The sequence below is a fragment of the Notamacropus eugenii genome, chromosome 5 (assembly GCF_028372415.1).
Source record: "Notamacropus eugenii isolate mMacEug1 chromosome 5, mMacEug1.pri_v2, whole genome shotgun sequence".
In the NCBI taxonomy this organism is placed as follows: domain Eukaryota; kingdom Metazoa; phylum Chordata; class Mammalia; order Diprotodontia; family Macropodidae; genus Notamacropus; species Notamacropus eugenii.
Window position 1 is genome coordinate 5,533,942 of NC_092876.1, and position 288,358 is coordinate 5,822,299.

Below are 288,358 nucleotides of genomic sequence, written 5' to 3' on the forward strand. Positions count from 1 at the left end.
CTGAAGAAGAACATGGTGACTGTCAGCTTGGCAGGTCTCAAGACTGGCTACAGCTAGCAGAAGATCATTGAGATCCTGCACGGGAGTTGAGCCCCTGAAAGTGATAGAAGCTAAGTCTTGTTATAAAAGCAGACAACAGGGAAGGATACCCTGTGTACCCTTGAGGCCAATGGGGTCATTTCCACTGTGTATTCTCCCAGGGGAACACAAAGAAGTATTTAGTATCTGGGTGAATGGAAAAACCAAAGAAGGTGAAGCAAGATCTATCGCAATAACATAAGTAGCCTCACAAGGAAGTGAGAAGATGATGGTCACAGAATTTGGGACAACTGGGGTCTAGGAATTACATAAATATTAATAGCAGGTACAAAACAGAAAGTAAATGGGCTTACCAACAGAGTCCCATTTGGATCTCTTCATAGGGAGGACAGAAGGGTTACAAGGGAATTTACATGGAATAATGACATGTTGATCCTTCAAAGAGCCAGTAATGTGTAAAACCTTCAGTGGCCTCCCCTGACAAAGAATACAGAGGCATACATGGCAGAGGCCCTCTCTTAACCTTAATGATAATGGGAATAGCAGATTTTAGTAATCCCACATCTAAGGACCAAGATTCCCACAGAGAATCTGGGATGTCTGATGATTTTTCTGGACTATCCATTAGTCTCCCTTTGACATTCTCAACCAACATAGGGAACAGGGAGAGTGGGTCCTCAGGTGGTTGCAAGGCCAGAGATACATCCAGGGAGCAGGACATCATATCTCTGAGCTCACAGAGAATATAGTGACCTAATAGGTTACTGGAGGACTCAGGCAGAAGGAAAAAGGAATGCTCACAGACCAAAGGGCCAACAGAAACAATTCTGGGGAACAGCCAGGCCAGTGAAAAGCTTTCCTGTAGTGGACTGCCTGTGTCCCCACACAGGCTCGGTGATGTGGTGAACAAGAAAGACATGGGAAGGGGAGAAGATACATCAACTCAGTTGATTGATCTGAGGGTCAGGGTATTTATTGATGATATTTAATATAAATTTCAGACTTTAATAAGGGCCAAAGTTTGAATTAAGAAGAGCCTGGACCTAATAGTCCCCTTTGTTTAACTTAGAGAACACCTTTTGATGTCAGGCAAACAAATGGGACCTCCTTACCGGACCCTTCTTCTGGCATCTTAGTGATAAGCAAAAACACAGATACTTTGAGTTGTAACTTCAGCTTTGTCAACTCTGTCAAGATACCACAACTTCAAAGGCCTGTTTAGGACAGGATATCTGTCATCTGGGTGATGGGACTTTTTCCTTATCTTAAATCACAGAGATATGCTACGGAAAGAAGATGCCCATAGCCTGGGATCACAAAACCTAATTACAATGTGTTTACAGTGTGAGAACTCCTTTCTCATGGCAAAATGTACTTAAGACAGTCAATTTCTGTACTAAGTCAGCCAGTTCTGATCCTGACTCCATAGTGCTATGTAACTTATCTTTATGGGGAACTGACTAATTAATTAAATCATAAAATGTATGCATTTAGCCTGTTGACTTTTCTCTAACCAAGTTTTCAGGTCAACAGTTATGGCGCCCAAACGTGGATTGGAACTGAGGAACCGAATGGACATTTCCTCATCTCGCCAACGCCAGGACTCCGGCGCCAGTAGGAACCGTTTTTCCTAGAGTCCTGGGCCTTGACGGGGTTGGGGTAAGTCCTTCCATTCCCAGCTTCCAAAGGACTCAAAAATTCCCTTTAAAGTGATAATGTTTAATATAAAATTTTGGAATAATCTCTTTGTTCTCTCTGAAGCAAACTCAGAGAATGCCTCTTTCTATGTCAACAAAAGCCTGCCAGGGCTGACTTAACATTCCTTAGGAGACCTTTAACCTAAGACACTATCTTGAATAACGGGACATTTTCCTTATCTTAATATTTGTAGACATATACTATGTTATGGCATGTTAATGGTAAAGAAAACACAGACATCTTGGGTCGTAATTTCTATGTGAAACTTTGTCAAACTCTGTTATCTTATTGTATTTACAACCTATGCAATTAAGAAATTCCTTTCTAATGGTCTAGTGAATCACTCATGGAGATCATAAATCTGAAGGACACAGAACACTTCTTTGTCCTAAAACATATTTAAGGCTGCCCAATTCTTTGTATTGGTAGCCAGAACATTTCTGGCTCCATGATGCATTATGTTACCGTTTTCTTTAATAGGGAATTGATCAATTAATTAATTAAATCATAAAATGTATGCATTTAGCCTGTTGCCTTTTCTTTAACCAAGTTTTCAGGTAAACAGTTATGGCACCCAAACGTGGATTGGAACTGAGGAACAGGATGGACATTGCCTCATCTCACCAACGCCCGGACACTGGTGCCAATAGGAACTATTTTTCCTAGAGTCTTGGGCCTTGATGGGGTCGGGGTAAGTCCTTCTATTTCCCAGCTTCCAAAGAACTCTCACTTTAAATTCCCTTTAAAGGAAACTCTGGGGACTGGAGACCAAGTCACGTTAAATCACTCTGTATTACTTAGGTCTCCTCTGGCGATTGATCTCTGGAAACAGTACAGGAATTGCTAGCACTAGTGTCAATCAAACTAAGGGTAGCCCTAAATTATGTTGGCCACCACAGGGCTCTTTTGGACTGGTCAAAGTTACTTTATCTTACAACCAAATTAAGTTTAAAGGCCAACAAAACAACTAGCCAGCAGCAAGAATGTTTCATCTTGGGCTTGCTGACTTAGCTGGATGAGAACAAAAGACAGGTAGCCTTTTCCCTCTAGGGCTGGGAGCTGCTTCAGCACCTAGCCGTATCCTGGCAAAAATCCTTTCTTCTTCAAGGGCTCCAGCATGTCCTTCCCTTCACTGCCTCCATCCTATTCCTCATCCCTTTCCTTCCTCCCCCTCCCCTTGAAGGCCTCTGATCTGGGGAAACTGACGGCACCTAGATGCAATCTTTCCCCCTTGCCTTTCCCTACCTTAGACCTGAGGAAGGCAGCCTCTGTTCAAGCCTCTGTTGCCTCCCTCCTCCCCATTCCCCCTCCCTGCTTTCCCATAAGGGCTGTGGTCCTGAAGAGGACAGTTACAATCCACCTAAGAACTAGAGGCCTGAACCTATTCCCATGGGGCCTGTTTCTTTAAGACAGTCAGAAACTTTGGGCACCAAGTCTCCCCAACCCTCCAAAGACCTCAGGGGTGCTCTGAGCAAAGGCTACAGGATTCCCCTTTATTATCAGACCCTGGATTCTTGCAACGCCCTTTCCTCAGAATGATAATAGCCAATTCATGATGGGGATTTCTAGCAAGCTTCTAATTGCCTTCTCTGGGTTGTTTTTTGTGAACTACATTTGTATTTGTCCTGTTGTCAGTTTGTCTGTTGGTTTATGTCCCTGTCTGTATCATGTGTGCTGTGAATGAGTGTGTTATCTTGTAAGATTTAAATGCAAGCAGCTGGACTTCAGTGTCTGCAGCTAGGGAAAAAACAAACAAAACTTTGAGACTTTTCCTTGTCATTCTGGTCTGGCCAACCTGGAATTACAATGGAAAGTTAGATCATCTTAGGGAAAATCATTTTAGCAGATTTGCATGTTGTGAAATTAATCAGAAATATTTCGGGAACTGATCATTTGAAATTACTCCTAAGATTGTGAGTAGCCCACCTTTCTAGGTACAGCTTGGAAATGCCACCTAGGTCCTAGACATTCTGCCCACCCTGTCCCAGCACCTGCATACCGCCTTGGGCTCAGTAAATTCTGCTGCAGTGGGAGGTTGGGGGAGATGGAAGAATCAGGCCTGTAGCGAGCATTCTCTACACTCTGCCTGTGAAAGTCACCACTGGGACATCAGTTTCTCTGCTCTTGGTAAGCTTCACTTTTCTGTTCAGTTGGAAAAAGTATTTTATCTCTGTTTCACCCATTTTCTGATTTGTAAAAATAATTATGCTTGTTGTTATGGGATCAAAATGATAAAATGATTGTAAAATGCTTAACATAATGACTGGTATGTTACACACAACATTATTATCTCTCTAATGTAATTGTTACCTTTGAAGTTGTTTTAATTGCTAAAGTAATAAGATCAATAATTTCTGGAAATGCAAATTATACCATCTGTAGTTATTGTTGTGTTAAAACTGTATTTCTAGGATTATATTTCTGAATTTCTCTTAAATTGTGAAAATTGAGTGACCACTGTAATCTAGAAATGGTGTTAGACGAAGCAATTTTTAATTTGAATTTTGTTGAATCTAAAAGATGTTGGGAAAATTGTGTAACACCAGTTATGTTACTTTATCAGTCCTGCTAACTTTGTCTTATAATGTTTTGTAATTGCCATTTAGAAAATCAGGTATTTTCACCTTTATCTGTTAAAAAAAAAAAGTTAAAGCTAAACAATTTGACTATCTTCTATGAAGTTGTAGGATTGTTAACTGTTATTTGGGATTATCGTTTTAATGCTGAAACCTAAAATTGTTAAATGATTCCAATGTATGGAAAGGAGGGAATGGAATGAAAACTTTCTTTAAATTCCTTCTGTTCATTCAGAACAGTCCTCCCATTCCTGTGGGTAAGATCATCAGTCTTAATAAAGGAATTTGGTTGGTTAATGCAAATTCTAAACAATGAATATTACTTGCGTGGTTGTAATAGTTGTAATAGATAGAGAAAATTTTTAATAATTGGCTTTCACATCAGTAAAGTTTTAAATCTGAGAAGGAAAGATGTTAAATGGAATCCCTTACGTGTGTGTGTCCTGGTAAATCTTTATTGTTTATTGTAATTCAAAGAGAGTGGAAATAACTGTTATCTGACTCTAAGTTGTGATTAGTGAGACTTGCTGTTTAAGGGAAAAGGCATTTGGGACCATAACTATTTTTGGTTTTGAGTTTGAATCTGGGTACAGTTGTCTGCATTAAATCAGTATCTGAGACACATGCCACAAAGGAATATTTCTCACCTGACTAAACAGTGAGAGGACAATTCTAGACTCAATCTAGGATGACATCCCCCTGGCTCAGTTTCCCTATTGTGTTCCTTTAAAAAGCAATGTTTCTCACCTGACTATTCCTGAGTCTGGCTATGAAACAGATACTGCGTGATTGGAGAATTTCACTCCTATCTGAATTCAAACAGAGTAAAAGATGTTTTATCCTGGCATATTTTGTTTGTCATATGTCCCTGCCTTTTCCTTCTATAGCAAATTTCTGTGGTCAATAACAAGTGACCAGCAAAACATGTGAGCCTTTTGTGTAATCTTACTGGGAAATCTAATATTATTTTTATCTGAAATTAGAACATGGGCAGAAGTTTATGTAAACTACTTAAGCTTATCTTAAGGTGTTCCCATTGTTTAAAAGGATTTTAAAAGCAAGTGTTTTTCTGTGAGTCAGTCTCTTACATCTAAGAATACTACAATAATTAAGAATTCAGTTTGTTATAATACTTTGGAAATTCATATTACTCAAGAACATTTTGGTAACAACTCAGCTTTAATGAATTCCAGTTTTAAAGGTTTATTTTTGCTTGAGAAAAAAAAAGAGATATCAAGCATTTTAAAAGTTTCCAACTAATTTTCTTCATAAGAGTTTAGTGAACATTAGAGTAAATTTTAAACTGTTTTTAAAGAAGGGAAATACTTTTAGAAGAAATGTTTTGAAAAATCATGTGTGATTCTTAGAAGGCCTACTAAAACTTCAAAATAATATCCTGTTAAATTAAGCTGTTTTGATCTGAATATGTAGTCATTCTATGGCCTAAGTCAGAGTTAAAGTTTGTGTTTGAATTTATTATGTAAAAGATTTAATTCCTGAAGTATCTCATTCTTCCAGAGTGAGTATAATTAGGGAAGAATAACAATTTGTGAAACAAAGACATAATTCCATCAAACTATAAATTTAGTCATTAACCTCTTTGTTTTGTTTAAGCTGGAATGAGATTCCAGTACAGTTATGCTAGTAAAAAGTAATAACTTATGAGCTATCTTGTCTTATGGTTAAAATGTAAAAGCAAGTGGAAGAATAGGATTGAGAGATTTGGAAAGACAAATTAAGTTCTGCTTGAAACTATGAAAGTTAGATAAATTTTAAGTATAAATATGGGTTTTCGAAACCACTGTTGCTCCTAGATAGTTGTTCTGGATGCTTTTGTGTCAATTTCAGATGATGTAAAGAGTGAGGAAGTATTTTATCTGAGGGATACCAGACAATATTTATTTGCTATATAAGACTGGGCCTGCAATTTACTATTGTTTGAAGTTCTGATTACAGGAATACTTGTCTAAGTTATCATAAAGCCAACTGACATGTGCTGCAGGCTAAGGGTGGAGGCTTGGAAAGGTTTTGAAGACGACCTTCGACACGGTCTAGGTAGTATCTTCCTAACTTTATTTCCCAAATGTGCTATTTCCTTTCTGAGAAAGGAAATCTCCCACCTGATTACCTCTAAGCCCTGCTTTCAGCACCTTGTAACCTCACAATTACATGTCAGGTAATGGCTTATTGCTGGAATCATCTAGAACTAAGGAGATCCCTTCCTTCTGTTAACATTGTCCCTCTTTCTCTTTTATAGCAAGTCTTTGTAATTAAGAAGTTCTGTAAGTATAATACTAAGTCTATCAAATAATAAATGGAAATTGGAACATCTCTGAGTTATTATAATGGGGTGCAGAAATGAATAGCTTACAACTTTAACCTGTATTCCTGACCAAATAAATAGATATAATATAGAGATAACATCGAGGAAATGATTAGATCAGGTAATGAGACAAAGATGTAATGTGATAAATGTCTAATTAAATAGAGTAACAAATTTTGAGGAAAAACAACAGGATCAGCCTGATTCCTCTAAGAATTATATGCAAATGGATATCATTGACTTCTAAAATTTGTCAATATTTTGAGAATAAGATCTCAAATTTGGATTTTTGCATAAAATTTTTACAGGATAGTAGTAAAAGTAAGTGAAATTATTTGTTCTCTGTTAAAATATCTGTCCAATAATTTAAAAGGCAGATGAGTTCATTTTATGGTTGAACCCTCACATTTTAAAAGATTCTTACTCCAGATGCAAGATTTAGGTAAAGATAGAAACAGCAAATAATGTGAGCCAAAATTTTCTGAAATTTCAAAAAAAATGGAGAACAAATTTTAAGTAATTGTACTAATTTATATGGTCAGAAGTATCTGGGAACTTCTAGATTTGAGCCAGAAAGGCAGAATTCTCTTTTTGAACTAGCCCAAGAATAAAACCTATTGTCAAAGAAAAGGTATCAGATAACTACATGAGAAATCTGGGATTCAAAGTTTTGTTTAAATGAAATTTAAGAATGGATTACTGGGATACAAGGAACTTGATGTTAATTAACATTGAAATAATAATTGCATTGATTTGTATGGCTCATGTTTAATTTTCTTGTTTATGTTGGTGACATGTAAATCTCCCTTTCAAAACTAGTCTATCGTGAGCCATCTAAGTTTTAATCTGTACCTGACGTAATGTAAAAATACAATTTGTGAACTGTAAAAAAACTTCACTGTGTTGTTTGAACCCAGCCCTGCGTGGCTGGGAAACTGAACTATTGCTAAGTGCCTTTAGCCATGTTAACTATGTTGTATTGTTTCATTTCCATTATCAAATCATGTTTCCTGGGAGACCCTGTCAAGTTTTCTGTATAGACTCTTGGATCCATCTGTCACCTCCATGGCTCCTGACCCTGCGTGAACCATGCCCTCCAATTTTGAAGAGGCCTGAAGAAGATGCCATCAGACATAGACAGCTTTCCCAAGAGCCTGGACCAGACATGCATGAAGAGTAAACTCTCACACTACTGGTTATTTAGAGGTTTTTTCATATCTTTGCTGGTCTACAGGAGAAGCCTTCAGCTTGCCTTTGACCAAAAGGAGGGAATGATAATGTTTAATATAAAATTTTGGAATAATCTCTTTGTTCTCTCTGAAGTAAACTCAGAGAATGCCTCTTCCTATGTCAACAAAAGCCAGCCAGGGCTGACTTAACATTCCTTAAGAGACCTTTAACCTAAGACACTATCTTGAATAATGGGACGTTTTCCATATCTTAATATTTGTAGACATATACTATGTTATGGCATACTATGTTAATGGTAAAGAAAACACAGACATCTTGGGTCGTAATTTCTATGTGAAACTTTGTGAAACTGTTATCTTATTGTATTTACAACCTACGCAGTTATGAAATTCCTTTCTAATAGTCTAGTTAATCACTCATGGAGACCATAAATCTGAAGGACACAGAACACTTCTTTGTCCTAAAAACAGATTTAAGGCTGCCCAATTCTTTGTATTGTAGCCAGAACATTTTTGGCTCCATAATGCATTATATTAACATTGTCTTTAATAGGGAATTGATTAATTGATTAATTAAATCACAAAATGTATGCATTTAGCCTGTTGCTTTTTCTTTAACCAAGTTTTCAGGTCAACACTAAGGACTCAAGAGTAATATTTTTGTCATTAAGTGCCACTGCAGGAAAATAAAAAAAAATAACTGTGCCTTGCCCTAAGATGATTAGTTGAGGAAAAATCTCTCAGGAGTACACATATGTGTGTGTGTGTGTGTGTGTGTGTGTGTGTGTGTGTGCATGTGTCTACAACATGGTATTGTTCTGAGTTCTGATTTCAGGTGTAATTCTCTGAATTACCATTACACCAGTGAACTACTATTGAAGGGAAATGCCATGAGCTGCTCAAAGTGAGTGTGATCTGAGAATTGCTACAGGCTGCTGCTTATACCTGGGAAGGTTGAGAAGACAGACTTACAAAGATAATGGAGGGATGATTTTGACTCAGTTTCCCCATTGTGCTATTTCCTTTGTGAATAGAAATGTTTCCCATCTCCTAAATCCTGTGTCTCCCAAGGATGCCCTGTGAATACTGTGTGCCCCGACCTGCAGGGCCAGTATGAGTGGGGAGATCGAGGAGAACGCCTACCTGAAGGGGATGGGTGAAAAGAGGAGTGAGACCAAAAGGGTGGCAAGCAAGGTCTGATTTTATTGGTAGATCTGCAAGCTTATATATGGAAGAACAAGGAAGCTCAAGACAAGTTTGCGGTGGGCTGTTTACCCCAGAACATTTCGTACTTTGGCCATCTGTGTTTGCACAATGTCTCCTGCTCTGCTATCTCCCGCATTGGTGTGTTTGCACAACCTCGGGTGATTCTTTCTTTATCTTGTCACAGGATCATGAGGGCATGGTTTTCTCATGGGGGGTGAAGGCAAACGGATCAGGGAAAGGCAGGTCTCAGGGTATCGGCCCCTGACAACTGTGGAATTTTTCTACATGATTGGCTATTTCATAAAGTTAACTCAGATTTGCCTGCCATTTGAGCAGAGCTAAGGAAGTTTTACCCTCTTCACAGCAGTCTGTGCCCTTGAAGGGACAGTCTTGAAATTGTTTCCACTATGTCCTTTCCTCTTCCTTTCATAGTAAATTTCCAAAACAAGGGCAAGTGAATTGGAAAGGTGTTTGTTTTTTTTTAATAATAAGTCTTATTGTTGCAATACTTAAATATCTCTGAGTTGCTGCAAAGTGATGTAAGACCTTATTGTTTTGATTTTACTATTCTGAATTGTTAGTGAACATTTCTTTTAATTTCCCAGCCTAAGCAACTGGGAAAATGAGTGAGTAGGCTTGGCACTTTTTTGAAATATATGTCATTATGTGTACTATGAAGTCTGAACAATGTCACTTCTTTTCTTGATAATCTGATGAGATACATAAATGTGCATCTATCTATCTATATCTATATAGATATAGATAGAGATAGATATATACACATTACTATACTGTTTTCATGAGAATTGGATTTATGAGATTGTCTTCCAGATGTTTCTATTGGGCCTAGGAACATAAGGTCAAATAAACATCAAGTTCCTGAATGATATTTACTGGTTAAAAGAGGCAAATAGGCTAAATTCATAGTATTTATGAAGCTAGCAGATGTGTGACCAATGATAATGTTTAATATAAAATTTTGGAATAATCTCTTTGTTCTCTCTGAAGCAAACTCAGAGAGTGCCTCTTCCTATGTCAGCAAAAGCCAGCCAAGGCTGACTCTACATTCCTTAAGTGACCTTTAACCTAAGACGCTATCTTGAATAATGGGACGTTTTCCATATCTTAATATTTGCAGACATATACTATGTTATGGCATGTTAATGGTAAAGAAAACACAGACATCTTAGGTCATAATTTCTATTGAACTTTGTTTACCCTTTCCTATGTCAGTTATCTGTTTAGGGCAGGAAGCCTGCCACTTACTAGTGGTGGGATTTCCTTCTTTATCATCTAGACATATGTTTACCCAGCTGGAATCCCAAGGCCTGACCAACATTACTTTGTTAATTGTCTTGTCTTACTAAATTTATGATTTGTTCAACTAGGAGAGTTCCTTTCTCACGGCAAAATGTATATAAGCCAGAAGATTTCTGCAATGGGTAGCCAGAACATTTCTGGCTCCATAATGCATTATGTTACTGTTTTCTTTAATAGGGAATTGATTAATTAATTAAATCATAAAATGTATGCATTTAGCCATGTTGCCTTTTCTTGGTAAGTTTTCAGGTCAACACCATCGAGCCAGAAGAAAACTTCTGACTGTCTGACACAAGGATGACCAGGCTGAAATCGATTTTAGGACAATCCCAGGATGTCTGTGTCCCTGAGATTTATGGTCTCTATATGTCTTTAACCATGCCATGAGAAAGGAAGTTTCTTAGCTGAATAAGCTGTGAACACAATGAGACGAGACAATTAACAAAGTAGCATATGTCTCAGTGAGACAAAATAAAGAATACCACTGAAGAGGTTGAGGGTTGATGGGGGACCCCAAAATAGCGACGGTCAGGGTCGTGCTCGAATGAATTCCACTCAAGCCTTCTGAAAGCCAAAGAAAACAAAGTTTATTAAGGATTCGCCTAATTGGGTTGCCTCTTAAGGAGACTAAGCATTTGTAACGCTTGTATTCACAAGAGGGCCAGATAGAATCCCAGCTAGACAGAGTCTGAGCTGGATTGAACCTGAGCACCTTCATGGAGGCAAGATGGGACTTAAATACAGAAAAGACTATAGGAGGGATGGGGGGTGGTCTGGTAGTTCAGGGTGATGGGAGGAGGGGTTTAGGAAGGGTCTCGAGGAGAAGTCCTAGGAGGGAATGGAAGGAGGGTCAAAGGCTGGAAACAGCTGGAGGCTATCCAGAGATATCAGACAATGGAGGGTTTGGGTGGGAAGCAGGTGGGGCAATCAAGAGATCACAGACAATGCTCACAGATTTGAGTATGAAAAGCCAGGTTAAGTGAAGAGATTCCAGGGGAGCTCAAGGAAGTTAGTTCTCAGACTCTGAACCCCATCACCACCATTCTGGTTGCAGGTGTCCTGTCATAAACAGGTATTTGAAATTGCTGACACAGGAAAAGGCATTTTTAGAGCAAAGCACAGCAGTCAGATTGATCAGTTCAGCTTCAGCCCTTCCTAAAACTCCAAAAATGATATTAAATGTTATCGATGTTTACGTTGTCCTTTCATCCTAAAGGTAATGAAGCACAAGACTAAAATGCCAACCAAAGGACTGAACTCTCTGAAGCTCCAGTGAATAAGATGAGATGAATGAACTTTTTGTAAATTGATTTCATGTTTTTCCAGAGGGTGTACAGGCTTTATGTTCAAATATTATTAATAATGTTGTTTTCATTATAATCAATAAACTTGGAATTGGACTAAGGTTTTTTTTTTAATATAAAATGGCTTTAATTAGTTGTGAATAAAGTTTAAATGGTGATTTTCTTTCCTGCTTTAAAATGTCTCTCTGACAATTTGAAGAGGCACCTGTATTTGCTTACTTCAGACTCGGGGGTCATGCTTCCTGCCCTCAGCTCTCCCTGCTGCCTTTGCCTTTCAGTGAGAGAATGTCCTTTAGGAAAAGAAATAACAAGATAGAGGGAAAGGCCTCCAAATGCAAATGATTCAAGACTGAAGGAGAGGGTTAAATTGGGTTGGGCAAGTGTGGGGTCCAACAGCAGGGAGGACAGGGACACCTGCCTGGTGGGGGAGGGGATGGTTGGGAGAGACAGGAGGGAGGGAGGGTCTGGGTGTCCTAGTTTGGAAGAAGGTGCATGTGGGACTAGAGCTGGAAGAAGACCAGGAGATCCTACTCAGAAGGCGGAGGGTCTGAGTCCCAGAGCAGGGGAAGGAGGGAGTGAGAGAGGTTGTGGGAGGAGAACTCTCCCAGGTGACTAGTGGAGTGGGTGGGGGCCCAGGTGGAATTTGAGCCCTGGGGTGGAGTGTGGAGGCCAGGGGAGGGATCTAGAGGGGAAAACAGTTATTACATTGGCCAAGGCATTGCACAGGATGGAGGGCAGGGCTGGGGGAGGAGAGTCCTGTCGGGTCTGGGAAGCTGACTGTGGGAGCCATTGGAGGAAAGGGAAGATCCTGAGGTCTCAGTGGGAATGGATAGGGCGGGGCTCTGAAACTGAGAGAGCCCCCCCATAGTGTCCTGGCTGGAAGAGGAAGCCCATGGAGCTGAGATCCAGCTGCTTTCTTCCTTTGGAGCTGTGATTATGCTTCCTACTTCCTTTGGAGCTGAGCTCCCTGTTCCTCGCAGAAGCCAGCTCTGTGCCCGCACCTCCCAGGTAGGTCTGAGTCAGTAATCCATGCAGCCCTCAGCTCCTGCTGGCTTGGGTTTCTTTCCCATGGGACCATGTGCTCAGTGTCCTTCAGGGCTGCTAGGAGCCCTCCTTTCTCCATTGCTGGCTCCCTGGCAGGATCCCAGTCCCTGCCTCTCTTCAGGGCTCAGTCTCCCTTCCCAAATGCCCTGGGATGCCTTCCCCAGCTTCACCACTGAGTCACACTTGCCACCTTTCAGACCTCCCCCATAGGGACCCAGCAGGACTCCCTTCAGCCTCCCCCTCAGGACTCCAATGTCCTGTCTCCTGTTCCAGTGTCCCAACAGCAGCCCTGGCTCCCTGTAAGGACCCAGGCCCTGATAAATGTTTAATATAAAATTTTGGAATAATCTCTTTGTTCTCTCTGAAGCAAACTCAGAGAATGCCTCTTCCTATGTCAGCAAAAGCCAGCCAGGGCTGACTTAACATTCCTTAAGAGACCTTTAACCTAAGACGCTATCTTGAATAACGGGACGTTTTCCAGATCTTCATATTTTCTGGACATATACTATGTTATGGCATGTTAATGGTAAAGAAAACACAGATATCTTGGGTCGTAATTTCTATGTGAAACTTTGTCAAACTCCGTTATCTTATTGTATTTACAACCTATGCAATTGAGAAATTCCTTTCTAATGGTCTAGTGAATGACTTATGGAGACCGTAGATCTGAAGGACACAGAACACGTCTTTGTTCTAAAACATACTTAAGGCTGCCCAATTCTTTGTATCGGCAGCCAGAACATTTCTGGCTCCATAATGCATTATGTTACCGTTTTCTTTAATGGGGAATTGATCAATTAATTAATTAAATTTTAAAACGTATGCATTTAGCCTGTTACCTTTTCTTTAACCAAGTTTTTAGGTCAACAGCAGTAAGGCTCCTGCCTGGCCTCCCTTACCTGAACCTGTGGCTCTCCTGCTGGCTCCCTCTCAGGTCCTAGGCCTTTGCTTCCCTGCCTCCACTTTCCCTCCTGGGACTCAGATAAGCAGCCTCCAAGGCTAAGCTCCAAAGAATGTCCCAGGGGTCACACACCCCCACCCCTGGCCCCTGGCGAGACCCAGGACACAGTTCCTTTGTCCCTCAGGCTCAGCTGTCTTCCTGGAACCCTTCTGTCACTCAGATGTCCCCTCTCCTCCTGCCCCCACATTTCTTCTAAACCCTCAGTCTGACTGCCAGATAACTGAGTCCCAGCCAGGATTGTGTCTCTTCCTCTCAGGCTTGCCCTGATCACTCCTGGCAGCTCCATCCCAGAGCCCTCCCTGTCTTCAACCTTCTCTATCTACCCTCTCTCCTAGATCTAGACGAGGGGGAGATGGGGTGTGTGTTGGGGGTGGGTGGTTGGGCATATGGAGGGGGCCTGGTGCTGGACAAGCATGAAGAAAGCCCAAGACTTAACCCCTGGAGCATACAGTTGAATGAGCAAAGTGGTTATCTGGGTGAGGCAGGTGTAATGAGGGAGAATTTAGATCCTGTTTATGTGTTTGTTGAGGAGAGGGGAGGTAGGGAGGGCAGAGGGCGGGTTGGAGGGAGAGCTCTGGCTCAGGAGTCTTGGAGACTCTGACTATTCTCATGCCACTTGGAATCCCTAAGCCCCTTCTGCCTCCTGGTTCTTTGTAGGAGAATGGGGGAGAGGAATAGTTTTCTTGTTCAGACCATCCTGATTCCCAAAGCTGACTTTCCTTCCCCCACACCTGGGTGTCTTTGCCCTGAGGGCAGGGGCAGGGCCTTTGTAATTCCTGTGTGACTCCACCCTCTCTAAATTACCGTAGGTCCTGAAAGTGACTGGAAAGAGCTCTTCCTGAGTGGGAATCCTTCAACCTGCCCAGCTGAGTCTGCAGAGGACCAGACCTGGGCCAGGCAGGTATCCTGGAACCAGAGGGAATGGCCCCTGGGAGACCCAGGCCCCCAGCCCAGGTGAGTGCAGTCCTTCCTCAGACTTGCCCAATGTCAGGGATAGAGGCCATTTCTGTGGACCCCAGATTGTCTAAGAGGTTGGTAATACCTCACATATGAGTTGTTTCTTTACAAAAAGTGAAAAAAATGGTAACCATTCTGCCTTGCTCTGTCTTTCTGTGTAATAAAGTGATGTATAGGCACTTTGGGATCTCCAGCACTAATCTCCACTCCTGCCCATCCCCCAGTTGCTGCCTTTTTGGGTCTCTCTTGCAATCCTTTTGCATTCCTACCACACACACACACACACACACACACACACACACACACACACACTCACACACACTCACACACACACACACACACTCACACACACACACACACACACACACACACACACAAACACACACACACACACAAACACACACACACCCCCACACCTTCTCACCTTACTCTTTGTTTCTTTTAACCCACCTCTCCCTTGTAGCCACTGAAGGTCCAGGGAACCCTGACCCTGAGTCTTGTCTGACCAGGCCTGGAGCAGAGCCCTGAGGCTCCCCCACCTCTGGTCCTCTGCAGGGCTGTCAGCAGAACAGAAATTCTCCTCCTGCTATTGCTCCAGTTCTCATGCCTCTGGTCACTTGCCTTCCCAGGTCTCTCTGAATCCTCCCCATTTACCAGTTCTTAGGTGAAGGCCACAAGCATTTAGAAAGGGTAGGGACACTGGGCTCACCTGCTGTTTATACACAGGAAGGAAAAACCAGTCCCTGGCCTCAAGGGCTCCCAGTCAACTGGTGAAGGTGACAGAGATGACAAGTCAGCAGCTTTATCCAAAGGAGTTCTCTGCTCTTGAGGGCCAGGGTGGAGTGCTGTTGACAAGATCAGGAAAGACCTTCAGGGAAACTGTTCTTTGAGACTGTGCTCATTATCATCAGGAATGGCTCTCCATGCCCCCCAGATGTTGCTGTCTCCATGAGACAAACATGAGAAGTACAGAAAACAAGGGATATGTCAAATAGATGTTCTCTCTGCTAACAGTCTTTAAAGACAATAAGACTGGCCAAATCTCTGGGACTGGAGATGAGCAGAATCTCACATAGGCTTGCAGTTTCTGTCTATAAATACCTTGACCCTCAGATCAATAAAGGGAACTAGTCTATCTTTTCCCACCTTCCGTGTCTCTTTCCTTCAACCACATCACTGAGCCTGTAGGGACACGGCCAGTCCACGACACTCTGCAGTATGCATGGCCTCCTGGGCACATTGGAAATATCAGTCAGATTAAGTCCCAAAGTGGTGCAGGTATGTCAGAAATGGAATGAGCCAGCTGGGCTCTCTCCATAAATGAAAGTTCATGATCCCACCTCTCAGTGGGAAAGGATGGATCTGGGAGGATGGAGGAGGAAAGAGGCCAGAATAGAAGGAAAGAAGCTTGAAAGGTTTGGTTGGGAGCAAGTTAGGTACTCAATTATCAATCAACAAAAGCATGCCTTTCTCCAGTGAGAGCCCACACTGAGAGTACATGCAGTGAAGGGGAGAGCAGGGACTGAAGAGACCCTAGTGAAAAGGGGACAGAGACAAATTCCTGGGAATCTTCAAAAGAAGGAAAGATGGATAAATTCCATAACTGTGTAGCACAGAATTAATAGAAATAAAGGAAGTGAAAACTGAAATATGGATTCCCAATAAAGCCTCAATCTGTTATTTGAAGGAAAGAATCACAGTGATGAAAAGGTAAAAAGAATTTTAACTGCATGATAGAGAATAAGCCAAAATAACAGAAGGTGAGTCATGTCACTACATAATGGAAGTGGAACCAAGGGAGATGGGAGAGCTTGAGATTCCTGGCATATTGGCCAACCATGTGTCCCCCATTTAAGAGGTTGGAAAAATGAGTGAGCTGTGCCAGGTATCAGAGTATTTTCAGATCTGGTCAAGCAGTCTTGTGTGTTGTTATTCACTCAGCTACAGTCCCTTGTCTTGACTCTTGCTCTCCCAAATTCCAGAGTTCTAGGTGTCTGCATGGACCCTTTATTCTCTTAAGAAGACTGGCAATGTCTTTCTCCTGAATTTGCTCAAATCTAAGCATTGGTTAATAAAGTATTACCTTTGTAGTAAGTGAAGGAAACCTCCTTTCCTCTTCTTGGTTATTCATTCTCACTAAATAATCATGGTGATTGAATGTTTTGCCATTGATGAATGAAAGCAACCATAAGGCAAAGGCATATATTGGCCATAACTCCTCATACCTGGAGCCAATCATGCCCTCCATAGAGAAACAGAGGTCTCTTTCCCTGCACTGGAAATAGTCTCATACTGCTCAGTTTAGTCCTGAGTGTGATTCTGAGTTGACCCTTGGGAGAAGCAGCGTCACCTTCACGCAGTCGAGTGGAGATCATTTTTGAGGCCCAGGTTTCTATGGAGGCCAGGGATGGGCCACTTTGGTTGTGATTCCTAGTGTTCAGATGATGGTGGACAACCTACCTAAAGTGGTGTCCAGTCCAGTTTGGTGATGTGCTGAAAGGAGGGAACATCATCCTCAGTCTAGGTGTAGATGCCCTTCTAGGTTGTGAGTTTCTGCTCAGTGTTGCCGATGGCAAACTACATCATTCCATGTAGGAACAAGGTGGTTTTGTGCTAAAGATTCCTGTCAGGAGGTTAGTGAGGCTGAGGGTTCTTCCACCCTGTTTTAATTTTGCACTGGATATGGATTCTCCTCTATCTCTTGCTTGATCCTGCAGGAATGCAGTCCATGAGAACCCACCTTTCTGAACACTGAATATTGGCCAGGCTCTCACTTGCTGCCTCCCTTGCAACTCTTATCCTGGACTGCAATGGACCCCCAGTGGTCTGGGGAAGCTCACATCTCTAGTTGCTGATTTTGGTGCCTTGCACTCAGCTACCACTTCTGCCCTCCTGGTCACTTCATGTCCTTGGTTTAGGGCCAGGGATGCAGGGGGCTGGGCAGGGTCCCATCCACTGCTGAATGGTCCTTCTGCTACTGCTTTCTTCCTCTTTGACACTTAGGGCTGCAACGGTGCTCTAAATGTCTGCGTGGCTGTCAAGTGCCCTCACTTTGGTGTTCAACATGGTGGGATGGATGATGATCTTTCTACCTGTTGGAATCTTCTGAAAACCAGGCTGTGCAACCTTCTTGCAAGGCTGCATTTGGCTAGACTCCTGTTGGGCAGCAGTCCCTTCACGCTTCTCCTTTGCTCCTTCATCTAGGGGCATCAGGCATAGCAAGGGGCAGTTTCTGTCTCTTGAGAATCAAGGTCTGAAGAGGTTAGGGGACACCAAGGCTGCTGCCTCTACCACTGCCCCAGAGCAGGTCTCCTGCGACCAGGCCTCCGGCTATCCTCAGCTTCAGGTGCTGGGACAAGGTCCAGTACAAAGCCTCAGGCTGCATGGTCTGGGTCAGCCAAGTCCCCATCTTTGGGGGTGAGGGGTAGTCTTAGGTCAGGGGGAGAGGAAGAGAGGGATAAGGGGCTTTCACTCTGTTCTTCTGTTTGAAGTGAGTGGAATTTTCTTTCTCACACATGATTTATGCCTTTTCTGACAAGGGAGGATTTTCACTTCACCTTCTCCCTTTCTCCTTGACAGATCTCCATGTATCTCTGATAGATCAAATAAGTTCTCTGTCTCCATAGGGAGAAACAACTTTTAGTAACCCATTTCTCAACTTTATTCATGCTGCAAATACAAAAAGCTGTTCTCCATATTCAATTGGGGTTTTCATGATTGTGGTTCTAAGTATTGGCTCTGAAGCTCATGAAGGGTGTGATCTTTGGGTAGATCTCTTTGTGCTTCACTTTCCTCCACTAAATTGATGAGGGTGAGACTAGATGAATTCTGGAGTCTCTTTCAGCTCATCCTATGACTTTTGATGGCTTAGAGGCTGGTGACATTCAAGGATGTGGCTGTGGACTTCACCCCAGAGGAGTGGGGCCTCTTGGACAATCCTCAGAAAGAGCTGTACAAGGAGGTCATGCTGGAGAATGCCCAGAACCTGCTCTCCCTGGGTAAGGACACTTCCTCTAGATCTATGAATCTACCATCCAAAGAACTTCCTTCATTCCCTTCCTAGTGTTCAGGATATGGAGCATTTATACATGATTGGAAAAGCCAAAATGCAGATCTCTTGTATCTGAGACAGTCCTCTTCCTGCCTGATTTTCCATGAAACATTTTTGCAATGTGTGATAGAAAACAAGGAGTTTTCTTTGTTCCCCCTGAAGCTGTCCCTTTCTAGTTTTAGGGAGCCTGAGGTCAAAGAACAAACCACTGTTGAGAATCTCAGAATATACCTAGTCTGACCTCTTCTTGAACATGAATTTTGTCTCTGAAAATGCTCAGCTAGCTTTTCCTTAGAGTTGGGCTGTGCAGGGAAGCCTTCACCTCTCAATGTAGCCTCTTCTCCTTTAGGTTTTGTTTGATCTTTGGAAGTTTCTTCTTGTTGAAAAGTATCAATTTGCCCTCCCCAGCTCCTGGTCTGACTCTCAGATACCTGGATCTTCCTTCCTAAATTCCCCACAGCCCAAAAGAAATGGTGGGAAAGGAAGGAAGGGAATATAAGCATTCATGTATACCTACTGTGTGCCAGCATGGTGCCAAAAAATGTTATTTAATTTCATCCTCCTAACAAGCCTGTGAGTCAGATGATATTACACAATTGAGGAAACTGAGGCAAGGAGAGGTTAAGTGACTTGCTTTGGGAGCTTTGCCAGTAATTGTTTGAGAGCAGATTTGAACTCACAGCTTCCTAAACCCAGGCCAAAGTTGCCTCTCCACTCCACTAGCGATTGCTTGTTACTTTGTAGATGGAAGAATCTGTGGATTCAGCCCATGCTTGTAGGAAGGAAGTGGAGAAAGCAGAATTTTCTGCTTCCAAATTGGCTTCCACATGATCTCCTTCCCATCCCCCAGCAAACTTTCCAATAGTAAATGTCATGGACAGGGATCTTGAGGCATGCTGGCACCCTCCTTTCATGCCCCCTTTCCCTAAAGAGAGTTGCCTTACCAATCTTTGTCCATTTTCCTCCCTTCCTTATTCCCATGCCCAGGACTTCCAGCTCCCAGAGAAGATGTGATCTCCCATATTGTGGGAGGGGATTCACCATGGATGCTGGAGCAAGAAGACCCCAGAACCTCCTGTGCAGGTGAGTGAGGGAAAAGCAGGTCTGTGAGGGCTGTTAGCACAAGGGTAGCTACATGTCACAGTAAAGGAAATGTTAGACTTGTGGGCAGGAAGACCTGCCTTACCTTTCTTTTTCAGACATTTTTTCACAGTAATATCCTGGGAAATTCCCTAAGCTCAATTTCCCCATGTGTGAAATGAAGGGGTTGGATGCCTTGACCTTTCAGCTCTGTTCCAGGAATAAAACTGGGATCCCATAAGATCTATTGTTTGAACTTTGGTTCATGGAGCTCTCCTCAAGGAATCGAGAAAAGGCCTAGGTTGTCTGAGATGGGCCTTTTCTTAGGCCTTCTTCAAGTGTGCAAGCATTTATTAAGTGCCTGCTGTGTGCTAAGTGCTGGAGATTCAAAGAATTGTGAGGGACATCAACTGCTCTCATGGAGCTCACAGACCAGTGAGGAAGGGCACCTGGACACAGGCTTGTAAAGCATCCTATGCACAGGTGAAACTGTAGCTAGTCAAGGGAAGGAAGGCTCTTGGAGTAAGGAGGGTTGGAAAAGCCTTATTGTGGAGGGTGGGCTTGAGCTGGGGCTTCAGAGAAGGCAGGAGGAGCATTCGAGGCATGAGGGCCAGCCAGGGTAAGCCCATGGAGACTGGAGATAATTTGTTCTGTTGAAGGCATACAAAGGAGTCTTTGCTATTGGATCATGACATATGTGGAGTTGGCATGAGATGAAGCAGGACTGGAAAGGTAGGAGAGGGGCAGATGATGAAGTTCCCTAACAGTCCAGCATAGGACTTTCTATGTCATCCTGGTGCTAGGGAGCCATTGCAGTTTATTGAGGAGGCAGTGATAAGGTCAGATGTGAGCTTTAGGAAGTTGAATTTGACAGCTGGGGAGAACATTGACTTATCCAGGGAGAGTTAAGACAGACCAAACAGCAGGCTTTTTTAACATTGCAGGTGTAAGGTATTTGGAATCTGAACTTAGAAGCTGGTAGTGTTGAGAAACAAGTGGGGATGGCTGTGAGAGATTTTACCAAAATGGAAAAACAGCGTATTCCAAAAGATTAACAATGGAGGGAAGGTGATGGTATATGAGCTTGAGAGATGGTGAGCAGTGGGTGACATCTCTATTATGAGCCTGGACAATCAGGAGAGTGAAGTGGGTAGTGTTAGGAAAGTAGCAAGATGGGAGGGTTGGGAGAAAGATAATGAGGTTAGTTTGGGACATGATAGGAGGAGAACCCAAAGAGAGAGGAGTGTCACTGAAACCTGGAGGAAAGAGAGTATCAAAGAATAGGTGGTGAGTGATGGTGAGAAAAGCTCCAGAGAGGTCAGGAAGGATGAGGACTGATAAGAGGACCTTTGGTTTAGCAATTAGGAGGTCACTGGTCACTTTGGAGGGAGGTGCTTCAAGTGACCAGTGAATTGGGAGCCAGAATGCAGTTTTGTAGGAAGTAAGAGTAAAGGAATGTAAAGAATAAAGCCCAGGTGTAGATGGTATCTCTAAGTGTTTAGCCATGAAAGGAAAGACAGATACAGGCCAGTATCTGCTAGGAATGGATAAAGTGAGAGTTTTTAAAAATATATTTATTTATTTTTAATTATCAACATTCACTTTCCTAAGATTGAGAGATGTAAAATTTCTCCCCCATTTTCTCTTCCCCCAGCCTAAGAGGGCATGCAATCTGATTATAGTCTATACCCATATACATCCATTTTAACATATTTTCCCATGAGTCATGTTGTAAAGAAGAGTGAGAACCAATGGGAGGAATCAGGAGAAAGAGGAAAGAAGACAAGAGAGCAAATAGTATACTGCAATCTGCGTTCAGACTCCAGAGTTCTTTTTCTGGATGTGGGCAGCATTTTCCATCATGAGTCTTTGGAGTTGTCTAAGATCCCTGCATTGCTGAGCAGAGCTAAGTCTGTCAAGTCAGTCAGCACACCGTGTGGCTGTTAGTGTGTACAGCATTCTCCTGGTTCTCCTCATTTTAGACAGCATCAGTTCATTTAAGTCTTTCCAGGTTTTTCTAAAGTCTGCCTGCTCCTCAGTTCTTATGGAACAGTAGTATTCCATTCCATTCCTATACCACAACTCTCTCAGTCATTCCCCATTTGATCGTTGGAAATCAACTGATTTCCCATTCTTGACCACTGCAAAGAAGGTGACTAGAAATATTTTTGCACATGTAGGTCTTTATCCTATTGTTGTGATCTCTTGAGGATATAGACCTAAAAGTAATATTTCTAGGTCGAAGGGTGTGTGCAGTTTTATAAGCCATTTGTGCATGCTTCCAAATTGCTTTCCAGAATGGTTGAATCAGTTTACAACTTCACCAACAATGCAGTAGTGTTCCAATTTTCTCACATCTTCTCCAGCATTTATCATTTTCCTGCGTTGTCATGTTAGCCAATGTGATTGGTGGGATGCCATAACCTTAGAGTTGTTTGTGTTTGCATTTCTCTAATCAATAGTGATTGAGAGTTTTTTTCATATAACTATACAGAGCTTTGATTCCTTCCTCCCCAAACTGCCTGTTCATGTCCTTTCCCCATTTATCAATTGGGAAATGACTTGTATCATGATGAATTTGACTCAGTCCTCTACATATTTGAGGAATGAGGGCTTTCCCAGAGACATTGGCTTTGAAGTTTATTTCCCAGCTTTCTGCCTCACTTCTAATCTTGGTTGAACTAGCTTTGTTCCTGCAAAACCTTTTCAGTTTAATGGAATCAAAATCATCCATTTTGCATTTCCTGATGTTCTTTCCCTCTTAGTTGGTCATAAGTTCTTCCTTTCTCCATGGATCTAACAGGTACACTATTGCTTGTTCTCCTAGTTTGCTGGTGGTATCAGCCTTGATATCTGAATCCTGTAACTGTTTGCAGTGTATGGTGATATATGGTGTCACATGCTGATTTGTGCTCATTTTGTGCCACACTGTTTTCCAGTGTTCCCAGCAATTTTTGTCAAACGGTGAGGTCTTATCCCAGAAGGATAAGTATAAGAAGGGTAAGCATGGGGTCCTTGGTTTTATCCAACAGTAGACTGCTCTAGTCATTGACTACTGTGTCATGTATTCCACTGATCTACCCCTCCATTTTGTAGCCAGTACCAAGAAGTTTTAATAATTGTTGCTTTATAATACATTCTAAGATCTAGGTTGGTTAGGCCTCCTTCCCTAGCATTTCTTTTCATAAATTCACTTAAATATTCTTGACCGTTCTTCCAGATGAATTTTGGTATGACTTTTTTCTACCTCTATAAAATAATTTGTTGTTAATGTGATTGGTATAGCACTGAAGATGTAAATTAATATAGGTAAAATTGTCATTTTTATTATATTAGCTCTGCCTTACCTAGCTGCAACTGATATTTTTCTAATTATTTACACCTGACTTTATGTACATGAAAAGTGTTTTGTATTTATGTTATTAGAGTTCCTGACTTTGTCTTGGTAAGTACACTCCCAGATATTTTATATTGTCTACAGTAATTTTAAATGGAATATCTCTTCTTATTTGTTGTTGTTGGGCTTTGTTTGTAACATATAGAAATTGAATATTCTATGTGGGTTTCTTTTATATCTTGCAGCACTGTTAAATTTATCATTTCAAAATTTTTTACTTGATTCTAAAGGTGTACCATCACAACACGTGCAGACAAATACCGTTCTTCTTTGCCATTCTAATTCCTTCAGTTCCTTTTATTTCTCTTCTTGCTCAAACTAGTGTTTCTGGTCCTTTACCTCTTGAATAACTGTGGTGATAATGGACGTTGTTTTGTCATTCCTGATCTTATTGGAAATGCATCTACCTTATCCCCATTACAAATATTTGCTGATGGTTTTAAGTAGATTCTACTTCTCATTTTAAGGAAGACTATTCCTCTGCTCTCTACTGTTTTTAATAGGAAAGGGTGCTTGCTTTTGTCAAAAGCTTTTTCTGTATCCATTGGGATAATCATATGATGTCTCTTAGTTTTGTTGTTGATATGGTCAATTATGCTGATAATTTTCCTGTGATTGAAATAGCCCTGCATTCCTGGAATAAATCCTACGTGGTCATTATATATCATCCTAGTGATCAGCTGCTGTAACCTCTTTTCTAATAGTTTATTTACAATGTTTGCAACTGCATTCATTAGGGAAATTGGTCTCTACTTTTCTTTCTCTGTTTTGGCTCTTCCCAGTTCAAGTATCAGCACTATATTTGTACCATAGAAAGAATTTGGTAGCACACCTTCTTTGCCTATTTCCCCAAATAATTTACAAAATTCTGGAATTAATTCTTCTTTACATGTTTGATAGAATTAGTTTGTAAATCCATCTTGCCCTAGCCATTGTTCTTGGGGAGTTCACTGATGGCTAATTCAGTTTCATTTTCTGAAATGGGGTTATTTCAGTATTTTATTTCCTCTTCTTTTAACCTTGGAAGTTTATATTTTTGTACATGTTCATCCATTTCACTAAGATTGACAAATGTATTGGCATATAATTGGGCCCAATAGCTCCTAATTATTGTTTTCATTTCTTCTTCCTTGGTGGTGAATCCAGCCTTTTCCTATTTGATGCTGGTCATTGGGTTTTCTTCTCTCTTTTAAAAATAAAATTAACAAAGGTTTACTTATTTTATTGTTTTTTTCCCTAAGAAACCAGCTCTAAGTTTTATTTGTTACTTCAATAGTTTTCTTAATTTCTATTTTATTAATCTCACCTTTGGTTTTCAGAATTTCTAATTTGGCATTGAATTGGGGATTTTTATTCATTCTTTTCCTATGTTTTGTTCATTAGTTCTTCTCTCTGTATTGTTTTCCTGTAAGCATTTGGAGATACAGAACTTAACCTAAGAACTGCTTTTGCTGCCTCCCATAAGTTTTGGTGTGTTGTCTCCTTAGTGATATTGTCTTGGATGTCATTATTGATTGTTTCTATGATTTTTTCCTTGACCAAATCGTTCTTGAAGATTACACTACTTTGTTTCCCATTCACTTTTAGTCTATGTTGCCATGTCCCATTATTACATGTAGTTGTTCTTGAATCATGGTGTGAAAATCATGCCTTTAATATTGCTGCCTTTCTGCACTGTATTGTGAGGCTTTTATGCCCTAATACATGGTCAGTTTTTGTGTAGGTGCCTTGTAGCACTGTGAAAAAGGCATATTGCATTCTATCTTCATTCAGTTTTCTCCAGAAGTGTTCCACATCTCTCTTTTCATCCTTAGCTTCTTTCTTGTTGATTTTGTGCTTAGATTTATCTAGTTCTGAGAGGAGTAGGCTGAAGTCCCCCACCAGTATAGTTTTACTCTCTATTTCTTCCATGAACTTCCATGAATTCTGTTGTAAGAATTTTGATGCTATACTACTTCGTGCATGTGTTTAGGAATGATATAACTTCATTGCCTGTAGTATCTTTTAGCAGGAAGTAGGTTCCTTCCTTACCTCTTTTAGTTAGATTTATTCTTGCTTTTGCTAGCCCTGCTTCTTTCCTTCAACTGAAGCATAATATATTCTACTCCAGCCTTTTATCTTTACTCTGTGTGTATCCTTCTGCTTCAAATGTTTTCCTTGTACACAACACATTGTCGGAGTGTGGATTTTAACCCACGCTGCTATCTCCCTCGGTTTTATGGGGGAGAGTTCATGCCATTCACATTTACTGTTATGATTACTATCCGTGTCTTTCTCTCCATCCTATTTCCCCCTATTTATATGCTTTTGTTCTTTCTCCCTTTCCCTCCTCACTAGAATTTTGCTTTTGAGCACTGCCTCCCTCAATCTGTCCTCCCTCCTATCAGACCCTCCCTTTCTTCCTTTACTCCTTTTTCCCTCCTTTCTACTACCCCCTCCTTTTTCTTTCCTCTTTCCCCTTGCCCCTCCAAAATTTCTGTAGGGTAAGTTATATTTCTATACTGAGTATGTTATTCTCTCTTTGAGTCAAATCTGATGAGAGTAAAATTCTAACAGTGCTCATCTCAAAGGGAGGACTTTTTTGAGGTCCAAGAAGATATGATTTCATTTGTGGCAGTTGAGAAGGAGCCAGTGGAAAGAAAGAAATTGAAAATAGTGATGATAAGTAGGTAATATGCTGGAGGAACATCTGGCCCCCTCTTCATCAGAGACTGGGGTAAAGGAGGAAAAGAATTTGCATGAGATTAGCATGAGATAAGAGAGCTCAGAGGAAATGTCCAATTGTTTTAGTGAAATATGAGGCCAGGTTCTCAACTGAGAGGGTTGGTGGGAGTGAGCCCTATGGGAGGGCCTGAGAGGAATGAAAAGATCTGGAAAAGCTGAGATAAGGAATCAGGGAGGTGTCAGAGGATTGCTTTGCCACAGTCTTTGCCCAGCTGAGATGGTGTTACCAAAATTGGCAGTGGACCCTAGCAACTTGGGTTCCTGATTTTCTCTCTTCATTATTCAGCATGTGAGGAGACAGGAGTGCCAGTGTCTTAACTTGAAGTAATCCAATGCTGAGGCTTGCTTACGTCACCAAGCCAAGTTCCTTTATGGTTTGTATGATCCAGTCTTTGTCTCCATTTTTGGAGAATCATTCCCCAGATCCATATAGATGGCTGCCACCATCAGTTTATGGAGATGGGTGGTTGATTGCCAGGTGTCCCATAGCAGGACACCCTCCAGCAACCTTTGGAATCTCCAGTATTGGCTCTGCTCAGGTGCCATCCACATTAGAACTGGACAAAGGTAACTCCTTGTAGGTATGAGGTAAAAAAAGGAGACAGAAAGCAGGGTTGAGGCAGAACCTCCATGTGACCACAGAAAGACTAGATTCCAGGTGCCCCATCAGCCACAACTGCACCATCCATACATGGATCGTGACAACAAATGGAAAAGTTATGAATGCTGTGAATAAGTTCACTTACCTTGGTAGTGTACTTTCCAGGGATGTACACATTGACAATGAGGTTGATACATGTGTTGCCAGAGCTCGCTCAGTCTTTGGGAGGCTCCAAAGAAAGTTTTGGGAGAGAAGAGGTATTAGACTGACTAGAAAACTTGAAGGTCTACAGAGCTGTGGTGCTGACCTCATTGTTATATGCTTGTGAAACATGGATATTCTCCCAGTGTCATGCCAGGAAACTGAATCACTTCCATTTGAACTGTCTTAGGAAGATTCTGAGGTTCACCTGGCAGGATAAGATACCAGACACTAAAGTCCTTGCTAAAGCTGAACTGCCAAGCATTCAAACTATGCTTCAGAGAGTGCAACTCCCATGGACTGGCCACGTTGTTCAGATGCAAAATGTATGCTTGCCAAAAGACTATTTTATGCAGAACTTGCATGGGGCAGGTGATCACATGGTGGCCAGAAGAAACAGTACAAGGACACTCTCAAAGTCTCTCTCAAGAACTTTGGATTTGACTCTGTAACATGGGAGTCACTGACACAGGCCCACTCAGCATGGTGTGCCCACATCAGAAAGGGTGCTGTGGTTTTTGACCAAAGAAGATTTCAGACAGCACAAAGTAAAGGCAGGATGCACAAATTTGGGATATTCACATAGACTATCTGTGCCTAACCTGTGGTAGAGCATTCCTAGGTCATGTTGGTCTGATCAGCCACAGTAAGACACACTGAAATTTCACTTTACAATGGTGATGCCATTTTGGTCATCTTTGAAGATGAAGGACAACAACCAGATTCCAGGGACTGAAGTAACAGTTAGGGCCTTGTAGGAGAATGGCTGTTCAAGAAGGAGAACTGAGTTGAAAGGAGTAAATAGTAAAAAATAATAAGAAGAGCTCACAATGAAGTAGTGCCTCATCTGTACCAAGGTGTTCCAAGTATTACCTCATTTGCTTCTCATAAGAATAGTAGGAAGTAGGTGCTATTATGATCCTCATTTTACAGATAAGGAAACCAAGGCATGCAAAAGTACTGTGACTTGCCCAGCGTCACATTGGCAGGAAGGTTCTGAGCTGCCTCTGGAACTCTCAGGCATTCTGGACTTCAGGCCCAAATCTCTATTGTGAATGTTGTGTATTTGGCTTGATGATCAGGATGCAAGGAGAGTATTGCCTTGTATATGGAGGAGCTGGGAACTAGGAAGACAATTTGCAAGTTCTCTTGCTGAGACTTGTCTATTTTTCATTTTTAGTTCCCTATCTAGTCAATGGGATGAATAATATGAATTGCTAGTCATTATAGAAAAAGACTTATTTTCTTTTGGGTAATGAGAGGGGTTGTATGAAATGATAAAAGTATTTGAAGGTCAATTGCACTATTACTTTGGGTTCTTTGAAACAATCTTTATATATACAACTTTTCTTTTCTTTTAGCAAAAGTACTATCTTATTTTCCCTCAATTAAATGTAAAAACCATTTTTAACATTCCTTTTAAAATTTTTTTGAGTTTCAAATTCTCTTATTAACCCCAACCTCCACTCACTCACTGAGAAGGCAAGCAATTTGATACAGACTACAGATGTTCAATCATGCAAAACGTATTTCCACATTACGTTGTGAAAGAAAACAGATAAAAAAGGAAAAGAAAAAGTATGTTTCCTTCTTCCACCAGACTCAGTCAGTTCTTTCCCAAGAGACAGGCTTTCCCTTCAAAATTTCCTTGGATGATTTGCTGAGAACAATTTTTTGTGCTCTTTGAGCAAAGCAGTTGGCTCCAATTTACAGCTGATCATCCTACAATATTGCTGGTCCTGTATACGGTGTTCTTCTGGTTCTACTCATTTGACTTTGTATCAGGTCATATGAACCTTTTCAGGGTTTTCTGAAAACATCATGCTCTTTTATTTCTTATGACACAACAGTATTTGATCACAATTACGTGCAACAATTGGTTGTCATTCTCCAATGGATGGACAGCCCCTCAGTTTCCAATTCTTTGCTACCACTAAAAGAGCTGCTATAAATGTTTGTATGTATAGCTACAGTATTTCTTTTTTGCTTTTTCAATCTCTTTGACAAACTGACCTAGTAGTGGTATTGCTTAGTCAAAGGGCAGAGAGGCTTTTATAATCCTTTTGACATAATTCCAAATTGTGCTTGACAACAGTAGAATCACTACCACTTTACCAACAGTGCCTCAGTGTCTCAGTTTTCCACATTGACTCCAACATGTATCATTTTCCTTTTCTGTCATGGTAGCCATTCTGATAGTTTTGGAGTGATCCCTCAGTGTTTTTAATTTGCATTTCTCTAATAAATAGTGATTTAGAGCATTTGTTCATATGACTATAGATAATTTTGAATACTTCCTATAAATTTGACTCAGTTCTCTTTATATTTGAGAAAGGGGGTGTTGATCAGAGAAACCTACTGCCACATTTTTTTCAAAGTTTATCATTCCTATTGCCCTCCATCCTCTTTCCTACATTTTTCTCATTCTCTCTTGTCTCACCCTCCTCATCCTCACAAGTGGTTTGCTTCTGCCTTTTATCTTCCCCATTCTGCTCCCACTTCCATCAGCCCTCCCCTGCTTCTCTTCTGCCCTACCTCTCCTTCTTTCCTGTTGGACAAGATAATGCCCCACTGAGTGTGGATGTCATTCCCTCTTTGTGCCAGATCTGGTGAGAGCAATATTTCCCTCCTTCCCCCATGTTCACCATCTTTTCCTCTACTGTAAAAGGGCTTTCACATCTTTTTTACTGTCAGATAATTTACCCTATTCTACCTCCCCCTTTCCCAGTGCATTCCTCCTTCTTGTCCCTTAATTTTATTTAAAATGAACTTTGAAAGGGAGTTCTTCTTTGTACCATGGGCACACCAGCTATAGCCTCACAAAAACTTTTCTGAATGACTGACCTTTGTGGCCAACCAATTGCTTTGGAAATCTGCCCATTTAGCTAAACATGTTGTGGTCTATGGTCATGATGGAAATTATAAAGTACTTTGCTATAAGAAATGATGAGTTCAGTGACTGGAGAATATCAAGGAAAATCCTGCATGAAATAATGAAGAGGGAAATGAGCAAAACCAAGAAAATATGATATAGAGGAACAGCATTTTTGTTTTCAGAATGAGTTTGAGGGATAGGTGGGTGGTACATTGGATACAGCACTGGATCTGAAGTGAGGAGGGCCCAAGTTTTCATCGGGCCTTAAATATTTGACACTTACTAACTGTATCAGAGACCCTGGGCAGATCTCTTAACCTCTATTGTCTCATGCCCTCTACACTCACCACCTCCCCCCCCCCCAAAAAATATAGAATGACTTTCAGTGAATAAGTTATACTACTCTTATAAATACCCAAATTAACCATAAAGGCCATCGGAAGATAGGCACTTTCTGCATCCAGAGATATAACTGAGAAATATAAGAATGTTGAATAATTTTACATATATATATATATGTACATATAATTATATACGTTTCTATATATATTTGTGTCTAATGGTAGCCATATTTAAGGTAGGGGAGGGAAGAAAAAAAATAATTTACTTGACAATTTTCTCATATATTTGAAAGGAATAGCAAGTTGTGCATGGGAGATTTATGGTTTCACACACAGTCATCTTTTTTCTTGTACTTTGTTATAAAAATGCTTGCTTTATTCCATAACTATGTACTGGTGTTTAAAAAAGGGGGAAGGAGAATTTGCTCAACTGAAGGTTAGCAACATATATAACAGAGAAGTTCAGCTCAGAAAAAAGCCTGAAGAGTGCAATGAGGGCCAATATAAGGACTGTCTGTGGAATGGTTGAGATAGTCCATGATGATTCCACCATCACTTGGAAGGTGTTCATGGTTGCCAAAAAGCCTGCCATCCATGTCAGTATTTGTAAGATCTCGATCTGGTGATTACCTGGTGATGAGCCATGCTTACAAGATGACCTGAGAATGAGAGGAGTACTCTGGTGTAGCGTCAGAAAGAAAATGAGTCCAGCTGCGTGACTGGGACCATCCATGGGAATCAATTTACAGTTGAATTTCCAACTTTTCTGAGGGACTGGGAAACAATTTGATGTCAGGTTGAGAAGCTGAAGGAACATACTGCACCTAATCAGAAGTGGTCCACATTTGATGTAATCACTGCATGGATTTGCAAAGTATTGTGTACCTGATCATGAGTTTGGAATTATTGCAGAAGAACTATTGTGCTTGAGATAAGTACATGTTCATTGTTCTGGAGGAAAAGAGTGGTGCACTTGCATTATTGAACTGATAGACTTATAAATTTATTCTATGTTCATATAATGTAATATCATATTTTATGTTCCTGTACTAAATATGTACAATTAAATAAAATTGTATATTTACATTTATTTTACTTGGTTAAACATACCCATAATTAACCGGGCAACTGTTTTCTTCTGCAAGTCCTATGAGAGAATTTTCCAGCCAAACCCCTTGGGCCATTAATGTGGAGACTCAAAGGGTTGATCAGCCATCAAATGGCTGGGGCTACAATAGGAACAGTAGTCCTACAGGGAGAAGGATGACATACCTAAAGAAATATCATTTTTGCGTATGGGATGGAAATGGATTTTTAAAATCATGTTCATTGGAAGGATTGTGGTTTTCCTATTTTTTTTCCAATGGGAAGCAGAAGGAATCAAATGCAAAATTTTCCCAAGGAAAGAGATAATGCCTGTCCTAAAAGAATGATGGCTTAGACCAGAACAGAGCATGCCTCAGCTGAGTCAAAAAACAAGACTGGCAGTTCTGTGCTCTTAGACATGAGAACAGAAAAGAGGAAATAAAACCTATCAGCAGGGAACTTCACTCTGCCTGTTGATGTCCTAGGGAATGAAATAGTGGGAATATTTAGGATGTGAGCCACAAATGCCTTCTCTGTGGATCAAAAGATAATGTAAGCAAAGTTGCACACAAAGTTGGAAATTACTAAGGAATGATTACAAAGAAGGACTGTGATAAGCCATCAAAGCTGATCAATAAAGAGGAGCAGGAAGATCCCTAAGCCCATAGAAAGTACAAAAAACTGGCATTGAGAAATGCAGTGAGGGAGAGATGGGGGAAGTCTGGGTCAGGGATCATTGTCAAGTCCTGCTACTTGACAGTAGTTGCCTTCTATTCCAGGGTGAGATACTGGTCCTCTGCCTATAATCAGGGACCTGAGCAATACCTTCTCAAAGAAACTGTTTTTCAAACAGCTAAGTACAAAATAATAATCATCACTTTTCATAAGCACAGTGAATTTATAGTGGATGTGGAAAGCAGTATAGCTCTAAAAAAATTCCACCACATTTGTATTTTTAAAATGTCTGAACTCAAATTGCATTTTGTAGTGTATTTCTCATACTGTTCATTGGGCTTGAACTCATAGTTCTGTAGCAATGCATTGAAAATGATATTACAGGCATGCCAAGTATCCTACTTCCACTGGGTACTTGTTTGAAAGATTGCTCATGTAATAGTCTCTACACAGAGACAGATAACTAAACACGTAATAAAAAAAGTAGGAAATACATTACTAATTTGTTACTTTTTATCAATGGAGGTAGAGCATATGTTTGTTTATATCTGTTTGTGTTCATAAATCAGGAGTAAATACGTTTCTTTGTTTCCTTCAGATGGAGAGACCAAGCTTGAAATCAGGAAATCTGCTTCAAAGCTGAGTATTTCTGTGGAAGCATCACAGCAGCCAAGATTCATGAGTAATGGCCACTCTGACTTCAGTTGGAGAGAAATCTGTGAATCTCATATCAAGATCAAGAAAAAACAAAAGGGTCACTGTGAATCTGATGAAGATGGAAAGAGTTTCAGACAAAGTTCAGTCCTAATTCACTGCAAGAGAAAGGTATCAGGGAATGGCTGTTCACAGGATCAGAAATATACTGAAAGCTCTACTGGACAGGCAAGGCCTATTGAGTCTCTTGGGAATCCTCTGGAAGTGCAAAATTATCAATGTAATGGATGTGAGATGACCTTCAGGTTGAATTCAGAGCTAATTAGACACCAGAAAGGTCATCCCAGAGAAATGGGAATTACACCTAATGAAAGGAAGAAGGCCTGCACTGATAATTCAAACCTCATTGACCATCAACAAATTCAAAGTGGAGAGAAACATTATGAATGCATTGAATGTGGTCAATCCTTTAAGCAGCAGTTATCAGTCACTCACCATCCAAAATTTCATTCTAGCCACAATCGACATAAATGCATGCAATGTGAGCAGGCCTTCAGGCCACATTTGTCCCTCATTTCCCATCAGAGACTTCTTAGTAGAAATAAATCTCATGAGTGTCATAAAAGTGATAAAACGTTCAGAGAATACTCCTCTTCTGTTGTACATCAGAAAAGCCAACCTGTCAAGAAATCTTATTCTTGTAGTCAGTGTAGTAGGACCTTCACTGAGAGGAGTCATCTTACTAGACATGAGAAAATTCATGTTGGGGAAAAGATTTATGAATGTAATCAATGTGGAAAGTCTTTCAGAAGAAGATATGGTCTCACTCTACATCAGAGAATCCACACTGGAGAGAAACCTTATGCATGTAATCAATGTGGAAAGGCTTTCAGATCCAGCTGCAGCCTTAGTTATCATCAGAGCATCCATACTGGAAAGAAACCTTATGAATGTAATCACTGTGGAAAGGCTTTCATATGTCGCTCCAGTCTCAATGTACATCAGAGAATCCACACTGGAGAGAAACCTTATGCATGTAATCAATGTGGAAAGGGTTTTAGAAGGAGCTGTAATCTTGCTGATCATCAGAGAATCCACACTGGAGAGAAACCTTATGAATGTAATCAATGTGGAAAGGCTTTCAGATCCAGCTGCAGCCTTAGTTATCATCAGAGCATCCACACTGGAGAGAAACCTTATGAATGTAATGTTTGTGGAAAGGTTTTCAGAAAGAGCTCTACCCTTGCTGCTCATGAGAGAATCCACGCTGGAGAGAAACCTTATGAATGTAATCAATGTGGAAAGACTTTCGTATGCAAATCCAGTCTTACTTTACACCAGAGAAGCCACACAGGAGAGAAACCTTATGAATGTAATGTTTGTGGAAAGGTTTTCGGAAAGAACTCTACCCTTGCTGCTCATGAGAGAATCCACACTGGAGAGAAATCTTATGAATGTAATCAATGTGGAAAGGCTTTCAGATCCAGCTGCAGCCTTATTTATCATCAGAGTATCCATACTGGAAAGAAACCTTATGAATGTAATCACTGTGGAAAGGCTTTCATATTTAACTCCAGTCTTAATGTACATCAGAGAATCCACACTGGAGAGAAACCATATGAATGTAATCAATGTGGAAAGGCTTTCAGATGCAGCTCCAGTCTCAGTGTCCATCAGAGCATCCATACTGGAAAGAAACCTTATGAATGTAATCACTGTGGAAAGGCTTTCAGATGTAGCTCCAGTCTCAATGTACATCAGAGAATCCATACTGGAGAGACACCCTATGAATGTAATCAATGCGGAAAGACATTTAAACAGAAGCCCCACGTTGTTCGACACCAGAGAAGCCACACTGGAGAGAAACCATATGAATGTAATCAATGTGGAAAGGCTTTCAGATCCAGCTACAGCCTTAATTATCATCAGAGCATCCATACTGGAAAGAAACCTTATGAATGTAATCACTGTGGAAAGGCTTTCATATGTAGCTCCAGTCTCACTAGACATCAGAGAAGCCACACTGGAGAGAAACCTTATGAATGTAAAGTGTGTGGAAAGGCTTTCAGATCTGGCTCCAGACTCACTGCACATCAGAGAACCCACAGTGGAAAGAACCCTTATGAATATAATTAACATGGAAAGCATTTTAGTTCCAAGTTGTCATCAGAGCATCCATAGTGGAAAACCTAATTAATGTAATCAACGTGGAAAGCGTTTCACATGCAGCTCCAGTCTTACTGTACATCAGAGAATCCACACTGCAGAGACACCCTATGAATGTAATCAGTGCGGAACAGCATTTAAACAGCAGCACCACTTGGTTCAACATCAGAGAAGCCATACTGCAGAGAAACCTTATGAATGTAATCAAGGTGGGAAGGCTTTCAGATGCAGCTCCTATCTTGCTGTGCATCAGAGAGTCCACACTAGAAAGAAACCTTATGAATGTAATCAATGTGGAAAGGCTTTCAGAGGCAGGAGCAGTCTTGCTGCACATCAGAGAATCCATACTTGAAAGAAATCTTATGAATGTGATCATTGTGTGTGAATTTTATATGTAGTTATTCTCTTGACAGACAGAGAATCTACATTGGAAAAAAACCTTATAAATGGAATCATTGTGGAAAGACTTTGATACAGAGCTCCATTCTTCCTCTACATCAGAGAATGCACACTGGACAGAACCTTTATTACTGTAGTCAGTGTGGAAAGAGTTTCAGATGTAGTTTGGCTCTTGCTGTACATCAGAGCATTCACAGTGGAATGAGACTTTATTAAGTTAATCAATGTGGAAAATATTTGAGACAATGCTCCAGTCTTGCTGAATAAGAGAGAATCCACCCTGGAAAGAAACCTTATGAATATAATCACTCTGGAAAGACTTTCAGATGCAGTTCTGGCTTCAGCACAGTGTTAGACATCCCAGATTTCCTACTGTGCATGTACCCCTTTAAATGTGATAATTTTTTCTCTGACATACTATTGATTTTCATTTCTCAATAATATTCCATAACATTCACATGCCATAAAACCATCAGTCATTCCCACTGGTTTCCTGTTTTGTTTTTTGTTGACACAAAAAATTCTGTGGAAATATTATGGGAACTGTTGGAAATTTATCTATGGAATGATTTTCTTAGTATGTGGCACAGTGGGCACAATGCTCTCTCTCTGAAAAAAAAAGACCTCAGTTCAAATTCAGTCCGTGACACTTCCTAGCTGTGTGACCGAAGAAAAATCACTTAGCCTCTCAGTGCCTCAGTTTTCCCCTATCCTGCCTAATGGCATGGGCTGCCGGGTTCTCTTCCCTATCTCAGGTCTTTGGGGATCAGCCAGATAAACGTAAGACAAGAGGCTTCCAGAGTGAAGCAGAGGTGTAGGCTTTACTCCGGATACAAGCTACATGTCAGCATGCAGGGTGAGTTCTCTCTGCGGGAGCGTCCTCCTTCCTGAGGAGAAAGAAAAAAAACAACACCCCCCTCAGGCTTTCCTGTCCCCATTTAAGCTCTCCCAGCTGCATAGTTCACTCGTAGACTGTGCATGCTCTCAGCCCCTTAGTGAATTAACGAAAGGTGTGCTCAGACCATGGACCAGTCTCAAGGGGGGAATGCTCTCCCCAGCAAGTTTCCACTGAGAAGAGGTGGAAAACAAGATAACTCGTGTCTCCCTCAATTCTCAGCTGTTCTCTGGGGGTCCTCGTGAGAGCTTGGTGGTTTCAAGAAGCCCTCACCTTTACCTGACCGGAGACCATTCTCGTGAAAACTGAGCTTGTGCCTTAACATTCCCCATCTTTTGTAGGATGTGCGTACTAGTAACACACCTCTGTGTTGGTGTGTGGATCAAATTGGAGAATATCTGTCCATTGCTTTGAAAGCTTTAAACCACTCTTTGAGTCTTTATTCTTATCACTGCTTGGGTCACAAGCGTCATACTAGAAAAGGTTTGGACAATGAAGTCATTTTTGAATAATTGAGATTGCTATTCAAAATAGTGTAGAGTAAGGCAGTATGTTATAGTTATAGGGCACTGAGTTTACTATCTGGAAGCCTTGAGTTCACATCCTGTGTGAGATGCTCTCTGACTTTGTAACTCTGGGCAAAGAACAACCTCTCTTTCCTCAGGTTGGTCATCTCTGAAATGAGGAGGTTGATCCCAGTGATTATAAGCAAAGCCACGAAGAAACAGGCAAATTGGACACAGGCCCAACAAGAATTCCAAGAAGAACGCAAAAAGTATAACACAGAACAAAAGAAGATTTTAAAAATCAAATCAGAATGTTAGAGGAAAATTAGGAATATCAATAAAAGTAATTGAAGAAAATTATGACAGAAGGAAAAGCAGCTTAGTAAAAGAGTCAAAAGAAATACTGAAAAACTCTTCCTTAAAAATCAGAATTGTCCAAATGGTCAAAAGAGGTTCAAAATTTCCCTGAAGAAAATGATCCCTTCAAAATTGGAATTGGTTAAGTGCAATGTAATCACACCATGAGTGATCTAGAAACAACACAAAATGAAAATCTTTGAAGAAAGTGTGAAATATCTCATAGGAAAACTAGTGGCCTAGAAAAAAAGATCAAGAAGACATTAGGAATTATCAGATTCCCTAAAAACAATCATAAAAAACCAAAAGAGCTTAGATGTCCCATATCAAGAAAATAGAAAGCATATCTGTTCTATTATAACTAGAAGGTGAAGCAGAAATTCAAAGAACCTTTTATTCATATCCTGGAAGGAAGCCAAAAATGAAAAGTCCTAGGAATATTTTTTTAAAAATCTAGAACTTGTAGGTCAAGAAGAAAGTAGTGCCAGAAAAAAAATCATTCAAATACCATGGAGCCAAAATCTGGATTAATAAAATTGACTAGACACTACTTTTAAGGACTGGAGAATTTGGAATATGATATTCCAGAAGTTAAAGGAGGTAGGATTAAGATGAAAAATAATTCAGCAGAGCTTAGTGTAATTCTACATGTGACAAATGGATATTTAATGAAACGGAATTTTTAAGGACTCTTAAAGAGTCTAGAGCTGAGTAGGATATTTAACACAAACAAAATTCAAGAGAAGCAAAAAAAAGGTGAATATGAGTGAGACATCATAACAGACTTGCAAAGTTTAAACTGTTAACATTCCTATGTGGGGAAAAACTAAGAACTTGATGATCATTGGGTTATTTAGAAGATTACTCAGACGAAATGGTTATGCATTCATTGTGTTGGGGTGGTCTTAAGAGTGGAGGAGTGAAAAAGGGATACACTGAGAGAGAGGGAAGAAAGAGGAAAAAATTGGTGAAATTAAACGTAAAAAATTTCAAGGAAGACTTTCCAATTGAAGGTCAACAAATGCTGCAAGGTAGGGAGTGTATATCTAAATCTATGTGTGCATATATGTACATGGGCAAGTAGGAGGAGAAAGAGTAAGAGAACGGCTAGGGGTAAGAGGGCGAGTATATTCAGGGAAGTTAGGGTTAATGATCAGAAGCAAAGCAGGGGAAATGAAGAGGGAACAGGGTAAAAAAGTGAAGGATAAATAGAAGAGAATAGGATGAAGGGAACTACAGAGTTAGCAATTATAATTGTGATAGTGATGAACTCACCCAGAAAATAGTAAGGGATAGCAGGATAGATTAAAAACCAGAATCCAACAATATGTTTCTAAGAGAGACACTTCCAACTGAAAGACATGCATGTTTCCAACAGTGGGTTAGAGCAGATTTTATAATGCTTTGCTAAAGTAAAAAGGGAATGGACAACAATCCTGATCTCAGGCAAAGAGAAAGAAAAATACCCCTAATTGAAAGAGGTAGATTGGGTGGCATAATGGATAGAGTGCTGTGCCTAAAGTCGAAAATAGTCATATTATCTTCCATGAAATTATCAAGGAAAACTGCCCTGATGTTGTAGAATCAGAGGGTCAAATAAATATTGAAAGAATTCCCAATCACCTCCTGAAAGAGACACGAACAGAGAAACTCCTTAGGAATATGGTGGCCAAATTTCAGAGTTCTCAGATCGAGGAGAAAATACTGCAAGCAGCTAGAAAGAAACAATTTGAGTACTGTGGAAATACAGTCAGGACAACACAGGATCTGGGAACTTCAACATTCAGGGATCGAAGGGCTTGCAATGGGATATTTCAGAGGTCAAAGGAACTGGGATTGAAAGCAAGAATCACCTACCCAGCAAATCTGAGTATAATACTTCAAGGGAATAAATGCTCATTCAGTGATATAGATGACTTTCAATCATTCATGTTGAGGAAAAGGCCAGATCCGTATAGAAACATTTGATTTCCCAAGACAGAAATCAAGGGAAGCATGAAAAGGTAAACAGGAAAGAAAAACCATAAAAGACTCTCTAAAGCTGAACTATTTACATTACTACCTGGAAAGGAAATATCGTTAGCTCTTGAATCTTTTTTCAGTATTTGGGTAGATGGAGAATGTGTGCACACATCTGGTAATTGGAAGTTGCCATTTTTAGATGCTATGTGGCTATTAAGTGACTGTATGGATAGCAAGAAAGGTGGTCTGAGCCTCCAATCCATGATGCCAGTAAGCTGGTGAGATGCTGGTATGAACTGCAAAAGGTGATCTCATGGGAAGGGTGAGAGAGCAACTGTTCAGCCTGGACTGAGGTAGGATTCTCCTTATTCAATTTCCCCACTGACACGTGGCAGACTTGAAGCCCGACTGAATGCAAGTGGACAATCTAATCCTGTCTGGAATTGACATGAAGTTGGGGAGATATTGTATCCCTGCAATGTCCCTACTCTTGGTGGCAATTTCCTGTAGTCAAAAGGTTTGCAAGCTTAATACCAGATCTGTTCAATTATAGATTATGAGTAGGGGAACATCCGAGGTTAAGTCTAAAATTGAGCTGTTAGGCAGGCGACTTAAACAACAATAAGTCAAGGTCCTTTAATTCTTAGTAATACTGTGGAGACAGGTCAAGAGCTTGAGAAGTTGGCAACATAAATATTATTTGTGTCTCGGTTAATGCTTTAAAAAAAATTCTTTTGTGGTCCATTTTCTAAATGCTTTAAAAAAGAAGTATCACCTAATGAAAAGTTAGAATTGTTTTATCTGTTATAAACTGTGTTAAAAGTGAAAAACAAAAATTTAAATAAAAGAGTCAATCCAGTATGGAGAATCTTTAATAAACTTTGTTTTTTTTTTTTTTTTTTTTGCTTTAAAAAATATATATTTTAAACAGAATCCAGCACTTGTAGGTCAAGAAGAAAGCATTATAACTAGCCAGAAAACTCCTTAAAATACCATGGAGACACAATCAGAATAGCTAAGATTTAGCAGACACTAATTTTAAGGTTTGGAGAGTTTGAAATGTAATATTCCAGAAGGCAAAGGAAGTAGGATTAAAATTAAGAATAAGCAATTTAGTGAAACTCAGGACAGTTCTGTGGGTGAGAATGGATAGTTAATGAAACCAAGGACTTCGAAGCACTCCTAAAGAGTCTAGAACTGAATAGGAAATTTGACATTGAAATAAAAATCAAGAGAAGCAGGAAAAGATAATTATGAGTAAGACATCATAAGGCACTTGCAACGGTGAAAGTGTTTACATTACTCTATGGGGACACCTAAGAACTTTATGATCATTAGGGCATTTAAAAAGAGATTACTTAGTGTCCATTGTGTTGGGATGATCTCAAAAAAGGAAGGGAAAAGTGAGAAGAGAGGATGCACTGAGAGCGGGGAAGAGAAAGGAAAAATTGGGCAAATTAAATCATGTAAAAGAAATGTTCAAGGAAGACTGCACAATGGAAGGAAAACTGGTGGTTCAGGGTAGAAAGTGTATACCTAAAACTGTATCTCTATATTCCTGTAAATATCTGTACTCGGGCAAGTAGGAGGGGAAAAGGTAAGAGAAATCAGATTAAGCAGAAGTGTATATTCATGGAATTTAGGGTTAATGATCAGAAGTAAAGCTGACTTTTGAAGAAGGAATGAGGTAAAAAAAAGAGGGATAAGTGGACAAGAATAAAATGGAGGGAAATGCACAATTAGCAATTATCATTGTGAAGGTGAGGAACTCACCCAGAAAATAGGATACCAAGAATTCATTAGAAACCAGAGTCCCACAATATGTGCTTATGTTGTTTATAAAAGAAACACTTCAAACAGAATGACATACAGACTTCAAATACTAAGAGCAGAATTTATTATGCTTCAGCTAAAGTGAAAAAGAGTATGGGTAGCCAACCTGGTCTCAAATAAAGAAAAAGCAAAAAATACCCATAATTGAAAGCTCTATTGTGTGGCACAATAGATAGAGTGCTGGGCTTGAAGTCAGAAAGACTTATCTTCCTGAGTATAGATCTAGTCTCAGATACGATGTGACACTGATCAAGTCCTGTAACCCTCTTTGCCTCATTTCTTCATCTGTAAAATGAGTTGGAAAGACACGCATCTTTGCCCAGAAAACCCTAGGTGGGGTCACAAAGAGACATGACTGAAATGACTGGCAACAAAATGAAGAAAATGAATGAAAGCACATTTTGCTGACAGGCAGGTTTTATTAAACTTTTTCCACCAATCACCTGTTTTTGCTGTTGATATTTTTATATGATTTCAGATGTATAGGTAGACATCATTAGGTACGCAAAATATTTCCTGATAATACGTCATAAAGAAATTTATTTCAAAGCACTCCTTTGGTATCCATATAATTTTACCATTTATTAAAAATCAAAGCAAATTTGTATAATAATGAGATGGGTGTGCTTTTTTATTTACAGAAAGAATTCAGTCTTGGTGAAATATTTGATACTGCAAGATGTAGAGCTCTTCATTTTTTTACAGTTGATTGATATTTTGACTTCATTATCTTCAGCTCTGAGAATGGCACTTTGCATAAATCCATTGTACCAAACTGCAAAAGTTTGTTTAGGGCCATTTCAGAAATAGTTGGAAATTCTGTCCTAATCCCAAGTCATGTTTCCTTTCATGATTTTTTAGGAAACTCAAGTTTTAAACCAGTGTCACTTGATAACTCTCCAAATTCTTCGTGAAGTTTTTAATGGCAGATAACTGATTATTTTTTATTTCAATGGAGTGCAGTTTATGAACTCAACTTAATTATTTAGAATGAAAATTTATAGGAAGTGTTTCTGAAACTGTCTCAAGGAACTTCAGTTGATCAATTATAATTGTTAGAATTAAATCTTTGGGACAAATTCTGGAATAATGGGAGCAGAATAGAAATAGGGCATGGCAGTCTTTTAACTCAGGAGTCTACTGTGATTAATGGGAAAGGTCTCTCTTGCTGTAGCTGAAGGGGACCACTATATGACAGGAAGTGTGCCACAAAGCCAGCACCATCCCACTCCATAGCAGACCAGTGGAAAATCCAGAGTCCCAGGGTAATGGAAGGCAAGTGCCAACATCAGAACCCTAGGCACGCCTTCACAGAGCCAGAGCAATCTGCACACATCAGCATCTGAATCTAACAGTGTTTTAGCATAGCCCAAGGAGAGGGGTAGACCTCCAGCAGCCTGACTACCCCTCTCGCACACCTCACACCATGAGCTTGAGAGTAATCCTGGTGAAACGCAGAAGGACCTCACCTGACCTCAGCACACAGCAGGCAGCTCCAGCTCAGCAACAGGTAAATGACATTATATAGCTTTCAGCTGCCAGAACCAGAGGTCTCAGCACACAAAGCCAGTAACCAAGCCCCTAATCCCCAGCAAAAGAAGCATGGTACAGAGCACTCTGTGCCCCAGAAGCAGAGATCCACTTGAAAAGCCAGGAGAAAGGCAATCGCAATGAGGAAAAAGTAAATTAGAAAAGTAAAGACCATAGATTCTTACTATGGGGCAGAGGTGATGAAAATATAAATTCAGAAGAGGACAGCATTGACACTATGCCCACATCTGAAACTTCAAAAGGGAATGTGAATTAGACTCAGGCCCAATAAGCATTCTTGGAGCAGCTCAAGAAGGATTTAAAAAGTCAAATCAGACAGGTAGAAAAAAATAATGAATTATTTTAAAAATACAGTAGACAAAATGGAAAAAAGAATCACTGAAGAAAATAACTGCTGAAAAAGCAAAATTGTCCAGAAGGAGGTACCAAAGCTACTTGAAGAGAACAATTCATTAAAAATTAGAATTCAGCAGGCAGAACATAATGACTCTATGAGGCATCAAGAATCAGTCAAACAAAATCAAAAGAATGAAAAAAGAGAAGAAAATCCAAAACATCTCATTGGAAAAACTAGTGACCTGGAAACATATATCCAGGAGCCACACTTTAAGGATTATTGGTCTACCAGAGAGCCATGATGAGAAAAAGAGTGTGGATAGCATCTTCTAAGAAATCATCAAAGAAAACTGCACTGAATTTGTAGATTCAGAGGGTAAAATAGTCATCAAAAGAATCCACTGATCACCTTCTGAAAGAGATCCCAAATGGAAAATGACAAGAAATATTGTAGCCAAATTCCAGAACTATCAGGTCAGGGAGAAAATACTGCAAGCATCCAGCATGAAACAATTCAACTACAGTCTGGATCGCACAGAAACTTGCAGCTTCTACATTAAAAACTCAGAGGGCTTAGAATATGATATTCCATAAGGCAAAGGAGCTTGGAATAAAACCAAGGATCAACAATACAGCAAAACTGAGCATTATTTTTCTTTTTTTTCTTTTTTTTTTATTTTTCAGGGAAGGAGATTGACAGTCAAGGAAATAAGGGACTTCCATGGGTTCCTGCCAAAAAGACCAGAACCCAGTGGAAAATTTGATCTTCATATTTAAGACTCAAGAGAGGCATGAAAAGGTAAAAGGGGGGAAAACATGTTATTCAACAAGGGTAAACTTTTTACATCCCTGCATGGGAGGATGACACTTGTAAATCTTGAGAACAGTATCTTTATTATGATATGTAAAAGGGATATACATAGACAGTGATTGTGGGAATAAATTAAATGATGTGATGATAAAAAAGCTAATTAAGGGCTGCAAAAGGATTGTAATGGGAGGAGAAAGGAAGAGTCAGAAAAGGGTAAATTACATCACATGAACAAGCACAACAATACAGTTGAGGGAAAGAAGTGGGAGATGAGCCTAGTTTGAACTTCACTCCCATCAGTTTTGATTCCAGGAGGGAATAACATAAGAGTTAAGTACAGAAATCGAACTTGCCTTACAGGCAGTAGGAGGGGAAAGGGGAAAGGAAAGGGTGGTGGTGGCTAGAAGGGAGGGAAGAAATAGTAAGGGAAAAGCAAAAGAAAAGGGAAGGGAGCTGATAGAAGGGAAGGAAGATTGAGGGAGACAGTGGGCAAAAGTAAAATTCTTTTGAGGAGGGAAAAGGAGAAATAAAAATATAAATGGGGCGGGGGGCAGAATGAGATGGAGAGAAAGACACAGATAGTAACCATAACTGTGAATGAGAATGGGATGAATTCTCCCATAAAACAGAAGTGAATAGTCGAATGGATTCAAAACCAAAATCCTATGATACGTTGTTTTCAAGAAACACATTTGAAACATGGGGATACATACAGGGTAAAAATGAAAGGGTGGAGCAGTAAATATTATGGTTCACCTGATGTAAAACAAATGTAGGGGTAGCATGCCTAATCTCAGACAAAGCAAAAGCAATAAATGGATCTAATGAAAAGATACCAGGAAGGAAACTATATCCTGCTAAAAGGCACCATAGACAATGAAGTAATCTCATTGCTAAACACATATTTATAGAGTGATATAGCATCCAAATTCCTAGAGGAGAGGTTAAGGGAGTCACAGAAAGAAATACACAGCAAAACTATAATAGTTGGGGACTTCAGCCTACCCCTGTCTGAGCTTGATATAGTTAACCTCAAAATAAATAAGAAAGAAGTTAAGGAAGTTAATAGAATTTTAGAAAAGGTAGATATGGTATAACTCTGGAGAACACTGAATGGGGCCAGAAAGGAATATACCTTTTTCTTGGTACATGACACATACTCAAAAACTGGTCACATTCTAGGGTATAAAAACCTCCAGTCCAATGCAGAAAGGCAGAAATATCAAATGTATCCTTTACAGATCATGATGCAATAAAAATACATGCAATAATGAGCCATGGAAAGATAGATCAAAAATGAATTGGAGACTAAGAATGAGTGGATCAAAAAGCAAATCATAGAAACAATCAATAACTTTGTTTGAGAGAATGTCAGTAATGAGACAACATGCCAAAATTTATGGGATGCAGCAGAAGTGCTTCTGAGGGAAGGTTTAATATCTTTGATTGCTTACACGAATAAAATAGAGAAAGAGAAGATGATGGAATTGGGCATACAACTGAAAAACTACAAAAAGAACTAGTTAAAAACCCTCAATTAAATACCAAGTTAGAAATTCTAAGAACCAAAGGAGAGATTAATAAAATTGAAATAAAGAAAATTATTGAATTAAATAAAACTAAGAGCTGACTTTATGCAAAAACCAATAAAATTAATAAACTTTGGTTAATTTGATTTAAAAAAGAAAGAAAAAATGCAAACAGCCAGCATCAAAAATGAAGACTGAATTCCCCACCAATGAAGAAGCCATTAAAATAATAATTAAGAATTATTTTGCCGAATTTTATGCCCATATATCTGACAATCTAAATGAAATGGATGAATATTCACAAAAATATATAGTCCTCAGAGTAAGAGAAGAGGAAGTAAAATGCTTAAATAACTCCATGTTAGAAAAAGAAAATATTAACAAAAAGAGTACAGTCCTTCATCATGAGCATCATACATTGTGATCATGTAAGATTATACCAGGAATACAGGACCGGTTCAATATTAGGAAAATTATTAGCATAATTGATCATATCAACAACATAACTAACAGAAACCACATGGTTATTTCAATGGATGCAGAAAAAGCTTTGGACAAAATACAACATGTATTCTGATTAAAAATCCTAGAGAGCAAGCAAATAAATGGAGCCTTGCTTAAAAAGATAAGGAGTATCTACTTCAAACCATCAGCGAGCATTATCTGTAAAGAGGATAAGCTAGATGTATTTTCAATAACAAGGATATCCATTATCACCACTGTTATTTAAGTGGTACTAGAAATGTCAACGTTAGCAATAAGAGGAGAAAAGGAAATTGAAGCAATTAGAATAGGCAAAGAAAATATGAAGCTTTCATTCTTTGCAGATGATATGGTGATATACTTAGGGAATCAAGTAAAAAATTCCTTGAAATAATAAAGAACTTTAGCAAAGTTGTAGGATACAAAATAAAGCCACAGAAATCATTGGCATTTCTAGATATTACTCATAAAGCCCCACAGCATGAGATAGAAAGAGAAATTCCATTGAAGATTACCATAGACATGATAAATATTTGGGAGTCTACCTACCAAAACAAACCCAGATACATAATTACAAAACACTTCTCCCACAAATAAAATCAGATCTAAATAACTGGAAAAACATCATTTGCTCATGAGTAGGCTGAGTTAATATAAAGAAAAATGAAAATTCTACTTAAATTAATTTACTTACTCAGTGCTGTACCAATTAAACTACCAAAATTTATTTATAGAGCTAGAAAAAAATCATATCAAAATTGATTTGGAAGAACAACAGTACTGGAATGTCCAGAAAAGGGAATTAATGAAAAGAAATGCTGAGGAAATTGGCCTAGTCATATCAGATTTTAAATTGTATTATAAAGTAGCAATCATCAAAACTACTTGACACTAGCTAAGAAACAGAGCAGTAGATCGGTAGAGGAGGTTAAGTACAACAGACGCAGTAATCAATGATTACAGCAATCTACTGTTTGATAAACCCAAAGTCCCCAGCTTCTGGAATAACAACTCATTGTTTGACAAAAAGTGCTGGGAAAACTGTAAAATAGTGTGGAGGAAACTGGGCGTAGACCAATGTCTGACACTGTATAGCCAAATAAAGTCCAAATTGGTACATGATTTAGGGTACATGAACGCATAGGTGATACCATGAACAAATTAGGGGAGCAAGGAATAGATTATCTTCAGATTTATGGAGAATGGAGGAATTGGTGACCAAAGAGAGGATAGAAAATATTAGGAAATGCAAAATGGATAGTTTTGATTACATTAAATTGAAAAGGTTTTGCACAAACAAACCCAATACAGCCAAGATTAGGAGGAAAGTAGAAAACTGGGAAAGAATTTTTGCAACTAGTGTCTGAGATAAAGGTCTCATTTCTAAAATATATAGAGAACTGAGTCAAATTTACAAGAAATCAAGTCACTCCCCAATTGATAGTTGGTCAAAGATATGAACAGGTAGTATTAGAGGAAGAAATTAAAGCTATCTACAGTCACATGAAAAAATGCTCTAAATCATTACTGATTAGAGAGATGCAAATAAAAACAACTCTGAGGTATCACATCACACCTATCAGATTGGCTAACGTGACACAACAGGAAGATGATAAATGTTAGAGAAGATGTGGGAGAGTTGGAACTCTAATTCATTGCTGATGAAGCTGTGAGCTGATCCAACCATTCTGAAGAGCAATTTGGAACTATACCCAAAGGGCTACAAAAATATGCTTACTCTTTGACCAAGCAATATTGTTTCTGGGACTGTATCCCAAAGAGATCATAAAAATGGAAAAAGCTCCCACGTGTACAAAAATATAGCAGCTCTCTTTGTGGGGGTCAAAAACTGTAAATCAAAGGGATGCCCATCAATTGGGGAATGGCTAAATAAATTATGGTGTATGAATGTAATGGAGTACTACTGTGCTATAAGAAATGATGAACAGGAAGACTTCAGAGACGCCTGGAAAGAATTATATGATCTGATGCTGAGCAAAAGGTGCAGAACTCAGAACTTTGTACACAACAACAACCACAGTGTGCAACGACTTTTTCTGGTAGACTTAGAAATCCATTGCAATGCAAGGACTTAAGAAATTCCCAATGGTCTTTTAAGGTAAAATGCCTTCCACATCCAGAGAAAGAACTATGGAATTCCATTGCAGATTGCAGCAGACCATTCCCTTTTGTATTACATTTTGGTTTGTTATATGATTTCTCCCATTCATTTTAATTCTTCTATACAACGTGACGAGGGTGAAAATGTATTTAATAGGATTGTATGTGTAGAACTTACATAAAATTGTATGCCATCTGGGGGAGGGAGGTGGAGGGAGGGAAAGAAAAAATCTAGGGTGTATGGTAGTGATTGTGGAACGCTGAAAATAAATAAATAAAAAATAAAATGAGGAGATGGGTCCCAGTGACTATAAGCAAAGCCTCCAAGAGAAAGCCAAATTAGACACAAGCCCAATAAGAATTCCTGGAGAGCTCAACAAAGAAATAATAAAAATCAAAAGGAGGTTTTAAAACTCAAACATGAATGTTTGAAGAAAACTGGGAAAATAAATAAAAACAATTGAAAAAATTATGACAGAATCAAAAACATCTTAGTAAAAGATGCATAAAAAAGACTGAAAAAAATGCCATGAAAATTCAGAATTGATCAGCTGGTGTTGGTATCTTAATCACTGAAGAAGACAACCCCTGCAAAATTAGAAGAGGTTAAGTGGAAGGTAATAACACCACAAGCAATCTCGATAAAATAACACAAAAGAAAAATTAAAAAGGGAAGAATACATGAAATATGTTAGAGGCAAAATAAGTGGCCTTGAGAAGAAATCAAGGAGAATTCAAGAATTATTAGACTCCCTAAAAGACATGATAAAAAGGAAAAGAGCCTATATGTCAGATATCAACAAAGTACAAAGGAAATCTGCTGTATCGTAAGTAGGGGGCCAACCAGAAATTGAAAGAACCTACTGGTAACCTCCTGAAAGGAATCTCAAAATGAGAAATTCCAAGAATATTTTAAACAAAATCCAGAACTTGTAGGTCAAGAAGAAACTATTGTAATTAGCCACAAAAAAAATTCCTATACATGGAGCTAAAATCAAGATCAACAAAATTTTGTAGACATTATTTATTAGGACTGGAGAATTTGGAATATGATATTCCAGAAGGTAAAGGAAATAATAATTTAAGTAAGAATAATCAATTCTATAGGTGAACAATGTGTATTTAATGAAACAGAGGATTGTTAAACAGTGCTAAAGAGTTTCTAGCTGAGTAGAAAATTTGACATTCAAACACAAAATTCTAGAGAATCAAAAAAAGATGAACATGAGTGAGACTGGAAAAGGTTCAACTGTTTACATTCCTGTATGGGGAAATCTAAGAACCTTATGATCACTAGGACGTTTAGAAGGAGATTACTCAGACAGAGGGCATGGTTATGAGTCTGTTGTGTTGGGCTGATCTTAAAAGAATGGAAGAGTGACCAAGAGGGAAAGGAGAGGAATAATTGGGAAACTTAAACATGTAAAAAAAATGTTCAAGAAAGAGTTTATGATGGAAGGAAAACTGAACTAGTTCAAGATGGGAAATGTGTATCAATATGTAAGTATACATACACACAGGTAAGTAGGAGGGGGAAGAATTAAGAGAAAGGGTGGGGGTAAGGGAAAGAGTATATTCAGAGAGGTTAAGGTTAATGAGCAGAAGCAAAGCAGACTTTTGAATAGGGAATAGGGTATAAAAGTGAAGGATAAATAGAAGAGGATAAGATGGAGGGAACTACACCGTTAGGAATTGTAATGGTGATAGTGATGAAATCAGTGAGAAAATAGAAAGGGATAGCAGGATAGATTACAAACTAGAATCCAAAAATATGTTGTTTCTAAGAGAGGTACATCAAACAGAAAGACATGCAGACTTCAAATAGGAAGCTTGAGCAGAATTTATAATGCTTTACCTAAAGGAAAAAGTGCATGGGTAGCAATCTTGATCTCAGACAAAGACAAAGGAAAATACCCCAAACTAAAGGAGCCAGATTGGGGGCACAATGGATAGAGTCCTGGACCTGAAGTCAGAAAGACTCCTCTTCCTGAGTTCAAATCTATCCTCAGACACTACTAGTTATGTGCCCTGGTCAAGTCACTTAACCCTGTTTGCTTCAATTCCTCATCTGTGAAATGAACTGGAGAAGGAATTGGAGACCACTCCAGGATCTTTGCCAAGAAAGCCCCAAATAAGGTCAGGAAGAGTGAGACATCACTGAACCAACTGAACAACAACAACAAAAAGAGGTAATAAGTCAAAGTCTATTTTGTTAAAAGGTACCGTATTAAATGAATTAATGACAGAAGAGGACATGCATGTGCCAAATGACAAAGCATAGAGATTCACTTTTTCGGCAATTTTTTTTAACTTTTGAACTAAAATAGAAAATAATAAAAGGAAAACATTTCCATATACACAGCAGGCCATAATTGAGGATTCAATATAAAACAACAGATTTCCATTGAAAGAAAACCTATGTAACAAATACGACATGTTGTTTTCAAAGTTATTCAGCTTTTCTTTGCTTTCTTAGTGGTTTTCCTTTTTTCTCGGCTGTGTGCTTTTTACTTTATTGTTTTCTTCCCTTCCCCCTCACTAAAAAAGGTTGCAATTAAGTATGGAGATACACACACACACACAAATGTATCTATAAACAAACATATAGTCATGCATGTAAGATACTATGCTGCTTTCCTATCATCTGTTTCTCTAGATAGTGTCTTCTTTCATAAGTCCAAATCCTCCTATGTTCTTTTGAGTCAACCATCTCATCATTTCCTATACCACAGCAATGTTCCAACCCAATCATATCCTATCTGAAAGATTGTCAGTGAAAGGTTTCCCCCAAATTTTCTGCATTCCTTCTGTTTTTGGCTGCATAGATTTTATGGATATAGGAAAATTTTAATTTAAGATAATCAAACTTACCCATTTTACATTTCAAGAATGCTCCCACCTTGGAAGATAGTTTAAGGTCTGATACTGCTGAATCTACTTCCTATACATCTTTTCCTCCTGATTTTTTTAAAAGTCTTGACTTTTTGTTCTTCCAAATTTACTTTGTTGTTATTTCTTCTAACTCAGTAAAATAATTTTTTTAGTAATTTAATTGGGATGACATTGAATAAATGATGAGTTAGGTAAAATTGTCATTTACAAATTACCTTGGCCTTACCTACACATGAACAACAAATTTTACTTCAGCTATTTAGACAGGAGTTCATTTTTATAAAAAGTATTTTTATGTTTATGTTCATATGTGTCTGCTCTGGCAGGTATAAGCTCAAGTATTTTGTACTGTCTAGGTACTGTAAATGGCCTGTTGTGTTTCTCTTTTGTTGCTGAAGAAGACCATACCACCAGAGAAATGATGACATGACTTGCAGTTGACTTTGTTTTGAGTCTGGGAGTGCTGTACAAGGTCGCCAGCCTCGATTCTCCTCTGGAGCCATCAGGATGACTGGAGATGGCCCAGCATGCAATGGGAGACAATATTGAATAACATTGCTGAAACATAGTGCAGGTTCTCTATTTTTCACTTTTCGTTAAATCCATTTTAACTTTAACTTTGTCTGAGATCATCGTTATTATCCCTGCTTTTTTTTTACATACTAAATTCTACTCTTGCTCTTTGTTTTAGTGTGTTTCTTTCATTTTAATAAGGTTTCTTGGAAGTGACATGCTGTTCAGTTAAAATTTTTAATATTCTCTCGATTTCCATTTCTTGAGTAAATTCATTCCATTGATATTCTAAGCTACAACTACTTGTGTTCTTTCCTTATTCCTAGTATTCCTTTTTATACTCATCCTTATTTACCCTATCCCTCCTCACTACTCTGCTTAGTTCTATTTGCCACAATTAAAATTATGGTGTTTAGATTCTAGAATTAATGGTTCAGAAAGTGTCTCTGGTTAAAAAAAATAGCCAGCGGTTAGTGATCTCACTGTTAGATAGGATCCACTGGAAGCAGTACTAAGCTGTTCCTAGCACAGCACACAATTGTTGGATGTCATTTTCAAGAAGTATTGAAGGGCCTGTATGCAATTCAGGAGAAACAATGAGGGCCAGCAGACAAAATAGAAACCAAGGCACTCACCTTGGGGGAGGCAGCATTGGCTCTTTGATGTGGAAAGCTTGCAGCCTCTCAGATGAAGCTGAAGAAGAACATGGTGACTGTCAGCTTGGCAGGTCTCAAGACTGCCTACAGCTAGCAGAAGATCATTAATGTACTGAATAGGAGATGAACCCCTGAAAGTGATGGAAGCTAAGTATTGTTACAAAAGCAGAACACAGGGAAGGACTTTCTGTGTACTCTTGAGGCCAGTGGGTCCACTCCCACAATGTATTCTTACAGGGGAACACAAAGAAGTATTGAATTTCTGGGTAAATGGGAATACCAAAGAAGGTGGAGCAAAGATCTATCACAGTAACGTAGGTCACCTCACAAGGAAGTGAGAAGATGATGGTCATAGAATCTGTGATGACTGGGGTCTGGGAATTATATAAGTATTAATAGCAGGCACAAAACAAAAAGTAAATGGGCTTACCAAGTCCAATTTGGGTCTCTTCATACAGAAGAAAGAACAGTTACAAGGAAATCTATGCAGAATGATGATGCCTTGATCCTTCAAAGAGTCAGTAATGTGTAAAACCTTCAGTGGCCTCCCCTCACAAAGAATACAGAGGAGTGCATGACTAGGGCCCTCTCTTAACCTTGATGGGAAAGGGAATAGCAGATTTTAATAATCCCACATCTGAGGACCAAATTTCCCTCAGAGAATCTGGGATGTCTAATGATATTTCTGGACTATCTATCCATTGGTCTCCCTTGGACATTCTCAAAAAACATAGGGAACAGGGAGACTGGGTCCTCAGGGGGTTGCAAAGCAGAGATGCATCCAGGGAGCAGGACATCATATCTATGAGCTCACAGAGAATATAGTGACCTCATAGGTTACTGGGGGACTCAGGCAGAAGGAGAAAGGAATGCTCACAGACCAAAGAGCCAACAGAAACAATTCTGGGAGACAGGCTGGCCAGTGAAAAGCTTTCCCAAGACCCCACCTCCATTTCAGGGTCCAGTAGTGGAACAATAATCCACCCTAAGGGTCACATGGGGTTCACTAGTGTGGCAAGGGGTAGATAGGCAGGGATAGTTGCAACTAGAACATCAGGCTCCAACACAACCAAAGGATCCTCAGCTGAAACCATTGTCCCCATCCATCCCACACATCCTCTTGCCAAAGACCTACATCTTGGTTTGTAAGGTGTTTTCAGGAAGGACCAGTATCAGTACCAGTACCTTTGGTGTGATGGCTCCCAAGCCCTTTTCAGGACTCTTCCACCTTTGGTGTCCACCTGTTCCCCCTAACTCTCACCTATGGGTCCCAAAAGCTGCAGCCTGTGCAGCAGCCACACTCTGGTAAACCATTTCGGCAGACGGGTCAAACCAGGCTGAGGGAAACCAAGGGGTCTCAAATCCATTGGTGAGTTATAGGGGTGTGTACCTCAAGCATGTGAAGACTTCATCTGGTGGAGTGGGTGGAACAATTTGTTACAGTGGCCACAAAGGCAGATGAAGCAAGTGATATGGAGTGCTTAGAGCTTGGTGAGACACAGAAGATGCCAAGGTCATCCACTGCATCCTGAGCCATCACCAGCTATCTTGACTCTGTCCTCCTACTGGACTATGATGGCTCTGGAGGAGAGTGAGGCTGAAGACTTCGTGCAGCTCTGCCTGACTTAAATTCAAATTACACATGAATCAAAATACATCACCCACACCATTTCACCATTATGCCTCTAAGTCCTGTGGCTATAGGCAAGTGATGAAGCAGCCAGTGTGGATATACAGAGAGCTGTAGTCACAACCCTGCACTCAGGTGGTCTAAGCCATTGGGTGGTTGTTTACTGGAAGCAGCAGTGGGACTTGGCAGCCCCCTTGCTGGCTGAGCAGCCTTTTAAGGATCACACTTCTCATCTCCTGGTGTGAGGAAGGGGGCTAGAAAAGGTGCCCTAAACATTGCCTGCTTACCCAACTCTGGCCTGATTGTCATAGCAGGCAGGGAATCTCTCTATGTCGTTGAAACACAAAAAAATGTCCAAAAACATCTGCAAAGATGATTCCACTCACCATTGCACACTAATAGACAACACAAAATCCAGGAGACCTGAAAGAAGAACTCCTCTTATTGCAAGAGAACTCAACAGGTATCACATCCAAATAGGAGCCCTGAGTGAAAAAAGGTTGGCAAATGAAGGCCAGCTTACTGACATTGGAGCTGGATACACCTTTTTCTGGAGTGGTCACAGTGAAGGAGAGCACCCTGAAGCTGACATGGGCTTTGCAATCAAAACCAATGTAATCAGCAAGCTGGCATGCCTGCCAAAAGGAGTGAATGACAGGCTCAGGACGATGTGGTTGCTACTCTCAAGAAAACACCATGCCACCATCATCAGTGCCTTTGCTCCCACGAATAAAACTTCATGGAATGCACCCTTGCAGCAAACACTGGCATCCAAAAGACTATGTGATTGTAAGGAGAAGAGACAGACAAGATGTGAGAGTGACAAAGGCAATGTGTGGTGCAGAGGGCTGGACTGATCATAGACTTATCCTTTCCAAGCTAAATATTCCCATTCATCAAAAGCGCTGACCCCAAGGCAAAATGACTACCAGAAGAATTAATGTCAACAAATTAGAGCTCTTCTCTGAGTGTGAACAGTTTGCTGCTGATTTGGAGGAAAAGTTGAGCCAACACACAGTTGGCAACAGTGGAGTAGAAAAGGAGTGGGCAGCTTTCAGAGATTGGTGTTTAGCTCTGCTTTTACTCATCTGGGTCAGAAAACTCACAACCACCAAGTCTGCTTTGATGAAAATGATGGATAAATTAGAAACTGCTAAATGAAAAACAAGAACTCCACAGGATTTACCAGCAGAATAGTTCATCCACCTCTAAGAGGGCAGCCTTTAATTCCATCAAAAGCAAAGTACAAGCAAAGCTTAGAGAGATGGAGGATTCCTGGCTCAAATTGAGCTTTATGCTAATAGTAAGAATCCAAAACACTTTTATGATTCCCTGCAAGCTCTTTATGGACCGAACACCTGTGGTGCATCACAGCTACCCAGGGCTGATGGAGCCTCATTGATTAGTGATAAGTACATGATCCTACAGAGATGGGCTGAACACTTCCACAGTGTTCTCAACAGACCATCATCCATCAGTGCTGAGGCCATTGACCATTTACCTTAGGTTGAAGTCAATCCCTCCTTGGCTGAACTTCCAACTGAAGAAGAGGTTTTGAGGGCCATTAGGCACCTTTCATGTGACAAAGGACCTGGTGCTGATTCTATTCCAGCTGAGATTTACAAGGTAGGGGGACCATTGCTCATACAAAAGCTGACTGAAATTTTCCAGGTTACATGGCAAGGGGAGATTATCCCCCAAGAGGTCATAGATGCCTCCATTATCCATCTCTGTAAGGGTAAAGGGAATAGGTTGTCCTGGGACAATCACAGGGGGATCTCTCTCTTACTCATTGCTGGCAAAATTCTTGCCAGAATCCTCCTTAATAGGCTGATCCTTCACCTGGAAGATGGTCATATACCAGAGAAGTAGTATGGCTTCAGAAAGAGCCGAGGAACAGTTGATATGGTGTTCGCTGCCTGGCAACTCCAGGAGAAATGCCAGGAGCAGAAGAGATGTCTGTATACAACATTTGTGGATCAGACCAAGGCCTTTGACACTGTTAGTTGTGAGGGCGTGTGGAAAATTACGTCAAAATTTGGTTGCCCAGAGAAGTTCATCAGTGTTGTATGTCAATTTCATGATGGCACATTTGCCCAGGTTCTGGATAATGGACAAAGCTCTTGTGCCTTCCCAGCAACCAGTGGAGTGAAGCAGTGCCATGTGCTTGCTCCCATGCTTTTTAGCATGATGTTTTCAGCCATGTTGACAAATGCTTTCAATGAGGATGAACATGGCATCAAGGTGGACTACCATACTGATAGCAAGTCCTTCAGTTTCAAAAGGCTATAATCCAAGACCAAAGTGAAGAGAGTGCTGGTGCATGATTTCCTGTTTGCAGATGATTGTGCACTCAATGCAGCCTCTGAAGCTGAGATGCAACAAAGTATGGCTCAATTCTCTGCTGCATGTGCTAATTTTGGCCTAATAATTAACACCAAAAAAACCCACAGGTGCTCCATCAGCCACCACCAAACCATCCAGACATGGAACCATCAATTACAACAAATGGAGAAGTTTTGAATGCTGTGGATAAGTTCACTTACCTTGGTAGTGTACTTTCCAGGGATTTATACATTTTCAATGAGGTTGATGTGTGCATTGCCAGACCTAGCTCAGTGTTTGGGAGGCTCCAAAGAAACGTTTGGGAGAGAAGAGGTATTAGACTGACTATGGTCTACACAGCAGTTGTACTGACCTCATTGTTGTATGCCTGTGAAACATGGACAGTCTACCAGCGCCATTCCAGGACACTGAATCACTTCCATTTGAACTGTCTTAGGAAGCTTCTGAGGATCACCAGGCAGGAGAAGGTACTAGACGCTGAAGTCCTTGCTTGAGCTGAACTGCCAAGCATTCAAACTATGCTTCAGAGAGGCAACTCCCATGGGCTATCCACATTGTTTGAATGCAAAATGTATGCTTGACAAAAAGATTATTTTATGGAGAACTTGCATGGGGCAGGGGAGCACCTGGTGGCCAGAAGAAACAATACAAGCACACTCTCAGGGTCTCTCTGAAGAACTTTGGATTTGACTGTGCAACATGGGAGATACTGGCACAGGACTGCTCAGCATGGAGTGCCCACATCAGAAAGGGTGCTGTGCTCTTTGAGCAAAGCAGAAATGAGACAGCACAAAGTAAATGCAGGATGTGCACATTTGGGATATTCACCCCAAATATTCACACGGACTATCTGTGGCCAACCTATGGTAGAGCATTCCAAGCTTGTAATGATCTGATGGGCCACAGGTGGACACAGTGGTGATGTCCTTTTGGTCCTCTTGGAAAACGAAGGACAACCACCACCACCCCCAACCATCACCTCTTGGTTTATTCCAGGGGCACCTCTGTGTGTTTCTGAGTCTTAAGTCCCACTGTTTCACATTGTCAAACTTGGCTGCATGACTTGTTTGATGATGCTAAAAGCAAAAGGCATTAGGAAATGGATTTTAGAAGGGAACGGAATTATCCTGGTCAGAGGTCCAAGATTTGAAGGGAATAGCTCCAGCTTGGCTTGGAGCCTCAATTGTAAGGGAGTTGGAGCTGCCTCGAGAGAAGGCCAAGTCTGGGTAGGAGGATGGGATATTTGGGCAAGGGCTTGAGGGGAAGTCAAGGCTAGCTGGGCAGGAAGGCAGCCTTGGGAAGGATGCAAACCTGAGCTTGGAGCTAAGATGGTCTGAGGAGTCAATTGAGGCTTTTATTTTATCTGTCCCCTCATATGCATAAAGAGTGATACTTTTGAATCCCCCAATTGTCATGCCAATCTGGACAATTTTTCAGAAAATAATTTCATATTTCAGATAGAGGTTGATTTACAAAATCTAAATTAAGAATTCTAGTATCTCTTAGATTGGGTGAATCTAGTGATCACTTGGCACTTTTATGCAGTCCATCATAAAAATGAAATGGACTTCCTTGTTCTGTTGGACAGATTATTGGAACATGAGCACACCTACATAGCCCTGATGAAAGATTCCCTAGCATTCTGTGGCCTGAAGAAGTCAGCTGGGACATTGGGGTCCCTGTCAGAGTCTTGCAACAGCCATTTAGGACCCCAAAGGGCCAAGAGGAGATCCCACTGCTGGGCCTTGTCTTTTTGCAGCCTCTATAATGGCGGTTCTTTCCCCTGGAGAGAGTAGTGCAGTAGCAATTTAAATGGAAAGATCTTTCTCATTCATTAATAAGCTCATATGATCTGCTTAAATCACCAGGAAGCCTAAGTCCCATGTGGTGGGAGGAGCTTTCTGGCCAGGCAGAACAGGGAGGGTGGAGCAGAACTGGGAGGAAAGTAGTGAGCACTGGTTGGGGCAGAGGAGAGAGCAGGCTGGCAGGCAGGTGGGCAGGTAGGCATGAGTAGGGTTAGGTTCCTGAGTGTGTGCTTGTGAGAAGGCCCCTGCAGAGGTGGGGTGGCTTGGAATGGCTTTGCTCCTTGCCGTGATCATGTTTCTTGGCTACCATGACAAATGAAACTTTCTGGTTCCAGGATTTGGCTCTCTGGTGTCTAAGTAAATGCTTGTCTTCTGCCTTCTGTATGGATAGTCTGTTATACTTTGTAACTGAGAACTGCACTGGCATATATTCAAAGTCACCAGCAGCACTGTGAATATTGCCTTGATGATAGAAGTAGCGTTTCCATGAAATCTGTAATATCTCCCCAAGTTGAAATAGAAACTATAATATGCCTTGAGATTGGGATTTAGCAGCCACAGGGTCCTCATCCAGTTTGCGAGTATTTCCTCTCCCTGTGTAAGAGGTCAGAGGGACTGAAAGGTTGATGATGTCTAAACCTTGACCAAACCTATGGGTTAATTGGGTCAGTAACCAAGCTTTCTTGAAGAGGAGAAATACCTGAAGCAGGGCCTCAGGACCAAAAGAAATCAAATCAAATTGATAATGACTTATGGCTTTCAAAACTGTGTTATATACTGTGTAAATTCACTGCCCTTTTCATTGTCTGACCTCACCTTAGGCAATCACTCCCTTAATTCCATCTAGACCTCTCTCTGCTCTCACAGTCTTCTGTATAAAAGATCCATCTTGTCTCCAGTTGCCTCCAATGGCTCAGATTTTTTAAGAGTCTGGCCAATATAGCAGATTCTTGTTTTCCTTTGGCTGGAGGAAGGCTGTGGTCAAATTCATTTGGGCAGAACCCGCATGTCACAACAAGCAGCTCTGTGCTCCATTTCAATGCCTGTCTTCATTTCTTGCAGTGAAGAGTTCAGTCTGCTATGACTTCTCTGATGGCCAATGAGGGATGACTGTTGTCTAAAGACTGTTACATCCGTAAAGTTTCATTGCAGTGCTAATTTTCTGATATCCAATGAGCTTGAGTCTGGGCTGAAGTCTTTGTACCTTCATTACAAGGAGAAACCATTTCTGGCAGGGGATGGAGGGGATTAGGCTGGGAGTGGCTAAGAATTTTGTTCAGAATAAAGAAGTGTTTTTGATGATGATTTCTCTGGCCACTGATTATACATATTATCAAACTCAAGCTGCCATCAATATATATTGAGTTTATACTTTTGAGCCATCTTAGTTCCAGCATCCCCCAGATTTTTGTTTTAGTGGTTAATATGCAATACCTTGAGATATGCATGCCTGTTTCCTAGAGACTTTGAATGGCCTGTGGTTTTCTGGGTTTTGAGTTGAATAATCATGTATTCAGGGCATGTGTGTCACTACAGAATGTGGTTATTGTTTTTCTAATTCTACTCATTGATTTTTCTTCCAGACTGGATGTAAAGTAGAAAGAAAGAGCAAGGTTAAGTCCTTGGACTTACTAAGAATTCAAGAGTAATGTTTTTCTCATTAATTGCCACTGCAAAAAAATTTTAAAAAAAGCCGTACCTTGCCCTACACTGATTATTTGAGGAAAATCTCTCAGGAGTACATGTGTGTGTGTGTACATGTGCATGTGCGTGTGTGTGTGTGCGCAACATGGTATTGTTCTGAGTTCTGATTTCAGGTGTAATTGTCTGAATTACCATTACACCAGTGAAGTACTATTGAAGGGAAATGCCATGAGCTGTTCAAAGTGAGTATGATCTTAGAATTGCTACAGGCTGCTGCTTATACCTGGGAAGGTTGAGAAGACAGCCTTACAAAGATAAGGGAGGGATGGTTTTGACTCAGTTTCCCCATTGTGCTATTTCCTTTGTGAATAGAAATGTTTCCCATCTCCTAAATCCTGTGTCTCCCAAGGATGCCCTGTGAATAATGTGGAATTTTTCTACATGATTGGCTATTTCATAAAGTTAACTTGGATTTGCCTGCCATTTGAGCAGAGCTACAGAAGTTTTACCTTCTTCAGGGCAGTTTGTGCCCTTGAAGGGACAGTCTTGGAATTGTTTCCACTATGTCCTTTCCTCTTCCTTTCATAGTAAATTTCCAAAACAAGGGCAAGTGAATTGGAAAGGTGTTTTTTTTTTTATAATAAGTCTTATTGTTGCAATACTTAAATATCTCTGAGTTGCTGCAAAGTGATGTAAGACCTTATTGTTTTGATTTTACTATTCTGAATTGTTAGTGAACATTTCTTTTAATTTCCCAGCCTAAGCAACTGGGAAAATGAGTGAGTAGGCTTGGGACTTTGTTGAAATATATGTCATTATGTGTACTATGAAGTCTGAACAATATCACTTCTTTTCTCGATGATCTGATGAGATGTATATATATATATATATATATATATATATATATATATATATATACTGTTGACCTGAAAACTTTATTAAAGAAAAGGCAACAGACTAAGTGCATACATTTTATGATTTAATTAATTAAGCAATTCCCCACAAAGAAAACAGTTACATAGCGCTATGGAGTCAGAGGTGACTCTGACTACCCAGTACAGAAATCATCTGTCTCAAGTACATTTTGCCATGAGAAAGAAACTCCAAATTTAGCAAATCACAAATTTAGCAAGACAGGACAATTTACAAAGCAATATCAGTCAAATGTTGAGATTCCAAGCTGGGTAAACATATGTCCCAGGTGGTAAGGAAGGAAGGAAATCCCACCACTAGTGAGTGGCAGGCTTCCTGCCCCAAACAGGTAACTGACGCAGGAAAGGGCAAACAACGTTCAATAGAAACCCAGGATGCCTATATTTTCTTTACCATTAATATACCATATACAAAGGAAAGTCCCATTATTCAAGATAGTGTCTTCGGTTAAAGGTCTCCCAGGGAATGCAGAGTCAGCCCTGGCTGGCTTTTGCTGACATAGGAAGAGGCATTCTCTGAGTTTGCTTCAGAGGGAACAAAGAGATTATTCCAAAATTTTATATTAAACATTATCAATACACATTACTATACTGTTTTCCTGAGAATTGGATTTATGAGATTGTCTTCCAGATGTTTCTATTGGGCCTAGGAACATAAGGTCAAATAAACATCAAGTTCCTGAATGATATTTACTGTCCACCTGAAACTTTGGTTAAAAGAGGCAAATAGGCTAAATTCATAGTATTTATGAAGCTAGCAGATGTGTGACCATCGAGCCAGAAGAAAACTTCTGACTGTCTGACACAAGGATGACCAGGCTGAAATCGATCTTAGGACAATCCCAGGATGTCTGTGTCCCTGAGATTTATGGTCTCTATATGTCTTTAACCATGCCATGAGAAAGGAAGTTTCTTAGCTGAATAAGCTGTGAACACAATGAGACCAGACAATTAACAAAGTAGCATATGTCTCAGTGAAACAAAATAAAGAATACCACTGAAGAGGCTGAGTGTTGATGGGGGACCCCAAAATAGCGACGGTCAGGGTCGTGCTCGAATGAATTCCACTCAAGCCTTCTGAAAGCCAAAGAAAACAAAGTTTATTAAGGATTGGCCTAATTGGGTTGCCTCTTAAGGAGCCTAAGCTTTTGTAACGCTTGTATTCACAAGAGGGCCAGATAGAATCCCAGCTAGACAGAGACTGAGCTGGATTGAACCTGAGCGCCTTCATGGAGGTGTTGACCTGAAAACTTTGTTAAGAAAAGGCAACATGGCTAAATGCATACATTTTATGATTTAATTAATTAATTGATCAATTCCCCATAAAGAAAACAGTTACATAATGCATTATGGAGCCAGAAATGTTCTGGCTACCCAGTGCAGAAATCTTCTGGCTTATATACATTTTGCCGTGAGAAAGGAGCTCTCCTAGTTGAACAAATCATAAATTTAGTAAGACAAGACAATTAACAAAGCAATGTCAATCAAATGTTGGGATTCCAAGCTGGGTAAACATATGTCTCGGTGACAAGGAAGGAAATCCCACCACTAGTGAGTGGCAGGCTTCCTGCCCTAAACAGATAACTGACACAGGAAGGGGCAAACAATGTTCAATAGAAATTATGACCTAAGATGTCTATATTTTCTTTACCATTATTCAAGATATGTCATAACATAGTATGTGTCTATAGATAATAAGATACAAAGGAAAGACCCATTATTCAAGATATGTCATAGGTTAAAGGTCTCCAAGGAATGCAGAGTCAGCTTTGGCTGGCTTTTGCTGACATAGGAAGAAACTCTCTGAGTTTGCTTCAGAGAGAACAAAGAGATTATTCCAAAATTTTATATTAAACATTATCATTCCCTCCTTTTGGTCAAAGGCAAGCCGAAGGCTTCACCTGTAGACCAACAAAGATATGATAAAAACCTCTAAATAACCAGTAGTGTGAGAGTTTACTCTTCATGCAAGTGTGGTCCAGGCTCTTGGGAAAGTTGTCTATGTCTGATGGCATCTTCTTCAGGCCTTTTCAAAATTGGAGGGCATGATCCCCTCAGGAGCAGGAGCAATGGAGGTGACAGATGGATCCAAGAGTCTATACAGAAAATTTGACAAGGTCTCCCAGAAAACATGATTTGATAATTGAAATGAAACAATACAACATAGTTAACATGGCTAAAGACACTTAGCAATAGTTCAGTTTCCCAGCCATGCAGGGCTAGGTTCAAACAACACAATGAAGTTTTTTTTTTACAGTTCACAAATTGCATTTTTACATTAAGTCAGGTACAGATTAAAACTTAGAAGGCTCACAATAGACTAGTTTTGAAAGGGAGATTTACATGTCACCAATATAAACAAGAAAATTAAACATGAACCATACAAATCAATGCAATTATTATTTCAAAGTTAATTAACATTAAGTTCCTTGTATCCCAGTAATGCATTCTTAATTTTCATTTAAACAAAACTTTTTGAATCCCAGATTTCTCATGTAGTTATCTGATACCTAGATATCTTTTCTTTGACAATAGGTTTTATTCTTGGGACAGCTCAAAAAGAGAATTCTGCCTTTCTGGTTCAAATCTAGAAGTTCCCAGATACTTCTGACAACATAAATTAGTACAATTACTTAAAATTTGTTCTCCACTTATGAAATTTCAGAAAATTTTGGTTCACATTATTTGCTGTTTCTATCTTTACCTAACTCTTGTACCTAGAATAAGAATCTTTCAAAATGTGAGGGTTCAACTATAAAATGAACTCATCTGCCTGTTAAATTGTTGGACAGATATTTTAATGGAGAAGAAATAATTTCACTTACTTTTACTACTATCCTATACAAATTTTATGCAAAAATCCAAATTTGAGATCTTATTATCCAAAGCATGACAAATTTTAGAAGTCAATGATATCCATTTGCATATAATTCTTAGAGGAATCAGGCTGATCCTGTTGTTTCTCCTCAAAATTTGTTACTCTATTTAATTAGACATTTATCACATTACATCTTTGTCTTATTACCTGATCTAATCATTTCCTCGATGTTATCTCTATATTATATCTATTTATTTGGTCAGGAATATAGGTTAAAGTTGTAAGCTATTCATTTCTGCACCCCATTATGAGAACTCAGAGATGCTCCAATTTCCATTTATTATTTGATAGACTTAGTATTGTACTTTCAGAACTTCTTGATGATAAAGATTTGCTATAAAAGAAAAAGAGGGACAGTGTTAACAGAAGGAAAGGATCTCCTTAGTTCTGGTTGATTCCAGGAATAAGCCATTATCTGACATGTAATCATGAGGTTACCAGGTGCTGAAAGCAGGGCTTAGAGGTAATCAGGTGGGGAATTTCCTTTATCAGAAAGGAAATAGAACATTTGGGAAATAAAGTTAGGAAGATCCTACCTAGGCCGTGTCCAAGGTCGTCTTCAAAACCTTTCCAAGCATCCACCATTAGCCTGCAGCACATGTCAATTGGCTTTATGATAACTTAGACAAGTGTTCCTGTAATCAGAGCTTCAAACAATAGTAAATTGCAGTCCCAGTCTTATATAGCAAATCAATATTGGCTGGTATCCCTCAGATAAAATACTTCCTCACTCTTTAAACCATCTGAAACTGACACAAAAGTATCCAGAACAACTATCTAGGACCAAGAGGGGTTTGGATAACCCATATTTATTCCCAAATCTTATCTACCTTTCATAGTTTCAATCAGAACTTAATTTATCTTTCCAAATCTCTCAATCCTATTCTTCCACTTGCTTTTACATTTTAACCATAAGACAAGATAGCTCACAAGTTATTACTTTTTGCTAGCATAACTGTACTGGAATCTCATTCCAGCTTAAACAAAACAAAGAGGTTAATGACTAAATTTATAGTTTGATGGAATTATGTCTTTGTTTCACAAGTTGTTATTCTTCCCTAATTATACTCACTCTGGAAGAATGAGATACTTCAGGAATTAAATCTTTTGCATATAATAAATTCAAACGCAAACTTTAACTCTAACTTAGGCCATAGAATGACTACATGTTCAGATCAAAATAGCTTAATTTAACAGTATATTATTTTGAAGCTTTAGTAGGCCTTCTAAGAATCACACATGATTTTTCAAAACATTTCTTCTAAAAGTATTTCCCTTCTTTAAAAACAGTTTAAAATTTACTCTAATGTTCACTAAACTCTTATGAAGAAAACTAGTTGGAAACTTTTACAATGCTTGATATCTCTTTTTTTTTTTTAAGCAAAAATAAACCTTTAAAACTGAAATTCATTAAAGCTGAGTTGTTACAAAAATGTTCTTAAGTAATATGAATTTCCAAAGTATTATAACAAACTGAATTCTTAATTATTACAGTATTCTTAGATATGAGACCGACTCACAGAAAAACGCTGTTGCTTTTAAAATCCTTTTAAACAATGAGAACATCTTAAGATGAGTCTTAAGTAGTTTACATAAACTTCTGGATATATTCTAATTTCAGATAAAAATAATATTAGATTTCCCAGTAAGATTACACAAAAGGCTCACATGTTTTGCTGGTCACTTGTTATTGACCACAGAAATTGCTATAGAAGGAAAAAGCAGGGACATATGACATACAAAATATGACAGGATAAAACATCCTTTACTCTGTTTGAATTCAGATAAGAGTGAAATTCTCCAATCATGCAGTATCTGTTTCATAGCCAGGCTCAGGAATAGTCAGGTGAAAAACATTCCTTTTTAAAGGAACACAATAGGGAAAATGAGCCAGGGGGATGCCATCCTAGAGTGAGTCTAGAACTGTCCCCTTGGTGTTTCCTTTCCAGATACAAACTTTACCTGTTAACAGTACAGGATCACATTCCCTCTGAGTAGCTTGTGGCATTTGTCTCAGACACTGATTTAATGCAGACAACTATACCCAAATTCAAACTCAAAACCAAAAATAGTTACGGTCCCAAATGCCTTTTACCTTAAACAGCAAGTCTCACTAATCACAACTTAGAATCAGATAACAGTTATTTCCACTCTCTTGGAGTTACAATAAACAATAAAGATTTACCAGAACACACACACACGTAAGGGATTCCATTTAATATCTTTGCTTCTCAGATTTAAAACTTTACTGATGTAAAAGCCAATTATTAAAAATTCTCTCTATCTATTACAACTTCTGAGCAAGTAATATTCATTGTTTAGAATTTGCATTTACCAACCAAATTCCTTTACTAAAACTGATGATCTTACCCACAGGAATGGGAGGACTGTTCTGAATGAATAGAAGGAATTTAAATAAAGCTTTCACTCCATTCCCTCCTTTCCATACATAGGAATCATTTAACAATTTTAGGTTTCAGCATTAAAACAATAATCCCAAATAGCTTAGTTAACAATCCTACAACTTCATAGAAGATAGCCAAATTCTTTAGCTTTAACTTTTTTTTTTTTAACAGACAAGGGTGAAAATACCTGGTTTTCTAAATGACAGTTACAAAACATTATAAGAGAAAGTTAGCAGGAGTGATAAAGTAACATAACTGATGTTACACAATTTTCCCAACATCTTTTAATTTCAACAAAATTCATATTAAAAATTGTTCTAACACTATTTCTAGATTACAGTGGTCACTCAATTTTCACAATCTAAGAGAAATTCAGAAATACAATCCTAGAAATACAGTTTTAACACAACAATAACTACAGATGGTATAATTTGCATTTCCAGAAATTATTGATCTTATTACTTTTAGCAATTAAAACCACTTTGAAGATAACAATTACCTTGGAGAGATAATAATGTAACATATACCAGTCATTATGTTAAGCATTTTACAATCATTTTATCATTTTGATCCCATAACAACAAGCACAATTATTTTTACAAATCAGAAAAATGGGTCAAACAGAGATAAAATACTTTTTGCAACTGAACAGAGAAGTGAAGCTTACCAAGAGCAGATAAACTGATGTCCCAGTGGTGACTTTTGCAGGCAGAGTTTAGAGAATGCTCACTACAGGCTTGATTCTTCCATGTTTCCCCCAACCTCCCACAGCAGCAGAATTTACTGAGCCCCTAAGGCGATATGCAGGTGTTGGGACAGGCTGGGCGGAATGTCTAGGACCTAGGTGGCATTTCCAAGTTTTACCTAGAAAGGTGGGCTACCCACAATCTTAGGAGTAATTTCAAATGATCAGTTCCCAAACTATTTCTGATTAATTTCACAACATACAAATCTGCTAAAATGATTTTACCTAAGATTATCTACCTTTCCATTGTACTTCCAGGTTGGCCAGACCAGAATGACAAGGAAAAGTGTTAAAATTTTGTCTATTTCCCTAGCTGCAGCCCCTAAAGTCTGGCTGCTTGCATTTAAATCTTACAAGATAACACACTCATTCACAGCACGCATGATACAGACAGGGACATACACCAACAGACAAACTGACAACAGGACAAATACAAACGTAGCTCACAAAAAAAACAACCCGGAGAGAAGGCAATTAGAAGCTTGCTAGAAATCCCTATCATGTGTTGACCTGAAAACTTACCAAGAAAAGGCAACAGGCTAATGCATACATTTTATGATTTAATTAATTAATTGATCAATTCCCTATTAAAGAAAACGGTAACATAATGCATTATGGAGCCAGAAATGTTCTGGCTACCCAGTGCAGAAATCTTCTGGCTTATATACATTTAGCCGTGAGAAAGGAACTCTCCTAGTTGAACAAATCATAAATTTAGTAAGACAAGACAATTAACAAAGCAATGTCAGTCAAGTCTTGAGATTCCAAGCTGGGTAAACATATGTCCCAGGTGGTAAGGAAATCCCACCACTAGTAAGTGGCAGGCTTCCTGCCCCAAACAGGTAACTGATGCAGGAAAGGGCAAACAATGTTCAATAGAAACCCAGGATGCCTATTTTTTCTTTACCATTAATATGCCATAACATAGTATGTGTCTATAGATAATAAGATACAAAGGAAAGTCCCATTATTCAAGATATGTCATAGGTTAAAGGTCTCCCAAGGAGTGCAGAGTCAGCTTTGTCTGGCTTTTGCTGACATAGGAAGAGGCATTCTCTGAGTTTGCTTCAGAGAGAACAAAGAGATTATTCCAAAATTTTATATTAAACATTATCACATGAATTGGCTATTATCATTCTGAGGAAAGGGGGTTGCAAGAATCCAAGGTCTGATAATAAAGGGGAATCCTGCCGCCTTTGCTCAGAGCACCCCTGCGGTCTTTGGAGGGGTGGGGAGCCTTGGTGTCCCAAAGTTTCTGACTGTCTTAAAGGAACAGGCCCCATGGGAATAGGTTCAGGCCTCTAGTTCTTAGGTGGATTGTAACTGTCCTCTCCAGGACCAGAGCCCTTACGGGAAAGCGGGGAGGGGGAATGGGGAGGAGGGAGGCAACAGAGGCTTGAACAGAGGCTGCCTTCCTCAGGTCTAAGGTAGGGGAAGGCGAGGGGGAAAGATTGCATCTAGGTGCCGTCGGTTTCCCCAGATCAGAGGCCTTCTAGGGGAAGGGGAGGAAGGAAAGGGGTGAGGAATAGGACGGAGGGAGTGAAGGGAAGGACAGACTGGAGCCCTTGAGGAAGAAAGGATTTTTGCCAGGATACGGCTAGGTGCTGAAGCAGCTCCCAGCCTTACAGGGAAGATGCTTCCTGTCTTTTGTTCTCTCTCAGCCAAGTCAACAAGCCCAAGATGAAACATTCTCGCTACTGGCTAGTTGTTTTGTTGGCCTTTAAACTTAATTTGGTTGTAAGATAAAGTGACTTTGACCGGTCCAAAAGAGCCCTGTGGTGGCCAACGTAATTTAGGGCTATCTTTAGTTGATTGACACTAGTGCTAGCAACACCTGTACTAAGTTTCCTGAGATCGATCGCCAGAGGAGACCTAAGTAATACAGAGCGATTTAACGCGACTTGGTCTCCGGTCCCCAGAGTTTCCTTTAATAGGGAATTTAAAGTGAGAGTTCTTTGGAAGCTGGGAATGGAAGGACTTACCCCGACCCCGTCAAGGTCCAGGACTCTAGGAAAAATAGTTCCTATTGGCGCCGGAGTCCTGGCGTTGGCGAGATGAGGAAATGTCCATTCGGTTCCACAGTTCCAATCCACGTTTGGGCGCCATAACTGTTGACCTGAAAACTTTGTTAAGAAAAGGCAACATGGCTAAATGCATACATTTTATGATTTAATTAATTAATTGATCAGTTCCCCATAAAAAAAACAGTTACATAATGCATTATGGAGCCAGAAATGTTCTGGCTACCCAGTGCAGAAATCTTCTGGCTTATATACATTTTGCCGTGAGAAAGGAACTCTCCTAGTTGAACAAATCATAAATTTAGTAAGACGAGACAATTAACAAAGCAATGTCAATCAAATGTTGGGATTCCAAGCTGGGTAAACATATGTCTCGGTGACAAGGAAGGAAATCCCACCACTAGTGAGTGGCAGGCTTCCTGCCCTAAACAGATAACTGACACAGGAAGGGGCAAACAATGTTCAATAGAAATTATGACCTAAGATGTCTATATTTTCTTTACCATTATTCAAGATATGTCATAACATAGTATGTGTCTATAGATAATAAGATACAAAGGAAAGACCCATTATTCAAGATATGTCATAGGTTAAAGGTCTCCAAGGAATGCAGAGTCAGCTTTGGCTGGCTTTTGCTGACATAGGAAGAAACTCTCTGAGTTTGCTTCAGAGAGAACAAAGAGATTATTCCAAAATTTTATATTAAACATTATCAGAGGCAAGATGGGACTTAAATACAGGAAAGACTATAGGAGGGATGGGGGGGTGGTCTGGTAGTTCAGGGTGATGGGAGGAGGGGTTTAGGAAGGGTCTTGAGGAGAAGTCCAAGGAGGGAATGGAAGGAGGGTCAAAGGCTGGAAACAGCTGGAGGCTATCCAGAGATATCAGACAATGGAGGGTTTGGGTGGGAACCAGGTGGGGCAATCAAGAGATCACAGACAATGCTCACAGATTTGAGTATGAAAAGCCAGGTTAAGTGAAGAGATTCCAGGGGAGCTCAAGGAAGTTCCCAGACTCTGAACCCCATCACCACCATTCTGGTTGCAGGTGTCCTGTCATAAACAGGTATTTGATATTGCTGACACAGGAAAAGGCATTTTTAGAGCAAAGCACAGCAGTCAGATTGATCAGTTCAGCTTCAGCCCTTCCTAAAACTCCAAAAATGATATTAAATGTTATCGATGTTTACGTTGTCCTTTCATCCTAAAGGTAATGAAGCACAAGACTAAAATGCCAACCAAAGGACTGAACTCTCTGAAGCTCCAGTGAATAAGATGAGATGACTGAAGTTTTTGTAAATTGATTTCATGTTTTTCCAGAGGGTGTACAGGCTTTATGTTCAAATATTATTAATAATGTTGTTTTCATTATAATCAATACTCAGAATTGGACTCAGGTTTTTCTTAATATAAAATGGCTTTAATTAGTTGTGAATAAAGTTTAAATGGTGATTTTCTTTCCTGCTTTAAAATGTCTCTCTGATAATGTGAAGAGGCACCTGTATTTGCTTACTTCAGACCCGGGGGTCGAGCTTCCTGCCCTCAGCTCTCCCTGCTGCCTCTGCCTTTCAGTGAGAGAATGTCCTTTAGGAAAAGAAATAACAAGAGAGAGGGAAATGCAAATGTTTCAAGACTGAAGGAGAGGGTTAAATTGGGTTGGGCAAGTGTGGGGTCCAGCAGCAGGGAGGACAGGGACACCTGCCTGGTGGGGGAGGGGATGGTTGGGAGAGACAGGAGGGAGGGAGGGTCTGGTGTCCTAGTTTGGAAGAAGGTGCATGTGGGACTAGAGCTGGAAGAAGACCAGGAGATTCTGCTCAGAAGGAGGAGGGTCTGAGTCCCAGAGCAGGGGAAGGAGGGAGTGAGAGAGGTTGTGGGAGGAGAACTCTCCCAGGTGACTAGTGGAGTGGGTGGGGGCCCAGGTGGAATTTGAGCCCTGGGGTGGAGTGTGGAGGCCAGGGGAGGGACCTAGAGGGGAAAACAGTTATTACATTGGTCAAGGCATTGCACAGGATGGAGGGCAGGGCTGGAGGAGGAGAGTCCTGTCGGGTCTGGGAAGCTGACTGTGGGAGCCATTGGAGGAAAGGGAAGATCCTGAGGTCTCAGTGGGAATGGATAGGGCGGGGCTCTGAAACTGAGAGAGCCCCCCCATAGTGTCCTGGCTGGAAGAGGAAGCCCATGGAGCTGAGATCCAGCTGCTTTCTTCCTTTGGAGCTGTGATTATGCTTCCTACTGCCTTTGGAGCTGAGCTCCCTGTTCCTCGCAGAAGCCAGCTCTGTGCCCGCATCTCCCAGGTAGGTTTGAGTCAGTAAGCCATGCAGCCCTCAGCTCCTGCTGGCTTGGGTTTCTTTCCCATGGGACCATGTGCTCAGTGTCCTTCAGGGCTGCTAGGAGCCCTCCTTTCTCCATTGCTGGCTCCCTGGCAGGATCCCAGTCCCTGCCTCTCTTCAGGGCTCAGTCTCCCTTCCCAAATGCCCTGGGACGCCTTCCCCAGCTTCACCACTGAGTCACACTTGCCACCTTTCAGACCTCCCCCATAGGGACCCAGCAGGACTCCCTTCAGCCTCCCCCTCAGGACTCCAATGTCCTGTCTCCTGTTCCAGTGTCCCAACAGCAGCCCTGGCTCCCTGTAAGGACCCAGGCCCTGATAAATGTTTAATATAAAATTTTGGAATAATCTCTTTGTTCTCTCTGAAGCAAACTCAGAGAATGCCTCTTCCTATGTCAGCAAAAGCCAGCCAGGGCTGACTTAACATTCCTTAAGAGACCTTTAACCTAAGACGCTATCTTGAATAACGGGACGTTTTCCATATCTTCATATTTTCTGGACATATACTATGTTCTGGCATGTTAATGGTAAAGAAAACACAGATATCTTGGGTCGTAATTTCTATGTGAAACTTTGTCAAACTCCGTTATCTTATTGTATTTACAACCTATGCAATTGAGAAATTCCTTTCTAATGGTCTAGTGAATGACTTATGGAGACCGTAGATCTGAAGGACACAGAACACGTCTTTGTTCTAAAACATATTTAAGGCTGCCCAATTCTTTGTATTGGCAGCCAGAACATTTCTGGCTCCATAATGCATTATGTTACCGTTTTCTTTAATGGGGAATTGATCAATTAATTAATTAAATTTTAAAACGTATGCATTTAGCCTGTTAGCTTTTCTTTAACCAAGTTTTCAGGTTAACAGCAGTAAGGCTCCTGCCTGGCTTCCCTTACCTGAACCTGTGGCTCTCCTGCTGGCTCCCTCTCAGGTCCTAGGCCTTTGCTTCCCTGCCTCCACTTTCCCTCCTGGGACTCAGATAAGCAGCCTCCAAGGCTAAGCTCCAAAGAATGTCCCAGGGGTCACACACCCCCACCCCTGGCCCCTGGCGAGACCCAGGACACAGTTCCTTTGTCCCTCAGGCTCAGCTGTCTTCCTGGAACCCTTCTGTCACTCAGATGTCCCCTCTCCTCCTGCCCCCACATTTCTTCTAAACCCTCAGTCTGACTGCCAGATAACTGAGTCCCAGCCAGGATTGTGTCTCTTCCTCTCAGGCTTGCCCTGATCACTCCTGGCAGCTCCATCCCAGAGCCCTCCCTGTCTTCAACCTTCTCTCTCTACCCTCTTTCCTAGATCTAGACGAGGGGGAGATGGGGTGTGTGTTGGGGGTGGGTGGTTGGGCATATGGAGGGGGCCTGGTGCTGGACAAGCATGAAGAAAGCCCAAGACTTAACCCCTGGAGCATACAGTTGAATGAGCAAAGTGGTTATCTGGGTGAGGCAGGTGTAATGAGGGAGAATTTAGATCCTGTTTATGTGTTTGTTGAGGTAGAGGGGAGGTAGGGAGGGCAGAGGGCAGGTTGGAGGGAGAGCTCTGGCTCAGGAGTCTTGGAGACTCTGACTATTCTCATGCCACTTGGAATCCCTAAGCCCCTTCTGCCTCCTGGTTCTTTGTAGGAGAATGGGGGAGAGGAATAGTTTTCTTGTTCAGACCATCTTGATTCCCAAAGCTGACTTTCCTTCCCCCACACCTGGGTGTCTTTGCCCTGAGGGCAGGGGCAGGGCCTTTGTAATTCCTGTGTGACTCCACCCTCTCTAAATTACTGTAGGTCCTGAAAGTGACTGGAAAGACCTCTTCCTGACTGGGAATCCTTCAACCTGCCCAGCTGAGTCTGCAGAGGACCCAGACCTGGCCCAGGCAGGTATCCTGGAGCCAGAGGGAATGGCCCCTTGGAGACCCAGGCCCCCAGCCCAGGTGAGTGCAGTCCTTCCTCAGACTTGCCCAACGTCAGGGATAGAGGCCATTTCTGTGGACCCCGGATTGTCTAAGAGGTTGGTAATACCTCACGTATGAGTTGTTTCTTTACAAAAAGTGAAAAAAATGGTAACCATTCTGCCTTGCTCTGTCTTTCTGTGTAATAAAGTGATGTATAGGCACTTTGGGATCTCCAGCACTAATCTCCACTCCTGCCCATCCCCCAGTTGCTGCCTTTTTGGGTCTCTCTTGCAATCCTTTTGCATTCCTACCACACACACACACACACACACAGACACACACAGACACATACAGACACACACACACACACACACACACACACACACACACACACACACACATACACACACACACACACACACACACCTTCTCACCTTACTCTTTGTTTCTTTTAACCCACCTCTCCCTTGTAGCCACTGAAGGTCCAGGGAACCCTGACCCTGAGTCTTGTCTGACCAGGCCTGGAGCAGAGCCCTGAGGCTCCCCCACCTCTGGTCCTCTGCAGGGCTGTCAGCAGAACAGAAATTCTCCTCCTGCTATTGCTCCAGTTCTCATGCCTCTGGTCACTTGCCTTCCCAGGTCTCTCTGAATCCTCCCCATTTACCAGTTCTTAGGTGAAGGCCACAAGCATTTAGAAAGGGTAGGGACACTGGGCTCACCTGCTGTTTATACACAGGAAGGAAAAACCAGTCCCCGGCCTCAAGGGCTCCCAGTCAACTGGTGAAGGTGACAGAGATGACAAGTCAGCAGCTTTATCCAAAGGAGTTCTCTGCTCTTGAGGGCCAGGGTGGAGTGCTGTTGACAAGATCAGGAAAGACCTTCAGGGAAACTGTTCTTTGAGACTGTGCTCATTATCATCAGGAATGGCTCTCCATGCCCCCCAGATGTTGCTGTCTCCATGAGACAAACATGAGAAGTACAGAAAACAAGGGATATGTCAAATAGATGTTCTCTCTGCTAACAGTCTTTAAAGACAATAAGACTGGCCAAATCTCTGGGACTGGAGATGAGCAGAATCTCACATAGGCTTGCAGTTTCTGTCTATAAATACCTTGACCCTCAGATCAATAAAGGGAACTAGTCTATCTTTTCCCACCTTCCGTGTCTCTTTCCTTCAACCACATCACTGAGCCTGTAGGGACACGGCCAGTCCACGACACTCTGCAGTATGCATGGCCTCCTGGGCACATTGGAAATATCAGTCAGATTAAGTCCCAAAGTGGTGCAGGTATGTCAGAAATGGAATGAGCCAGCTGGGCTCTCTCCATAAATGAAAGTTCATGATCCCACCTCTCAGTGGGAAAGGATGGATCTGGGAGGATGGAGGAGGAAAGAGGCCAGAATAGAAGGAAAGAAGCTTGAAAGGTTTGGTTGGGAGCAAGTTAGGTACTCAATTATCAATCAACAAAAGCATGCCTTTCTCCAGTGAGAGCCCACACTGAGAGTACATGCAGTGAAGGGGAGAGCAGGGACTGAAGAGACCCTAGTGAAAAGGGGACAGAGACAAATTCCTGGGAATCTTCAAAGGAAGGAAAGATGGATAAATTCCATAACTGTGTAGCACAGAATTAATAGAAATAAAGGAAGTGAAAACTGAAATATGGATTCCCAATAAAGCCTCAATCTGTTATTTGAAGGAAAGAATCACAGTGATGAAAAGGTAAAAAGAATTTTAACTGCATGATAGAGAATAAGCCAAAATAACAGAAGGTGAGTCATGTCACTACATAATGGAAGTGGAACCAAGGGAGATGGGAGAGCTTGAGATTCCTGGCATATTGGCCAACCATGTGACCCCATTTAAGAGGTTGGAAAAATGAATGAGCTGTGCCAGGTATCAGAGTATTTTCAGATCTGGTCAAGCAGTCTTGTGTGTTGTTATTCACTCAGCTACAGTCCCTTGTCTTGACTCTTGCTCTCCCAAATTCCAGAGTTCTAGGTGTCTGCATGGACCCTTTATTCTCTTAAGAAGACTGGCAATGTCTTTCTCCTGAATTTGCTCAAATCTAAGCATTGGTTAATAAAGTATTACCTTTGTAGTAAGTGAAGGAAACCTCCTTTCCTCTTCTTGGTTATTCATTCTCACTAAATAATCATGGTGATTGAATGTTTTGCCATTGATGAATGAAAGCAACCATAAGGCAAAGGCATATATTGGCCATAACTCCTCATACCTGGAGCCAATCATGCCCTCCATAGAGAAACAGAGGTCTCTTTCCCTGCACTGGAAATAGTCTCATACTGCTCAGTTTAGTCCTGAGTGTGATTCTGAGTTGACCCTTGGGAGAAGCAGCGTCACCTTCACGCAGTCGAGTGGAGATCATTTTTGAGGCCCAGGTTTCTATGGAGGCCAGGGATGGGCCACTTTGGTTGTGATTCCTAGTGTTCAGATGATGGTGGACAACCTACCTAAAGTGGTGTCCAGTCCAGTTTGGTGATGTGCTGAAAGGAGGGAACATCATCCTCAGTCTAGGTGTAGATGCCCTTCTAGGTTGTGAGTTTCTGCTCAGTGTTGCCGATGGCAAACTACATCATTCCATGTAGGAACAAGGTGGTTTTGTGCTAAAGATTCCTGTCAGGAGGTTAGTGAGGCTGAGGGTTCTTCCACCCTGTTTTAATTTTGCACTGGATATGGATTCTCCTCTATCTCTTGCTTGATCCTGCAGGAATGCAGTCCATGAGAACCCACCTTTCTGAACACTGAATATTGGCCAGGCTCTCACTTGCTGCCTCCCTTGCAACTCTTATCCTGGACTGCAATGGACCCCCAGTGGTCTGGGGAAGCTCACATCTCTAGTTGCTGATTTTGGTGCCTTGCACTCAGCTACCACTTCTGCCCTCCTGGTCACTTCATGTCCTTGGTTTAGGGCTGCTTTCTTCCTCTTTGACACTTAGGGCTGCAACGGTGCTCTAAATGTCTGCGTGGCTGTCAAGTGCCCTCACTTTGGTGTTCAACATGGTGGGATGGATGATGATCTTTCTACCTGTTGGAATCTTCTGAAAACCAGGCTGTGCAACCTTCTTGCAAGGCTGCATTTGGCTAGACTCCTGTTGGGCAGCAGTCCCTTCACGCTTCTCCTTTGCTCCTTCATCTAGGGGCATCAGGCATAGCAAGGGGCAGTTTCTGTCTCTTGAGAATCAAGGGCTGAAGAGGTTAGGGGACACCAAGGCTGCTGCCTCTACCACTGCCCCAGAGCAGGTCTCCTGGGACCAGGCCTCCGGCTATCCTCAGCTTCAGGTGCTGGGACAAGGTCCAGTACAAAGCCTCAGGCTGCATGGTCTGGGTCAGCCAAGTCCCCATCTTTGGGGGTGAGGGGTAGTCTTAGGTCAGGGGGAGAGGAAGAGAGGGATAAGGGGCTTTCACTCTGTTCTTCTGTTTGAAGTGAGTGGAATTTTCTTTCTCACACATGATTTATGCCTTTTCTGACAAGGGAGGATTTTCACTTCACCTTCTCCCTTTCTCCTTGACAGATCTCCATGTATCTCTGATAGATCAAATAAGTTCTCTGTCTCCATAGGGAGAAACAACTTTTAGTAACCCATTTCTCAACTTTATTCATGCTGCAAATACAAAAAGCTGTTCTCTATATTCAATTGGGGTTTTCATGATTGTGGTTCTAAGTATTGGCTCTGAAGCTCATGAAGGGTGTGATCTTTGGGTAGATCTCTTTGTGCTTCACTTTCCTCCACTAAATTGATGAGGGTGAGACTAGATGAATTCTGGAGTCTCTTTCAGCTCATCCTATGACTTTTGATGGCTTAGAGGCTGGTGACATTCAAGGATGTGGCTGTGGACTTCACCCCAGAGGAGTGGGGCCTCTTGGACAATCCTCAGAAAGAGCTGTACAAGGAGGTCATGCTGGAGAATGCCCAGAACCTGCTCTCCCTGGGTAAGGACACTTCCTCTAGATCTATGAATCTACCATCCAAAGAACTTCCTTCATTCCCTTCCTAGTGTTCAGGATATGGAGCATTTATACATGATTGGAAAAGCCAAAATGCAGATCTCTTGTATCTGAGACAGTCCTCTTCCTGCCTGATTTTCCATGAAACATTTTTGCAATGTGTGATAGAAAACAAGGAGTTTTCTTTGTTCCCCCTGAAGCTGTCCCTTTCTAGTTTGAGGGAGCCTGAGGTCAAAGAACAAACCACTGTTGAGAATCTCAGAATATACCTAGTCTGACCTCTTCTTGAACATGAATTTTGTCTCTGAAAATGCTCAGCTAGCTTTTCCTTAGAGTTGGGCTGTGCAGGGAAGCCTTCACCTCTCAATGTAGCCTCTTCTCCTTTAGGTTTTGTTTGATCTTTGGAAGTTTCTTCTTGTTGAAAAGTATCAATTTGCCCTCCCCAGCTCCTGGTCTGACTCTCAGATACCTGGATCTTCCTTCCTAAATTCCCCACAGCCCAAAAGAAATGGTGGGAAAGGAAGGAAGGGAATATAAGCATTCATGTATACCTACTGTGTGCCAGCACAGTGCCAAAAAATGTTATTTCATTTCATCCTCCTAACAAGCCTGTGAGTCAGATGATATTACACAATTGAGGAAACTGAGGCAAGGAGAGGTTAAGTGACTTGCTTTGGGAGCTTTGCCAGTAATTGTTTGAGACCAGATTTGAACTCACAGCTTCCTAAACCCAGGCCAAAGTTGCCTCTCCACTCCACTAGCAATTGCTTATTACTTTGTAGATGGCAGAATCTGTGGATTCAGCCCATGCTTGTAGGAAGGAAGTGGAGAAAGCAGAATTTTCTGCTTCCAAATTGGCTTCCACATGATCTCCTTCCCATCCCCCAGCAAACTTTCCAATAGTAAATGTCATGGACAAGGATCTTGAGGCATGCTGGCACCCTCCTTTCATGCCCCCTTTCCCTAAAGAGAGTTGCCTTACCAATCTTTGTCCATTTTCCTCCCTTCCTTATTCCCATGCCCAGGACTTCCAGCTCCCAGAGAAGATGTAATCTCCCATTTTGTGGGAGGGGATTCACCATGGATGCTGGAGCAAGAAGACCCCAGAACCTCCTGTGCAGGTGAGTGAGGGAAAAGCAGGTCTGTGAGGGCTGTTAGCACAAGGGTAGCTACATGTCACAGTAAAGGAAATGTTAGACTTGTGGGCAGGAAGACCTGCCTTACCTTTCTTTTTCAGACATTTTTTCACAGTAATATCCTGGGAAATTCCCTAAGCTCAATTTCCCCATCTGTGAAATGAAGGGGTTGGATGCCTTGACCTTTCAGCTCTGTTCCAGGAATAAAACTGGGATCCCATAAGATCTATTGTTTGAACTTTGGTTCATGGAGCTCTCCTCAAGGAATCGAGAAAAGGCCTAGGTTGTCTGAGGTGGGCCTTTTCTTAGGCCTTCTTCAAGTGTGCAAGCATTTATTAAGTGCCTGCTGTGTGCTAAGTGCTGCAGATTGAAAGAATTGTGAGGGACATCAACTGCTCTCATGGAGCTCACAGACCAGTGAGGAAGGGAACCTGGACACAGGCTTGTAAAGCATCCTATGTACAGGTGAAACTGTAGCTAGTCAAGGGAGGGAAGGCTCTTGGAGTAAGGAGGGTTGGAAAAGCCTTATTGTGGAGGGTGGGCTTGAGCTGGGGCTTCAGAGAAGGCAGGAGGAGCATTCCAGGCATGAGGGCCAGCCAGGGTAAGCCCATGGAGACTGGAGATAATTTGTTCTGTTGAAGGCATACAAAGGAGTCTTTGCTATTGGATCATGACATATGTGGAGTTGGCATGAGATGATGCAGTACTGGAAAGGTGGGAGAGGGGCAGATGATGAAGTTCCCTAACAGTCCAGCATAGGACTTTCTATGTTATCCTGGTGCTAGGGAGCCATTGCAGTTTATTGAGGAGGCAGTGATAAGGTCAGATGTGAGCTTTAGCAAGTTGAATTTGACAGCTGGGGAGAACATTGACTTATCCAGGGAGACTTAAGACAGTGAGACCAAACAGCAGGCTTTTTTAACATTGCATGTGTAAGGTATTTGGAATCTGAACTTAGAAGCTGGTAGTGTTGAGAAACAAGTGGGGATGGCTGTGAGAGATTTTACCAAAATGGAAAAACAGCATTTTCCAAAAGATTAACAATGGAGGGAAGGTGATGGTATATGAGCTTGAGAGATGGTGAGCAGTGGATGACATCTCTATTATGAGCCTGGACAATCAGGAGAGTGAATGGGTAGTGTTAGGAAAGTAGCAAGATGGGAGGGTTGGGAGAAAGATAATGAGGTTAGTTTGGGACATGATAGGAGGAGAACCCAAAGAGAGAGGAGTGTCACTGAAACCTGGAGGAAAGAGAGTATCAAAGAATAGGTGGTGAGTGATGGTGAGAAAATCTCCAGAGAGGTCAGGAAGGATGAGGACTGATAAGAGGACCTTTGGTTTAGCAATTAGGAGGTCACTGGTCACTTTGGAGGGAGGTGCTTCAAGTGACCAGTGAATTGGGAGCCAGAATGCAGTTTTGTAGGAAGTAAGAGTAAAGGAATGTAAAGAATAAAGCCCAGGTGTAGATGGTATCTCTAAGTGTTTAGCCATGAAAGGAAAGACAGATACAGGCCAGTATCTGCTAGGAATGGATAAAGTGAGAGTTTTTAAAAATATATTTATTTATTTTTAATTATCAACATTCACTTTCCTAAGATTGTGAGATGTAAAATTTCTCCCCCATTTTCTCTTCCCCCAGCCTAAGAGGGCATGCAATCTGATTATAGTCTATACCCATATACATCCATTTTAACATATTTTCCCATGAGTCATGTTGTAAAGAAGAGTGAGAACCAATGGGAGGAATCAGGAGAAAGAGGAAAGAAGACAAAAGAGAGCAAATAGTACACTGCAATCTGCATTCAGACTCCAGAGTTCTTTTTCTGGATGTGGGCAGCATTTTCCATCATGAGTCTTTGGAGTTGTCTAAGATCCCTGCATTGCTGAGCAGAGCTAAGTCTGTCAAGTCAGTCAGCACACCGTGTGGCTGTTAGTGTGTACAGTATTCTCCTGGTTCTCCTCATTTTAGACAGCATCAGTTCATTTAAGTCTTTCCAGGTTTTTCTAAAGTCTGCCTGCTCCTCAGTTCTTATGGAACAGTAGTATTCCATTCCATTCCTATACCACAACTCTCTCAGTCATTCCCCATTTGATCGTTGGAAATCAACTGATTTCCCATTCTTGACCACTGCAAAGAAGGTTACTAGAAATATTTTTGTACATGTAGGTCTTTCTCCTATTGTGATCTCTTGAGGATATAGACCTAAAAGTAATATTTCTAGGTTGAAGGGTGTGTGTAGTTTTATAAGCCGTTTGTGCATACTTCCAAATTGCTTTCCAGAATGGTTGAATCAGTTTACAACTTCACCAACAATGCAGTAGTGTTCCAATTTTCTCACATCTTCTCCAGCATTTATCATTTTCCTGTGTTGTCATGTTAGCCAATGTGATTGGTGGGATGCCATAACCTTAGAGTTGTTTGTGTTTGCATTTCTCTAATCAATAGTGATTGAGAGTTTTTTTCATATAACTATACATAGCTTTGATTCCTTCCTCCCCAAACTGCCTGTTCATGTCCTTTCCCCAGTTATCAATTGGGAAATGACTTGTATCATGATGAATTTGACTCAGTCCTCTACATATTTGAGGAATGAGGGCTTTCCCAGAGACATTGGCTTTGAAGTTTATTTCCCAGCTTTCTGCCTCACTTCTAATCTTGGTTGAACTAGCTTTGTTCCTGCAAAACCTTTTCAGTTTAATGGAATCAAAATCATCCATTTTGCATTTCCTGATGTTCTTTCCCTCTTAGTTGGTCATAAGTTCTTCCTTTCTCCATGGATCTAACAGGTACACTATTGCTTGTTCTCCTCGTTTGCTGATGGTATCAGCCTTGATATCTGAATCCTGTAACTGTTTGCAGTGTATGGTGATATATGGTGTCACGTGCTGATTTATGCTCATTTTGTGCCACACTGTTTTCCAGTGTTCCCAGCAATTTTTGTCAAACGGTGAGGTCTTATCCCAGAAGGATAAGTATAAGAAGGGTAAGCATGGGGTCCTTGGTTTTATCCAATAGTAGACTGCTCTAGTCATTGACAACTGTGTCCTGTATTCCACTGATCTACCCCTCCATTTTGTAGCCAGTACCAAGAAGTTTTAATAATTGTTGCTTTATAATACATTTTAAGATCTAGGTTGGTTAGGCCTCCTTCCCTAGCATTTCTTTTCATAAATTCACTTAAATATTCTTGACCGTTTTTCCACATGAATTTTGGTATGACTTTTTTCTACCTCTATAAAATAATTTGTTGTTAATGTGATTGGTATAGCACTGAAGATGTAAATTAATATAGGTAAAATTGTCATTTTTATTATATTAGCTCTGCCTTACCTAGCTGCAACTGATATTTTTCTAATTATTTACACCTGACTTTATGTACATGAAAAGTGTTTTGTATTTATGTTATTAGAGTTCCTGACTTTGTCTTGGTAAGTACACTCCCAGATATTTTATATTGTCTACAGTAACTTTAAATGGAATATCTCTTCTTATTTGTTGCTGTTGGGCTTTGTTTGTAACATATAGAAATTGAATATTCTATGTGGGTTTCTTTTATATCTTGCAGCACTGTTAAATTTATCATTTCAAAATTTTTTACTTGATTCTAAAGGTGTACCATCACAACACGTGCAGACAAATACCGTTCTTCTTTGCCATTCTAATTCCTTCAGTTCCTTTTATTTCTCTTCTTGCTCAAACTAGTGTTTCTGGTCCTTTACCTCTTGAATAACTGTGGTGATAATGGACGTTGTTTTGTCATTCCTGATCTTATTGGAAATGCATCTACCTTATCCCCATTACAAATATTTGCTGATGGTTTTAAGTAGATTCTACTTCTCATTTTAAGGAAGACTATTCCTCTGCTCTCTGTGGTTTTTAATAGGAAAGGGTGCTTGCTTTTGTCAAAAGCTTTTTCTGTATCCATTGGGATAATCATATGATTTCTCTTAGTTTTGTTGTCGATATGGTCAATTATGCTGATAGTTTTCCTGTTATGGAAATAGCCCTGCATTCCTGGAATAAATCCTACGTGGTCATTATATATCATCCTAGTGATCAGCTGCTGTAACCTCTTTTCTAATAGTTTATTTACAATTTTTGCAACTGCATTCATTAGGGAAATTGGTCTCTACTTTTCTTTCTCTGTTTTGGCTCTTCCCAGTTTAAGTATCAGCACTATGTTTGTACCATAAAAAGAATTTTGTAGCACACCTTCTTTGCCTGTTTTCCCAAATAGTTTACATAATACTGGAATTAATTCTTCTTTACATGTTTGATAGAATTAGTTTGTAAATCCATCTGGCCCTAGCCATTGTTCTTGGGGAGTTCACTGATGGCCAATTCAGTTTCATTTTCTGAAATGGGGTTATTGAAGTATTTTATTTCCTCTTCTGTTAATCTGGGAAGTTTATATTTTTGTACATGTTCACCCATTTCACTAAGACTGACAAATGTATTGGCATATAATTGGGCCCAATAGCTCCTAATTATTGTTTTCATTTCTTCTTTCTTGGTGGTGAATCCAGCCTTTGCCTATTAGATGCTGGTCATTGGGTTTTCTTCTCTCTTTTAAAAATAAAATTAACAAAGGTTTACTTATTTTATTGTTTTTTTCCCATGAAACCAGCTCTTAGTTTTATTTGTTACTTCAATAGTTTTCTTAATTTCTATTTTATCAATCTCACCTTTGGTTTTCAGAATTTCTAATTTGGCATTGAATTGGGGATTTTCAATTCATTCTTTTCCTATCTTTTGTTCATTCATTCTTTTCTCTGTATTGTTTGCATGTAAGCATTTGGAGATATAGAACTTAACCTAAGAACTGCTTTTGCTGCCTCCCATAAGTTTTGGTGTGTTGTTTCCTTAGTGTTATTCTCTTGGATGACATTATTGATTGTTTCTATGATTTTTTCCTTGACCAAGTCATTCTTTAAGATTACATTACTTTGTTTCCCATTCACTTTTAGTCTATGTTGCCATGTCCCATTATTACACGTAGTTGTTATTGAATCATGGTGTGAAAAGCATGCCTTTAATATTGCTGCCTTTCTGCACTGTATTATGAGGCTTTTATGCCCTAATACATGGTCAGTTTTTGTGTAGGTGCCTTGTAGCACTGTGAAAAAGGCATATTCCATTCCATCTCCATTCAGTTTTCTCCAGAAGTGTACCACATCTGTCTCTTCATCCTTAGCTTCTTTCTTGTTGATTTTGTGCTTAGATTTATCTAGTTCTGCGAGGGGTAGGCTGAAGTCCCCCACTAGTGTAGTTCACTCTCTATTTTTTCCATGAACTTCCATTAATTCTGTTGTAAGAATTTTGATGCTATACTACTTTGTGCATGTATTTAAGAATGATATAACTTCATTGCCTGTAGTATCTTTTAGCAGGAAGTAGGTTCCTTCCTTGTCTCTTTTGGTTAGATTTATTCTTGCTTTTGCTAGCCCTGCTTCTTTCCTTCAACTGAAGCATAATATGTTCTACTCCAGCCTTTTATCTTTACTCTGTGTGTATCCTTCTGCTTCAAATGTTTTCCTTGTACACAACACATTGTCGGAGTGTGGATTTTAACCCACGCTGCTATCTCCCTCAGTTTTATGGCAGAGTTCATGCCATTCACATTCACTGTTATGATTACTATCTGTGTCTTTCTCTCCATCCTATTTCCCCCATTTATGTGCTTTTGTTCTTTCTCCCTTGTATACGGTGTTCTTCTGGTTCTACTCATTTGTCTTTGTATCAGTTCATATGCACGTTTTCAGGGTTTTCTGAAAACATCATGCTCTTTTATTTCTTATGACACAACAGTATCTGATCACAATCACATGCAACAATTTGTTCGGTCATTCTCCAATTGATGGACACCCCCTCAATTTTCAATTCTTTGCTACCACTAAAAGAGCTGCTATAAATGTTTGTATGTATAGCTACAGTATTTCTTTTTTGCTTTTTCAATCTCTTTGACAAACTGACCTAGTAGTGGTATTGCTTAGTCAAAGGGCAGAGAGGCTTTTATAATCCTTTTGACATAATTCCAAATTGTGCTTGACAACAGTAGAATCACTACCACTTTACCAACAGTGCCTCAGTGTCTCAGTTTTCCACATTGACTCCAACATGTATCATTTTCCTTTTCTGTCATGGTAGCCATTCTGATAGTTTTGGAGTGATCCCTCAGTGTTTTTAATTTGCATTTCTCTAATAAATAGTGATTTAGAGCATTTGTTCATATGACTATAGATAATTTTGAATACTTCCTATAAATTTGACTCAGTTCTCTTTATATTTGAGAAAGGGGGTGTTGATCAGAGAAACCTACTGTCACATTTTTTTCAAAATTTATTATTCCTATTGCCCTCCATCCTCTTTCCTACATTTTTCTCATTCTCTCTTGTCTCACCCTCCTCATCCTCACAAGTGGTTTGCTTCTGCCTTTTATCTTCCCCATTCTGCTCCCACTTCCATCAGCCCTCCCCTGCTTCTCTTCTGCCCTACCTCTCCTTCTTTCCTGTTGGACAAGATAATGCCCCACTGAGTGTGGATGTCATTCCCTCTTTGTGCCAGATCTGGTGAGAGCAATATTTCCCGCCTTCCCCCATGTTCACCATCTTTTCCTCTACTGTGAAAGGGCTTTCACATCTTTTTTACTGTCAGATAATTTACCCTATTCTACCTCCCCCTTTCCCAGTGCATTCCTCCTTCTTGTCCCTTAATTTTATTTAAAATGAACTTTGAAAGGGAGTTCTTCTTTGTACCATGGGCACACCAGCTATAGCCTCACAAAAACTTTTCTGAATGACTGACCTTTGTGGCCAACCAATTGCTTTGGAAATCTGCCCATTTAGCTAAACATGTTGTGGTCTATGGTCATGATGGAAATTATAAAGTACTTTGCTATAAGAAATGATGAGTTCAGTGACTGGAGAATATCAAGGAAAATCCTGCATGAAATAATGAAGAGGGAAATGAGCAAAACCAAGAAAATATGATATAGAGGAACAGCATTTTTGTTTTCAGAATGAGTTTGAGGGATAGGTGGGTGGTACATTGGATACAGCACTGGATCTGAAGTGAGGAGGGCCCAAGTTTTCATCGGGCCTTAAATATTTGACACTTACTAACTGTATCAGAGACCCTGGGCAGATCTCTTAACCTCTATTGTCTCATGCCCTCTACACTCACCACCTCCCCCCCCAAAAAATATAGAATGACTTTCAGTGAATAAGTTATACTACTCTTATAAATACCCAAATTAACCATAAAGGCCATCGGAAGATAGGCACTTTCTGCATCCAGAGATATAACTGAGAAATATAAGAATGTTGAATAATTTTACATATATATATATGTACATAGAATTATATACGTTTCTATATATATTTGTGTCTAATGGTAGCCATATTTAAGGTAGGGGAGGGAAGAAAAAAAATAATTTACTTGACAATTTTCTCATATATTTGAAAGGAATAGCAAGTTGTGCATGGGAGATTTATGGTTTCACACACAGTCATCTTTTTTCTTGTACTTTGTTATAAAAATGCTTGCTTTATTCCATAACTATGTACTGGTGTTTAAAAAAGGGGGAAGGAGAATTTGCTCAACTGAAGGTTAGCAACATATATAACAGAGAAGTTCAGCTCAGAAAAAAGCCTGAAGAGTCCAATGAGGGCTAATATAAGGACTGTCCGTGGAATGGTTGAGATAGTCCATGATGATTCCACCATCACTTGGAAGGTGTTCATGGTTGCCAAAAAGCCTGCCATCCATGTCAGTATTTGTAAGATCTCGATCTGGTGATTACCTGTTGATGAGCCATGCTTACAAGATGACCTGAGAATGAGAGGAGTACTCTGGTATAGTGTCAGAAAGAAAATGAGTCCAGCTGCGTGACTGGGACCATCCATGGGAATCAATTTACAGTTCAATTTCCAACTTTTCTGAGGGACTGGGAAACAATTTGATGTCAGGTTGAGAAGCTGAAGGAACATACTGCACCTAATTAGAAGTGGTCCACATCTGATGTAATCACTGCATGGATTTGCAAAGTATTATGTACCTGATCATGAGTTTGGAATTATTGCAGAAGAACTATTGTGCTTGAGAGAAGTACATGTTCATTGTTCTGGAGGAAAAGAGTGGTGCACTTGCAGTATTGAATTGATAGACTTATAAATTATTTTATGTTTATGTAAGGTAATATCATATTTTATATTCCCGTACTAAATTTATGCAATTAAATAAAATTGTATGTTTACATTCATTTTACTTAGTTAAACATACCCATAATTAACCGGGCAACTGTTTTCTTCTGCAAGTCCTATGAGAGAATTTTCAGGCCAAACCCCTTGGGCCATTAATGTGGAGACTCAAAGGGTTGATTAGACATCAAATGGCTGGGGCTACAATAGGAACAGTAGTGCTACAGGGAGAAGGATGACATACTTAAAGAAATACTATTTTTGCATATGGGATGGAAATGGATTTTTAAAATCATGTTCATTGGAAGGATTGTGTTTTTCCTATTTTTTTTCCAATGGGAAGCAGAAGGAATCAAATGTAAAATTTTCCCAAGGAAAGAGATAATGGCTGTCCTAAAAGAATGATGGCTTAGACCAGAATAGAGCATGCCTCAGTTGAGTACAAAAACAAGACTGGCAGTTCTGTGCTCTTAGACATGAGAACAGAAAAGAGGAAATAAAACCTATCAGCAGGGAACTTCACTCTGCCTGTTGATGTCCTAGGGAATGAAATAGTGGGAATATTTAGGATGTGAGCCACAAATGCCTTCTCTGTGGATCAAAAGATAATATAAGCAAAGTTGCACACAAAGTTGGAAATTACTAAGGAATGATTACAAAGAAGGACTGTGATAAGCCATCAAAGCTGATCAATAAAGAGGAGCAGGAAGATCCCTAAGCCCATAGAAAGTACAAAAAACTGGCCTTGAGAAATGCAGTGAGGGAGAGATGGGGGAAGTCTGGGTCAGGGATCATTGTCAAGTCCTGCTACTTGACAATAGTTGCCTTCTATTCCAGGGTGAGATACTGGTCCTCTGCCTATAATCAGGGACCTGAGCAATACCTTCTCAAAGAAACTGTTTTTCAAACAGCTAAGTACAAAATAATAATCATCACTTTTCATAAGCACAGTGAATTTATAGTGGATGTGAAAAGCAGTATAGCTCTAAAAAAATTCCACCACATTTGTATTTTTAAAATGTCTGAACTCAAATTGCATTTTGTAGTGTATTTCTCATACTGTTCATTGGGCTTGAACTCATAGTTCTGTAGCAATGCATTGAAAATGATATTACAGGCATGCCAAGTATCCTACTTCCACTGGGTACTTGTTTGAAAGATTGCTCATGTAATAGTCTCTACATAGAGACAGATAACTAAACACGTAATAAAAAAAGTAGGAAATACATTAGTAATTTGTTACTTTTTATCAATGGAGGTAGAGCATATATTTGTTTATATCTGTTTGTGTTCATAAATCAGGAGTAAATACGTTTCTTTGTTTCCTTCAGATGGAGAGACCAAGCTTGAAATCAGGAAAACTGCTTCAAAGCTGAGTATTTCTGTGGAAGCATCACAGCAGCCAAGATTCATGAGTAATGGCCACTCTGACTTCAGTTGGAGAGAAATCTGTGAATCTCATATCAAGATCAAGAAAAAACAAAAGGGTCACTGTGAATCTGATGAAGATGGAAAGAGTTTCAGACAAAGTTCAGTCCTAATTCACTGCAAGAGAAAGGTATCAGGGAATGGCTGTTCACAGGATCAGAAATATACTGAAAGCTCTACTGGACAGGCAAGGCCTATTGAGTCTCTTGGGAAGCCTCTGGAAGTGCAAAATTATCAATGTAATGGATGTGAGATGACCTTCAGGTTGAATTCAGAGCTAATTAGATACCAGAAAAGTCATCCCAGGGAAATGGGAATTACACCTAATGAAGGGAAGAAGGCCTGCACTGATAATTCAAACCTCATTGACCATCAACAAATTCAAAGTGAAGAGAAACATTATGAATGCATTGAATGTGGTCAATCCTTTAAGCAACAGTTATCACTCACTCACCATGCAAAATTTCATTCTAGCCACAATCGACATAAATGCATGCAATGTGAACAGGCCTTCAGGCCACATTTGTCCCTCATTTCCCATCAGAGAATTCATAGTAGAAATAAATCTCATGAGTGTCATAAAAGTGATAAAACATTCAGAGGATACTCCTTTTCTGTTGTACATCAGAAAAGCCAACCTGTCAAGAAATCTTATTCTTGTAGTCAGTGTAGTAGAACCTTCACTGAGAGGAGTCATCTTACTAGACATGAGAAAATTCATGTTGAGGAAAAGATTTATGAATGTAATCAATGTGGAAAGTCTTTCAGAAGAAGATATGGTCTCACTCTACATCAGAGAATCCACACTGGAGAGAAACCTTATGCATGTAATCAATGTGGAAAGGGTTTTAGAAGAAGCTATAATCTTGCTGAACATCAGAGAATCCACACTGAAGAGAAACCTTATGAATGTAATCATTGTGGAAAGGCTTTCAGATCCAGCTACAGCCTTAATTATCATCGGAGCACCCATATTGGAAAGAAACCTTATGAATGTAATCACTGTGGAAAGGCTTTCATATGTAGCTCCAGTCTCAGTGTACATCAGAGAATTCACACTGGAGAGAAACCATATGAATGTAATCAATGTGGAAAGGCTTTCAGATCCAGCTACAGCCTTAATTATCATCGGAGCACCCATATTGGAAGGAAACCTTATGAATGTAATCACTGTGGAAAGGCTTTCAGATGTAGCTCCAGTCTCAGTGTACATCAGAGAATCCACACTGGAGAGAAACCTTATGAATGTAATCACTGTGGGAAGGCTTTCAGATCCAACTCCACCCTCAGTGTACATCAGAGAATCCACACTGGAGAGAAACCATATGAATGTAATCAATGTGGAAAGGCTTTCAGATCAAGCTACAGCCTTAATTATCATCAGAGCATCCATACTGGAAAGAAACCTTATGAATGTAATCACTGTGGAAAGGCTTTCAGATCCACCTGCAGCCTTAATTATCATCAGAGCATCCATACTGGAAAGAAACCTTATGAATGTAATCACTGTGGAAAGGCTTTCATATGTAAATCCAGTCTCAGTGTACATCAGAGAATCCACACTGGAGAGAAACCATATGAATGTAATCAGTGTGGAAAGGCTTTCAGATCCAGCTCCAGCCTTAATTGTCATCAGAGCATCCATACTGGAAAGAAACCTTATGAATGTAATCAATGTGGAAAGGCTTTCAAATGTAGCTCCAGTCTCAGTGTACATCAGAGAATCCACACTGGAGAGAAACCTTATGAATGTAATCACTGTGGAAAGGCTTTCATATGTAAATCCAGTCTCAGTGTACATCAGAGAATCCACACTGGAGAGAAGCCTTATGAGTGTAATCAATGTGGAAAGGCTTTCAGATCAAGCTACAGCCTTTATTATCATCAGAGCTTCCATACTGGAAAGAAACCTTATGAATGTAATCACTGTGGAAAGGCTTTCAGATCCAGCTGCACCCTTAATTATCATCGGAGCACCCATACTGGAAAGAAACCTTATGAATGTAATCACTGTGGAAAGGCTTTCATATGTAGATCCAGTCTCAGTGTACATCAGAGAATCCACACTGGAGAGAAACCTTATGAATGTAATCATTGTGGAAAGGCTTTCAGATCCAGCTCCAGCCTTAATTGTCATCAGAGCATCCATACTGGAAAGAAACCTTATGAATGTAATCGCTGTGGAAAGGCTTTCAAATGTAGCTCCAGTCTCAGTGTACATCAGAGAATCCACACTGGAGAGAAACCTTATGAATGTAATCACTGTGGAAAGGCTTTCATATGTAAATCCAGTCTCAGTGTACATCAGAGAATCCACACTGGAGAGAAGCCTTATGAATGTAATCAATGTGGAAAGGCTTTCAGATGCAGCTCCAGTCTCAGTGTACATCAGAGAATCCACACTGGAGAGAAACCATATGAATGTAATCAATGTGGAAAGGCTTTCAGATCCAGCTGCAGCCTTAATTATCATCAGAGCACCCATACTGGAAAGAAACCTTATGAATGTAATCACTGTGGAAAGGCTTTCATATGTAGATCCAGTCTCAGTGTACATCAGAGAATCCACACTGGAGAGAAACCTTATGAATGTAATTAATGTGGAAAGGCTTTCTGATCCAACTCCAGTCTCAGTGTACATCAGAGAATCCACACTGGAGAGAAACCATATGAATGTAATCAATGTGAAAAGGCTTTCAGATACAGCTACAGCCTTAATTATCATCAGAGCATCCATACTGGAAAGAAACCTTATGAATGTAATCACTGTGGAAAGGCTTTCATATGTAGCTCCAGTCTCACTGGACATCAGAGAATCCACACTGGAGAGAAACCTTATGAATGTAATGTGTGTGGAAAGGTTTTCGGAAAGAACTCTACCCTTGCTGCTCATGAGAGAATCCACACTGGAAAGAAACCTTATGAATATAATCACTCTGGAAAGACTTTCAGATGCAGTTCTGGCTTCAGCACAGTGTTATACATCCCAGATTTCCTACTGTGCATGTACCCCTTTAAATGTGATAATTTTTTCTCTGACATACTATTGATTTTCATTTCTCAATAATATTCCATAACATTCACATGCCATAAAACCATCAGTCATTCCCACTGGTTTCCTGTTTTGTTTTTTGTTGACAAAAAATTCTGTGGAAATATTATGGGAACTGTTGGAAATTTATCTATGGAATGATTTCCTTAGTATGTGGCACAGTGGACACAATACTCTATCTGAAAAAAAAGACCTCAGTTCAAATTCAGTCTGTGACACTTCCTAGCTGTGTGACCGAGGAAAAATCACTTAGCCTCTCAGTGCCTCAGTTTTCCCCTTTCCTGCCTAATGCCGTGGGCTGCTGGGTCCTCTTCCCTCTCTCAGGTCTTTGGGGATCAGCCAGATAAACATAAGAGAAGAGACTGCCAGAGTGAAGCAGAGGTGTAGGCTTTAGTCCGGATACAAGCTACATGTCAGCATGCAGGGTGAGTTCTCTCTGCGGGAGCATCCTCCTTCCTGAGGAGAAAGAAAAAAAACAACACCCCCCTCAGGCTTTCCTGTCCCCATTTAAGCTCTCCCAGCTACATAGTTCACTCGTGGACTGTGCATGCTCTCAGCCCCTTAGTGAATTAACGAAAGGTGTTCTCAGACCATGGACCAGTCTCAAGGGGGGAATGCTCTCCCCAGCAAGTTTCCACTGAGAAGAGGTGGAAAACAAGATAACTCGTGTCTCACTCCCTCAATTCCCAGCTGTTGTCTGGGGGGCCTCGTGAGAGCTTGGTGGTTTCAAGAAGCCCTCACCATTTCCTGACCCGAAACCATTCTCGTGAAAACTGAGCTTGTGCCTTAACATTCCCCATCTCTTGTAGGATGTGCATGCTAGTAACACATCTCTGTGTTGGTGTGTGGATCAAATTTGAGAATATCTGTCCATTGCTTTGAAAGCTTTAAACCACTCTTTGAGTCTTTATTCTTATCACTGCTTGGGTCACAAGCGTCATGCTAGAGCATTTGGTTAAAAGGTTTGGACAATGAAGTCATTTTTGAATAATTGAGATTGCTATTCAAAATAGTGTAGAGTAAGGCAGTATGTTATAATTATAGGGCACTGAGTTTACTATCTGGAAGCCTTGAGTTCACATCCTGTGTGAGATGCTCTCTGACTTTGTAACTCTGGGCAAAGAACAGCCTCTCTTTCCTCAGGTTGGTCATCTCTGAAATGAGGAGGTTGATCCCAGTGACTATAAGCAAAGCCACGAAGAAACAGGCAAATTGGACACAGGCCCAACCAGAATTCCAAGAAGAACGCAAAAAGAATAATACAGAACAAAAGAAGATTTTAAAAATCAAATGAGAAGGTTAGAGGAAAATTAGGAAAATCAATAAAAGCAATTGAAGAAAATTATGACAGAAGGAAAAGTAGCTTAGTAAAAGAGTCCCAAGAAATACTGAAAAACTCTTCCTTAAAAATCAGAATTGTCCAAATGGTCAAAAGAGGTTCAACATTTCCCTGAAGAAAATGATCCCTTCAAAATTGGAATTGGTTAAGTGCAATGTAATCACACCATGAGTGATCTAGAAACAATACAATAAAAATCTGAAAGAGAAGAAAATGTGAAATATCTCATAGGAAAACTAGTGGCCTAGAAAAAGAGGTCAGGAAGACATTAGGAATTATTAGATTCCCTAAAAACCATGAAAAAAAACAAAAGAGCCTAGATGTCAGATATCAAGAAAATAGAAAGGATATCTCTTCTATTATAACTAGAAGGTGAAGCAGAAATTCAAAGAACCTTTTGGTCATGTCCTGGAAGGAAGCCAAAAATGAAAAGTCCTAGGAATATTTTTTTAAAAATCTAGAACTTGTAGGTCAAGAAGAAAGTAATTCCAGAAAAAAAATCATTCAAATACCATGGAGCCAAAATCTGGATTAATAAAATTGACTAGACACTACTTTTAAGGACTGGAGAATTTGGAATATGATGTTCCAGAAGTTAAAGGAGGTAGGATTAAGATGAAAAATAATTCAGCAGAGCTTAGTGTAATTCTACATGTGACAAATGGATATTTAATGAAACAGAATTTTTAAGGATTCTTAAAGAGTCTAGAGCTGAGTAGGAAATTTAACACAAACAAAATTCAAGGGAAGCAAAAAAAGGTGAATATGAGTGAGACATAATTTACTTGTAAAGTTTAAACTGTTAACATTTCTATGTGGGGAAAAACTAGGAACTTTATGATCATTAGGTTATTTAGAAGATTACTCAGAAGAAATGGTTATGCATCCATTGTATTGGGATGGTCTTAAGAGTGGAGTGAAAAAGGGATACACTGAGAGCAGGAAGAAACAGGAAAAATTGGTGAAATTAAACATGTAAAAAAATTCAAGGAAGACTTTACAATGGAAGGACAACAAATCCTTCAAGGTAGGAAGTGTATATCTAAATCTATGTGTATATATGTACACAGGCAAGTAGGAGGGGAAAGAGTAAGAGACTGGCTGCGGGTAAGAGGGAGAATATATTCAGGGAAGTTAGGAAAGACTTATCTTCCTGAGTATAGACCTAGTCTCAGATACGATGTGACTCTGATGAAGTCCTGTAACCCTCTTTGCCTCATTTCTTCATCTGTAAACTGAGTTGGAAAAAGACGCATCTTTGCCCAGAAAACCCTAGGTGGGGTCACAAAGAGAAACGACTAAATTGACTGGGCAACAAAATGAAGAAAATGAATAAAAGCACATTTTGCTAACAACAAAAAGAGATAACAGATCAAAGTCTCTTTTGTTAAAAGGTACCGTATGAAATGAATTAATGACAAAAGAGGACCTGCATGTGCCAAATGACAAAGCATAGAGATTCACTTTTTTGGCAATTTTTTTGTAACTTTTGAACTAAAATAGAAAATAATAAAAGGAAAACATTTCCACTTACACAGCGGGCCATAAGAGGGGATTCAATATAAAACAACAGATTTCCATTTAAAGAAAACCTATGTAACAAATACGACATGTTGTTTTCAAAGTTAATTCAGCTTTTCTTTGCTTTCTTAGAGGTTTTCCTTTTTTCTCTGCCGTGTGCCTTTTACTTTATTGTTTTCTCCCCTTCCCCCTCACTAAAAAAGGCTGCAATTAAGTATGGAGATACACACACACACACACACACACACACACAAATGGATCTATAAACAAACATATAGTCATGCATGTAAGATACTATGCTGCTTTCCTATCACCTGTTTCTCTAGATAGTGTCTTCTTTCATAAGTCCAAATCCTCCTATGGTTTTTTGAGTCAACCATCTCATCATTTCCTATACCACAGCAATGTTCCAACCCAATCACATCCTGTCTGAAAGATTGTCAGTGAAAGTTTCCCCCAAATTTTCTGCATTCCTTCTGTTTTTGGCTGCATAGATTTTATGGATATAGGAAAATTTTAATTTAAGATAATCAAAATTATCCATTTTATACTTCAAGAATGCTCCCACCTTGGAAGATAGTTTAAGGTCTGATACTGCTGAATCTACTTCCTATACATCTTTTCCTCCTGATTTTTTAAAAGTTCTTGACTTTTTGCTCTTCCAAATTTACTTTGTTGTTATTTCTTCTAACTCAGTAAAATAATTTTTTAAGTAATTTAACTGGGATGACATTGAATAAATAGATTAGTTAGGTAAAAATTGTCATTTAAAAATTACCTTGGCTTTACCTACACATGAACAATAAATTTTACTTCAGCTATTTAGACAGGAGTTCATTTTTATAAAAAGTACTTTTATGTTTATGTTCATATGTGTCTGTCCTGGCAGGTATACACTCAAGTATTTTGTACCGTCTAGGTACTGTAAATGGTCTGTTGTGTTTCTCCTTCGTTGCTGAAGAAGACCATACCACCAGAGAAATGATGACATGACTTGCAGTTGACTTTGTTTTGAGTCAGGGAGTGCTGTACAAGGTCGCCAGCCTCGATTCTCCTCTGGAGCCATCAGGATGACTGGAGATGGCCCAGCATGCAATGGGAGACAGTATTGAATAACATTGCTGAAATATAGTGCAGTTTCTCTATTTTTCACTTTTCGTTAAATCCATTTTAACTTTAACTTTGTCTGAGATCATCGTTATTATCCCTGCTTTTTTTTCCATACTAAATTCTACTCCTTTCCTTTATTTTAGTGGTTTTTTTTTCATTTTAATAATGTTTCTTGGAAGTGATATGCTGTTCAATTAAAATTTTAAATATTCTATCCATTTCCATTTCATGAGTAAATTCATTCCATTGATATTCTAAGCTACAATTACTTCTGAACTTCCCTTCCTCCTAGTATTCCTTATTACACTCATCCTTATTTACCCTATCCCTCCTCACTACTCTGCTTAGTTCTATTTGCCACAATTAAAATTATGGTGTTTAGATCCTAGAATTAATGCTTCAGAAAGTATCTCTGGTTAAGAGAAATAGCCAGAGGTTAGTGATCTCACTGTTAGATAGGATCCACTGGAAGCAGTATGCAGCTGTTCCTAGCACAGCACACAATTGTTGGATGTCATTTTCAAGAAGTATTGAAGGGCCTGTATGCAATTCAGGAGAAACAATGAGGGCCAGCAGACAAAATAGAAACCAAGGCACTCACCTTGGGGGAGGCAGCATTGGCTCTTTGATGTGGAAAGCTTGCAGCCTCTCAGATGAAGCTGAAGAAGAACATGGTGACTGTCAGCTTGGCAGATCTCAAGACTGCCTACAGCTAGCAGAAGATCATTCATGTACTGCACGGGAGATGAGCCCCTGAAAGTGATGGAAGCTAAGACTTGTTATAAAAGCAGACAACAGGGAAGGACTTTCTGTGTACCTCGAGGCCAATGGGGTCATTTCCACTGTGTATTCTCCCAGGGGAACACAAAGAAGTATTGAATTTCTGGGTAAATGGGAATACCAAAGAAGATGGAGCAAAGATCTATCACAGTAACATAGGTCACCTCACAAGGAAGTGAGAAGATGATGGTCATAGAATCTGTGATGACTGGGGTCTGGGAATTATATAAGTATTAATAGCAGGCACAAAACAAAAAGTAAATGGGCTTACCAAGTCCAATTTGGGTCTCTTCATACAGAAGAAAGAACAGTTACAAGGAAATCTATGCAGAATAATGACACCTTGATCCTTCAAAGAGTCAGTAATGTGTAAAACCTTCAGTGGCCTCCCCTCACAAAGAATACAGAGGAGTGCATGACTAGGGCCCTCTCTTAACCTTGATGGGAAAGGGAATAGCAGATTTTTATAATCTCACATCTGAGGACCAATTTTCCCACAGAGAATCTGGGATGTCTAATGATATTTCTGGACTATCTATCCATTGGTCTCCCTTGGACATTCTCAAAAAACATAGGGAAGAGGGAGAGTGGCTCCTCAGGGGGTTGCAAACCCAGAGATGCATTCAGGGAGCAGGACATCATATCTCTGAGCTCACAGAGAATATAGTGACCTCATAGGTTACTGGGGGACTCAGGCAGAAGGAGAAAGGAATGCTCACAGACCAAAGAGCCAACAGAAACAATTCTGGGGAACAGCCTGGCCAGTGAAAAGCTTTCCCAAGACCCCACCTATATTTCAGGGTCCAGTGGTGGAACAATAACCCACCCTAAGGGTCACATGGGATTCACTAGTATGGGGAGGGATAGTTGCAACTAGAACATCAGGCTCGAACACAACCAAAGGATCCTGAGCTGAAACCATTGTCCCCATCCATCCCACACATCCTCTTGCCAAAGACCTACATCTTGGTTTGTAAGGTGTTTTCAGGAAAGACCAGTATCAGTACCAGTGCCTTTGGTGTGATGGCTCCCAAGCCCTTTTCAGGACTCTTCCACCTTTGGTGTCCACCTGTTCTACCTAACTCTCACCTGTGGCTCCAAGAAGCTGCATCCTGTGCCCAGCAGGCACACCCTGCTAAACCATTGTCCACCTCTGTAAGGGTAAAAGGGATAGGTTGTCCTGGGACAATCACAGGGGGATCTCTCTCTTACTCATTGCTGGCAAAATTCTTGCCAGAATCCTCCTTAATAGGTTGATCCTTCAGCTAATTGAGAACTGCACTGGCATATATTCAAAGTCACCAGTAGCACTGTGGATATTGCCTTGATGATACAAGTAGCGTTTCCATGAAATCTGTAATATCTCCCCAACTTGAAATAGAAACTATAATATGCCTTGAGATTGGGATTTAGCAGCCACAGGATCCTCATCCAATTTGCGAGTATTTCCTCTCCCTGTGTAAGAGGTCAGAGGGACTGAAAGGTTGATGATGTCTAAACTTTGACAAAACCTATGGGTTAATTGGGTCAGTAACAAAGCTTTCTTGAAGAGGAGAAATACCTGAAGCAGGGCCTCAGGACCAAAAGAAATTAAATCAAATTGATAATGACTTAAGGCTTTCAAAACTGTGTTATTTACTGTGTAAATTCACTGCCCTTTTCGTTGTCTGGCCTCACCTTAGGCAATCACTCCCTTAATTCCATCTAGACCTCTCTCTGCTCTCACAGTCTTCTGTATAAAAGATCCATCTTGTCTCCAGTTGCATCCTATGGCTCAGATTTTTTAAGAGTCTGGCCAACATAGCAGATTCTTGTTTTCCTTTGCCTGGAAGGCTTTGGTCAAATTCATTTGGGTAGAACCCTCACATCACAACAAGCAGCTCTGTGCTCCATTTCAATGCCTGTCTTCATTTCTTGCAGTGAAGAGTTCAGTCTGCTATGACTTCTCTGATGGCCAACGAGGGATGACTGTTGTCTAAAGACTATTACACTGATTACATCCGTAAAGTTTCATTGCAGTGCTAATTTTCTGATATCCAATGAGCTTGAGTCTGGGCTGAAGTCTTTGTACCTTCATTACAAGGAGAAACCATTTCTGGCAGGGGATGGAGGGGATCAGGCTGGGAGTGGCTAAGAATTTTGTTCAGAATAAAGAAGTGTTTTTGATGGTGATTTCTCTGGCCACTGATTATGCATATTATCAAACTCAAGCTGCCATAAATATACATTGAATTTATACTTTTGAGCCATCTTAGTTCCAGCATCCCCCAGATTTTTGTTTTAGCGGTTAATATGCAATACCTTGAGATATGCATGCCTGTTTCCTGGAGACCTTCAATGGCCTGTGGTTTTCTGGGTTTTGAGTTGAACAATCATGTATTCAGGGCATGTGTGTCACTACAGAATGTGGTTATTGTTTTTCTAATTCTACTCATTGATTTTTGTTCTAGACTGCATGTAAACTAGAAAGAAAGAGCAAAGTTAAGTCCTAGGATGTACTTACTAAGAACTCAAGAGTAATGTTTTTCTCATTAATTGCCACTGCAAAAAAGTTTTAAAAAAACCGTACCTTGCCCTACACTGATTATTTGAGGAAAATCTCTCAGGGGTACGTGTGTGTGTGTGTGTGTGTGTGTGTGTGTGTGTGTGTGTGTGTGTGCGCACGTGTGCATGGATGTACAACATGGTATTGTTCTGAGTTCTGAATTCAGGTATAATTGTCTGAATTACCATTACACCAGTAAATTACTATTGAAGGGAAATGCCATGAGCTGCTCAAAGTGAGTGTGATCTGAGAATTACTACAGGCTATTGCTTATACCTGGGAAGGTTGAGAAGACAGCCTTACAAAGCTCATGGAGGGATGGTTTTGACTCAGTTTCCCCATTGTGCTATTTGCTTTGTGAATAGAAATGTTTCCCATCTCCTAAATCCTGTGTCTCCCAAGGATGCCCTGTGAATACTGTGGAAATTTTCTACATGATTGGCTATTTCATAAAGTTAACTCGGATTTGCCTGCAGTTTGAGCAGAGCTAAGGAAGTTTTACCCTCTTCAGGGCAGTTTGTGCCCTTGAAGGGATGGTCTTGAAATTGTTTCCACTATGTCCTTTCCTCTTCCTTTCATAGTAAATTTCCAAAACAAGGGCAAGTGAATTGGAAAGGTGTTTTTTTTTTTTTTGGAACAATGGGTCTTATTGTTGCAATACTTAAATGTAGTTGCTGCAAAGTGATGTAAGACCTTATAGTTTTGATTTTAGTATTCTGAATTGGTAGTCAACATTTCTTTCAATTTCCCAGCCTAAGCATTGTTGACCTGAAAATTTGGTGTTGACCTGAAAACTTGATTAGAGAAAAGGCAACAGGCTAAATGCATACATTTTATGATTTAATTAATTAATCAATTCCCTATTAAAGAAAATGGTAACATAATGCATTATGGAGCCAGAAATATTCTGGCTACTGATACAAAGAATTGGACAGCCTTAAATATGTTTTAGGACAAAGAAGTGTTCTGTGTCCTTCAGATTTATGATCTCCATAAGTGACTAACTAGACATTAGAAAGGAATTTCTTAATTGCATAGGTTGTAAATACAATAAGATAACAGAGTTTGACAAAGTTTCACATAGAAATTACGACCCAAGATGTCTGTGTTTTCTTTACCATTAACATGCCATAACACAGTATCTGTCTACAAATATTAAGATATGGAAAATGTCCCATTATTCAAGATAGTGTCTTAGGTTAAAGATCTCTTAAGGAATGTTAAGTCAGCCCTGGCTGGCTTTTGTTGACATAGGAAGAGGCATTCTCTGAGTTTGCTTCAGAGAGAACAAAGAGATTATTCCAAAATTTTATATTAAACATTATCATTGGTTAGACAAAAGGCAACAGGCTAAATGCATACATTTTATAATTTAATTAATTAATCAATTCCCCATAAAGAAAACAGTTACAGAGCACTACAGAGCCAGGATCAGAACTGGCTAACTTAGTACATTTTGCCATGAGAAAGGAGTTCTCACAGTAAACACATTGTAAACAAAGTGGCATCAATTGGGTTTTATGACCCCAGGCTAAGGGCATCTTCCTTGCCTAGTGTGCCTTTGCGATTCAAGATAAGGAAAAGTCCCATCACCCAGATTACAGACATCCTGTCCTAAACAGGCCTTTGAAGTTGTTTATCTTAACTGAGTTTGACAAAGCTGAAGTCACACCCCAAGGTATTTGTGTTTTTCTCTTAACACTAGAATGCTAGAAGAAGGGTCTGATAAGGAAGTCCCATTTGCCCATCAAAAGGCATCCTCTAAACAAAGGAGACTATTAGGTCCAGGCTCTTCTTAATGCAAACTTTGGCCGTTATTAAAGTCTAAAATTTATATTAAATATTATCAGCATCTAGGAAAATGAGTCAGTAGGCTTGCCATTTTGCACTTTGTTGAATTGTGGAATATCAGGTCTGAACAATGTCACTTTTTTTCTAGATCATCTGATGAGATACATAAATGAGGATACACACACATATATACATACATACATACATACATATCATACATATATATATATATGTATATATAAACAATACTGCTTTCCTGAGAATTGGATGTATGAGATTGTCTTCCAAATGTTTCTATTGGAAATAGGGAGATAAGGTCAAATAAACATCAGGTTCCTGAGTACTATATACTGTCCTCCTGAAAGTTTGGTTAAAAGAGGCAAACAGGCTAAATTCATATCATTTATGAAGCTAGCAGATACGTGATCATGGAGCCAGAAGATAACTTCTGACTGTCTGACACAAGGATGACCAGGCTGAAATCGATCTTAGGACAATCCCAGGATGTCTGTGTCCCTGAGATTTATGGTCTCTATATGTTTTTAACCATGCCATGAGAAAGGAAGTTTCTTAGCTGAATAAGTTGTGACCACAATGAGACCAGACAGTTAACAAGGTAGCATATGTCTCAGTGAGACAAAATAAAGAATGCCACCATTCTGGTTGCAGGCATCCTTTCATAAACAGGTATTTGAAATTGCTGACACAGGAAAGGGCATTTTTAGAACAAAGCACAGCAGTCAGATTGATTGGTTCAGGCTCCAGCCCTTCCTAAAACTCCAAAAATGATATTAAATGTTATCGATGTTTACGTTGTCCTTCAATCCTAAAGGTAATGAAGCACAAGACTAAAATGCAGACCAAAGGAGTGAAGTTTCTGAAGCTCCAATGAATACACAGAGATGAATGGAGTTTTTATAAGTTGATTTCATTCTTCCCCAGAGGGTGTACAGTCTTTATGTTTCAATTTTATTAATAATGTTATTAATGTTTTTATTATTGTCAATAAACTCAAAGTTGGATTGAGGGTTTTTCATATAAAATCGGTTTAATAAATTGTGAATAAAGTTTAAATGATGATTTTCTTTCCTGCTTTAAAATGTCTCTCTGATCACATGAAGAGGGACCTGTATTTGCTTCCCTGGGACCCGGGGGTCCTGCTTCCTGCCCTCAGTTCTCGCAGGGCATCCATCTGCCTTTCAGTGAGAGAATGTCCCTTAAGGAAAAATAACAAGATAGAGGGAAAGGCCTCCAAATGCAAATGATTCAAGACTGAAAGAGAGGGTTAAATTGGGTTGGGCAAGTGTGGGGTCCAACAGCAGGGAGGACAGGGACACCTGCCTGGTGGGGGAGGGGATGGTTGGGAGAGACAGGAGGGAGGGAGGGTCTGGGTGTCCTAGTTTGGAAGAAGGTGCTTGTGGGACTAGACCTGGAAGAAGACCAGGAGATTCTGCTCAGAAGGAGGACGGTCTGAGTCCCAGAGCAGGGGAAGGAGGGAGTGAGAGAGGTTGTGGGAGGAGAACTCTCCCAGGTGACCAGTGGAGTGGGTGGGGGCCCAGGTGGAATTTGAGCCCTGGGGTGGAGTGTGGAGGCCAGGGGATGGATCTAGAGGGGAAAGGAGTTATTTCATTGGCCAAGGCGTTCCACAGGATGAAGGGCAGGGCTTTGGGAAGAGAGGAGACCTGACTGTGGGAGCCACTGGAGGAAAGGGAAGGCAGGGCGGGGCTCTGGGTCTGAGAGAGCCCACCTAGAGTGTCCTGGCTGGAAGAGGAAGCCCATGGAGCTGAGATCCAGCTGCTTTCTTTCTTTGGAGCCGTGATTATCCTTCCTACTTCTCTGTTCCTCCCAGAAGTCATCTCTGTGCCTGCAGCTCCCAGGTAGGTCTGAATCTGGAAGCCATGTAGCCCTCAGCTCCTGCTGGCTGCCCTTTCCTTCCCATGTGACCTTGTGTTCAGTGCTGTCAGCAGGGCAGAAATTATCCCTCTAGTACTGTCTCCCAGCTCCTGTTCAGAGATTCCATTGTCCCACCAGTAGCCTTGGCTCCCTGTAGGGAAGCAGGAATCTTGCCTCCTTGCCCCCAGGGCCGACCAGCTATGGCTCTCCTGCTGGCTCCCTCTTAGATCCCAGGCCTTTCCTGTCTCCAATTTCCCTCCAGGTACTCAGATAAGCAGCCTCCAAGGCTAAGGTCCAAAGAGGGTTCCTACCCCAGGCTCCTAGGGAGACCCAGGACACAGTTATTTTGTCTGCTCAGGCTCAGCTGCCCTCCTGGGAACCTTTTGTCACTCAGATGTCCCCTCTCCTCCCCCCCAGCTTTGTTATACTGTCCTGGCTCCCAGAGCCTTCCTTACCCTGGCCTCCTGCCCTGCCCTCACATTTTTTCTAAACCCTCAGTCTGACTGCCAAACAACTGAGTCCCAACCAGGATTGTGTCTCCCCTCTCAGGCTTCCCCTGGTCACTCCTGGCAGCTCCATCTCAGAGGCCTCCCTATCTTCAACCTTCTCTATCTACCGTCTCTCCTAGACCAAGACAAGGGGGAAACGGGGTGTGTGTTGGGGGTGGGTGGGTTGGGCATATGGAGGGGGCCTGGTGCTGGACAAGCATAAAGAAAGCCTAGGCATAACCCCTGGAGCATACAGTTGAATGAGTAAAGTGGTTATCTGGGTGAGGCAGGTGTAATGAGGGAGAATTTAGATCCTGTTTATGTTTGTTGGGGAGAGGGGAGGTAGGGAGGTCAGAGGGTGGGTTGGAGGGAGAGCTCTGGCTCAGCAGCCATGGGGGCTCTGACTATTCTCATGCCACTTGGAATCCCTAAGCCCCTTCTGCCTCCTGGTTCTTTGTAGGAGAATGGGGGAGGGGAATAGTTTTCCTGTTGAGACCATCTTGATTCCCAAAGCTGACCTTCCTTCCCCCACACCTGGGTGTGTCTCCCCTGAGGGCAGGGACAGGGCCTTTATAATTCCTGTGTGACTCCAGCCTCTCTAAATCACTGAAGGCCTGCTTGCTGTCCAGAAAGTGACTGGAACCCCCTCTTCTACCTTGGAATCCTTCAACCTGCCCAGCTCAGTCTGCAGAGGACCCAGGCCTGTCCAAAGCAGGGAGCCTGGAGCCAGAGGAAATGGCCCCTGGGAGCCCCATCCCTTCAGCCCAGGTGAGTGCAGTCCTTCTTTAGACTTACTGAACATCAGCCAAAGAGACCATTTCTATGGACCCAGGATTGTCTATGAGGTTGGTAGTACCTCACCTATGGGTTGTTTCTATACAAAAGTAGGCAGGAAATTGAAAGCAATGGTAACCATACTGCCCTGCTCTCTCCTTCTGTGTTATAAAGTGGTTCATTGGCACTTTGGGATCTCCTGCACTAACCTCCCCTCCTCCCCATCCCCCAATCGCTGCCTTCCTGTGTTTGCTTTGCTTTACTTTTGCTAGCACACACACACACACACACACACACACACACACACACACACACACACAATTTCTTCCCCTACTCTTTGTTTCTTTTAACCCACCTCTGTATTGTAGCCACTGAAGGGACAGGACGCCCCTTGACCTGGCCAGGCCTAAAGCAGAGCCTCAGCTCTGGTACTTTCCACAGCTGTCAGCAGAGCAGAAAGTGTCCTCATGGTCCTGCTTTTGTCCTCCTGCATCAGGTCACACGCCTTGTCAGGTCTCTCTGAATCCTTCCCATTTACCAATTCTTAGATGAAGGCCACAAGCATTTAGAAAGGGTAGGGACACTGGGCTCACCTACTCTGTATACGAAGGAAGAAAAAACCAGTCCCTGGCCTCAAGGAGCTCCCAGTCTAATGGAGAAGATGACAGGTCAGCAGCTTTGTCCAAACAAGCTCTCTGCTGTATGGATGAGAGGTGCTCTGAGAGGGAAGGATCTACACTAGCTCAGTGTCTGAGGCAGCATCTGAACACAGTTCTTCCTAACTCCAGGGAAAATGCTCTGACCTGAGAGATGCGGTGTCTTCTTGTGGAGTAGCAAGGAGGCCAGTGTCATTCTGTGAGTGAGGAGGTGGCAGGAAACAAGGTGTAAGAAGACTGGAGTAACTGGTGATGTCTAGGTCATGAAGGGCTTTGAATGCAGAATTTGTACTTGGTCCTGGAGGTGGGGGGAGTCCAGGAAACTGGAGTTTATTGAGTAAGGGGTCAGACCTGTTATTAAGGAAAATTCCTTTGTGGACCAAATGAAGGAGGCATTGAAGTGGGGAGAGTCTTGAGGCCAGCTCACCCAGCAGCAGGCCTCAGCAACTGGCCAAGGGTGAGACAATGAGAGCCCATACCTGGGCAACTGCAGTATCACGGGAGATAAGGGAGTGTGTCTGACAGATGTTACAAGGTACAATTCACAGACTTTGACAGCAGATTGGATAAGAGGGGAGAGAAGTGGGGGTTGAGAATGAGGCATAGGTTGGTGGAGCATGAGGCTGCTTTGACAGGGAGAGAAGGTAAGAAGTTCTCTTGTGTACAGTGTGAGCTTAGGATACTGGACATCATGTTGGAGATGTCTGAAAGGAGGCTGGGAGCATAGCTAGCTCAGCTTGAATGGCTTTGGTTGTAGAAGGACAGTCAGGGGTGAGGTGCTGAAATAGGTGATTGGGTGGGGAATAGTAAATCAGTATTAAGCTCCTACTGTGTGCCATGCCCAGTACTAAGGGCTGGGAAATGAAATATCCCAAGTAAAGGCAGTCCCTGCCCTCAAGGAGCTTATAATCTAGTGAGGGAAGCCAACATGTAAAAGGAAGCTAAAACATCTCATGGATGGGTCCCAGACCCTGGGCACGGTGAAGAAGCCAGTCAGATCAAATCCCAAAGTGGTGCAGGCATGTCACAAATGGGATGGGCCCGTTGGGCTCTCTCCTTACATGAAAGTTCATGGCCCTGCCCCTCGGTGGTAAAGGATGAATGTGGGAGGATGGAGAAGGAAGGTCAGAATAGAAGGAAAAGAGGCTTAGAAGGTTCTGTCAGGAGTGAGTTAGATACCCAATTATCAGTCAATAAAAGCCTGCCTTCCTCCAGTGAGAGCCCACACTGTGAGTAAGTGCTGTGAAGGGGAGAGCAGGGACTGAAGGGGCTCCAGTGAAGAGGAGACACAGACAAATTCTTGGGAATCTCCAAAACAGCGAAACGATGGATAAATTCCATAACTGTTCAGCAGATAAATAATAGAAGTAAAGGATGTTAAAACTGAAATATGGATTCCCAATAAAGCCTAGATCTATTGTTTTAAGGAAAAAACCACAGTGATGAAAAGGTAGAAAAGAATTTTAACTGCATGATAGAGAGTGAGTCAAAATAATAGAAGGTGAGTCATGTCACTACATAATGGAAGTGGAACAAAGCGTGAAGGAGGAGCCTAAGATTTCTGGCACATTGACCAAAAACGTGTCCCACATTTAAGAGGTTGGAAAAATGAATGAACTGGGCCATGGATCAGCATATTTTCAGATCTGGTCAAACTGTCCTCTGGGTTGTTCTTCAGTTGGCTAGAATCCCTTCTCTTTTTCTCTCAAATTCCAGAATTCTAGGTGTCTCCATAGACCCTTTATTCTCTTAAGAAGACTGGCAATGTCTTTCTCCTGAATTTGCTCAAATCCAAGCATTGGTTAATAAAGTATTATCTTTGTAGTAAGTGAAGGAAACCTCCTTTCCTCTTCCTGGTTACTCATTCTAACTAAATAATCATGATGAATGAATATTTGCCATTGCCAAATGAAAGCAACCATAAGGCAAAGGCAGGAGATGTTTTGGCCATAACTCCTCATACCTGGAGACACTCAAGCCCTCCACAGAGAAATTGAGGTCTCTTTTTCCCTGGACTGGCAATAGTCTCATACTGCTCAATTTAGTCCTGAGTGTGATTATGAGTTGACCCTTGGGAGAAGCAGCGTCACCTTCATGCAGTCGAGTGGAGATCATTTTTGAGGCCCAGGTTTCTGTGGAGGCCAGGGATGGGCCACTTTGGTTGTGATTCCTAGTGTTCAGATGGTGGTGGACAACCTGCCTCAGGTGGTGTCCAGTCTTGTTTGGTGATGTGCTGAAAGGAGGGAACATCTTCCTCATTCCAGGGGTGGATGCCCTTCTAGGTCATGGGTTTCTGCTCAGTGTTGCTGCTGGCAAACTGCATCATTCCATGTAGGAACAAGGTGGTTTTCTGTTCAAGGCTCCTGTGAGGAGCCCAGTGAGGCTGGGGGTTCTTCCACCCTGACTTGATTTTGCACTGGATGTGGATTCTCCTCTATCTCTTGCTTGATCCTGCAGGAATGCAGTCCATGAGAACCCACCTTCCTGAACACTGAATATTGGCCAGGCTCTCACCTGCTGCCTCACTTACAGCTCTGATCCTGAACTGCAGTGGGCCCCTAGTGGTCTGGGGAGGGTCACATGCTCTCAGCTACCACTTCTGCCCTCTTGGTCCCTTCATGTCCTTGGTTTGGGGCCAGGAATCCAGGAGGCTAGGCAGGGGCCCATCCACTGCTGGATGATTCTGCTGCTACCACTGTCTTCCCCTTTGGCACTGAGGGCTGCAAAGGTCCTCTGGGTATCTGTGTTGGTGAGAACTGCCCCCACTTGGGTGTTTAGCACAGTGGGATGGGTGACAGTCTTGCTACCTGTTGGAACCTTCTGAAGACCAGGCTCTGCAACCTCTTTGCAAGGCAGCATTTGGCTAGAACCCTGTTGAGCAGCAGTCCCTTCAGTCTTCTCCTTTGCTCCTTCACCTTGGGGTATCATGAATAGGAAGGAGCACTTTTTGTCACTTGAGAATCAAGGGCTGAAGAGGGGTAGGGGACACCAAGGCTGCTGCCTTTCACACTGCCCCAGGGCAGGTCTCCTGGGGCCAGACCTCCTATTCTCTTCAGCTTCTGATGCTGGGACAGGGTCCAGTATGAAGCCTCAGGCTGCTTGGGCTGGGTCACCCATTTTCCCATTCTCTGGAGGGGAGGGGCAGTCTTAGGTATGAAGGGGAGAAAGAGGAGGAAAAGGGGCTGTCACTCTGTTTTGCTGGTTGCCATTGGTGGAATTTTCTTTGTGATGTATCATTTATGCCTGTTGTGAAGAGGGAGGATTTTCACTTCACCTTCTCTCTTTCTCCTCCAGAGATTTCCATGTATCTCTGATGGATCAAATAGCTCTGTTTTTCCATAGGGAGAAACAATTCTTAGTAGCCCATTTCTCAACTTTAATCTAACTGCAAATATAAAAAGCTGTTCTCCCTATTCCATCGGGCCTTTCATGATTGTGGTTCTAAATATTCACTCTGAAGCTCATTAAGGGTGTGCCCTTTGGGCAGATTTCTTCTTTGTGCTTCACTTTCCTCAAGTAAAATGATAAGGATTAGACCAGATGAATTCTGGAGTCTCTTTCACCTCTAATCCTATGACTTTGATGGCTTCGGGGTTGGTGACTAGACTTCACCCCAGAGGAGTGGGGCCTCTTGAACCATCCTCAGAAAGAACTATACACGGAGGTCATGCTGGAGAATGCCCAGAACCTGCTCTCCCTAGGGAAGAACAGTTCCTCTAAATCTATGAATCTATCATCAAAAGAACTTCCTTCATTCCCTTCCTAGTGTTCAGGATATGGAGCATTTATTCATGACTGGAAAGGCCAAAATGGAGATCTCTTGTATCTGACACAGTTCTCTTCTTGTCTGATTTCCCATGAAAGGTGTTTGCAATGTGTGATAGAAAACAAGGAGTTTTCTTTGCTGCCCCTGAAGCTGTCCCTTACTAGTTTTAGGGAGCCTGAGGTCAAAGATCAAACTGGTGTTGAAGAATCTCAGACTAATCTCAGAGGATGTGCCTAGTCTGACCTCTCCTTGAACATGAACTTTGTCTCTGAAAAAGCTCAGGCAGCTTTTCCTTAGAGTTGGGCTGTGCAGGGAAGCCCTCACCTCCCAAAGCAGCGCCTTCCCCTTTAGGTTGGGTCTGGTCTTTGGAGGTTTCTTCTTGTTGACAAGTATCAATTTGCCCTCACCAGCTCCTGGTCTAACTCTCAGATCCTTGGAATTGCAGAACTGTCCTTGACCTTCCTTCCTAAATTCCCCAAAGCCCAAAACAAATGGTGGGAAAGGAAGGAAGGGAATATAAGCATATATGTATACCTACTGTGTGCCAGCACGGTGCCAAAAAATGTTATTTAATTTCATCCTCCTAACAAGGCTGGGATTTAGATGATTTTACACAGTTGAGGAAACTGAGGCAAGCAGAGGTTAAGTGACTTGCTTTGGGAACTTTGCTACTAAGTGTTTGAGATCAGATTTGAACTCACAGCTTCCTGAACCCAGGCCAAAGTTCCCTCTCCAGTCCACTACCAAAACAGAAAACAGAATTTTCTGCTTCCAAATTGGCTTCCACATGATCTTCTTCTCATCCCCAGCAAAGTTTCCAATAGTAAATATCATGGACAAGGATCTTGAGGCATGCTGGCACCCTCCTTTCATGCCCCCTTTTCCTAAAGAGAGCTACCTTACCAATCTTTCTCCATTTTCCTCCTTTCCTTATACCCATGCCCAGGATTTCCACCTCCCAGAGAAGATGTAATCTCCCATTCTGCAGGAGGGGAAGCACCTTGCATGTTGGAGCAAGAAGATCCCAGAATCTCCTGTCCAGGTGAGTGAGGAGAAAGCAGATCTGTGAGGGCTGTTAGCACAAGGGCAGCTACATGTCACAGTAAAGGGAATGTTAGACTTGTGGGGAGGAAGACCTGCCATACCTTTCTTTTTCAGGCATTTTTTCACAGTAAGATCATGGGAAAGTCGTTAAAGCTCAGTTTCCCCATCTGTGAAATGAAGGGGTTGGATGCCTTGACCTTTCAGCTCTGTTCCAGGAATAAAACGGTGATCCCATAAGATCAATTGTTTGAACTTGGTTCATGGAGCTCTCCTTAAGGAATCGAGAAAGGGCCTAGGTTGTCTGAGATGGGCCTTTTCTTAGGCCTTCTTCAAGTGTGCAAGCATTTATTAAGTGCCTGCTGTGTGCTAAGTGCTGGAGATTCAAAGAATTGTGAGGGACATCACCTGCTCTCATGGAGCTCACAGACCAGTGAGGAAGGGAACCTGTACAGAGCCATGTAAAGCATGCTATGTACAGGTGAACCTGGAGCTAGTCAAGTGGGGGAAGGCTCTTGGATTAAGGAGGGTTGGAAAATCCTTATTGTGGAGGGTGGGCTTGAGCTGGGGCTTCAGAGAAGGCAGAGGGAGCATTCCAGGAATGAGGGCCAGCCAGGGAAAGCCCATGGAGACTGGAGATGGTTTGTTTTGTTCAAGACATGCAAAGGAGGTCTTTGCTATTGGATTATAACATATGTGGAGTTGGCATGAGATGAGGCAAGACTGGCAATGGAGGAGAGGGGCAGATTGTAAAGGCCCCTAACAGCCCAGAAGACTGTCTATGTCATCCTGGTGCTAGGGAGTCATTGTACTTTTTTGAGGAGTCAATGACATAGTCAGATGTGAGCTTTAGGAAGGTGAATTTGACATCTGGGCAGAGAGCTGAGTGGTCTAGGGAGAGACTCAAGGCAGTGAGACCCAAAAGCATGCTTTTTCACCACTGCAGGCATAATGTAATTGACTTCTGAACCTAGAAGTTGGCAGTGTTGGGAGACAAGGGGGCTGAATGTGAGAGATGTTACCAAGGTGGAAGCAACAGCACATTCCAAAAGATTAAAAATGGAGGGAGGGTGATAGTATATGAGCTTGAGAGATGGTGAACAGTGGATGACATCTCTATTATGAGCCTGGACAATCAGGAGGGTGACAGGGATAGTGTTAGGAAAGTAGCAAGATGGGAGGGTTGGGGGAAAGATAATGAGGTTAGTTTGGGACATGATAGGAGGAGAACCCAATGAGAGAGGAGTGCCACTGAAACCTGGAGGAATGAGAGTATCAAGGAAAAGGGGGTGAGTAATGGTAAGAAAAGCTCCAGAGAGGTCAGGAAAGATGAGTACTGATAAAAGGACCTTTGGTTTAGCAATTAGGAAGTCACTGGTCACTTTGGAGGGAGGTGCTTCAAGTTACCAGTGAATTGGAGACAGGATGCAGAGTTTTGGAGGAAGTAAGAGGAAAGGAGTGTAAAGAGTAATGCCCAAGTGTAGATGGCCATCTGTAAGCATATAGCCATGAAAAGGAAGAGAGATGTAGGCCAGTGTTTGTTAAGAATGGATAAAGTTAGAGTTTTTTAAAAAATATTTATTTATTTTTAATTATCAACATTCACTTTCATGAGATTTTGAGTTTTAAAATTTCTCCCCTATTTTCTCTACCCCTAGCCTAAGAGGGCATGCAATCTGATTATAGGCTATACACATATACATCCATATTAAAAATATTTTCCCATTAGTCATGTTGTAAAGAAGAGTGAGAACCAATGGGAGGAATCAGGAGAAAGAAGAAAGAAAAGAAAAGAAAGCAAATAGTCTGACTCAATCTGCGCTCAGGCTCCAGAGTTCTTTTTCTCGATGCGGGCAGCATTTTCCATCATGAGTCTTTGGAGTTGTCTAATATCCCTGTATTGCTGGGAAGAGCTAAGTCTGTCAAAGTCAGTCAGCACCCAGTGTGGCTGTTAGTGTGTACAGTGTTCTCCTGGTTCTGCTCATTTTAGACAGCATCGGTTCTTTTAAGTCTTTCCAGGTTTTTCTAAAGTCTGCCTGCTCCTCAGTTCTTTTGGAACAGTAGTATTCCATTCCATTCCTGTACCACAACTCTTTCAACCATTCCTCACTTGATGACTGGAAATCAATTGATTTCCCATTCTTGACCACTGCAAAGAAGGTTGCTGGAAATATTTTTGTACATGTAGGACCTTTTCCCATTTTTATGATCTCTTTGGGATACAGACCTAGATGTGCTCTTTCTAGGTCAAAGGGTATGTGTAGCTTTATATGCCCTTTTTGCATAGTTCCTAATTGGTCTCCAGAATGTTTGGATCAGGTTACAAGTCCACCAACAACCCATTAGGGTTTCAATTTTCTCATATTTTCTCCAATATATATCATTTTCCTGTTTTGTCATGTTAGCCAATCTGATTGGTGGGATGCGATCCCTTAGAGTTGTTTGGATTTGCATTTCTCTAATGAAGAGTGATTTGTAGCTTTTTCTTCATATAACCATAGGTAACTTGGATTTATTCCTCCCCAAACTGCCTGTTCATACCCTTTGCCCATTTATCAATTGGGAAATGACTTGTATCTTTATGAATTTGACTCAGTTCTCTACATATTTTAGGAATGAGGCCTTTACTAGAGACACTGACTTTGAAATTTGTTTCCCAGCCTTTTCCTTTTCTTCTAATCTTGGTTGAACTGGCTTTGTTTCTGCATAGCCTTTTCAATTTAATGGAATGAAAATCATCTATTTTGAATTTTGTAGTATTCTTTATCTCTTAGTTGGTCATAAGTTCCTCCTTTCTCCATTGATCTAACAGGTAAAGTATTCCTTCTTCTTAGTTTGCTCATGGTATCAGCCTTGATATGTAAATCCTGTGTGGATTTGCAGTTTATTCTGATATACGGTTTCAGGCACTGATTTATGCCACATTATTTTCCAGTATTCCCAGCAATTTTTGTCAAACAGTGATGTCTTATCCCAGAACGATAAGAATAAGGAGGACAAGTATGGGAACCTTGGTTTTATCCAACAGTAGACTGCTCTAGTCATTGACTACTGTGTCATGTATTCCACTGATCTACCCCTCCATTTTGTAGCCAGTACCAAGTACTTTTGATAATTGGTTTTTTATAATACATTTTAAGATCTAGGTTGGTTAGGCCTCCTTCCCCAGCATTTCTTTTCATTAATTCCCTTGAATATTCTTGATCATTTTTCTTACAGATGAATTTTGGTATGATTTTTTTATAAATCATAAAATAATTTTTTGTTAATGTGATATGTGATATTCAGTGGTATGGCACTGAATAAGTAAATTATTATATGTAAAATCATCATTTTTATTATATTAGCTCAGCCTTACCCATTTGTAACTGATATTTTTCTAGTTATTTACATCTGACTTTATTTGTGTGAAAAGTGTTTTGTAATTATGTTCATATGGTTCCTGAGTTTGCCTTGGTAGGTGGACTGCCAGATAGTCTGTATTGTCTGCAGTAACTTTAAGTGGAATTTCTCTTCCTATTTCTTGCTATTGGGCTTTGTTAGTAATATATAGAAATGTGAATGCTTTTTGTGAATTTATTTTATATCTTGCAACACTGTTAAATTTATTGTTTCAAAGTTTTTTACTTGATTCTATAGGTGTACCATCACAACACGTGCAGATAACTTTCTTTCTTCTTTGCCTATTCTACTTCTTTCCTTTTTATTCTCTTATTGCTGAACTTAGAGCTTCTGGGACCCTACCTATTGAATAACTGTGGTGATAATGGACGTTGTTTTGTCATTCCCAATCTTATTGGAAATGCATCCCGTTTATCCCTATTGCTAATATTTGCTGATGATTTTAAGTAGATGTTACTTATCATTTTAAGGAAAACTATTCCTCTGCTCTCTAGTGTTTTTAATAAGAATGGGTGCTTGATTTTGACAAAAGTTTTTTCTGTATCCATTGGGATAATCATATGATTTCTCTTAGTTTTGTTGTTGATATGGTCAGTTATGCTGATAGTTTTCCTGTTATTGAAACAGCCCTGCATTCCTGGTATAAATGCTACCTGCTCATAGTGTATTATTCTAGTGATTGTCTGCTGTAATCTCTTTTCTAATATTATATTTACAATTTTTGCAACTACATTCATTAGAGAAATTGGTCTCTACTTTTCTTTTTCTGTTTTAGCTCTTCCCAGTTTAAGTATCAGCACTATATTTGTACCATAAAAAGAATTTCGTAGCACACCTTCTTTGCCTATTTTTCCAAATAGGTTACATAATATTGGAATTAATTGTTCTTTACATGTTTGATAGAATTCATCTGTAAATCCATCTGGCCCTAGAGAGTTTTCTTAGGGAGTTCACTGATGGCTGATTCAATTTTTTTTTCTGAATTAGGGTTCCTTAAGTATTTCATTTCCTCTTCCGTTAATCTGGGAAGTTTATATTTTTGTAAATATTCATCCATTTCACTAAGATTCACAAGTTTATTAGCATACAATTGGGCAACATAGCTCCTAATTAATGTTTTAATTTCTTCTTCATTGGTGGTGAATCCTCCTTTTTCATATTTGATGCTGGTCATTTGGCTTTCTTCTTGCTTTTTTAAAAATGAAATTAAATAAAGGTTTTGTTATTTTATTGCTTTTCCCTCTAAAGCTAGCTTTCATTTAATTTATTATTTCAATAGTTTTCTTAATTTCAGTTTTATTAATCTCTCCTTTGGTTTTCAGAATTTCTAATTTGGTATTTAATTGGGGATTTTTAATTCATTCTTTTTCTATCTTTCTTAGTTGTATGCCCAATTCTTTCATTTCTTCTTTCTGTATCTTGTTCTTGGAAGCATTTAGAGATATACAACTTACCTTAAGAACAGCTTTTGCTGCATCCCATACATTTTGGTATGTTGTCTCATTATTGTCATTCTCTTGGATGATAACATTGATTGTTTTTGTGACTTTTTTCCTTGACCAAATCATTTTTTATGGTTACATTATTTTGTTTCCAATTCACTTTTAGTCTATCTTTCCATGGCTCATTATTACATGTAGTTTTTATTGCATCATGATGTGAAAACAATGCCTTTACCTTTGCTGAACTTTGTGTACTGGATTGTGAGGCTCTTGTGCCATAATTCATGGTCAGTTTTTGTGTAGGTGTCATGTACCACTGAGGAAAAAGCATATTCCATTCTATCTTCATTCAGTGTTCTAAAGCAGTCTACCTTATCTAAGTTTTCTAAAATTCTATTCACATCCTTAGCTTCTTTCTTGTTGATTTTGTGCTTAGATTTTTCTAGTTCTGAGAGGGGTAGTCTGAGGTCCCTTTCTAGTATAGTTTTATTCTCTGTTTCTTCCTTTACCTTCCATAACTTCTCAGAATTTGGATGCTATACTACTTCATGCATGTGTGTTTAGGAGTGATTTAACTTCCTTGACTATAGTATCTTTTAACAGGGTGTAGGTTCCTTTCTTACTTCTTTTAATTAGATCCATTTTTGCTTTTGCTTACTCTGAGAATAGGATTGCTACCTCTGCATTTTTCCTTCAGCTGAAGCATAATATATTCTACTCCAGTGTTTTATCTTTACTCTGTGTGTATCCCTCTGCTTCAAATGTTTTTCTTCTAAACAACATATTGTAGGAGTATGGATTTTATCTCACACTGCTATCTCCCTTGGTTTTATAGGAGAGTTCATGCCATTCACATTCACCGTTATGATTTCTATTTGTGTCTTTCTCTCCATCCCATTTTCCCCCTGCTTATGCTTTTCTTCTTTGTCCTTTAAAATTTTTAAAAGGAAATAGATCATGGCTGACCTAAAAAAGTAATGAATTAGACCAGAATAAAGCAGGCCTAAGGTGAATACAAAAACAAGGTGGGTAGTTATGTGGTCTTAGACATGAGAACAGAAAAGAGAAAATAAAAGCGATCAGCAGGGAACTTTACTCTGCTTATCAGTGTAATGGGAAATGAAATAGTGTAACTATTTAGTATATGAGCCACAAATGGCTTATCTGTGGATCAAAGATAATATAACCAAAGTTGGACACAAAGTTGGAAATTACTAAGGAACAGCTATGAAGCTTAGTTTATGATTTACAAAGAAGGACTGTGATAAGCCATCAAAACTGATCAATAAAGAGGAGCAGGAAGATCCCCAAGGCCATAAAAAGTACAAAAAACTGGCATTTGAGAAATGCAATGAGGGAGAGGAAGACAGGGGGAAGCCTGGGTCAGGGATCATTGTCGAGTCCTGCTATTTGGCAATAGTTGCCTTCTGTTCCAGGGTGAGATACTGGTCCTCTGCCTATAATCAGGGACCTGAGCAATACCTTCTCAAACAAACTATTTTTCAAACAGCTGAATACAAAATAATAGTCATCGCTTTTAATAAGCACAATGAATTTAACTACTGGATGTGAAAAACATTATAGTTTTTAAAAAGTTCACCACATTTGTATTTTTAAAATGTCTGAACTTAAATTACATTTTATAGTGTATTTCTCATACTATTCATTGGACTTGAACTCATGCTTCTGTGGAAATGCATTTAAAATGATATTATAGACATGCCAAGTGTTCTACTTCCACTGGGTACTTGTTTAATTGACTGCCTACATAAAGATCTCTATACAGATACAGACAAATAAACATGTCATAATTAAATAGGAAATTGATTACTAATCTGTTACTTTCTTTCAATGGAGGTAGAGTATATAGTTATGTATATGAGTATGTGTCCATAAATAAATGAATATATATGTTTTTTTCCCTTCAATTGGAGAGACCAGGCTTGAAATCAGGGAAACTGCTTCAAGGCTGAGCATTACTGTGGAAGCATCACAGCAGCCAAGATTCATGTGTGATGGCCACTCTGACTTCAGTTGGAGAGAAATCTGTGACTCTCATATCAAGATCAAGAAAAAACAAAAGAGTCACTGTGAATCTGATGAAGATGGAAAGAGTTTCAGACAAAGTTCAGTCCTAATTCACTGCAAGAGAAAGGTATCAGGGAATGGCTGTTCACAGGATCAGAAATATACTGAAAGCTCTACTGGACAGGGAAGGCCTATTGAGTCTCTTGGAAAGCCTCTGGAAGTGCAAAATTATCAATGTAATGAATGTGAGATGACCTTCAGGTTGAATTCAGAGCTAATTGGACACCAGAAAGGTCATCCCAGAGAAATGCTTTATACATGTAATGAAGATGAGAAGGCCTTCACTGATACTTCAAAGGTTATTGACCACCTAACAATTCATAGTGGAGGGAAACATTATGAATGCGTTGAATGTGATAAATCCTGTAAGCAACAGTTATCACTTACTCACCATCAAGAACTTCATTCTAGCCAAAATCAACATAAATGCATCCAATGTGGACGGACCTTCAGGCAACATTCATCCCTTATTTCCCATCAGAGAATTCATACTAGAAACAAATCTCATGAGTGTCATAAAGGTGGTAAAATTTTCAGAGAATATTCCTCTTGTAGTGTACATCGGAGAAGCCATGGTGTAATGAAATCTTATCCTTGCAATCAGTGTGGTAAGACCTTCACTGAGAGGAGCCATCTGATTATACATCACAGAATTCACACTGGAGAGAAACCTTATGAGTGTAATCAATGTAGAAAGGCTTTCAGATGCAGCTCCAATCTCACTGTACATCAGAATCCACACTGGAAAGAAACTTTATGAATGTAATCAATGTGGAAAAGCTTTCAGACAGAACTCTACCCTTGCTGCTCATGAGAGAATTCACACTGGAGAGAAACGTTATCAGTGCAGAAGGGCATTTAAACAGAATGCTCACTTTGTTTGACATCAGAAAGCCCACACTGCAGAGAAATCTTATGAATGTAATCATTGTGGAAAGACTTTCAGATGCAACTCCAACCTTGCTGTACATCAGAGAGTCCACACTAGAAAGAAACCTTATGAATGTAATCAGTGTGGAAAATCTTTGAGTTCCAACTACAGGCTTACTTGTCATCAGAGCATCCATACTGCAAAGAAACCTTATGAATGTAATCAATGTGGAAAGGCTTTCAGATCCAGCTCCAGTCTCACTGTACATCAGATAAGCCACAATGGAGAGAAACCTTATGAATGTAATCAATGTGGAAAGAATTTTAGACATAGTTCTTCTCTTGATATACATCAGAGAATCCACACTGGAGAAAAACCTTATGAATTTATTCACTGTGAAAAGACTTTCAGACAGAAATCCAGTCTTTATTGACATCAGAGAATCCACACTGGAGAGAAACCTTATGGATGTAGTCACTGTGGAAAGACTTACAAAGACAGGAGCAGTTTTGCTGCACATCAGAGAATCCATACTTGAAAGAAACCTTATGAATGTAATCAATGTGGGAAAACTTTCAGTTTTAGCTCCTGGCTTACTGTATATCAGAGAATCCCACCCTGGAGAGAACCTTATGAATGTAACCATTGTGTGTGCATTTTACATGTAGTTATTCTCTTGATAAACATCGGAGAATCTACACTGGAGAAAAGCCTTATAAATGTAATCACTGTGGAAAGTCTTTCAGACAGTGTTCCAGTCTTACTCTACATCAGAGAATCAACACTGGAGAGAAACCTTATTACTGTAGTCAATGTGGAAAGAATTTCAGATGTAGTTTGGCTCTTGCTGTGCATCAGAGCATTCACACTGGCATGAGACTTTATTAATTTATTCAACGTGGAAAATATTTCAGACAATACTCCAGTCTTGCTGAATAACAGAAACTCTGCACTGGAGAGAAACTTTATGTATGTAATCACTGTGGAAAGACTCTCAGATGCAGTTCTGGCTTCAGCACAGTTTTAGAGATCCCAGCTTTCATAGTGTTCATGTACCCCTTTTTTCTCTAACATGCTATTGTTTTCCATTTCTCAATAGCATTCTGTAGCATTCACATCCCATAATCCCATCAGGCATTCCCCCAGTTCATTATCACTTGTTTCCTGTTGTGTTTTTTTTTTCAGTTGACATGAAAACTTCTGTGTAAATATTTTGGTAACTGTTAGACATTTATTTATGGAATGATTTCCTTAGTATGTGGCACAGTGGACACAACACTCCCTCTGAAATCAAAAGACCTTAGTTCAAAATCAGTCTCTGATATATCCTAGTTGTGTGACCCAGGAGAAATCACTTATCCTCTCAGTGCCTTAGTTTTTCCTATCTCTTGTAAGACGTGTATACTAATAACACCTATCTCTGAGGGTTGGTGTGTGGATCAAATGGGAGAATACATATCAATTACTTTGCAAGTCTTAAAACAATCTTTGAGTGCTAGGTATTCTGATCATCCTTGGGTCATAAGTGTCAGTATTTGGTTAAAAGGTTTGGACAATTCAGTCATTTTTTAAGAAATGTTATTGCTTTTCAAAACAGTGTAGAGTAAGGCAGTATGTTGTAATTATAGGGCACTGGGTTTAGAATCAGGAATGCTTGAGTTCTACTCCTGCCTGAGATGCTCTCTTATTTTGTAACTCTGGGCAAAGAACAACCTCTATTTGCCTCAGTTTGATCTTCTCTAAAATGGAGAGGTTGATTCCAGGGACTGTAAGCAAAGCAACCAAGAGAAAGGCAAATTGGACCCAAGCCCTACAAGAATTCCTAGAAGAACTCAAAAGGAAATAATAAAGAGGAAAAGAAGATTTTAAAAATCAAACCAGAATGTTAGAGGAAAATTGGGAAAATAAATAAAAGCAATTGAATTAAATTGTGACTTAATAAAAGAGGCACAAAAAATACTGAAAAAACTTCCTTAAAAATCAGATTTGTCCAATTGGTCAAAAGAGGTTCAAAATTTCCCTGAAGAAAATGATCCCTTCAAAATTAGAATTGATTAAGTGGAAGGTAATCACACCATGTGTAATCTAGAAACAGCACGAAATAAAAATTTAAAAGAGAAGAAAATGTGAAATCTCTCATAGGAAAACTAGTGGCCTAGAAAAGAGATCAAGGAGATATGAGGAATTATTAGATTCCCTAAAAGCCATGGTAAAAAACAAAAGAGCCTAGATGTTAAACATCAAAAAAAAATACAAAGAAGTCTCTTCTCTTAAAACTAGAGAGTGAAGCAGAAATTCAAAGAACCTATTGGTCATCTCCAGAAAGGAATTCCAAAATGAAAAGTCCCAGGAATATTGTAAACAAAATCTAGAATTTGTAGGTCAAGAAGAAGTTAATGCCTGAAAAAAAAAATCATTCAAATACCATGGAGCTCCAATCTGGGTCTACAAAATTCAGTAGACACTACTTTTATGGACTGCAGAATTTGGAATATGATATTCCAGAAGTTAAAGGAGGTAGGATTAAAATTAAGAATAATCAATTCAGCAGAACTTAGTATAATTCTACATGTGAAAAATGGATATTTAATGAAACAATTTTTAAGGACTCCTAAAGAGTCTAGAACTGAGTAGGAAACTTGACACAAACAAAATCATGAGAAGCAAAAATAAGTCAATATGAGTGAGACATCATAAGGGACTTGAAAAGATTAAACTTTTTACATTCCTATGTGGGGAAAAACTTAGAATTTTATGATCATTAGGTTGTTTAGAAGGAGATGAGTCACAGGGAATGGTTATGAGTCCATTGTGTTGGGATGGTCTTAAGAGTAGAGGAGTGAAAAAGGGATGCACTGGGAGAGAGGGAAGGGAGAGGAAAAATTGGTGAAATTAAACATGTAAAAAATTTCAAAGAAGACTTTACAATGGAAGAAAAACAACTGCTTCATGGTAGGAAGTGTATGTCTAAATTTGTATGCACATATGTCCACAGGCAAGTTGAAGGGGAAAGAGCTAAGAGAATGGCTAGGGGTAAGAGGGAGAGTATATTCAGGGAAGTTAGGGTTAATGATCACAAGCAAAGCAGGGGGAATGAAGAGGGGACAGGGTAAAAAAGTGAAGGATAAATACAAGAGAATAAGATGGAGGGAACTGCACAGCAGTTATAGTTGTGATGATACTCACCCAGAATATAGAAAGGGAGACCAGGATAGATTAAAAACCAAAATCCAACAATATGTTGTTTCTAAGAGAGGCATGTCAAACAGAAAGACATGTATACTTCAAAGAGTGGGTTGGAGCAGAATTCGTAATGCTTCAGCTAATGTAAAAAGAGAATGGGCAACAATCCTGATCTCAGACAAAGACAAAGAAAAATACCCCTAATTGAAAGAGGTAGATTGGGTGGCATAATGGATAGAGTGCTGGGCCTGAAGTCAGAAATAGTCTTCTTCCTGAGTTCAAATCTACCTAAGATACTACTAGTACTAGCTGTGTGACCTTGGTCAAGTCACTTGACCTGGTTTGCTTCAGTTCTTCTTCTGTAAAATGAACTGGAAAAGTAAATGGCAGACCACTTCAGTATTTTTGCAAAGAAAACCCCAAACAGGGTCAGGAAGAGTCAGATATGACTGAAAGAACTCAACAACAAGATAAGTAAAGTCCACTTTGTTACAAAGCACCATATTAAGTGAATTAATAACAAAACTGAACATGTATGGACCAAATGACAAAGTACAGACATCCACTTTTGGGTGATCTTTTTTTATTTCAACTAAAATACAAAATCAGAAGAGAAACCAGATTCCATGTGCACAAAAGACCATAAGAGAGGATTCAGTATAAAACAACGAATTTCCATTTGAAGAAAACCTGTATGGTAAATATTACCCATTGTTTTCACAACTATTCAGCTTTGCTTCCTTACAGATTTTGTTCTCTGCTGTGCATTTTTACTTTACTGTTTTCCTCCCTTACCCAAATCCTAAAAAAGGCTACTATTAAACATGGATATGTACATAAACATGCTTATAAAAAAACACATACACATGTATGTGATATCATCCTCTGCTTATTTCCTATCATCTGCTTGTCTGAAAGTGGATAAGATCTTCCTACATAAGGCCAAGCATTTCTGTGCTTTTTTAAATCAGTTGCCTCATTTCCTGCACCCCAGCAATATTCCAAACCAATCAAATCCTGTCTGAAAGATTGTCTATGAAAGTTTCCCCCCCAATTCTCTGCATTCCTCCTATTGTTTGCTACATAGGTTTTGTTTCCGTAAGAAAATTTTAATTTAACAATCAAAATTACCCGTTTTAGACTTCAATAATGCTCTCACCCTGGAAGACAGTTTCAGGTCTGGTACTGCTGAGTCTCCTTCCCCCTGATCTTTTCCCCCTGATTTCCTTAAAGTTCCTGACTTTTTGTTCTTCCAAGTGAACTTTGTGGTTTTTCTAGCTCAGTAAAATAATGTTTTAGTAAGTTAATTGTGATGACATTGAATAAATAGATCAGTTAGGTAAAACTGCCATTTAAAAAAATTACGTTGGCTTTTCCTACCCATGAACAATAAATTTACTTCAGTTATTTGTACATGAGCTTATTTTTTAAGTGTTTTTATGTTTATGTTCATAAAGGGACTGTGTCCATTTTGACAGGTGTACACTCAAGTGTTTTGTGCTGTCTAGGCATTTTAAAATGGTCTGCAATGTTGAATAATATTGCTGACACATTCTAGTTTCTCTTTTTCACTCTTGATTAAATCCATTTTAACTTTAACTTTGTCCAAGGTCATGATTACTATCCCAGCTTTTTGTTACATACTAAATTCTACTCTTGCCTTTTATTTTATGTTTGTGTATTTCTCTCATTTTCCTCGAAGCAATATGCTATTGAATTAAAATTTTTAATCTCCCATCCACTCCCGTTTTATGAGTAAATTCATCCCCTTCATATTCTAAGCTATAGTAACTTGTGAATTTTCCTCCTTCCTAGTTTTCCTGACTATATTCACCCTTGTTTGCCTTTTCCCTCCTCACTCATTTGCTTCAATTCTATTTGTCACAATTTAAATGAGGCAAGTAGAGGTTGTTCTTTGTCCAGAGTTACACAACAAGACAGCATTTCAGGCAGGATTTGGGCCCAAGTCTTCCTGATTCTAAACCCAGTGCCCTATAATTACAACATGCTGGCTCACTCTACATTTTCTGAATAGCAATTTCAGTTATTAAAAAAGTGACTAACTTGTCCAAACCTTTTAGCCAAAGATTCTACTATGAGACTTTAGACTCAAGAAGTGAAAAGAATAGCTAGCACTTAAAGAGTGATTTAATTCTTACAAAACAACTTACAGATATTATCAAAATTGATCCTCACATCAATCTTCAGAGATAGGTATTACTGGTATATACGTCGTACAACAGATGGAGAAAACTGAGGCAGAGAGCAGTTAAGTGATTTGCCCTGGGTCACACAGCTAGAAAGTGTCAGAGACTTAATGTGAACTGAGGCCTTATGGTTCCAGAGGGAGCCTTCTACTCATTGTGCCACATACTAAAGAAATCATTCCATAAACAAATGTCTAACAGTTCCCAAAATATCTATACTGATTTTTTTGTGTTAACACAAAAAAACAGGAAACAAATGTTAACCAACTGGGGAATGGCTGATGTGGTTAGGCAATGTGAATATTATGGAATATTATTAAGAACTGAAAAACACTAGTATGTCAGAGAAAAAAATCATTATGTTTAAAGGTGTGTAAGTACAGTATGAAAACTGGGATGTCTAACACTGTGATGAAGCCAGAACTGCACCTGAAAGTCTTTCCACAATGACTGCATGCAGAAGTTTGCTCCCCAGTGTGGATTCTCTGATGCTCAGCAAGATTAGATATGTTTATGAATTTTTTCTACACTGATTACATTTGTAAATTTTCTCTCCAGTGTGGATTCTCTGATGTAGAGAAAGAATGGAACTCTGTGGGAAAGTCTTTTCACATTGACTACATTTTTAAGTTTTCTCACCAGTGTGGATTCTCTGACATAGAGAAAAACTGGAACTCTATGTGAAAGTCTTTCCATTCGGAATACATTTATAAGGTTTTCCAGGGTGTGTTATCTGATGTCCAGCAAGTCCAAAACTGTATCTCAAAGTCTTTCCACATTGATTACATGTAGAAGGTTTTTCTCCAGTGTGGATTCTCTGATGCACAGAAAGACTAGAACTCTGTGTGAAAGACTTTCCACACTGATTACATTTATAAGGTTTCTCTCTACTGTGGATTCTTTGATGTTTATCAAGAGAAGAACTACATTTAAAATTCTTTCTACATTGATTAAATTCATAAGCTCTCTCTCTAGTGTGGATTCTCTGATGTGAAGTAAGATGGTTCCTGTGTCGGAATGTCTTACCACATTGATTGCAAAGATAAGATTTCTCTACAGTACAGCATCTCTGATGTAGAATACAAGAGGAGTTTTCAAGGAAGGTTTTAACACCTTCATGACACTCATGAGATTTGTTTCTAACATGAATTCTCTTATGGGAAATAAGGGACCAATGTCACCTGAAGGTCTGTCCACATTTCATGCTTTTATGTCGATTTTGGCTAGAATGAAATTTTTGATGATGAATAAGTGATAACTGTTGCTTAAAGGATCTATCACATTCAATGCATTCATAATGTTTCTCTCCATTTTGAATTTTTTGGGTGGTCAATGAGCTTTGAATTATCAGTGAAGGCCTTCTTACCTTCATTACATGCATAAAACATTTCTCTAGGATGACTTTTCTGATGTCTAATTAGCTCTGGTTTCAAGCTGAAGGTTATCTCACATTCGTTACATTGATAATTTTGCACTTCTACAGGCTTCTCATGAAACTCAATAAGCCCTCCCTCTACAGTACAGCTTTCAGTATATTTTTGATCCTGTGAACAGCCATTCCCTGATACCCCTTTCTTACAGTGAATTAATACTGAACTTTGTCTGAAACTCTTTCCATCTTTATCAGATTCACCATGACTCTTTTCTTTTTTTCTCTGTCTTTATATGAGATTCACAGATTTCTCTGAAATTGAAGTCAGATCGGCCATCATTCAAGAATCTTGGCTGTTGTGATCCACAAAAATGTTTAGCTCTGAAGCGCTCTCCCTGATTTCAAGCCTGGTCTCTCCCTCTGAAGGAAACAAAAAAAGAAACATATTTATTTATGGACACATACACGTATACATAAATATATCCTCTTCCCTCCCGTATCAGTAAGAACCCCAACATAGCCTACCATAGATTCTTAGATCTGCATTCATAAAAGGGAAGCTAATTTTTGAGGGGTTAACAATCACTTTAACCAAGCACATATATCATTCAGTTAGTTCAGGGAGTCAGCACCGTGAATTTCAAAGAAAATACAGAGAAATCAAAAAATCAACAGACATGACTTCCTCTGCCTTAATCTAACAAACAATTGGACCTCAGCTGTCTGACCACATTACCAGAGAGGGAAGTAAGACATCTGGGTTCTCAAAGCCTGACGGCTCCTTAGCTGCTTCCCAGAGTCCTCATCTAGCCAAACAAATATTTATAGTCAGTAAGCCCCCAGATAATCAATAGACATGGTTTCCTCTGCCTGACCATAATTCAACAGGCAGGTACAGTTGTCTGACCATCATTATCGGAGAGGGAGGTATGACATCTGGGTTCTCAAAGCCACATGATTGCACATAAAACTGTAAATCTGCTATGCACAACTTGCTATTTCTTTCAAATATACAATAAAATTATCAAGCAAATATTTTCTCCTTTTTTCTTTCCTCCTCACACTAAATATGACTACCATTAGACACAAACAGGTGCATATATGTATGTATGTATATATGTAATATATGAATATAATATATTTATGAACATACATATATAAATATATATGTGGAAAATTATTCTATACATACCTCTATTTATCAGGTCTTACTCTGGATGCAGATGGCCTTTCTTCACATGGCCTTAATAGTTAAATTGGGTATTCAGAAGGTGAATATAAATTATTCACTCAAAGTCATTCTATTTTGGGGGAGGGGGAGGAGTGAGGCAATTGGGATAAAGGGATCTGCCCAGGGTCACACAGTGAGTGACAAATGTTTAAGGCCAGATTTGATCTCAGGTCCTCATCCTTCCAGGGCCAGTGCTCTATCCACTGCATGACCTAGTTACCCCTCCAAGTCATTCTTAGAACAACAACACTGTTTCTACATATGCGGTTCTGTTGCTTTTGCTCATTTCACTCTTCATTATTTCATGGAATATTTTGCACGATTTTCTCAGATCTTTGAGCTCATCATTTCTTATAGCACAGAACGTCATAATTTCCTTCATAATCATCTATCACAACTTGTTTAGCTAACTGGGTAGATTTCAAAAAGAATCAGTTGGCAACATTGGTTTTTGAGAGAGTGTAGCCAGTGTGCCAGGGGTAGAAAGAAGACAGCTATGCACCTTAAAAATTTCACTTTAAATAAAATTAAGGGATGAGAAGGAGGAATGCATTGGGAGAAGTGGAAAGGTGGAGGCAGAATACGGTAAATTATCTGTCATAAATGAAGATGGGAAAGAGCTTTTATATTAGAGGAAAAGATGGCAGAGGTGAGAAGAGAGGGGGAATCATACTCTAATCAGAATTGACTCAAAGAGGGAATAATATCGACACTCAGTTGGGTATAGAAATAAATCTTACTCTACAGGACATCCTTGGAAATCACTTTGAGAGAGTAGGAGAGCAATACGCAGGGCAATAGCATTTATCGATATTCTTTATTAATATTTATTGAAGGATAAATTCATATGCTTTAGGTTGGTGTTAGAAACATACACAGAAAATGGTGAAACAATGTTCCGTACAGAGATCGTACCGTTCTTGGAAATCGCTTTGATTGAAGTGTTGTTTTTCTCCATCTCCAGAATATTTGCCAATATTCCCCCCACTCCCCTTCTCTCCCAAACTATCATCTGAAATAACCAACAATCGTTGTCGAAAGCATGATGGAGGGAGATAAGTCAGTCAACCTGTTGGGCTTATCATCACAATCTGCCAAGTAGCTTTGCAAAGAATCTTCCTCCTCTGCAACATCATAGCGTCGGAACCTCTTATCTCTTCCTTGGGCAAAGGACTTTTCTGTGTCGATGGGCCGCGTGTGCTTCTTTTACATTTGGGTTTGGAAGACAGAGGTTCTTGACCTTTCCTTGAATTTTTCATGGCCTTCCAAAGTGCCTGAAGAAGGCACACGCCAGAGAGTTGCCCTGATTCTTGGTTCCCCAGTCTGTTGTCTGCCCCTTGCGTCCTGCTCCCAACTAGGGAAAAAGAGCAGGTGCAGAGACAGGGGAAGCGAATCCAAGGGAAAGCTCTCCATGCAAATGTCCAAAGGGACCTCACCATCACCTGCGCTGGTCACTGGCAGTTTCTTGAGTCTGAGTGCACATGGGCTGCCTGGGGCTTCCTCCAGACTTTGGAAAGTGGCAGCAGGGGAGCCCCAGCTGACCACACAATGGCAAAGGGCAGCCAAGGAGCTGCAGCTGCGATGCTGTTCTGGCAGCAGCCAACCTGCCAAGCCTGAATCCCTCTTGCATACCTCAGAGTCAAATTGGAGGTTGGGACAGAAAAGGGCACCTTCCAAATCTTCCAGTTTTCCAAGGACAAACACAGGTTCCAGGAGGAGTCCTTTATCAGAACTCCCTTCACCTCCACTGATCTCTAGGTGACCTGCTGCCCACATGGGGACATCTTCCTCGAAAATGGAGCGGGAACATAGTGCTTCAGGATCGTTCCATTGACATCTGGCTTCGCACTCTGTGTGCACTTCATCTGCCTTTGCTTTCACTTGGTTCATTGTCCCACTTCTCTCGGCAGCTTTTCTGCAGCTGACTTCCAAGTGAGCATGCATGCTGTGAAAGGGGCAGCAAGCGCTGGACATGTCTTGTTCTTGCGGTTGACCTGGGAAGGAGAAAAAGTGGAAGATGGATCGTTGGGAAGGAGAGGACACTGGAGCAATCTCCAGAAGGGAACACAATCGTGTGGCAAAAAGTGCCTAGTTTTCAAGTGAAGGAATACCTCCTTTAAGCAGTTTTGAAATACGGCAAACATTTCACCTTTGCCAACTTTTAACCTTTCCCAAAATGGGCCCTCTCCCCCTCCATAGAAAAGATATTCCCAACAAGTTGAGACCTCCTCAAGGCTCCCCTTGAAGTCCATGCTCCATACTCACCATAGCCACTGCTGGAGTCTTCACTGGCACGAACATCCTGCCTGCCATCGTCACTGGCATCATGTCTGCTGTCAACAGAATTGGCACCACCTCTGTCATTGCTGCTGTTTCCTTTACTGTCCTCAGTCTGGTAGGCAGTTGGGAGGTCAGCACACAGGAGGGCCTCTTCCAAGTCTTGCAAATGTCCAGGGACAAACTGAGGTGGCAAAGTGAGTGAAGGAAGCAAAAGGAATTCTTCCTCTGAATTCAATCCACTTCCACTCTCCTCTGGATGACTTGAAACTGACATGATGGCCCCTGTGAAGGAGATGGCATGGAAAATATGATGGAAAGGGAGTCAGTGGAAAGAAAGCTCTTATTCACATTCAACTGCTGCCCATCTTCTAAGCACTGAACAGGCTTTCTAGCACTCTCTCCTCCTTGACAACTCTGCTTCATTCATAATCTCACTCCCCACAGCAGCTCTCTGAAATATTTCCATCACTGCCTTCCAACCTTTCTTAGCATGCCTTCACCCTATTTCATCCAATCAAGCCCATGCTAAAGCATTGGCCCCACATGACACTGAAGCCCTTGGAAGACTGTCATCTTGCTGTAAAAACAATTACTTGGACTGCCCCTCCTCTCTTTTCTGAGGAGTAATCATTGTCCTTGCCAAGACAAAGCCTCCAGGGTTATCTTGGGTCCCAAGCTGTCCCCCTTTCCTTGGCAGATTGTGCCTTCAATTGTTCCCACCACTCTGAATCGTCATCCTCTCCCAACTTCCTGCCTCCTAGGCTTTCTTCTACAAACTGGCTCACCACTTTCCTCATTCTTCATCCATTTTCATGGAAGCTAGCTCACCAACTTCCCCATCCATTCTATGGAAAGAGCCTTTCTAGCTAGCCCAGAAACTCCACACCTCATGGAGAGGGTATCCGCAGAGTGACACTGGTGCCCTTGAATGGGCCTGATCTCCAGTCATCATCCTGATCTTGCCCTACAAACTGCCAGGCTGTAGGTTTTGGAAGCTTAAAGGCTGGGAGTAAGAGAGAATACGCCAGGCAGGAAGTGCCCCCTTTTGGGCAGAGGAAAGAGCTGATGTGTAGGTAGGCAACAGACTGTCCCGGGTTCTGGCACCTAGAATCCTGTTCCAAGCATGGAGTCAAACCTAGTAACTCCCCTAAGCTGGCTCTCTCTCCTCAGTCACTCAAACACATTTCCTCTCACTTTTGAGAGAGTTCAAGGAAAAAGGCATCTCCTCAGAGGCAAACTTACCTTGCATGGCCTTCCTGGGAGCCTACTCAGGGGGAAGTAGAGTTCCAATTCCAATCTCTCCTCTCAGCAGGAACCACTGAAAATGAGCTGCTGCAGCTCTTTTATATGATTTCCCCCAGGGATCTCTTCCTATTTCCACTTGACACCAAGAAGTTGTGAACTCCCATTCACCAAATGAGGGGCACAGGAGAAAGTACCCTTCTGTGTCCTCCACCCCTTGCTCCAAGATTCACACCTCAGTGCTCTCTTCTCTATCAACCTACCCCCACCTTCAGCGCTTATCTCCTGGATGACCTTTAGCCCTGAGACACTTTCCAAAGGTATCCAACAGGTCCTGCCTCAGAAGCAATTACTCTTGATTTCTTACTTTCACGAGTCTCAGTCTCCTAAGGACTGATCAAGGACCAAGTCTCTAAAGAATGAAGCATTCCTCTAAACTTGACTATCAATATCATAAGAGTGCAATTCGTTGTAAGAAATCATACAAAGTTAGGAATAAATACATCACTAAGTGTTACTTTTGAGCATGTGGAACCCAGATTGGAACTACATTCAACCATGCTTCACAGTGTGACAATTGTGGTCCATGAAATCCTACCATCAAATGACCACTTTTACAACCTCTGCTAGTAGAAGCCCATTAAGTAGAGTACCCCATGCTACAAAATGTTGCCAATAAAAAGAATTCATGTCAAATAGAAACCACATTGTTGAAATCATAACCCCACATTCTGTGTGATATCATTTAGAATGTGGATTCAAGTGGCATGGAATTCCTCCTGCTCATCATTTCAGAGAAATGTTCCCTCCTAATCCCATTCTCAAGATAAGTCCTGGTGGATTATATTCTTGGGCATTGAGAGAATCTGGGCAAATGCACCAATCTGAAATTTGATAACGGGGACACCTTCAACCAGTTGTGTGAATTTATTTAAATGAATATAGAGTGCCCATAACCATGGCTGCCACAGGATAGATCCCACATGTATAGAGAGTATCCTGATGGGCTCCTTAATTAGTTGTGATAAGACACTTGTTTTTAACCCATGAATCAACAGCCATATGATGAAGTACATCAACTGTGGAAACCTTGGCTCCTAAGATCAATGGAAAGATCCATGAGAGAAAGGAGTCATAAACAATGCTGGCCCAGTTAAAGTTGCACTTCCATTGGACAGAGAGCAAGGGGGAGGTCCAGACCAAGATCAAGAGAGAAATGGAGAGACAGAGAGAGACAGACAGACAGACAGACACACACACACACACACACACACACACACACAGAGTAGGAGTGGAAAGGGATAAGAGAAGCAGAGGGGAGGGAGATGAAAGAAGTGGAGCAGATTGGGGAAGATGGGTAGGGTGAGAGGAGAGAGAGAATGAGAAAAATAGGGTAGGAAGAGAGAATGGAGGGAAATACAGTTCATGGTCATAATCTTTTAAAAAATTACAGCAGGTTTCTCTGATCACGACCTCATTTCTCAAACATATACAGAACTGAGTCAAATTTATTAAAATAAGAGCCATTCTACAATAAGTGGTCAAGGGATGTAAAAAGGCAGTTTTCAGGTAAAGTAATCAAAGTTATCTGTAGTCAGAGGAATAAATGCTCTAAATCACTATTGATTAGGGAAATGCAAATTAAAACCACTCTGAGGGATTACTCCACACCTATCAGGTTGGGTAACATGACAGAAAAGGAAAATGATAAATGTTGGAGTGAATGTGGGAAACCGAGACACTGAGGCACTGTTGGTAAAGTGGCATACTGACTCAACCATTGTAAAAAGCATTTTGACTTAATCCCAAGGTACTATAAAAGTCTACTTAAGCTTTGACCAAGCAATACCACTGCTAGGTCTGTACCTCAAGGAGATTAAAAACCAAAAATTGACACATACCTATATGTTACAAAAATATTTAAAGCAGCTCTTTTAGTGGCAGCAAAGAATTGAGAATTCAGGGGTTGTCCATCAATTAGTGAATGGCTGAACAAATTGTTGTAGGTGGTTGTGATAAAATACTGTTGAGCTTTAAGAATTGATGAGCAGAATGTTTTCAGAAAAACCTGAAAAGATGCATATGAACTGATACAAAGTCAAATGAACAGAGCCAGGAGGACGTTGTATACAGTACCAGCAATACTACGATGATCAGATGTAAATAAAGTAGTTATTCTCAGCAGTACAATGATCCAAGGCAATTCTGAAGAAAAATTCAATCCATCTCCTGAGAAAGAACTAATGGAAGTATGAGGGCAGATAGAAACATACTTTTTCTTTGTTTCCTTATTTTTCTTCTGATTTTTTGTTTGTTTTCTTTCACAACCTGACTAACATGAAAATATGTTTTACATTTATAACCTGTATGAATTTACTTGCCTTCTCAATGAGTGAATAGGGGTTGGGGTGAATAAGAGAATTTGAAACTCAAAAATTTTAAAGAAGGAATGTTAAAAAATTATTTTTACATTTAATTGGGGAAAAATAAGATTAATTTTTCAAAAAAAAAGTTTTATTTATAAACATTGTTTAAAAAAAAACCCAAAGTAATAGTGCAATTGATCATCAAATATATTTATCATTTAATACACCATTTCTCACTATCCAATAGAAAATAAAGTTTTTCTATAATTCCTACCAATTTTTATATTGTTCATTCTTGTGACTAGATAAGGAACTAAAAATGAAAAACACCCCAGTCTCAGTAGGATAACTTGCAAATTCTCTTCCTGTTTCCTAGCTCATCCATATATGAGGAGACACTCTCCCTGCATCCTGGTAATAAATCAAAGTCCATAATATGGCATAACAGAGAGCTGGGCCTGAAGTCAAGAAGACCTGAGTTCCTGAGCCAACTCAGTAACTTACTAGCAATGTGACCCTGGGCGAGTCCCAGTACTTCTGTTTGCTTTAGTTTCCTTATGGCTTCCTTATCTCTAAAATCAGAATAATAATAGCACCTACTTCCTAGGAGTCTCATGAGAAACAAATGAGTTAATATTTGGAAAATATTGGCACAGATGAGGCACTGTATAATTGTGAGCTATTATTATTATTTTTACTACTTACTTTTCAACTCTGCTCTCCTTCTCGAACTGCCATTCTGCTACAATGTCCTAACCTACCTCTACTTCAATCCTTGGAATCTATTCTTTGGTCACATGCAGGTTCTGGCCTCAGACCTACCTTCTGTCTCCTTCTTCCACCTTATAACCTACAAGGAATTACCTTTGTTCAGTTCTAATTGGATGGGACCTCAACAGACCCAACACGGGAGATTCCAAGGGTTGCTGGAGAGTGTCCTGCTATGGGACACCTGGGAATCAACCACCTATCTCCCTAAACTGACAATGGCAGTCATCTATATGGATCTGGCAAATGATTCCTCAAGAATGGAAACAAAGACTGGACCATAAAAATCATAAAGGAACTTGGCTTGGTGACTTCTGCAAGCCTCAGCACTGGATTATTTCAAGATTGGCATTCCTGCCTACTCACATGCTGATTAATGAGGAGAGAAAATCACGAAACCAGGTTGCTTGAGTCCACTACAAATTTCAGTAATATGATTGATCTCACCTGGTCCCCGACTCTTGCAAGGCAATCCTCTGACACTTTGCTAATTCCCTATATCAGCTTTTGCAGATCTTTTTATTCCTCCCAAGCCCTCCCATATAGCTTGCTCCCACCAACCCTCTCATCTGTCAACTTGACCTCGTATTTCACTGAAATAATTGAACCTTTACCTGAGCTCTCATCCTAATCTCACCTAATAGAACAGCCTTATTTTCCTCCTTTACCCCAGTGTCTGATGAAGAAGGGGCTCACTGCTCCTCCAACATATGCCCTATTTTATCATATCCATTTTCTTACTAGTTTTCAATCTCTCCCTTTTGACTGGCTTCCTCTATGCTACCACAAATCAAAGCATTTCTCCTCAGGATTCAAAAAGCCCTCAGTTTGAGATGAGCTGTGTTAGAACTTTACTCTTATCAGATATGGCTCAAAGAGGGAATAACACACTCAGGTACAGAAATCTAACTTACCCTACAGGAAGTTTAGAGGTGAAAGGGGAAAGAAAAATGAGGAGTGGATAAAAAGGAGGGGAAAGTGGTAACAGAAAAGGGAGGGGACTGATAGAAGGGAGGGTAGATTGAGGGAGGCAGTGGTCAAAAGCAAAATTCTAGTGAGGAGGGAGAAAGAAGGAAAAAAAGCAAGAACAGGGGAAAATAGGATGGAGAGAAAAATACAGAGTAATCATAACTGTGAATGTGAATGGTATGAAGTCTCCCACAAAGTAGAAGCAGATAGCAGAGTGTGTGAAAATCCATAATCCTATATATGTTGTTTACAAGAAACACATCTGAAGCAGAGGAACACATACACAGTAAAAATAAAAGGTTGGAGTTAAATATATTATACTTCACCTGAAGGAAAAAAAAGCAAAGGTAGCAATACTGATATCAGAAGCAAAAATGGATCTTGTTAAAAGAAATGAGGAAGAAACCTACATCCTGCTAAAAGATACCATGGATGATGAAGTAATATCATAACTAAACATATATTTACCAATTGGTAGAGCATCCAAATTCTTAGAGAAGTTAAGGGACTTACAGGGAAAGCAAAACTATACTAGTGGGGGACCTCAATCTCCCCCTCTCAGAACTAGATAAATCTAAGCACAAAATCAACAAGAAAGAAGTTAAGGATGTGAATAGAATTTTAGAAAAGTTAGATATGGTAGACCTCTGGAGAAAAGTGAATGGAGACAGAAAGGAATATACCTTTTCTCAGCGTTACATGGCACCTACACAAATACTGACAATGTATTAGGTTATAAAACCCTCACAATCCAGTGCAGAAAGGCAGACATATTAAAGGCATCCTTTGTAGATCATGATGCAATAAAAAGTACAGGTAATAAAGCGTCATGGAAATATAGATTAAAATTAATTGGAAACAAAATAACTTAATCATAAATAATGAGTGGGTCAAGCAAAACAAAACCATAAAAACAATCAACAACATCATCTGAGAGAATGACAAGAAAGAGACAACAGACCAAAACCTATGGGATGCAATGAAAGTGGTTCTCAGGGGCCGTCTTATATCTCCAAATGCTTACATGAATAAAATAGAGAAAGAAGAGATCAATGAATTGGGCATACAACTGAAAAAACTAGAAAAGGAACAAATAAACAATTCCCAATTAAATACAAAATTAGAAATTCTGTGAACCAAAGAAGAGATTAATAAAATTGAAATTAAAAAAAATTATTGAACTAATAAATAAAAAACTAAGAGCTGCTTACATGAAAAAATACTAAAATATGTAAAGCTTCGGTCAATTTTATTTAAGAAGAAGAAAGAAAACCAAATGTCCAGCATGAAATATGAAAAAGGTGGATTTACCACCAATGAAGAAGAAATCAAAACTATAATTAGGAGTTACTTTGCAAAACTGTATGCCAATAAATTTGACAATCTTAGTGAAATGGATGAATATGTACAAAAACGTAAATGTCCTAGATTAACAGAATAGGAAATAAAATACTTAACCTCATTGCAGAAAATGGAATGGAACTAGCTATCAACAAACTCCCTAAGAAAAATCTACAGGGTCAGATGGATTTACAAGCAAATTCTATCAAACATTTAAGGAACAATTAATTTCAGTATTATACAAACTATTTGGGTAAACAGGCAATGAAGGAGTCTTATCTAACTCTTTTTATGATACAAATATGGTGCTGATACTTAACCTGGGAAGAGCCAAAACAAAGAAAACTATAGATCAATTTTTTATGATACAAATATGGTGCTGATACTTAACCTGGGAAGAGCCAAAACAAAGAAAACTATAGATCAATTTCTCTAATGAATATAGATGCAAAGATTTCTAAATTAAATATTGGAAAAGAGATTACAACAATTGATCACTAGGATAACACACTATGACCAGGTAAGATTTATACTGGGAATGCAAGGCTGTTTCAATAATAGGAAAACTATCAACATAATTGACCATATCAACAACAAAACTAACAGAAATCATATGATTATCTCAATAAATGCAGAAAAAGGTTTTGACAAAATACAACCCTCATTCCTATTACAAATACTGTAAAGCACTGGAATAAATAGAGTCTTCTTTGCATCTACCTAAAATCACCAGCAAATATTATTTGTACTTGGGATAAGATACAAGCATTTCCAATAAGACCGGGAGTGAAAAAAGGATCTACATTATCACCACAGTTATTGAATAGGGTACCAGAAACATTAGCTTGAGCAATAAGAGAAGAAAAAGAAATTGAAGGAATTAGAATAGGCAAAGAAGAAACAAAGCTATCACTCTTTGCAGATGTTGTCATGGTGTACTTAGAGAATCCTAGAGCATCAAGTAAAAAACTATTTGAAATAATAAACAAATTTAGTAAAGTTGCAAGATGTAAAAAAAACTGACACAAATCATCCATATTTCTACATATTACTAACAGCCCAATAGCAAGAGAGAGAAAGAGAAATTCCATTTGAAGTTACTGTAGACAATATAAAATATTTGGGAGTCTACCTGGCGAAACAAACCCAGGAACTATAAGAACATAATTACAAAACACTTTTCACACAAATCTAAATAATTGGAAACATACCAGTTGCTCATGGGTAGACTGAGCTAATATAATAAGAATGACAATTCTACCTAAATTAATTTGCTTATTCAGCGTCATGCCAATCACATTAACAAAAAATGAATTTATATAGCTAGAAAAAAATCATACCAAAATTAATTTGGAAGAACAAATGGTCAAGAACATTTAAGGGAATTAATGAAAATTCATAAAAATGCAAAGGAAGACAGCCTAGCAATACCAGATCTTAAAATCATAAAGCAGCAATCATCAAAACTACTTGGTACTGGCTGACAAACAGAGTGATGGATCAGTGTAATAGGTGAGGTACACAATGTCAATGACCATAGTAATCAGTGACTATAGGAATCTACTGCTTGATAATCCCAAAGACTCAGCTCCTGGGATGAGAACTCACCAACAAAAACTAGTGGGAAAATTAAAAAAGAGTATGACAGAAACAAGGCATAAAACAAGGTCTTATACCCCATCATATATAAAATCAAAATGGGTGCAGGATTTAGATATCAAGACTGATGCTATAAGCAAACTAGGAAGGCAAGGAATAGTTTACCAATCAGATCAATGGAGAAGGGAAGAACTTATGACCAAATAAGAGACAGAGAACAATATGAAACACAAAATGGATGACTTTGATTACATCAAATTGAAAAAGTTTTCTACAAACAAAACCAATTCAACCAAGATTAGATGGGAAGCAGAAAGCTGGGGGAAAAATTTTAAAGCCGGTGTCTTTGTTAAAGGCCTCATTCCTAAAATATATATAGATATAGATGTATAGATATATACAGACAGAGAGAATTGAGTCAAATTTTTAAGGATACAAGTCATTTCCCAAATGATAAATGGTCAAAAGATATGAATGGGCAGTTGGCAGGGAAGAAATTGAAACTATCTACAATTATATGAAAAAATGCTTGAAATCACTATTGATTAGAGAAATGCAAATCCAAACAACTCCAAGGTACCATATTCCACCAATCAGACTGGCTAACATGACAAAGCAGGAAAATGATAAATATTGGAGAAGATGTGGGAAAATTGGAACACTAATGCATTATTGGTGGAGTTGTGAACTGATCCAACCATTTTGGAAAGCAATTTGGAACTATGCATAAGGGCTATAAAACTATGCATGCCCGTTGACCTAGAAATACCACTTCTAGGTGTGTATCACAAAGAGATCATAAAAATGGGAACAGGATCCACATGTACAAAAATATTTGGAGCAACTCTCTTTTTGGAGGCCAAGAACAGGAAATCACTTGATTTCCAACCATCAAGTGGGAAATGGCTGAAGGAGTTGTGGTATAGGAACATAATGGAATGCTACTGTTCCATAAGAAGTGATAAGTAGGTGAATTTTAGAAAAATCTGGGAAGACCTAAATGAAATGATACTGACTGAAGTGAGCAGAACCTGGAGAACATTGTACACACTAACAGCCACATTGTGTGATGACTGCCTTTGACAGACTTAACTCTTCTCAGCAATGCAAGGATTTTAGACAACTCCAAAGACTCATGATGGAAAATGCTGTCCACATCCAGAAAAAGAACTATGGAGTCTGAGTGCAGATTGCCCCAGACTATTTGCTCTCTTTTTGTTTTCTTTCTTCTTTCTCCTGATTCCTCCCATTGGTTCTCACTCTTCTTTACAACATGACTAATGGGAAATGTTCAATATGGATGTATATGTGTATAGCCTATAATCAGATTACATGGTATCTTGGGTAGGGAGCGAAAAGGTGGCAGGGAAAATTTAAAACTCACAATCTTATGAAAGTGAATGTTGAAAATTAAAAATAAATAACTTAAAACAAACCTTCACTTTATCCGTTCCTAGCAGATACTGTCCTACATCTCTCTTCCCTTTCATGGCTAAACACCTAGAGCTGGCCATTTACACTTGGAGTCTCCAACTCCTTCACTCTTACTTCCTACAAAACTATGCATTCTGGCTCCCAATTCACTGGTCACTCGAAGCACCTTCTTCCAAAGTGACTGGTGATCTCCTAATTGCTAAACCAAAGGTCCTTTTAATCAGTCCTCATCCTTCCTGACCTCTCTGGAGCTTTTCTTACCATCATTCACCATCTCTTCCTTAATACTCTCTTTCCTCCAGGTTTCAGGGACACTCCTCTCTTTGGGTTCGCGTCGTATTATGTCCCAAACTAACCTCATTATCTTTCTCCCAACCCTCCCATCTTCTTACTTTCCTAGCACTATGCAGGTCTACCTCCTGACTGTCCAGGCTCATAGCAGAGATGTCATCCACTGCTAACCATCTCTCAAGCTCATGTACCATCACCGTCCCTCCATTTTTAATCTTTTGGAAAGTGGTGTTGCTTCCACCTTGGTAACATCTCTCACATCCGTCCCCCTTCCTCTCCCAACACTGCCAACTTCTAGGTTCACACCCCAATTACCTCACACCTGAAGTGTTGAAAAAGCCTGCTGCTTGGTCTCACTGTCTTGAGTCTCTCCCTAGACCAGCTAATGCTCTATCCAGCTGTCAAATTCATCTTCCTAAAGCTCACATCTGACCATGTCACTGCCTCCTCAATAAACTGCAATGACTCCCTAGCACCAGGATGACACATACAGTCCTCTGTAGGTCTGTTAGGGACCTTCATCTGCCCCTCTTCTCCCTTTCCAGTCTTCTTTCATCTTACTTCCCCTTCACATATACTATAACCCAGTAGCAAAGGCCTCCTTCCTATGCCTTGAACAGGATAAACCATCTCCAGTCTCCATGGGCTTTCCCTGGCTGGTCCTCATGCCTGCAATGCTCCCCCTGGCTTCTCTGAAGCCCCAGCTCAAGCCCACCCTCCACAATAAGGATTTTCCAACCTTCCTTGATCTAAGTGCCTTCCCTCCCTTGACTAGCTCCAGTTTCACCTGTACATTGCATACTGTACATGGCTCTGTCCAGGTTCCCTTCCTCACTGGTCTGTGAGCTCCATGAGAGCAGGTGATGTACCTCACAATTCTTTCAATCTCCAGCACTTAGCACACAGCAGGCACTTAATAAATGCTTGCACACTTGAAGAAGGCCTAAGAAAAGGCCCATCTCAGACAGCCCAGGCCCTTTCTGGATTCCTTAAGGAGAGCTCCATGAACCAAAGTTCAAACAATAGATCTTATGGGATCACAGTTTTATTCCAGGAACACAGCTGAAGGCACAGATAATTTAACAGATGGGGAAACAGCTTTAAAGACTTTCCCATGATTTTACTGTGAAAAAATTTCTGAAAAAGAAAGACAAGGCAGGTCTTCCTGCCCACAAGTCTAACATTCCCTTCACTGTGACATGTAGCTACCCTTGTACTAACAGCCCTCACAAACCTGCTTTCCCCTCACTCACCTGGACAGGAGGTTCTGGGGTCTTCTTGCTCCAGCATCCAAGGTGCTTCCCCTCCTGCAAAATGGGAGATCACATCTTCGCTGGAAGTCCTGGGCACAGGAATAAGGAAGGGAAGAAAATGGAGAAGATTGGTAAGGTAGCTCTGTTTAGGGAAAGGGGGCATGAAAGGAGGGTCACAGAGGATTCCCAGCATGCCTCAGGATCCTTGTCCATGATATTTACTGTTGGAAACTTTGGTGAGGAATGGGAAGGAGATCATGTGGAAGCCAATTTGGAAGCAGAAAATTCTGTTTTCTCCATGTTTGTCATAGAAGCAAGGGCTAAATTCACAGATTCTGTTATCTAGAAAGTAAGAGATAGCTGGTAGTACAGTGGAGAGAGAAGTTTGGCCTCGATTCAGGACGCCCTGAGTTCAAATCTGGCCTCAAACACTTACTAGCAAAGTTCCCAAAGCAAGCCACTTAACCTCTGCTTGCCTCAGTTTCCTCAAATGTAAACTAGGGATAGTAATATCATCTAACTCACAGGCTTGTTAGGAGGATGAAATTAAATAACTTTTTTTGGCACATTGCGGGCCCATGGTACGTATACGTAAATGTTTATATTTCCTTCCTTTCCCACCATTTCTGGTGGAATTGTTGGGATTTAAGAAGGAAAACCAAGAACCCTTTTGTTACTCCAGGCATTTGAGAATAAGACCAGGAGCTGTGAGGCACAAATGGATGCTTGTCAACCAGAAGAACCTTCCAAAGACCGGACTCAACCTGAAGGGGAAGAGGCTGCTTTGGGAGGTAAGGGCTTTCCTGCATGGCCCAACTCCAAGGAAAAGCTGCCCGAGCATTTTGAGAGACAAAATTCATGTTCAAGGAGATTCTCTGAGATTAATCTGAGATTCTCAACATTGGTTTGATCTTTGACCTCAGTTTCCCTAAAACTAGTAAGGGACAACTTCAGGGGCAACAAAGGAAACTTCTCATTTTCTATCGCACATGGCAAAGGCCTTTAATGGGAAAATCAGGCAGGAAGAGGATTGTCCCAGATGTAAGAGATCTGCATTTTGGCCTTTCCAATCACTGATAAATTCTCCAAATCCTGAATACTAGGAAGGGAATGAAGGAAGTTTTTTTGATGGTAGATTCATAGATCTAGAGGAAGTGTCCTTACCTAGGGAGAGCAGGTTCTGGGCATTCTCCAGCATGACCTCCTTGTACAGTTGTTCCTGAGGATGGTCCAAAAGGCCCCACTCCTCTGGGGTGAAGTCCACAGCCACATCCTAGAATGTCACCAGCTCCTAAACCATCAAAAGTTATAGGATTAGAGCTGAAAGAGACTCCAGAATTCATCTAGTCTGACCCTCATCAATTTACTTGAGGAAAGTGAAGCACAGAGAAGAGATTTGCCCAAAGGTCACACCCTTAATGAGAGTCAGAGCCAATGCTTAGAACCACAGTCATGAAAAGTCCAATGAAACATGGAGAACTGCTTTTTATATTTGCAGCTGGAATAAAGTTGAGAAATGGGCTACTAAGAATTGTTTCTCCCTATGGAAACGGAGAAGTTATTTGATCTGTCAGAGATACATGGAGATCTCTGGAGGAGAAAGAGAGAAGGTAAAGTGAAAATTCTCCCTCATCAGAACAGGCATAAATGATATAACATAAAGAAAATTCCACCAATTTCAAACAGAAGAACAGAGTGAAAGTTCCTTATCCCTCTCTTTCTCCCTCCCGGCCTAAGATACCCCCTACCGGACCCTGTCTCAGCACCTGAAGCTGAGGATAACAGGAGGCTTGGCCCCAGGAGACCTGCCCTGGGGCAGTGGTAGAGGCAGCAGTCCAGTGTCCCCCACCTCTCTTCAAACATTGATTCTCAAGAGACAGAAACTGCCTCTTCCTATCCATGATACCCCCAGGTGAAAGAGCAAAGGAGGAGCCTGAAGGGACTGCTGCCCAACAGAGTCTAGCCAAATGCAGCCTTCCAAGGAGGTGACAGAACCTGGTCTTCCAAACGTTCCAACAGGTAGCAAGATCATCTCCCACCTCACTGTGCTGAATACCCAAGTGGGGGCAGTTTCCACCAACACAGATATCCAGATCACCATTGCAGCCCTCAGTGCCAAAGGGGAAGACAGTGGTAGCAGCAGGACCATCCAGCCTCCTGGATCCCAAGCCCCAAACCAAAGACATTAAGTGACCAAGAGGACAGAAGTGGCAGCTGAGAGCATGGCACCAAAACCTGCAACTAGAGATGTGACCCTCCCCAGACCACTAGGGGCCCATGGCAGTTCAGAATCAGAGCTGAAAGGGAAGCAGATGAGAGCCTGGCCAATATTCAGCGTTCAGAAAGATGAGTTCTCATGGACTGCATTCCTGCAGGATCAAGCAAGAGATAGAGGAGGAGAATTCACATCAAATGCAAAGTCAAGTCAGGTTGAAAGAAGCCCCAGCTGCATTGACCTCCTGGCAGGATCCTGGCAGAAAACCATCTTGTTCCTATACGGGATGATGCAGTTGGCCATCAACAGCACTAAACAGAAACTCATGATGTAGGGCACCCACACCTGGATGGAGGATGATGTTCCCCACTTTCAGCAAATGGCCAAACTGGGCTGGAAGCCCCTGGAGCCGAGGTGTCCACCATTGTCTGAGCACTGGGAATCACAACACAAAAGGCCCATCCCTGACCTCCACAGCAACCTGGGCCTCAAAGCTGAACTCCCCTTGACTGCACGACAGAAGATGAAGCTGCTACTCCCAAGGGTCAACTCATAAGTAGTACCAATTCAGTGCCCAGTGGGTCAATCCCGGGTGCTGCAGCCTCTGGTGAAGGTGCCATTCACCCTGGCTGCCTCTCTCATGAATTCAGATCTTGTCCTTCAGGTCAAGTGAGTGCCCATTGCCCCAGACCTGATGAGTGACTATCTCCCTCTTTCACTTACAGACCATGGAAAGAGGAACAAGCTGTTCCTAGAGAAGGGCTATCTCCTTTGTTTCCGGCTCAGTCTGTCAAAAAAGAACATCTCCAGCCCATGGAAGAATTCTCCCAGTTCACAAGACCCATCAAAGTGGCCCTCACCCTTTCCAGTGGTGAGGGAGGAAGTACCACTCCCTTAGCAGGATGCTTTCCTTCTCTCTGCCTCCACACCCAAGAAGACCTTCACAGGGCTCCAGTCCCCATTATGGGTGTCTCTGACATGCTTATTAGTGGAGTAGCAGAAGGAAATTAGACCTAAGGTCTTCTGCTTCTTGATGGAGGAATGGTGAATGAGACAGTTTGGCTACAATCAAGAGGACTTGAGGGGCACTGGTGGGACATAAAGCTGGGAGGGCAGGTTGCTGCCCTATCATGGACAATGAGTCCTCAGGGGGACAAAGTGCCCAGTAAGTCACTGGGGCCACACGCTGTGAGCTGGTCCCCCAGCTCAGCAGGCAAGCCTTCAGCACAATTAGCTGGAATCGTAATAGGGACAGCTCATACAGTGGAGAGAGCTAGGGGAGTGGACACAGCGTCTCTTGGTCTGCCTTTGTCTCCCTTCCTGCTCACAACTTTCTTACCTAAAGATCTTCACTCTTTTTAAACTGCTCTCCTCACTTCCCTCCTCTTTGCCTTGAGGCCCAGCCTCTGAATGCTGGCTCCTAACTTTCATTCCCCTCTCCCATCCAGAAGTGAGCGCAGGGTGCCATTTAGTCTCTCGGGGTGGGGGGAGTCAGGAAACATTTCCTATTTATCATATTCACTGTCAGCTCCCTGACCAGTCATGTAGTTAATGAACAAGCTCTTGCTGCCTGCCCAGCTGTGTAGGTAAGGATCCCTGGGCTGCACATTGGCTTAGAAAACCACATATGAACATTATTTATACTTTATTGCATCTTTATTTTGTAAAATAGTTCCCAATTCCATTTTAATGTGCTGTATTTGACACCAGGTCTAGATGATTAAGTTCCAAGGCTCAGTTCATCCAAAGGAGAAAGAGGAAGTCTAGAATTCCTGACTTTTTTCATCTTCCTCATTTTTCCCCCTTTTTCTTTTGGTTACTCTTTGTTGAGGCAAAGTTTCTTCTTGTATTTCCTGGGCCAGGACAATAGTCCAAACAAATCTGGAAAATTAGGAAATGGTGGCAGGTCTTTTAGAGGACCCCTGGGTCTTTGGGGGTGGGATGCAATGGGACCAGGGATTCTGGTTTCCCCATAACAAGGATTAGTTTTCCCTAAAAGGCCACAAAGCTGTCTCTAGGATTCATTGATCTTTGTCTCCCTTGAAGTGGCTTCCTGGTGACCTGAGGGCTCCTAAAGTCCCTTCCACAGGGAGTTGTGGCTCCTTTCACATGGTGGCCCCTTTGGAATCGCCATGCCCTGTGCTGTTGACCAGACAAGTTTCCACCTGGATAGGAGAGGAGTCCTATCCACTGATTTAAACCCCACTAAGGACCAAAGCCTGAACTAATCATCCAGACATGCTGTGCTCTCTGAGTGAACTAAAACCCCACTTTCCTGTGTCAGCAATTAGAGGACCAGATGAGGCTGAGCAAGTGCATTCTTCCTGCTTGTAAGCACTGAAGGACAGGAAGTCTGGGGACAGGACCCTGGATTGAATAGTGCAACTTTTATCTTGGTATCCTATGGACATATGCTCTACAGGGGAAACACAGATGTGCTGGGATTGTAATTTCAAGGGACACTTGGTCGATTTTCCTGTCTTATTGTATTGACAACCTATTCTACTAAGAAATTTCCTTTCTCATGCTATAGGTAAAAATATATGGAGCCTATACTTTTTGAGTGACACAGACATCCTGAGTTGGGATTGTTCTAAAACATATAAAAGCCTTCTCATCCTTTTATCAGTCAGTCAGAATTAAAGCTCTGACTCCATCTATACGTTCCCTAGCTTAAGGAAATGAACAACATGAATTTATAGATCCCCTTGCCTGTTGGTCTCTTTTAACCAAACTTATAGATGGACGCCAGAAAAGTGTCACTGTGTCCTTGGGGCATCTCCCTGCTGTGTTAGGGCAAAGTCAACCTTTCTTTAATGTTGAGTGATTTGTGAGGGTTTCATTCCATCCCAACATTGAACCTGAATCAGCTAGCTGTTGTTAAGCACACCCCTACCAGAAAGAGGGGACCAGATCCTGAATAGTTGGGGAAGCATAAGGATGCCAGGAAAGTGCAGGGAATCACTGAAAAGGAGGAAAAGATCAAAGCCAGGCCTTTTGTCTTATTTCTTTCCCTGATGACCTCTTTATCCTATTATCTCCTCCCTTTGTCCTTGCTCAGAGTGGTCCTAGTGAACTGGGCTCCTGACAGACTGAGCAACCCAACACCAACAAAGCTGTGGCCTTGAATCTGGCTTAGTCACTGATTCCCAGCCTGCAGCCCACAGGAACCAGTGGTAGCTTTGATTTTTTGGTAATGTTCAAGTATCTTATTTTGAACTTGTGAAATAAAACAAACTTTTACACAAAATAGTTGAATGAAAAAAGATACTTGGACATGAAAGTGCAAGTCTATTATGTACAAATTGCTATTCCTAGTACATATTTAATAAAGTTACCATATAATTGTTTCCCTTTTTTCTTCCCCTCCCCCACCCTAGAGATAGATACCATTAGACACAAATGTGTGTGTGTGTGTGTGTGTGTGTGTGTGTGTGAGTGTGTGTGTGTGTAAGATCATTCTATACATACTTCTATTTATCAGGTCTTTCTCTGGATGCAGATAGCTTCTTCCTTGATCAGTACCTTGGAGTTAACTTAGGTATTTATAATAGTCAGAAAGACTTAGTCATTCAGAGTTGTTCTTCAAACAACATTGTTGTTGGTGTATACAACGGTTCTGCTCAGTTCCCTCTTCATTATTGCCTGCAGGTCTTTGCATGTTTCCATTATTTCTTATAGCACAGTAGGATTTCATAATAATCATATATCACAACTTGTTCAGCCATTCCCCCATGGATGGGCATCCCCATGACTTCCAGTTCTTGGCCACCACAAAGAGAGTTGCTACAAATATTTGAGAACATGGAGGGTCTTTTCCTTTTCCACAACCATCTTTGGAAAAAGTCCTGGTATTTCTGGGTCATAACTTATCGATGAATTGATTGGTTAGTAGTTATTGTCTCTCATACATATATATGCACACATAGGTATCAGTGTATATACATACACACACACTCATATATAAGAAAGTGCCTAAGGGCACCTAACATACAGGTGTGTTTTCCTCATCATTCTGTTACTAGGAAACAAGTCTAGTTCTCAACATTGTTAGAGCCTACAGGATTCTTACTTATCAGTTAAATGCTGAGACAGCTTATCTGAAAACATTTGGACAGTATGGTGCCCAGTGACTTGGTTAACTTGGCCACAAATTAATGCACCCTCCTTTACCTAATGATATGTTCCCTGACCACTTCTATTGCTGTTTCATCTACCACCTAGATCAGGAAATCTTAACTTGTTTGTGTGCTAGTTGGCGAAGCTACTCTGAATGCTACTCTGGTTGTTGAAAATTTAAGTCAAAGGAATGATTACATTTCCATTAGGATTGAGTCAAAATAAAGACGTATTTTTTCCCATCCAAGTTCCCAGACCCCCTGACAATTCTCATCAAATTCCTCAGGGGTCAGTGCACCTCAGGTCAAGAACCCTAGACACAGATAAACAAATATAACTTCGACTTTGAGGCTGAAATCCCCTTCTCCCTGGGAAGCCTTCCCTCAGTGATCCCAGACTAGCTTTTCTGAACGCCCATGACTGACCTCGCCTGGACAAGGATGGGGAGGGGAAAAGCCCGCAATTCAGGCCCTGGCGTACAAGGAGTCCCTGGGGGTCGGGAGCCCGGGGTTGAGGCTGCAGGGAAGGAAGAGAAGGGCCACGGGGGGCCTTGAGTGCCGAGCACACTCGGGGGCAGCCAGATGGTACCTGTTCTCTCCAGCGTGTCCTTCCCCACCTCCAGGTGCTTCTTCACATGGAGGTCTCCGTGTCCAGGGCCAAGTAGTCCGGCCCGGCATAGGAGTATCGGTCAAACCCACGCTTGACGATGAGCTGGGGGAACACCTCGCAGCCACACCTGTCCTGGATCGTGTGAACCTCTGCCCCGTCGCCGCCCTGGAGCAGCGCAGTCATATTTTCGCTGATTCTACAACCGGGACGGCCCCAAAGCGACTCCTTCAGCTCCTCCGTCCCCAGTAGGAGCCGCAGGTGACCGTGGGACGGCTCGGACCTGGCTTCCCCCACTGAGGTCCATGCCCCCACGTCACGGACCGCCCGAGCTCTGGTAGCTGCACAGGGTCTGCAGGTTCACTTGGTAAGCCTGGGCCTTCGCCCTGGAGGTCGGGGTGTTCAGTTCCCAGTAGCCTGGTTCCACCTTTCCCACGTGCACCATCCACTGCGCCCACAGTTCCATCTTTTCATTCCCGCTGTCGCTGTCCAAGCGCACGAAGTGCTGATCGTCCACGCAGCGCATGGAGGGGAACCGCGACTCCTCGAGCTCGGACCTGGCAGTGGCGGTGTCGAAATACCTCAGGGAGTGAGAGACTGAGACCTGGGGACCCGGCCCGGGATCAGGGCAGTGACCGCATAGACCCGACCCCCACGGCCACTAGTCTGCCACCAAACCCAGTGCGTGATCCATGACCCCATCACACCCGCTTTCAGGAGATGCCTCCCTACGATCAGCATCCCAGCCCCTCGGCCCCCAAGGCTGCTAGCACGCTGCGCGGGGATGTAGTGATTCTCGAGATTATAGCGCTTTGAGATCAGCAAAACGCTTTCATTAACAACCCAGGCAGGTCCTAGGTGCCCCTTCGTCTAAACCTTGCCCCCTCTCCCGGCCCTCACCTCTAGTCCGCGGCCAGGGTCTCTCTCACTCCGCACCCTCAGGCCCCCACCTTGTGTCCTCACCTGCCACCACCCTCTTCCCTCCCCCACAGTCCCCCCCGATCTTACGATCCTCCGTGAAGCTCTTAAACAAAGCTGCTGCTGGTTCTCCGTCCTCGCTCTTGGATGTGGGGGCTCTCGGACAGCTCTGCCCCTTCTTAAGGCCCCAGGACTGTCGCTCCCATTCTCCCTCCTGACATCTCGGCCTCAATGCCCCACCTCACCCTCCCAAACTAAGAGACTGACACACCAAGCCCCCTGCCCCTTCCTGCCAAGCCAGCTGAGGGGTGGCCGGCTTCTGGTCCCGGGGCACACACGCACATTCAAGGCTCCATTCTTTCAGCACCACCTTGAGAAGCTGGTTCCCTGGGCCCCCCCTCCCCCCACAGGCTGGGGCGGAGGAGCTTTCTGTCGCAAAGGCGGCCGCTTCAAACTATTCTCTCCTTCCCTGCCCATGTCTCCAGCAGGGCCAAGGGCCTCCACATAGGAGAGAGAGCACACAGCCTTTACTGATCTGCAGGTGGAGAAGCACAAGAACCCTGGGGCTGGTTTGCCCTGGGTTTGCACAGGGAGGCATCCCTAACTTCGCAGAGGCTGTGACAGCCAATAGCGAATAGAAGGCCAACATCGTCATTGGTAACTGGGCAGAATCAGCACGCCCAAGTTTGAAATCTGATTCTATGAAGGCCCTTGTCTCTCTCCCTCCCGTCATCATCCTGGGAGCGAACGGCTCTTGTACTCGAAGCTTGCACTGGAGAAAAAGAAGGTCTCAGCCCTCAGCCCTCCCCCGCTGACCTTCCAGCCCCCAGCCTTCCTCAGTGTGACCCTTTCCTCTCCTTAGAAGTTAGGAAAAAACTGTCCCCACCCAAAGTTGCGGGAGTCCCAGGACTGAAGAAATCTGCAGACTGGTTTGTGGAGGGGTGCATTGCCACCTCAGCTTTAATGACCTCCATCCCAGCTGGGACTCGGGCAAGCCTGCTAACCTCCCCAGGCCGTGAAGATAAGCAAGCAAGGGACCCAAGAAGACAGAGGAAATCAGAGTCCAGTAAATGAAATTGGGAGTCAGAGACAAGAGTTGTCTCACTGAAAAAGGGGCAGTGACGTGCCCCAGTGGATGGGCCTGGAGTCAGCAAGACCTGAGTTCCAATCCAGGCCTCAGACATTTACTAGCTGGGTAAGAGTGGGCAAGTCATTGAACCCTGTTTGCCTCAGTTTCCTCATCTGAAAAATGAGCTGGAGAAGGCAATGGCAAACCACCCCAGTATTTCTGCCAAGAAAACCCCAAATGGCATCACAAAGAGTCAGACACAGTAGTGACAAAACTAAAGAGCTTAATTATTGAGATGGGGAGGAGTATTGTTTCAGCATAAGGTTGGTTCTGAACTGCGCGAAATATGAAGGTGTGAATTCCTAGTGACATTTTTTTTTTTTTTGGAAACAAAGAACCTGGGCACATTTGGTAAGATTTTTCCTCTTTCTTGTCTCATTCCCCACGTAGTAAACCATGAAACTTCATATTTTATGAACAGCATAAAGTTGCCCCTGGAAAGGATCTTGGAGATAATTTCCTTCATTTTACAGATTGGGAAACTGAAGACCAGTGACTTTGAGAGATTTTCCCAAGGTCATTAAGATGAGAGGTACCCCTCCGTCCTCTCAGTGCAGATTCATTCCTCTTTCCCCAAGCCCAGGCTGAGCTGGAGACAGTCCTGAATGAGCCTCCTCTGGGAAGGACACCTGAACCCTTCACAGCATGCTGGAGTCAACACTATAGGGAGAGGCAAGGAAAGAGCTGGATAATTCCATTCCTTATCATTTCCTGGTACCAGGCCCTTCAGAACAAGTCCTCTCCCATCTTTCTTCTTTTGATCCCAATGGAGCTTAAAAAAATTTCTCCTTGAAACTCCAATTCTTGTCCTTTTCCATTGTGAGCCCTTCTCCATAGTATGGCTGTCTGGTGTGCCTCTAGGGAATATATAAACAAGTCCTGAGATTTTTCCATCCTTTCAATGACATCTCCCATTTAAAAGACTAGAATGCAGTCTCCTCAACACTTCTCTCCCCAGCTGCTAACACTGTCCTCCCTCAGAACGTTCTCTGTTCTCTCCCCGCCCCCCAACAGACTCCTCTGAGCAGTAGTTCTGTAAGACTCTACCTTGATCAGGCCCCATCTGGAGAATTATGTTCAGTCTGGGCCACTACATTTTATAAAAGGTGTGAAGAGTGTGTGCAGAGGTATGTGTCCAGAAGACAAGGACCTGAATGGTGAGAGGACCAGAGAACTTGCTATGGAGGACTGGGGGAAGAATTGAGGGTATTTCCCTAGGAAAAGAGAAGATACTGAGGGGAGAACATGGTTGTCTTCAGGTGTGTGAAGGATTGTTTGGAAAGAGACTCAGATGAGTCCAAGAGGGCACAGCTGGGACCTGAGTGAAGATTTCAGAGAGGTTGATTTCTCTTGAGGATTAGGTCTGTCTAGACCTGCAAAGGGACTCCCCTGAAAGTCATGACTTCCCCTACCTTGGAAGTCCATAGGCAGACACTCAATGACCACGTGGTGAAGATGCAGACAGGACTGTTGTTCAGCTGGGAGCTGGCGAAGATACCTAAGGTACCTGGAAGCTCTTAGTCTCTGCTTCTGAGTTATCAGCTCCAGCCATTAGCATATATACCTGCACTGAAGGGATGCATGGAGCCATTGTAGGCATTGTACACCCAGGGCCCTAGAGATGATGCTGCTGAAAAGAGAGTATTAAGAAGCAGAGTCCAGTAAGTGCTGAGAGATAGAGGGAAGGGTACAGAGATAGAGAGGAGAGAGAGAAAGACAGAGACAGAGGGAGGAGAGAAAGAGGACACAGACACAGAGACAGATCCAGAGAGGCACACACACACACAAAGAGGGAGAGAGAAAAAGAGAGAGGGAGAGGAGGGAAGGACAGAGAGACACAGAGGCAGGGTGAGGGACAGAAAGAGAGAGAGACAGATGAAAGAGATATATGTAGATGGGAAGAAAAACAGAGGGAGAGGGAAAGATATGAGAGGGAGGGAGAGAGGAGAGAGAGAGCCAAAGCCTTCTGACAGGTAGTGCAATATCTGGAAAACAAATGCCTAAGGAAGGAAGCCTGGAATATTAATTGCTTGGCATTAAAGTAAAGGAGGGCAGGGCAAGAGTCAAAGAGGAACCTGAAAGAGGCATCTTCTCTGACAACTTCCAGCAGCTGAGGATTAGCAGGAGAGGCTGCTCTCTGGCTCCACCTACAGGGTTTAGGGGAGTGAAGGATCAAGTTAAAGTGTTAAGAATTCTAGGCTGTCCAGAAAGGAAAATGACCCATGTGGAGGAGCTGCAGGGAAACGGGACCTTTGGGGGAGGCTGGGAATTGGCCCAGTCCTTCTGGAAAGCAGTTTGGGAATGTGCCTCCAAAATGATCTCATTATGCATGATACCCTTTTATCCAAAAGCGCCATGTCTAGGTCTCCACCCCAAAGAATGCAAAGAAAGAAGAGAAGGTTTAACAGATATATATGTGTGTGTGTGTGTGTGTGTGTGTGTGTGTGTGTGTGTGTGTGTGTGTGTGTGTGTGTGTGTGTGTGTGAATCTGTTATCTCTGTCTGTCTCTCTCCGTCTACAGCGCATTTAGAGAGAGAGAGGGAGAGAGATCTCTCCCTCTCCTCTCCTCTCTCTTTTTCTATACACACACATTTTAATTATAATACTTTTTGGAATGACAAAGAACTGGAAACTAAAGCAGCATGCGCTCATTTCAGACTGGCTGCACATGTTTTGGAGTGAATGATGATGAAGGAGATGGTTTCAGACAAACCAGGGAAGCCTTTTATGAATCAATGCAGAGCAAAATAAACAAAACCAGCAGAACAACTTGTACCAGGACAGCCAAATAAATATTTGAAAACCTCCCGAATGCTGAGAATCACAGTGACCAACCCTGATTCCAGAGGACCAGGCTGGAGCATGCTGCCCACTTCAGAGGATGGACTAAATTTTCAGAATGAGACATATCTTTGGACATCTCCAACAGGGGAAGTTTGTTTGCTTGACTTGTGTCTATTTATTCATAGGGCTTTAGTTTCTTTTTTATTGGGGGAGGGGGATGAGAGAGTGTAGGTAGGAGGAAGAAAAAACAAATTTTTGATAAGTGATAATTTTGATAATCTTTTTAATTCAAAAGATAATTGAAATATAATTCAATTTTTAAAAGACAAAGTCTATGACTAATTAAGAAAGGGGTTACAAGGACTGGTGCACCATGACCTTGTGAGGTACAAGAATCTCAGAACGAAAAGAGAGAGACTGTGGGAGCTTAAGTGGCTGACAAGGATATATGGGCAGAGCTTTCTGAGGAAAAGAGACATAGAGAACTCAAGAGTACTGAAGACCTTCTCCACCTTGAGAGGGAGAAACACGCGAGGTTTTCCTAAGCCCAGCAGCCCAGAGCAGAAATAATCAATGAAATAAGAAAGATGGCTACCTTGCCAGGGCACCCCTACTCCTTGCTCTCCACCCTGGGCCAGCAGTGAACATTTCACTCACTCCTCTCCATGTGAGGGCCAAATGATACCTGGTGGACTTTTGCTTTACCTGGGAAGCTCTCCAGGCTTTCCCAGTGGAAGGTGGTTGACTGTGGTCCTTCCTTCTCAAAGAGGATCAAAATGACATCACCATGATAAAGTCAAGTTTCAATGTGTCCAGCTGTGGCTGATCAGACCCATACAAGCTCAGAATGCTCTACCACAGGTTGGACAAAAATAGTCCCTGTGAACACTGGGGGTGGATATCCTAAATTTGCACATCCTGACATTCCTTTGAACTGTTTGAATTCTGCTTTGCTCATACAGCACAGCACCCATTCTGATGTGGGCTTGCCATGCTGAGTGATCCTGGTGCAATATCTCCCATGTCACACAATCAATTCCAAAGTTCTTGAGAGAGACCTTCAGAGTGTCCTTGTATCAATTCTTCTGACCACCATGTGAATGCTTATCCTGTCTGAATTGTCCATAAAAGTCTTTTTGACCAGCATATGTTTTGCATTTGAACAAGGTGTCCAGCTCATCGAAGTGCTGTGAAGCAGAGTTTGGATGCTTGGTTGTTTATTTTGAATAAGGACCTCAGTGTCCTAAGGAAATAAAAAGGGACAGGGATAATATAAGTGAAAGGGGGACTTATAAAAGGGAGGTTATAATAGGGAAGTCAGTGTTCAGAAGTAAAATACCTATGAGGAGGGAAAATAGGTGGTTAAAGAGAGAGGGGGGAATAAACAAACACAAATTGGCTGGAGAGAAATATACAGTTAGTATAATATACATCATACCTATAAATGTGAGTGGTATGAACTTTACTCATAAAATGGAAGTGGATAGCAGAATGAATTAAAAACCAGAATCCCTTAATATGCTGTTGACAAGAAACAGAAATGTAGCAGAGCGATGCACACAGGATAAAGGTAAGGGCCTGGAGCAGAACTGATTATACTTCATTTGAAGCAAAGAAAGCAGGAGTAGCAATCATCTCAGAAAAAGCAAAAGCAAAAATAGGTCTAATTTAAAGAGATAAAGAAGTTAACCATATCTTGTTGAACGGTATCACTGACAATGAAATCATATTAATACTAAACATAAATGCACCAAATAGTATGGCATCTAAATTTTTGAAGAAATTGAATGAGTTTTAGGAGGTAATATAGGAGGTAATGGATAATAAAACTGTACTAGTGAGGGACCTTAAGTTTCCACTCTCAGAACTAGATAAATCCAACCAATAAATAAAGAAGAAAGAAGTTAAGGAGGTGAATAAAATCCTGGAAAAGTTAGATATAGTAGATCTCTGGAGAAAATTGAATGGGAGTAGAAGGGAATGAACACTTTAATCAGCAGTAAATGACACCTACACAAAAAAATGACTAGGTATTATGTTATAAAAACCTCACAACCAAATACAGAAAAATGGAAATAGCAAATGCATCCTTTTCAGACCATAATGTAATAAAAATTACATTCTGTAATGGACAATGGAAAGAGATATTAGGAATTACTTTTATATTAAATAATCTAATCCTAAAAATAAGTGGGTCAAAGAACAAATCATAGAAACAATTGATAATTTCATTCAAGAAAATGAAAACAATTAATCAACATAGTAAAATTTATGGGATGTAGCCAAAGTGGTAATTTAGGGGAATATTTATATCTGTAATTGCTTGTATACATAAAATAGAGAAAAATCAGATTAATGAATTAGGCATGCAGCTAAAAAAACCCAGAAAAAGAACAAATTATATATCCCCAAATAAGCACCAACTGAGAAATCCTGAAAATCAAAGGTGAGATTAGTGAAATTGAAAGGAAGAAAACCATTGAACTAATAAATGAAGCAAGAAGCTGGTTTTATGAAAAAGAAACTAATAAAATAAATAAATCATTGCTTAATTTGAGTTTTAAAAGGAACAAAGAAAACCAAATTACCAGTATCAAAAATGAAAGGGGTGAAATTGCCACCAATGAATAGGAAATGAAGACAATTGTTATGAGCTATTTTGCCCAATTATATGTCAATAATTTTAACAATCTAAATGAAATGAATGAATTCTACAAAACAATAAATTACCCAGATTAGCAAAAGAAGAAATAAAAGAAATAACTCAGTCTTAGAAAGAGGAATTAAACAAACCTTCAATGAACTTCCTAAGGAAAACTCTCCAGGACCAGATGAATTAATAAGTGAATTCTACTAAACATTTAAAGAACAGTTAATTCCAATACTATATATACTATTTGGAAAAATAGGCTAAGAAGGAGTCCTACCAGATTTCTCTTACAACATGAATATGGTGCTGATGCGCAAACCAGGAAGAGCCAAAACAGAGGAAGAAAACTGTTGACCAATCTCTCTAATGAATATTGTTGCAAAATTTTTATTTTTTCTTTTTAAAAACTTTTCATTTAGTATTTTATTTTTCCCCAGTTACATATAAAAACAGTTTTTAGCATTCACTTTAAAAATTTTGAGTTCTAAATTCTCTTCCTTCCATCATCCCTCCCCACCCCCACTTCTCATTGAGAAAGCAAGCAATTCTATATAGGTCATACATGAGTAGTCATGCAAAATATTTCCATAATAATAATGTTTAGAAGAAAACATAGACCAAAAACCCCTTCCTCAGGAAAAATAAAGTTTAAAAAAGTATGCTTCAATCTGTATTCAGACATCATCAGTTCTTTCTCTAGGGATGGATAGCATTTTTTCATCCTAAGTCCTTCAGAGCTGTCTTGGATCGTTGCATTACTTTATTTTGTACACAATATATTGCAAATTGCACCAGCTTATGCAAGTCTCTCCAGGCTTTTCCAAGAGCATCCCACTCATCATTTCCCATAGCACAAAAGTATTCCATCACAATTGTATTCCACAACCTGTTTAGCCATTCCCCAATTGGTGGGCATCCCCTCAATTTCCAATTCTTTGACACATGAAAAGATCTGCTATAAATATTTTGTACATATAGATCTCTTTCCTTTTTTTGTCTTTTAATCTCTTTTGGGAAACAGATCTAGTGGTGGTATTGTTAGGTCAAAGGGTTTGCATGGTTTTATAGACCTTTATGCATAGTTCTGAATTGCTTTACAGAATGGTTGAATCATATCATAATTCCACAATGGGATCAATACCCCATTTTCCCCCACAAACACCATTTGTCATTTACCTCTTCTGTCCTATTAGTCAGTCTAGTCGGTATGAGGTAGTACCCCTGAATTGTTTTCATTTTCATTTCTCCAAACAATAGTGAGTTAAAACATGTTTTTCGTATGGCTGTAGATAGTTACTTCCTTTGAAAACTGTTCATGTATTTTGGTCATTTATCAATGGGGAATGACTCTTATTGTTATAAATTTGACTCAGTTCTCTATATGTTTGAGAAATGAGGCCTTTATCAGAGTAACTTGCTTCAAAATTTTTTTCTCAGTTACTATCACTTAATTTATTTCTCTCCATCCTATTCCCCGACTTGTTTATTAGGTCCCTTGTGATTTTCTTTTCCTGTTTACCTTTTTATGTTTCTCTTGAGTCTGGTATTAGAAAATCAGTTTTTCTATTCAGCACTGGTCTTTTCATGAAGAATGTTTGAAAGTCCTCTATTTCATTAAATATCCATTTTTCCCCCCTGAAGGATTATACTCAATTTTTCTGGGCATGTGATTCTTGGTTGTAATCCTAGCTCCTTTGTCCTCTGGAATATCATATTTTAAACTCTCCAATCTTTTCATGTACCAGTGCTACATCTTGTGTTATCCTGATTGTGTTTCCATAATACTTAAATTGTTTCCTATTTATTTATTTGTTTTCAGTGTTCTACAATCACTGCCATCTAACTTAGATTTTTTTCCCTCCCTCCCGCTCTTTCCCCCATACCTCCCCCCTCCTTCCCCGAGATGGCATATAATTTTATGTAGGTTCAATACATACATTCCTATTAAATACATTTTCACCATAGTCAAGTTGTATAGAAGAATTAAAATGAATGGAAGAAATCATATAATAAACCAAGGCATAATACTAAAGAAAATGATCTGCTACATTCTGTGATCGAATTCCATAGTTTTTTTTCTGAATGTGGAAGGCATTTTGCCTGAAAAGACCATCGGGAATTTTTAAAGTCTTTGCATTGCAATGAAGTTCTAAGTTTACCAGAAAAAATCCTCACACACTGGTTGTTGCTGTGTACAAAGTTCTCCTGGTTCTGCTCCTTTCACTCAGCATCAGATCATATAAGTCCAGGTCTCTCAGAAGTCTTCCTGTTCATCATTTCTTATAGCACAATATTATTCCATTACCTCCATATAACATAATTTATTCAGTCATTCTACAATTGATGGGCATTCCCTTGATTTCCAGTTTTTGGGCACCACAAAGAGTGCTACTAGAAATATTTTTGTACATGTGGGACCTTTTCCCATTTTTATGATCTCTTGGGGATACAGTCCTAGAAGTGGTATTGCTGGGTCAAAGGGTATGCACATTTTTGTAGCCCTTTGGCCATAGTTCCAAATTGCTCTCCAGGATGCTTGAATCAGCTCACAGCTCCACTAACAAGGAATTAGTGTCCCAACTCTCCCACATCTTCTCCGACATTTATCATCTTTCTGTTGTGTCATGTTAGCCAATCTGATAGGTGTGATGTGGTATCTCAGAGTTGTTTTGATTTGCATCTCTCTAATCAATAGTGATTTAGACCATTTTTTACTATGACTATAGATATCTTTAATTTCTTCCTCTGAAAACTGTCTGTTCATATCCTTTGACCACTTATCAATTGGGGAATGACTTTTGTTCTTGTACATTTGACTCAGTTCTCTATATGTTTTAGAAATGAGGTCTTTATCTCAGAAACTAGTTGCAAAAATTCTTTCCCAGTTTTCTTTTTCCCTTTGAATTGTTTCTTTCTGGCTACTTGCAACGTTTTTTCCTTGACCTGGGAACTCTGGCATTTGGTTATAATCTTCCTAGGAGTTTTCATTTGGGGATCTCTTTCAGGATGTGATTGGTTGATTCTTTCCATTTCTGTTTTTCCCTCTGGTACTAGAATATCAGGGTGGTTTTTCTTGACAATTTCTCGAAAAATTAAGTCCAGGCTCTTTTTTTGATTATGGCTTTCAGGTAGTCCAATAATTTTAAAATTATCTCTCCTAGATCTATTTAACAAGTCAGTTATTTTTCCAATGAGATATTTAACATTGTCTTCTCTTTTCTTCCATTCTTTTGGTTCTGTTTTATAATTTCTTGATTTCTCATAAAGTCATTAGCTTCCATTTGCTCCATTCTAATTTTTAAGGAATTACTTTCTTCAGGGAGCCTTTGGACCTCCTTTTCCATATTTCCAATTCTATTTTTTGAGGAGATTTGCTTTAGTGAATTTTTGTGTATCTTTTTCTATTTGCCTGATGCTGCTTTTTGAAGCATCCTTCTCCTCATGGGTTTTCCAGACCTCTTTAACCATTTGACCTAGTTTGCTTTTTACAGTGTTGTTTTCTTCAGTATTTTTTTGCATCTCCTTAACCAAACTGTTAACTTGTTTTTCATGGTTTCCTTCATTCACTCTCATTTCTCTTCCTAATGTTTTCTCTACTTCTCTTACTTGATTTTCAAAATCCTTTTTGAGCTCCTCTATGGCCTGAGACCAATTCATACTTTTCTTGGAGGCTTTGGATTTAGGAGCTTTGACTTTGTTATTTTCCTCTGAGTGTGTGTTTTGGCCTCCCTTGTCATCATTGTAAGGTTTTATAGTCAGAAATTTTCCATTATTTCCTCATTTTCACAGCCTATTACTTGACTTTTAACTCTTTGATTAAGTAGGACTCGTCTTTCAGGGTGGAGGATGCATTGTCCCAAGCTTCATGGACAGCTGTTTTCAGAAATACTTCTAGGGACCTGTAAGGTTTAAGGTCTTCCAAGGTGGTCTGACCTAAGGAGAGATATTTACTCCTCTCCTGGCCTGTGCTCTGGCCTGTGAGTGACCACAAGCACTCTTTTCTGCCCTGGGACTGTGAGGAGGGTCCCTTTTGTACTTTGCCCACAAGTTCTGCTGGGACTCCTGTCCCTGAGACTTTGAGCACAGGTATGCATGTGGTGTGTATGTGGGGCAGGGGCATGTGAACAATCAAAGGAAAAGTGAATTCCTACCTGGATGGGGCTGGGCATATAAATGCAGAAATCAATTCCTCTATCCTGCTACCTGCCTGCCTATTTCCTTCCATCCTCCACAGGCCAGTTCTCTGACTCACTAGAAAGTTTTCATTGAATGAGTGAATGAATAGTGGTTCAAGTATGTCCTAATTGAATGGCTACTTTTCTGCTTTATGCTTAGCACCCCATACAGGACCCCAAAACAAAAAGACAGCCTCTTGCCTGCACTGCAAGGACCTGAGACCCTTGACACAGGAGTGCAGAGGTGAACCACCATTCTTCAGGTCTGTCCTGGACCCTGTGGTGAGAGGTATGGGGGAGACATTCAGAGGGGGAAGGGAGTGAAAGTAGGGACAGAAATGAGAGCCCAGAAGGTGTAAGGGAAAGTCTCTGAGATTGGGGGTCATGGTGAGGGCCCCTCCTGGGACTGCAATTTTTCTTCTCCCAGCCTCTCCATCATGTCAGGAGTCCAGAAGGGATCCCTTGTTTTGGAGGTAGCTGGCTTGACTCAGTATATTCAGGGTACAAGTCATAAGGACTAAAAACACCTACTGACAACAGTCTGACCTGCAGCTGAAAACCAAACTCCCCCCCGCCCCTCCACTATTCTTGAGCCACACAGAGTTCCACTCTCCACTTCTGTGGACTCCTTACCTCTCGACCCCTCCCAATCCATGACAGGTGTCAATGTGTTCTGAGAGAGTCTGAGGCCTGATCAGGAGCAAGACCTTCCCTCTCTTAGCCTGATATGCTAAGGAACAGGAGACCCCTGGACATCCCCCTCCATACCTCGGAAGCTATGCCCACACCTTGTAAACCAGCCTTGGCATCCCAGAGTCCTCTGCTCCAGAGCCTGCCCAGCTAAGTGAAGTCAGCTCCTCCTTAGGCACCATAACTGTCCTGTTGGGTGACAGTGCCATGGGGGTTCAGGGGAGAAGATGGGATCAGCTGCTCTGTGGTCCTCTAACACTCCACCCCTTGGCTTTGGGGCACTGGCCCCCAGATTGGAATCATTTCATTGGGAGCTGTTACAGAACAAAGATGAGCAACACCACAGCCCGCCACCCCTCGCCATTGCAGTGGACAGTTTGTTGGTGTGTTGGAATAGGAAACACCTTCCTGAGAAACGCAACCCAAGGCCACCTCACTTGCCAGCCCATCCCACCAATGGGCCCTTGCTCTGGCTGGGATGGACACTGAGACTTTGCTTCCACTGCACCTACCCTGTCCTCTTGCAGACTCCCCTGAGGCCACCGCTGAGATCTGTCTTAGATAGCAGCAGGACTGAAACCTGGAAAGTACAGGGCTGGTGGGTGTGGTGGGAGCCTCCCACGTGCCTTTCATGGCTGTGGATGGGCTTCTGGGGGGTGGTGGGTGGGGGAGAGAGATCAGTTTTTTCCTTCCTTCTCCTTTAGAGAACTCCTTTTCAACAAAGTCATCTACCCCCTCAAACAGTGTCAGTGCTAATTCCTTCGAGTATCTTCCAGCTCTGCTACTTTTCCCTGCAGAGGCTGACCGTCTTCATGAAGAAGAAATACTCGTACATTGTATTAATTTGTAGAGCATTTTGATTATTTTTCGTTCCATTTTGAGTTCCAAGTTGTCTTCCTCCCTCCCAAAAACCCACTAGAGACCAATATTTTATATAGACATATACACGCGTATATGTATGTATGTATGTATGTATTGTCAACCATATACCAAAAGTTTGGTCCAAAGAATGAAACAAAATCAGGCTGTATGTGTGCTATAACATGCTTATTTATTGTCATTAAGTCAGAGAATCATGCATGATGGAGTCAGTAAAGAATTCTAAGCTCAGAGATAAACAAACTAAAGGAGAACCTTTATACACTTAGAATCCCATGGGTCAATCATAATATGAGAAAGGAATTTCTTAATAGGATAGGTGGTAAACACAATAAGATTAAAGAATGTCAAGGTGTCAATTGAAATTATTGATCCAGGATGTCAGGGTTTCTTTTATCATTGACATGACATAATATAACATAACAATAGTACCATTATTTAAGATAGCGAAGTTCAAGGTGCCTTGTCCTTTGCACTCACCAAAAGAAGAATGCTCCTGGTCAGCTTCATCTGGCCCTGTAGTTGCTGACACAGGAAGGGGCATTTTGGGTTCACTCACAGAACAAAGCAAAGCATGTCTGTTATGCCAGAGCATGCAAAGCATGATGGTAGGTTAAGCTAAGAGTGGGCCAAAAATGTCTCTCCTGTTTGTCCAGTTCAGGTTTTAGGTATTTCTCAGGTGATGGGGGGAAGGGGCTCAAAAATGGTTCACTGGTGAGGCACAGATGTTTTGAAAAAGTAATACTTAGGAAATTATAAAAAGTTCTCTGTAAAAAGTATGGTTGTCTCAGAAAATGAATAATCACCTTTATCTTTTACAAGTCCCACCCACCATTTTTATTTTAGTAAAAACTTCCCACTTTCTAATGAATAACTCATTATTAAAAACCTTTGCTGCTATTCTTAAAAATAAAGCAATGTAAGGTAGATTCAGTGATTAGTATTATGCTTTTTCTCAAAATCTCCTTCCCTATAAACACTCCTGAATCACCAGTTTTAGCTATTTTCCACAAATATTCCTCTCAATTGGTTCACACAGATTGGAAGATTTTAGGTTCTATACTATTGGTTTATTACAATATCTAGGTAAATTCTTCTTTTCCGCAAAGCAAAACAAAAGGGTTATGCATATAAAGCTCTGCCTTAAAGGATATGCACCAGCCCAAACTGACTCAAAGCCCTGTAACCCTGACCAGCGTACTAAGCTCCCAAGTCATATTAGATCATCTGTTGAGAGCAGGAAGCTGCCTTAAGTGTCATCTGGTCCAGGGTTTTAAGGTAGCTTTTGAGACTTCCCTGTTCAGGATAAGTCTATCAGAAGAGGTGATACAAGGACACTTTCAAGGTCTCTCTCAGGAACTTTGGATTTGATTGTGTGACATGGCAGACTCTGGCATGGGATGGTTCTGCATGGGATGCCCACATCAGGGAAGGTGATGTGCTTTATGATCAAGGCAGAACTGAAACAGCTCAAAGGAAAGTCAGGATGTGCAAATTTAGAGTATCCACCCCAAATACTCACACAAGTTCTGTGCCCAACCTGTGATAGAGCTTCCAAACTCATATTGATCTGATCAGTCACAACTGGACACACTGAAACTTGACTTTAGCATAGTGACATCATTTTGGTCTTCTTTGAGAACAAGGGACAGCAACCAACCAATATCCCATTAGTCAAAGCACCACAACTATTCCCCAACAGCCAGATTGTTCCAAAAGAGGACAGTCATTAAAACGCATGTTGGGATTCCAACTTCTAAACATCATGAGACCTAATGAATCCAAATAAAACTTAAACATTTCAATTACAGAAATAAAGTGTCAATTTCCTAATTCTTGAACAATTACTTTTAAAATTTCTAGATACCCCGGGATCAAGACCTTAATCTCCATTCATTTGTTTTTCATGGTATGAGAGTTGCCAAAGGTCCTTGATATCTGGGTAGTCTTCAGATTGTTATACAATGACCTCACAATGTCCAATTTCCTGTATCTTCCAGTTTGGCTATGCAGCAAAAAAGTTGGAGTCATCTCTTTTTCAGCATAAATTATGAATGTGATGTTATAAAAATAGCTGTCCAATTTCATTTTGAGATGGCACAGGTAATTCCATCTGGTTGACAAAAGGTATATCACCTGTACTTGCATCTCTGAATAACCAGACAAGACCCAGGGAGCTGTTCATCATGCAGTGGTGCTGGGCAGTAGCAGCTGGGCTCATTGAAGTTGAGCCAGAAGGGGAGGAGGATTACAGCCAGGGCTAGGACCATATTCTTCTGAGAGTATCTCCTGTGGCATCTTTGGGTCCCAGGCCAGTGAGGGAGGCACAATACACCCCTGTCATAATGAGAGCACTCCTCCTTCGACTTTAACCAAACACTGTCCAATGCACTTCTGCCTCCATCCATTTCCTCGGTTGTAGCAGATTAGTTTTTCATATACAGAGTTAGGCTTCCCTCATGTATAACTGTCTCATCCAGGGTTCAGTTCAGCAGCCCAAGATCCAGTCGAGCATTTCATCTCACCACATCTCAGTATTACTCTTGAGGTCCACTTGGTCTCCTGGAATCTGTTCTTCTAGTTCTCCTTTTTTGTTGCCTAAACTTTGGGCAGTTTTCGTAGACATTTGACACTTTAGGCTCAACTACTGGCTCCTTTTTATGTTGTCCTGAGAACTGCTGGTCTGCTCTTCATCCATCTTGGTCACAACTCTGTTTAATGGTTGTAACTTGGAGAAAAAGAGGATATACACAGTCTTCTCCTTTTCCCATCCTTTTACTTTAAGCCTCCTATTAATGAGATTGCTATGTCACAAAGAAAATACAATCTTGCCTTTGTTCAGTGTATTTCCAGGGATGTACACATTGATAATGAGGTTGACACACATATTGCCAGGTCCTTGATAGCCAAAAGACCACAAGGTGAGGCGATAAAGTCTTTTTGTAATTCTTCTGGGAAGCACAGAACAGAAACAGGGCACACCATAGATGGAAAACAATATTATTGGTTACAAAGTCAGAAACATCATAGCAGCAAACCCAACATGATTGGACATTTGGGGCTAGCAACAGTCTTTCTTTCTATACTGCTGTGAGTAAAGGTTGATTGATAGAGTCCACCTGCCTGTTAGTGGAACAAAAGTAACAGACTTCCCTGACATGGAATGACTCACAGAAAAACTAAACTTCTGAACCTAAGAGGTAACATATTCCCGTTAATTGTCTAAGGACTGCAAGTAATGTAGAGATAACAAGTTTCCTTCAATAAAAAGTGACTTATAAGGAAATTGAATTCTTAAACTTAAGATAGGCTTCTTTTAATTAAAGTGTTTAAAAGAGAAATGGAACGTCTTTATATTCACAGTATAAAAAATTAATATTTTATATTCCCCACAATTACATGGAAAAACAATGTTGTGTTCTTTTAAAAAAATTGAGCGGCAAATTCTCTTCCTTTTTCCCTCCCATCCTCCCCTCATTGGGAAGTCAAACACTTTGCTATAGGGTATACATGTACAGTCACGCAAAACATATTTCCATGTTATTCATGTTGCAAAAGAAAACGGATCAAAAAAAGAAGAAAAATAAAGTAAAGAAAATGTATGCTGCAGTCTGCATTCTGACTCCATCAGTTCTTTCTTTGGAGATGGACAGGATTTTCCATCATCAGTCCTTCAGAATTGTCTTGGATCATTTTTTTTCCTGGGAATAGCTAAGCCATTCATGGTTGATCATCATACAATATTGCTCTTACTGTATACAATGTTCTCCTGGTTCTGCTCATTTCACAGTTACTGTAAGTCTCTCCAGGTTTTTCTGAGAGTATCTTGCTCATCATTTCTTATGGCACAATAGTATTCCATTACAATCATTCAGACATTCCTCAACTGATGGACATCCGCTCAATCTCCAGTTCCTTCCTATCACTAAAAGAGCTGCTATAAATATTTTTGTACATATCGGTCTTTTTCTTTTTTATCTTTTTAGGATACAGACCTAGTACTGGTATTTCTGGGTCAAAAAGTATGCTTGGTTTTATGGTCCTTTGGGCATAGTTCCAAATTGCCCTCCAGAATGGTTAAATCAGTATACTACCCCAACAACAGTGCATTAGTGTTCCAGTTTTCCCACATCCCTTCCAATATTTGTCATGTTTATTTTCTGTCATGTTACCCAATCTGATAGTTGTGGAGTGGCAACTCAGAGTGTTTTAATTTGCCTTTCTATAATCAATAGTGATTTAGAACATTTTTCTTTGACTGTAGATAGCTTTGATCACTTTGTCTGAAAACTGCCTGTCCATAATCTTTGACTATTTATGAGTTGAGGAATGGTTCTTATTTCTACAAGTTTGACTCACTTCTCTATATATTTGAGAAATGAGGTCTTTTTCAGAGAAACTTATTACAAATTTCTTCACATTTATGATTCTTAAATGTGTATTTCCTTACATCCTATTTTCCTCTATTCTACTTGCTTTCTCTTTTCCCCCTCTCCATTCTCAAAAGTGTTTTGCTTCTGACTCTTACCTCCTCAAACCTGTCCTCCCTTCTGCCACCCACTCCTCTTCATTTACCCACTTCCCCTCCTACTTTTCTGTATGGAAAGATAGATTTCTATACTTAAGTGTCTATATTATTCCCTCTTTGAGTCAATTTGGATGAGAATAAGGTTCACACACTTCCTCCTTTCCCTCATCTTCCCCTCCACTGTACAAGCTCTTTCATGCTTCTTTTACATCAGATAATTTGCCCCATTCTACCTCTTCATTTCCCCTTCTCCCAGTGCCTTACACTTTCTTACCTTTAATTTAATTTTTTGATAATTATCCCATCATATTCAACTCAACTCACATCTGTCCCCTACATCTTCTAACTGCCTTAATGATGAGAAAGTTCTTTTAGAAGTTACAAGTATCCTTTCCTCATGTAGTAACATAAACAGTTTACCCTTATCAAATCTCTTTCCTGTTTATCTGTTTTTTATTCATCCATTCTTTTTATTTTATTTTTAAATATTTTATTTTTCCAATTATATGTAGAAACCATTTTTCACATTCATTTTTAAAAATTTTAATTTTCAGATTCTCTTCCTCCCTTCCCCCATCCTGGACAATAAGCAATTTGATATAGGTTATACTTGTGCAATAATGCAAAATATTTCCACATTAGCCATGGTGTGAAAGATGAGAGATAAAAAAACCTAAGTAAAAGAGAAATAAAATGAAAAATAGTATACTTTGATCTTCATTCAGACTCCATCAGTTCTTTCTCTGGAGGTGGATAACATTGTTTTGTCATGAGTCCCTTGGAATTATCTTGGATCACTGTATTGATTAGAATAGCTAAGTCATTCACAGTTAATCATTGTACAATATTGCTGTTACTGTGTGCAATGTTCTCCTGGTTCTGCTCAATTCACTGTGCATCAGTTCATGTAAGTCTTTTGTTTAAAATTTGCTTTCAGTTTTCTACAATCACTTCCATATATCTCAGATTTCCCCCCCCCCTCTTTTTTCCCTCCCTCCCCACTCCCTTCCCAAGATGGCATACAATCTTATATGGGTTCTACACATACATGTTTATTAAACACATTTTCACCTTAGTCATGTTGCACAGAAGAATTATAAAGAATGGGAGAAATCATAAAACAAAACAAAACATAACACAAGAGAAAATGGTCTGCCTCAATGTGTGATCCAATTCCCCAGTTCTTTCTCTGGATGTGGAAGGTGTTTTGCTTCAAAAGTCCATTGGGAATTTTTTAGGTCCTTGCATTGCTGTGAAGGACTAAGTCTACCAGAAAAATCGCTTGGACGCTGTGGCTGTTGCTACGTACAAAGTTCTCCTGGTTCTGCTCCTTTCACTCAGCATCAGTTCATATAAGTCCTTCCAGGCCTCTCTAAAGTCTTCCTGTTCATCATTTCTTATAGCACAATAGTATTCCACTACATTCATATATCACAACTTGTTCAGCCATTCCACAGTTCCACAATTAATTTTCAGTTTTGGGCACCAAAGAGAGCTGCTATAAATATTTTTGTACATGTGGGACCCTTTCCCATTTTTATGATCTCTTTGTCCCGTAAGTGATATTGCTGGGTCAAAGGGTATGCACATTTTTATAGCCCTTTGGGCATAGTTCCAAATTGCTCTCCAGAATAGTTGGATCAGCTCACAGCTCCACTAACAATGAAATTAGTGTTCCAACTCTCCCACATCTTCTCCAACATTTGTCATCTTCCTATTCTGCCATGTTAGTCAATCTGATAGGTGTGATATGGTATCTCAGAGTTGTTTTGATTTACATCTCTCTAATCAATAATGATTTAGAGCATTTTTTTATATGACTATAGGTAGTTTTAATTTCTTCCTCTGAAAACTGCCTGCTCCTATCCTTTGACCATTAATCAATTGGGGAATGATTTGTATTCTTGTATATTTGACTCAGTTCTCTATATATTTTAGAAATGAGACCTTTATCACAGATACCTGTTGCAAAAATTCTTTCCCAGTTTTCTGCTTCCCTCCTAATCTTGGTTGCATTGGGTTTGTTTGTGCAAAAACTTTTCAATTTAATGTACTCAAAATTATCCATTTTGTACTTCATAATGTTCTCTATTTCTTGTTTGGTCAAAAATTTCTCCATAACTGACAAATACAATATTTCTTGCTCCCCTAATTCGTTTATAATATCAATCGTTATATCTAGATCATGTATCCATTTGGATTTTATTCTTGTGTACAGTGTCAGGCATTGTTCTACGCCCAGTTTCTGTCATGCTATTATCCAGTTTTCCCAGCAAATTTTGTCAAACAGTGAGTTCTTATCCCAGAAGCTTGGGTCCTTGGGTTTATCAAACAATAGATTACTATATTCATTGACTACTGTGTCTTGAGTACCTAACCTACCCCTCTATTTCTTAGCCAGTACCGAGTGGTTTTGATTATTGCTGCTTTATAATACAATTTGAGATCTAGTAGGCCTAGGCCATCTTCTCTAACATTTCTTTTCATTAGTTCCCTTGATATTCTGGACCTTTTGCTCTTCCAGATGAATTTTGATATCATTTTTTATAGCTCTAAAAAATAATTATCTGGTAGTTTGATTATTATGGCACTGAATAAGTAAATTAATTTTGATAGAATTATCATTTTCATTATATTAGTTTGGCCTACCCACACCAACTGATGTTTTTTCCACTTACTTAGATCTGACTTTATTTGTGAGAAAAGTATTTTGTAATTGTGTTCATATAGTCCCTGGGTTTGTTTTGGCAGGTAGACTCCCAGATATTTTATAGTGTCTATGTAACTTTAAGTGGGATTTCTCTTTCTATCTCTTGCTGTTGGGCTTTGTTAGTAGGAATGCAGATGATTTATGTGGGTTTATTTTGTAACCTGTAACTTTGCCAAAGTTGTTTATTATTTCAAGTAAATTTTTACTTGATTATCTGGGATTCTCTAAATATATCGTCGCATCATCTGCAAAGAGTGATAACTTAGTTTCTTCTTTGCCTATTCCAATTCCTTCAATTTCTTTTTCTTCTCTTATTTTTAAAGCTAACAATTCTAATACCATATTGAATAATAGTGGTATGGACATCCTTATTTCACCCCTGATCTTATTGGTAATGTATCTAGCTTATCCCCATTGCAAATAATGCTTACTGATGGTTTTAGGTACATGCTACTTATTATTTTATGGAAGGCTCTATTTATTCCTATGCTGTCCTGTGTGTTCAATAGGAATGGGTGTTGCATTTTGTCAAAAGCTTTATCTACATCTATTGAGATATTCATATGGTTTCTATTAGTTTTGTTGTTGATATGATTAATAATGCTGATAGGTTTCCTAATATTGAACCAGCCCTGAATTCCTGGTATAAATCCTATCCTGATCATAATGTGTTATTCTCATGATATGTTGCTGTATTCTTTTTGCTAACATCTTATTTAAAATTTTTACATCTATATTCATTAGAGATATTGGTCTATAATTTTCTTTCTTTTTGTTTGTCCTTTATTCTTTTTTATGTTTATTTATTTTTAGTTTTCAACATTCATTTCCACAAAATTTTGAGTTTCAAATTTTCTCCCCATCTCTCACCTCCCCTACCCCAAAACATCGTGCATTCTGATTACCCCTTCCCCCAATCTGCCCTCCCTTCCATCACACCCCTCCCTTCCCTTATCCCTATCTTCTCTCAGCATGACATGCCCATATCACAAAGGGTGCTGTGCTGTTTGAGCAAAGAAGAATTGACACAGCACAAAGTAAATGCAGGATGGGCAAATTTGGGATATCCACCCCAAATATTCACACGGACTATCTGTGCCCAACCTGTGGTAGAGCATTCCAATCTCGTATTGGTCTGATCAGCCACAGTCGGACACACTGAAGCTTCACTTTATCATGGTGATATCATTTTGAAGATGAAGGGCAACAACCATCCAAGGTGACTAAGGGTTTGGTACTGAACATCCAGGGGTAGAATAAATTTAGTTCTGGGCACCAAGACTTTTCTTCCCAAGTATGGACTTTTTCATGGAGTTATTCTGGCCTGGGTTTATCCTTTTGCCCCATTTTATGTCTTCATTGTTTTTACCCCTTTCTTGCATTTATCCTCAGTTCTTAGACTTTACTAGAGCCAGTCTGTCCCTGTTTTCCCTCTTGGATGTGTTGAGTATGGTCTGTTGGGACCCGTTTTCTGTCTCTTCTCTATGGAGGGGCTGCCTTTTTATTGAAATTGCTGAACTTAGCCTCTTTCTTTTTTTGTATAATTCTCAGCTGGACTTGGTTGCTTCCTACAGTGGCCACAAATGCCCAAGTCAAATGCTGCAGGTCATACTGGTCTTCTAATCTAAGAGGCCGACAATACCCCAACAAAACTAATCTGGCCAGCCAACACCCTTCCCTAAGCACTTAAAGGTGAATCAACAGACCTTGCTGGCAATCCCAGAGTCAGTCCATAGGATTGGATTGAGGCCCTCCAGTAGCTAATCAGTGGAGATACAAAGGAAGGTGAAACAGTCCTTGCAATGGAGAAGCCCCCAGTCTAATATTGTAAAGACAACTGTGTCCAAACATGCTATAGATGGGACAAATAGAAAATTATTAGAGGGATGGCATTAGAATGGAGGGGGTTGAGGAAGGCTTCTTTTTTTCCTCAGAGGTAATTGGGGTTAAATGACTTGCCCAGGGTCACAGAACTGGTAGAGAGACTTCTGCTAGGAGGTGCAATATCATCTGGGACTTAAAGAAAGTCAGGAGGTGGAGATGAGGGAGGGCATGGCAGGCAGCCAGTCATAATCACTGCTTTTATAAGGCTTCTGTCCAGTAGGAATATTCTAATGTCCAATGGCCTCCTCCTTCCAGCAAAAGACATGTCCCCAGTAAGCCCATGCATGAATGTAAGTCCTCTGATGTAAATAAGAGACGCTTTCTGGCTAAAGGCCTTCCCACACTGAGTCTATGTAGGGCTTGTCTCCAGAATGAATTTTATGTTGTCTAACAAGCTCTTTGGATCAGCTAGGTGACACAGTAAATAGAGAGCCATGCCTGGCATCAGGAGGACCTGAGTTCCAACCCAGTCTCTGACTCTAGTTCCGTGACACTATTTGCCTCAGTTTCCTCATCTGTAAAACGAGCTAGAGAAGGAAATGATAAACCACTCCAGTTTCTTTGCCAAGAAAATCCCAAATGGGATCACAAAGAGTGAGACATTCTGAACAACAACAAACTATGTTGCTCCAATTGAATGCCTTTCTTCATTTATTGCAGTGACAAGAGTTTAATTAGGGTCACAGAGCTAGTAAGAGACTTGGTTGGAACTCAAGTCCTCCTGATTTTAGGCATGGCTCTCCATTCATCGTGTCATCTACCTGACTCACGTAACTTGTTCGACAACATTAAATTCATTCTGGGGACAAGTCCTACATGGACTCAATGTGAGAAGGCCTTTAGCCAGAGGTCATCTCTTATTTATATCAGAGTACTTACGTTCATGAATGGGCTTATATACATCTGGTAGCTCTAATTCATCCAAATGTTTAGCCAAAGTTCTATGACAAATCGTGGGGTTATGCAGTTATCCTTGTGGCAAGTGGGTTAAAGTATATTGTCTTGCCCTGCCAAGTAAAAGCAAACTGGTCCCATTGTTTAGAATCTATTGGGATAGTAAAGAAAGCATTGGTTAAATTAATAACTATGTACTAAATCCCACCATATTTCTGCATCCTTTCTATTAATGTAACGGTATCTGGAACAGCAACATAATAAGGGAAGAATCATCTTATTCAATTGTCTGTAATCCACTGTCATTCTCCATGTCCCAGTTGATTTTTCTACTGGTCAGACAGAATCAAGTAGTTGGAGAGACTAACAGTCCTGACTTAACATATTCCTTTATAGTATTGGTAATTTTATCTTGCCCACCTGGCACATGATACTGCTTTAAAGTAATTACTTCAGATGGTTCAGGTAAAGTGATTGGATCCATTTTTATTTATCCCAGTAAAATTGTATTAATTACTATCTTCCTTACTGCAAATCGATATATCCCCTTGGGTAAATTTAGAGTCATACCTCTCAACATATCTATTCCAATGATGTAATTCAATAATTGGTACAATTGCTATGGTATATTCTTTCTTAGGTAATTGTACAATTTTTATTATTAGTTTGACTTGTCTGGCTGACATTTCAGCCCCTCCCAGTCCTGTGATGATAATAGGAGTCCCACGTTTAGACTTATCAGGGTTTCCATATATAAGGGAGGCCTCTGCCTCAGTATCTATTAATGCCATAGTTATGGTATTTGATCTGTTTTTCCAATATATGGTCAACTTGATATGGTGTCTGTAGTCCCTTCTGTGTATTTCTCTAATCTCGGCTGGGGCTTGGCCAATTTCCAATTCTCCCTGATGATGGGACAGACTTAGACACAAGGATTCAGAAGGATCTGTAGGGGCAGTTCTTCCTTCCCTATTCTGTCTAATATTAAGACCCTTTTCTCGGTATATTTTATATAGTTCATTAATTGGAATACCATCTATTCTTCCAAAATCTGTCCCTGCTATCAGTAAAGCAGTAAATGATTCTTGTCAATCTATTCTGACTTTGAATATTTACTCTTCTCTCTCTCTCAAGGAAATTTATCTTTTCCCCATTCCCCTAAGTCACTTAACTGTGAAATCCCACGCAGCACCTCTGAAAGAAAGTGTCCTATTTCCCCAGTTAGGAGAGTCAGAATTAGGTTCTTGTAAGCAGGTGGAGCTGTCTTCACTATGATATTTCTATTAGAAACTTCTGAAGGGGTACTGTGATAAGCCTTAGTGTCTCCCATTATTATTGCTGTCTTCATTGCCTCCTCCTTTAACTTTCTCATACAGTCCCTAAACAAATACTAAGGTCTATCTCCACTAGGCCACATACAGTCAGTAGGATACTTCCTGTTGCATCCATTCACAGCTAAAGCTAATAGATTAATCACATTATTACCTACTTGCATATGATAATCCCTAAGAGCTTGCTGTACAAAAAGATTCTAATACCTATAAATTTCAAGCAATCAATGGTATCTATTGATACTCCTTTGGCCCCTTCATCACCGATTTTCACCATCATATTAATGATTTTTCCATTTTTTGGATGAATCTACTCAAAATATCTGTGACTTCCTGCTGAGCAAAATCCTCAATTACTTCCCTAAACACTGTGTGCCCCATCCCACCCCAGTTCTCCTACTTCCTTCTTAGTATTGGGTGAATATCTGTACTCGTATAAGTCTCCTCATCTGTTGCATTTTCCTCCCATGCATTCTCTAGGCAATCGTTGGGGCCCCAATTAGGCCCAACCTGTGCAAGGGCTGCATGCACATTCCTTTTGTTAGTTTTCCACTTCCTTTCAGCTAAATGAATAGTAGCTTGTTCTTCTACCACTTGAGATCCCCCAGCTTGCTTTTCTGAAAGACAGTCTTAATGCTGTGGCACAGAAAGATTCCCATGCAAATCAGTCAACTCACTTTCCATCTGAGCTTTCTCTTCCAGCAGCTTGTCTCTGCTTTTACACATACGGCAATAACTTGTTAGCAAGTCCCAGCTTCCCCTACACGTGCCTGCCAGTTCTTTCCCCGATTCTATTGGTATTCTTTGCAAACATCTTTCCAATTCTCTAAGTTCTCCCTTCTGTAGCCTCAATTCCCAGTTTTCAAAGAGCTCTGTGCTTTTAACCCATTCTCTTGATAGGGAGGAATAAGGTAAATCCTCCCATCCCAGGATATCCACTTCTCTCTCTAAAGCCCTTCTGCCTTCAAATAGAGGTCTGATACTTCACGATCCCATCCTTGTTGCCAAATGTAGCACCAACATGATATTTACAATGCTTACGGAGGCCATGAATATGCCAGTGTAATTCTAAATCACAAAATATAACACTCTCCACATGGAAGACAGAAACATTTATTCAAACATCAGAAAGCCTAATCCCAACATCAGAAAGCCAAATCCATCATAACAACAAAGAAATCTATACACAATAACAATTCAGGGGGCACCCCCATCCCCAAACCTTTCCCCTGCTAGGGCTTTCCCACAAATGAATTTTCACAGCTTGCTGCCTCCTTCCTCTCTCTCCCTCAGCTCTAACTGCCCTAACCACTTCCTCTCAGCTCTACTCCACACTTCCTGTTCCACTGAAATAGTAATTTAAATGGGAAGAACTTTCCCAATCATTAATAGGCCCATGTGACCTGCCTGAGGGGGTGAATCAAAAAGGGTGGAACAGGAAGAGACAGAGCTAGAGCAGAGCTGAGAGGAAATTGGTCAGAGCAGTCAGAACTGAAGTAGAGAGAAAGTCAAACAGCTAGATTCATGAGTGTTGGTTTCTTTGTGGGAAGGCCTGATAATGTGTACAGACCTCTTGGCTACTACGATGGATTTTTTTGTTACTATGATGGATTTGGCATTCTGGTGTTGGGATTTGACTTTCTGGTGTCTGAATAAATGTTTTGCTTCTGTTTTCCATGTGGAGAGTCTGTTGTATTTCGTGATTCAGAATTGTGCTGGCATATTCGTGGCTGTTGTAGCATTGTAATTATATGTTGGTGCTATATCTACCCATTTAGCAAGCTCCTCCCACCACAGACTCATGTGACTCAGGCTTCCATGTGACTCAAAGAAGTCACATGGGCCTATTAATAGATGGGAAAAATCTTCCCACTAAGCAAAAATACGTTAACAATACACTGCTCCTCATCCCCGACGTTCAAGTTGTTGTCCAAACCTGTTGTCTTCACCTAAACAGCATCTAATATCCTCTTTTCCCTCTGACTCAGCCCCCACCCTGGCATAGACCCTTAATACCTTACATCTGGACCAGGGCAATAGCTGCTGGGTGATTTGCCTTTCTCCAATCTCTCCTCAATCCAGCCCATCCTCCAACTCAATAAGCTTCACTGGCCTCTATTCCCTCCAGAAGCAAATACAAAATCTTCCATGTGGCATCCAAAGCTCATTATAGCTCCTTCTATCTTTCCAGTCATATTGTACCTTATACCACCCCATAATGTAGTTTTTGATCCAGTGACACTAGGCTTCTGGCTGTTCCTTACACAACATCCTCCATCTCCCACCTCCCTGCATTCCCTTTGGCCATGCCCCTGCCTGGCTGTAATCATCTCCATACCATTACCCCTTGCCTGACTCTCCTTACCATCCCCACTGCCTGGCTCTGCTCTTCATCCTCACACTCCTATCTTCCTTCAAGTCTCAGCTAAAATAGCACCTTCCCCAGGAAGCTCTTCTCTATCCCCCTTAATTCTAGGGCATTTCTTCTGTTGGTTATCCTTAGTTATAGCAAGTGTTACATCAGAAATGAACAATAAAATCATTATATCCAAAAGAGAGGATGCCTTCAACATTGGCAAAAATGTTGAAGAAACTATCGGTACTTGATTTTTTATTTTAAAATTCACAAGCATGAAATAAAATGAACCTATTCTATTAAAGTTTTATAATGTTTACTATTAATATAATACATGAAATATGCATGTCACCATTGAGCAGATTCATAGTTTTTCTCTATTATGAATCATATGATATAAAGAGCTGATCTCTGACTGAAGGTCTTCTCACATTGAATTGATATAGAACTTTTTCCCAGAAGGAATCTTCTGATATCTGATGAGCTCTATACTCTATTTGAATGCCTTTTGTCATTCAGTACAGTGATAAGATTTCTATCTATCATGAATTCTCCTATGGGAAATAAGCGATGACTGTTGTCGGAAGGTTTTACCACACTGATAGCATTCATAAGGTTTCTCTCCAGTGTGGATTCTTTGATGTAGAACAAGATGGGAGCTGAGTCTGAAAGCTTTTCCACATTGATTACATTCATAAGGTTTCTCTCCAGTGTGAATTCTCTGATGTAGAGCAAGTTTGGAGTTGAAACTGAAACTCTTTCCACATTGATTACATTCATAAGGTTTCTCTCCATTGTGGATTCTCTTATGTTCAGCAAGATTGGAGCTCTGTCTGAAATTCTTTCCACATTGATTACATTTATAAGGTTTTTCTCCAGTGTGAATTCTCTGATGTTTAGCAAGGCTCGAGCTCTGTGTAAAAGCCTTTCCACATTGATTACATTCATAAGGTTTCTCTCCAGTGTGAACTCTCTGGTGTAGAGCAAGATGTGAAGTGTTTGTGAAAGTCTTTCCACACTGATTACATTCATACAGTTTCTCTCCAGTGTGGATTCTCTGATGTAGAGCAAGTTTGGAGTTGCACCTGAAAGTCTTTCCACACTGATTACATTCATAAGGTTTCTCACCAGTGTGAATTTTCTGATGATTAGCAAGACTTGAGCTATGTCTGAAACTCTTTCCACATTGATTACATTGATATGGTTTTTCTCCAGTGTGGATTCTCTTGTGTTCAGCAAGGTTGGAGCTCTGTCTGAAACTCTTTCCACATTGATTACATTCATAAGGTTTCTCTCCCGTATGGATTCTCTGATGTTCAGCAAGACTGGAGCTGTGTCGGAAAGCCTTTCCACATTTATCACATTCAAAAGGTTTTTCTCCAGTATGGATTCTCTGATGTTCAGCAAGACTGGACTTTTGTCTGAAAATTTTTCTGCAATGATTGCATTCATAAAGTTTCTTTTCAGTGTGTCTTCTCTGATGTAAAATAAGGGATGAGTTTTCACTGAAAGTTTTATCACATTCATGAGAATTCTCTCTAGTATGAATTCTTTGGTGGGAAATAAGGGATGCATGTAGCTTAAAGGCTTTACCACATTCATTACATCCATAATATTTCTTTCCATTTTGAATTTTCTGGTGGTCAATGTGCTTTGAATTATGACTGAAGGCCTTCTCTCCTTCATTATAGAGACAAAGCAATTCTCTAGTGTGATTTTTCTGATGTCTAATTAGTTCTGAGTTCAAACTGAATGTCATCTCACATTGAGAAGTTAGCACTTCTGGAGGCTTCCCATGAGACTCATCAAGCGCCACCTGCTCAGTAAAGCTTTCCCTATATTTATGATCCTGTGAACAGTTGTTCCCTGAGGTCATTTTCTCACAGTGAATTAGGGCTGAACATTGTCTGAAACTCTTTCCATCTGTATTAAATTCACAGTGACTCTTTTGTTTTTTCTTAATCTTGATATTAGAGTTACAGATTTCTCTCAAACTGAAGTCACCGTGACCATTTTTCATGAATCTTTGCTGGCATGATTCTTCTGAAGAAATTTTCAGCTTGGAAGTAGCCTTCCTCATTTCAAACCTTGTCTCTCCATCTGAAGGAAACAAAGAAAAATATATAGTGACACATACACATACACACAAACATATCCTCCTCCCTCCATTGACAGGAAGTATCTGATTTGTAATCTATTTCCCTAGGGAAAAAGAAGCCTTCAAAATTAAATGAGCAGAATCATTCATTTGAAAGTGCCATTAGTTCACATTACCAGAATGATTTCATTTACAAAGACCTTCACACACAATAACATTGGATACTCAAAACAAACCTGCAACATAGGACCAGCATTCCTATTCTATTCCCAAGTCAAGCCATGAGCACATGATGACAGAATGGCCAGTCCTGCAACTGAGCCAAAACTCAAGTCCTGTGACTGGGCATGCTCTGTTCACAGTTCTAGAAACTATTTTATTATTGAATGTATATTTGTTTGCATTTATAAGTGTGTGTAAACAGTAGTTTTAACAAGTGCCTGATGTAAGTAGTGCACCTGGCATGTCTACAATATTATTTTAAAGGTATTGCTGCATAAGTATAAGTTAATGAACAGTATGACAAAGGTACTGTAAAGAATTTGTTTGAGTTCAGACATTTTTGAAATGGAAATTTGGTTGGATTTTCTAAAGGTTTAATTCTTGCTGCATTCTTTAGTTAATTTAATTGTGCTTATTAAAAATGGTGATTACCAGTTTGCACTCAGTTGTTAGAAAAAATAGTTTCTTTGGGAAGGCATCACTAAGTTCCCTGATCATAGGGAGTGAACCAGTATCTCACCCTGGAATGGAAGGCCACCATTACCAAGTACCAGGATTAGACAATGACCCCTGACCCAATCGGTTCCAGGCCAGTCTCGGGTGAGTATTTCCCTTCTTAATGACTGTATATCCCTCTATGTCATTGCCCTTCAGTGACTTGTCAGCATATTTGGGGAATTCCCAGAGGTTAAGATTCTGGTTCTCTGCATTGACTGTGGGTATCATACTTTTGGTGTAAGGAAGTCTTTAAGTAAAGAAGTCTTAGATCTTTGCCTGAGGCTCAGGAAAAGTACACAACTCCCAGGAGCCAGTGGCAGGATTAGAATGCATGTCTTTTTCCAATCATGTCCAATACTCTTTATACTCATATAAGCAACCCAAGTTTGGGGTGTGCAGCCCACCCATGAGTACAGATGCTGCATCTCCAGCAGGGGGAGCCTCCTGCTCTATGGGACCCTGAAGAGAAGGGACAGGAAACCTCAGGGGACAGGTTCCTGAGACCCCTGTCTTCTTCCACTGGTGGAACTGCTGGTCTCCAAGGCAATACCATTAACCAGTGAGGATCCTGTACCTCTGGAGACCTGCCAGAAGCAAGACCCCCACATTCCCAAGAGGCATGTGCTCCCCATTTCTGCCCAGTCTCTTTCTGCTCCCCAACACTCTGCAATACTTCTGCTGCACTTCCAGTTCTTTCTTCAAATGCCATACTTTTTTGGGGCATTTTTGTTTCCTCCTCTTTCTCTTTTTTGGCCAGTTCTGACACATTATCAGTCATTCTCTGTAAATTCCATCTGCTAAGCTGAGCAATAGATCTGTTGTTGTGGAGCAATTTTCAATATTATATCCAACTTTTCTTATATTGTATTCAGATACACAGATTTGCCATTTCTGGAATATATACTAAATATTCATATTATTCTACTTCCTAGCATGTCTATAGGCATAGGTTAATTCCCTCAATGATCCCCTTTATTTTTTTCTCTTCTCATGTCTAAGACTACGTCATGACTGCCAACCTTATTTGTCCATTCATCTGAGGCATGCTATATTTCATTCTGGCCCATCACTTTTTCAGGACAACCATTATCTATTTTTAAAAATTTATCTTTGAATGCTTCTGCTCCTTAATTTTAAAAAAGCCCCAAGTTCTTGTAATAAATAGAATTTTTAAAAAAGATTTAAACATTTGTTATCCAAAACCAGTTATGTCCTATACTGGTCCTTGAGTCTGTCATCCTTCCATCAGAAAGTGGACAATAGGCTTCATTCTTGGTCCTACCGTAGCCCCAGTCATTTGGTGGCTGATGAACCCTCTGGGGCTTCATATCATGGTCTAAGGAGTTTGAGGGAAAAATTCCTTAATGGAACACTTAGTAGGAAATAATCGCCAAATCTTGTTATATAGAAATGAAATAAATGTGAATACATCATTTTTCTTTGGGAAAGCAAGTATAGACATGTTCCAAGTATAATAGTTTTCTTACTGCAGTGATTCCAACATACCACGAACAGGCATCCAGTGATTACACTTCTAAGGGCAACACGTTCCTTTAGATTCTCAATCCAGCATCAAATTGTTTCCCAACAGCCAGAAAGGTCTGAAATTCAAATGCAAATTGGTTCCCAGTGGATGGTCCCAGGCATGCCCTTGTGGTCACTTGGTTTCTGTCACACTACACTACAGCAGTCATTCCCAGGTCACCTTGTAAGCACATCTCATCAGCAGGGTAATCGCCAGATCGAGATGTTACAGATACGTGCACAGATGGCAGGCTCTTTGGAAACACCTTACAAGTGATCTTGAAAACGTCCAGGATCATCGCAACTGCTCTACAAAAAATTGGCTCTTATTATATAGCTTTTCTGCTATTTTCTGGTTTGGATTTATCCTATATTTAACTTAATACTCTTCAATCAAGCAGATTTCCAAAGGAATTTGTTGGCACCATGGGCCACTCATTCAGAAGAGTTTTTATGAGAGCATAACTACTGTGCCAGTGGTAGAAAGAAAAAAAAGTTATACCTGAAGACATTCTTTCCTTAGAAAAGTTTTTTTTAACATGTAAACATTGTTTAAAACAAACACAATACATGCAATTGACCTTCAAGTACATTGATCACTTAATACAATACTTATCATTAGCCAGTAGAAAAACATCTTTCCTATAGCACCTAACAATTCATTCGTTCATTTTGTTCACTTAAAACAAAAACATTCCCAACTTTCAGCAAGGTAACTCGTAAAGTTCTCCTTCCATTTCCCACCTTATTCATGTGTGAAGGAACATTTTCATTACAGTCTGGTTTTACTATTTTCTGTTCAACTCTGCTATGCTCAAACTGCCATTCTCCTACAAGGCTGTGACCTCTATCCAAAGCCTGGAATCTAGTGTCTCTCCTTTGGTCACATGTAGGTTCTAGCCTCAGTCCTGCTTTCTGTCTTCTTTTACCTTATCACCTACAAGGAGTTACCTTTGTCCAGTTCTAATGTGGATGGGACCTGACCAGACTTAATACTGGAGATCCCAAAGCTTGCTGGAGGGTGTCTTGCTATGGGACACCTGGGAATTTATCTCCCGTCTCCCTAAATTGAGGGTGGCAGTCACCTATGTGAATCTGATTCTCTAAGAATGGAGACACAGATCATGAAAGGAACTTGACTTGATGGCAAGCCTCAGCCTTGGATTACTTCAGCTAAAACACTGGTCATTGGTCTTACTCGTGTGCTACTGAATAGAAAGGGAGAAAACTATGAAACCAGCTTGCCTGGGTCCTCTACAAATTTAGGTCACATCCTCTCAGCTACAACCTGACTGGGGCAAAGCAGTGCTTTGGCATCTCCATAAGTGACTCCCATTCCCATTCACCACAGCAGCCTTTCTGGATCTTTTCATTCCTCTCCAGCTCTGCCACATGACTTGCTCCCACCAACACCCTCAGCTGAGAACTTGGTTTCATATTTTACTGAAACAATGGGACACACACCAAGAATGCTCCTGCCTCCTCCTTATCTCACATCAATCAGATAACCTTCTTTTCCTCCTTTATTTCTTTCTGTCATGAAAAGGGGTCCCTTTTCTTGACAAGGCAAACATGCCCAAGTGATCCCCTTCTATCCTATCTACTCCTCCAGCATATTCCCTACTCTACCATCTCCATTTTCCACTAATTTTCAATCTTTTGCTTTCTGTTGGCTTTTTTCCTACTGCCACAAATGAAACCATTTTGCGGGGGGTCTCAATGTAATGGTAATGTAAATGGGAAGATCTTTTCCATTCATTAATAGGCCCATGTGACCTGCTTAAATCACATGGAAGCCTAGTCACATGTGGTGGGAGGAGCTTACTGAATGGGTAGAACAGGGAGGGTGGAGCAGAACTTAGAGGAAGTTGATAAGAGCAGTTAAGAGAGGAGAGAGGAAACAGGCAGGTACAGCTAGTCTTGTAAGTGTTTGCTTGTGTGAAGGTCCTGTGGGAGAAGGGGATGGAATGGGAGAGGAGAGGGGGAGGAAGGCTTGGGAATGGCTTTGTCCCCTGCAGTGTAATGTGTATTGACTTCTTGGTTACTATGATAGATTTGGCTTTCTGGTGTATGAATAATTGTTTTTCTTCTGCCTTCTATATGGAGGATCAGTTATACCTTGTAATTCAGAACTATGCCAGCATATTCATAGTCACCATTAGTGCTGTGACTATTACTTTGGCAATACAGTCTCAAACAACCCTCCCTTTATCCATCCACCCCCAGTAGATATTATCCTATGTCTCTTCCCTTTCATGGCTAAACACCTAGAGATGGCCATCTACACTTTAGGTTTCTGACTCTTTTACTCTTACTTCCTAAAAACTCTGCAGTCCAGCTCCAAGCTTCACTGTTCAATGGAAACTCCTCCCTCCAAAGTGACCAGTGATCTCCTAATTGCTAAATCAAAGGCCCTTTTTTCAGTCCTCATCCTTCTTGACCTCTCTTCAGCTTCTGACACTGTCACTCACCCCCTTTCCTTGATACTCCCTTCCCTCTAGGTTTTGATGACACTCCTCTCTTTGGGTTCTTCTCCTATCATGTCCCAAATTAATCTCATTAACTTTCCTCCAACCCTCCCATCTTCCTACTTTCCTTACACTGTCTAGATCACCCTCCTGATTATCCAGGCTCATAATAGAGATGTCATCCACTGCTCACTGTCTCTCAGGCTCATACTATCTCCCTCCCTCCATCTTCAATCTTTTGGGAAGTGCTGTTGTTTCTACCTTGGTAACATCTTTCACATCCATCCCCCCCTCTCTCCCTTCTAGGTTCACACCCCAATTACCTCACACTTGCAGTTTTGAAAAAGTGTGCTGTTTGGTCTCACTGTTTGAGTCTCTCCCTAGACCTGTCAATGCTCTACCCCACTGTCAAATTCACCTTCCTAAAGCTCACATCTGGCCACATCACTGCCTCCTCAAATAAACTGCAATGGCTCCCTAGCAACAGGATGACATATATAGTTCTCTCTTGATCTGTTAAAGGCCTTCCTCATCTGCCCCTCTCCACCCTTTCCAGTCTTCCTTCATCTCATGCCACTCCATATATACTATAATCCAGTAACAAAGGCCTCCTTCCTATGCCTTGAACAGGACAAACTCTCCAGTCTCCATGGGTTTTCTCTGGCTGCCCATCATGCCTGAAATGCTTCCCCTGGCTCCTCTGAAGCCCCAGCTCAAGCCCACCCTCCACAATGAGGCTTTTCCAACCCTCCTTGATCTAAGTGCCTTCCCTTCCTTGACAAGCTCCAAATTAACCTATATATAACAGGTTTTACAGCTTTGTCTATGTTGCCTTCCCCACCAGTCTGTGAACTCCTTGAGATCAGGGGACATCCCTCACCATTTTTTGAATTCTTGGAACTTAGCAGGAGGTCTCGCACACAGTAGTCACTTAATAAATGCTTGTTGACTTGCAGACAGTCTAGGAAAGAGCTTGTCTCAGACAGCCTGGGTTCTTTCTGTATATCTTCAGAGAGCTCCATGACCCAAAGTTCAAACGATGGATCTTACAGGATCATAGTTTTATCACTGAAACACAACTGAAAGGCCATGGTATCCAACCCCTTCATTTCACAGATGGGGAAACTGAGGTTCAGAGGTTCAGTGACTTTCCTGGGATTCCACTGTTAAAAAGTGTCAGAAAAAGAATTGCAAGTCAGGTCCTCCTGCCCCTAAGTCTAACACTTTCTTCACTGTGACATGTAGCTACCCTTGTACTAACAGCTCCCACAGACCTGTTTTCCCCTCACTCACCTGGACAGGAGGGTCTGGGGTCTTCTTGCTCCAGCATCCATGGGGCTTCCCCTTGTGCAAAATGGGAGATCAAACCTTCTCGGGGTACTGGAAGTCCTGGTCATGGGAATAAGGAAGGGAAGAGGATGGAAAAACACTGGTAACTTAGCTCTCTTTAGGGAAATGGGGCATGAAAGAAGGGTCACAGGAAGATTCCCAGGATGCCTCAAGAGCCTTTCCCATATTTAGCGTTGGGAGCTTTAGAGGGGGATCAGAAGGAGATCATGTGAAAGCCAATTTGGAAGCAGAAAATTCTGTTTTCTCCACTTCCCTCATGGAAGGATGGGTTGAATCCCCAGATTCCATTATCCAGAAGTTGAGGCAAATGGTAGTAAAGCGGAGAGAGAACTTTGTCCTGGATTCAAGAAGCTCTGAGTTCAAATCTGGAGTTAGACACTTATTAACAAAATGCCCTAGGCAAGTCACTTAACCTCTGCTTGCCTCAGTTTCTTCAACTGTAAAATATGGATAATAATATCATCTAACTCACAGACTTGTTATGAGGATCAAATGAAATAACTTTTTGGCACAATACTGACACATAGGAGGTACACATAAATGCTTGTATTCCCTTCCTTCCTTTCCTACCATTTCTGCTAGAATTCTGGTGAGTTAGGAAGGCCAAGGACACCTTTGGTATACCAGGCACCTAAGAGTAAAACCAGGAGCTGAGAGGACAACTTGATGCTTGTCAACAAGGAGAACCTTCCAAAGACCAGACCCAACCTAAAGGGGAAGAGGCTGCTGGGGGAGGAATGGGCTTCCCTGCATTTCCCATCTCCCAGAAAAAGCTGCCTGAGCAGTTTTCAGAAATCTGGCAGATAAAATTCATGTTCAAGGAGAGGTAAGACATGGTACAACTTCTGAGATTAGTCTGAGATTCCTCAATACCAGTTTGATCTTTGACCTCAGGCTCCCTAAAACTAGTAAGTGACGGCTTCAGGGGAAACAAAGGAAATCCCCAGCTCCCATGCACATGATGCAAAGACCTTTTACTGCAAAGGTAGGCAGCAGGAAGACTCTGTCTCTTGGACACAAGAGATCTACATCTTGGCCTTTCCAGTTATTGATACACAATGCTCCAAACCCTGAACACTATGGAGGGAAGGAAAGCAGTCTCTTTGATGGCAGATTCATAACTCTGAAGGAAGTCTCCTTACCCAGGGAGAGCAGGTTCCAGGCATTCTCCAGCATGACCTCCTTGTACAACTCCTTCTGAGGATGGTCCAAGAGGCCCCACTCCTCTGGGCTGAAGTCCATGGCTATATCCTGGAATGTCACTGACTCCTAAACCATCAAAAGTCACAGAATTTAGAGCTGAAAGAGACTCCAGAATTCAACTAGTCCAATGCTCATCAATTTACAGGAGGAAACTGAAGCCCAGAGAAGAGATTTGTCCAAAGGTCACCCCCTTGATGAGTGTCAGAGCCAACACTTAGAACAATTGTCATGAGAAACTCAATGGAATGTTGAGAAAAGGTTTTTATGTTAGCAGTTGGAATAAAATAGAGATATGTGTTTCTAGGAATTGCTTCTCCCTATGGAATCAGAGAAGTTATGTGATTAGAGATACACAAGGATCTCTGGAGGAGAAAGAGAAGGAATGTGAAATTTTTTCCTCATCAGAATAGACATTAGTGATATGTCTATAAAGAAAATTCTAGGAAGAGTTGGTAAGATGCCAGAAGGTTGTATAATAATGAGGTTGAGAAAGAGGAGGGAGTGTTTCCTGTGACCACTGAAAAGAGCATGAAGAAAAAGAAAAGCTCTTGTTTATTTCCTGAGTATCTGAAGTAAAATCTTACCTAGAAGAAAACATAAAAAAGGATTCTTAAGGGATATTAATCACAACCTAGACTGAACTGAGCAGTATGAACCTATTTCCAGTTAAGAGGAAAAGAGCCATTAATTGTTATATGGAGGGCTTGAGGTGACTGCGTGTATGATGAGTTATGGCCAAAACATCTCCAGTCTTTGCTTTATGGTTGCTTTCATTCATTAATGGCATATATGCATTCATTTTTCTACTTAGTTATAAAGAAATGAGTAACTAAGAAGAGGAAAAGAGGTTCTTTCATTTACTAACAAGTTAACATTTTATTTACCAAGGTTGGGATTTGATCAAATCCATAAGAAAGACACTGCCAGTTTCCTTGTGAGAAATAAAGGATCTCAGCAGACCCCGAGACCTCTGGCATTTGGGAGAACAAAACTCAAGAGAATGAACTGTGGCAGACTGATCACAACATACAAGAATGCTTGAACAGATCTGAAAATATGTTGATACTTGGGTTAGATCATCTGTGTCTCCAACCTTGTAAATGTAGGTACAGCCAACGTGCTAGGAATCTCATGGTCTTCTGTCTCATTTTCTTCCATTTCCTTAATAGATGTGACTCACTTTTTTAGAGTTTCTATTATTTTGGGGCAATTCTCTATCATGTGCATAAAATTTGTTTTGACTTTGTCACCACTTTTATCTCTTCTTTAAAACAGCAGATTCGTGCTGTTTAGAATTCATATTTCTCCTTTAACTTCTTTATGCCTACTATTTATTTCTATTTCTGAACAATTAAATTGATTGATCATTTTTCCATTTTTTTGAGATTCCCAAGGTGTTACATACCCTTCCTTTACACTAGAGTCTCTTGACTCTTTTTTTGCATTGTTGAGTCACTTCAGCCATGTCTCTCCACGACCTGATTTGGGGTTTTCATGGCAAAGATAGCGCAGTGGTTTGCCATTTCCTTCTCCAGCCCATTTTACAGATGAGGAACTAAAGCAAAGAGGGATAAATGACTTGTCCACAGTAATATAGTTACTAAGTGTCCAAGACCGGATTTGAACTCATGAAAATGAGCTTTCCTGATTCCAAGTCCAGTGCTCTGTGCACCTTGCCACCTAGTTGTGCTATCTATTGAGTCCCTGCTCTTCATTTCATAGCCTTTACTCACAGTGTGGACTTTCACTGGAGGAAGACAGTCCTTTTCTTGACTGATAATTGGTTACTTAACTCACTCCCAACAGAAATTTCCAAACTCCCACATCCATCCTTCACCATCAGGGGATGGTACCATGAACTCCAAACCTTCATTTAAGAAGAGAGCTCAGCTCACACACCCCCTCCCTTCTCACATGGCAGCCCTACCTTTGGGACTTCTCTGACCAACTTCTCTACCATGCACCAAGACACTTCCTCCTCCTGGACCATCTCATCAGTCTTGGTAGTATCCCTCAGCATTTCCTTCTGCCTCTCTGATTAGAGGGTGGGGCCATGAACTTTCATTTAAGAAGAAAGCCCAGCAGGCCCATCCCTTTTCTGACATGCCTGCACTGCTTCAGGACTTAATTTGACGGGCTTCTCCACTCTGCTCAGGGTCTGAGACTTTCTCCTGTACCTGAGACTTCAGCTTCTTTTTACATGTTGGCTTTCCTCACTAGATTATAAGCTCCTTGAGGGCAGGGACTGTCTTTGATTTTTTTATATTTGAATTTCCAGGCCTTTCTTAGCACTGGGTCTGGCACATAGTAGGTGCTTAATAAATACTGACTGACTATTGAGGGAATTAGGACATCAAGTGGTTAATTGTGGGAATTGAGTGAGCCACACTGACTCCATCTTGTGATGCAATTCTGGAGCTAGTTCAGTTGCCTTTCTATTCAATTATGGGTCTAATCGAACTTCTGTCATGTCAAAAAACTTTGATTCAATTGTGGGAATTGGGAGAAAACCTTATTACATTGTTGGAGCCTAGCCAAGCATGGCTGGGAAGCTGGACCACCTATGCTCACTGCTTAGAGATCTGTAATCAAGGACCTCAGTTGTGCTGGCCAGAAACTCGGTCAGACCCGAAGACTGATGCAATGAGTTTTCTCACTGTACATCAAAATAACCCACGATCAATTAGCTAGGGCTTCCACGCTCCTTTGATGGTTCACAGATGCTGGAGGGGACTGGGAGACTTCTTTTTCTGATCTCAGGCAATTTTACCTGTTCAGTTTCCCACCCCCAACTTGGAAAGTTCCTGATCTTTCATCCAACTATAAATTAGATGACCTAATATTGTGCTGTTTCCTTTTAATTAATTGACCTTATTTGATTCGTTGCTTTACTGTCTAAACGTCTGTCTCCCCTGTATTCAGGCCTAAGGAGAGGAAGTCTGTCCCTGTGTGTTGGGCAGCTGGTATGGATTGCTTAATAAATCAAGGTGCTCAGAAGATCCAGAGTGTGTTTTCTCAGTCACCTCGCTTTCACTAAGCATACTGGTGACCACCCAATCACCCTCATTTCAGCACCTCACCCCTGACTGTCCTTCCACAATCGAAGCCATTCAAGCTGAGCTGGTTCTGCTTCCAGACTCCTTTCAGAAGTCTCCAACATGATGTCCAATATCCTAAACTCACCATATCCTCAAGAGAACTTCTTACCTTCTCTCTCCCTGTCAAAGGCAGTCTCATGCTCCACCAACATATGCCTCATCCTCAACTCCCACTTCTCTCCCCTCTTATCCAATCTGGTGCCAAGGCCTGTGAATTGTACCTTGCAGCATCTCTCAGATATATCCCCCTCTCTCCTCTGATACTGCAACCACTCAGATACAGGCTGTCATGGGATCACCCTTAAACTGTTGCAATCACCTGCTGCTGGGTCAGCTGGCCTCAAGACTGCCCACTCCAATGCATCCTCCATTTGGCCCACAAAGGAACTTTCCTAAATCACAGATCTGACCCTGTGACTCCTTTCCTCAATCATCTCCAGTTTCCTGGACTCCCCCCCGACCTCCAGGATCAAGTAAAAATTCTGCATTCAAAGCCCTTCATGACCTAGACATCACCTGGTATTCCAGTCTTCTTACATCTTCTTTCCTGCCACCTCCTCACTCACACAATGATACTGGCCTCCTTGCTAATCCAGAAGACACTCCATCTTTTAGTTCAGGACAGTATCAGAGTTTGGTTCTTCCTAACTCCACACCCAGCTCTCTAACCACTGGGCCACCCTGCTGTGTACAAGACACCTTCAGGGAGATAGATATCAGTTTCACAGGGGAAGGCACCAGCTGCTTGGGGATCAGAAAAGCTGCCTGGAAAAGCTATGACTGGAGCTGAGCCTTGAAGGAAGCCAACGATTCTTTATTTTAAACAGGGGAAAGATTCCCATGAACAAGTAGAAGACAAAGAGGATTGATGAGGACAAAATTCCAATCATGAATTGCCATCATGTTCAGCTTCTTTTGAACAGTAAGTGACAACATCCATATGTTCCTTGTCTATATATCTTTCCCAAAGTTCTTCTCTGCCCTCCTGGGAATTTTAGCAAATGTTTTCTCTTTTAGGGGGAGTGGAGGGGAATCAGGAAACCCTAGTTAGAGGAACTATGGCTCACTAGATAAAATCCTGGACCTGGAAGCAGGAAGATCAGAGTTCAAATTCAGACTCAGACATTTACTAGCTATAGGGTCCTAGGGGAGTCACCTAACCATTTGCCTCAGTTTCCTCAACTGTGAAATAAAACAAATAGTGCCTGTCTCATGGGGTTGTGAGGATTATCAAAAGTGGATTTCAGGAAAAACCTAATTGGCTCCATTTTGTCGATTGTGATATTTCTTTGCCTTTCAGACCAATGCCTCTTTGACGGCACATTAAGTGTCCTTCAGGGTGACCCTTCCCCTTATTACAAAAGAAACTTTACAAGACTTTGAGAAATTCCACAAACTATTTCCTCCCTTCTCTTCATCCTATCAAGCAGAGTAAACAGTAGGAGCTTAACACGCACTAATTAACTGATGGATAATGAAAATACTCTTGCCTTTGGTCTGGTGCCAATCCTGTGCTTTTTAAAATATGTTGCCTCAGTTTACTTATCAGGTTCTTTTTAGTTATGACTCAGTTTACTTAAAATGGGGATAATAGTCACCTGCACCTCTCAGGGTTGTTGTGAGGATCAACTCAGATACTGAGAGTACCAATCTTAGCACCGTGCTGGGCACAGGGAGCCCACCATATAACTCTTACTTTTTATGATTACGTTTTCCCTGCAGAAGTGCTGTAACTGGTCTTACTCCACACTGTTTTCTACTGTCTGTGGTACACAAACACGCACACATACATGAACATATATATGGATCTATATGGAGATGTGCACACATGTAAATATGTCTTCTGTGGCACTGAAGGACACCGGTGGCCACGCCCTCCTGGTGGTGTGGGTCACATTCACGTGGTCTCCAAAATCTCAGTGTACCTGTCTGGTTGCTTCCTGTGCTATCCCTAGCAAGGACCCTGACAATTCTCACAACAGAGTCAAATGAAAACATCTATGAGGCCCACAGCACACAGCAGACATTACGTGACCAACCCCAAGTCCTTCTGGTCTTCCCACGCCTTCCTCCCTGCCTCCTCCTCTCTGACCCAGGGACACTGGTCTCCTGGCTGATGCTTGAACAAGACCCTCCATCTCCTGACCCTCTGCCTTCCAATGGCTGTTTCTCACCCTTGGAATGTCCTCCTTCCTCACCTGGGCCTTCACAATTAAGGTAAAGTCTCACCTTCTGAAAATCAGCTATTCCTGGTCCCTGAAACTGCCTGAGACACCCCCATCAGGGTGCCTCCCATTTGCCCTGTACAGAGTTTGTTTGCACACAGTTGCTGACAGGGTGTCTTCCTCATTAGACTAGGAGGATGATTTCTGCTCTGCTGACAGTCCTGCAAAGGACCAGACCTGGGGGAGCTTTCAAGGCTGTGCTCCAGGCCTGGCCAAGCAAGACTCAGGGTCAAGAGGTTTCTAGATCTCCAACTGCTGCAAGGGAGACCTTGGCCACTATAAGAGTAAGAGAATTTGAAGATCTTTCCTGCCTCTTAATAGGTCCATGTGACCTGCTTTGAACTTTGGCCCAGCCTACAGCCTGAATTACAGCGAGCTGATGGGGTGGGGGGGAGAAAGGGTGCAGCTGAGAGAGTGAGGCTGAGCTGAGAGAGAGAGTAGGCAGAGCTGAGCAGAGCAGCTAGTATGAGTGAGAGAGGGAGTGATTTTGCCTAAGGGAGCTTGTTTGTGGGGAGACCTGATGGAGGGAAGACTTAAGGATGGCTGTGCTCCCTGCATCGATAATGTGTATAGATTTCTTTGTTACTATGATGGATTTGACTTTCTGGTGTTTGAATAATATTTTGGTTTTGTCTTTGAGGAAGAGAGTTTATATTTTGCGAATTTACCCTGGAAATAAGCATGCACATCCATTGCAGCTGCTGTGGGCATCACATTGGCATTACAGCCAGAAGAGACAGAGAGGAGGAAGGAAATGTTCTGCATGTGTGTGTGTGTGTGTGTGTGTGTGTGTGTGTGTGTGTGTGTGTGTGTGTGAGTGTGTGTGTACATGTACATGTGTGGATGCTGGGCATGCAAAAAAAAAAAAGGGCAAAGACATGATCCTGAAGTGATACAAGATAGTGAAGTGGTGAACTTGTCAGGCAATTGTAATGGAGGAGAACGTAAAAAACAAACATGGGGGAGCAGAAATTGGAGGAGGGGAGTTGTTAGTGCACATGATGCCAAAGTGCCAATGCATCAGTTCAAAACCCAGGACAGAGCAGGACAGTGTCATTACTACTGTATTCAGTTTCCTGCCTGTTTTTGTAATGAAATGATCACAGCGAAGGTTATCACCAGCCTCATAATTTTGCTCAAGTCTAAGGACAGAGCACACTCACCTGGGCTGGGGGGCTGGGGCTCCCAGGGGCCATTCCCTCTGGCTCCAGGCTCCCTGCTTGGGTCAGGCCTTGGTGCTCTGCAGGCTGGGCTGGGGAGGGAGGATCCCAGAGGAGCAGAGGTCCTTCCTTTCTCTTCCCAGGCAGGAGGCTGGTCTACAGAGATTTACAAAGAGTGAGGCCCCACAGGGATTACAAAGGCCCTGGCCCTGCCCTCAGGGAAGGCCTCAACCAGCTGAAGGAAGGAGAAAGCAGGCAGGGTCAGGCTTGGAAATGAAGATGATCTGAACAGGAAGGCTACTCCCCTCCCCCTCTCACTGAGTCTCTTCTGCCCCCTCCTCTTACAGAGACCCAGGAGGCAGAAGGAGCTTTGGGATCCCAGGTGGGATGAGACCAGTCAGAGCCTTAATGGCTCCCGGGTCAGAGCTCTCCCTCCAAATGGTCCTCTGCCCTCCCTGCCTCCCTCTCCCCAACTCACCCAACAGAATCTACACAACAGGCTGACTGCTGGATCTAGGAGGGAGAGAAGGTTGAGGACAGGGGGACTCTGGGAAGGAGCTGCCAGGAATGACCAGGGCAAGCCTGAGGAGGGAGACACAATCCTGGCTGGGACTCCGTTGTCTGGTAGGGGGCCTGAGGGCCCAGACAAACAAGGGGGCAGGGCAGGAGGCCAGAGTAAGGAAGGCTCTTGGGAGCCAGGACAGTGTAATAAAGCTGGGTGGAAGAGAGGGGACATCTGAGTGAAAGAAGGGTTCCAGGAGAGCAGCTGAGCCTCAGCAGACAAAGTAACTATGTCCTGGGTCTCCCTAGGAGCTGGGGTTGGGGTGCGACTCCTGGGACCCTCTTTGGAGCTCAGCCTTGGAGGCTGCTTATCTGGGTCCCTGAAGGGAAACTGGGGCAAGATGGCAGGACTCCTGGGTCTTATAGGGAGCCAGGACACCCGGGTCCTGATGAAGAGGAAAAAGGCAGTACTCCTGTCTCCCTATGGGGGAAGACTGAATGTCAGGCAAGGATGATCCAATGGTATGAAATCCCAGGATATTTGAGATGGGACTGGGGGCCAGAGAGACAGTGTTGGGAGACAGGAAGGCTCCTGGTAGCTCTGGAGGACACTGAGCACGAGGTCACATGGGAAGGAAAGGGCAGCCAGTAGGAGCCAAGGGCTCCTGACTCAGACTTACCTGGGAACTACAGGCACAGTGTTGGCTTCTGGGGGGAAGAGAGGGGACATCTGAGTGACAGAAGGGTCCCAGGAGGGCAGCTGAGCCTGAACAGACCAAGTAACTGTGTGCTGGGTCTCCCTAGGAGCTGCGGTCAGGGTGGGACTCCTGGGACCCTCTTTGGAGCTTAGCCTTGGAGGCTGCTTATCTGGGTCCCTGAAGGTAACCTGGAGACAGGGAAGCAAATGCCTGGGATCTGAGAGGGAGCCAGCAGGAGAGCCACAGGTAAGGGAGGCCAGGTAGCAACTTTGGTGCCTGGGTCCTAGGTAGGTCCTGGAGGTAAGGAGGCAGGACTCCTGCATCCTTACAGGGAGCCAGGGCTGCTGGTGGGACAACAGAATCTCAGAACAGGAACTGGGGGCAGGGGGACAGGACACGGGGATCCTAATGGAGAGGCGGAAGGCAGTAATCCTGGGCCTCCAAGGGGGAAGTCTGAAGGTCAGCGAGTGTGAGCCAATGGTAAAGCTGGGGATGGTGCCCCACATTTGGGATGGGATGAAGAGCCTGGCCATGGGCAGGCATGGGGAGCCGGCCTTGGGAAGGAGGAGGGCCCCTGATGATCTGGAGGACACTCAGCAGGAGGTCAGACAGGGGGGACGAGACCCCAAGGCAGCCAGCAGACACTGAGCAGCGCCCAGCTCCCTGGCTCCGACCTACCTGGGGCTGCAGGCTCAGAGTTGGCTTCCGGAAAGCAGAGCGATCTCAGCTCCCAGGAAAGAAAGAAGGCAGAGCCATGATCTCGGCTCCAAGGGCTCCTGCTTCCAGCCAGCCCACCCCTGTCCAGTCCCGCCGAGACCCCAGGATCTTCCCTTTTCTCCAATGGCTCCCAGAGCCAGGTCCCCAGACCCTGCCCGCCTCTCCTCCCCAAGCCCTGCCCTCCATCACGTGGAATGCCTTGGCCAGTGAAATAACCTCTTCCACTCCAGACCCCTCCCAGGCCTCCACACTCCACCCCAGGGCTCAAATTCCACCTGGACCCCGACCCATCCAGAGAGTCCCCCTCCCACAGCCTCCCTCCCTCCCAGGTTCAGGGACTCGAACCCTCCTCCTTCTTATCCGAATTTGCTGGTCTTATTCCAGCTCCCCCCCACCCCTCACTCATCTTCTTCCAAACTAGGACACCCAGACCCTGCCCCCCTCCTGACTCCCCCAACCATCCCCTCCCCCACCAGGCAGGGTGTTCTCCCTGCAGCCTGGACCTCAGTCTCACCAGCCCAATTTCAGTCTCTTCCAGACTGGAGGGGTGAAGGGGCAGAGGAAGGGGGTCAGTGGTGGCCAGGAAGGAACAGGGACTGCAGAAGTAACTGAGTCCATCTCTGGGGCAGTCATAGAATCACATCTAGAGCTGATATCATCAAACCTGGTCCCCTCATTTTACAGACAGGGAAACTGAGCCCCAGAGAAGTGAAGGGACTGGCCCAAGGTCACCCAAGTCATCAATGTTGGAGGCAGAATTTGAACCCTGGCTGGACATCATATATCATCCACCCCCACCTGACCCTCCTGGACAACTCAACTCTGGGACAGGCTTTCCAGTTTCCCCAGAACAAAAAGGACCCCAAGCCCCACATTCCCTCCCTCCAACCTGGGCTTATCTTCTTACCTTCCTCCAGGTGAGTCCTATTTCAGACTTTCTTCCTTCTGGAAGCATCAGGGGCAGCTCATGGTGCAGTGGAGTAAGAACTGAGTTCAAATCCAGCCTCAGACACTGCTTAAGTGTGTGACTCTGGGCAAGGGACTTCACCTCTGTCTGCCTCAGTTTCCTCAGCTGTCCCTCCTAGGGTAATTGTGAGGCTCCAATGAGATAGTAATTGCAAAGTGTTTAGCTTTGACACACAGTACGTGCTGTATCGATGTTTCCTCTCCCTCCCCTCCCTCTGTCCACCTTATTCCAGACTCCTGTAATGCCCTTTGTGGCTTATCTCTGCCTGGTCCGATGATACCGTCCTTTAAGCCCAGCAGAGATGCACTTCAAGCAGGGAACCTGTCCCATCCCCCTATACCAGCCACCAGAGCCACAGTGGGTGCTCCCAAATGTTAGCTCTCAGCACCCTCATCACCCATGTCTTAGAATGTTTCTGTGTCGCCCCATCTGATGGGGTCTGCAGCGTGAAGAGGGCTCCTCTCACCAGCCAGGCATGAGGACCAGAGGTGCATGGCCTCAGTTTCCCTTGTTCAGTGCTCTCCATTCCCATTGTCAGTCACTGTCTGTCTGGTTTTCCTGGTGTTTGATTTGAACTTCTGTTAGGTCCCTAAATATGCATTCCTGTCAGACCCCTCCTTTTTGCCACCCCCACCCCCCCACCTTTTGGGAGCCATCCCAAAGAAAAAAAGGAAGAAGAAAAACCAGCAGCACAGATGGATGTGTCCACCAAAAGAATACACAGTGAAACTTGAGTTGATGACTTCTGCAAGCCTCAGCCTTGGATTACTTCAGCTAAGACAGTGGCCATCAGTTCTACTCATGTGCTGCTGAGTAAAAAGAGAGAAAACCATGAAGCCAGCTTGCCTGGGTCCACTACAGATTTAGGCACCATCCTCTCATCTGGGCCCTGACTGGGGCAAGGCAATCCTTTGACATCTCCATAACTGACTCCCGTTCCCACTCACCATAGCAGCTTTTCTGGATCTTTTCATTCTTCCCCAGCCCTGCCACATGGCTTGCTCCCACCAACTCTTTCAGCTGAGATCTTGGCTCCACATTTCATTTAAACAAATTGGACATTTACCAAGAGCCTCCTTTTTCTCCTTTATACCTTTCTCTCTTGAAGTTGGAGCCCTTCTGCTTGACAAGGCAAACGTGTCCAAGTGATCCCATTCCATCCCATCTACTCTTCCAGCATATTCCCTACTCTACCATCTCCATTTTCTCAACAGTTTTCAATCTCTCTATTTCTAATGGTTCCTTTCCAGCTACCACAAATGAAACTCTTTTTCCCTAGTCCTCAAGCAACCCTCACTTTATCCATCACCTGTTATCTGACCTGGCCTGGCCTCTATCTGTTGTACACATTCTTTTACAATCTGACTTGGTGGGTGAGTTCCCTCTATACCCACATAAGTGGGTATAGACAAATCAGACAAATCTGATTTCTCTTTATGCTTTTGAATTTCATCCCTGAGTATCTCCCATTCCTTCTGGGATGATTTCCTTGGTAGTACTTTATCTCATGAGATCCTCTATCAATCTCCCTCTGAGTCCCTGAAAAGTGTTCTAACTCCATGATGCACAGTAGAGAAGGTCCAGATTTCCTTTCTATGTGTCATTGACCCCAGGAGAAGGTTTCCCAGTAGGTTCTCATCATTTCCATCCCTGAAACCAGTTTTTCCCAATGGTGAGAATCAGTCTCAGAGTAGAATTTTCCCTTTTAGGTTACTCCAACTTTTGAAGAATGATTTTCAATGAAGGGAAAGCAGGACATTGCAACTTGCTCTGCTTTGGGCAGAAGGAGCCACAGTGGATGCCTGGGCATCTGAAGCCCCCATCCCTGTGCTCTCTCTCATTTTCTTCTTCTGTTCCCCAAGTTCCTCTTTGGGTGCCATACTTTTTACAGGAGAACTTTTTGTAACTCCCTAAATATTACTTTTTCAAAATGTCTGACCCTCACCAGTGAACTGTTTTTGAGCCCCTCCCGCCATCACCTGAGAAATACCTGAAACCTGAAGTGGTCAATCAGGACAGATACTTTTGGCCCACTCTGAGCTTAACCTACCATCATGCTTTGTGTGCTCTTGCATGACAGACTTGCTTTGCTTTGTTCTCTGAGCAAGCTCCACGTGTCCCTTCCTGTGTCAGCAACTACAAGGCCAGATGAAACCGATCAGGAGCATTCTTCTGTTTATGAGTGCAAAGGACAAGGTGCCTTGAACCTCAGGCTGTCTTGGATAAGGGTACTTTTCTTATGTTATATTTGTTACGTCATGTTAATGATAAAAGAAACACAGATATCCTGGATCAATAATTTCAATTGACACCTTGACATTCTCTAGCCTTGTATTGTATTTATAACCTATCCTATTAAGAAATCAAGAAATTCCTTTCTCATACTATGGTTGACCCATGGGATTCTAAGTGAATAAGGGATCTCCTTCAGCTTGTTTACCTCTGAGTTCAGAATTCTTTACTGACTCCATCATGCATGATTCTCTGACTTAATGAGAATAAATAGACACATTATAGCACATGCAAGGCCTGATTCTATTTCTTTCTTTGGACCAAACCTTTGGTATACACATACATACACACATGTATATGTCTATATAAAATATACATACATATACACATGTATATGTCTATATAAAATATTGTTCTCTAATGGGTGTTTGGGAGGGAGGAAGACAGCTTGGAACGAAAAATGGAACGAAAAATAATAAAAATGTTCTACAAATTAATACAATGTGTGGGCATTTCTTCTTTGGGAGGATGGTCAGCCTCTGCAAGGAAAAGGAGCAGAGCTGGAAAATACTTGAGGGAATTATCACTGACACTGTTTGAGGGGGTAGACGACTTTGTTGAAAAGGATTTCTCTAAAGGAGAAGGAAGAAAAAATCTGCAATCTCCCTTCCCTACCTGCCACCCCTAAGAAGACCATCCACAGTCATGCAAGACCCATGGGAGGCTCCCACCACCCCCACCAACCCTGGCCTTTCCAGGTTTCAGTCCTGCTGCTATCCAAGACAGATCTCAGCATTGGCCTCAGGGGAGTCTGCAGGAGGACAGGGTGGATACAGTTGAAGCAAAGTTTCAGTGTCCATCCCAGTCACAGCAAACACCCATTGGTGGGAAGGACTGACAGGTGAGGTGGACTTGGGGTTGTGTTTCCCAGGAAGGTGCTCCTATTCCAAGATACCAACAAACTGTCCACTGCATTGACAAAGGGTGTGTGTGTGTGTGTGTGTGTGTGTGTGTGTGTGTGTGTGTGTGTGTGTGTGTGTGTGTGTGTGTGTGACAGAGGCCATAATCAAAAAGAGAGCCTGGACATAATTTTTCAAGAAATTATCAAGAAAAACTGCCCTGATATTCTAAAAATCAGAGAGGAAAACAGAAATAGAAAGGATCAACCAATCACCTCCTGAAAAAGATCCCCAAATGAAAATTTCCAGGAATATTATAGCCAAATTCCAGAGTTCCCAGGTGAAGGAAAAAAACATTGCAAGCAGCCAGAAAGAAACAATCCAAGTATCATGGAAACACAATCAGGATAACACAAGATTTAGTTCTTCTACATGAAAGGATCAAAAAGCTTGGAATATGATATTCCAGAGCGCAAAAGAGCTAGGATTAAAACCAAGAGTCACCTACCCAGAAAAAATAAGTATAATCCTTCAGGGTTAAAAATAGACATTTGATGAAATAAAGAACTTTCAAGAATTCTTGATGAAAAGACCAGGGTTAAATAGAAAATTTTATTTTCAAATACAAGATCCAAAAGAAGCATTAAGAGGTAAACAGGAAAGGGAAATCATAAGGGACCTAATAAGATTAAACTGTTTGATTCCTACATGGGAAGATGATATGTGTATCTCATAAGACCTCTCATTATTAGGATAGTTAGAAGGAGTATACATAGACAAAGGGCACAAGTGTGAGTTGAATATGAAGGGATGATGTCTAGAAAATAAAATTAAGGGATGAGAGAGGAATGTACTGGGAGAAAGAGAAAGGAGAAGGTAGAATGGGGTAAATTATCTCATATAAAAGATGCAATAAAAAGCTTTTATGGTGGAGAGAGAGAACGGGGAGGTGAGGGGAAGTGAGTGAACATTACTCTCATCAGAACTGACTCAAAGAGGGAATAGCATACCCACACAATTGAGTATAGAAATCTATCTTACCCTATAGGAAAGTCAGATGGGAAGGAGATCGGAGAATGGGGCAGGGGAGGATAGAAGAGAAGGATGATTGGGGGAGGGGTAGTCAGAAACAAAACACTTTTGAGAAGGGACAGGGTGAAAAGAGAGAGGCAATAAAATAAACAAGTGGAGGGAAGAGGAGGGAGGGAAATAAATTTAGCAAGAGAAAAAAATTTGAAGCAAGTTTCTCTGATAAAGGTCTCATTTCTCAAACATATAGAGAACTGAGTCAAATTTATAACAATAAGAGTCATTCCCCATTGATAAATGATCAAAATATATGAACAGTTTTCAAATGAAATAACTGTCTACAGTCATATGAAAAAATGCTTTAACTCACTATTGTTTGGAGAAATGCAAATGAAAACAATTCAGGGGTACCACCTCATACCTGTTAGACTGACTAATAGAATAGAAGAGGTAAATGACAAATGGTTGATGTAGGGAAAATGAGACATTGATGAACTGTTGGTGGAGTTATAAACTGATTCAGCCATTCTGTAGAGTAATTTGAAAGTATGCCTAAAGGTCTATAAAACCATGCAAACCCTTTGACCTAACAATACCACTACTAGATCTGTTTCCCAGAGGAGATTAAAAGACAAAAAAAGGAAAAAGACCTATATGAACGAAATATTTATAGCAGATCTTTCCTTGTGGAAATTGGAAATTGAGGGGAAGCCCATCAATTGAGGAATGGCCAAACAGGTTGTGGTATACAATTGTGATGGAATACTTTTGTGCTATGGGAAATGATAAGTGGGATGCTCTTGGGAAAGCCTGGAGAGACTTGCATAAGCTGGTGCAATCTGCAATATATTGTGTACAAAATAAAGCAATGCAATGATCCAAGACAACTCTGAAGGACTTAGGATGAAAAAATGCTATCCATCCCTAGAGAAAGAACTGATGATGTCTGAATACAGATTGAAGCATACTTTTTAAACTTTATTTTTCCTGAGGAAGGGGTTTTTGGTCTATGTTTTCTTTTAAACATGATTATTATGGAAATGCTCTGCATAACTACTCATGTATAACCTATATAGAATTGCTTGCCTTCTTCAATGAGAAGTGGGGGTGGGGAGGGAGGAAGGAAGAGAATTTAGAACTCAAAATTTTAAAAGTGAATGTTGAAAATTGTTTTTACATGTAACTGGGAAAATATAATACTAAATGATAAGTTTTTAGAAAGGAAAAACAAAAATTTTGCAGCAATATTGATCAGAGAGATTGGTCTACAGTTTTGTTTCTCTCTTTTTGACTCTTCCTGGTTTGGGTATCAGCACCATATTCATGTTGTAAGAGGAATCTGGTAGGACACCTTAGTCTATTTTTCCAAATAGTATACGTAGTATTGGCATTAATTATTCTTTAAAGGTTTACTAGAATTCACTTATTAATTCATCTGGTCCTGGGGAGCTTTTCTTAGGAAGTTCGTTGATGGCTTGCTCAATTTCTTTTTCTAAGATTGGGCTATTTATTTTATTTCTTCCTTTGTTAAACTGGGTAATTAATAGTTTTGTAAACATTTATTCATGTCATTTAGATTGTTAAATTTATTGACATATAATTGGGCAAAATAGCTCCTAACACTTGTCTTAATTTCCTATTCATTGGTGGCAAGTTCTTCCCTTTCATTTTTGATACGGTAATTTGATTTTCTTCTTTCCTTTTAAAAATCAAATTAAGCAATGGTTTATCAATTTTACTATTGTCTTTTTCATAAAACCAGCTTCTTGTTTTATTTATTCAATAGTTTTCTTAATTTCAATTTTGTTAATCTCTCCTTTGATTTTCAGGATTTCTGAGTTGGTGTTTATTTGGGGATTTTTAATTTGTTCTTTTTCTAGTTTGTTTTTACTTGCATGCCTACTTCATTGATCTGATTTTTCTCTATTTATTTATATAAGCAATTAGAGATTAAAATATTCCCCTAAGTATCACTTTGGCTACATCCCATAAATTTTAGTAAGTAGTCTAATTGTTTTCACTTCATTTAATGTATTATCAATTGTTTCTATGATTTGTTCTTTGACCCACTTATTTTTTAGGATTAGATTATTTAATATAAAATTAATTTCTAATATCTCTTTCCATTGTCCATTACTGAATGTAATTTTTATTACATTATGGTCTGAAAAGGATGAATTTACTATTTCTACTTTTCTGTATTTGGTTGTGAGGTTTTTATGTCATAATATACGGTCATTTTTTGTGTAGCTGTCACTTACTGCTGAGTAAAGGTTACACTCCTTTCTATTCCCATTCAATTTTCTCCAGAGATCTACTATATCTAACTTTTCCAGGATTTTATTCACCTTCTTAACTTCTTTCTTTTTATTTTTTGGTTAGATTTATCCAGCTCTGAAAGGGGAAAGTTGAGTTCTCTCGCCTGCATAGTTTTATGATCTATTTCCTTCTATAACTCATTCAACTTCTTCAAAAATTTAGATGCTATACTATTTGGTGCATTTATGTTTAGTATTGATATGACTTTATTGTCTGTGATACCTTTCAGCAAGATATGGTTTCTTTCTTTATCTTTTTAAATTAGATCTATTTTTGCTTTTGCTTTTTCTGAGATTATGATTGCTACCCTTGCTTTCTTTGCTTCAGATGAAGCATAATAGATTCTACTCCAGGCCGTTACTTTTATCCTTTGTGTATCTCTCTGCTTTGTATATGTTTCTTGTGAACAATATATTATGAGATTCTAGTTTTTAATTCATTCTGCTATCCATTTCCATTTTATGTGTAAGTTCATACCACTCACTTTTATAAGTATGATGTATAATACACTAACTGTGTATTTCCCTCCATCTTATTTTTTGCTTATTTATTCCCCCCTCTCTCTTTAACCACCCATTTTCCCTCCTCATAGGTGTTTTACTTCTTATCTCTGCCTTCCCTATTATAACCTCCCTTTTATCATTCTCCCTCTTGCTTCTATTATCCCTGTCCCTTTTTACTTCCTTTGGACACTGAGGTACTTACTTGAAATAACCTGCCAAGCATTCAAACTCTACTTCAGAGAGCACAACTCTGATGGGCTGGCCAACTTGTTCAAATGCAAAACATATGCTTGCCAAAAAGATTCTTTTATGAACAACTCAGACAGGATAAGCATTCACAAGGTGGTCAGAAGAAGCGATACAAGGACACTCTCAAGATCTCTCTCAAGAACTTTGGAATTGATCGTGTGACATGGGAGACATTGGCATAAGACCACTCAGCATGGCATGCCCACATCAGAATGGGTGCTGTGCTGTATGAGCAAAGCAGAATTCAAACAGTTCAAAGGAAAGACAGGATGCACAAATTTGGAATATCTACCCCCAATGTTCACAAGGATAATTTGTGCCCAACCTGTGGTAGAGCATTCTGAGCTTGTATTAGTCTGATCAGCCACAGCTGGACACATTGAAACTTGACTTTATCATAGTGATATCATTTTGATCTTCTTTGAGAAGGAAGGACCACAACCAACCAACTTCCACTAGGAAAGCTTCCACTAGAGAGCTTCCCAGGTAAAGCAAAAGGCCACCAGGTATCATTTGGCCCCCACATAAAGAGGAGTGAGTGAAATGCTCACTGGTGGCCTAGGATGGAGAGCCAGGAGTAGAGGTGCCCTGGCAAGGCAACCATCCTTCCTACTTCATTGATTCTTTCTACTCTGGGCTGCTGGGCTTAGGAAAACCTCACGTGTTTCCTCCCTCTCAAGATGGAGAAGGTCTTCAGTGCTCTTGAGCTCTCTGTGTCTCTTTTCCTCAGAAAGCTCTGCCAATATATCCCTGTCAGCCACTTAAGTTCCAAGAGTCTTTCTCTTTGTACTCCGGGATTCTTGTACCTCACAAGGCCATGGTGGACCAGCCCTTGTAACCCCTTTCTTAATTAGTCATAGACTTTGTCTTTTAAAAATTGAATTATATTTCAATTATCTTTTGAATTAAAAAGATTATCAAAATTATCGGTTATCAAGAATTTATTTTTTCTTCCTCCTACCTACACTCTCTCATCCCCTCCCCCAATAAAAAAGAAACTAAAGCCCTATGAATAAATAGACACAAGTCAAGCAAACAACCTTCCCCTATTGGAGATGTCCAAAGATGTGTCTCATCCTGAAGACTTAGTCCATCATCTGAGGTGGGCAGCATGCTCCAGTGCTGGTCCTCTGGAATCAGGGTTGGTCATTGTGTTCATCAGCATTTGGAAGGTTTATAGACAACTCAATTGTTTATTTTTACGGTGCTGTTCTGGTACAAATTGTTTTCCTGGATCTGTTAATTTTGTTCTGCATTAATTCATATGAAGCCTCCCTGGTTTCTCTGATACCATCTCTTTCATCATCATTCACACCAAAATGTGTGTAGCCAGTCTGAAACGAGCGCATGCTGCTTTACTTTCCAGTTCTTTGTCATTGCAAAAAATGGCGTTATAATTAAAACATATGTATGTGGGGGGGGGGGAAGAGAGAGAGAGAGAGAGTGAGAGCTCTCTCTCTCTCTCTCTCTATCTATATATCTGTTAAACCTTTCCCTCTGTCTTGCATTCTTTGGGGTGGAGACATGGTCCTTCTGGGTAAAATGGTATCATGCATAATAGGATCACTTTGGAGGCACAATCCCAAGCTCATTTCCAGAATGACTGGGCCAATTCCCGGCCTCCCCCAAAGGTCCCATTTCCCTGCAGCTCCTCCACATGGGTCATTTTCCTTTCTGGACAGCCTAGAATTCTTAACACTTTAACTTGATCCTTCACTCCCCTAAACTCTGTAGATGGCACCAGAGAACAGCTTCTCCTGCTAATCCTCAGCTGCTGGAAGTTGTCAGAGAAGATGCGTCTTTCAGGTTCCTCTTTGACTCTGTCCCTGACGTCCTTTACTTTAATGCCAAGCAATTAATATTCCAGGCTTCCTTCCTTAGGCACTCCCTGTCAGAAGGCTTTGGCTCTCTCCTCTCTCCCTCCCCTCCCATCTCTCTCCCTCTTCCTCTCTTTTTCTCCCCATCTACATATCTCTCTCTCATCTGTCTCTCTCCCTTTCTGTCCCTCACCCTGCCTCTCTGTCTCTCTCTTTCTCTGTCTCCCTTCATCCTCTCTGTCTCTGTCCTCTTCCCTCCATCTCTAAGCACTTGCTGGACTCTGCTTCTTAGTGCTTTCTTTTCAGCAGCACTATCTCTAGGGCCCTGGGCCCACAATGGCTCCCTGCATTCCTCCAGTTAACAAGCTAAGGTCACTGAATTCCATATTCCCTGTACCCTAAAACCTGCACACTTAACACTATATTAACAGCTCCTATTAAGCAAGAGGAATATGTATGTTTTGGGTCCTAGGCTGTTTTCTCCTTCTCTCTCCCTCTCCTGTTTGCATGACTGGAAGAGACAAAGCCCTTTTGGCTTACTGGTATGTGTGCTGATGGTTGGGGCTGATAACTCAGAAGCAGAGACTGAAAGCTCCCAGGTACATTAGGTAACTACTCCAGCTCCCAGCTGAACAACATTCCTGTCTGCATCTTCACCACGTTGTCATTGAGTATCTGCCTGTGGACTTCCAAGGTGGGGGAAGCCATGACTTTCAGGGGAGCACCTTTGCATTTCCAGACAGACCTAATCCTCAAGAGAAATCAGCCTCTCTTCAATCTTCACTCAAGTCCCAGCTGTGCCCTCTTGGACTCATCTGAGTCTGTTTCCAAACAATCCTTCACATACCTGAAGACAACCATTTTCTCCCCTCAGTGTCTTCTTTTCTCCTAGGGAAATACCCTCAATTCTTTCCCCAGTCCTCCATAGCAAGTTCTCTGGTCCCCTCACCATTTAGGTCCTTGTCCTCTGGACATATACATCTGGACACACTCTCCACACCTTTTCTAAAATGTGGTGGCCCAGACTGAACATAATTCTCCAGATGGGGCCTGATTAATTAAGGTAGAGTCTTGCAAAACTACTGCTTAGAGGAGATTGATGGGGAGCGGGGAGAGAACATAGAATATTCTGACAGGATAGTGGTAGCAGCTGAGGAGGCTGCATTCTAGTCTTTTAAAAGGGAGATGTCATTGAAAGAATGGAAAAAGCTCAGGACTTGTCTATATATTCCCTAGAAAACTGGCACACCAGACAGCCATGCTATGGAGAAGGGCTCACAATGGAAAAGGACAAGAGTTGGGGGTTCAAGGAGAAATTTTTTTAAGCTCCATTGGGATCAAAAGAAGAAAGATAGGAGAGGACTTGGTCTGAAGGGGCTGGTACCAGGAAATGATAAGGAATGGAATTATCCAGCTCTTTCCTTGCCTCTCCCTATAGTGTTGACTCCAGCATGCTGTGAAGGGTTCAGGTGTCCTTCCCAGAGGAGGCTCATTCAGGACTGTCTCCAGCTCAGCCTGGGCTTGGAGAAAGAGGAATGAATCTGCTCTGAGAGGATGGAGGGGAACATCTCATCTGTGCTTCTTATTATGTTAATGACCTTGGGAAAATCTCTCAATGTTACTGGTCTTCAGTTTCCCCATCTGTAAAATGAAGGAGATTATCTCCAAGATCCTTTCCAGGGACAACTTTACACTGTTCATAAAATATGAAATTTCATGGTTTACTATGTGGGGAATGAGACAAGAAAGAGGAAAAATCTTACCAAATGTACCTAGGTTCTTTGTTTCCAAAAAAAAAAAAAGGTCAGTAGGAATTCACACCTTCATATTTCACGCAGTTCAGAACCAGCCTTATGCTGAAATAGTACTCCTCCCCATCTCAGTAATTAAGCTCTTTCCTTTTGTCACTACTGAGTTGTGTCTGACTCTTTGTGATGCCATTTGGAGTTTTCTTGGCAGAGACACTGGGGTGGTTTGCCATTGCCTTCTCCAACTCATTTTTCAGATGAGGAAACTGAGGCACACAGGGTTCAATGACTTGCCCACTCTTACCCACCTAGTAAATGTCTGAGGCCTGGATTGGAACTCAGGTCTTGCTGACTCCAGGCCCATCCACTGGGGCACGTCACTGTCCCTTTTTCAGTGAGACAACTCTTGTCTCTGACTCCCAATTCCATTTACTGGACTCTGATTTCCTCTGTCTTCTTGCGTCCCTTGCTTGCTTATCTCCACGGCCTGGCGAGGTTAGCAGGCTTGCCCGAGTCCCAGCTGGGATGGAGGTCATTAAAGTGGAGGTGGCAATGCACCCCACCACAAACCAGTCTGCAGATTTCTTCAGTCCTGGGACTCCCGCAACTTTGGGTGGGGACAGTTTTTTCCTAACTTCTAAGGAGGGGAAAGGTCACAGTGAGGAAGGCTGGGGGCTGGAAGGTCAGCAGGGAGGGTTGAGGGCTGAGACCTTCTTTTTCTCCAGTGCAAGCTTCGAGTACAAGAGCCGTTTGCTCCCGGGATGATGACGGGAGGGAGAGAGACAAGGGCGCTTCATAGAATCAGATTTCAAACTTGGGCGTGCTGATTCTGCCCAGTTACCAATGACGCTGTTGGCCTTCCATTGGTTATTGGCTGTCACAGCCTCTGCGAAGTTAGGGATGCCTCCCTGTGCAAACCCAGCGCTAACCAGCCCCAGGGTTCTTGTGCTTCTCTGCCTGTGGACCGGGGAAGGCTGTGTGCTCTCTCTCCTATGTGGAGGCCCCTGGCCCTGCTGGAGACATGGGCAGGGAAGGAGGGAATAGTTTGAAGCGGCCGCCTTTGCGACAGAAAGCTCCTCCGACCCCAGCCTGTGGGGGGGAGGGGGGGTCCCAGGGAACCAGTTTCTCAAGGTGGTGCTGAAAGGATGGAGCCTTGAATGTGCGTGTGTGCCCCGGGACCAGAAGCCGGCCACCCCTCAGCTGGGCTTGGCAGGAAGGCGCAGGGGGCTTGGTGTCAGTTTCTTAGTTTGGGAGGGTGAGGAGGGGCATTGAGGCCGAGGTGCCTGGAGGGAGAATGGGAGCGACAGCCCTGGGGCCTTAAGAAGGGGCATAGCTGTCCGAGAGCCCCCACATCCAAGAGAGAGGACGGAGAACCAGCAGCAGCTTTGTTTAAGAGCTTCAGGGAGGATCGTAAGATCGGGGGAACTGTGGGGGAGGGAAGAGGGTGGTGGCAGGTGAGGACACAAGGTGGGGGCCTGAGGGTGCGGAGTTTGAGAGACCCTGGCCGCGGACTAGAGGTGAGGGCCGGGAGAGGGGGCAAGGTTTAGACGAAGGGGCACTAGGACCTGCCTGGGTTGTTAATGAAAGCGTTTTGCTGATCTCAAAGCGCTATAATCTCGAGAATCACTACATCCCCTCACAGCGTGCTAGCAGCCTTGGGGGCCGAGGGGCTGGGATGCTGATCGTAGGTAGGCATCTCCTGAGAGCGGGTGTGGTGGGGTCATGGATCACGCACTGGGTTTGGCAGCAGACCAGTGGCCGTGGGGGTGGAGTCTACGCGGTCACTGCCCTGATCCCGGGCCGGGTCCCCAGGTCTCAGTCTCTCACTCCCTGAGGTATTTCGACACCGCCACTGCAGGGTCCGAGCTCGAGGAGCCGCGGTTCCCCTCCGTGCGCTGCGTGGACGATCAGCACTTCGTGCGCTTGGACAGCGACAGCGGGAGTCAGAGGATGGAACTGTGGGCGCAGTGGATGGTGCACGTGGGCCTGGTGGACCCAGGCTAGTGGGAACGGAACACGCCGACCTCCAGGGCGAAGGCCTAGGCTTACCAAGTGACCCTGCAGACCCTGTGCAGCTACTTCAACCAGAGCTCGGGAGGTGCCTGACGTGAGGGCATGGACCTCGGTGGGGGAGGCCAGGACCGAGCCGTCCCACGGTCACCTGCGGCTCCCACTGGGGACGGAGGAGCTGAAGGAGTCGCTTTGGGGCAGTCTCGGGTTGGGGGGTGCGTCGTGGAGTCAGCGGAAGTCTGACTGCCCTGCTCCGGGGCCCGGGACGGGGCAGGAGTTCACAGGGTCCAGAACGTGTATGGCTGCGAGGTGTCCCCCAGTTCGCCTTCAAGCGCGGGGTTGATCAATACTACTACGCCAGGCCGGACTACCTGGTCCCGGACACGGAGACCTCTACGTGAAGAAGCACCTGGAGGTGGGGAAGGAGACGCTGGAGAGAACTGGTACCACCTGGCTGCCCCCGAGTGTGCTCGGCACTCAAGGCCCCCTGTGGCCCTTCTCTTCCTTCCCTGCAGCCTCAACCCCGGGCTCCCGACCCCCAGGGACTCCTTGTACGCCAGGACCTGGATTGCGGGCCGTTCCCCCCCCAGGCGAGGTCAGCCATGGGCGTTCAGAAAAGCTAGTCTGGGATCACTGAGGGAAGGCTTTCCAGGGAGAAGGGGATTTCAGCCTCAAAGTCGAAGTTACATTTGTTTATCTGTGTCTAGGGTTCTTGACCTGAGGTGCACTGACCCCTGAGGAATTTGATGAGAATTGTCAGGGGGTCTGGGAACTTGGATGGGAAAAAATACATCTTTATTTTGACTCACTCCTAATGGAAATGTAATCATTCCTTTGACTTAAATTTTCAACAACCAGAGAAGCATTCTGGGAAGGCATTTATTAAAAGCTTCGCCAAGTAGCACACAAACAAGTTAAGATTTCCTGATCTAGGTGGTAGATGAAACAGCAATAGAAGTGGTCAGGGAACATATCATTAGGTAAATGTGGGTGCATTAATTTTTGGCCAAGTTAACCAAGTCAGTAGCACCATACTGACCAATCTTTTCAGATAAGCTGTCTCAGCATTTAACTGATAAGTAAGAATCCTGTAGGCTCTAACAATATTGAGAACTAGACTTGTTTCCTAGTATCAGAATGATGGGGAAAACACACCTGTATGTTAGGTGCCCTTAGGCACTTTCTTATATATGAGTGTGTGTGTATGTATATACACTGATACCTATGTGTGCATATATATGTATGAGAGACAATAACTACTAACCAATCAATTCATCGATAAGTTATGACCCAGAAATACCAGGACTTTTTCCAAAGATGGTTGTGGAAAAGGAAAAGACCCTCCATGTTCTCAAATATTTGTAGCAACTCTCTTTGTGGTGGCCAAGAACTGGAAGTCATGGGGATGCCCATCCATGGGGGAATGGCTGAACAAGTTGTGATATATGATTATTATGAAATCCTACTGTGCTATAAGAAATAATGGAAACATGCAAAGACCTGCAGGCAATAATGAAGAGGGAACTGAGCAGAACCGTTGTATACACCAACAACAATGTTGTTTGAAGAACAACTCTGAATGACTAAGTCTTTCTGACTATTATAAATACCTAAGTTAACTACAGGGTACTGATCAAGGAAGAAGCTATCTGCATCCAGAGAAAGAGCTGATGAATAGAAGTCTGTATAGAATGATCTTACACACACACACACTCACACACACACACACACACACACATTTGTGTCTAATGGTATCTATCTCTAGGGTGGGGGAGGGGAAGAAAAAAGGGAAACAATTATATGGTAACTTTATTAAATATGTACTAGGAATAGCAATTTGTACATAATAGACTTGCACTTTCATGTCCAAGTATCTTTTTTCATTCAACTATTTTGTGTAAAAGTTTGTTTTATTTCACAAGTTCAAAATAAGATACATGAACATTACCAAAAAATCAAAGCTACCACTGGTTCCTGTGGGCTGCAGGCTGGGAATCAGTGACTAAGCCAGATTCAAGGCCACAGCTTTGTTGATGTTGGGTTGCTCAGTCTGTCAGGAGCCCAGTTCACTAGGACCACTCTGAGCAAGGACAAAGGGAGGAGATAATAGGACAAAGAGGTCATCAGGGAAAGAAATGAGACAAAAGGCCTCGCTTTGATCTTTTCCTCCTTTTCAGTGATTCCCTGCACTTTCCTGGCATCCTTATGCTTCCCCAACTATTCAGGATCTGGTCCCCTCTTTCTGGTAAGGGTGTGCTTAACAACAGCTAGCTGATTCAATTTCAATGTTGGGATGGAATGAAACCCTCACAAATCACTCAACATTAAAGAAAGGTTGACTTTGCCCTAACACAGCAGGGAGATGCCCCAAGGACACAGTGACACTTTTCTGGCGTCCATCTATAAGTTTGGTTAAAAGAGACCAACAGGCAAGGGGATCTATAAATTCATGTTGCTCATTTCCTTAAGCTAGGGAACGTATAGAAGGAGTCAGAGCTTTAATTCTGACTGACTGATAAAAGGATGAGAAGGCTTTTATATGTTTTAGAACAATCCCAACTCAGGATGTCTGTGTCACTCAAAATGTATAGGCTCCATATATTTTTACCTATAGCATGAGAAAGGAAATTTCTTAGTAGAATAGATTGTCAATACAATAAGACAGGAAAATCGACCAAGTGTCCCTTGAAATTACAATCCCAGCACATCTGTGTTTCCCCTGTAGAGCATATGTCCATAGGATACCAAGATAAAAGTTGCACTATTCAATCCAGGGTCCTGTCCCCAGACTTCCTGTCCTTCAGTGCTTACAAGCAGGAAGAATGCACTTGCTCAGCCTCATCTGGTCCTCTAATTGCTGACACAGGAAAGTGGGGTTTTAGTTCACTCAGAGAGCACAGCATGTCTGGATGATTAGTTCAGGCTTTGGTCCTTAGTGGGGTTTAAATGATCTGAAATGGTTATCAGTGGATAGGACTCCTCTCCTATCCAGGTGGAAACTTGTCTGGTCAACAGCACAGGGCATGGTGACTCCAAAGGAGCCACCATGTGAAAGGAGCCACAACTCCCTGTGGAAGGGACTTTAGGAGCCCTCAGGTCACCAGGAAGCCACTTCAAGGGAGACAAAAACCAATGAATCCTAGAGACAGCTTTGTGGCCTTTTAGGGAAAACTAATCCTTGTTATGGGGAAACCAGAATCCCTGGTCCCATAGTATCCCACCCCCAAAGACCCAGGGGTCCTCTAAAAGACCTGCCACCACTTCCTAATTTTCCAGATTTGTTTGGACTATTGTGCTGGCCCAGGAAATACAAGAAGGGAAGAAACTTTGCCTCAACAAAGAGTAACCCAAAGAAAAAGGGGGGAAATGAGGAAGATGAAAAAAGTCAGAAATTCTAGACTTCCTCTTTCTCCTTTGGATGAACTGATCCTTGGAACTTAATCATCTAGACCTGGTGTCAAATACAGCACATTAAAATGGAATTGGGGGGGCGGAGCCAAGATAGCGGAGTAGAAAGACGCCCATACACATAGCTCCGAACTCACAACCCATAGAACATCTGTAAATAGCAACTGACTGCGAATTCTGCGGCACCAGAGGCCACAGAACATTAGAGTGAAGGAGATTTCTGTTCCAGAGGGACCTGCAAACCTCTCGCAAAAGGTCCTTTGCGCCGCGGACTGGGCGCCGTGGACTGGGAGACAAGCACAGCCCTGCTGCAGCCACGGCACCAAGACGAGCAGATCCGAGCAGGCTTCAGGGATGGGATCTCCAGCGGCCGCACGGGTCCCTCCACCCACAGGTGACGGGGGTTGGTGAGAGGGTCTCTTTGGTGGGTCGAGAGGGGAGTGGGGTGCCCCCATAACTCAGGCCCCCTCGGGAGGCAGAAGCGGAGGTGGGAGCAGACCAGGGCTCCCCAAGCAGGCAGGACCCTGGATCCATTGTTGAAGGTCTCTGCATAAACCCACTGAGGGAACTGAGCCCATGAGGCGGCCCTGCCCCCACTTGAGCACCTGAACTTAATCTTACACTGAATAGCAGCCCCACCCCCGCACAAAGACCTGAGGCTGGGAAGCAGCATTTGAATCTCAGACCCCAAGTGCTGGCTGGGAGGATCCAGAGGTGAGGTGGGTGTGGAGAGGACACTCAGAAGTCAAGTCACTGGCTGGGAAAATGCCCAGAAAAGGGAAAAGAAATAAGACTATAGAAGGTTACTTTTTTGGTGAACAGGCATTTCCTCCCTTCCTTTCTGATGAGGAAGAACAATGCTTACCATCAGGCAAAGACACAGAAGTCAAGGCTTCTGTATCCCAGCCCACCCAATGAGCTCAGGCCATGGAAGAGCTCAACAAGAATTTTGAAAATCAAGTTAGAGAGCTGGAGGAAAAACTGGGAGGAGAAATGAGAGAGATGAAGTCAAAGCATGAACAGCAGGTCAGCACCCTGCTAAAGGAGACCCAAAAAAATGCTGAAGAAAATAACACCTTGAAAAATAGGCTAACTCAATTGGCAAAAGAGGTTCAAAAAGCCAATGAGGAGAAGAATGCTTTCAAAAGCAGAATTAGCCAAATGGAAAAGGAGATTCAAAAGCTCACTGAAGAAAATAGTTCTTTCAAAATTAGAATGGAACAGATGGAGGCTAATGACTTTATGAGAAACCAAGAAATCACAAAACAAAACCAAAAGAATGAAAAAATGGAAGATAATGTGAAATATCTCATTGGAAAAACAACTGACCTGGAAAATAGATCCAGGAGAGACAATTTAAAAATAATGGGACTACCTGAAAGCCATGATCAAAAAAAGAGCCTAGACATCATCTTTCATGAAATTTTCAAGGAAAACTGCCCTGAGATTCTAGAACCATAGGGCAAAATAAATATTCAAGGAATCCACAGAACACTGCCTGAAAGAGATCCAAAAAGAGAAACTCCTAGGAACATCGTGGCCAAATTCCAGAGTTCCCAGGTCAAGGAGAAGATATTGCAAGCAGCTAGAAAGAAGCAATTCAAGTATTGTGGAAATACAATCAGGATAACACAAGATCTAGCAGCTTCTACATTAAGGGATCGAAGGGCATGGAATAGGATATTCCAGAAGTCAAAGGAACTAGCACTAAAACCAAGAATCACCTACCCAGCAAAACTGAGTATAATACTTCAGGGGAAAACTTGGTCTTTCAATGAAATAGAGGACTTTCAAGCATTCTTGATGAAAAGACCAGAGCTGAAAAGAAAATTTGACTTTCAAACACAAGAACGAAGAGAAGCATGAAAAGGTGAACAGCAAAGAGAAGTCATAAGGGACTTACTAAATTTGAATTGTTTACATTCCTACATGGAAAGACAATATTTGTAACTCTTGAAACTTTTCAGTATCTGGGTACTGGGTGGGATTACACACACACACATGCACACATGCACACCCACATAGAGACAGAGTGCACAGAGTGAATTGAAGAGGATCAGCTCATATCTTAAAAAAATGAAATCAAGCAGTGAGAGAGAAATATATTGGGAGGAGAAAGGGAGAAATGGAATGGGGCAAATTATCTCTCATAAAAGAGGCAAGCAAAAGACTTATTAGTGGAGGGATAAAGAGAGGTGAGAGAAAAACATGAAGCTTACTCTCATCACATTCCACTAAAGAAAGGAATGAAATGAACACTCATTTTGGTATGAAAACCTATCTTACAATACAGGAAAGTGGGGGATAAGGGGATAAGCAGGGTGGGGGGGATGATGGAAGGGAGGACTTGGGGAGGAGGGAGCAATTTGAGGTCGACACTCATGGGGAGGGACAGGATCATAAGAGAATAGAAGAAATGGGTGGCAGGATAGGATGGAGGGAAATACAGTTAGTCCTATACAACACAACTATTATGGAAGTCACTTGCAAAACAACACAGATTTGGCCTATATTGAATTGCTTGCCTTCCAAAGGGAAGGGGTGGGGAGGGAGGGAGGTAAAGAAGTTGGAACTCAAAGTGTTAGGAGCAACTGTCAAGTAATGTTCTTGCCACTAGGAAATAAGAAATACAGGTAAAGGGGTATAGAAAGCTATCTGGCCCTACAGGACAAAAGAGAAGATGGAGACAAGGGCAGAGAGGGAGGATAGAAGAGAGAGCAGATTGGTCATAGGGGCAATTAGAATGCTTGGTGTTTTGGGGGGGAGGGGATAAAAGGGGAGAAAATTTGAAACCCAAAATTTTGTTAAAATGAATGTTAAAAGTTAAATAAATAAATTAATTTAAAAAAATAAATAAAATGGAATTGGGAACTATTTTACAAAATAAAGATGCAATAAAATGTAAATAATGTTCATATGTGGTTTTCTAAGCCAATGTACAGCCCAGGATCCTTACCTACACAGCTGGGCAGGCAGCAAGAGCTTGTTCATTAACTACATGACTGGTCAGGGAGCTGACAGTGAATATAATAAACAGGAAGTGTTTCCTGACTCCCCCCACCCTGAGAGACTAAATGGCACCCTGTGCTCACTTCTGGATGGGAGAGGGGAATGAAAGTTAGGAGCCAGCATTCAGAGGCTGGGCCTCAAGGCAAAGAGGAGGGAAATGAGGAGAGCAGTTTAAAAAGAGTGAAGATCTTTAGGTAAGAAAGTTGTGAGCAGGAAGGGAGACAAAGGCAGACCAAGAGACGCTGTGTCCACTCCCCTAGCTCTCTCCACTGTATGAGGTGTCCCTATTACGATTCCAGCTGACTGTGTTGAAGGCTTCCCTGCTGAGCTGGGGGACCAGCTCACAGCGTGTGGCCCCACTGACTTACTGGGCACTTTGTCCCCCTGAGGACTCATTGTCCATGATAGGGCAGCAGCCTGCCCTCCCAGCTTTATGTCCCACCAGTGCCCCTCAAGCCCTCTTGATTGCAGCCAAACTGTCCCATTCACCGTCCCTCCATCAAGAAGCAGAAGACCTCAGGTCCAATCTCCTTCTGCTACTAATGTTGGAAGAGGAGCAAATCCTATCCCTTCTTTGGGCCTCATCTTTTTAACTGTAAAGAAAGGTTTTATCTCCAAAGTCCCTCTAACAGTCTGAATGTCTTGTGGAGTCCCCAGGTCATTATGGATAGAGGAATGAAAAGACTTTTCTTCCAAAAGGATCAATTCCTCCCTCATACTAAATGAGGGTAAGGACCAGAGATTCATTTCACTGAGGAAAACAGTCACCCCTAGAGGCAGGAAAGTGCCTGATTTCCCCTTTAGACAAGTCCCTAAGTCTGCATAGCTTCCCTCCATCCAAATTGTTAATAACTGAGAAACAGTTCCTACTCCCATAGGAAAAAAAAACTGTCCCCATCTTATGAATGTCACCTCATCTGGAAATGATTATTCTATCCACAGGCCTCAAATAGCACTTTGTTCACACTTCTGTTTGATGTATCACAGGTGCTTGTATGGTAGAGTGATTGGTTCTATTTAGATTGGAAACTCCTGGGGGCAAGGCCAGGCTGTGCTTACTTGGTTACTTCTGCCCCACCCAGGCTCTCCATAGGATGGGGGCTGTTGGGTTACACTGACCAGGAGGAGAGTTCCTGGGCATTGGGAGGAGAGCTCCTGGGAGGAGCTCCATCCTTCAGGTCGGCGAGCCCCAGAGCTGCCCCTCCCCCAGCCCTTGGATGGTGCAGTGACTGCAGGCCACTGGAAGCCACTCAGCTTCTTGCTGCTCATCTTTCCCAGACCCTGAATCCAAGGACAAAAGTCCCCCAAACCCCGAGCACCCATTTCCCCTCAGAGCTGTGTCCCCTCACAGGTGTCCTAGGAAGCAGTCAGTATGATGACTGATGATTCTCAGACACATCCTCTCCCTGCCCCCCTCCATTGTAAGATCTGCCTTCCCCAGGACACAATTCCTGCAGACTCAGTCTCTCTGTCCATGTCAGAATCCCCCCCAGACATAGTTTCCCTTCACTCTTACCCCACCTCCCCTCCCACTGGTCCCAACATTCTCAAGGAGAGCAGAAATGAAACGACTTGGGAGCCTCTCCCCTAGAAACTATTGCCCAGTCGGGACCATCCACCCCACATCCTTCTCAAATCCTGAGTTCACTGGGGCAGGCACTAGGAGGAATGCCTTCACTTGTCTTCTCCAGGCTCTCAGACTCAGCACTTCTGAACCTCTTTCTCCATCCTTCTTTGCTCCTGTCAGAAATACCCATTTCAGCTGCTGTGCACCTCTCCTGACTGGGAAAGTGCCCAGAGCACTCACCCTCCCACATAGTCCGGCTCCCTGAGGCCCCAGCTTCGTTCTCAGACCAGGGACCTGGAGCTCACCACACCAGACAACCCTCCACCCCCAATTTCTGATAGGAGCTCCCTCGTCCTCCCTGTGATCCCCTGAGCTCAGAGCCTGATTTGCCCAATCAAGGTCAGGTTTAAAATCTGTGAGCAGGAGGGCCCTGGGGCCAGAGAAATGGTTGTTGCCCTTTGTTTTCAAAGAGGACCAAAATGACATCACCATGATAAGTGAAGTTTCAATGTGTCCAGCTGAGGCTGATCAGACCAATACAAGCTCAGAATGCTCTACCACAGGTTGGGCACAGATAGTCCGTATGAATATTTGGCGTGGATGCTCCAGATTTGCTCATCCTACATTTAATTTGTGCTGTCAAATTCTGCTTTGCTTGTAGAGCACAGCACCCTTTCTGATGGGGGCATGGCATTCTGAGCGATCCTTTGCCAGTGTCTCCCATGTTGCACAATCAAATCCAAAGTTCTTGAGAGAGACCTTGGGAGTGTCCTTATATCGCTTCTTCTGACCACCATGTGATCACCTCTCCCATATGAGTTCTCCACAAAAGTCTTTTTGGCAAGCGTATGTTTTGCATTCAAACAACGTGGCCAGCCCATGGGAGTTGCACTCTCTGAAGCATAGTCTGAATGCTTGGCAGTTCAGCTCAAGCAAGGACTTCAGTGTCTGGTACCTTATCCTGTCAGGTGATCCTCAGAATCAAATGGAAGCGATTCAGTTTCTTGGCATGGTGCTGGTAGACTGTCCATGTTTCACAGGCATACAACAATGAGGTCAACACGACTGCATACCTTCAGTTTGGTAGTCAGTCTAATACCTCTTCTCTCCCAAAATTTTTCTTCAGGGCCTCCCAAACACTGAGCTAGCTCTGGCAATGCATGCATCAACCTCATGGTCGTTGTGTACATCCCTGGAAAGTACAGTATCAAGGTAAGTGAACTTATCCACAGCATTCAAAACTTCTCAATTTGTTGTAACCTATGGTTCCATGTATGGATGGTGTGGTGGTGACTGATGGAGCACCTATGTTTTCTTGGTGTTAATTATTAGGTCAAAATTAGCACAGACACCAGAGAATTGATCCATACTTTGTTGCATCTCAGCTTTAGAGACTGCATTGAGTGCACAATCATCTGCAAACAGAAAATCATGCACCAACCCTCCCTCCACTTTAGTCTTGGCTGTAGCCTTTTCAAATTGAAGAACTTACCATCAGTAAGTTCATCCTCATTGAAAACATTTGACAACATGACCAAAAACATCATGCTAAAAAGCGTGGGAGCAAGCACACAGCCCTGTTTCACTCCATTGGTGACTGGGAAGGCACGAGAGTATTGTCCACTATCCAGAACCCAGGCAAACATGCCATCATGAAATTGATGTACAATATTAATGAACTTCTCTGGGCAATGAAATTTTGAGATATTTTTTCCATAAGCCCTCACAACTGTGTCAAAGGCCTTGGTCAGATCTACAAACGTGTACAGACCTCTGTTCTGTTCCCGGCATTTCTTCTGAAGTTGTTAGGCAGCAAACATCATATTGACTGTTCCTCAGTCCTTTCTGAAGCCACACTGGCTCTTAGGTATATGGCCATCTTCCAGATGAAGGATCAGCCTATTAAGGAAGACTCTAGCAAGAATTTTGCCAGCAATGAGTAAGAGAGAGACCTCCTGTAATTGTTGCAGGACAATCTATCCCATTCACCTTTATAGGGATGGACAATGGAGGCATCCTTGAACTCCTGGGGCATAATCTCCTCTTGCCATATAACCTGGAAAATTTCAGTCAGCTTTTGTATGAGCAATGGTCCCCTTACTTTGTAAATCTCAGCTGGAATAGAATCAGCACCAGGTACTTTGTCACATGAAAGGAGTCTAATGATCCTCAAAACCTCTTCTTCAGTTGGAAGTTCAGCTAAGGAGGGATTGACTTCAGTCTGAGATAAATGGTCAATTGCCTCAGCATTGATTGATGATGGTCTGTTGAAAACACTATAGAAGTGTTCAGCCCATCTCTCTAGGATGGGTGATATCTTTCGATCCATGCGTAAACTGGATTTAAGTGAGGCAGAGTTGCACGAAGTTGTCAAACTCACTCTCTCCTCCAGATTCATCATAGTCCAGTGGCAGGATAGAGTCAAGGCAACTGGCGATGGTTCAGGATGCAGTGGATGGCCTTGGCGTCTTTGGTGTATAACCAAGCTCTAAGTGCTCCACACCGCCTGCTTCATCTGCCTTCATGGCCTTTGGAACAAATGTTCTCATCCACCCATTCCACTAGATGAAGTCTTCACGTGCTTGGGGTAGACACCTCCCTCACTAGCCAATGGGTTTGAGAACCCTTGGTTACCCTCAACCTGGTTTGGCTCATCTGTGGAAAAGGTTTGCCAGCATGTGGCTGCTGCGCATGCTGCAGCTTCTTGAAGCCACAGGTGAGAGTTAGGCAGAACATGAAGACACCAAAGGTGGAAGGAGCCCTGGAAAGGGCTCAGCAGCCATCACGCCAAAGGTCCCAGTCCTCCCTGAACACTCCCTACACCCCTCCCCGCCCCCACTAGGAGGCTTCAGGGATCGACTCCAGCCTCCAGGGCTTGGTTCTCTTGGCTTAAGGATCAAAGGACCAGCTTAACCTTTGCCATCTTTTCCCAGAAATATCTCCAGTTCTTTCTAGTAGAGCAGACAGCCACAGTTTGCCCTAAGCCCCAGGCGTCCCCTCATCCTATCCCCAGCCCCAGTTAGGCTGTCACTTGGAATTCGGGCCATGCTGCCTTCCAGACCCAGAATCTTTACAAAAATAGGCAGAAGAGGCAAAGAGGATAAGTGACCTGGAAACCCACCCCCTCCTCACTCTGGTTCTGGGTCCGAAACTTCCTTGAATTTCTCCGTAGTCACTGAATCAATTGTAACTGTAGGCACTGCTGTGGCCACTGCCACTGCTGCCACTGCCTATTTTCCTGACTGACAAACTGAACCAAGGAGTGGACCCACAGACTGATGGATGGATGAAAGCTCTGCCCTGGAGTGAGCAGGAAGCCCATTAACCACCATTTTTTCATCCAAAAAGAAATCAGACTGAACTTAGTGGTTTCTGGGAAACATCTTAAGTTTGACATCTAGTGATTTCAGCGAGTGGGGAGACTTTGAGTGTAGGGCGTTGTAAAGAATGAGACTCTCTGGGTCTGGAGTTTGTCCTTTTGTCTCTGCCCTGGGGATCTGGGGGTCTCCTCTGCCTGGGAGTTCTCAGCTTTGATAGAGTGAACTTCTGCAGCCTCATGGGTTTGGATGATGGAGTTTGTGGTTGGCGGTTGAAATCCTGTAAAAACTAAGCAGCTGCTCAGTGTCTCAGCATCTGGCTACCCCAAGGCTAGTTAGCCAACCCTAGCATTAACCAAAGCCTTAAGAGGTCCTAGTGCCCTCAGTATAAAATGTAGCCTGCCCCTCTTCTCCTCCCCTCCCCACAACAGTGAGCTAATCTTTGGTTTGTTTTCCGTTCCAGTCTCTCTACCCCAGTCAAATACATTTCGAAAACATGACACATCAGAATCCCCTTGGTTGTCTCTGGCCTCCATCCCCAAGTCCTACTGAGGAAAAGGAAGTCTCTTCTTTTAAGGAATAAGTTCCCTTCTCTAACTCTCACATTGAGAGTATTCAGTAATGAAGCCAGCTCAAGTTGAGGCCAGCAAGTCTTCTCTTTTCTCTTTCCTCACCTCCTCTGGCATCCACTCCTCCTCCTTGAAGTCATCCTCCTAGTGGTACAATGGACAGAGCTTGGGGCCTGGAGTCAGGAAATCTCACCTTCCCGAATTCAAAGCTGTGTGACCCTGAGCAAGTCATTTAACCCTGTTTGTATCAATTTCCTGATCTGTAAAATGAGCTGGAGAAGGAAATGGCAAATCACTTCAGTATTAGCCAAGAAAACCTCAAATGGGATCATGAAGAGTCAGACAAGACTGAAAGAACTGGACAATAATAACCTCAACCTCCTTTATTACTTCCTCCTTCACTCCTTCCCCCAACTTCTTCTCAAAAGTCTTGATTAAATGTCTATATGTAGTAGTCATATGTTAGGTTTTCTAGTAGAGACATAACTTGGTTCTTTTTCTCTGATTTCTCATAATCATAGGTGAGATTGCTTGTTTATGAGATTGCCCCCAAGATTAATAAGTCTGTTTCCTATGTTACCTTACCAGACATGGAGTCAGTTTGTTTACTGAAAGGAGCCAATCAGGAGTCTGCAGGTAGTCAAAAGTTTTACTCACTCCCAGAAGCCTTTGCAGGTGTTTGTGGCATGACCTTGCTGAGTTGTTGGCCTCAAATTGGCTTAAACCAGCCTTGTGGTCAACTGTTCCTGCAGAGTATTCTGCTTCTCTGTCCTACCTGTTCCTGGGAGGAAAACTCTCCCCTAAGCCCTCCCTGAACTTCCCCTTTTTAATTTTCAAGCATAAATTGGCCCTGCCTCTTCTAGAGTGGGCTCCTTTGTACTTTGATTCTACTTCACTAGTGTCTGAATTTCCTCCTAATAAAGTATTCCTGGCTTCAACTCATCTTGGACTTCTCTGCATTTCGAGGGGTGGGCTTAGCCTGACTGACATTTCATTCATCCTTTGTGATTGAAGAGGATCAAGGACATCACCAGGCTGGGAATTTAAGTGAGGCAGAGCTGTGCAGTCATCTGCTTGACTCCTCCAGTGTCATAGGAGTCCAGAGGCAAGAGAAAAAAGTTAGGACAACTGGTGATAGCCCAGCCCAGTGACTAGTTAAGGAAGGTAAAACTATCAAGGGAGAGTCATTAAAGATGAGTTGATTACCTCCAGGGCAACAATTTTAAAGTGTCCTAGAGGGCATTTAAGATAAGGAAGGATACTTGTTGTTTAAGATGTCTGAATCTGTGACCCCATGGACCATATTGTCCATTTCCTTCTCCAGTAGACTAAGGCAAAGAGAAGTGAGTTACCAAAAGTCACATAACTAATAAACATCTAAGGATTTGGAGTCATGTCTTCCTGACTCTAGGTCCACTGCTCTATCCACTAAGCCACATAGCTGCCCCATGAAAGAGGAGAGACTTGGGCTAGATAAATTAATTTGAGAATCATCAACATAGAGAGAATTGAGTCAAGGAGGTCACCAAATGAGAGTGCTTAGAGGAAAGAGAAATGAGTCCAGGACAGAGCTTTAGGAGACACCAACAGCGCAAGGAAAACCAATAAAAGTGATTCAGAAGGGGTAGTCGATAGAGAGCCAGGAGAAAACAATGTCATGACAACCGAGACAGCAGATGAAATGCAGGAGAAGGTGGTCAGCGTTGTGAAATGAGGTAGCCAAGTGAAGAAGGATGAGGATTGATAAGAGGACATGAGAGTTAGCAAGGGACAACATCACTGGTATCTTTGGAGAGAAGTTTCAGTTGAATGATGGCAGCCAGGTTAGAGAGGATTGAGAAGACAGTGAGAGGAGAGGAAATAAGAGCCCCCAAATCCCATATTATTTTTTCAAGGAGGTTAGCTGAGAAGGGGGAAAACAATCATGCAAGCTCCTAATTCTTTCCAGGCTCCCTCATTCTTGTCTTGTCTTGTTTGGTTTTATAGTATTTTTTTTCCAATTACATGTTAAGAAAGTTTTCAACACTCATTTTTATAAGATTTTGAGTTCCAAACTTTTTACTCCCTCCCTCCACTCTCTCCTTCCTAAGGCAGCAAGCAATATGATATAAGTTACACATGTACAGTCATTAAACACATCCACATTAGTCCTGTTGTGAAAGAAGAATCAGAACAAAAGGGGGAAAACCATGAGAAAGAAGAAGCAACAACAAAAGGTGACAACAGTCTGCTTCCGTCTGCATCCAGACTCCACAGTTCTTCTCTGGATATGGCTACTCTTTTCCCTCATGAGTCTTTTGGAATTGTCTTGGATCACTGTATGGCTGAGAAGAACCAAGCTTATCAAAGTTGATCATGGAACAATGCTGCTGTTACTGTGTACAATGTTCTGGTTCTCTTCCCTTCTCAGCATCAGTTAACAGAAGTTTTTCCAGGATTTTCTGAAATCTACCTGCTCATCATTTCTTATAGCACAACAGAATTCCATTACATTTATATACCACAACACTGTCCAGCCATTGCCCCATCAGGGCATCCCCTCAATTTCCAATTCTTGGTCACCACATAAAGAGTTGCTATAAATACTTTTGTACATATGGTTCCTTTCCCTTTTTTATGATCTCTTTAGGAAACAGATCTAGAAGTGATATTACTGGGTCAAAGGGTATGCACAGTTTTATAGCCCTTTGGGTACAGCCTAATTGCTCTCCAGAGTAGTTGAATCATTTCACAACTTCACCAGCAATGCATCAATGTTCCAATTTTCCCACATTTTCTGCAATAGTCACCATTTTCCTTTTCTGTCATATAAGGTAATTTGATAAGTGTAAGGTGGTACCTCAGAGTTGTCTTAATTTGTACTTCTCTAATCAATAGTGATTTAGAGCATTTTTTCTAATGACTATACTTAGCTTTAATTTCTTCATCTGAAAATTTCCTGTTCATATCCTTTGACCATTTGTCAACTGCAGGCTCCCACATTCTTAAAAGCAAGCAAACAAAACTTCAATTGATCCCCTCAATTTTTGTACAACAATGGAAAGGATACTGGCTTTAGAGTCCTAGGACTTCGTTTTAAATTTGGTCTTTGACCCTTACACCCTGTGTGACCTTGGACAAGTCTATAAAGGGAGAAAAGTTCTGTAAAGATAGAGGTGGTGAGAACAGGACTTGGAGAGAAGTTGGAATTGTCACTCATCTCTCTACATGCTAGAAACCAAAAGAGCTGGGATCTTTCTTCTCTCCCACTCTCACCAACTTCTCCTTCCTGGTCAATCAGAGTCAAGCAGAGCAGATCTGCTCCTTGGTCTTCTCTGCAGATCAAGGTCTCATTAAGTTTCTGAACCATCACCTTCCTGTCAAGTGGTGGGAAATGTGTTTCACCATTGGTCATTGATGGTCTTCCTTGGGCACTGCAGTGCTTAGCTTCCTTAAAACTTTCACTGCTGTAGTCATTTTAAAAGTCAGTTGTCTGGAGACACAAATTTAATCTATTTTCCAAGCATCTGAATTTATAGAGATGTGGGGGGAGGGGAATGTCCCTCTTACCTCTCTGTTTCCTCAGTTAGCCAGAACACCCCACAGAAAACTGAAGGGGAGAAAAACTTCCCTCTCAGTTTGAGTTTTCCCTGAGGCTGAAGGGGTTATATTATGTCAGATAGATGTTTCTCTGTTCTCTTCTCCAGCCTTTTTCTCCCTTGTCTGTTCTTCAGTAATTTACCCTGTTTTATCTCCTATTAAGATCTCTCCCAAACTGTCTCCCAGCTCTTGTACTACTAGGTGCCTTGTGCCAATATCAGTCTTTTGGAAAGTCCTGTTGACCCCACCTTGGTAACATCTCTCACATACATCCCCCCTTAGCTCCCAATACAGCCACCTTCTAGGTTCAGACTCCAATTACCTTACACCTGCAGTGTTGAAAAAGTTTGCTGTTTGGTCTCACTATCTCGATTCTCTCCCTAAACCAGTCAATGCTCTACCCAAATAAACTCTGCCAAATAAACCTTCCTAAAGCTTACATCTGGCCATGACATTGCCTCCTCAATAAACTTCAATGGCTCCCTAGCACCAGGATGACATATATAGCCCTCTGTTGGGCTGTTAGGAGCCTTTTTCATCTGCCCTTCTCCTCTCTTTCCAGTCATCTTTCATCTTACTCCCCCTCCACATATGCTATAATCCAACAGCAAAGGCCTCCTTTCTAGACTTTGAACAGGACAAACCATCCCTAAGAAGTAGGGGTTATTAGTATACACATTTTTTTTAAATTCACAATTACATGTAAAAATATTTTTTAATATTTTTAAAAGCTTTAAGTTCCAAATTTGTCCCCTCTCCCCTAATCCTCCCCCTTCACTGAGAAGGCAAGCAATTTGAAATAGGTTACACATGTAAAGTCATGCAAAACATTTCCATATCAGTCACAATGTGAAAGAAAACACATGCAAAAAAGGAAAATAAAGTAAAAAAGTCTGCATTCAGACTCCCATCAGTTCTTTCTCTGGTGATGGATAGCATTTTTTCATCATAAATCCTTTGACTTGTATCACTGTAGTGCTAAGTCATTCACCGTGGATCATATATTGCTACTATTATGTACAATGTTCTGGTTCTGCTCACTTCATTTTGCATCAATTCATGTAAGCCTTTTCCAAGTTTTTCTGAGAGCATCCTGCTCATCATTTCTCATAGCACAATAGTACTGCATCAAAATCATATACCAGAACTTACTGAGTCATTTCCAATTGATGGGCATTCCCTTAATTTCCAATTTTTTTGCCACCCAGAAATGAGTTACTATATATTTGTACATACAGGTTCATAGGTCCTTTTCTTTTTGTTTTTAATCTCTCCAGAATGACTGAATGAATTCACAACTCCATGAACGGGGCCTTAGTATCCCAAATCCCCTCCAACATTTGTCATCTTTTTTCTGATGGGGTAAAGTGATAATTCAGAATTGTTTTAATGTAATTTTTCTAATTAATAGTTAATTAGAACATTTTTTCTTATGACTTTAGATTTAATTTTTTCATCTAAAAACTGCCTGTTTGTATCCTCTTTTATTATTTATCTATTTTCCAGGTCAGTTGTTTTTCCAATGAGATATTTCAGTCTTCCATGTTTTCATTCTTTTAGTTTTGTTTTATTGTTTCTTGATACCTCATCTGCCCAATTGTAATTTTTAAAGAATTCTTTCAAATTTATAAGAATACAAGTCATTACCTAATTAATAAATGGTCAAAGGATAGGAACAGGCAGTTTTCAAATCAAGAAATTAAAGCTATCTATAGTCATATGAAAATATGCTCTGAATCACTATTAGAGAAATGCAAATCAAGAGGTACCACATCACACCTATCAAACTGGCTAACATGACAAAACAGGAAAATAATAAATGCTGGAGGAGACTGCAAAAACTGGAACATTAATGAACTGTTGGTGGAGTTGTGAACTGATCCAACCATTCTGGAAAGCAATTGGGAACTATGCCCAAAGGGCTATAAAACCATGCATACCCTTTGATCCAGCAATACCACTTCTAGGTCTGAATCCCAAAAAAGATCATAAATGTGGGGAAAGTACCCATATATACAGAAATATTTTTTGTGGTGGACAAGAATTGGAAACTGAGGGAATGCCCATCCACGAGGGAATGGCTAAATAAGCTGTAGTATATGAATGCAATGGAATATTGCATAAGAAATGATGAGCAGGCAGATTTCAGAAAAACACGGACTTATATGAGCTGATGCTGAATGAAATGGGCAGAACGATGAGAACGTTGTGCACAGTAAAAGCCACATCGTGTAATGACTAACTTTCATAGACTTGGCTCTTTTCAGCAATGCAAGGATCTAAGACAACTTCAAAAGACTCATGATGAAAAATTCTATTCACATCCAGAAAAAGAACTTTGGAGTCTGAATGCAGGTCAAAGCAGACTATGTGAGCTCTTTTTTCTTTTGGTTTGTTTCTTCTTTCTTGTGATTTCTCCCATTGATTCTTTTTTACAGCATGACTAATGTGAAAATGTTTAATGTGAATGTATATGTACAACCTGTTTCAGATTGCACACCATCTTGAGGTTGGAGGGGAGAGAGGGGGAAAAAAATTTAAAACTAAAAAGTTCAGGAAGTGAATTTTTGAACACTAAAAATAAATTTAAAATAAAAAAAAGTCCAGTTAAAAAAAGGAATTCTTTTTTTATCTTTTCATGTAGGAATATAGACAGTTCAACTTTAATAAGTCCCATATGATTTCTATTTCTTGCTTACCTTTTCATACTTCTTTTGAGTCTTGTATTTGAAAGTCACATTTTCTATTCAGCACTGGTCTTTTCATCAAGAGTGCTTGAAAGTCCTCTATTTCACCAAATGTTCATTTTTTCCCCTGAAGTATTATATTCAGTTTTACTGGGTGGGTGATTCTTGGTTTCAATCCTATCTCCTTAGACCTTTGGAATATCATATTCCAAGCCCTGCAATTCCTTAACATAGAAGCTACTAGATCTTGTCTTATCCTGATCGTGTTTCCACAATACTTGAATTGTTTCTTTCTGGCTGCTTGCAATGTTTTCTCCTTTCCCTGAGAACTCTCAGATTTGGCTACAAAATTCCTAGGAGTTTTCCTTTTGGTATCTCTTTCAAGAGGTTATCAGTAAATTCTTTCCATTTCTACTTTATCCTCTGGTTCTAGAATATCAGGGCAGTTTTCCTTGATAATTTCTTGAAAGATGTCTGGGCTCTTTATTTAATCATGGCTTTCAGGTAGTCCAAAAATTTTTTAATTCTTTCTCCTGGATCTATTTTTCAAGTCAGTGGTTTTTCCAATGAGATATTTTGTTGTCTTCTATTTTTGTTGTCTTCTATCTTTTCATTCTTTTGGTTCTGTTTTATAATTTTTTGAGTTCTCATAGAGTCATTGGCTTCCATTTGCTCCATTCTAATTGTGAAGGAATTATTTTCTTCAGTGAGCTTTCTTCTCATTGGCTTTTTATGCCTCTTTTGCCATTTGGGTTAATCTATTTTTTAACGTGTTATTTTTTTCAGCATTTTTGTGTCTCCTTTAGCAAGTTGTTGACTCATTTTTCATCACTGTCTTGCATCACTCTCATTTCTCTTCCCAATATTTCCTCTATTTCCCTTAATTGATTTTCAAAATTCTTTTTGAGTTGCTACATGGCCTGAGGCCAATTCATATTTTTCTTGTAGGCTTTGGCTGTAGGCGCTTTGACTTTGTTGTCTTCTTCTGCTTGTATACTTTGATCTTCCTTGTCACCAAAGTAAGATTCTACAGTCTGAGGTTTTTTCCTCTGGTCATTTTCCCAGTCAATATACTTGACTTTTTAACTCTTTGTTAAGGTAATACTTGCCTCTAGAGAAGAGAGCGTGCTGTCCCAAGCTTCAGGAATTTTGTGCAGCTGTTTTCAGAGATATTTCTAGAGACATGTAAATTTTCAGTTCATCCAAGGTTGTAAGATCAAAGGAGAGTGTCTAATCCCCTGGCCTAAGCTCTTGTCTGCGAGTGACAAGCACTCTTTTCTGCCTTGGAACTGTGAGGAGGATTCCCTCTCCACTGCAGCCACAAGCTTCCCCACACCAGTGCTCCTCTTCATCCCAGGACTGCAACTCAGATCCAAGCAAGGCAAAGCAAGAGAATCCTGCCTCAGAGCCAGCAAAGTGATCCCTGCAATCCTCCTCTGCTCAACTGCTCTCTCCCCCAGGTCTGACAGAGCCCTCCCACTTTCTAAATTGTCTTTGGCATTTTGGGGTTGAGAAGTCTGGAAATCACCTCAGCTGCTGGTGATTCAATGCCCTGAGGCCTGCTCTATCCCTTCTGTGCTGGCATGAGGCCCATGCTGGACTGTGCTCTGCTCCCAGCCCCGTGCGAGAGACCCTTCCCATCAGCCTACCAGCTTGCCTTGGGCTGGACAGTTGTTTCCCTCTGTCAGTTTGTGGGTTCTGCTGTTCTAGAATTTGTTTAGTCATTTTTACAGCTATTTGGAGCAGTTTGGGGGAGAGCTCAAGTGAGCTCCTGTTTTTACTCCACCATCTGGGCTCCTCCTCTCCAAATTCTTTTTTTCAGTGAGATTTTGAACCTCCTCTTCCATTTAGCCAGTTCTACTTTTTAAGGATTTCTTTTCTTCAGTGAAGTTTTGTGCCTTTAAATTATTTGGCCTACTCATTTTTTAAGGTGTTATTTTCTTCTGCATATTTTATGCCTTCTTACCATGCTGTTGACTCTTTCATCATGATTTTATTGTATCACTGCCATTTCTTTCCACAATTTTTCTTCTACCTCTTTTTTTTTATTTTAAAAATCCCTTTTGAGCTCTTCCCGGTATTCTTTTTGGGACTGAGACTAATTCACATTTTTCTTTGAGGATTTGGATGTAGCAACTTTTACTTTGCTGTCTTCTTCTGAGTTTGTATTTTGATCTTCCCTGTCACTATAGTAACTTTCTATGGTTAAGTTGTTTTTGTTGTTTGCTCACTTTTCCAACTTCTTTCTTGACTTTTAACTTTATGTTAAAGCTGGGCTCTGTTCCTGGGATGAAGGGTGCACTGTCCCAAACTTCAGATTTTTGTGACACTTTTTTCAGAGCTGGTTCTGGGGCTCTTTAAGTTTTAAGTACTTCCAAGGTGGTATGATATAAGTAGAGGTGTGTTTACTATTCTCCTGGCCTGTGCCCTGGTTGGAGTCACCAAAAGCATTCTTTTTAGCCCTGGAACTATAATCAGGGGCTCCATTCCCCTGAAGCTGCAGGCTCTAGTTTACTAGTGATCCTCCTTGCCCTGGACCTGTAACCCTGAATAATACAATACAGTCCTGTATTCAGTATCAGCAAAGAGTCTAATCCCCTTCTGACCAGTTCTCAATTCTCTTACCACTTATGAACTAAGCTGAAAGGAGGATCTGGGGCACTACTGATACAGTTGTCCCAGAGGCCTGCTCTTGGTTTGCTGGGGCGCAGCCTGAGCTGGAGTATGCTTCACTCTTACCCCAACTAGATGGACCTTTCCTGCTGACCTTCAAAGTTGTTTTGAGCTAGAAAATTATTTCACCCTGTACTTCTCGTGGTACTGCCACTCCAGAATTTGTTTGTGAGGCATTATTTTAAAGTTGTTTGGAGGGGAATTTGGGAGAGACCAGGTGAGTCCTTGCCATTATTCTGCCACCTTAGCTCCACTTCCTAATAAACACATTCTACAGATGGAGAAAACTGAGGAAGAAATGGATTAAATAACTTGCCCAGGGTCACAAAACTAGTGTCAGAGAAAGAATTTTATCTTCTGACTTGCAGCCCCAATAGCAGCAATCTACCCATTGTACCCCCTACTAGCCTAAAGAAATCATTACAGAAATAATGTCCAACTGTTACCAAAATATTTGTACCAGAATTTTTTATGTCAATAAAGAACTAGAAACAAGTGAATATTAATGAACTGGGGCAATGGCTGATGAAATTAAGGTATATGAATGCTATGGAATATTATTGAGGAGTACAGAAAAACAACAATATTTCAGAGAAAAATTAATTATATTTATAGGATTTATGCACAGTATGAAATCTGGGACATCTAATTACATCTGTACTGAAGCAAGAGGTCTTTCCTCATTTAAGTTTTACCACCAGCATATACTCTCCAATGTACAGTCAAGTATGAGCTCCATTGTCAAGGCTTTCCCACAATCACTGTTTTCATATGCCTTCTTTCCAATGTGAATATTCTGATGTCTAGGTATGTCCCTCATACATCAAAAGGTATATCCTTGCTGAGGACATTCGCATGTGCTCACTATAAGTCTTCTAATGCAAAGAAAGAGATAATTTCTGACTGAAGGTCTTCTCACATTGAGTCAATATAGAGCTTGTCCTCAGAATGAATTTTTTGATGTCTAAAAAGGGTTATAAGGGCAGCTATTAGGCACAGTAGATAGTGTGCCAGGAGAGTCAGAAGTACCTGAATTGAAATCTGGCCAAAGACATTTACCAGCTGTGTGACCCCAGACAAGTCACTTAACCTGTTTGCCTCTGTTTCCTCATCTTTAAAATAAGGTGGAGAAGAAAATGGCAAATCCACTCTAGTCAAGAAATCCAAAACGGGGTCATGAAAAGTTGGACACAACTGAAAAATGACTGAACAAGTTTTACACTCCACTTAAATTACTTCTTTCATTACAATCATAAGATTTCTATCCAGTATGAGTCCTTTGATGGGAGTTAAGGGATGACTGTTGCCAGAAGGTTTTACCACATTGATTACATTCGTAAGGTTTTTCTCCAGTGTGGATCATTCTATGTAAAACAAGTTTGAAGTTGAATCTGAAAGCCTTTCCACATTGATTACATTCATAAGGTTTTTCTCCACTGTGGATTCTCTTATGTTGAGCAAGACTGGAGCTTCCTCTGAAAGTCTTTCCACACTGATTACATTCATAAGGTTTCTCTCCAGTGTGGATTCTCTTGTGTTCAGCAAGATCAGAGCTCTCTCTGAAAGTCTTTCCACACTGATTACATTCATAAGGTCTCTCTCCAGTATGGATTCTCTTATGATTAACAAGACTAGAGCGGTGTCTAAAAGCTTTTCCACATTGATTACATTCATAAGGTTTTTCTCCAGTGTGGATTCTCTGATGTAGAGCAAGACTGACACTCTGTCTGAAACTCTTTCCACATTGATTACATTCATAAGGTTTTTCTCCAGTGTGGATTCTCTGATGCAGAACAAGACTGGAGCTGCATCTGAAAGTCTTCCCACATTGATTACTTTCATAAGGTTTCTCTCCAGTGTGGATTCTCTGATGTACAGCAACACTGGAGCTAAATCTGAAAGTCTTTCCACATTGATTACATTTATAAGGTTTTTCTCCAGTGTGGATTCTCTGATGTAGAGCAAGATTAGATGCATTTGTGAAAGTCTTTTCACACTGATTACATTCATAAAGGTTCTTTCCAGTGTGAATTCTCTGATGTTCAGCAAGACTAGAGCTCTGTCTGAAGTTCCTCCCACATTGGTTACATTCATAAGATTTCCCTCCAGTGTGGATTCTCTGATGTTTAGTAAGACTAGAACTGCATCTGAAGTCTTTCCACAATGATTACAGTCATAAGGTTTCTCTCCAGTGTGAACTCTCTGATGGGAAATAAGGGATGCATTTTCACTGAAAGCTTTACCACATTCATGAGATTTCTCTCTAGTATGAATTTTCTGGTGGGAAATAAGGAATGACTGTCGCTTGAAGGTCTTTCCACATTCCGTACATTTATGTGGCTTTTCAGTAATATGAAATTTCTGATGCTGAATAAGAGATGAGTGTTGCTTAAAGGCTTTGCCACATTCATTAGATTCATGTTTCTTTCCATTGTCAATTTTCTGTTGGTCCATGAATTTTGAATTATGACAGAAACCCTTTTCACCATCATTTCCCATAAAAAGTATGTTTCCACTATGACTTTTCTGATGTCTAATTAGGTCTGAATTCAAGCTGAAGGTCATCTTACATTCATAACATTGATAAGTCTGCACTTCTGCAGGTTTCTCATGAGACTCAAAAAGTTCTACCTGTTCAGTAAAGTATTCCCTACATTTACTCTTCTGAGAACAGTCATTCCCTGAGGTCATTTTCTTACAGTGAATTAGCACTGAACATTCTCTGAAACTCTTTCCATCTTTACAAAATTCAAAGTGGCTCTTTTGTTTTGTCTTGATCTTGATATCAGAATCACATGCTTCTCTCAAACTGAGGTCACAGTGACCATCATTCATGAATCTTTGCTGTTGTGATTCTTCCACAGAAATGCTCACTTTTTCAGTAATCCCCCTCGTTTCAAGCCTGGTCTCTTCATCTGAATGAAACAAAGAGACACATATTTATTTATTTATTTGTGGGCACATACACATATACACAAATATATAATCTTAGCTCCACTGATAGAAAGTAAACTAATTTATAATCTATTTCTCTAGAGAAAGAAAAAAGTCTTCCAACTTAAATGGGCAGAATCAATCATTTGAAAATGCCATTACCACACAACCCTGGGATGATTTAACTTACAAAGAGCTTTTCTTATAACATGGATCCTGCAACATAGGCAAGACTGGAATTATTAATACATTCCCAACTCAGGCCATAAACTCATGATGACAGAATGACCTGACCTACATTCCCACCAATGAGACTAAAATTCAAATCCTCTGACTGGACAAGGTCTATCCACAATACTAGACTGCCTTTTTCCATTGTACTTCCTTCAAAAAAAATATTTTATTATTACATATTCACTTGTTTGTATTTGTAAGCAGTGCAAGTAGTACACTTGGCACATCTGCAGTATCCTTTTAGAGGTACTGCTCTATAAGTATGAGCCAAAAGAATAGCATGAGAAATGTACTACACAAAATTAATTTGAGTTCAGACATTTTTTAAAAATTGTTTAATATTTTATTTTGCCCAATGATATGTAAAGACAATTTTTAACATCTGTTTCTTAAAACTTTGAGTTCCAAATTTTCTACCTCCCTCCCCTCCCCCTTCATCAAGAAGGCAAGCAATTTGACATAGGTTATACATGTGCAATCATGCAAAACCTGTTTCCATATTAGTCATGTTGTAAAAGAAAAGACAGGCAAAAAACTCCAAGAATGATAAAGCTTAAAAATAAAAGTCTGCTTTGATCTGCATTCAGATTCCGTCAGTTCTTTCTCTGGAGGTGGATTAGCGCTTTTCATCCTAAGCCCTTCAGAATTGTCTTAGAAGGTGCATTGCTGAGAATAACTAAGTCATTTGTAGCTGATCTTCATACAGTCTCGCTGTTGCTGTGTACACTGTTCTTCTGGTTCTGTTTACTTCCCCTTGCATCATTTCAGGGAGGTCTTTCCAGGTTTTTCTGAGAGCATTCTGCTTGTCATTTCTTGTTGTGGCTCATCCTTCATTCTCAGAAGAGGACCAATGACATCAAGACGGTGATGTACTGATTAGCAGGTGAGTTAGACTGAAGTGAGGCAGAGATGTGTGAAGTCATCAGCCTCCCTCTCTCTTCCAGAGTCATCAGAGTCCAATGACAAGACAAAAGTCAAGAAGACCAACTATGGCCCAGGCTGTGGTGGGTGAACTTGGCCTTTTTAAACTGAGGTCTTTCCTAGGTCTTCACTTTGTCTGAGGGCAATGCCCATTCGATGATTATGGGCTAGGGAAAAACTGAGACAGAAGATGTCCTCATTTGACATCACACAAGAATCAGTCTGGGAAGAGAAGACTGTCAGAGTTTCTAGCCAGAACAGAAAACAATTGCTATTTACATTCACTCCTAGCTGTCAAAACCCAAATAATGAACTGGAGAGAATTGGGCTGGGACTCATAATTGGACGTTCAATGAAAGCCAGAGTGATTTCAGTTTAAAGGAATAACCAAGTAGCTCCATTTAAATCCCAATGGGCTTTTTAAAAGCCTGTTATTCCAGAGCTATTATTTCAAGAAATCATAAATGAGCACTGCACAAGTCGAAGAGTTAATTGTCCCAGCTTTTAGGGTAAAAACGATAAATAAGAATTTTTTAAAATTAGTCCTCACACCTCAAAATATCTTACAAAATATAAGCAACCAAAAAATCATTCCTTTGGACAACATACCCACATGGAAGAGTATGACTCCCCACATGGACAGAGGGACCATGATGATAAAAGAAGGAGAAAGAGAAGAAAAGGAAGAAGGCAAGAAGGAAAAAGAAAAAGAGGAGGAAGAGGAAGAGAATGAGAATGAAGAGGAGGAGGAAAAGAATTAGTAGCACTGCCCAAGTGGAGTTGGAAGGTTGGGGCCCCAGAGGGTGGCTACTACTTGCTGCTTGGCCTTTGTTCTCCAAGAGGACCAATGACGACAAAGGTGATGTCTTGACTTGCACTGGAACTGTTACCAGTGATCTCCTAATTGCTAAACCAAAAGATCTTTTCCTAATCCTCATTCTTCTTGACCTCTCAGCAGCTTCTTACACTGTCACTTATCCCCTTTTCCTTGACACTGTCTTCTCCCTAGGTTTCAGTGATACTCCTTTCTTTGGGTTCTCCTCCTACCATGTCCCAAACTAACCTCATTATCTTTCCCCCAACCCTCCCATCTTCTTACTTTCCTAACACTATCCAGGTCACCCTGATTATCCAGACTCATAAAACAGAGGTCATCCACTCCTCATCATCTCTCACACTCATACTATGCAGTATTGCAAAAAGCCTACAGTTTGGTCTCACTGTCTCGAGTCTCCCTAGACCAGTCAATGCTCTACCCAGCTGTCAGTCAATGCTTCCTCAATAAATTGCAATGGCTCCCTAGTACCAGGATGACGTGTAGAATCCTCTGTTGGGCTGTTAGGGGCCTTCCTCATCTCCTGCTCTCCTCCCTTTCCAGGCTTCTTTCATCTTACTCCCCCTCCACATATACTATAATCCTGGAGCAAAGGCCTCCTTACTATGCCTTGAACAGGACAAACCATCTCCAGTCTCCATGGGCTTTCCCTGGCTGCCCCTCATGCCTGGAATGCTCCCCTTACCTTCTGTAAAGCCCCAGCTAAACACACCACAGAATCTGAGGTTCAGTGACTTTCCTGGGATTCTACTGTTAAAAAGTGTCAGAAAAAGAATTTCAAGTCAGGTCTTCCTGCCCCCAAGTCTAGCACTCCCTTCACTGTGACATGTAGCTACCCTTGTGATAACAGCCCTCACGGACTTGCCTTCCCCTCACTCACCTGCACAGGAGGTTCTAGGGTCTTCTTGATCCAGTGTCCATGGTGCTTCTCCTCCTGCAAAGCAGGAGATCAGACCTTCTCTGGGAACTGGAAGTCCTGGGCACAGGAATAAGGAACGATGAGGATGAAGAAATACTGGTAACTCAGTTCTCTTTAGGGAAAGAGGGCATGAAATAAGGGTCACAGGAGGGTTCCCAGGATGCCTCAAGAACCTTTCCCATGATATTTACTGTTGGGAGCCTTGATGGGGGATGGGAAGTCAATTTGGAAGCAGCAAATTCTGTTTTCTCCACTTCCCTCATAGAAGGATGGGTTGAATCCACAGATTCCATTATCTAGAAATTAAGAGGCAGCTGATAGTAAAGTGGAGAAAGAACTTTGTCCTGGATTCAGGAAGTTTTGAGTTCAAATCTGGTGTCAAAAACTTACTAGTTAAGTGCCCCAGGCAAGTCACTTAACCTCTGTTTGCCTCAGTTTCCTCAATTGTCAAATGAGGATAATAATTTCATTTAATTCATTTAGGCATGTTATAAGGATAAAAATAGATAATATTTGTTAAAAAACAAAAGCCTTTAGCACAGTGCCTGGAATATAATAAGTATACTTAATTCCTTCTTTTCCCACCATTTGCCATGGAATTCTGGGAAGGTATAAAGGGAGAACAAGGACACACTTGCTATATTAGATTTCTGAGAGTAAGACTAGGAGGAGTGAGGTGCAAATCTATGCCTGTGAATAAGAAGAACCTTCCAAAGACCAGACCCAACCCAAAGAAAAAGGAGTTACACGTTGGGACATAAGGGCTTCCCTGCACTGCCCATCTCCAAGGAAAAACTGCCTGAGCAGTTTTCAGAAATCTGGCAGACAAAATTCATGTTCAAGGAGAGGTCAGACTAGGTACAACCTCTGAAATTAGTCTGAGATTCTTCAACACCAGTTTGATCTTAGATCTTAGGCTTCCCAAAACTAGTAAGGGACAGCTTCACAGGCAACAAAGGAAATTCCTAGCTTTCTCTCACACATTGTAAAGGCCTTTTAGAGGAAAACCAGGCAGCAGGAGAATCCTGTCTCTTGGACACAAGAGATCAGCACTTTGACCTTTCTCATCACTGATAAATGCTAGAAACACTGCCCGCTACAAAAGGCATGAAGGCAGTCCTTACCGTAGTAGTTTCAGAGTTATCAGGAGAAGTGTCCTTACCCAGGGACAGCAGGTTCCAGGCATTCTCCAACATGACCTCCTCATACAACTCCTTCTGAGGACGGTCCAAGAGGCTCCACTCCTCCGGGGTGAAGTCCACAGCCACATCCTGGAATGTCACCAACACCTAAAGCATCAAAAGTCATAGGACTTAGAGCTGAAATTTACGGGAGGAAACCAAAATATAAAGAACCTTCTCAGTGTCAAAGACAACACTTAGAACCACAGTCATGAAAAGCCCAATGCAATAATAAGGAGAGCTTCTTATATTTGCAATTGGAATAAAGTTGAGAAACATGTCACTTTGAATTGCTTTTCCCTATGGGATCAGAGAAGTTACGTGACCGATCAGAGATACATGAGGAGAAAGAGAGAAGGTAAAGTGAAACATCTTCCTCTTTAGAGCAAACAAAAGTGATATGTTACAAAGAAAACCCCATGAAGAGCTGGTGAGATGCTAGACTGTGTGTTCTGGAAGGAAAGAAGTTTCCTGTGATCACTGAAGAGAGAGTAAACAATTGATACAAGTTAGGACCTGATTTTTTGTTTTGTTGATTATATAGACTGAAGAATGTGTTCATAATGAAGATGAAATTTAAAAGCATGTGTACTTATATATTTTGTCTTCCAGACAGCCTGGTTGTTAAACATTTACCAGCACACCCCTCTCTTGCTCTATAAGCATTGCCTGAGCTCAGCAGGAATGCAGTAGAAAGCTCAGGGAAAGAAGTCAGTGATAAAAATAAATAAGATGATGGGTGAAAAGCACTTTGCCAACCTTAAAGTGCTAGTTATCCTCTTCCTCCTCATGTTACTCTCACCAGGTCTCCATCAACTTATTTAAGCCTCACAACACCTCTGGGTATGCCTAGCATGGGGGACAGCCTTTACAAAAGCACAGGGGTGTGAGATGGAATGATGTAGAGGGGGGAAAGCAAATAAGCTAATTTGGCTGAAATAATTGTGTGGCACGTGGGGCATAGGGTGTGTCGACCTGAAAGTTTGGTTAAAGAGGCAAACAGGCTAGGTGATATGTAAATCTACATTGTTTATTCCCTTAAAGCTAGCTCCATGATCATGGAGCCAAAAGGAAACTTCTGTCTGATATAAGAATGACTAGACTTAAATACGTTTTAGGACAATCCCAGGAAATCTGCGGCCCTCAGGTTTATGGGCTCTCTATGTGCTCAACTGCACCATGAGAAAGGAATTTTCTTAATTGAATAGGTGGTAAATACAAAAAGATAAGAGAATTGACAAAGTGTCAATTGAAATTATGACCCAGGATATCTGTTTTCTTTACTATTAACATGTCATAACATAGTATATGTCCACAAAATGTTAATATGTGGGAAAAGTCCCATTATTCAAGATAGTGTCATGGGTTAAAGAATGTTAAGTTGGCCCCATCTGGCCTTGTTGACATAGGAAGAAGTATCCTCTGAGTTTACTCAGAGAACAAAGAAGCTGTTAGGTCCAGGATTTTCTTCTAGTTGGTTAATTGAGGCTAGGCTCTGGCCCTTATTAAGGTCCAAAAAAAATGATATTAAATGATTATCAGGTGAGGTTGTTAAGGGCCTTAAAGGCCAGATGGGGTCAGGGTAGGGGTGGGGTGTGGGAAGTTGACAGCTATGCTAAGACTCAGAGAAACCCAACTGTAAACCCTCCCCTCTCCAAAAAGAAAAACCAGCTAAAAATGACTGGAGAATCCCCTGTAGATTCCATGCAGACCAGAGACAAAAAGTCTTGAACTGGAAAGTTCTAAAGCAGAACACACCCCTGGGGTATCTGGACAGGTGTTTCTAGCCCAGCATGGCCCTGCCACAGCCAACATGGGAGGAAACAGCCCTAAGCCCTAAAACTGGAGAAAGACCTTGGGCAAAGATCAGATCCCAAGGCCCAGCAGCTGGGGGGAGCCCAGGTAAAGTGGGGTATCTCAGAGCTCTATGGTGGGAGATCAGCACTGGAACAGCCTGCAGACTCATGAAGGAGAGACTTAGTCTTGGCCACTACACTAAGGGTTAGGATTAGGATTAGGCAGGCCCTTCTGATCTAAAGAGTGCCAGATCAGATCAGGACCCAAGCACAGTCCCCTCAACCTAGACTGATAGTGAAGATACTTAGATGACAGAACCAAGGAAAATTCCAAACACAGTCAGTTCTGCTAGAACACTTGTTCTGAAAACATAATTTGTCATGATACAATTGATATATTAGGGAATAATTTGAGCACAATATTAATTGCATGTTTGCTTTGGTACACTTTTGTGTGACTGCACAAGCTGAACCAAGCCTTATAGAAACACAGAAAACACACATACACACACACCTCAAACACCTACCTCAGTTCACCACATTCATGGGTTATCCTATAAGGCTGCCTTTTGCTATTCTTTTGCATTTGTGAGCCTTTTTATATTAAAAAACCCCCACTGATCCAACATCCCCAATATCTGTAAGCATCGTGGTTCAAAAATGTCAAGCAGTATATGCAAAAGGAAGACTTTAAGTGTTAAATAGAAGATTGAAATAAAACATTTTGAAAGAAATGAGGACATGTGATATCTCTCAAGCAACAGTCATAAAGGAATTATGGACCATCAGAGAAAATGATAGATTGTCACAAAATAGATATTCGTGGCTGGAAATATTGTGTTTCTAATTCCATTTCCTCCATAACAACTGTGGTTTTTTATTGTGGTGTTTTATATAGCATGGTGATCTAATGGCAGAACTGGCTGAGAAATGCCCAAGGGGTAAGCCCTGAAAAAGAGAGCAGTCTCATGAGTTTAATTAAACCTCAAGAACAAAAAATATCTGAACCACAAGGAGTACAAGAATACCTGGAAGAAATGAAATTAGAGACAAAGTAGAATAGCTAAGAAGAAAAGAATGGCAAAAAAAATATTGACAGCTGAAAATCTGTGTGGAAATCCCAGCACAAGACCTAAATGCCCTGGAGATTAGAACGAACCAAACACAAACACATAATCCAATGAGACAATAAGAAATAGTAAAACAGAATTATAAAATTGAAAAACAAATGTGAGAAAAATAAAATTGAAAGCAACTGATCTGGAAAACAGATTAAAGAGAGATAATTTAATATTAGACTATCTGAAAACCATGAAAAAAATCCTACATATCATAGTTCAAGAAATTATAAGTGAAAACTGCCCAGAACTCTTAGAACCAGATAATAGAAAGAATCCACTGATCACCTCCTGAAAGAAACCCCAAAATGAAAACTCCCAGGATTGACAGAGAATCCAGGTAAAAGGAAAAAAAGCTGTTAGTAGCCCAGAAGAAAGTTTCAATACCAAGGAGCCAGAATAAAATTTGGCAGCTGCCACCTTCAAGGTGAGGACAGCTTGGTTTAACCCTGGAAAATAGTCTGGCAGAAATCGGCATTTACCAGCATCTTGTACCATCTACTGGAGCAGCTAGGTGGTGCATTAGATAGAGCACCAGTGCAGGAGTCAGGAGGACCTGAGTTCAAATGTTACCTCAGACACTTGACACTCACTAGCTGTGTGACCTTGGGCAAGTCACTTAATCCCAATTGCCTCATCCTGGGTCATCTCCAGTCATCCTCATGAATATCTGGTCACTGGATTCAGATGGCTCTGGAGGAGAAGTGAGGCTGGTGACCTGCACAGCCCTCCCTCACTCAAAACAAAGTCAAATGCAAATCATGTCATTATTTCTCTGATGGCATGGTCTTCTTTGGCAATGAAGGATGAACACACACTCATAACATCTACCAAGATAAGCTCAAAGTGAGTGTGTGATTTTGATAAACAGTGATAATCATAAGCAAATTATATAGTTTGGAAGAAACTACCTGTCAGATCTATGGGTAGAGAAAAAGCCCATGACCAAACAAGAGATAAAGGCTAACAGGAGATAAAATGGGTAATTTTGATTACATGAAAATAAAACGGGTTTATGCAAACCAGTACAATGCAGCCAAAATAGAAGATAATTAGAACACAAAGAAAATTTTTTTATTTTAGTAAACTTTCACAGATCAAGTTCTCACATCTCAAATATGTAGAGACCTGAGCCAAAACCCACAGTTTGAGAAGTATCGATCTAGGAAAGAAGCAACACAGCAATGACATTAAAAGGAAACATGATTTCCATATAGACATAGTGATCTAGAAGACAGGGCAAAAAAGGAGACAATTTAAAGATTATAGGTCTCCCAGACAAATATAATAAGTAAAAAAATCTGAACAGTACAATACAGGAAATACTAGAAAACTTTCCAGTACTTCTGTCAATTGTAAAACTTCCTTTGAAAGAATCCACAGATGACTTCTTAGAAAAAAATGCTGCAAACATCAAAATCATAGTGGTTAGACTTATTAGTTCTAATGACAACCCAACAAATTCTTCAAGAAGGTTGAGGGCCAGGATGGAGTGCGGTTGACAAGTTCAGGATAGACCTTCGGGGAATCTGTTCTTTGAGACTGTGCTCATTATCATCTGGAATGGCTCTCCATGCCCCCTGGATGTTGCTGTCTCCGTGATACAAACATGGGAATTACAGAAAACAAGGGATATGTAAAATAGATGCCCTCTAGGCTAACAGTCTTTAAGCCAATAAGACTGACCACATCACTAGGACAGGAGACGAGCAGAAGATCACGTAGGTTTGCAGTTTCTGTCTATAAATATCTTGACCCTTAGATCAATAAACAGAATTGGTCTATCTTTGCCCACCTCCCGTGTCTTTCTTCTTCACCACATCACCGAGCCTTATGGGGACGCAGGCTGTCCGCCACACAAGAAATCAAGAGAAAGACCTTCAAATACAAAGGAAAAGAAATCCAAATAACGCAAGACTATTCTGCATCTTCCTGAAACCACAGGAGTGAAAGTACACTGAATATACACCTCTATACTGGATTTTTGATGTGATTAGTATGAAATACTAAAGGTAATAAGATTAATTATTTTCTATGTAGCATAATTTAGAAATGCATTTGACCGAATTAACATGTCTAACTGGTTAATAACTTTTTTCATATTTTCAATACATAACATTGTGTATGTTTTTGTCATTATTACTCCGTCCTGTCAGTCATTACAACTCGTTGTGATGCATTTGGTGATTTCTTGGCATAGATCTAGAGAAGCTTGCATTTCCTCTGCCAACTCATTTTACAGACGAGGAAACTGAGGCAAACAAGGTTAAGTGACTTGCCCAGGGTTATACAGATAGTGTCTGAGGCTGCATTTTTGAACTCAGGTTTTCCTGACTAGTCCTGGTGCTCTGTCTTGCAGACCTCCAGATCTACTTCTGAAAAAAGCACCTAGCAGGAATGAAATTCTCTTTTGGAGAAAGGTATGTGTGTGGGAGGGTGGGGAAGGAAGATGAGGCTAGATATATGTGTTCTGTCTCCCTTTCAACCACACACCACTACAGCCCCTCATCATTTCCTGTCTCCACTAAGGGCACCTACCAAGATAAACTCAAAGTGCATGTGTGATTCAAATAAATGGTGATAATCATAAGCAAGTAAGTGTATCCTGGAAGAAATTATCTGTCAGATCTATGACCAAACGAGAGATAAAGATGGACAGGAGATAAAATGAGTAATTTTGATTACATGAAAATAAAAAGGGTTTATACAGAACAAAACAAAGCAATAATACAAGAAAATGCAAGTCAAAATACAAGAAAATTAGAAAACTAAGAAAAAAATTTTCTTTAGTAAATTTTCACAGAGGAAAGGTCTCATTTCTCAAACATGTAGAGAACTGAGCCAAATTTATATATTTCTCAATTGATAAATGGTCAAAGGGATACGAACAGGATCTTCTATACATTCCTACCTAATGGACAACATGGGACAACTCCCGTTGAGTTCCCTATCACTATGGTTGATACTTACAGTCAGGTTCTTTGTTTGTTTGCTCATTTTTTTTTTCAATTTATTTCTTGACTTGGGACTTCATGTTAGAGTTGTTCTCTGCTGACCACTCTCTGGTCTGAGCTTTTGTATTTTATGTACTGCTGCTTTTACTGCTAGGTCTATGGATTGGTAAGTTTTCAGAGCTTCCAAAGTGGTATGATTCGGGGAAAGATCTGATCACCGACTTCTTAGTCTGTTCTCTGGTCGTTACCCTAGTAGGAATCCTGATCCCTCACATCCTTGACCAAACCTCTCCAACTTGAAACTCTGAGCGGGAACTGGATAATGAGTGACAGAACCACCAAATATCTCCACATTCTTTGACAAAGACTAGCTCATGGAATCTCTCTCTAACCAGGTGTTTTCCACCCCAGTGCTGTTGGCTTTGTTGCTGGTGCCTCCAAAGCCCAGAACCATTACTGATTCTCCTGCAATATTGCTTCTTAAGCTGCCCTGGGCTGCAAAAAATTATTCACTTTAATGCTTTGCTTGTAGGCATTTTCAAGTCATTATCTTCTGTTTGAGTCTTGAGCTCCTGCCACCATAGTTGTTACTTATGGTCAGGCACTTTTGTTTCTTTGTTTACTCATTTTTTCTAGTCTATTTTTTGACTTTGGACTCCATGTTAGAGTTGTTTTCTGTTCACTAATGGGGTGGACGTCTGGCCTGCACTTGTCTTTTATGTGCTCCTACTTTTTACTGTTAGGTCTATAAGCTTGTATGTTTTTGGTGCTTCCACAGTGGTGGAAAAGATTTGATCGCTGACTTTTTGGTTTATTCTCTGGTCCTTATACAAGTAGGATCCCTGGTCCCTCATGTGACCTTTACTACACCTCTCCAGCCTGAAATTCTGATCAGAAAGTAGATAATGGGTGCCAGAGCAGCCAAATATCTCCACATCCTGTGGTCAGTAATAATATTTAATGGGTCCCATGGAACCTTTGTCCAGCCAGATGTACAATCCTTTTTCCAAGCCTTTGATGCTGTTGTATCCAAAGCCCATGGCTACTGCTAATTGCATTGCACCATGTTTCCAACCAGCTCCCATCATAGACCTCTATGTCTTAGTAAGTTGTCCTGGGCTGCAAAAATGATTCACTGTGGTTTTTGTTGTCTTTTTTGTTCATTGTTTGTTAAGTTATCAAGGAGAGATATATTGTTAGATCTAGGTAAGCAGGCTGGTCTTGTTCCACCATCCTGACTCCAGTCCCCATTTTGTTTTGTATATTATGCACCCGATCTGTTCAATTTTTCAAACTTTCTATTTTTCAATATTACAAAATAGTTTGTGGTATAATTTCAGATTGGGTCCTACTAGGCCTCCTTCCTGGAATCCTGGAAGAGTCAATGGAAAGAGACATATAAACATACTTTTTACGGAAACGCAGATTTAGAGTTGGAAGGGATCATAGAGTTCAGCGAATCAAACTCCCTCATTTTAGAGAGCAGTAAATTGAGGCAGAGATTGTTCCTTGCCCAAAGTTACACAGCTAGAGAGCATCTGAGGCAGCATTTGAACACATCTTCCTGACTATAAATCCAATGCCCTATCATTGCAACATGCTGCATTCTTCTACACTATTTTGAATATTAATTGGAATTATAAGTGACAGAACTGTCCACACCTTTTTAGCCAATGACTCTACTATGAAACTTATGACTCAAGGAATTATAACAAAAACTAGCCTTTAAATAGTGATTTCATGTTTTCAAAGCTTTACAGGTATTACCTCAATGATCCTCATATTAGTAGATACATTCTTTTTAAAAATAGTTTTTTATAAGTACATGTAAAAACAATTTCTAATATTACGTTTTATAATTTTGAATTACAAATTATCTCCCTGACTCCAAATCATCTTCCTTTAATGAGAAGGCAAGCAAATTAATAACTTTTTCATGTATAGTTATGGATATATGTCCATATTAGTCATGTTGTGAAAGAAAACAGACCAAAAAAAACCACAAGAAAAATAAAGTTAGAAACCCATTCTCAATCTGCATTAGGATTCTATCAGTTCTTCAGTTGTCTGTGGGTGGATAACACTTTTCATCAGAAGTCTATCAGAATTGTCTTGGATTCTTGTATTGCTGTGAATAACTAAGTTGTTCAAAATCGATCATCTTAGGATATTGCTGTTGCTGTATACAATGATCTCCCAGTTTTGCTCATTTCACTTTGCATCAGTTCCTGTAAGTCTTTCTTGGTTTTTCTGAAATTATCCTGCCCATTATTTCTTATAACACATAATATTCCATCACAATCATATACCACAACTTGTTCAGCCATTCCCCAGTTGATGGACATCATCTCAATTTCCAATTCTTTCCTACCACAAAATGAGTCACTATACTTTATAAATTAGGTCCTTTTTTAAAAAAAAATTGGGAAATAGATCTAGTAGTGTTACTGCTTAGTCATAGGGTATGTATGGTTTCTATAGCCCTAAGGGCATAATTCCAAATTTATCTATAGAATGATTGAATCAGTATACCACCTTAGCAACAATGAATTAGTGCCTCAATTTTCCCACACTCACTCCAACATTTATCATTTTCCTTTTCTGTCATATGAGCTAATCTGATAGATGTAGAATGGTACCTCAGAGTTGTTTTAATTTGTATTTCTCTAATCGATAGTGATTTAGAGCATTTTTTTCATATAACTATAGATTTTATTGCTTCATCTGAAAAACACCTTTTTGTGTCCTTTTGACCATTCATCAATTGGGTACTGACTTATATTTTTATAAATTTGACTCAGTTCTCTACATATTTGAGAAATGAGGCCTTTATCATAGAAACTTGCAAAAAAAAATTTTCAGTTATGGTTACAATGTTTCCCTCTATTCCACTTCCCCATTTATTATTCTCTCTAATTTCATCCTGTCCCTACTCAAATGTTTTGCTTTTGACCACCACCTCATCCAATAGTCCTTCCTTTGTATCACCCCACACTCTTCCTTTCATCCTCTTCTCCTCCTTTTTCCTGTAGGGGAAGATTAATTACTATATCCAACTGAATGTGCTATTAAATTTTTGAGTCAATTCCAATGAAAGTAAGGTTCAAACATTCTCCTTCCCTTCACTTTCCCCATCTTCCCATCCATTGTAAAAACTTCTGTAGCTCTTTTATGTGAGATAATTTACTCCATTTATCCTCTTCCCCCATCCCTGTGCAACTCTTTCTAACCCCTTAATTTTATTTTTTTCTAGATATCATCCCATCATAGTTAACTTACAGTCAGGCTCTCTCTATGTATATTCCTTCTAACTGCTCCAATATAAAGTTCTTAGGAGTCACAATTATTATCCTCCCATGTAGGAATATAAACAGATTAACTTTATTGGATCCCTTATGACTTCTCTTTTCCTGTTTACCTTTTTATGCTTCACTTGAGTCTTATATTTGAAAGTCAAATTTTTTATTCAACTCTGGTCTTTTCTTCAGAAATGCTTTAATACCTTCTATTTCACTGAATGTCCACTCCCTCCCTCCACACCCAGATCATAAATGTTTGCTGGAAAGGCAATTTTTTATTATAAACCTAGCTCCTTTGCTATCTAGAATATCATAATCCAAGCCCTCTAATCCTTTAACTAGAAACTGCTAAATCTTGTGTGATCCTGATTGTAGCCTCAGAATATGTGAATTGTTTCTTATTGCTTGCAATAGTTTCTACTTGACCTGGGAACTCTGGAATTTGGCTGTAATATTCCTGGAAGTTTTCATTTTGGGACTGTTTTCAGGAGGATATTGGTGAGATCTTTCAATTTCTATTTTATCCTCTGGTTTGAAGATTTCATTGCAGTTTTCCTTGATAAGTTTTTGAATGATGCTGTCCAGGCTCATTTTTGATCATGCTTTTCAGGTAGTCCAATAATTCTTCAATTACCTATTCATATTTTCCAGTTCAGTTGTTTTTCCATCAAGATATCTCACATTTTATTCTAGTTTTACATTCTTTGGATTTTGTTTTATTGTTTCTTGATGTCTCATGGAGTCATTACCTTTCACTTCCTTACTCTAATTTTTAAGGAATTATTTTCTTCAGTGAACTTTTGTACATAAATTCCCATTTGACCCATGTGTGTGTCAGGACACCTTATGAGTGTCAGGGCCACTCATACTTAGAACCACATCATGAAAAACTCAAGGGAATGCTGAGAAAAGCATTTTGTATTTATATCTGGAATAAAAAGTAGCATGTGTTGATATGGATTGCTTCTCCCTATGGAATCAGAGAATTTATGTTTAGATGTATATAAGGATCTCTGGAGGAGAAAGAGAGAGAGAAGATGAAGTGACATTTCTTCTTCATCAGAACAGGCATAAGGGACATGTTATAAGGAAAATTTCCTGAAGAATTAGTGATATGCCAGAAGGTATTCTAAGTTCTCAGGTGGGTTTGGGGTTGGGGGAGAGTTTCCTATGATCACTGAAAAGAGCATTAAGAAAAAGAAAAGATTTAGCTTATTTCCTGAGTACTTGAAATAAAGTCTAATCCAGAAGAAAATATGAAGAGGATTCTTGAGAGATATCAATTAAATATCTTGATCAATCAATCACATCAATCAATCACAATCTGGACTGAACTGAGACTATTTCCAGCCAAGGGTAAAAGAGTTATCAATTATGATATTATTATATATTATATAGAACTATCAATTATTATTACGTTATTATATTGAGGCTAGTGAGGTGGCTCTGTGTCAAACAAAACATCTCATGACTTTGCTTTGTGATTGCTTTCTTTCATTAATGACATATATTTGTTAATTTTGACATTTAGTTATATTGAAATAAGGATAATGAAGAAGGGGAAAGGAGGTTTCCTTCATTTATTAACAAAGGTAATATTTTATTAACCAAGGTTGGGGTTTGATCTAACTCATGAGAAAGACATTGCCAGTTTCCTTATGAGAAATAAAGGATCTAAACAGATCCCTAGAACTCTGGAATTTGAGAAAACAAGAATGAAGAGGATTAGTCAGGAGCAGATTGATGAATGCTGTATAGGAGAGGTTGACCAGATCTGGAAATATATTGGTACTTGGGGTAACTGATCTATTTCTCCAACCGGGTAAATGTGGAACCCACGTGTGGCCAATGCGTTACGAATTTGATATTCTGCCATCTCATTTTCTTCCATTTGCCTTACAGTGATATGGCTCACATTTTAAGGTTTCTATTATTTTGGCTCATTCTCTATCATACAGATAAAATCTTTTTATTTTTCCATCATTTTGATTTCTTCTTTGAAACAACTTATTTGTGCTCTTTTTGCAGGTCATATTTTAGTTTTACTTCCTTTACTTCTATTATTTATCTGCTGAACAGTTATGGAATTTATCAATCTTCTCCCTATTTTGGAGATTCCCAAGAATTTGTCTTGTGTCTCCTTTTCAATATAGTGTCTTCAGTTCCTGTTCTCCCCTTCGCAGCATTTACTCACAGTGTGGACTCTCACTGGAGGAAGGCAGGCTTTTGTTGATTGATAATTGGATACCTAACTCACTCCCAACAGAAACTTTCAAGATCTTTTCCCTCTATTCCTAATTCCTTCCTTCTCCATCCTCCCACATCCATCCTTTATCACTGTGGGGTGGGGGCATGAACTTTAATTTAAGGAGACAGTCCAGCTGGCCCATCTCATTTCTGATATTCCTCCACCACTTTGGGACTTAATCTGACTGGCTTCTCCACCGTGCCCAAGGTCTGGGACTTTCTCCCATCCCCTAGACTTTTCAGCTTCCTTTTGCATGATGACTTTCCTCACTAAATTATAAGCTCCTTGAGGACAGGGACTATCTCACTTTTTTAAAATTTCACTTCATATTCCTTAGTACTAGACATGGCACATAGTAGGTGCTTAATAGTGATTGAGTATTGACCACCCAATCACTTTCATTTTAGTACCTCACTCCTGACTGTCCTTTCACAAGCAAAGTCATTCAAGCTGAGCTAGCTCGGCTCCCAGCCTCTTTTCAGACATCTCCAACATGATGTCCAGTATCCTAAACTCACAGTGTGCACAAGAGAACTTCTTACCTTCTTTCTCCCTGTCAAAGGCAGCCTCATGCTCCATCAACCTATGTTTCATTCTCAACTCCCACTTCTCTCCCCTCTTATCCAATCTGCTACCAAGGTCTGTGAATTGTACCTTGTTAACATTTCTCAGATACACCCCCTTCTCTCCTCTGATACTGCTCTCATTGTCTCACCCCTGGACAGTTACTGTGGCCTGCTGCTGGGTCAGCTGGCCTGAAGACTCTTCCTACTCCAATGCATCCTCCATTTTTCCACAAAAGAATTTTCCTAAATCACAGGTCTACTCCTGTGACTCCTCTCCTCAATAAATTCCAGTTTCCTGGATGTCCCCCCCCCCACCTTCAGGATCAAGTACAAATCCTCCTGCATTGAGAACCCTTCATGACCTAGACAGCACCTGGTATTCCAGTATTCTTACACCTTTTCCCTGCCATGTTGTCATTAACCCAATGACACTGACCTCCTTGCTACTCTACAAGAAGCCACTCCATCTCTGGGTTCAGAGAACGTTCTCTGGCTGTCTCCACCATTACAATCCATTCCTCTTCTCTATTTACTAGTTTCTAAAAAGTCCCAACTAACGTCTGTCCCTCCTTCCTTTCGTAGCCAATCTCTCTATGGCAGGTAGAGCCATATTTTTGTTATTTAATGAAATCTTGTTATTGCAGTGTTCCAGCAGCTCTGAATTACTGTAATGGGATGTAAAAGTAAAGGACTTCTTTGGAGCCCACTCTGATGTTCTTCCTCTAGCTCTGTTCAGATTAGCTCTATAAGGTCTGAACTGGTTTTCACATGAACTAAGTACTGGAATGCAGATCTGATTAGATTTTTTTCAAGTTTTCTAAATTATACTAAGTCTTATCACTAGTAGCCTTTAGCAGCATTACCTAGAGCTGGGGTGGGGAACCTGTGGCCCCATGTAGCCTTCTAGGTCCTTGGGTGTGGCCTTTTGACTGAATCCAAGTTTTACAGAACAATTCCTTTTATTAAGGGGGTTTGTTCTGTGAAGTTTGGATTCCATCAAAGGGTCACACTTGAGGACCAAGAAGGCCACATGTGGTCTCCCCAACCCTGACCCAGAGAATCTCCACAATTAACCTGGAACCTAGATGATGGTTGAAAAGCAGTGCGGGGGGGGGGGGGGCCATCTTGTCTGGAGTTGGGGCCCTTCCTTGGGACAGTCACCTGGGGAATGGCCAAAAGGGACATGCATAGACACTTGAAAGAGACACAGAAGCTGCTTCCCAGACACCTGAAGGAATAGATCCTGGACACTGCCAGATTTGACACTCCTCAATCTGCAGCTTCACTGGATCTCCTGATTCACCTTATCATCATGTTGTTAGTCTCTCAGTGTTTTGGACATGTTCCCTACTCTGTAAGCTGTGAGTCATATCTGCTCTGGCTCATATTGCTTTGGGAATTATTAGAAAATCATGAGATGATTAGTCTCAAGAGGGAGAAATAAATGGTTCAGTTTTAGATAAGTATATAACAGAATTCTGAAAAAAGTATTGTCCCCCTCTACAATATTGCAAACAGGAAAAAGGAGACAATAGATTTGCTGATAAATTGCAGGATTGCATGAAAGCAAATATCTCCATGTTCTTGAAAACAGGATAAAGGTAAGTACTTGATTCAGTATTATGTTAACGCTGGAAAAATGTTTGGTAAAGAGAAGAAGTCAGAGTTGATTGTTCAAGGGTTTATACACAAGACCTTTTTAGGTGAAGTCTGTAGATGCTCCCAGGCCACCTTCATGCACATATTCAGCCTACATGCATGTATTTGGGCTACTATCTGGGATAATCAATAAACTTCATTAACTTGAACTAGCTTTTGCCCCTGTCTTTTATGACACTTTTCATGCCTTTAAGGATGATGGAAATGACAAAAAGGAAACCAACAATTAGACTTTTTTTACCTTTGAAATTCTCAAACACCAAATAAAAGGAGCACTTTACATACAGTATAAACTAGAAAAAGGAAATTGCATATGACATGATTTCTATTATGTAGAGCTGGTTTTATTTTTGAACAATAAAAATTCCAATATGCTGTTTAGAAAGCTGTCCTGGTTTTATTAGGAACTTCATCTCTTCTATTTAAAAAATCGATCAAACCTTCTTTTCCTTTTTTGGTGGGGATCATGGTGGGAATCCAATCTCATTCATAGTTTACTTTATAATGCCATTGTCTCCTATCCCAATATGAAAAACAAACAAAACGCATTTGTAACAAGAGCACATGGTCATGTACAAAATCAATTCCCAGGTGTATTTTTTATTCAACATGTCAAATCCATCATCTCTCAGTCAGGAAACAAATAACACAGAGTCCTCTGGAATAGTGGTTGGTTATCACAGTAATCTGAGTACTGACATCTTTCAAAGTTGTTGGTCTTTACAATAATTGCCTGTTTTTATGGAATATTTGTGTTCCAATCCATCCATGTACCACCTTGTGTTCAGTTGACATGACAGTCTAGGGCATGACACCTTAGTTTCAAGTTTTGATCACTAAAGGAGCTCCAATAAATATTGTCATATTCTTCAATTCTTCTCCTTTCTTTGCTTTAAGGGACTATGCCTTCTCATGGTATCACTGAGGTAAAGTGGAGACACAATGTAGTGATTCTGGGAGCTTCACACCTTTATCAACAAGGAATTGAATAATTTGCCTATTTTCCCACAGTTGCTGCAACCCTGGTTATTTTTTCCCTTGTCATCATTGCCAATTTGCATGAGTAAGAGGTGGAATCACAGAGAGATTTTCTTTTTTGGTGGGGGAAGGTAAGGCAATTGGGGTTAAGTGACTGGCCCAAGATCACACAGCTAGTGTGTCAAGTGTCTGAGGTCGGATTTGAACTCAGGTCCTTCTGACTCCAGGACTGGGCTCTACTCACTGCGCCACCTAGCTGAACCAGCAGAGATATTTAAATTTACATTTATCTAATTATTACATATTTCCTTAAGCTTTTAAAAACCTTAATATTATTTTAAAATAAACAAACTTTTACTTCTCCCTCTCTGACCTGATATCTCACAGGAGAAAAGGAAAGTAACAAAGATACAGTCAAGTAAAATAAATTCTCTCTAACATTAAATTCCATTTTTTGTCACCTTTACTAATCTGAGAATCTTTCTAATAACTATTAATTTGCATTAGGGATTACAGATGGAGAACTTTCCCCCATATTTTTGTTCATAATGTGTATTTCTTCCTTTGAAAATGATCTGTTTCAGCTTTTGATCAGTTGTCTATTGAGGATTGAGGAGTGATGCACTTTTATAAATATATATCCATCTTTAAATATTTTGGATGTGAGGTTTTCATCAGAAAAAATTTGCTGCACGTTTCTTCTAGTTAATTCCTCCTCTTTAGATTTGCAGATTTAAGACGCAAAGGCTTTCTATGTGACAAAAGTTGCTGATTTGATTTTCTGTAGCCTTCCCTATCCCTTCTTTCATGATGTATTCTTCCCCTACCCAGCATTGCAAAATATATCTTCTTCATGATTCAGCTAATGTGTTTGAGGTGACCTGTATGTCTAATTTATGTGTCCATTCAGAGCTAATCTGGCATACAGTATGAGATGCTGATCTATACCAAGATTCTGCTAAACTGTTTCCAGGATCTCCTAGCATTTTGTACTGATTAGTAAGTCCTGGCCCCATAGCTGGAGGTATTGGGTCTATTGAACACATAGGAGGAATGGGCTCTGGGGACTAGGTTACTGAGAATGACTTTCCTCCCTCTATCTAGCATGTGTGAGTTGTCTAGTCTAAAGTTGAGCAGAAGTTAAGCTGGGGCCCTAGCTGTGTTCCCCTGATGTGTTGGTATGCTACAGTGAGACCAGCAGGAATGTCAGTCAACTCTTGATGAGGAGGTGCTCAGTCTCTAGGCCCTGGAAACTTGGACAGTTTCTACAGGACTCCTGAGAAAAAGAGATTAGGAGTAATTGTTTTTGAGTCTGGAACTGTTGGATAGCTTTCGAAAGTGTCTCAAGGCAAAAGGTCATTCAGTGGTGCAAAGGAGATAATTATGGAAGGTTGGAGTAGGGTGGGAGAGAAGAGAGAAGTGTGGTGTGAAATTTGGAGAAGGAGTGGAGGGAACAGAAGGATATTTTCTCCTGTGCCATTCATTTGGTGAATGGGAGTTCACAATTTCTTGATGTCAAGTGGAAATGTGAGGAGGTCCCTGTGGGAAATCATTTAAAAGGCCTGAAGCAGTTCATTTCCAGTTCCTATTTTGAGAGGACAGCTTTGAATTGGAACTGTATTTATTCCTGAGTAGGCTCCCAGGAAGGCCTGAAAGGTAAGTTTGCTGCTGAGGAGATGCCTTTTTCGTTCAAATCTCAAAAGTGAGAGGAAATGTGTTTGAGTGACTGAGGAGAGAGAACCGGCCTCTCTCCTTCACTCTCTCTCTCTCTCTCTCTCTCTCTCTCTCTCTCTCTCTCTCTCTCTGTCTCTCCGTTTCTCTATTCATCTTCCTCTGGACCTCTCTCTCACTCTCTGTCCTATGGAAGTACATCTTAACTGGACCAGCATTGTTTATGATTCCTTTCCAACATGGATCATTCCATTGATCTTAGGAGCCAAGGTTTTCACAGTTGATGTACTTCATCATGTGGCTGTTGATTCATGGGTCTTATCACAACGAATTAAGGAGCCCATCAGGATACTCCATACACATGTGGGATCTGTCCTGTGGCAGCCATGGTTATGGGCACTCTATACTCATTTAAACAAATTCACAAAACTGGCTGAAGGTGTCCCTGTTATCAAATTTCAGATTGGTGGATTTGCACAGATTCTCTCAGTGCCCAAGGGTATAATCCACTGGGACTTATCTGGAGAATCCAATTAGGAGGGAACATTTCTCTGAAATGATGAGCAGGAGGAATTCCATGCCACCTGAATCCACATTGTAAATGATATCACACAGAATGTGGGGCTATGATTTCAACCATGTGCTTTTCCATTTTACATGAATTCTTTTTACTGGCAACATTTCATAGCATGGGGTACTCTACTTAATGGGCTTCCACTGGCAGAGGTTGTGGCCATCTGATGGTAGGATTTCATGGACCACAATTGTCACACCGTGAAGCATGGTTGAATGTAGTTCCAATCTGGGTTCCACATGCTCAAAAGTAACACTTGGTGATGTATTTATTCCTAACTTTGTATGATTTCTTACAACAAATTGCACTCTTATGAAATTGATAGTCAAGTTTAGAGGAATGCTTCATTCTTTAGAGACTTGGTCCTTGATCAGTCTTTAGGAGACTCATGAGAGTAAGAAATCAAGAGTAATTGCTTCTGAGGCAGGACCCCTTGGATACCTTTGGAAAGAGTCTCAGGGTGAAAGGTCATTCAGGAGATAAGCGCTGAAGGTGGGGGTAGGTTGATAGAGAAGAGAGCACTGAGGTGTGAATCTTGGAGGAAGGGGTAGAGGACACAGAAGGGTACTTTCTCCTGTGCCCCTCATTTGGTGAATGGGAGTTCACAACTTTTTGGTGTCAAGTGGAAATAGGAAGAGATCCCTGGGGGAAATCATATAAAAGAGCTGCAGCAGCTCATTTTGAGTGGTTCCTGCTGAGAGAAGAGATTGGAACTGGAACTCTACTTGCCCCTGAGTAGGCTCCCAGGAAGGCCATGCAAGGTAAGTTTGCCTCTGAGGAGATGCCTTTTTCCTTGAACTCTCTCAAAAGTGAGAGGAAATGTGTTTGAGTGACTGAGGAGAGAGAGCCAGCTTAGGGGAGTTACTAGGTTTGACTCCATGCTTGGAACAGGATTCTAGGTGCCAGAACCGGGGACAGTCTGTTGCCTACCTACACATCAGCTCTTTCCTCTGCCCAAAAGGGGGCACTTCCTGCCTGGCGTATTCTCGCTTGCTCCCAGCCTTTAAGCTTCCAAAACCTACAGCCTGGCAGTTTTGGGGCAAGATCAGGATGATGACTGGAGATCAGGCCCATCCAAGGGCACCAGTGTCACTCTCTAGATACCCTCTCCATGAGGTGTGGAGTTTCTGTGCTAGCTAGAAAGGCTCTTTCCATAGAATGGATGGGGGAGTTGGTGAGCTAGCCTCCATGAAAATGGATGAAGAATGGGGAAAGAGATGGGCCAGTTTGGAGAAAAAAGCCTAGGAGGCAGGAAGTTGGGAGAGGATGACGATTCAAAGTGGTGGGAACGATTGAAGGCACAATCTGCTAAGGAAAGAGGGACAGCTTGGGATCCAAGATAACCCTAGAGGCTTTGTCTTGGCAGGGACAATGATTGCTCCTCAGAAAAGAGAGGAGGGGCAGTCCAAGTAGTTGTTTTTACAGCAAGATGACAGTCTTCCAAGGGCTTCAGTGTCATGCGGGGCCAGTGCTTTAGCATGGGCTTGATTGGATGAAATAGGGTGAAGGCATGCTAAGAAAGGTTGGAAGGCAGTGATGGAAATATTTCAGAGAGCTGCTGTGGGGAGTGAGATTATGAATGAAGCAGAGTTGTCAAGGAGGAGAGAGTGCTAGAAAGCCTGTTCAGTGCTTAGAAGATGGGCAGCAGTTGAATGTGAATAAGAGCTTTCTTTCCACTGACTCCCTTTCCATCATATTTTCCATGCCATCTCCTTCACAGGGGCCATCATGTCAGTTTCAAGTCATCCAGAGGAGAGTGAAAGTGGATTGAATTCAGAGGAAGAATTCCTTTTGCTTCCTTCACTCACTTTGCCACCTCAGTTTGTCCCTGGACATTTGCAAGACTTGGAAGAGGCCCTCCTGTGTGCTGACCTCCCAACTGCCTACCAGACTGAGGACAGTAAAGGAAACAGTAGCAATGACAGAGATGGTGCCAATTCTGTTGACAGCAGGCATGATGCCAGTGACGATGGCAGGCAGGATGTTCGTGCCAGTGAAGACTCCAGCAGTGGCTATGGTGAGTATGGGGCATGGACTGCAAGGGGAGCCTTGAGGATTCCCTTGGTGGGAATATCTTTTCTATGGAGGGGGAGAGGGCCCATTTTAGGAAGGGTTAAAAGTTGGCAAAGGTGAAATGTTTGCCATATTTCAAAACTGCTTAAAGGAGGTATTCTTCACGTGAAAACGAGGAACTTTTTGCCACACGATTCCGTTCCCTTCTTGAGATTGCTCCAGTGTCCTCTCCTTCCCAACGATCCATCTTCCACTTTTTCTCCTTCCCAGGTCAACTGCAAGAACAAGAAATGTCCAGCGCTTGCTGCCCCTTTCACAGCATGCATGCTGACTTGGAAGTTAGCCCCAGAAAAGCTGCCGAGAGAAGTGGGACAATGAGCCAAGTGAAAGCAAAGGCGGATGAAGTGCACAAAGAGTGCGAAGCCAGATGTCAGTGGAACGATCCTGAAGCACTATGTTCCCGCTCCATTTTCGAGGAAGATGTCCCCATGTGGGCAGCAGGTCACCTAGAGATCAGTGGAGGTGAAGGGAGTTCTGATAAAGGACTCCTCCTGGAACCTGTGTTTGTCCCAGGAAAACTGGAAGATTTGGAAGATGCCCTTTTCTGTCCCAACCTCCAAGTTGACTCCGAGGTACGGGACAAGAGGGATTCAGACTTGGCTGGTTGGCTGCTGCCAGAACAGCATCGCAGCTGCAGCTCCTTGGCTGCCCTTTGCCATTGTGTGGTCAGCTGGGGCTCCCCTGCTGCCACTTTCCAAAGTCTGGAGGAAGCCCCAGGCAGCCCATGTGCACTCAGACTCAAGAAACGGCCAGTGACCAGCGCAGGTGATCGTGAGGTCCCTTTGGACATTTGCATGGAGAGCTTTCCCTCGGATTCGCTTCCCCTGTCTCTGCACCTGCTCTTTTTCCCTAGTTGGGAGCAGGACGCAAGGGGCAGACAACAGACTGGGGAACAAAGAATCAGGGCAACTCTCCAGCGTGTGCCTTCTTCAGGCACTTTGGAAGGCCATGAAAAATTCAAGGAAAGGTCAAGAACCTCCGTTTTCCAAACCCAAATGTAAAAGAAGCACACGCGGCCCATCAACACAGAAAAGTCCTTTGCCCAAAGAAGAGAGAAGACCTTCCGACGCTAGGACTTTGCAGAGGAGCAAGATTCTTTGCAGTGCTACTTGGCAGATTGTGATGATAAGCCCAACAGGTTGACTGACTTATCTCCCTCCATCATGCTTTCGACAACGATTGTTGGTTATTTCAGATGAAAGTTTGGGAAAGAAGGGGAGTGGGAGATATTGGTACATGTTCCGGGGATGGAGAAAAACAACAAAGTGATTTCCAAGAACATTATGATCTCTGTACGGAACATTGTTTCACCATTTTCTGTGTACGTTTCTAACAACAGTCTAAAGCATATTAATTTATCCTTCAATAAATATTAATAAAGAATATTGAAAAATGCTATTGCTGTCCGTGTCAGTCTCTCTGTCTCTGTCTCTCTGTCTCTGTCTCTCCGTTTCTCTCTTGATCTTGCTCTGGACCTCCCCCTCGCTCTCTGTCCAATGGAAGTGCATCTTAACTGGGCCAGCATTGTTTGTTTATGACTCCTTTCTCTCATGGATCATTCCATTGATCTTAGGAGCCAAGGTTTTCACAGTTGATGTACTTCATCATATGGCTGTTGATTCATGGGTTAGAAACAAGTGTCTTATCACAACTAATTAAGGAGCCCATCAGGATACTCTCTATACATGTGGGATCTGTCCTGTGGCAGCCATGGTTATGGGCACTCTATACTCATTTAAACAAATTCACAAAACTGACTGAAGGTGTCCCTGTTATCAAATTTCAGATTGGTGCATTTGCACAGATGCTCTCAATGCCCACTGGGATTTATCTGGAGAATCCAATTAGGAGGGAACATTTCTGTGAAAGGATGAGCAGAAGGAATTCCATGCCACCTGAATCCACATTTTAAATGATATCACACAGAATGTGGGGCTATGATTTCAACCATGTGCTTTTCCATTTTACATGAATTCTTTTTATTGGCAACATTTCATAGCATGGGGTACTCTACTTAATGGGCTTCCACTGGCAGAGGTTGTGGCCATCTGATGGTAAGATTTCATGGACCACAATTGTCACACTGTGAAGCATTGTTGAATGTAGTTCCAATCTGGGTTCCACATGCTCAAAAGTAACACTTAGTGATGTATTTATTCCTAACTTTGTATGATTTCTTACAACAAATTGCACTCTTATGAAATTGATAGTCAAGTTTAGAGGAATGCTTCATTCTTTAGAGACTTGGTCCTTGATCAGTCTTTAGGAGACTCATGAGAGTAAGAAATCAAGAGTAATTGCTTCTGAGGCAGGACCCCTTGGATACCTTTGGAAAGTGTCTCAGGGTGAAAGGTCATTCAGGAGATAAGCGCTGAAGGTGGGGGTAGGTTGATAGAGAAGAGAGCACTGAGGTGTGAATCTTGGAGGAAGGGGTAGAGGACACAGAAGGGTACTTTCTCCTGTGCCCCTCATTTGGTGAATTTGAGTTCACAACTTCTTGGTGTCAAGTGGAAATAGGAAGAGATCCCTGGGGGAAATCATATAAAAGAGCTGCAGCAGCTCATTTTCAGTGGTTTGTGCTGAGAGGAGAGATTGGAATTGGAACTCTACTTGCCCCTGAGTAGGCTCCCAGGAAGGCCATGCAAGGTAAGTTTGCCTCTGAAAAGATGCCTTTTTCCTTGAACTCTCTCAAAAGTGGGAAGACATGTTTGAGTGACTGAGGAGAGAGAGCCAGCTTAAGGGAGTTACCGGGTTTGACTCCATGCTTGGGACAGGATTCTAGGTGCCAGAACCAAGTACAGTCTCTTGCTTACCTAGGCATCAGCTCTTTCCTCTGCCCAAATGGGGCATTTCTTGCCTGGCATATTCTCGCTTACTCCCAGCCTTTAAGCTTCAAAAACCTACAGCCTGGCAGTTTGTAGGGCAAGATCAGGATGATGACTGGAGATCAGGCTCATTCAAGGGCACCAGTGGAAGGAGAGGGAAATGTCCCACTTCAGTACCTTTCCCAAGAAAACCCAGAATGGGGTCACAAAATCAGACAGAACTGAAAAATGACTGAACACGTATAGCATTTTATTCATCGTGCCATCCACCAGCCAAAAGAAATCATTAGAGAAATAAGTGTCCAACAGTTACCCCAACATTTATATCAGAATTTTGTGTGTTAGCAAAGAACAGGAAACTAGAGAGTGTTAACTGACTACAAAATGGGTGACGAAATTATGGTATGTGCTATGAATTATTATTAAGGAGTACTGAAAATCAGTGACATCTCATAGTAAAAGTCATTATATTTATAGGGCTTTATACACAGTATGATATTTGGGCTGTCTAATTAAGACTGTGCTTAAGCAAGAGGCTTCTTTTATTTATTAGATCCATAACTTTGATCTCTAGCATAATTTATCCATTGTATAATCAAGTATGACCTTCATGTCAAGGCTTTTTCGTAATCATTGCTTTTATAAGTCTTCTTTCCAGTGTGACTATGGTGATCTCTAGGGATTTCCATCTTCCAACGAAAGACGTGTCCCAATTGAGCACATCCATAATGTTTCTCTCCACCCTGAATGGTCAGATGGAAAGGAAGAGATGATCTCTGACTGAAGGTCTTCCCATATTGAGTTGATATAGATCTTGTGTCCAAAATGAATTTTCTGATGTATAACCAGCTCTATAGTCCATTTGAAAGCCTTTCTCCATTCATTATATGGATAACATTTATATCTAGAATGGATTTTCCCATGGGAAATCAGGGAAGACTGTTGCTAGAAAGTCTTACCACATGTTTTCATTCATGTTTCTCTCCAGTTTGGCTTCTCAGATGCATGGCAAAACTGGCGCTGCATCTGAAAGTCTTTCCACATTAATCACATTTATCTCCTGTGAATTCTCTGATGTACAGCAAGACTGACACTCTGTCTAAAACTCTTTCCACATCGATAACATTCATAAGGTTTTTCTCCAGTGTGTATTCTCTGATGTAGTGTAAAACTGGAGTGGTGTGTGAAAGTCTTTCCACATTCATTACATGTATAGGGTTTCTCTCCAGTGTGAAGTCTCTTATGTTGAGCAAGATTGGAGCTCTGTGTGAAAGCCTTTCCACATTCATTACATTTATAAGGTTTCTCTCCAGTGTGGATTCTCTGATGATTAACAAGACTGGAGCTGTGTCTGAAAGTCTTTCCACACTGATTACATTCAAAAGGTTTTTCTCCAGTGTGGATTCTCTGATGTTCAGCAAGGTTGGACCTCTGTCTGAAAGTCTTTCCACAATGATTACATTCATAACATTTCTCTTTAGCATGACTTCTCTGATGTACAATAAAGGATGACTTTTCATCAAAAACTTTACCACACTCATGACACTCATGGGGTTTCTCTTTAGCATGAATTCTCTGATGGGAGATAAGGGAGGATTGTTTCTTGAAGGCCTTTCCACACTGCATACAATTATGTAGCTTTCCGCTAGCATGAAATTTCTGATGGTGGACAGTGGATGACTGTCCCATACGGGCTTTCCCACACTCATTACAATCACAATGTTTCTTTCCATTATTAATTTTCTGGTGTTCAATGAGTTTTGAATTACTGCTGAAGGTCTTCTCACCTTCATTACCTGTACAAAGTATTTCTCCAGTATGACTTTCCTGAGGTAAAATTAGGTTTGAATTCGAGCTTAAGGCCATCTCACATTGATCAGTTTCCACTTCAGGAGGCTTCTCAACCACCTTTACCTGTTCCATAGAGCATTTGCTACAGGTACTATCCTGAGAACAGCCATTTCCTGAGGTCATTCTCTTGCAGTTAATTAGGACCGAATATTGTCCGAAACTCCTTGTATCTTCATCAAATTCACCGTTACTCTTTTGTTTTTTGTCAGTCTTGATAGCAGAATCACAGATTTCTTTCCAGTTGAGGTCAGAGTAAATACCATTCATGGACTTTTGTTGTTGTGATCCTTCCATAGAATAGCTCAACTTGGCAGTAGCCTTCCTCATTTCAAGTCTAGCCTCTCCATCTAAAGGAAACAGAGAAACACGTATATATATAGGGGCACATGCACATATACACAAATATGTCCTCTTCTCTCCATTGACCGAAAGGAAACTGATTTGGAATCTATTTCCTTAGGGAAAGAGAAGAGTCTTCAAACTCACATGGGCAGAATCAATTATTTCAAAATGATTTTAGCTCACTCCTCAGGATGATTTAATTTCCACAGAGGTTTACCAACAATCACACTGGAACCTGAGACACAGGCAGTCCCAGCATTCTCATTACATTCACAACTGAGAGCATGAGCTCAGAATGGGTGAGTGGCCAGACTAACATCTCTGCAACTGATACGAAAATTTAGGGATGGGGCAAGCACTGTTCATGGTAGTAGTCAAACTATTTTATCCTTGCATGTTCACTTGTTTGGATTTGGAGATGTGTGTACAGACTGTGGTGTAAGCAGTAGGTTAAACAGATACTCAGTGCGAGGAGGGCACTTGGTATGTCTGTAATATTATTTTAGAGACATTATTGTACAAATATGAGTTAATGAACAGTATGAGAAATGTACTGTAAAGAATTAAGTTCAGATATTTTTGAAATATAAATTTGGTTGGATGTTTTAAACTTATAGTTCCTATCATTCTGTAGATTCATTGTGCTTATTAAAAATAGTGATTACTATCCTGCATTCAGTTGTTTGAAAAATAGTTTCTTTGGGAAGGCAGCATTAAGTTCCATGATTGTAAGCAGTGGACCAATATCTTACCCTCGAATAGAAGGCAACCATTGCCAAGTACCAAGATGGGACAATGATCCCTGACACAATCAGTTCCAGCCCAGTCTTCTGGTGAGTATTTTCCTTCTTAATGACTGTATGTCCCTCTATGTTACCACCCTTCAGTGGCTTGTCAGCATAGTTGGGGGATTCTCAGAGGTTAAGATTCTGATTCTCTGCATTGACTGTAGGAGCCATACTTTTGGTGTAAAGATGCCTTTAAGTAGAGCCATCTCCGATCTTTGCCTGAGGCTCAGACAAGGTTCACAGCTTCTAAGAGTTAATGGCAGGATTTGAACGTCTGTCTTCTTCCACTCATGTTCCACACTCAGACAAGCAGCCTACATTCAGGATGTGTAGTCCATCCATAAACATAGATGCCATAGGTCCAGCAGGGACATCCTGCACATGACACTATGTGGGTATAATGATAACTTAAAAATGTAATGATAATTTAAATGGCAAGAGCTTTCCCATTCATTACTAGCCCCATGTAACTTGCCTGGGTCACATGGAAGTCTGAGTCATATGGAGCCTGTGGTGGGAGGAGTTTGCTGAATGGGTGGAGCTGAGAGGAAATTGTTCAGAGTAGTTAGAGCAAAGGGGAGAAAGCAGGCAGCTGGCTAGTGTGAGTGGGAGAGTTTGTTTGTGATTTAATTTAAGGGAGCTGCTTTGTGGGAAGGCGTGGGGATGGTGTTGCTCTCTGCACAGTGATTGTGCATGAATTTGTTTGTTGCTGTGATGGATTTGGCTTTCTGGTGTTTGAATAAATGTTTTGGTTCTGTCTTCCATGTGGAGAGTCTGTTGTATTTCACGATTGAGAATTGCGTTGGCATATTCATGGCTGCTGAAGGCACTGTGAATATCACAGCACTACAGAGGGGCAGGAAATCTTGGGGGGGGGGGGAATCTCTGAGATCCTTGTTCTTTCCCAAAAGTGGCCTGTTTGCTGCTGGTCTTCACAGCAACACCCCCAACCACTAATGCCCCTAGACCTCTGCAGACCTCCCAGAGTCAAGAAGCCTACAGTCCCAGGAGGCATGCGATTCCCTAGCCCACCTTGCCCCTCTCCACACCCCTCTGCAGGAACTCCATCATACTTTCAAGCCTTTTTTCAAATGCCAGTTGTTGCTGATACTTTTTATTTGGTCTTGGTTCTTCCTATTTCTCTTTATTAACAAGTGTTGATGCATTATGTAGATGCATAGTCATTCTTTATAAATTTCATTTGCTAAGAAATAGTAATGTTGTGTAGCAATTTTCAATATTATATCCAATCTCTCTTATAGGCATTCAGATCCATAAATGTTCCATTTGTGACATATAAACAGAACATTAATATTATATATTACATGTAATATTATTTTACTACCTATCATGTCCACAGATGTAGGTTAATTTCCCCCATGATCCCACTTATTTTTTCTGTTCTCATGTCCAACATCACATCATGACTGCCAACCTTTTTTTTTGTATTCATCTATTCTACATAGATGAATAATATATATATGTATATATATGAAATATTCTGTTCTAGTTCACCACTTTTTTAGGATAATCTTTATCTATTTATTCTTAAAAATTTATCTTTCATTGTCTCTGTTTCCCAATAAGACAAAGAAAAAAAGAAAAATCTTGTAATAATTACCAGTTTTAAAATCCATTTATGCACCATGTGCAAACATGCTATGTCTTATACTGCACCTTAAGCCTGTCATTCATCTGTTAGGAAATGGATAGCAATAGGACCCCTATGGGTCCTATTGAATCCTTAGCCATTTTGTGGCTGAGAAACCCTTTGGGTCTCCACGATAATGACCTAAGGAGTTTGTACTAAAAATTCTTTAATGGATCCTTAGCAGAAAATAATTGTCCAATTTTGTTATGAAAATATTTAAATAAAAATGAAATAAAGTTATATAGATATTTTCTTCTGGAACAATAAACATGTATATGTTCCAAGCACAACAGTTTTCTTTCTGCAGTAATTCCAAACACTCTTGATCCAGTATACATTGCTTTTCAAGTTCATGTAATAATTACATCAAAATCTGACCCCTTTTAAGTGTAACATGTTCCTTCATCTTCTCAACCTGAGATCAAATTGTTTCCCAAGCCCTCAGAAGAGTCAGAAATTCAAGTACAAATGGACTCCCAGTGGATAGTCCCAGGCACGCCCTTGTAGCCATTTGCTTTCTGTCACTACACCAGAGTACTTCCCTCATTCCCAGGGCATCTTGTAAGCACAGCTCATCACCAGGTAATCACCGGATCAAGACGTTACAGATACCTGCATGGATGGCAGGCTTTTTGGACACCATGAACGTGTTACAAGTGATCTTGAAACCATTATGGACCATCACAGGCTTTCTACAAAGACAGTCCTTATACTGGCCCTCATTACAGTCTTAAGGCTCTTTTGTGATTTGAACTTATCCCGTACTTATGTTAATGCTCTGCCACCTGGTAGATTTCCAAAGGAATTCGTTGGCAACATCGGTCAGTCATTGAGAAGAGTTCTTGTGACAGTATAGCTAGTTTGCCAGTGGTAGAAAGAAAAAAGCTATATCTGAAGAGATTTTTTCCTTAGAAAGAAATTCTTTCCTTAGAAAGGCTGGTTTTATTATATAAATATTGTTTAAAAAACCCAAAGAAATATGTGCAATTGTACTTCAAGCATATATATCATTTAATACACTACTTGTCATTAAGCAATAGAAAAAAAAAATCTTTTGCATGGTATCTAGGAATTCAGTTTTTTAATTTTGATAACTTTGATGAGCTAAAAATAAAACATTCCCAACTCTCAGTAAGATAACCTATAAAGCTCTTCTCCCATCTTCCCCCTCACCCATATATAAGGGAACATTTTCACTGCAGTCTGGTTATCCATTAAAATATAGCTGATGGCACAAGGGATTGTGTGCTGGACCTGAAGCCAAGAAGACCCAAATTCCAGAACCACCTGAGAAGCTTACTTGCAACGTTACCCTGGGCAAGTCATAGTGTGTCTGTTGGTCTCAGTTTCCTTATCTGTAAAGGGAGGGATAGCACCTACTTTCAGGATTCCCAGGAGGAGCAATTAAGACAATATTTGTAAAGTTTGAAGCATGCACAGGACACTATATAACTGTTAGATATTATTAGCTGTATTACTATTTTGACTGCTTTCTCCTCAACTCTGCTCTCTTTCTGGAGCTGCCATTCTCCTCTCTCCTTTTTCTTCCTTATGTCCTTGTTGAATTTACTGTAATTCCATACCAAAACTGGGTGATCTGCCCAGGTCACTTAAGACTGAGGCTTGTGATTTGTCACTTTCTTCTCAAACCTGTTTTGATACTAGATTGTGAACTCCTTGATATCAGAGACTCTTGCCTTCCTGTGTATTCCCAGAGCTTAATGTAGTGCTTAGAACATAGAGGGCACTGAATAAATGTGTATTCATTGACTGACTGGGCCCAGGCCCATACAGAGCCCTCCCCACTACCTTAAGCCCTAAAATGGGGTCTCTCTCCATTGGTCAAATACAGCTTCTGGTCTCAGTCCTGTTTTCTGTTTTCTTTCACCTTATAACCTAAAAAGAGTTGCTTTTGTCTGATTATATCACAGACCAAATACTGGAGGTCCCAAAGGCTGCTGGAGGGTGTCCTCTATAAGAAACCTGGGAGTCTCTACCTCCCTCCTACGTAAACTGAGGATGGCAGCTACCTATGTGAATCTAGCCAATGATTCTCCATTCTTGGAAACAAAGAATGAACCATAAAGATCATGAAAGGAACTTAGATGGATGACTTATGCAAGCCTCAGCCTTGGATTACTCCAGCCGAGACACTGGTCATCGGTCCTACTCATGTACTGCTGAATAAAAAGAAAGAAAACCATGAAGCCAGCTTGCCTCTGTCCACTACAAATTTAGGTCCCATCCTTTCAACTGGGCCCTGATTGGGGCAAGGCAATCCTTTGACATCTCCCTAACTGACTCCATAGCAGCTTTTCTGGATCTTCTCATTCCTCCCCATCCCTACCACATGACTTGTTCCCACCTGACCGCTTGGCCTCATATTTCACTGAAACAACGGGACATTTGCCAAGAACTCTCCTACTCCCTCTTTAGCTCACATAAATCAGACGCCTTCTTTTCTACCTTTATCCCTTTCTCTCATGCTTGACAAGGCAAACATACTCAAGTGATCCCATTCCATCCCATCCACTCCTCCAGCATATTCCCTACTCTACCATCGCCATTTTCTCATTCATTTTCCATCTCTCCATTTCTACTGGCTCTTTTTCTTTTGCCACAAATGAAATTTCTCCCCAGTCCTCCAAGCACTGATCCATCTCAATCCAGCCATCTCCAGTACATAGCACTGTAGGCCTCTCTTCCCTTTCATGGCAAAAGGGAACCTAGAGCTGGCCATCTATGCTTCTGATCTCCTTTACCCTTAATTTCTACAAAACTCTGCAGTCCAGCTCCCGACTTCACTGTTCAATGGATACTCCTATCCCCAAAGTTACCAGTGATCTCATAATTGCTAAATCAATCCTCACCCTTTTTAATCTCTCTGCAGCTTCTGACACTGTCAATCACTCCCTTTCCATTGATACTTTCTTTTAAGTTGGGTGACACTCTTCTCCTTGGGTTCTCCTCCTACCATGTTCCAAACTAACCTCATTATCTTTCCCCCAATCCTCCCACCTTCCTTCTTTCCTAACACTATCCAGGTCACCCTCCTGATTGTCCAGGCTCATAATAGAGATGTCACCCACCTCTCACCATCTCTCTAGCTCATGTACCATCACCTTCTCTCCATTTTCAATCTTTTGGAAAGTGCTGTTGATTCCACCTTGGTAACATCTCTCGCATACATTCCCTGCTTCTCTCTCAACACTGCCACCTTCTAGGTTCATTCCCCAATTACCTCACATCTGCAGGATTGAAAAAGCCTGCTGTTTTGTCTCGCTGTCTTGAGTCTCTCCCTAGACCAGTCAATGCTCTACCCAGATGTCAAATTCACCTTCTTAAAGCTCATATCTGCTCATGTCACTGCCTCCTCACTAAACTGCAATGGCTCCCTAGCACCAGGATGACATAGAAAGTTCTCTGCTAGGATGTTAGGGGCCTTCCTTATCTGCCCCTCTCTTCCCTTTCCAGTCTTCCTTCATCTTACTTCCCCTTCACCTATGCTATAGTCCAGTAGCAAAGGCCTCCCTCCTATGCCTTGAACAGGACAAACCACCTCCAGTCTCCATGGGCTTTCCCTGACCCTCATTCCTGAAATTCTCCCTTTGGCTTCTCTGAAGCCCCAGCTCAAGCTTACCTTCCACAATAAGGGTTTTCCAACCTTCCTTGATCTGAATGTCTTCCCTCCCTTGAGTAGCTCCAGTTTAACCTGTACATAACATGCTGTACATGGCTCTGTCCATGTTCTCTTCCTCACTGGTCTGTGAGCTCCTTGAGAATAGGGGATGTCCCTCGCCATTCTTTGAATCCCCAGCACTTAGCACACAGCAGGCACTTAATAAATGCTTGTTGACTTGAAGATAGTCTAGGAAAAATCCTGTATCAGACAGCTCGGGCCCTTTCTGGATTCCTTAAGGAGAGTTCCATGACCCAAAGTTCAAACAGTGCAGCTTATGGGATTGTACTTTTATCACTGGAACAGAAGTGAAAGACCATACAGTCCAACCCCTTCATTTCACAGATGGGGAAACTAAGGTTCAGTGACTTACCCAGGATTCTACTGCTAAAAAAGAATTGTAAGTTGGGTCTTCTTGACCCCCAATCTGACATTCCCTTCACTGTGGTATGTAGCTAGCCTTTGTGATAACAGCCCTCATACACCTGCTTTCCTTCACTCACCTGAATAGGAGATTCTTGGACTTTCTCTCTCCAGTATCCATAGTGCTTCCCTTTGTCCAAAATGGGAGAGCAAATCTTCTCTAGGAACTGGAAGTCCTGCACATGGGAATAAAGAAAAGATGAGTATGGAGACACACTGGTAATGTAGTTCTCTTTAGGAAAAGAGGCCACAGGAGGGTTCCCAGCACTCCTCAAGGATTGTTATCATGGTATTTCTAGTTGGGAACTTCACTGAGGGATGGGAAGATCATTTGGAAGCCAATTTGGAATCAGAAAATTCTGTCTTCTCCACTTCCTTCATAGGATGGGCAAATTCAATAGATTCCATTATCTAGAAACTGAGGCTCAAATCTGGTCTGAGACACATTAGCTAAGTGTTCCAGGCAAGTCACTTAACTTCTGTTTATCTCAGTTTCCTCAACTGTAAAATGGGGACATTTATTATCTAGTTCACGGCTTGTTGTGAAGATCTAATTAGACAGCATTTTTTCCACTATGCTTGGCACATAGTAAGTATATGTAAATGTTTATTCCCTTGTCTTCCTTTCCTCCCGCTGGCACTGGAATTCTGGGGATGTAGGAAGTAAAACCAAGGACCAGCTTGGTATAGCAGGCTTCTAAGAGTGAGACTAGGAGCGGTGAGATGCAAATTTATGCTCGTTGACAAGAACACCAAAGATCAGCCCCAATTCAAAGAAGAAGGACATACTTTGGGAGGTAGTGGGTTCCCTTCACCGCCCATCTTTGTGAAAAAGTTGTCTGAGCAGTTTTCAGGAACTTGGAGGACAAAATGCATGCTGAAGTAGAGAGGAACTAGATAAAAACTCTGAGATGAGTTCTAAGTCTGAAATTCATCAACACTGATTATGGCCTGTGAGCTCAGGCTCCCTAGAACCAGTAAGAGAGAACTTCAGGAGCAATAAAGGGGACCCCACTCCCTGTTACACACAGAAAATACCTTTTACAGGAAACCAGGCAGCAGCAGGACTCGGTCTCTTGGACACAAAAGATCCACATTTTGACCTTTCTAATAATTGATAAATGCCAGAAACCATGCACACCAGGGAAGGAATGAAGAAAGTCCCTTTGATAATAGATTCGTAGCTACAGAAATGGTCCTTACCTAGAAACAGTAGGTTCCAGGCATTCTCCAGCATGACCTCCTTGTACAATTCCTTCTGAGGATGGTCCAAGAGGGCCCACTCCTCTGGGCTGAAGTTCACGGCTACATCCTGGAATGTCACCAACTCCTAAACCATCAAAAGTCATAGGATTAGAGCTGAAAGAGACTCCAGAATTCATCTAGTCCAATGCTCATCAATTTACATAAGGAAATACGAGCACAAAAAAGGGATTTCCCCAAAGGTCATCCCTTTGTGAGTGTCAGAGTCTCCCCTACGGCTAGCTGTGACCATTAGTACTCTACGTTGTGGCTGTAGCAACTTTGGTTCAAATTAGTCATGGCAAGAGGCATAGTCATGAAAAGCTCAATACAGTGTTGAGAAAAACTTTTATATTTGCAGTTAGAATAAAAGAGTAGGTGCTACATAAATGCTTATTCCCTTCTCTTCTTTCCACACCTGCCTCACATCTGCCCTCTGCACTTCTGCCAGTCATTTTCCGTAAGTACAGATTTGGCCATGTGACTACTCCACTCTACCGATCCCAGTGGATCCCTCTTGTTCTCAGATCAAACACCAACCCTCTCCTAAGGCTGGCAAGGCCTGCTACCCAACTCACCCCAACATCTCCTACCAGCCTCATTAGATACTCCTCAGCCTCCTATCCTCTGAGATCCAGCCACATAGGCCTTCTCTTGGGTTCTCCACGTCCACCTCCCTTCCCTGGAGCTCCCTCCCTGCTTCCCTCCACCTTGGAGGCCCCTTCTCCTACCTCAAGCACCCTATTCTGTATAGTCACGCCTGCTGTCTCCAGCTGCTGGTGTTCTCCCTACTACACTGGGCCTGGAGCCCCTTTGATTTATTTGATGTCATATCTTTTTTTTTATTGATGTTATTTCTGTTTTGGTGCTTGTTATCCCCTCCTTTAGAACATAAGCTCATTTGAGTAGGGATCATTTCATTCTTTGGAGCTTTATCTCTTGTACCTAGTACAGTAGCTGGGAAATAGCAGGCACTTTAAAACACTGTTGATTGACTGGATCTTTTTTCTAGACTTTTCTTCCTTTTTCAGTCTTGATTACCCTGACAAGTGGACTTTCTTGGGCTCTGGGCCTAGATCTATAACCAGGCATTTTCTCATAAGCATTCTTGCCATTTCTGCCCTCCCCCTTTGGATCTAGTGGAGTAGAGTACAGTACCATGCCCCTAACTTCCTCTACCCACTATCTCCCATTTTGTTATACCCAGCCTGCTTTCCAGATGTCCTCACATGATGGGGGGAAGGAGTGTACTGGAATCCCTACAGCACAGAAACCTAAGGGAGATAAATCTAAAACAGGAGGGAGATAGACAATGGTGTGCTATTAAATTTATTTAACAACCAGCTTTCTGGAAAAAAATACATACAACACATTTTGAAGATTTTTGTTTTTCATGAACATCATTTTCTTATGTCTAAAAAATTTAAAAAAATAATAATAATCAAGCCTTCACTTGTAGTTGAATTTCCTAGGACCAGATGCTCACATGGAAATTTTAACAATTGGCTCTTGCCAGCCAGTTCATGTTGGCTCCATCACACGTGTGGAGTGTGGAAATTTAATGTCAGGGAGAATAGAACTGAATCCATTTTGCTTTGTGTTTTCCATTTTGCTGTGCATGACTCCTACATGAACCACAGGACTAACTGCAATGGTTGGTTTCCTTCAGTGTCTACTTCCCTCTTCTAATTGGTATAAAAAGACCCCATTGCTAAAAAGAGAGGACTTACCCATCTCTGGAATGCCCTTTGGGGTGTAGAGTGTGTTCAGGGAAGACTAGTACCTCTAATGTGAGCACTGCTGAGCCTATTTCAGGGCTGCTCATCCACCTTTGGTGTCTACCTGACTCTTACCTGTGGCTCCAAGAAGCTGTAGCATATACAGTTGGTTCCTGGTAAACCATTTCAGTAGATGGCCTAAACCAGACTGAGGGTAATCGAGGGGTTTAACACCCATCGGTGAGTTAAGGGGATGTCTACCCCAGGCATGTGAAGACTTCCCCTGGTCGAATGGGAGGATGAGAACAATTTGTTCCAACAGCCATGAAGGCAGCTGAAGCAGGTACTGTGGAGTGCTTAGAGCTTGGTTACTCATTGAAGATGCCAGGATCATCCACTGTGTCTCAAGCCATTACCAGTCATCTTGACTCTGTCCTGCCACTGGATTGTGATGACTCTGGAGGAGAGAGTGAGGCCCAGAGCTTTGTGCAACTCTGCCTCATTTAAATCCAATTTACACATGAATCCAAAGACATCACCCATGCCATTTTTACCACTTTTACCTATCTCAAAGTCCTGTGCTGATAGGCAAGTGATGAAGCAGCAGGTATGGATATACTCAGAGCTGTAGTCACAAACCTACGCAAAGGCAGCCCAGTCCATAGGGTCATTTCTTACTAGAAGCAGCAGCAGGATTTGGCAGCCCCCTGCATGTCTGAGTAGCCTTTTAAGGACTGCACTGTTCACCTCCTGGTGTGAGAAAAAGGCTAGAAAATGTGCCCTAAAAATGGTCTGCTTACCCAACCCCGGCCTGATTACCTTGGCAGGTAGGGAATCCTACTCTGTGGTTGAAACACAAAAAAAGTACAAAAACATCTACAAAGACAATTCTACTCACAATTGGCACATGGAATGTGATGACACACTTATAGACAACACAAAATCCAGTAGACCTGAAAGACTAACAGCTCTTGTAGCAAGAGAGCTCAGCAGTTATCACATCCAAATAATAACCCTGAGTGAAACAAGGCTTGCAAATGAAGGCCAGTTTACGAAGTTGGAGCTGGATACACATTTTTCTGAAGTGGGTGCAGTGAAAGAGAGCACTGTGAAGCTGGTGTAGGTTTTACAATCAAAGCTAATCTAGTCAGCAAATTGGTATGTCTGCCAAAAAGGAGTGAATGACAGGCTCATGACAATGTGATTGCCACTTGCAGAAAAACATCATGCCACCATCAACAGTGCCTATGTTGCCACCATGATGAACCCTGATGGTGTCAAAGAAAAATTTTCTGAATACCTGGAGACCCTTATCATCAATGTGCTGAAAGAGGACAAGCTAATAATTCTGGGTAACTTTAATGCTAAAGTAGGCTCAGACTACCAGACATGGCAGGGAGTCCTTGGGAGGAATGGAGTTGGAAATAGCAACAGTAATGGTCACTTACTACTGAAGATTTGCGCATTTCATCACCAACAATGTCTTCAACTTACTTAAATGCAATAAAACTTCATGATGTACCCTTGCAGCAAACATCTGTATTTAATAGACTATGTTATAGTAAGGAGAAGAGATACACAGGATGTTACAGTGAGGAAGGCAATGTGTGGTGCAGAGTGCTGGACAGATCATAGACTTATCCTCCCAATCTAAATATTTGCAATCAAAAAAGTGGTAGCTCCTAGGCAAGATGAGTATGAGAAGACTTAATGTTAACACATTAGAATACTTCTCTGAGGGGGAACAGGTCATAGCTAACTCGGAGGGAAAGTAGAGCCATCACAGAGCCAGCAACAGAAGAGCAGAAGAGGAGTGGGCAGCTTTCAGAGATGTGATGTATAGTACTACATTTACTAGGTCACCACAGTTGCAAACATTAAGACTGGTTTGATGATGATGGGGAAATTCAGAAGCTGCTACATGAAAAATGAGAACTCCATAGGGTTTGCTAGCAGGACAGTTCATCCATTTCTAAGAAGGAAGCTTTTAACTCTTTCAAAAGTAAGTACAAACAAAGCTTAGAGAAATGCAGGATTCTTGGCTCAGTAAGAAGGCAGAGGAACTTCAGTTGGATGCTAAGAGTAATAATCCAAAGTTCTTTTATGATTCTCTGAAGGCTATTTATGGATCAAAAAACCATGGTGCATCTCAACCATTCCATGCTGATAAGAACATGATCCTGGGGAGATGGGCTGAACACTTCCACAGTGTTCTCAACAGACCATCATCAATCAATGCTGAGGCCATTGACCGTTTACCTCAGGTTGAAGTCAATCCCTCCTTAGCTGAACTTCCAATTGAAGAAGTTTTGAAGGCCATTAGGCTCCTTTCATGTGGCAAAGCACCTGGTGCTGATTCTATTCCAGCTGAGATTTACAAGGTAGGGGGTCCATTGCTCATACAAAAGCTGACTGAAATTTTCTAGGTTATATGGCAAGAGGAGGTTATCCCCCAGGAGGATGCCTCCGTTGTCCATTTCTATAAAGGTAAAGGAAATAATTGCCTTGTGATATTCATAAGGCAGGAGAAAGCTCTCTCTTAGTCATTGCTGGCAAGTTTTGTGCCAGAGTCCTCCATAATAGGCTGATCTTTCACGTGGAAGATGGTTATATACCTGAGAGCCAGTGTGGCTTCAGAAAGGGCCGAGGAACAGTTGATATGGTGTTTGCTGCCAGATAACTTCAGGAGAAATGCTGAGAGCAAAACAGAGGTTTGTACACAACATTTGTAGATCTGACCAAGGCCTTTGATCCTGTTAGTCATGAGGGCTTATGGAAAATTATGTCAAAATCTGGTTGCCTAGAGAAATTCATCAGTACTGTATGTCAATTCCGTGAGAGCATGCTTGCCTGGGGTCTGGATAATATATGATGCTCCGATGCTTTCCTGGGTACCAATGGAATGAAACAAGGCTATGTGCTTGCTCCTTTACTTTTTAGCATGTTTATAACAAAGCTGTCAGATGCTTTCAGTGAGGATGAACATGGCATCAAGGTCAGCTTCTGTACTGATGGTAACTCATTTAACTTGAAAAGGCTACAACAAGCCAAGACTAAAGTAGAAGGAGAGTTGGTACTTGATTTTTTGTTCATAGAGGACTATGTACTCAGTGTAGCCTTGGAAGCAGAGATGCAACAAAGTATGAATTTTCTGCCTCAGTTAATTTTGGCCCAACAATTAATACCAAGAAAACAGAGGTTCTCCACCAGCTAGCACCCCACTATCCATGTGTGGAACCATAATTTACAGCAAATGGAGAAGTTTTGAATGTTGTGAATAAGTTCACTCACCCTGGCAGTATACTTTCTAGGGATGCACATATTGATAAAGAGGTTGACACACACATTGCCAGAACTAGCTCAGTGTTTGGGAAAGTGTGAGAGAGAAGAGATATTAGGCTGACTACCAGACTGAAGGTCTGCAGAGCCATTGTGCTGACCTCACTGTTGAATGCCTGTGAAACCTGGACCATCTACCAGTATATGCCAGGAAACTGAATCACTTCCATTTGAAATTTTTTTAGGAAGATTTTGAAGATCCCTTTGCAGGATAAGACATCAGACACTGAGGTCCTTTCTAGAATTAAACTTCCAAGCATTCAAACTGCTTCAGGGAGCGCAACTCCAATGGACTGGCCATGATGTTTGAATGCAAAAGTGATACTTGCCAAAAAGACTATTTTATGGAGAATTCACACAGGGGAAGTGCTCAGATGGTGGTCAGAAGAAATGATACAAGGACACTCTCAAGGTCTCTATTCAGAACTTTGGGATTGATTGTATGACGTGGGAGACACCGGCACAGGACAGCTTAGCATGGCATGCCCTCATCAGAGTAGGTGCTGGGCTCTAAGAGCAAAGTAGAATTGAAGTAGCTCAAAAGAATGCAAGATGCACAAATTTAAAGAACCCACCCCAAATGTTCCCAGGGACTATTTGTGCATGACCTGTGGTAGAACACTTGGAGCTTATATTGTTCTGATAAGTCATAGTTGGACACACCCTACCTTGACTCTAACCTAGCAATGTCATTTTGGTTATCTTCCCAAAGGAAGGCCAACAACCAGCACCACTAGAATGCTGTCCTCCCTTACCTAGCCAGACAAGAAGTTCCTCTGGATTTGGTACCACTAGCTATACTAACAAGGACCATGGCTCATCTATCTCCTGTAACTGATGAGGCCCATTTTTCTTAACAAGCCCACTTTTTGGTCTGCAGAATCAGCCACAATATAATGAAGAGCCACTGATTTTCCTTCTTCTTGTGCAATGTATAAACACCACTAGCTGAACTGTTAATGATACAACTTGCCTTCAAAATCTGGTGGGGTGAGCCACACTCTAGGGTATAAGAAAACCATTTCTCTGATTCCTGCTGGCTCATTGGCATTAGCTAGTGAAGGGATGAAAAAATCCATGCAACGGGAGCCAGATCTACCTTCTAGGAAGGAAGCAGTTGCTGGACTTCCAAGGAAAAGGGACATCTGACTGGCCCAGAAGAAGAAGAAAGGAGTGATGAGAAATCTTTATTTCACAAACTTTGGCTGGGGTGTGCTCTCTGTCTGTCTGTCTGTCTGTATCCCTCTCAAGGAGAGTACCCAATAATGTCTTGTCTAGTCTTCAAGATAATTTCATCTTTCAAAACATCAAAAAGGAGACATTCCACTCTGAAACTGATTGTCACTTCCAGGACAAGAAAGAACTGGTTTGCTGGCATGGAAAAAATGGGACTCTTAGGGGCAAGTGCTGAACCCCTCCTCTAATGAGGGACCAGAGGAGAAATCTGGGGATGGGCTGATATGAATTCTAGATTGGGAGGAGGCAGGTTTCATGGGACTCACTCAGAGTAAGCATAAAGATGATCCCAAGCTCCTCATATCTTTGTGGAAAGTCAGCCCAAGGGCGATGAAGGACATTCAAATAGTTAATCATCAAGACACAAGGAAAATAATATCAATAAGAAGAAAAAACTGTCATCCCAAGAGATCAGCATCAATAGAGAGAAAACTCAGTAGTCAACTTAAGTCTTAAAAAGAAAATGGAACCCACAACAGGACTCAGAGGATACTAGACAAGTGTCTAGTAAATTCAGGGTCAGCAATGCTAGAGCCCTTCACAGTCAAAGGATAGAAAGAATCTGTGGACAACAAAAAAGGGCCAACTTGTTTTTTTCAACTGGATGGGAAGACGTGGCTTCTGGGCAATTCCTAAAGCCTCCATATTATGTATGTGTGAATGTAACTACAAGGCACGTGCCCTCTCCCTGCCAAATAACTCTTTTTTGAAATTTAAAAAGTTTAAAACAGGAGTTGGCACAGCCATAGTTACCCCCACTGGTTATATTCTCTGGGCATAAGTTTCATATTGATCAGCTCTAAGGCACTGTCTGAACTCCCTCTGTGTACCCCAGATAAAACTCAAAGCCTGCCCCCACCATATCATTATGCCCTTCTAAAAATTGTATAAAAAACCCATGGTTTTGCTCACTCGTCAGCCAGTCTTGGCCAGAACGGACCAGTCAGCTTTGTCACTAGGCTGGTTTTGCTAGTAAGATGTGAGAGCCCACCTGACTGCCCAAGGGAAGTCATGATCCAGTAGCCTTAATGGGGTGATTCTGTACCCTTGTAAGCATGGATAGCTCCTGGTGAACAACTTCCATCAGTCTTACCCAACACCATCCGTGGACCTCTGCGTTTACAATAAACATCCTGTACTGAGTATCACTCCTGACTGGACCTGGCACTTCATGTTAACTTGGCCAGAGAATAAAGCACATGGCACCTTGTTCAATTATTGGAAGGAGGGATCCTACTTTGGAAGGGACATGTTAATTGGTTGGGTGGTGCCCAGAGAGCTAAACCAGGAATGATGTATGAAAGTTACAAATAGGTCAACCGGAACTTAAGTTCTGGGGAAAAAAAACCTAACCTAACCTAAAGTGACCCCAAATAGCTCCCAACAGTGAGGGCTGTCCCGGAGGTAGAAGAAGCTCCTTCACCAGGTGCAGGCAGCTTTTGCAGCCTTGGAGGTCTTCAGGTGGAGGCTGCACAGTCACTTCCTGGTACCACTGGGGACTCAGTTGGGGCATGGGTAGGAGAAGGGGTCACTGAGGAAGTGAGCTCCATGGACTGATCACTTACTATGGGTCAAGCTTAACTTCCCCTCACATTATCCCCACCCCCACTAGCGGGGCCTTACTTCAAGTACAGAAGGCTCAGTTCCTAACCTGCCCCCTCCTACCTTCCAGTGTTCCAACCGCCCAACATCTCCTCTTCAGTCCAGTGACACTGGCCTCTTGGGGGTCCCCTCCATCTTCTGCCTCCCCTCATGTTCTCTGGCCATTCCTCACACCAGGCTCTCCTGCTCCCCCTCAGATTATAGACCTCCCTGGCTTCCTTTGAGTCCCAGTGAAAATCCTACCTCTTACAGGAAGCCTTCCCCACCCCCTCAAGTCTGCCTCCCCACTGTTAATTATTCCCTAAGCGTACTGTAAGGAGCTTGCTTTGTACTGTATATACTATAGGCTTGCTGTCTCCTCCATCAGACTGTGAACTCCTTGAGGCAGGGCACTTTTGCCTCTACTTGTATCCCCAGGGCTTAGCACAATGTCTGGCAGGCCATTGTTAAGTGTCTTTGATTGATGATTTAGGCTCAGATCCACCTTGAGAGGCAGTACTATTATCATCCCCATTTTTGCAGATAAGGAAATTGAGGCAGACAGAGGTTAAGTGACTTGCCCAGGGTTAGCCCTGGTAATGTCTGAGGCAGCATCTGAACACAGTTCTTCCTAACTCCAGACCTGGCCAGGTAAGACTCAGGATCAAGGGGTTCCCTGGACCTTTGGTGGCTACAACAGAGAGGTAGGTTAAAAGAAACAAAGAGGAGGTGGAGAAGTGTGTGTGTGTATGTGTGCGCACGTGTGTGTGCTAGCCATGCAGAAGGAGAGTAAAGGGAGTGTGAAAGAAATAGAGACTCATGAGTGAAGTGGCTGTCCCTGTGGCGACTCAGTCATTAACAAACATACAAGGACAGCAATGGGGGGCGGGGGGAGGGAGCGGTCAGTGCTTGAGATCTCAAAGTGCCACTGAACCAGTGAATCAGTTTAATTAACGCAGAAGGAGAGAGCAGGACAGTGTTGTTACTCCTGTACGAAGCGCCACATCTACTTCTGTACAGAAACAACCCATAGGTGAGATCTCACCAGCATCACAGACAATCCTCTGTGTTTACAGAAGTGGCCTTTTTGGCTGATGTTGGTCACATCTGAGGATGGCGTGCACTCACCTGGGCTGGGGGTCTGCGACTCCCAGGGGCCATTCTCTCTGGCTCCAGGCTCCCTGCTTGGGCCAGGCCTTGGTCCTCTGCAGGCTGAGCTGGGGGAAGCTGAAGGATCTCTTCCAGAGGACAGTCTTTTCCTTTCCTTCCCAGGCAGGAGGCTGGCCTACAGGGAGTTACAGAAGGAGAGGTCCCATAGGAGTTACAAAGGCTCTGCTCCTGCCCTCAGGGCAGAGACCCCAACCTACAGAATGTGAGAGGTATCAGGAAGGGTCAGCTTTGGAAATGGAGATGGTGCCAGATAGTAAGACTACTTCCCTCCCTCTCCTGCTTCTTCCCTGCCACATTCCTCAGCAGGAGGCCAGGCTAAGGGAGGCTCTGGGAGCCAGGACAGTGTAACAGAGCTGGGGGAGGAGAGGGGTGACAGAAGCGTCCCAGTAGGGCCGCTGAGCCTGAGCAGACAAAGTAATTGTGTCCTGGGTCTCCCTAGGAGCTAGGGGTGGGGGTGGGGCTCCTGGGACCCTCCTGGGAGCTGAACCTTGGAGATTGCTTATCTGGGTCCCTGGAGGGAAAGTGGAGACAGGGAAGCAAAGGGATCTGGGATCTGAGAGGGAGCCAGCAGGAGAGCCACAGGTCCAGGTAAGGGAGGCCAGGCAGGAGCTTTGGTGCCTGAGCTGCTGGTGGGACAATGGAATCTCTGAACTGGAGCTGGGGGCAGGGGGTCCTGAGAGGGAGGCTGAAGGAGGTCCTTCTGAGTCCCAATGGGGGAGGCCTGAATGTCGGGCAAGTGGGAGGCAATGGTAAAGTTGGGAAAGTGATGGGGTCCTGGCCAAGGGTCAGGAATGGGGAGCCGGCCTTGGGAGGGAGGGAGGCCACAGGTGACCCGGGGGACACAGCAGGGGTACAGATGAGCAGGATGGGACCCAAAGGAAAGTTGTGTCAGCAGAAGGAGAGCCCCCCTCTGCTTTCTGGCTCACACCTACCTGGGAGCTGCAGGCACGGAGTTGACTTCCGGAAGTCAGCTGGACCTCGGCTTAAGGAAGCGGGGAGACCTGGGCTCCGGGGGGGCCGGAGGGGAGACCTGGGCTCCGAGGGGGTCGGCGGGGAGATCGGGGCTCCGGGGGGGCAGGAGGGGAGACCTGGGCTCTGGGGGGGGCCGGCGGGGAGATCGGGGCTCCGGGGGGGCCGGAGGGGAGACCGGGGCTCCGGGGGGGCCGGAGGGGAGATCGGGGCTCCGGGGGGGCCGGCGGGGAGACCGGGGCTCCGAGGGGGTCGGCGGGGAGATCGGGGCTCCGGGGGGGGCCGGCGGGGAGATCGGGGCTCCGGGGGGGCCGGAGGGGAGATCGGGGCTCCGGGGAGGCCGGAGGGGAGACCTGGAAGGCAGAGGAACCCCAGCTGCAAGGAAAGAAAGCAGCTCCGAACGAGCTCGGAGGTCTCCGGCGTCCAGCCAGCCCACAGTGGGCCGGGCCTTCCGGTCCCGAGCCCTGCCCAGCCCAGTCCAGCTGAAACCCCAGGATCTTCCCTTTCCTCCAACGGCTGCCAGACCCTGGTCGCCTCTCCTCCCCAAGCCCTGCCCTCCACCACTGGAATAACCTCTTGTCACTCCAGACCCCTCCCAGGCCTCTCCACTCCACCCCAGGGCTGACATTCCACCTGGAGCAACGGCTCTGCCAGTCGGACCCTTCTCCTGAGCAGAATCTGCAGCTCCCCCCGCCCCCCACATACACACACCTTCTTCCAAACTGGGGACCCCCCTCCTGATTGGCCCGACCATACCCATCCCCCACGTCCCTCACTCACCTGTCCACCTGTCCTCCCTGCAGTCTACACCCCGGGGTTACCTACCCGATTTGTCTTTGCCTCCAACCTGGAAACCTTTGCACACGACTGGGGTGTTTACCTCCCATCTTCCCTAGGGGACTTTCTCTGGAAGACAAATGGATCCGCCGGGAGAGCTGAGGGCAGCTCTCAGGAAGTCAGGACCCCTGGGTCCCAGGGCAGGTAGTACAGGTGCTTGTAAAATAAGCCCTTCTTTCTCTTCATATTATCAGAGAGAGATTTCAAAGCAGGGGGAAAAAATTCAAAGTCCTACTCAGTAGGTGATGGGCCAGGGGATTTCAGATTTGGGGACTGGTGAATTCCCTGTCCAGCAGCTAAGAGAAAGTAGAAGGTAAGCCATGCACGTCTCGAGCTGAGGAACAGAAAGTGCCGGGATCTGTTCTGCCCAGAGCAGGGAACTTTTGGTTCCTTAGAAAGCCATAGGATTTTATTCAGTGATCTCCTAAAACCAGTTTGTCCCCAAACCTTCATCTTCACAATATTTGAGTTTGGCTCAGTGTCTCTTGGGACTTAGCTTTCAGCGGGAACTAGGGAGGGAGGCTGTTGCTAAAGCACACTTATTTCCACGTGGATTTAAAGTGCATTGTGTATAGTAGATTTTTAGCTGAAGAAAAAGTTCCTATTGAAGAAGGTAAGAACAAGGGAACGATTTGTAACACTGGAAAGCAAGTGATAATATTTAATATAAATTTTAGACTTTAATAAGGGCTGTTGACCTGAAAACTTGTTAAGAAAAGGCAACAAGCTAAATGCATACATTTTATGATTTAATTAATTAATTAATCAATTCCCCATAAAGAAAACGGTAACATAAGGCATTATGGAGCCAGAAATGTTCTGGCTACCCAGTACAGAAATCTTCTGACTTACATACGTTTTGCCGTGAGAAAGGAACTCTCCTAGTTGAGCAAATCATAAATTTAGAAAGACAAGACAATTAACAAAGTAATGTTGGTCAGGCCTTGGGATTCCAGCTGGGTAAACACATGTCTTGGTGATAAAGAAGGAAATCCCACCACTAGTGAGTGGCAGGCTTCCTGCCCTAAACAGATAACTGACATAGGAAAGGGTAAACAAAGTTCAATACAAATTACGACCTAAGATGTCTATATTTTCTTTACCATTAATATGCCATAACATAGTATATGTCTATAAATATTAAGATATGGAAAATGTCCCATTATTCAAGATAGTGTCTTAGGTTAAAGGTCTCTTAAGGAATGTAGAGTCAGCCTTGGCTGGCTTTGTTGACATAGGAGAGGCATTCTCTGAGTTTGCTTCAGAGAGAACAAAGAGATTATTCCAAAATTTTATATTAAACATTATCAGGGCCAAAGTTTGAATTAAGAAGAGTCTGGACCTAATAGTCTCCTTTCTTTAGAGGATGCCTACACCTTGGGTTGTGAATAAACAATTTCAAAGGCCTATTTAGGAAAGGATGTCTGCAGTCTGGGTCATGGGACTTTTCCTTGCCTTGAATCCCAAAGGAAGATGCCCATAGCCTGGGATCACAAAACCCAATTGCAATGTGTTTACAATGTGAGAACTCCTTTCCCATGGCAAAATGTACTTAAGACAGTCAATTTCTGTACTAAGTCAGCCAGTTCTGATCCTGACTCCATAGCGCTATGTAACTGTTGTCTTTATGGGGAATTGATTAATTAATTAAATCATAAAATGTATGCATTTAGCCTGTTGCCTTTTCTCTAACCAAGTTTTCAGGCCAACACAGGTCACCTTGACAGCTGTAATTTCTTTCTTTCCACATTGGAGAAACTGCGAATAAGACTATGGGACATGTCTGCTGCTCCTTAAAGGAGCTACTTGTCCAAATGTGTACCAGGGCTCTGGGCTGACACATAGCTCACAGATGTTTTATCTTGTGATGATCAAAAACATTTGAGAGACAGAGTTTTGGGAAATTTAGTTATTTAATTGAGAAGGCCAGTGGTTATTCATAAAAGGAAGGTCATTTAGCCATCCCTCTTAGATCAAAGACAACCGTGGCAGTGGGTTCACAGTTTACACATACTTTGAAGAGTAGTAAGTGTTCTGTGAGGGGCTGAGAGTGACATCATGTCACCCTTGGACAGAGAAAATATCTCTACACCCCCAGCCTAGAGCTATCTACCAAAGGATCTGACTCCTACCCAAGTAATTTGAGGAGAACACGGTGGGTTTCCCCATCTCACATTAAATTCCTTGTAAGGTTGAGTGGGGTCTGACCAAGATGGAGCAGCCTTACTTAGCTCAGTCTCCTTATCAGCAATGTCCTTCAAGAGACTGACCTTCTTAAAATCAAGAATTTGGAAGAAGGGGAGAGCTCTGAATCTCCACAAAATGTTCGTTCTTAATAATCATTTCTCTCAAGCTGTGCCTTTTCCTTTGGTGTGATCAACCAAAGGTAGCAGGCTATAAAAATAAAAACTTTTAAAAAGTCTTAAAAGAAGACAAATCTCTCTTTTTTTCCATTTCCAACACGGGCAGTGTTGGAGGTTGCTGAAATGAAAGACAGACAGAAAATTAATTGGAAACCAAGGTAACAAAACTGGTTGGAAATCTAATTTGTGAAGATGACTGAATAATTTCTTTCATTTCTAAATTATAATTTGGATGTCTTTATGAGGTATTTTGACGATCTTATGGGGTACTAGCAAATTCTGTAGAGTCTGGTGAAAACAAATTCACAGATCAGTTATTCAATAAAGGGACCTTTAAAATGACTAAGGATTGATTTATGTTCAGGAGAGATTCAGTGAAATAGGGATTCAGGGAAGTATTAAAATAAAAACTTAGAAACCAGTATAGGAGGAATTAGAATAAAACTCTTGTGAGCTTAAATTATTTGACAACTCAAAATTTAAAAAGAAACACATTTGTTAAACCTGAAAAAGTTCAGCTAGCTGATCTTTAAGTCTGGAATTTTGAGGTATTAATATGTGGAATTCGTTTTAATTTTAGTGTAGAATAAAAGGTATATTTACAAAGTGTACTTAAAGGTAGGACAAGATTACTGCAGGAAGGAATTTTTATTATTATGAGGCAGATTAAGGCAATTTCCTACCATCTTCAGAAAAGAAAAAAGTAGAAGTGGAGTTCTTTCTCTTGGTTACTGCTTTCAAACAATGAACAAGAAGGCACCATATAGATCCTGATTGGAATTCCCAGCTTGAAGGTGAATTCCAAAGTGCTCCCAGAAAAAGAAAAGTTTATTTTGAGATCAGGAAACAACTGAAAGTAAGGGAAATTTAATCCTATTATTGTAGTTTAAATTGTGTTCAGGTAAATTAAAACACAATAAGATGTGCTGAAATCAGCGCAAGTGAAAAGAAGTTCAAAATTGTATTTTGGTAGAACTATAATTAGTAGGGCTATAATCAGGGTAAAAGTTATTACTGAGGCTAGAATTGAGCACAGAACATAGAAATAAATTATGTACATCTACACACCCAGATAGAAGGTGCTCAGATTACAGAGGATCCCATTGAAATGAGCATATGGCTTATGAAAGCATAAACTACACCGATTTTGAAAGGGAAAAGCAGAACTTTCAAATTATTTCATATTTTAATTGTTTTTCTCATTCAACTTCTAATCTAATAGCATTGTTTAAAAGCAAGTTGCATTTTGGTCTTTGATTTGTATGATAATTTACTGATTTAAAGTTTCTTTTAGTAAATCGGTAGTTTGACTTCATAAAGCATCAACAGGAATTGCCCTACTCGAAAACTATCTGATGGAGATTACACTTTTCTGAAGGGTTCGGGGTATAACTTTTTCTCTATTCCCTTTTAAATCACTGAAAACTTAAGTCCACTTATTTTGCTTTTCTTAACCTAAACTATCATAATGTACCATTTAGCAGAGATTCCAAAGCACTGTGGTTTTTGTGCCTTTACAAGCTTTTAAGTAATAAGAATTTAAATTTTATGGTATTTCCTTACATTTTCCTCTTCTAATAATCTGGCCAACTTATATTTCTGTAAATGTTCACTCCCTTTGGATTGAAGTTAATTGTCATATATTTCGGGAAAGTCCTCATTATTGCTTTAATTTCATCTTCATTGTTTGACATTCACCTTCTTCATTTTTGAGTAATTTGATATTCTTTTTCTCCGTCTTCTCTTTTGTCCTGTAGGGCCAGATAGCTTTCTACACCCCTTTACCTGTATTTCTTATTTCCTAGTGGCAAGAACATTACTCGACAGTTGATCCTAACACTTTGAGTTCCAACTTCTTTACCTCCCTCCCTCTCCACCCCCTTCCCTTTGGAAGGCAAGCAATTCAATATAGGCAAAATCTGTATAGTTTTGCAAATGACTTCCATAATAGTTCTGTTGTATAGGACTAACTATATTTCCCTCCATCCTATCCTGTCCCCCATTACTTCTATTCTCTTTTGATCCTATCCCTCCCCATGAGTGTCGACCTCGAATTGCACTCTCCTCCCCATGCCCTCCCTTCTATCATCCCCCCCACCCTGCTTGTCCCCTTATCCCCCACTTTCCTGTATTGTGAGATAGGTTTTCCTACCAAAATGAGTGTGCATTTTATTCTTTCCTTTAGTGGAATGTGATGAGAGTAGACTTCATGTTTTTCTCTCACCTCCCCTCTTTATCCCTCCACTAATGAGTCTTTTGCTTGCCTCTTTTATGAGAGATAATTTGCCCCATTCAATTTCTCCCTTTCTCCTCCCAATATATTTCTCTCTCACTGCTTGATTTCATTTCATTTTTTTTTAAGATATGATCCCATCCTCTTCAATTCACTCTGTGCACTCTGTCTCTATGTATGTGTGCATGTGTGCATGTGTATGTGTGTAATCCCACCCAGTACCCAGATACTGAAATGTTTCCAGAGTTACAAATATTGTCTTTCCATGTAGGAATGTAAACAGTTCAACTTTAGTAAGTCCCTTATGACTTCTCTTTGCTGTTCACCTTTTCATGGTTCTCTTCATTCTTGTGTTTGAAAGTCAAATTTTCTTTTCAGCTCTGGTCTTTTCATCAAGAATGCTTGAAAATCCTCTATTTCATTGAAAGACCAATTTTTCCCCTGAAGTATTATACTCAGTTCTGCTGGGTAGGTGATTCTTGGTTTTAGTCCTAGTTCCTTTGACTTCTGGAATATCCTATTCCGTGCCCTTCGATCCCTTAATGTAGAGGCTGCTAGATCTTGTGTTATCCTGATTGTATTTCCACAATACTTGAATTGTTTCTTTCTAGCTGCTTGCAATATTTTCTCCTTGACCTGGGAACTCTGGAATTTGGCCACAACGTTCCTAGGAGTTTCTCTTTTTGGATCTCTTTCAGAAGGTGATCTGTGGATTCCTTGAATATTTATTTTACCCTCTGGTTCTAGAATCTCAGGGCAGTTTTCCTTGATAATTTCATGTAAGATGATGTCTAGGCTCTTCTTTTGATCATGGCTTTCAGGCAGTCCCATAATTTTTAAATTGTCTCTCCTGGATCTATTTTCCAGGTCAGTTGTTTTTCCAATGAGATATTTCACATTATCTTCCATTTTTCCATTCTTGTCGCTTTGTTCTGTGATTTCTTGCTTTCTCATAAAGTCCTCAGCCTCCATCTGTGCCATTCTAATTTTGAAAGAACTATTTTCTTCAGTGAGCTTTTGAATCTCCTTTTCCATTTGGCTAATTCTGCTTTTGAAAGCATTCTTCTCCTCATTGGCTTTTTGAACCTCTTTTGCCAATTGAGTTAGGCTAGTTTTCAAGGTGTTATTTTCTTCAACATTTTTTTGGGTCTCCTTTAGCAGGGAGCTGATCTGCTGTTCATGCTTTGACTTCATGTCTCTCATTTCTCTTCCTAGCTTTTCCTCTACCTCTCTAACTTGATTTTCAAAATTCTTTTTGAGCTCTTCCATGGCCTGAGCCCATTGGGTGGGCTGGGACACAGAAGCCTTGATTTCTGTGTCTTTGCCTGATGGTAAGCATTGTTCTTCCTCATCAGAAAGGAAGGGAGGAAATGCCTGTTCACCAAGAAAGTAACCTTCTATAGTCTTATTTCTTTTCCCTTTTCTGGGCATTTTCCCAGCCAGTGAATTGAACTCTGAATATTCTCCTCACACCCACCTCACCTCCTGATCTTCCCAGCCAGCGTTTGGGGTCTGAGATTCAAATGTTGCTTCCAGCCTCAGGGCTTTGGGCGGGGGCAGTGTGAGATTAAGTTCAGGTGGTCAGGTCAGGGCAGGGCCACCTCTCAGGCTCAGTTCCCTCAGGGAGTTTATGCACAGACCTTCCACAATGGATCGAGGCTCCTGCCCCCTTGGGGAGCCCCTGTCTGCAGCCGCCTCTCAGCTTCTACCTCCCGGGGGGGGGGCCTGAGTTATGGGGGCACCCCACTCCCCTCTCGACCTGCCAAAGAGCCTCTCTCACCGACCCCCATCACCTGTGGGTGGAGGCACTTGTGCGGCCACTGGAGATCCCATCCCTGAAGCCTGCTCGGATCTGTATCTCTCGGTGCGGTGGCCTTGGCAGGTCTGGGCTGGGCTCCGCGTCTGCAGCGTGACAGACCTTTTGCGAGAGGTTTGCAGGTCCCTCTGTGGGTGGAGGAACCTGCGTGGCCCGCTCAGATCTTTTCCTCTCGGTGCCGCGGCTGCAGCAGGGCTGCACTCAGCTCCCTGTCCAGGCGCCCAGTCCGCAGCGCGAAGGACCCCCCGTGAGAGGTTTGCAGGTCCCTCTGGAACAGAAATCTCCCTCACTCCAATATTCCGGGGCCTCTGGGTGCAGAATTCGCCGTGAGTTACTTCCCTGTAGCCGTTCTATGGGTTGTGGGTTCGGAGCTATGTGTATGTGCGTCTTTCTACTCCGCCATCTTGGCTCCGCCCCCTTGATATTCTTTTTAAAAGCAAGTAGTCAATAATTCATTTTAAGTGTTATTCACGGTTAAAATGCTTTTGGACTCGCTATTTTATTCATCCCTCCTTTGATTTTCAGAATTTCTATTTTGGTGTTAAATTAGAGGTTTTTAATTTGTGTTTTAATAGGATTTTTTTAGTTGCATGCCCACTTCACTGATCTGTCTTTTTCTCTTATTTATGTAAACATTCAGAGATACAAAATTTCCCCTAAGTACTGCTTTGCTGTAGCTTAAAAATTTTGATATGTTATCTCATTATTGTCTTTCATGAACCTGTAGTTTCTCTGATTTGATTTTTGATCAATTCATTCTTTATGTTTAGATTATTTACTTTTCAATTAATTTTTAATTTATGCTTCCAAGGTCATTCATTGAACGTGATTTTTATTGCATTATTTATTGCCCACAAAAGGTACATTTTATATTTTTGTTTTTCCCTGCAATTGTGAGATTTTTATGCCCTGTTGTCAATTGTTCTGAAGGTGCCACATAGAGGTAAGGAATAGGTATAATCCATTCTGTTTTCTTTCAAATTTATTCAAAATTCTATTATGTAACTTTTCTAAAATTCTATTAATTTATTGAATCTATTTTATTGCTAGATGTATCCAGGTCTGAGAGGATAAGTTGAAGTCCTCAATTAGTACAGTTTTACTTTCTATTTCCTCCTGTAGCTCATTTAACTTTTCTTTTAAAATCTGTATGCTACAAGAGTCCAAGAAGATGGCAGAGTAGGTCAGAAAACTTTCAGCTCTCCAAATTTCCTCCACAATAAAAGACAGAACATCTCCTCAGAGCAGCAGAATAAACATTTTAGAGAAGAGTTAATTGAGCAAAAACTGGTTGTTCTTTTTCCAGAGTTAGACAAGAAGAAAGCATCTGAGGCAGGATTTGAACCCATCTCCCTGATTCTAAACCCAGTGCCCTATAATTATAGCATGCTGCTTTACACCATTTTGAATAGCAATTTCAAGTATAAAAAAAGTTAAATAAATTATCCAAACCTTTTCACTCAAGATTCTACTATGAGAATTATGACTGAAAGAATGAAAAGAAGAACTAGCATTTCAATAATGACAATGCTTGCAAAGCAATTTATAAATATTATCAAATTTGAACATCATGTCCATCCTCAGAGACAGGTGTTATCAGTATATAGATAGGAAAAACTGAGGTAGTACCAGGGTAAGTGATTTGCCCAGGGTCACACAGCTTGGATGTGTTAGAGACTAAATTTGAACTGAGGTCTTTTTGTTCCAGTGACAGCACTCTATCTACTGTGCCACATACTAAAGAAATTGTAATATAAATACCCAACAGTTACCAAAATATTTATGTCAGAATTTTTTTTGTGTCAACAAGAAACAGGAAACAAGTGAGTATTAGTCAACTGGGGAATCGCTGATGGGATTATGCCATAACTGTTATGGAGGTATTAATGTTATTGGATGCTATTGAGAATTGAAAAACAATGGAATTTCATAGAACAAAATTACATTTAAAGGGCTTTATCTGTGCATTTAGGTTTATCAAGTCTGTATTTATAAAATCTTCATGAAATCTGGGAATTTTAGTCTGTGCTGCAGCCAAATATCTCCTCTTGTTAATTAGACTCAAAAGTTTTATCTCCAGCATACTTCCTCCAATGTATAGTCGAGTATGAGCTCCCCTTCAAGGCTCTCCCACAATTTTTGCTTTTATTATCCTTCTAGTGTGAATATTCTGATGTTCAGGGACCATCTTCTTCCATGAAAAGCTATATCCCCACTGAGCTCAATATAAAGTTTCTCTCCACCATGAGTCCTCTGATGTGAGTGATGATCTCTGACTAAAGGTCTTCCCCACATTGAGTCCAAACTGCGTTTGTTCCCAGAATGAATTTTCAGATGTCTAACCAGCTCTCTGCTCCATTTCAATGCTTTTCCTCCTTCAGGAGAGTAATGATTTCTATCTATTATGAAATCTTCTGTGGGAAATGAGGGATGGCAGTTGCCAGAAGGTCTTACAACACTGATTACACTCATATGATTTCTCTCCAGTGTGGATTGTCTGATGTACAATAAGAGATGAACGCTCCCTAAAAGCTCTCCCACATTCATGACACTCATGAGGTTTCTCCCCAGTGTGCACTCTTGGTGGAGAACAAGTTTGGAGTCGAATCTGAAAGTCTTTCCACATCGGTTATATTCATAAGGTTTCTCTCCAGTGTGGATTCTCTGATGATTAGCAAGACTGGAGCTGTGTCTGAAAGTCTTTCCACAATGATTACATTTATAAGGTTTTTCTCCATGCTCTTTAATACTTATTGAAAATGACATCCAACGATTGTGTGCTATGCTAGGAACAGCTGCATACTGCTTTCAGTGGATCCTATCTATCAGTGAGGTCACTGAGCTGTGGCTATTTTTTTAACCAGAGACTCTTTCTGAACCATTAATCCTAGAGCCTAAACACCATAATTTTAATTGTGACAAATAGAACTGAAGCAGAGCAGTGCAGAGGGATAGGGTAAATAAGGGTGAGTATAGTAAGGATAACTAGGAAGAAGGAAAGTACACAAGTAATTGTAGCTTAGAATAGAATGGGATGAATTAGCCTAATAAATGGAAATGGATAGAAGATTAAAAATTTTAATTGAACATTATGTCACTTCTATGAAGCATTATAAAAATGGCAGAAACACACATATATAAAATAAAGGGCAGGAGTTGAATTTAGTTTGTAAAAAAAAGCAGGGATAATAACCATGATCTCAGATAAAGTTAAAATTAAAATTAAAATGGATTTAACTAAAAGTGAAAAATAGAGAAACTACACTATGTGTCAGCAATGTTATTCAATATCGTCTCCCATTGCATCGTGGGCCATTTCCAGTCATCCTGATGAATATCTGGTCTCTGGATCCAGAGGAGAACTGAGGTGGGTGACCTTGCACAATACTCCCTGACTCAAAGCAAAGTCAAATTCAAGTCATGTTATCATTTCTCTGATAGTATGGTCTTCTTCAGCAACGAAGGACGACCACAACAGACCATTTACGGTACCTAGACAGTACAAAAACTTGAGCCTGTACCTGCCAGAACAAACACATATGAACATAAGAACACTTTTTATAAAAATGCATTCATATCTAAATAACTGAAGTAAAATTTATTGTTCATGAGTAGGTAAAGCCAAAGTAATTTTTAAATGACAATTTTACCTAACTAATCTATTTATTCAATGTCATCCCAATTAAATTACTAAAATATTATTTTACTGAATTAGAAGAAACAACAACAAAGGTAATTTGAAAGAACAAAAAGTCAGGAACTTTAAAAAAAATTAAGGGGAAAAGATGTATAAGAAGTAGATTCAGCAGTATCAGACCTTAAAATGTCTTCCAAGGTGAGAGCATTGTTGAAGTATAAAATGGATAATTCTGATGATGTTAAACGAAAATTTTCTTATATACATAAAACCTATGTAGCAAAAAACAGAAGAAATGCAGCAAATTTGGGAAAACCTTTCATAGACAATCATTCAGGCAGGATGTGATTGTGTTGGAATATTGTTGTGTTGTAGGAAACAATGAGCTGGTTGATTTAGAAAAACATGGAATGATTTGGACTTATGAAAGAAGACACTATCAAGAGAAACAGATGATGGGAAACCAACATAATATGAGTAAGTGTTTGTTTATAGATACATTTGTGTGTATGTGTATCTCCATACTTAATTGCAGCCTTTTTTAGGGAAGGGGGAGGGAGGAAAACAATGAAGTAAAAAGCACACAGCGGAGACAGAAGGAAAACCACTAAGAAAGCAAAGAAAAGCTGAATAACTTTGAAAACAACGTGCAATATTTATTATATAGGTTTTCTTCAAGAGGAAATTGGGTGTTTTATATTGAATCCTCTTATGGTCTGCTGTGTACATGGAAATTTTTTTCCTTTCATCATTTTGCATTTTAGTTCAACAGTTAAAAACAAATTTGCCAAAAAAGTGAATCTCTACGCTTTGTCATTTGGCACATGCATGTTCTCTTCTGTGATTCATTCATTTAATATGGTGCCTTTTAACAAAATGAACTTTGGTTTATTATCTCCTTTTGTTATTGTTGTTCAGTTGTTTTAGTCATGTCTCACTCTTCCTGACCTTACTTGGGATTTTCTTGGCAAAGATCCTGGAGCGGTCTCCAATTCCTTCTCCAATTCATTTCACACATGAGGAATTGAAGCAAACAGGGTTAAGTGACTTGACCAGGGCACATAACTAGTAGTGTCTGAGGATGGATTTGAACTCAGGAAGAGGAGTCTTTCTGACTTCAGGCCCAGCACTCTATCCATTGTGCCCCCAATCTGGCTCCTTTAGTTAGGGGTATTTTTCTTTGTCTTTATCTGAGATGAAGATTCCTACCCATGCCATTTTTACTTTAGCCAAAGCATTATAAATTCTGTTCTACCTTACTATTTGAAGTCTGCACGTCTTTCTGTTTGAAGTACCTCTCTTAGAAACAATATATTGTTGGATTCTGGGTTTTAATCTATCCTGCTATCCTTTTCTATTTTCTGGGTGAGTTCATCACTATCACAATTATAGTTGCTAACTCTGTAGTCCCCTCCATCTTATTCTCTTCTATTTATCTTTCACTTTTATTCCATATTCCCTGTTCAAAAGTCTGCTTTGCTTCTGATCATTAACCCTAACCTCCCTGAATATACTCTCCCTCTTATCCCCCACCCTTTATCTTAATTCTTTCCCCTCCTACTTGCCTGTGAGTACATATATTTAGATATTGACAGACCCTTCCCACCTTGAACCAGTTCAGTTTTCCTTCCATCATAAACTGTTTCTTGAACATTTCTTTTGCATGTTTAATTTTCCCAATTTTTCCTCTCCTTTCCCTCTTGGTCACTCTTCCATTCTTTTAAGATCACCCCAACACAACAGACTCATAACCATGCCCTCTGTCTGAGTAATCTCCTTCTAAATGTCCTAATGATCAGAAAGTTCTTAGATTTCCCCATACAGGAATGTAAACAGTTTAATCTTTTCCAGTCTCACTCATGTTCACTTTTTTTTGATACTCTTGAATTTTGTGTTTGAATGTCAAATTTCCTATTCAGCTCGAGACTCTTTAGCAGTGTTTAAAAATCCTCTGTTTTATTAAATATACATTTTTCACCAAAGAATTGATTTTTCTTAATTGGATTCCTACCTCCTTTACCTTCTGGAATATCATATTCCAAATTCTCCAGTCCTAATAAATTGTGTCTACTAAATTGTGGTGATCTTAATTTTAGCTCCATGTATATGAATTTTCTTTTGTGGCTAATTAGAATATTTTCTTCTTGATTTATAAGTTCTGGAATTTGTTTAAAATATTCCTGGGACTTATCATTTTGGAATTTCTTTTAGGAGGTAACCAGTGGATTCTTTGAATTTCTGGTTGGTAGATTTCCAATAGAGTAGATTTCCTTTATATTTTCTTGATATCTGACATCTAAATTCTTTTGTTTGTTATCATGGCTTTTAGGGAGGGTAATAATTGTTGACCTCTCCTTGATCTCTATTCAAGGCCACTTATTTTGTCTCTGAGATAGTTTATATTTGTTTCTCTTTTTAGTTTTTATTTTGTGTTATTTTTTCTGGATTACTCATGGTGTTATTACCTTCCACTTAACGAGTTCTGATTTTGAAATAGTTATCTTTTTCAGTGACAAAAATACCAAGACTAATCAGCCAATTCTGAATTTTTATGGCATTTTGTTCAATCTTTATTGTGCATCTTTTATTCAACTGTTTTTGCTTCTGTCATAATTTTTTAAATTGCTTTTATTTATTTTCCCAATTTTCTTCTCACATTCTTATTTGAGTTTTAAAACCTCATTTTGATGTTTATTGTTTCTTTTTTGAGCTCTCCAGGAATTCTTATTGGGCTTGTGTCCAATTTGGCTTTTTCTTGGAGGCTTTACTTGTAGTCACTGGGTTCTACCTCCTCATTTTTTATTTATTTATTTATTTTCAGTGTGCCACAATCACTACCATACGCCCTAGATTTTTTTTTCTCTCCCTCTGCCTCCCTCCCCTAGATGGCATGCAATTTTATATAAGTTCTACACATACATTCCAATTAAATATATTTTCACCATAGTTATGTTGTATAGAAGAATTAAAATGAATGGGAGAAATCATATAACAAACCAAAATGTAATACAAAAGAGAATGATCTGCAATTGAATTCCATAGTTCTTTTTCTGGATGTGGAAGGCATTTTACCTTAAAAGACCATTGGGAATTTTTTAAGTCCTTGCATTGCAATGAAGTTCTAAGTCTACCAGAAAAAGTCGTTGCACACTCCAGTTGTTGCTGTGTACAAAGTTCTCTGGGTTCTACACCTTTCAGTCAGCGTCAGATCATACAAGTTTTTCCAGGACTCTCTGAAGTCTTCCTGTTTATCACTTTTTACAATACAATAGTATTCCATTACATTCATATACCATAATTTATTCAGCCATTCTCCAATTGATGGGCATTGCCTTGATTTCCAGTTTTTTGCCACCACAAAGAGAGCTGCTATATTTTTGTACATGTGGGACCTATTCCAATTTTTATGAGCTCTTGGGGATACAGTCCCAGAAGCAATATTGCTTGATCAAAGGGTATGCACATTATCATAGCCCTTTGGGGATAGTTCCAATGTGCTCTCCAGAGCAGTTGGATCTGCTCACAGGTTCATCAAGAATGAATTACAATTCCAACTCTCCCACATCTCCTCCAACATTTATCATCTTCCTGTTTTGTTATGTTAGCCAATGATGGGTATGATGTGCTACCTCAGAGTTGTTATGATTTCCATCTCTCTAAGCAATAATGGTTTAGAGCATTTTTTTCATATGACTGTAGATAGCATTAATTTCTTCCTCTGAATACTGCCTGTTTATATCTTTGACCATTTGTCAATTGGGGAATGACTTGATTTCTTGTAAATTTGATTCAGTTCTCTGAAATGAGTCCTTTATAACAGACACTAGTTGCAAAAATTCTTTCCCATTTTTCTGCTTTCCTCCAAATCTTGGTTGTATTATGTGTATTTGCACAAAACCTTTTCAATTTAATGTAATCAAAGTCATCCATTTTGCATTTTATAATGTTATCTATCTCTTATTTGGTCATAAATTCCTCCATTCTCCATAAATCTGAAAATAATTTATTCTTGCTGTATGATGCAATATTTTCTCCTTGACCTGATAATTTTGGAATTTGACTATAATATTTCTTGGCATTTTCAAATGGGGATCTCTTTCAGAAGGTGATCAGTGGATTTTTTGGTGACTATTTTACCCTCTGAATCTACAAATCAGGGCAGTTTTCCTTGATGATTTCTTAGAAGACACCATCCAGGCTCTTTTTCTCATCATGGCTTTCTTGTAGGCAAATAATCCTTCAACTGTCACTCCTGGATATATGTTTCCAGGTCAGTTGTTTTTCCAATGAGATGTTTAACATTTCCTTCTCTTTTTTCATTCCTTTGATTTTGTTTGACTGATTCTTGATGCTTCATAGGGTCCTTATGTTCTACTTCTTCAATTTAATTTTTAATGAATTGTTTTCTTCAAGTAACTTTGGTTCCTCCTTCTGGACAATTTTACTTTTTCAGGAGTTATTTTGTTCAGTGATATTTTTTTCCATTTTGTCTATTGCTTTTTTAAAATAATTGATTATTTTTTTCTACCTCTCTGTTTTGACTTTTTAAATCCTTCTTGAGCTGTTCCAAGAATGCTTATTGGGCTTGAGTCTAGTTCACATTCCTTTCTGAAGTTTCAGATGTGTGTATAGTGTCAATGCTGTCCTCTTCTGAATTCAAATTTTCATCACCTCTGCCCCATAGTAAGAATCTATGGTCTTTGCTTTTCTAATTTGCTTTTTGCTCATTGTGATTGCCTTTTCCCTGGCTTTTAAAGTGGATCTCTGCTTCTGGGGCACAGGGTGCTCTGTGCCATACTTCTTTTACTGGGGGCTTGGTTACTGGCTTTGTGTGCTGTGACTTCTGGTTCTGGCAGCTGAAAGCTACATATTGTCATTTAACTGTTGCTGAGCTGGAGCTGCCTGGTGTGTGCTGAGGTCAGGTGAGGTCCTTCTGCGTTTCACCAGGGTTGCACTGAAGCTCATGTTGTGAGGTGTGGAAGAGGGGTAATCTGGCTTGTGGAGGTCTACTCCTCTCCTAGGGCTATGCTAGAACACCGTTAGGGTCAGATGCTGATGTCTGCCAATTGCTGTGGCTCTATGAAGGCACACCTGTGGTTCTGATGTTGGCACTTGGCATCCATCACCCTGGGACTCTGGATCTCCCACAGGTTCACTAAGGTGGGGCATGCTGATGGCTTTCTGGGACATCTCCTGTCCTGTACTGGTCCCCTTCAGCCATAGCAAAAGAGACCTTTTCCGTTAATCCCACTAGACTCCTGATTTAAAAGACTGCCATGCCCCATTTCTCTTCTGCTCCCATTATTTCAGAATTTGTCCCAAAGATTTAATTCTAACAATTGTATTTGATCGAGTGAAGTTCCTAGAGACAGTTTCAGAAACACTTCCTGCAAATTTTGATTCAACAAAATTAAGTTGGGTTCATCAACCACGCTCAATTGAAATTTTAAAAAAATCTGTCCTTAAAAGTTCAAGAAGAATTTGCAGAGTTATCAAGTGACACTGGTTTAAAACTTGAGTTTCCTGAAAAATCATTAAAGGAAACATGGCTTGGGGTTAGGACAGAATTTCCCAACTATTTCTGAAATGGCCCTAAACATACTTTTGCCATTTGGTACAATGTATTTATGCAAAGTGGCATTCTCAGAGCTGACAAAAGTAAAGTCGAAATATCAATCAACGCTAAAAAATTTTGAAGAGCTCTACATCCTGCAATATCAAACATTCCACCAAGGTTTAA

General features: G+C 41.3%; 4 protein-coding genes, 3 long non-coding RNA genes and 2 pseudogenes across 14 annotated transcripts; 5 read left to right on the forward strand and 4 right to left on the reverse strand.

Moving 5' to 3' along the window:
- Positions 1-11,786: 11,786 nt before the first annotated feature.
- On the reverse strand, positions 11,787-52,065 carry LOC140508217 (uncharacterized). Of its 4 annotated transcripts, none has more exons than XR_011968342.1 (4): positions 51,744-52,065; positions 51,293-51,350; positions 15,328-15,463; positions 11,787-11,946 (listed from the first exon to the last, which is right to left on the reverse strand). It is a non-coding gene; the product is annotated as an uncharacterized lncRNA (long non-coding RNA). The 4 variants fall into 4 exon arrangements; XR_011968341.1 differs by having other exon boundaries at positions 51,293-51,403; XR_011968344.1 differs by lacking the exons at positions 11,787-11,946; positions 15,328-15,463 and adding an exon at positions 35,671-35,755.
- On the forward strand, positions 12,378-35,353 carry LOC140508214 (uncharacterized). The gene is made up of 6 exons (XM_072615995.1): positions 12,378-12,664; positions 14,471-14,615; positions 18,490-18,616; positions 19,657-19,752; positions 32,248-34,372; positions 34,527-35,353. The coding sequence occupies exons 2-6, from the start codon at positions 14,583-14,585 to the stop codon at positions 34,819-34,821; spliced, it is 2,676 nt and encodes an 891-aa protein (XP_072472096.1). The 5' UTR covers positions 12,378-12,664; positions 14,471-14,582; the 3' UTR covers positions 34,822-35,353.
- A 16,649-nt stretch (positions 52,066-68,714) lies between the features above and the next one.
- LOC140508221 (uncharacterized) lies at positions 68,715-95,125 on the reverse strand. Of its 2 annotated transcripts, none has more exons than XR_011968349.1 (4): positions 94,725-95,125; positions 94,275-94,332; positions 72,643-72,778; positions 68,715-69,302 (listed from the first exon to the last, which is right to left on the reverse strand). It is a non-coding gene; the product is annotated as an uncharacterized lncRNA (long non-coding RNA). The 2 variants fall into 2 exon arrangements; XR_011968348.1 differs by having other exon boundaries at positions 94,275-94,426.
- LOC140508219 (uncharacterized) lies at positions 69,723-89,762 on the forward strand. The gene is made up of 5 exons (XM_072615997.1): positions 69,723-70,009; positions 71,817-71,962; positions 75,747-75,873; positions 76,914-77,009; positions 86,555-89,762. The coding sequence occupies exons 2-5, from the start codon at positions 71,930-71,932 to the stop codon at positions 89,248-89,250; spliced, it is 2,952 nt and encodes a 983-aa protein (XP_072472098.1). The 5' UTR covers positions 69,723-70,009; positions 71,817-71,929; the 3' UTR covers positions 89,251-89,762.
- Positions 95,126-100,455: 5,330 nt separating the features above from the next.
- Positions 100,456-123,005, forward strand: LOC140508229 (uncharacterized; annotated as a pseudogene).
- Positions 123,006-137,464: 14,459 nt separating this feature from the next.
- On the forward strand, positions 137,465-142,306 carry LOC140507289 (forkhead box protein M1 pseudogene; annotated as a pseudogene).
- Positions 142,307-143,546: 1,240 nt separating this feature from the next.
- LOC140508239 (uncharacterized) lies at positions 143,547-157,838 on the forward strand. 2 transcript variants are annotated; one of them, XR_011968354.1, is made up of 3 exons: positions 143,547-147,236; positions 155,503-155,605; positions 156,003-157,838. It is a non-coding gene; the product is annotated as an uncharacterized lncRNA (long non-coding RNA). The 2 variants fall into 2 exon arrangements; XR_011968355.1 differs by having other exon boundaries at positions 155,503-157,838.
- An 11,517-nt stretch (positions 157,839-169,355) lies between these two features.
- LOC140508231 (uncharacterized) lies at positions 169,356-188,531 on the reverse strand. Of its 3 annotated transcripts, XM_072616018.1 has the most exons (6): positions 188,338-188,531; positions 187,642-187,847; positions 186,464-186,616; positions 179,917-180,043; positions 178,718-178,813; positions 169,356-172,714 (listed from the first exon to the last, which is right to left on the reverse strand). In XM_072616018.1, the coding sequence occupies exons 3-6, from the start codon at positions 186,494-186,496 to the stop codon at positions 171,150-171,152; spliced, it is 1,821 nt and encodes a 606-aa protein (XP_072472119.1). In that variant the 5' UTR covers positions 186,497-186,616; positions 187,642-187,847; positions 188,338-188,531; the 3' UTR covers positions 169,356-171,149. The 3 variants fall into 3 exon arrangements, with proteins under 3 accessions (XP_072472119.1, XP_072472121.1, XP_072472120.1); XM_072616020.1 differs by lacking the exons at positions 179,917-180,043; positions 186,464-186,616; positions 187,642-187,847; positions 188,338-188,531 and adding an exon at positions 174,939-175,033 and having other exon boundaries at positions 178,718-178,804; XM_072616019.1 differs by lacking the exons at positions 178,718-178,813; positions 179,917-180,043; positions 186,464-186,616; positions 187,642-187,847; positions 188,338-188,531 and adding an exon at positions 178,305-178,574.
- Positions 188,532-216,148: 27,617 nt separating this feature from the next.
- LOC140508234 (uncharacterized) lies at positions 216,149-272,286 on the reverse strand. The gene is given in 7 exon segments (XM_072616024.1): positions 216,149-225,112; positions 225,115-225,354; positions 252,850-253,941; positions 260,558-260,653; positions 261,681-261,807; positions 270,722-270,878; positions 271,696-272,286. Coding segments are annotated over 6 exon segments (2,526 nt in total). The 5' UTR covers positions 270,755-270,878; positions 271,696-272,286; the 3' UTR covers positions 216,149-224,174.
- Positions 272,287-288,358: the final 16,072 nt, after the last annotated feature.

What these genes read in the sequence shown, in the direction of transcription:
- LOC140508231 (XM_072616018.1), bottom strand. Translation starts at nt 186,496, where the DNA reads ATGGCCCCTGGGAGCCCCAGCCCCCCAGCCCAG. An exon ending in CTGGAACCTGCTCTCCCTGG is followed by an intron (nt 178,814 to 179,916) that starts GTAAGGAGACTT and finishes TCCCATGACCAG; the next exon opens with GACTTCCAGTACCCCGAGAA. An exon ending in CCCCAGACCCTCCTGTCCAG is followed by an intron (nt 172,715 to 178,717) that starts GTGAGTGAGGGG and finishes TGTTTCCTTCAG; the next exon opens with ATGGAGAGACAAGGTTTGAA.
- LOC140508219 (XM_072615997.1), top strand. Translation starts at nt 71,930, where the DNA reads ATGGCCCCTTGGAGACCCAGGCCCCCAGCCCAG. An exon ending in GACCCAGGCCCCCAGCCCAG is followed by an intron (nt 71,963 to 75,746) that starts GTGAGTGCAGTC and finishes TTGATGGCTTAG; the next exon opens with AGGCTGGTGACATTCAAGGA. An exon ending in CCCCAGAACCTCCTGTGCAG is followed by an intron (nt 77,010 to 86,554) that starts GTGAGTGAGGGA and finishes TGTTTCCTTCAG; the next exon opens with ATGGAGAGACCAAGCTTGAA.
- LOC140508214 (XM_072615995.1), top strand. Translation starts at nt 14,583, where the DNA reads ATGGCCCCTGGGAGACCCAGGCCCCCAGCCCAG. An exon ending in CCCCAGAACCTCCTGTGCAG is followed by an intron (nt 19,753 to 32,247) that starts GTGAGTGAGGGA and finishes TGTTTCCTTCAG; the next exon opens with ATGGAGAGACCAAGCTTGAA. An exon ending in GTGTGTGGAAAGGCTTTCAG is followed by an intron (nt 34,373 to 34,526) that starts ATCTGGCTCCAG and finishes AAAGCGTTTCAC; the next exon opens with ATGCAGCTCCAGTCTTACTG.